The 288,358-nt window shown below is 43.3% G+C and overlaps 2 protein-coding genes across 3 annotated transcripts; one reads left to right on the forward strand and one right to left on the reverse strand.

Annotated features, from left to right (window-relative positions):
- Positions 1 to 8,953: 8,953 nt before the first annotated feature.
- Positions 8,954 to 232,979, forward strand: KIAA1549L (KIAA1549 like). The gene is made up of 20 exons (XM_045012725.1): positions 8,954 to 9,170; positions 140,342 to 144,202; positions 146,356 to 146,468; positions 149,199 to 149,418; positions 151,888 to 152,021; positions 155,021 to 155,183; positions 159,661 to 159,720; positions 161,215 to 161,366; positions 162,934 to 163,105; positions 166,044 to 166,207; positions 172,294 to 172,484; positions 180,606 to 180,733; positions 195,953 to 196,131; positions 197,642 to 197,859; positions 203,244 to 203,373; positions 210,478 to 210,825; positions 217,659 to 217,756; positions 218,942 to 219,090; positions 224,642 to 224,793; positions 230,229 to 232,979. Exons 1-20 carry the CDS (start codon positions 8,954 to 8,956, stop codon positions 230,508 to 230,510), a joined length of 7,131 nt encoding a protein of 2,376 aa, XP_044868660.1. The 3' UTR covers positions 230,511 to 232,979.
- A 13,643-nt stretch (positions 232,980 to 246,622) lies between these two features.
- C4H11orf91 (chromosome 4 C11orf91 homolog) lies at positions 246,623 to 251,200 on the reverse strand. 2 transcript variants are annotated; one of them, XM_045015303.1, is made up of 3 exons: positions 250,789 to 251,200; positions 248,835 to 248,934; positions 246,623 to 248,542 (listed from the first exon to the last, which is right to left on the reverse strand). In XM_045015303.1, exons 1-2 carry the CDS (start codon positions 251,186 to 251,188, stop codon positions 248,846 to 248,848), a joined length of 489 nt encoding a protein of 162 aa, XP_044871238.1. In that variant the 5' UTR covers positions 251,189 to 251,200; the 3' UTR covers positions 246,623 to 248,542; positions 248,835 to 248,845. The 2 variants fall into 2 exon arrangements, with proteins under 2 accessions (XP_044871238.1, XP_044871237.1); XM_045015302.1 differs by having other exon boundaries at positions 246,623 to 248,934.
- Between the last annotated feature and the right edge of the window lie 37,158 nt (positions 251,201 to 288,358).

Consider the following 288,358-nt stretch of genomic DNA (forward strand, 5'->3'; position numbering starts at 1 on the left):
CACAGGACAAGTGGGTTCAGGAAACAGTTTTGACCGTTACTTGCTGGAACTTGGTGCTCCTCCCAAGGTTGAGGGATCTTATCATGAAGTCGTCATGCTAGCAACTGTACATCTTTTATCCTTCCAGATAACAGAACTCAGTCCCTAAGAAGAAAGATTCTCAGGATCTGTATTTTATATTATTCATCATACAGAAAGGAACTGCAGGACTAAGAAGTACTAGAGTTCAAATGATTAAACAGCTGGATGAGGAGAACAAAATTCAGGATGAAAGCTATAGTATAAATTTGTAGCAGTGATATCTCCAGAGGTACTTGCTGATATTTTGGATCTACCAAATGCTTGTCATATTTCTATATGCCCACATCGCCACTGTCTGCTGAGGTCTGTATATGGGAACTCCCATTTCCAGTACAAGATCTCAGGGTTTTCATAAACATGTAGTAGTATAAGGTTCATATTCCTGGCAGCACAACTATATCCCTTTCCTGTTAAAACTCCCATAGGGACATCATCCTGAGAAACAACAAGATGAAAGTCTGGACATGCTGCAGTCCCACAGCTTTGTAATTAATGTGAAGTGTAGCTCTCTGCCTCCACCCATTCATTTTAGGTAGTCATTCTCACCTCCCTAAAGAGAAGTTGTGGCACAATCGGGATAGATGCAGCACACTGAAAATATACCTCAAATGAATGCAATCAATTAAATGTTTAACTTCCAAGTTTGTATCCTGTCACCTGAAGTGTTCAGGTCCTAGGATCTCCACATCATCCTTGGCTAGATGAAGTGCAGTGTGACTGAAGCATAAAAGGAATTTGAAGGCTTGTCTATGCTTAAAATGCTGCAGTGATGCTGCTGTAGTGCTTCAGTGAAGACACTACCTCTGACAATAGGTGGGTTTCTCCCATCAGTTTAGGTAATCCATCTCCCCAAGAGGCAGTAGCTAGGTTGATGGGAGAATTCTCCTGTCTATCTAGTGTTGTCTACACCAGAGGTTAGGTCGGTTTAACTGCATCATTCAAGGAGTGTGGATTTTTCACATACCTGAGCGACAGTTTTACCTACCTAATTTCCTAGTGTAAACTAGGCCTAACAAACCAACCCCAAAAGGAATCAATCTATGGCAAGGCATGGAAAATTCAGCAGCTACAACACAAGAAATCTGTAGAGCAGCCAAACACTACAAATTAGAATTCCTGTCCTCTGCAAATATATCCTTTGATAAGAAGGTGTTGCATATGGTAGTCTCCAAATAGCTATTTTGGGTTTTTTTAATTTTTGAGGCAGGAGGGTATCCATTTTTGTTTTTTAGTGATAATTTCCCCCTTCAATAATCTTGGTCTTTACTGCTCACTACTTCCTATAAATCACAGTTTGGGGGAGATACAGACCATAATGAAAAATCTGTTACCTGATCATTTATGTTATGGAAGTAACATTTTACCTCAATCTGACCCACTCTCGTTAGTCTAAATTAAGATGTTAGGACTTTGGCCTTGTTTCTTAGTCTGCAATGGAAGAGAGATGTACACATCTGAAATTGAAAGGTTCTTACCTGTTACTGGTTTACAGCGGAACCTCAGAGTTACAAACACCAGAGTTATGAACTGACTGGTCAACCACATACCTCATTTGGAACCAGAAGTACACAATCTGGCAGCAGTAGAGACCGGAAAAAAAAGCAAATACAGAACTGTGTTAAATGGAAACTACTAAAAAATAAAGGGAAAGTTTAAAAAAATAGATTTCACAAGGTAAGGAACCTGACTTTGTGCTTGTTTCATTTAATAGAATCATAGAATATCAGTCCAACCCCCTGCTCAAAGCAGGATCAATCCCCAGCTAAATCATCCAAGCCACAGCTCTGTCAAGCCTGACCTTAAAAACCTCTAAGGAAGGAGATTACACCACCTCCCTAGGTAACCCATTCCAGTGCTTCACCACCCTCCTAGTGAAAAAGTTTTTCCTAATATCCAACCTAAACCTCCCCCACTGTAACTTGAGACCATTACTCCTTGTTCTGTCATCTGGTGCCATTGAGAATAGTCTAGATCCATCCTCTTTGGAACCCCCTTTCAGGTAGTTGAAATCAGCTATCAAATCCCCCCTCATTCTTCTCTTCTGCAGACTAAACAATCCCAGTTCCCTCAGCCTCCCCTCATATGTCATGTGCTCCAGCCCCCTAATCATTTTTGTTGCCCTCCTCTGGACTGTTTCCATTTTTCCACATCCTTCTTGTAGTGTGGGGCCCAAAACTGGACACAGTACTCCAGATGAGGCCTCACCAATGCCGAATGGAGGGGAATGATCACGTCCCTCAATCTGCTGGCAATGCCCCTACTTATAGAGCCCAAAATGCCGTTAGCCTTCTTGGCAACAAGGGCACACTGTCGACTCATATCCAGCTTCTCGTTCACTGCAACCCCTAGGTCTTTTTCTGCAGAACTGCTGCCTAGCCACTCAGTCCCTAGTCTGTAGCAGTCCATATGATTCTTTCGTCCCAAGTGCAGGACTCTGCACTTGTCGAACCTCATCGGATTTCTTTTGGCCCAATCCTCTAATTTGTCTAGGTCCCTCTGTATGCTATCCCTACCCTCCAGCATATCTACCACTCCTTCCAGTTTAGTGTCATCTGCAAACTTGTTGAGGGTGCAATCCATGCCGTCCTCCAGATCATTAATGAAGATATTGAATAAAACCAGCCCCAGGACCGACTCTTGGGGCACTCCGCTTGATACCAGCTGCCAACCAGACATGGAGCCATTGATCACTACCCATTGAGCCCAATGATCTAGCCATCTTTCTATCCACCTTATAGTCCATTCATCCAGCTCATATTTCTTTAACTTGCTGGCAAGAATATTGTGGGAGACCATATCAAAAGCTTTGCTAAAGTCAAGGAATAACATGTCCACTGCTTTCCCCTCATCTGCAGAGCCAGTTATCTCATCATAGAAGGCAATTAGGTTAGTCAGGCATGACTTGCCCTTGGTGAATCCATGCTGACTGTTCCTGATCACTTTCCTCTCCTCTAAGTGCTTCAGAATTGATTCCTTGAGGACCTGCTCCGTGATTTTTCCAGGGACTGAGGTGAGTCTGACTGGCCTGTAGTTCCCTGGATCCTCCTCCTTCCCTTTTTTAAAGATGGGCACTACATTAGCCTTTTTCCAGTCATCCGGGACTTCCCCCAATCGCCATAAGTTTTCAAAGATAATGGCCAATGGCTCTGCAATCACATCTGCCAACTCGTTTAGCACCCTTGAATGCAGCGCATCTGGCCCCATGGACTTGTGCTCATCCAGCTTTTCTAAATAGTCCTGAACCACTTCTTTCTCCACAGAGGGCTGGTCACCTCCACCCCATGCTGTGCTGCCCAGTGCAGTAGTCTGGGAGCTGACCTTGTTCGTGAAGACAGAGGCAAAAAAAAGCATTGAGTACACTAGGTTGCCTCCTTCATTCAGTAAGGGTCCCACACTTTCCTTGACTTTCTTCTTGTTACTAACATACCTGAAGAAACCCTTCTTGTTACTCTTAACATCTCTTGCTAGCTGTAACTCCAAGTGTGATTTGGCCTTCCTGATTTCACTCCTGCATGCCTGAGTGATATTTCTATACTCTTCCCATTTGTCATTTGTCCAATCTTCCACTTCTTGTAAGCTTCTTTTTTGTGTTTAAGATCAGCAAGGATTTCACTGTTAAGCCAAGCTGGTCGCCTGCCATATTTACTATTCTTTCTACACATCAGGATGGTTTGTTTCTGCAACCTCAGTAAGAATTCTTTAAAATACAGCCAGCTCTCCTGGACTCCTTTCCCCCTCATGTTATTCTCCCAGGGGATCCTGCCTATCAGTTCCCTGAGTGAGTCAAAGTCTGCTTTTCTGAAGTCCAAGGTCCGTATTCTGCTGCTCTCCTTTCTTCCTTGTGTCAGGATCCTGAACTCGACCATCTCATGGTCACTGTCTCCCAGGTTCCCATCCACTTTTTCTTCCCCTACTAATTCTTCCCTGTTTGCAGGTCAAGAAGAGCTCTGCCCCTAGTTGGTTCCTCTAGCACTTGCACCAGGAAATTGTCCCCTACACTTCCCAAAAACTTCCTGGATTGTCTGTGCACTGCTGTATTGCTCTCCCAGCAGATATCAGAGTGATTGAAGTCTCCCATGAGAACCAGGGCCTGTGATCTAGTAACTTCTGTTAGTTGCTGGAAGTCAGCCTCATCCCCCTGGTCTGGCAGTCTATAGCAGACTCCCACCACGACATCCCGCTTGTTGCTCACACTTCTAAACTTAATCCAGAGACTCTCAGGTTTTTCTGCAGTTTCATACCGGAGCTCTGAGCAGTCATACTGCTCTCTTACATACAGTGCAACTCCTCCACCTTTTCTTCCCTGCCTGTCCTTCCTGAACAGTTTATATCCATCCATGACAGTACTCCAATCATGTGAGTTATCCCACCAAGTCTCTGTTATTCCAATCACATCATAATTCCTTGACTGTGCCAGGACTTCCTGTTCTCCCTGCTTGTTTCCCAGGCTTCTTGCATTTGTGTATAGGCACTTAAGATAACTCACTGATCATCCTGCTTTCTCAGTATGAGGCAGGAGTCTTCCCCTCTTGCGCTCTCCTGCTCGTGCTTCCTCACGGTATCCCACTTTCACACTTACCTCAGGGCTTTGGTCTCTTTCCCCTGGTGAACCTAGTTTAAAGCCCTCCTCACTACATTAGCCAGCCTGCTTGCGAAGATGCTCTTCACTCTCTTTGTTAGGTGGAGCCCATCTCTGCCTAGCAGTCTTCCTTCTTGGAACACCATCCCATGGTCAAAGAATCCAAAGCCTTCCCTCCGACACCACCTGCGTAGCCATTCGTTGACTTCCACGATTCGACTGTCTCTACCTGGGCCTTGTCCTTCCAAAGGAAGATGATTAAAAACAGCATTTTTCTTCTACATAGTAAAGTTTCAAAGCTGTATTAAGTCAATGTTTAGTTGTAAACTTTTGAAAGAACAACCATAACGTTTTGTTCAGAGTTGATGAACATTTCAGAGTTATGAACAACCTCCATTCCTGAGATGTTCATAACTGTGAGGTTCTACTGTATGGTACTAACTCTTCTTCTTGAGGTATCTCTGTGGGTTCACATGTGCCTCTTATACCTTTTATTGCAGATTTTCATTAGCAAAAGTTAGAAATAATCAAAACAACACAAGAAAGAGCAAACTAGATATCAAGTAGAAGGTACTATACACAGAGTACCACTAGAGGGCTCTGCACTAAATACATGGGCTAGAGCTAACCCCTGCGGTGATGAGTGAACTAGCCATTACAACATACATAACTGTAAGAACCATTCAACTTTCATCTTTTCTGTGTGGATAATTACTAATATTCACCAGGTGGAAGCTAATTCTGGATAAGATGAATTAGTGATTTGTGGAAAAACTGAGTAAAATGGCACAAAGGGGACAAATTAGCTATGGCATAATCATACAAGTAACACTTCAACTATACCAAATTAGTAAAACAAATATGTAATTTCACTTATCAGTATTGCAAGGATCTGGGGATTTGCAGCTGCAGTTTCCCATAGCTGGGGTCTGTTTTCCCTTCAGACTTGATTTGTAAACATTTAACAAAGAGAACTCCTCTTTCCTTCTGCTTTTAAAACATATTATTGTAACAAGGAGAAAATAGTACTTTCCTTTACTTCAAGTACTATTTTCCCCATTTAGGAAGCAATTCTATTTCCAGGACCTTGGAATAAGAATTATCACTATTTCCCCCAAAAGCATCTTTCATCTTGTTCCACACACACCACAGCTACCACTGTATTAGGGGAAGCCTCGACCCCTGTAGCCCAGTGGCTCTCAACCTTTCCAAACTATTGTACCCCTTTCAAGAAGCTGCTTTGTCTTATGTACCTCAAGTTTCACCTCACTTAAAAACTACTTGCTTACAACATCAGACAAAAAATATAAAAATTTCACAGCACATTATTACTGAAAAATTGCTTACTCATTTTTTATCATATAAAATCAATTTGAATATAAATATTGTACTTACATTTCAGTGTATAGTGTATAGAGCAGTATAAACAAGTCATTGTATGAAATTTTAGTTTGTACTGACTTCGCTAGTGCTTTTTATGTAGCCTGTTGTAAAACTAGGCAAATAAAGATGCGTATCCATACCCCATGGAAGACCTCTGCGTACCCCTGTTGAGAAGTACTGCTCTAGCCTCCTTACTATTCACTCACACTACCTGCTGACAGCACTGCTTCTTCCCCTGTGTCAGGGACAAATTTAATTATAAGGCTCAGTGGGCCAATAAGCTGAGGAGAGAACTGGTCTACACCAGCCAAAGAAGCAGGCTGGCACTCGGGAAACTGCATTCCCCTCCACACAGCCTGAAGGAGAGGACTGGCCATTTCTGCTGTGGCTGCTACTGGCTGAGCTACCCCTACTGCTGTTACTGTTGCTGGGGAAAGGGGGAGTGATGTGGAGCCCTCCCCCAATGGAATGAGGCCCATTGCACCTACTCCCCCATGGCTGCTGCCCCTGAGACCATCTGCCTGCTTGCCTCCACCTGGAACTCATGCAACAGAGATGCTATTGCAAGCATACATGGGTGAATGTACTCAACGTTGGGCTTTCCCTCCTGTTCCCTTCCTCCCAGTTTGCAGTAAGCTGGTGGGCCTCTGCCCACCCCTTGCTGTTTGCTATCTTCCCTCACTTTCATGTGTCTTCTCCCCAATTGGCTGCCTGTCTCTGCTGCCCTCTCTTTGTTGTTAGCTGCTTCCCTTGCCTCACCCAGGACTTCCCCCTTATTGTTACCTGCCTCTCTCGCCCTGGAGGGCGGCCCTCCCCTTGCCACATTGTTACCTGGGCCACCTTCTCCATATGCTGTTTGGTACTGGCCCTGCCTGAGCCCCCTCTCCCCTTAATATTTGGTTACCTGCTCTGTTTCTTGCTGTCTAGTACCTGCCCTTCCCAGATTCTCCCCTCTTTGTTTTGTATTCTGTTTCCCAGCCCCTTCCCCTCCAGCTTTTTGTTGTTTGTTCCCTGCTGTGCCCAGTCTTGTCCAGTTTCCTCCATACACCTGAGCTTCCTTACACTTTTCTCATTTTTATGCTTCTTCCTCTTGCTTCAGCTAAGTTGGTGTCTGTCATAGTGATTTGAGGTGCTCTCTCACCTTCAGGTTTTGAGTCCTGACTTTTCAGCACACCCTGTTCTTCCTGGCCTGGATGGAGGGCATAGCAGATTTTGCAATCTGAAGTACAAGGCTCCTTAGGTGAGTACAGTCCCTGGCTGACTTCTAGTCCCTCACAGGTATTTTGTACTTGTGTGTGAATTTTGTTCTGGTGAAAGATTGAGTGAAATCCTGGCCCTATTGACGTGAATGGCAAAACTCACATTGCTTTCAATAAGAGCCAGCATTTCTGAAGCCCTCTGTCTACAGAACAGCAGTAGAACACCATTATTCCATTTAATGACATCAGTGACTTGGAGAAAGAGACCCTTTAAGGGGTGAGTTTACAGATCAGTGTCTATCCCTTTTCATTACTTGTTCAAAGACTGATATTGGTGGTGGTTTTATTTGTGCTTTAGACACATGACCATTAGATTGAAGCCATCAATTAGTTCCACAGAGGCCAATGAACTCCCATCTAATTGTAGTAACTTTAGATTCCTACCAACTTTATATCACTGCCAAAGGAATGGCATTTGAATGAATATAGCTTAATTCATATGTTAAAAAATAAGAGAGAGCTGCAGCCTGGTGCCTGCACATAATAATAAAGATGATGAGAAAGACCAGGCATATGTACTGAAACTGCAATGAGTGGGATGTCAATAGGATAAAAAGAAGTTGGGGTAGCTGCATCATTCATTCCTCTGGCCCTGTGCTTATACCCACATCATTTTCAGGTTCTTGTATATTTTTTGTTGTATTAAAGGTTAGACTCTCACATTTGGGCTTTAACAGGCTGAGGGCTTTGCTGAGACAGTCAGTTGTAACCTCTTCCTTATGTCTCCCTTAAGTTATAGGGCAGGGTACAGTTGCAAATAGACTAGCAATCTCTGACCCATTTCTTTGTGCTGTTTTCATTGAAAATGGTCACTCCTTGAAGAGAAAGGTCGAAGTAGTACTGCTGGGTGTACTAAAAAACGAACGAGGAGGGAGAGCATAGTCCCAGCACAACAGTCCCAGCAGGGTGGAGGAGAGGCTGTGGGGGGCACTTGGCTGATTCACCACAGGGTGCTGTGCGCCCCCCCCCTTTCATTGGGCAAGGGCTCCGAGGCCACACAGAGAAAGGGGGACCTGCTCTGAGGAAACTGGTCCTGGGCGTTAGGAGAAAAACACGGGTGGGCCAGAGGGAGCTGGGCCCGCCTAATCTTTGCAGGAGCCCTGTGCTCCGCGCTGTACAGCAAGGCTCGGCAAGGGGCCGGGCGGGCACGAGACACCCCCCGGGGCAAGGTTCTCGTGGCTGAGGAGCCCAGAAGGGGCCCCCATCGCCCCGGCAGCGCCGCCTCCGCTGCTCAGCTCCGGCTCAGGAGCTGGGCTGGAGCGACGGAGGGAGGGAGGAGGCGGCGGCGGCTGGTTGCTACGTGATTCCTTTGTCGCTGCGGCGCCCTTGCCTGGCTCAGCTGCACGCGCGGCTCAGCCCCAGAGCGCGAGCCGGAGCCGGAGCGGAGCAGCCAGCGAGGGGCACCGGCGCCGCGTCCCCCTGAGCCCAGCGAGGGCAGCCAGCGCCGGCCGGGGAGAGGCGCGGGCGCCATGGGGTCCCCCAGCCGCAGCCGCTCCTCGCAGTCCCTGCACCGGCTGTAAGGCGGCGGCGCGGCCCGTCTCCTGCACCCTCCCCCGGGGCCGGGGGGCCATGGCCAGCGGAGCTCCGTGAGCCGTGGGACTCCCGGGCGCTTCTGGAAGCAGGGAGCGGCATTGATGTGTGAGCCCCACAAATGGCTCTCGGGGAGGAGGGGGCCGATCAGAGGTGTGAGCATCCCGGGCACCTGGGGGACCTGTTTGCCGCCTCTCTGCCTTGGGCAGCTGGCAGAGCCCTACGATGCCCTGATCGGCGGAGCTCCCAGCCACCTACCAGCCAAGGGGCCATCTGCAGGGCTGTCATGCTGATTGGGGTGATCCTAGCCCTTTTCCAGAGTGTCCAGGCTGAGCAGGGTAAGGAGCACGCCTTGATCTTTGAATCCTCTCCTGAGCGCTGCACTGAGCAGGGACCACTCTTTCCGGAGGGCTGGTTTCTTACACGGAGATGGCTGCAGGGTGCATATCCATATTTTTGTTACAAGCTACTGCAGTGTCAGAAACCTGCCTTCGGAAGACAGTACCATTCATTGCGAGGATGGGTTTGCAGGGCGGTTCGGGTTTGATTAAATAAAAGTTACAGCTACCTGCATATTAGCCGCACTTCACTGCAATGGAAAAGGGGTCTGTTATATTTGGTATATGTCTATAATACTTTGCTAAGGGTGAGATAAACGGATAACTGAAGTCTAAAATATGTAATTCAGACTTCCTCCTCCTTCCAGCGGAGGTTAAATATAATGGAAGAGAGGCATTCTAGCTGCTTTTCTTCTTTTGTTGTAGAAGTCCTACACATAAGGAGCTCTCTGGTCCATTTTAGCCAGCACAAGACTAATATCATTCTCTTTTCCTGTGGGACAATCTGCTTCTATTAGCTCTTGTACCTGGCAGGGAAAGAGAGACTGCAAGAAGCTTTTGTTAAACTACAGGCTCGTTTTTGGGGGGGGGGGGGCAGGTTCTTATGAGATCTGAGTGTAAAACAAATCTCAAATGCAATTTAGAATTCTAAGTATGTCTAGATTATATTTTTCTGATTTCCTTGACTGTTTTGGAAGTCCATTCTATGTCGTCTTTAGTTTTGATAGTAATAATTTTACTGGTTGGCCTCAATGCAAGAATAGTTACTGTTTGGAAAGAGCAGTGGGCATGTTTACTGAGTGGTAATTAGATGTATCATACTAACATTTTAGACGCCAAGAAGTGTAAATCTAAGGCTATGCTAATACAGTAGAAGTAGACTAGTACCAATTTAGGGCTAAATTAGTGCCCTGGCTTTAAAAAAGAACACAAATGTATACACTGCCCTATTTTTGACCAATCTCTTATTGCTTATTGTATTTCTATTGCTGTTTCATGTTTAAATGGTAAAATGAATACTGTAGTTGGCTAACTAAGAGGTCATTCAGTTTCTTTGATATAGAGCTCCCATATATCTACATGCTTTTAGAATGAATGTACAGTAATTGTGTGCAATTGATGTAGGGTATGGCTATAATGTAACACAGGTTCTAATTTACAAATTGTGAGTTTAAAAAGAACCAATGCTTCATACTTCATTACTTGCTCTGAATTTATAAATACTGTAGTTTGATGTATTCGTATAAGATAAATTATTCTTTGTGGCACAGGATCCGGGGGACTAGACATTTTTCTTTTCATCTATAAGCATCGTACTTGACAACTCAGTCTATGTTTCATATTAACTCTCACATTAAGTCTAAATTAAAAAATGAAATATATCCACTTTAATACAGTCCATCTTTCATGACTGAATTTTTAATTTGGGGAAGGCAATGGGATATGATGCATTTTTCTTCTTAAGGTCACTACATCATTTAGTCTGGTTAGTAGTCAACAAAAGTATTTACAATATGATTGCTCCTTGATCACCTTTGTGAAATGATAATGAGCTTACCTTTATGTATAATATTTAATTCAGAAGAATCCCAAAACATTTGCAAAACTATATATGAATCACATTGCCAATAGTGAAATAAAAAGCTGATAATTTGCTAAATAGCATACAGCAAAGCTACCTAACAGCAGCATAATACAGGAAGTGAAAAATACTGACCAAGACAGGGGAATTTTAGATAGGTCATAGAATATAATTACCTAAATTGGAAATAGGACAGGATTGGGGGTCATTAATAAAAAAGGAAACTACACTTTAGCTTGTAATAGCTAAATACATTTTTTATCCAATGTAAATAGGGATGATACATAATTTTGAAATGAAGCAGTTGGAACATAATTAAACCTATTGTAATTAGTAAGTTACAAATACAACATCCTTAAATTTATATGGACTTATGATTAATTTATTTTATTGTCATTTGAATAATTTGTTTAATTTGAATTTTCATCAGCATAAAAGCTTCTGCCTTCCATTTAGATATAGGGTGTGAAAACTTGGTCTCACTGAAATCAATGGAAAAACTCCCACTGCCTTCAATAGGGCCAGGATTTCACTCCAGAATACTCTTTTTTTTTTTTTCCTTATGAGGGTTCTTAAAACATTTTTCTTCTTGTTAGTTTATAAAATTCAACCAATCAGATGCTAATGCATATGTAGCTTTGCACTTGAATAACAGATGGAATCTAATGTAAATATGTGCAGTCAAATTATCTGTTTGTGTAAATTGACTCAGCTCCATTGACTTCAGTGGTTGTACCAGTTCTTATACTAGGCCCATCACTGTTATCTGAGTGACTTCCAATGGTGCAGTAAGCAATGTAACTATTATTTGTCATGTGTTATTCCTTCTCCAGGCTTCTCCGCAGGGTGGGAAATTTGCACATGGTTTTTTTGTTGTTGTTTTAGTGTATGGTTTGTGTATGGCCTTTTGTGTATGAAGGCAAAGAAGTGTGTTTTGTTCATGGAGGGGAAAGAAAATGTGGTCTATGGTTGCTCCGAGGTCCTGAGCAATTCATAAAGAAGAACTTTAGTTTTGTGAAAGTAGTTGTGATTTTTAAATAGTAGTTGTGTCCTGAAGGTTGGTGATATGGGATTATAGCTACCAGAAATATGTGTATCCGCTGACCTTGGTAGAAAATGTGACATGAATTAATTCTCCTGCAAGGAACTCCTTACAGCAGTGTTTCCCAAACTTGGGACGCCACTTGTGTAGGGAAAGCCCCTGGTGGGCCTGGCTGGTTTGTTTACTGGCTGCGTCTGCAGGTTCAGCTGATTGTGGCTCCCACTGGCCGCGGTTCGCCGCTCCAGGCCAATGGGAGCTGCTGGAAGAGGCGGCCAGTACGTCCCTCAGCCCGCGCCGCTTCCAGCTGCTCCCATTGGCCTAGAGCAGCAAACTGTGGCCAGTGGGAGCCATGATCGGCCAGACCTGCAGCCGGGGCAGGTAAACAAACCGTCCCGTCCCGCCAGGGGCTTTCCCTATACAAGTGGCATCCCAAGTTTGGGAAACACTGCTTTACAGGATCAGTCTTTCTACCTCTGTGCTTGTACTGAGCCAAACACAACAGGGCCCCAGTGTTGAACAAAACCTTAGAGAAAGCAACAGATCTAAAACTCTCTTGTGTGTAGGTAAGCTCTGTCCAGGTGGGAGAGCATCTGGAGCTGTTTGCAAGGACTGCAGAGGGACAGGAGAGACCACGGGCCTGCTTCCAACCCAGGGTACTCACTAGAGGGAAGGGGCTTTCCCACCTACTCTGCAGTGTGAGGTGGCAAGGAAGAGCAGCTGGAGCTATCTAGGCTGGAAGAAGGACCCACTGGTCTGCAGTGGTGGAGCACATTGGCTGAAGCATTTGGATAGAGGGGTTGCAGCTGATGAGCACGGGGGACATGGAAAAAATGGTAACTAAGAAGAGTTGCCTTTTCATTTTGCTGATAGTTAGTCTGTTCAGTTTAGATGGTGAGCTTGTCATGGGAAAGGCCATATCTTCCCATGTATTTACAGAGCATTAGCCCAATGGGTCCCTACCATAAGTAATAATAATTGCATAAATAATAATGGTGCAGTGCCCCTTAATACTACCTGGAGCTTTGGTTCACTGACTCAGAGAGCACAGTGTCACCTGGTGAATTGCCAGCACTATTGTCCATAGATCTGGGGTTTTCTATGCACGTCTCCTGTCTGAGTACTGAGTAGCTTCTGAGAACAAATGAGATCAATGCCCAAATTGGCATATCTGTAAGTATATCTCAGTCAAAGTTCTGGTAGATAGGTGTTCACATCACAAAAACTGCCATAAAAATGGCACCTTTGCTGCTAACCTCAGTGAGCATGCCAAGGATTTAACATGCATGGTGAATGAGCTACTTTCTAAATGCTAAGGTGGTTCCTCCAGTGCAGAGCTGACACACATTAATGAGGTACTGTGGAAAGCTTGCAGTGTCACTGGCCATACGATCCTTTTTCTCTTCATTCTGTAGACGTATCAATTCAGCGTTTTTCATGAGCATTAAACTACTAATTTCTTTTCCTGATAGATGATGTTTACTGGTTTTGATAATTCAAATAGAACAAAATGTATGTAAATGCTTGCCCTAGGAAAATAAACAGAACAAATGAATAGCAGAGTTGGAAATTAACCAATGAAATGTTATTTGCAAAGTCTCAAATCTTGGCTCATTTTAGCCAAAACACAGTAGAACCACTGTGGTTCTGCTGCATGGGATGGAGGAAGTAGGCTATGGAGAGCATGTGGAGAGGGGGTCTATACATCTCTGGGAATTGTGCTTCTTTATGTGGGTGCATTAGAGGGCACGATTGATGTATACATATTACATAAACCTGGTCCTTGTAGATTGAGAGTCCAAAAGGAACACATGAATTGGTGCAAAGCTAGGTTACTCTTGGTGTTTGTGTGGGGATGGAGGATTTGAAATATTTCAAATTAATATCTAAATAGGTTGTATGATACCATATCCTATGTAGGGAAGGACAAGTGAATTATATTGTAAACTAGGGTTACAATATGTAACTAGGGTTACAACATGTCCATGTTTACATTATTAATGCCCCTACTTCTAACTGACTTTGGGGTAGTGCTTTTTTGGGACCTCCAGTAATGTGCTTGACTTAGTATAATGAATTCTCTTAATTTTCCACAGTGCTGCGTTTTGAAAGCCCCCATCAACTTATGCTTGGGGTCAGACTGATGGTGGCAGAGAATGCTGCCTACTCATTCTATTCCCTCAGTAGCTGGATGTTTCTGCTGAAATGATGAGGACTGAAACAGTTAACAGTGCTGACATTTACCTCATTGTCTGGCCTTAAACTCTATAATTCTATGTTAGGCTTCAGAGTCAACATATCACTGAAATGAGTGGGGACGTTGCAATCTTCTGAGAGCTGTTCTTTTAGACTGACTCAGGGAGGAAACACTGCAATGGTTGGACGGATCCACATTTTGCTTGCAGTCATAAGCACCTATAGCGGCTCAGTTTGACCGCACACTCGTAACACTTCACATTGCTCTCATTGACACTTGCTCTCTGGCAAGAGGAAGGTGCATCTCTAACAGTTTGTGGATGGACATACATCTAGGTCTCCTCAGCTAATACAACTCAGAGGAAAAATTTCATATTCAGATATTTATTAAGGCAATAGATGTATGGGAGATAGTAAGAGCAATTTCTGTAGTCTAAAGCAGTGGTTAGTGTTCTTGGTTCCTGTGTGTTAAGAGGTTGTGTTCTTGGAACAATGGGTCTTACAGAATGTCTCTGGAATTATTAAGGGGTGCTTTCCAAGGACAAGACAGCTGGTTCTTCCATAAATAGTTTTTCAAAGAGTTGAGTAAATAATATTTTTATACTTGAGTAGAAGTTTTAGCAGGCCTTTTCTCAGAGGAGGAGGAAGTACAAAAGAACTCCAAACTAATTTCCACTTAACCAATCAGTCTGTGTTAAATAGAGGTGGCTAAGACAGAAGTAGTAGGATTGTTCCTAAGTAATATCACCCGCTTGAGTAATAAGACAAATTAGCAGATAGACCTTTCTCCTTCTTAAAGCTCAAAGACTGCTGTGTATGCATGCACCTGAGGGGAGCAGTTGGTGCTGCCACCATGAGTCAGGGCCATCACTTCTCATCTCCCCTTAGAAGAGGGTACTGCTGATTCTGAATGTTGGAACACTACTTCATCTACACCCATGTTCCAGCAGTCGGTATCTGAGCCAGCTGTACCTACTCAGAGCTCTCACCACCGTAGTATTTGAGCATTTTACAATCATTAATGGATTGTATCCTCACAACACCCTTACGAGGTGGGAGTATTATCCTTCTTTTACTGTTGAAGAACTGAATGCTCTTAAAACTGAATGCTCTTAAGATGTAAGTAACATGCTGGTAGGTATCTGAAGTATATCCATGAACACAGATTGTGCTTTTAAAAGATCCATTAACACTAGCCCAATGAGCGTCAGTTTCACTATCTTCTCCTAAACTGGGGAGCTATTTCAGAAACTAAAGATGAAAGTCTGCTTATAGTGTGTTCTTTGGGCTTTGTGCTAGAAATGAGATATAACAGAGTGTATAGAAAAATGGAACAAACACGTAATTTTTATATTCCTTATAGTCAAACCAGTGAAATTCCCTCTGGGATTGTGGGAGCCAGAGGGTGGTGGGGACAAATGAAAGAAGACTTGTAGCTAGTATAAAAAATCCCCTCAACTCTTAGCAGCTGCAAACTAAGCCAGTATAATATCTTGTCCATTATTTCTTCACCCATCTTCAAAATACCAGTGTTATTTTCTAAGGGAAAACTCCTATTGATTTCAATAGACTTTGGTGAAGGCCCTAAATGAATATGTACAGCAGAGGTAAGCAGAATGCAAAACAGCTTCACATAAGTCTAGTCTACCAAAGTGCAAGAAGGAGGAAGAGAAGTTTAGAATATTAATTATTTTTTCCATGTATGGTTTTATTTAGCTTAACTGTACCCGTAAGTATAATTATGGGAACATCTATTATTCTGTGTTAGTAAATATTCAGACATTTGTAGAGTTTAAAGCCAGAAGAGATAATTAAATCATCTAGTTTGACCTCCTGTCTATCACCAACCATTACATTTTACCCAATTACCCCTGTATTAAGCCCAATAACTTGAGTTTGGTTAAAGCATATCCTCCAGAAAGGCATCCAGTCTTGATCTGAAAGCATAAAGAGATACAGAATCCCCCACCTCCCCTGGTAGTTTATTTCAGCAGTTAATCACCCTCACTGGTAAAAAGTTGTGCCCAATTTATAATTTGAATTTATTTGGCTTCAGCTTCCAGCCATTGGTTTTTGTTATGCCTTTCACCACTAGATTAAAGAGCCCTTTAGTACCTGTTATTTTCTCCTCATGAAGGTATAGAATCATAGAATATCATGGTTGGAAGGGATCTCAGGAGGTCATCTAGTCCAACCCCCTGCTCAAAGCAGGACCAATTCCCAACTAACTCATCCCAGTCAGGGCATCGTCAAAAACCTCTAAGGAAGGAGATTCCACCATCTCCCTAGGTAACCCATTCCAGTGCTTCACCACTCTCCTAGAGAAAAAGTTTTTCCTAATATCCAACCTAAACCTCCCCCACTGCAACTTGAGACCATTACTCCTTGTTCTGTCATCTGCTACCACTGAGAACAGTCTAGATCCATCCTCTTTGGAACCTCCTTTCAGGTAGTTGAAAGCAGCTATCAAATCCCCCCTCATTCCTCTCTTCTGCAGACTAAACAATTCCAGGTCCCTCAGCCTCTCCTCATAAGTCATGTGCTCCAGCCCCCTAATCATTTTTGTTGCCCTCCGCTGGACTCTTTCCAATTTTTCCACATCCTTCTTGTAGTGTGGGGCCCAAAACTGAACACAGTACTCCAGATGAGGCCTCACCAATGTCAAATAGAGGGGAATGATCACGTCCCTCGATCTACTGGCAATGCCCCTACTTATACAGCCCAAATTGCTGTTAGCCTTCTTGGCAACAAGGGCACACTGTTGACTCATATTCAACTTCTCGTCCCTTAACTTTAGCAAAGCTTTTGATACGGTCTCCAACAATATTCTTGCCAGCAAGTTAAAGTAGTATTGGCTGGATGAATAACGTGGATAGAAAGCTGGCTAGATCATCGGGATCAACAGGTAGTGATCAATGGATCCAATTCTAGTTGGCAGCCGGTATCAAGCGGAGTGCCCCAAGGGTCGGTCCTGGGGCCGGTTTTGTTCAATATCTTCATTAATGATCTGGAGGATGGCATGGACCGCACCCTGAGCAAATTTGCAGATGACACTAAACTGGGAGGAGATACGCTGGAGGGTAGGGATAGGATACAGAGGGACCTAGACAAATTAGAGGATTGGGCCAAAAGAAATCTGATGAGGTTCATCAAGGACAAGTGCAGAGTTCTGCACTTGGGACGGAAGAATCCCATGCACTGCTACAGACTAGGGACCGAGTGGCTAGGCAGTAGTTCTGCAGAAAAGGACCCTAGGGGTTACAGTGGACGAGAAGCTGGATATGAGTCGACAGTGTGCCCTTGTCGCCAAGAAGGCTAACGGCATATTGGGCTGTATAAGTTGGAGCATTGCCAGCAGATTGAGGGACATGATCATTCAACATTGATGAGGCCTCATCTGTAGTACTGTGTCCAGTTTTGGGCCCCACACTACAAGATACTTATATACTGTAATCTAGTCACCTCTTAATCTTCTTTTTGATAAACTAAACAGATTGAGCTTTTTAAGTCTCACACTGTAAAATATTTTCTCCAGCCAACAAATCATTTGTATGGTTCTTTTTTGCCCCTTCTCCAGTTTTCAACATCCTTTGTAAAATATGGACACCAAAACTATATGCACTGTTCCAATATTGGTCTCATCAGTGCCATATACAAAGGTAAAAATCACCTCCTTACTCTTACTCACCACTCTCCTGTTTATGCAGTGTCGATGTAGCCATGTTGGTCCCAGGATATTAGAGTGACCAGGTGCATGAGGTAATATCTTTTAGTGGACCACTTTCTGTTGGTGAGAGAGATAAGCTTTTGATCTTACACAGAGCTGCTCTTCAGATCTGAGAAACCTGAAGTTTAGGTCACCTGAAGAAGAGCTCTGTGTAAGCTCAAAAGGTTCTCTCTCTTACCAACAGAATGTGGTCCAGTAAAAGATATTACCTCACCTACCTGGTCTCTCTAACTCACTTGTTTATACATTCTATGTAGTAGAATGAGCATTTGTATCTGCTAATGTTTCAGTGATAGAGTTGCCAACTTTCTAACAACACAAAACCGAACACCCTTGCACCGCCCCCTGGTCATTCCATCCCCCACCCCTGTCGCTCGCTCTCCCCCACCCTCACTCACTTTCACTGGGCTGGGGGTGCAGGAGGGGGTGAGGGCTCTGTATGGGGGTGTGGGCTCTGGGGTGGGGCCAGGGATGAGGGGTGTGGGGTGGAGGAGGGGGCTCATGGCTGGGACGGGGTTGGGATGCGAGAGGGGGTTCAGGGTGTGGGCTCCGGGAGAGCATTTGGGTGTGGGAGGGGGTTCCCACCTGGGTCAGGGGTTTGGGGTGTAGGAAGGAGTTTGGGATGCGGGCTCTGGCCGGGTGGTGCTTATCTCAGGCGGTTCCCAGTCGGCAGCACAGCGGGGCTAAGGCTGGCTCCCTGCCTGCCCTGGGTCTGCATGGCTCCCGGAAATGGAGGCATGTCCCCTCTCCGGCTCCTAGATGGAGGGTCCAGGGGGCTCTGCATGCTGTCCGCACCTGCAGATGCTGCCCCCGCAGCTCTCATTGGCCGACCAGACTTTTAGCAGCCAAGACAGCAATGCTGACCGGAGCTGCCAGGGTCCCTTTTCGACCGGGCATTCCAGTTGAAAATGATAGCTGGCAACCCTATTCAGTGAATGTTTTTACAGAGGTGCTGCATTTCTCCACTTCTTTTTAACCCAGGTATCCTATTTCTGTATCTGTGAATATGGTGGGAAAAGTGTATTCGTTGCCATGGTATAAATTTTCAGTGGCGATCCAGTGTCTGGCCTGTTCATGTGTGCTGATATTTGTAGTTTGGAGACTGGGTTATGATGCATTGATTAGACTTGCTGCTGAAAATCTTCACTGCCTTCTTCTCACACGTGCATTTTCTTTCAGGATGACTGATAGTCATCCATATTGAATGTAAGATTGCCTGCCACTTTATTTACAGGCAACACAACTGGAAACCATGTACCTGTATAATGAAATGTAAAATTTCTAAAACCAAAAAAATCCATCTGAAGGTCAGTTAGCAAAATCTAGCAGGATTATTCTGTGTTATTCCACCTTCTAGAGAACCTATACTTTCATTACAGTACTTGTTTGGATGCAAATAAATGAAGAATCTTTAGCTAGCTAGTTTAAATGGCTTCAAAGGATCTGTATTCATAAAATGAAACCCTTTGACGGTCACTTGCGAAGAGTAACACAGGGAAGTTGTTTTGTAATGAAGTCCAAATTGTGAATGGTATAGAACAAATGTTTAAAAGGCAGTGAGTCAGAGGCTCCTTACAAATTAGTTTATATTTTTAAATATATGAAATTAAAATGAAAAATGTTGATGTTTCTAGCAAAGTAATGGAAAAAATAAGATGTATTACTTTTCTCACAGTTTCTTTAAAGTACTTTTTTGAACAGGGTCTGCTAAAATAAATGGAGAGGCTGCTAAAGCAAAAATGGTAAGAAAACAGCTGGAAAAACTGAAGTTTACCCTTGAACAGTTAATTATCAAATAGTGGTTCTTTGTTTTGAAAAGAACAAAAGGAGCTAGATTGTTATTTTGTGTGTCACTGAAGTGCTGAGAAGCTGATTTAAAAGAAACCATTATAGACTTAACTGGTCCTTTCTTTTAATCTGATGAACTGCTGGGGCAGATGGGTGTATTGCTAGTAAAAGACTAAATTTTTATAAGAGTCATGGCTAGTTAGAAAATGGAATGATGCACAGCTTTATCACTTTCCATGATTGCAGGATGTTCTAAGAACTGTGGTCTTTAAACTGGAGATTCCAGAGGCGGTATGAGGGAACCCTCAAAACTCTCCTTGTCATTCATGGTCTGTTTACATTACATTTAATTTAGCATACTGCAGTCTGATTATGCTTCTGTGGTACTGTAGGTTTACATGTATTTCTTTGACCCAGTATCAAAAACATTTTGGATGAAAGGTTTTTCTGCTTGTGATAAATGTTTAAAGGCTGATTTCAGAGCTGTTGAGAGTCCACAGCAGATTTCAGCTGGAGTTGTAGATGCCCAGCACCTCTGAAAATCAAACCGTCTTTTTCCCAATGATATCTGAAGTGTATAATGACATTAACATAAGTAGTAGACTTTAAAAACACCAATGAGAGACAATCAATATACAGGCTTGCATAACTCAGTGTTTTCAAAGCTGGAGCCAGCTCCGCTAATAATACCATTACACACAGGGAATCTATTCAGGGTTCAAATGTCCAAAAAAATGTAAATGTAACTAAATCTGAATGACCCAGAAACTCTTATTCTGGCTGAAATGGCTGCATCATTGAATCGCCACACTGCATAAGTACCTTAGTACAAATATTGTTCATGAACCCATTAACTACTTACTAGAACTAAACTCATTGCTGTTTTAGAAACAAAAATTTACTCGGAGAAAATAGTTTAAAATTTTGAATCAGCCTTCCTCTTCAGCACAGACAGTGGGAACCAGGTAGACGTGGACTTTTATAAAGAGTATGGCATAGGGTTATCTCTGACACACCAGTTGGAAAAAGAAGAGATTTGACACTACTCAGTGGAGAGTATGCATAGTATGGGATGCTATATTGGAAAACAGAAGGCAAGTTCTTTGGGGGCAGGGATTGCATCCTTGTACATATTTGTACAGTGCTTACCTCCATATCTGTACAACGATTCTCATTGGGGCATTTGGGGGCTGCTGCAATATTAATGATAATAATTGCCCTAATTTATTTTTATTTGAAAAATAAAAAATGTGCCTATACAAAGCCCTAGGTGCTTGAATAAATAATTAATATTACATCAAAACAACCCCCCAGCAGCATTAAATAATTATTCTGATATTATTCTGCTAGCCTGCCACCTACTTTAAAAAAAGAAAAGCTCTGTTCCATTGGACTAGATGGCAATTCCTAATCAGGTAGATGTAAAAAGTATCCTGTTCCTTTCAGGGCCAAACACAAATACTGCAGAGCTTCTTTAACCCAAGGTAAAAGGATGGCTCCACATCAGCCAGACTCCAGAAAGGAAGAGAGAACCTCACCATGTTCTGCTTTCAGCCCCAGTCCTCTTTTTGGAGAGTATTTTTTTGACATGTTCTGCTAGATTTGATTCCTGTCTCCCCACAAGACATCACTCTTTATGGTGTGCTGTGGAAATTAACTAATTTCCCACAATGACCTAGCCCTTCTACACTGCAAATCCTTGCATTCAGAGCAGGTAGCCGTCGTCCTCCTTGTAGCAAGAGTGGGAAAGTTGATACCTTTTCTACGAACCTGTGGGTTCGTTCTGTAGATGCCATTAAGGCTTTCTCTGTACAACAAACTTTGGTTAATGCAAGTTATGTTGGCATAAAGCTGCCACAGTTAGCATATCGCTACAAGCAGGGATATTCTTTACCAACTGGCAGACTACAATTGGTGAAGTTGTGAAATGCCAGTAGTGATCCTAAGGCACCAAAGAAAGATTCACCCACCAGCTCAGGAGGTTCAGAATGACAGCTGAATGTGTTTTTGGCAGACCAAAGGCATGATGGCATTGTTTACTCATGAGATTGGATCTCAGTGAAAAAATATTCCAATTGTTATAGCTGCTTGTTGTGTATTGCATAATATCTGTGAGGCAAAGGGACACAACTTGCCACCAGGGCGGAGGTGGAGCGGCTGTCGGCTGAGTTTGAATAGCTAGACACCAGGACTATTAGAAAAGCTCATCACAGAGCTATGCAGTTCAGGGAAGCCTCGAAAGGTTCACTTTACCAGTCAGCCACCCAGTTGGGTGAACTATACTGAACCTGTCTTAAGTTGTGGGGGCTGTTAGGAATTCTATGATGCTTGCTGTACATGTATGAATATAACACTGTTTGTTAATACACCTATCAGTTATGTGGTGCTTGCTGTACCTTCATAATTATTACAGTTCGTCACTGATCCCATGAGTTCTGTTGCCCTGTACAATAACAAGTTGTGTGTGCTTTCAGAAGTGCTAGGCATTCTGTATCACATGTTGTGAAATAATAAAGATAAACTATGTTCCCCAAAAATAGATTTTTATTGCATACCAAAACCAGTGCATAGAAACTATGTGCAATTAAAAAACCAAATACAATAAGAACTTCTGAAATAGTTACTGGAACAGAACTAAACAAAGGGAAAGAACATTCCTGTCCATTTCAGTCCATTTTGGCTGCATGTACAGCAACTGTCTCTCTCACAGGTCAGTGTATGTGAAGCTGTGGTTGTCCATACTGCCCCCCTCTCCGAGGTGGATTGGTAGGGGAAGGGATGCAGCCCCTAATGCCACATGGGATGCTGTGGGAGTGTAGGGAGGTGCTAGAATGGAGTTCTCCATTGACTGAAAAGGGAGACAAGTCCATGCTTGTTGAACCTGTAAGTCCACGAGAGTCTGCAGCATTTGTGTTTACTGCCAGAGAAGCCCCATTATGTCCTGGTGCATCTCCCTCTCTTTTGCCCGCTGGAACTCCTGGGTCTTTCATCTGTCCGCCCTTTCCTTCTCCATTCTCTCTGAAATATTTACCCTCCAGGCCCTCTGTTCGTGGTCTATTGCGGTGCTGCCTTTTCAGGTCTCGCTGAACATGTCATCTTGAGTCCTCATCTTTTTCCTCCTTATCTGGTCAGGTGTTCTGCAAGTGTGGAGGTGGGGGGCGGGGGGGACTAGTCAAGGCCACAGCAGCAGCTACAGATAAAATACACAGAGGCATCATTGTAAGTATAGTCACACAATGGAAAGGGAAAGTTAAGATTCAAAACTCCCTTCCCTTGCTTCCCTAAAGTTTTAAACAAGACTCGCTTATTGACGCTGCAGCCTTGGAGCACTTGTGCACAGCACCACTCTCCAGCCCCCGCCGTGGTGAGTATTACCCAAAAGGGGCTTAGGTGGAAGGGAAATGAGGTGGGAATTGCATGGAACAATACAATTTTTGCCTCTGTTTCCACGGGTCTCAGTGCTGGATAGCGGCACTGAGACTCTTTTCCACAGGCGGTGGTGATTTTAGCTGGTATCTTGCTGCTGAAAGTAACACAGGCACAGGAAAGCACTGCTGCTGCTGGTGTCCCAAAGCCACCAGGGCCAGTATGCTGCTAGTCTGTGTACTGCAATGGTGCCTGCCGCTGAGTGGTATAGGAAAGTGCCCTACTGTGAAAGAAGAAGTAAGGCTGCCATCCCTAGAAACCTTCGGGAGAGGATTTCAGAGTGTTTCCATAACAATTTCATTGAGCTCTCTCAGGAGGATTCAGGGGACCTCCCTGTGTACATCAGCAAACTGCTCTGCATGCCCCTCCCCCCACACCTAACTCTACATGGGAATGAAAAGCAAACAGCCCTGCCTCTCCTTGTTGTGCTGCTATGTCTTCTACTATGAGTAAATTAATGAAAAGTTGATAGTTGTGTCCTGCTATGCTGGGGTTGGGCGCCATCACTAAATGTAAACATTGTAATGGGAAAGGTGTTCACACACTTACCTAAGGTTCTTTCCCCTGTATTGGGCTCCCCAGAGCTTAAGTGCTGGGACTGATAGGACTGTGGTGGAGTCTCAGGTAGGTCATGGCTTGTGGCATAGCTGAACCCCCGTTACATAGTCCCTAGCCTACTCCTTTTCCTCTTCCCCCTTGCTGTTCATGGCAGGGGTCTGTGTCTTGGGCCCCCCGGAGGTATCCACGGTGGGCAGCAGGGCATTGGTGGTGTCTCCACCAAGTGTGACATGCAGCTGGTAGTAAAAGTGGCAGGTCTGTTGCTCAGCACCAGATTGACTGTTGGTCTCCTTGACCCTGTGTCTGGAGCAATTCTTTCGCTTTCAAGTGGTACTGCTGCTGATTCCTGTTGTATCCCTTTTCCTGCATCCCCCAGTGCAATCTGCTCATACATGTCAATCATTCTACAGTTGGTCCATAGCTGTGCCCGCACAGTCACTTCTCCCCACATGCCCAGGAGATCCAATATCTCCTGTCTACTCCAGGCTGGAGTACCTCTGGAGCGTATTGTCAGCATGGTCGGTTGGGCAGTTGCACACAACAAGGGAGTGTTGCTGGGTGTACTCGCCACACTGGCCAATCAGGGAAAAGGCATTTAAAAAATTTGCAGGGTTTTTAAAGGGGGTGTGTGGCTTCCTGTCTCTGTGACTCAGGGCAGTGGAATTCACAATTGTGACCAGAGCAATCAGTGTCGGGCATTGTGGGACTGCTGCTGGTAGACTGTTAGGCTTGATATAGGTCACAAAGAGTCTATACTTGCATTGTGTCAATCTCTGTGCATCGACCATGGCTCAGTGCCACTTGGGAGGTGGGGTTACTGTGTTGCTGTAACAGGGTGCTGAAGCTGGTGGGAGATGATTTTAAGGGTAGACGCATGCACAACTAGATTGATGCAAGGTGGCTTACATTTACCTAACTTTGTAGTGTAGACCAGTCCTCAGCACTCTCCCACTTGTTCCTCCACCCTCACTTCACTTGCATTTTAAAAATTCTTTCCCAAGACCGCCCTGCAGGGATGCTCACACTTGTGCATCCATTCCTAACCACAGTGCCCCTGCTAGCAAGAGCAGCACTGGAGTGAATTTGATGCAGTCACTGCATGGGGATTAACTTTACCTAAATGCAAAGTATTATCATTTTGGATGAACATAGGGTTTAGAGTGCTGCATTAGGAACACATTCAGTTGAAAACATACTGGGTGAAATCCTGGCCCCCTTGAAGTCAGTGGTAGCTCTGCCATCCATGGGGCCAGTATTTATCCCACTGTGGGATAGGACTATTGCATCCATGGCTGGTTTTTGGAGTATAGATCTCAATGTTCTATGTGGAGTACTTAATTAGGAATATTACTGTTTAATTGTAGTTCCTCCATAAGGCCACAAGTGAATCACAGAAGTTAATGGAACTACTCGCATGCCTAAAATTAAGCACATGTTTAAGTGCTTTGTTGGATGGAGGCAAGAGTGCTTATCACCCTGCACATTCGATCCCTATATTAATCAAACCTATTGAGTGTTATATGCTTTCCTAAGAAGTCAACAGTACATCTCTGCTGTTATATGTTCTACTTAGCAAAATAAAATTAACAAAGGGTATGTCTACACTATGGACTTTACAGGGGCACAGCTGTACCACTGTAGCTGCACTCCTGTAAGGTCTCCCGCCAGCATAATTAAACCACCCCCCATGAGTGGTGGTAGCTGTGTTGGCAGGAGAGCGTCTCCCGCCGACGTAGCACTGTCTACACTGGCACTTTCATCAGTGAAACTTATGTCAGACAAGGGTGTGTGTTTTTCACACCCCTGACTGACAAAATTTTGCTGACAAAAGTGTTAGTGTAGTGTGGCAAACCCAGGACAAATGGCTACAAAGGGAGGGGTAGTAATTAGTCCCAGAGGGGTTAAAAGGCCTCTCCCTATCCACTGAGGAGAGAGAGCCATGGAGAAATAAGGTTCAGCTGGAACAGGGGTTACCAGGGAACTAATTAGGTTCAGCTGGCCCCAATTGCTGGAGACCTTTTTAAACCCTCCCTGGCATGGAAGCATGGGGGAGAGTGAGAGAAGCTGCCAGCAAGTAGGTGCAGCAGGACTCTGAACTCTTCCAGCAAGGAAGAGTGCACTCGGTCCCCAGAAGGAGAGAAAACCAGCACAAGGGACTGACTGAGGGAAGGATCAGCCAGACCCTGCGCGACCTGGAAGGACTTTGCTTTGCCCAAGCCTGTGTCCCCAAGGCAAAAAGTGACTGAGCTAGCTGAGGAGAAGCAGGTACTTTGCCACAGTAGACAAAGAAATTTGTAAAAAATACAGAAAAAATAAAGATAGTTGGAGAACAGTAAAGGAACTGAATTTTCCTTGAATAAAACTGAATATTCAGAATTGATCAAATGTGTTAATACATACAGTATTATGAACAAAATGCAAATCAATATTATCACTGAATTTTGAGAGACAAGGTGGGTGAAGTAATATATTTTATTGAAACTACTTCTGTTAGAGAGAGATCAGTCACCCACCTTTGTCTCTCTAATATCCTGGGACCAACACAGCTACAACATCACTATTATCACTGAATGATAATCTTATCTACATGTATTTGGGGAATGCAGTTTTGTTTGTATCAGTATGAACATTAGGTCACTTTATTTTATTATATTATAAATATATAGTAAACTTCTATGCCTGTCATTATAGCAGTCCAATCTGTCTTTTTTCCTATAAAATATCTATAGTTATTTAAAGTATTATACTAATTTGGTCCTGAATTTGTCTTTTGTCTTAGAGAATTATTGCTAAAGTCGATCTTCTGTTGTGCATGTGAATAACATTAAGATTTCTCAATATTTAACTATCAACTCTAAATACATTTGATTCATTTTTAAATATTTCTATATTGCGTAGGCTTAATCACAAATATGTAATTATCTTAACTTTTATATCAATAGTGGTCTTATCAAACTGGCAGAATCTGACTGACTTCAGTGGGAGTTGGGCTGGGCCCGAAGCGTATGTCACTGCCATCCTTAATTTCAACAATTTAAGATGTTTGTTTTAATTGGGAGTTTGCCTAAGTAAACTCTATATTAAAAACTGATTACAGAACTCAGGATTTGGTCCCACACATTTAAAATCAAAATCAATTTTCATGTGGTATTTAAGTAATTTCAAGCTTCGGGTAACTTCATACATTTATGAATGCTTTCATGGATGTATCTTTATGCACGGTATAGAAAGCAGTCCTGTTCCGGGGCAATATTGGCCCTTTAAGAGGGAAGAGGCCAGTGCACCTGTGACTGACCTCCAGTTAGGCTTAAAAAGGGCACCTGGGGTTTAGAGGGGGAGAGTGGCAGGAGACAGAGCCTGAGAGGAGTCCGACACAATAGGTGCCGGTGAGAGCTCCCTGAGACTTGGAGAGGGACAGGAAGCATCAAGGAAGAGTGGGCAGAAGTTGCTTGAGAGACACTTCTGGAGACCCAGTAGGGAGAGCTGAGTTCTCAGGAGAGCTGGAACAAGCTGTTGTTGAGAACTGACCAAAGCAGGGGACCCCTGATTAATGGAAGGCTCAGGCAGTGCCCCTATGAAAAGGGAGATGGTGCAGCTTGGACAAGGGAAGTTAAGTCCACAGCAAGAGGGTTGTTGTTGGACAGTGGATCCACTGAGCAGAGGTAGGACTCCCAGGCAGGGAGGCGAGGAGGAGTGGGACACTGCAAAAAGGGGAGTCTTTTGGGCAAAGACCTGAGTGAAAAGCTGTGGGAAGATTGGTCACGCTCAGGCAAGGAGGCCTGGAGAGTGGGGTGGTGGTCAGTGCAGGAGCAGCTCTGTGTTTTGCTGCCCCAAGCACGGCAGTCAGGCTGCTTTCGGCGGCATGCCTGAGGGAGGTTCCTGGTCCCGCACCTTCGGCGTACTCGCCACCGAATTGCTGCCGAAGTTGCGGGACCAGCGGACCTCCCACTGGCATGCCACTGAAGGCAGCCTGACTACCGCCCTCACAGCAACCAGCTGGCTTCCCCCTGTGGCTTGCCACCCCAGGCACGCGCTTGGTGTGCTGGTGCCTGGAGCCGCCCCGGGTCAGTGTCCAAAGGAACTGAGAACACAGTGCTGCTATTGACTGTCGGTTGGGTGACTTGCTGGTGGTGTCCCAGGAGAGGAGAATGGGCAAAACCTGCTGTATATTTGTTTATTTTGGAAAATGTTTTTATTACAAGGTTTTGGGGGAAGTTCTGCACTTGTGCATGTGAATAAATTATGCCCAAAGGGGGGTTTTGTACCAGACACTAAGAGACTATGTTCCTTTGTCTGAGCTAGAGAAAGGGGAAGCTGAGGCAGGTGCATTGTTCTGCCACAGCCTGCTGCCGGAGGGCTACCCGCTGGGCCACCTTATGACACAGCCCCTTCTCTCAAACAATAAGCATCACTGTTGGCTCTGCTTTTGTTCTGATAATAAACTGGAGTGAGGGCTGTATTCTCTCTGCTGGGTAAATGGGGCAAACTTCAGTAAGTCCGTGGAGATGCACCCATTTACACTAGTGGGGAATTTGGCCCATTACTATTTATTGTTTGTGCTGTAATAGTGACCAAGGAGAACAGGCACCATCATGCTAGGCATTGTTTAGATCTAATGGAAGACAGTCCCTATCCCGAAGGGCGGGTATGCATGCATGCATGCACATATATATATATATATATATATATATATATGTGTGTGTGGTGTATGTGTATATATATGTGTGTATATATATATTTGTATGTATTTCTAAGGTGCTTAACGGTGTTGTATGCAATCATCATTCACATAATGAGTCTTCAAGGTCTCAGTATTCTTAAGAGAACTGGGTAAGTAGCATACAGTAAGTATTAGTCATATGCTGAGTAATCGTAATACACGAGTCATTCAGACCTCTTTACAGCCAGGTATGCATTTTCTAAGAAATGGTAAATTATTTCAATAGACTAGATGGAATGTCATCCAGAAGGCAGTATACAAAAGTCAGCTTTAGTACTCAGTAAGTATATTACATAACTTATTGATGTGTTATTCAGATGTCCATGTCTCCGCTCTGGTTGGAGCTGTCATCTTGAGGAGTAGCTGGAACTTTTTCAGTCAAAGTGCTATGTAATTACAGTTTTAATGTCATGGACTTTTTTCTTACTAGAAGAAGGAAAAATACCATGAATAAGTGCCTGTGTTTGATGGGTCTTCAAGGAGTCACTTCTTTAGATTTATATCTCTTAGATCTTCCATCCAGATGCTCTTTGACTCAAAGTGAAGAGAATCAAATAAAATGATTCATGCTTCTTCTTTAATGAAAATTCTGACCGGTGGTCTGTCTGTAACCACTTTTCCTGTGGTCTTCACAGTAAAATAATTCATGTAAAAAGCATGCTTTTTATCTTATTTTCCTTCATCCAGTAGCAAACCTCAACTTTCGCTGATAGTTTTAGCCACATGAAGCCATTTTCTTTTCACTACATCTCTCCTTTTTCAAGTCTGTCTACTTTTTACTATTGGTCCTTTGGTGTGGCTTGTGGTTAGATTGCTTTAATTTCTCCTGGTGTCTGAACCTTACCCTGAACAGTAAAATTTGACCTACTGAAGAAGTTAAATTTAAGTTCTGCTCCTAGTGGTGTATATGCCTGAGCATTCCCATGTGTGTTAAGTATTAATGCCACTATATTTTCTTTTAAACACAAGGTTAATGCTTTACAAATAATGTTTTATCTGTTATTTGCCAACTTCCTCATTTGATGTCTACTTAGACAGGAAAACTTCCTTCTTTCACTCTGTGGGTTGGTTCTCTGGAATCCTATTATGTGAATTTAAAAAGATGAAGAAGAAAAAACAACCCAGAAATCATATAAAGAAAAATAAATGCACTTGCATTATCCTAGTCCCATATTAGGTAACATCTTAATAGGAATGTCATTGTTGCTGTGGTCATAATGTACTGATATTCTGATTTATAATAACGTGTGCATTTTAAGAGACCTCTTCTCATGCCCAATACCAGGTTTGTCATTTTTTTGCTGGTGTCATACTAGCACAATCTTCAGCTAAGGTGATTATTGGAAATGAAGAAAGGCAGTGATATGCTGTCAATATTTTAGCATGGGCTCCCACAAAAATGGTCCCACTTCACCTGTGATAAACTCTGTCTCCCAGAGAGCACATGCACCCAGAGGACTGAGTGAGTGACAGGAGAATGTATTAATTTGCTTCCCCATTTAAACAAAACTGGATTCTTATAACCAAGGTAGGAGAAATATCATGCAGAACATATATTAAGTGCACTTGCCTGGAATTGTTTATACTTCTTTCTGGAAATACATACTGAGAATATTGATCGTGTAGCACAGGGTTGAATGTGTGTCACTTGAAATGGTGTGTGTGTACTAGGGTCACCAGGTGTCCAGTTTTCAACTGGAATACCTGGTAGAAAAAGGATCCTGGCAGCTCTGGTCAGCACTGGGGGTCGTTGACTGTCCGGTTGGCAGTACCGCGCAGCTTGGCTGGCAGGCTCCCTGATGGTATCTCAATACATGGCTTCTGTTTATCAGATAAAAATAGACGTGCTTATCCATACATTAATTCTTTATCATTAAAGCTATTTTAATAAACATTTATCCCCACTGGGTTGAAAGCAATATTTGCACTCAATAAACTAGAGCTTTAAAAGCCACATTATTGCACACTTTGCCTCTAAAATTTCATAATGATTTATGGTACACAGAATTGATCCACCAATGATAATTTAGTAATACACCTTTACAATCTGTTTGGTCAAAGACCCACAACACTACAGTTCTCAATTGTTTTCACTAACACAAAGGTGGTTGTTGTTTTTTTGCAGTGAGATAAGTTACACAAGATAGTTATTTTGCTGTAAAATCTGAAGTGGAGACCAGGCATCTTGTACAGTTTGTCATGAGATAGATAAGTGAATATGGCACTGTACACCTCACTTTTGTGCTTTGTGCCCACTAGGATTTTACATTAGGTATTTGAATGTGAATATGCACCTTTTCTTGTTTTGAGAAATGCCCAATAGTTCTGAAATCCATTTAGTAAACAGTGATCTGGTCTGAAACAGTTATGTTCTATCAAGGCATTGTTTCACTGAGAAGTCTCTATAAGAATATTAATATTGTAATGAGCTGGGTTAAAACTTTATTATGCATTGAGTTAAAATCTTGTTGAAACTGATGTGTGAATGTACCCTTCATTTAAGATTGCTGTAAGGGACAGTTAAGGGGCCACACTTAAAACAAGGCACAATGGAGTGTGACTGGAAACTATGTCCAGATGGTGGAGGGTTCCACTGGGTATTGTTCTGACCAGATGGGTGGGTATCTCTCTCTGGGAGTGGAAGAATCTGATGGGGAGTGGGGACAGACAAAAAACTGGCAGAGAAAGAGAGAAGCAGAGAAAGAAAGCCAAGCAGAAAACTGTAAGCACAGTGTGACCCTGTGAGACGCCTAAGCCTGGTCTACACTAGGCATTTAAACCGGTTTTAGGAGCATAAAACCGATTTAACGCCACACCCGTCCACACTAGGAGGCACCTTATATCGATTTTAATGGCTCTTTAAATCGGTTTCTGTACTCCTCCCCGACGAGAGGAGTAGCGCTAATATCGGGATTAACATATCAGAATAGGGTTAGTGTGGCCGCAAATCGACGGTATTGGCCTCCGGGCGGTATCCCACAGTGCACCACTGTGACCTCTCTGGACAGCATTCTGAACTCTGATGCACTGGCCAGGTAGACAGGAAAAGCCCCGCGAACGTTTGAAATTCATTTCCTGCTTCCCCAGCGTGGAGAGCTCATCAGCACAGGTGACCACACACAGCTCATCTGCACAGGTAACAATGCAGTCTCCTGAGAATCGAAAAAGAGCCCCAGCATGGACTGCACGGGAGATACTGGATCTGATCGCTATATGGGGAGAGGATTCAGTGCTAATAGAACTGCGTTCCAAAAGACGAAATGAAAAAGTATTTGAAAGAATTTCTAAGGCTATGACGGATAAAGGCCACAGCAGGGACTCACTGCAGTGCAGAGTGAAAGTTAAGGAGCTCAGACAAGCCTACCAGAAAACCAAAGAAGCAAACGGTAGGTCCGGGGCAGGTCGAAAAACATGCTGCTCTATGCTGAGCTGCATGCAATTTTAGGGGGCTGCGCCACAAGTACCCCACCCCTGACCGTGGATTCCGAGGTGGGGGTTGTAATCTCTGCCATGTCTGAGGACTTTGAGGACGGGGAAGATGAAGATGAAGAAGAGGAGGACGACCTAGCAGAGAGCGCACAGCACTCCATGAGCCCCAGCAGCCAGGAGCTTTTTCTCACCCTGACGGAATTACCCTCTTCCCAGCCCTCCCAAGCAACTATCCCAGACAATGACGCCATGGAAGGGACCTCTGGTGGGTGTACCTTTGCAAATAGCAAACATTGTTTTTTAAGCAAGCGTTTTTTAATGATTGATTTGCCCTGAGGACTTGGGATGCATTCGCAGACAGTATAGTTACTTAGAAAAGTTTGTTAACATGTCCGGGGATTGAGCGGAAATCCTCCAGGGACATCTCGATGAAGCGCTCCTGGAGGTACTCCAGAAGCCTTTGCAGAAGGTTTCTGGGCAAGGCAGCCTTGTTCCGCCCTCCATGGTAGGACACTTTACCACGCCATGCATGTAGCAAGTAATCAGGTATCATTGCATGGCAAAGCATAGCTGCGTATGGTCCCGGTGATTGCTGGCATTCAAGAAGCATCTGTTCTTTATCTCGCTGTGTTATCCTCAGCAAAGTGATATCGTTCAGGGTAACCTGGTTAAAAATCAGGAATTTAAGTAAGGGGGATGGCCATTTTCCTACTGGGTTCGTGGACTGCAGCAGCTTAAAAAAAAAACCTTTCCTGCACGTAGCCAAGCGGGGGGAGGGGAGGAGTGAAATGCCGATGATCTTTTTCGTGTTTGGTCAGCGGGGATCTTCCCCAAGCTACCAGCCACGCAGTGGGTGGGGGGTGGGTGGGAAGGGTGTTGATTAGCAGGGAGCTAGCATGGTATTAGCCATGCGTTGGGGGGAGGGGTAAATCACTACAGAAGCCGAAAGACAGTGGCTTACCATGGCCGCATGCAAGCTGAATTCTGATGCCCGGACCTGTGTCTGTGAGATCTGTAACTCCAGAGCTGCAGGCACTCAGTATTAAGATGAAAAATGCGACCTTGTAGGGAAATCACATGTGCTATGTAAGGTGAATAGTGCTGTTCACTGTGAAAGAGTATAACCATTGTTCTGTAAAATGTATCTTTTAAAATATTTCTCTCCCTCATGCAGCTGCAAATTTTTCAAGCGTCCCTCCTCCATCCCAAAGGCTAGCACAGATAAGGCGGAGGAAAAAGAAGACGCGAGATGAAATGTTCTCGGATATTATGGAGGTTACACGCAAGGAAAGAGCTCATCTGAATGAGTGGAAGGACGTGGTATCAAATTACAGGAAAGATGCCAGTGAACGTGAGGACAGGAGGGACACCCGAGATGAGAGGTGGCGGCAGGAAGACCGGCAGGAAAATCAGCGGTGGTGGCAGGAAGATCAGCGGTGGCGGGATGCAACTCTGGGGCTGCTGCGTGATCAAACTGACATGCTCCGGCGTCTGGTGGAGCTTCAGGAACTGCAGCAGGATCACAGAGTGCCGCTGCAGCCCCTGTATAACCACCCTCAACCCTCACCATGTTCCACATCCTCCTCACCCAGACGTGTAAGAACGCGTGGGGGGAGGCTCCATGCACCCGCCCACTCCACCCCCATGGACAGCCCAACCAGAAGGCTGTCATTACTGTGAAATTTTTTAATGGCCTTCTCCATCCCTCCTATCCTCCTCCCAAACCACACCCTTACTTCTCTCCCTCTTTTTATAATGAATTAATAAAGAATTCATGATTTTTATACTATAGTGACTTTATTTGCATAAGTAAGCTGTACTCGAAGGGGGAGGGTGAGTTGCTTACAGGGAATGAGTCAATCAAGGGGGGGTGGGTGTTCATCAACAAACACAGCAGTCACAGTGTACCCTGGCCATTGATGAAGCTCATTTTCAAAGCTTCTCTGATGCGCACCGCTTCCTGGTGTGCTCTTCTAATCTCCCTGGTGTCTGGCTGCGCGTAATCAGCGGCCAGGTGATTTGCCTCAGCCTCCCACCCCGCCATAAAGGTCTCCCCCTTACTCTCACAGAGATTGTGGAGAATACAACAAGCAGCAATAACATAGGGGACATTGGTTTGGCTGAGGTCTGAGCGAGTCAGTAATGTGCGCCAGCGCGCCTTTAAACGGCCAAATGCACATTCCACCACCATTCTGCACTTGCTCAGCCTGTAATTGAACAGATCCTGACCACTGTCCAGGCTGCCTGTGTATGGCTTCATGAGCCATGGCATCAAGGGGTAGGCTGGGTCCCTCAGGATAACGACAGGCATTTCAACATCCCCAACTGTTACTTCCCAGACCAGAAAATAATTCCCTTGCTGCAGCCGTTTAAACAGAGTAGTGCTTCTGAATACGCGAGCGTCGTGAACCCTCCCTGGCCATCCCACGTGGATGTTGGTGAAACGTCCCTTGTGATCCACCAGTGCTTGCAGCACCATTGAAAAGTACCCCTTCCGGTTTACGTACTGGGTGCCCTGGTGCTCCGGTGCCAAGATAGGGATATGGGTTCCATCTATCGCCCCCCCCACAGTTAGGGAATCCCAGTGCAGCAAAGCCATCCACTATGGCCTGCACGTTTCCCAGAGTCACAACCTTTCATAGCAGCAGCTTAGTGATTGCTTTGGCTACTTGCATCACAGCAGCCCCCACAGTAGATTTTCCAACTCCAAATTGATTCCCGACTGACCGGTAGCTGTCTGGCGTTGCAAGCTTCCACAGGGCTATCGCCACTCGCTTCTCAACTGTGAGGGGCTGCTCTCATCTTGGTATTATGGCGTTTCAGGGCAGGGGCAAGCAAGTCACAAAGTTCCATGAAAGTGCCCTTATGCATGCGAAAGTTTCGCAGCCACTGGGAATCGTCCCACACCTGCAACACAATGCGGTCCCACCAGTCAGTGTTTGTTTCCCGGGCCCAAAATCGGCGTTCAATGGATAGAATCTGCCCCATTACCATCAGGATCTCCAAAGCGCAGGGGCCCGCGGTTTGAGAGAATTCTGTGTCTACGTCCTCATCACTGTCATCGCCGCGCTGCCGTATCCCCCTCCTCCTCGCCTCGGTTTGAAGGTCCTGGTTCACCATATACTGCACGAGAGTGCGCGAGGTGTTTAAAACATGCACGATTGCGGTATTGAGCTGAGCAGGGTCCATGCTTGCTGTGTTATGGCGTCTGCACAGTTCACAAAGCAAAAAAGGCGCAAAACGGTTGTCTGCTGCTTTCAGGGAGGGAGGGGTGAGGCTGTACCCAGAACCACCCGCGACAATGATTTTTGCCCCATCAGGCACTGGGATCTCAACCCGGAAATTCCAAGGGGCGGGGGAGGCTGTGGGAACTATGGGATAGCTACGGAATAGCTACCCACAGTGCAACACTCCAGAAGTCGACGCTAGCCTCGGACCGTGGACGCACACCACTGATTTAATGTGTTTAGTGTGGCCGCGCGCACTCGATTTTATACAATCTGTTTTGCTAAACCGGTTTATGTAAAATCGGAATAATCCCGTAGTGTAGACGTACCCCTAGAGAGAGCTTTTGGCTTTGGTGCTGGCTAAAATGCTTGAAGGTGTAAGCAGAGAATCTAGCCTCTGGTTTTGGTTCCTCCTGCATATTTGGAGAAGCAGAACTTTGTAAATAAACATTCCTTGTAAATAAACAAGATTTCATCAGTCTGGTATTTTCTTTATCATCAGTTTCTACTCCAAATTGGATCATTCTTGGGGCCCCAAACTTTGACTACCCACTTGGGTCAAAAAGGTGCAACAATATAGACTACTATGGCCCTAAGAAGCTGCTGTTTTTTATAGTGTCAAGAATTCACATTACAATGGCTTCCTGTTTATACATTTACCTAATTTGCTGTATATTACATGTTTGAAAGGCTTTATAAATTGACAGGTTTATCTAATAGTATTTAATAGTTCTCTTTTAGGCTGGTTGAATCACAGTTTTCAGAACATTAATTTGAGATTTACATTAGTTCTGTATCAGGGAATAATTAGAATAGCCATGGTAAATAATAAGTAGGATTCAAGTTATGAAACAAAATTGCCATGTGAATTCAGTGCCTGCGGCCTATCAGGGTTTAGTCATCTGTTACAAGTCATCTCCGTTCCTCAGCCATTTTGTGTGGAGTTGCGAGAGCTGCTTAGCTACCTGACTCCAGGAGAGGGTTCCTTCTGTGAACTGGAAGCTGAGATAGGCGCTGAACTCCATGAGAGGTGTGGAGCTTAGGACATGTCCCTCTCATCAGCTTCTCCCATTGGTTAGCTTAGTTGGTGCCTTTCCTAGTGTGCTGGCTTTTGTGGATCCCATTCTGAGGCACCCATGCATGCATAGGGAGGCTAGGTGCCTAACGCAGCCTTTGTGGATTCCAGTGATTTTTCTGGGCACCTAAAGTCAGATGTTGCAACGCTCACCCCAAGTGTTGTATCTGTTTAATATTTCATATGTGATCTATTCAGGCACTATCCTCTGTGATCCTGTTTGAATGATAACATAGTTTAGGTTATCCTATTAGTTTTTGCTCACATCAAATCATCAATATTTGTCTTCTATATCTAAACACCAAATTTACTAACACATTGTGATGCTAATACAAAAGAATGAAAAATAGCTGACATGACACCACTTTCATTTTGCATTTGTTTAACAATGCTGACCTAATATGTTTGACTCATTCAGCACTGCCCCTGAGCAAAAAGACCATTGCTTATTTCTGTATCTTGGACCTAAGCCTTGCATGAATTCCAGATGGCAGCCTAAATGATCTTTTATGGTTAAGAAGAATCCTTTCACGTGCTCATGCATGTTTTCTGCTTGCACATATAGAATTGAATGCTATTATAATTGCTTTAGGCCCCAGTGGATTAAGTAAATGTATATTTTTGAAGAGGTAATTTCTTCCCCATCTCTTTTATGTGGTTCTGCATGGTTGGCAGATGTTTATCTGAAGGTAGTAGCTTTCAGTCTGCTGTTTTTATGAATATTTTATCATATACAAGATTCCTTGTTCCATCATTTATGTGTTTATTGATTAACAATTACTGTAGGTTCAGAATACATGGGAGAAACTAATACCAAATCTCCCTCTTCCTTCCCTTCCTCCTTCCTGTCCCCCCAAACTATATTCACTCCTGATTTGAACGCAACTTCAAAGCCACCCATGCCGCTACAAGCAGGTTAGTTTTACCGCTGGTTGCCTTTGTAAATCAGGATAAATGTGTAGAACCCATGCAGTAGAACATAATTTTCCTTCTTTTTTTTTCCTGCATGTAAGCGTTTTATCTCTCACTGAGGGGCTTCCAGGGAAGATTATCCTCCCACCCCTCAGTTGGAAATGTATGGCCAAGGGGTCACATCACCTCAAGGAGGTGATTCAGGATATTAGATTGAATTGATGGAGCTGTAGGGTTTCCATCTACTTCAAGTGCATTTCCACCATATTGCCCCTTTATTTCTCCCATCTTTGTCTCACAGTCACATTGCCACTGATTTACTTCACATATACACCTCCATGAGGTACCTGTTCAGCATCTGCTCCTTAAAGATTTCCAGTGCATGTGGAACCTTTGAAGGAGATTGGGAGGCCTCAGAGGATTCCACCCCCTCATTCTGCCCCTGCAAAAAATGATTTAGTAAAATTTGAAACAGTTAGAAAAATATGCACCAGTGGCATCTACTTCATTTCATGAATCTCTTGGCTATATCTGACATATAACTGAGGAGGTAATGGTGCTGTACACTAAAGTCTTACAGTGTTACCGTCGTGTCTTGCCAGTTTGAAAATGTGGGTGTCTTGCTGCTGAACTCAAACCTGGCTACTGGAAGTGTCAGTGCATTTTGTGCAATGCGTGTGGCAGAGGGCCTGCGGAGCTTTTTAAACACTTCACTATCAAAGCGATTGTGTCCCTTTTGATAGGGTATAATGCAGCATTCATTTCTGTGTTTTGCTGTTTTTGTGGAATGGATGGATGAGCCAAAGGCCGACTTCTACTTACAAAATTCTTCAGGGCACGTTGGCGCTGTGGCTCATGGTTCCCTGCTTGATAAGTGCCTTCCACACTAGGGGGAATGTCCCAATAATTCATAGTCAAGGTTTCTTATATATGGCGTTGTGGGTTTTTTTTCCCAAACAGATTCTTTGGTTGGTTGTGTTGGTAATGGTTGAAGGAGTTTGTGTTTGTACTCAACAGCCTCCATTTATCCTCCTATTTGCTCTTACATTATCCAGGGCCACTGTACATTACAAACAAAGCCAAGCACAAGAAGCTTTGGATTTCTGCAGCCTCCCTGTTTCTCTCTACCTCTGTATACAGTAACCTAGCGTATGATGATGATTATATATTTCCTGGTAGTGCCTTGTAGCTCCAGTTGTGGACCCAGGACCCATTGTGCTATATGCTGTACAAACAGAGAACAAAAAGACAGTCCCTGCCCAAGAAGCTTACAGTTAATGTCTCTGTCCTTTCATTCTATCTGCCACTGTTAGTGCAAAAATCTTCTCCATTGCATTGCCTACCCTTTGGAATAGCCTCCCTGTGTCTCTCCACTTCAGTTTTCCAAATGACTGTACTGGAACAACGTGCTACAGGGTTAATATATTCACATATTTATATTTTGTTTTTTTTAAATTACATTGTATCCAGCCAGTGCACTTACCATAACACCAGTTTGTTTTCTAAGCAGTGTTGCCTCCTTCCTTTGTTATCAGAGCAATGTTCTTTAAGTAAGGAAATATATTTCTCAGTTCCTCGCCCCTTCCTTTCTGCAAGTGCAGACACTCCTGGTTTTAAGCAGGAACATTGTTAAACAGGACCATTGAACTTCTAGTTAAAATTTTTGCATCACATTATTGGGGCCATTGAATCCAAATTGGTGACTTTGGACCCTTCTCAAATTATCATGCAAACATAACAGGAACATCCTAAAGAGAGGTTCTTTAGAAACAGACCTTACACAGGGTAGGCAGATCCAATGTACCTTAAGGAGCTGTGTTCTACCAAGATAATAACTTTTATCAGGCCTATTAGAATTGTATTCAATGTATTTTTTCCCTGTGTACCTAGTTCTTGGGATCCTTCTGAATTCTGAGCAGAGATTGTAAACATAGTAAAGGGCAGATGATTGCAGATTTATCATGAAGAAGCATAGTCACTTCTGCTGGGTTGTTGCTTTCAGTGCTTTTAAACTGTGGAACACATACTTTTAAGGTCACAGTTTTAGACAACTACGTTTAAAAATAATTCAGTTTCTGTCAGAAGTAGGGGTTCCAAAACATATTTGAATAGAGTATCATCAATAATACGGTGATTCGGAAACTGCTTCAGCCCTGTATTTCTATTTACCTTCCAAGACTGTACAATTTAATTAAACCAACAGAGGGGAAAAAAGCTATACTCAACATTACGTCAAACTGCTATTGGAAGATTTGGACTTTAAGATTGGTGTGTGAATAGTTTAAGCCTGGTGTAATAAGCTGATAATGATTAACATTCCAAATCAAGATGGAAGATTATACACAGCACCACGCAAGTCAAGTCTGTTGTAAAGTGGTTGCATTCCCTTCGGGCTCAATGACGTAACTATCATATGTGTCAGTGTGACCCTTTTTCCTAATTTATTTGTGGTGCTGCTTTTTCTAATCTTCGCTGTGTTCAGCGTATTATTAATTGCAATACGTATTGGTTACACTCATGACTCAAAGAATATAGTAATAGTTTCTATTTCATTAATCTTTAAAACCCTTTGTTAATGTTTACAGGATGGAATACATGATGTGTTAGGGCACTGTATCTGTTTAATCATGGACCCAGGGACGACTCCCTGCCTTATCCTCAGTGACAACAACTTTTGCACTGGCCTGCAGCAGAGCTGTCCCTTAGTAATCCAGTCACAGCTTTCTCCCGGTAGAGGGTGAATGTAGGGCTTAAGTTTAATGAAGAGCCTTGCCTAGAACCTCCACACCAGGTAAAATACATGTATAATGTAGAGTTTGTGTGTGATAACCAAGATGGAATGATTTTATATTAAGGCTTAACATGTTTGGAATGAGGCCCAAAGTTGGGTGCTACCAACACCATTAGGCATGAATAAATAGAATACAGTTCTTGTGCTGGTCTCACTTTGATTATTAAACCTTCTATTAAAGCAGTTAATTACAATAAAGTAATCCAGTACATGTATTGTATTTATTATTTCATGTCTAGAATGCTGGTTGTGGCACTCCACCTTGGTCTTACATACCTAACATTACATCAATACAGCACTATTTACACCCTGTTGTGTTGTTTAAATAGAACTCTCCATTATAGAAGTGAAAATTATAAAATATTTTAAAATTATTTATGTTGGTAATTAAGTGATGAGGTTATTGAATTTTGAGCCATAAATATATGCAGTGCAATTTACTGCTGGTAGTAAATTGCACTGATTGCACTCATAGTTTGGAAATCTTATTAGTCAATCAGATCAATCATTTTCTCTCACCTGTTTCATAACTGTGTTATCAGAAACCATTTCAAGTGAATACCTTTGTAGCACAGAAATATTATTTTAATAGAACTGCTTTCTAGTGTTTCATTTCTTGTATGTTAGAAATTAGTATTTTATAAGAATTTAGGGCATGCAAGGAATAAGATTGGGGCTGAAATTCAATACAGTACAAAAGCTGGGAATAGAATTTAGCACTCTAATATGGCAAACATACCTCTCCACCACTTTCTTGCACTACCTCTTAGAAAGAATATGCCAAATTTAAGAACTTAGCTTATGAATCCTCTGTTAGGGGCTACTTTAGACTGCATATTATGTATTATGGCTGTCAACTAATAGCAGCTGTTGTAATTAATCCTTTAGCTCAATTGGTAGAGGTCTGAGCTACAGTGCTGAAAGTCTAGGACTCAAATCCTGCAGACAATGGGGAAAAGGATGGTATTATAGTTGCACATCATAGAAATGTTTTGTCTTTTTAAAGAAACCTAGGATATTACATTTAGAAATATAATGGTACATTAAAATATATTACTGAGCTTGCAAAGTCAAATGTTCAAAAGTTAGGAAATGCCATAATAAAGATTGTCTGTGCAGCCTTAATTGAGCTACCTTGTGTGCTTTCATTGTGAATACACAGTCTTTAATTACATGATCACGTACTGTTTTTTCCACGGGAACCCTGCCTCATTTAGTGTAGAGGATGGACCTACTCTGGGGATAAATCAGGGTTGCATAGGGAAGGAGTCTATTGTCTGTATGACCCCTACTTCATTTATTGCAGAAGTTGGAAGGTGTGTAGAGGTGGAATGAGGTGTGGGATGAGGCCAGGGATTGCAGACAAAGAAAAAATGGTCTCATGGTTAAGGCTGTTGAATGCTGCCCTGGAAAACTGGATTCTATCCCTGCCTCTGCCAAATATTTCCTACACAAGGTATAGGCAAATCATTTAAACCAAATTTTTCACAGATGGGCACTAAATGCATGATCCTTGTTTTTTGGATGCCTTACTGGAGACACCTGGGACCAGATTTACAGAAAGATCAGCATTTTCAGAGACAGAATCTTAGGAAAATAATGCTGCCAAACTCTAACCTGCTTTTACTGAACATGTGCGAATTGTCATATTTCAGAGGCTTATATATTCCCAGATGATCTAGGAATTCAACCCAGATCTTCTGAGTCCCAGTCTAGTAGCTTAACCGCAAGACTATCCTTCCTCTTTCCTTAATTTTAAAATTTAGATTATAGGCAAATAATACGGATTTACAAAAACAGCTTTACACTATGAGCTGCCCTTTTAGAGGGGAATAAAAATTGCTCAGCAGGAAAACCATGTCAAGGGAGATTGTGGCAAAAACCAGTTAAACCTGAAATGTTAATAAATATTTACAGCTGAGTCTCTCGTTAGAGATCTCTGGCTTTGTTAGTATAAATGACTTATAACTAAAGAATATGTGAGGAGGGGGTATTGACTGAGCCACTGGTATAATGAACATTGCAATAAAACCACTCTCCTTCCTTGTTAGGGAAATGCTTCTCCTGAGGTTTTGTGTCTTTACTGAGTTAGCACTGCAATTGCAGCTGTGATCTTGATTGTTCCTGACTGATCAAGCTTGTCAGTGAGTCAAAAGCAAAGCACAAGCTCTGATCAGCCATTAAGAAGATTTTTTTGTTGAATATTAATAGTCTAATAGATATTTAGTTTTAGGTTGAAAATGTCTAGTATGTAACTAGTAATACTGTTAACAAATCTTGACTGTATGTGTATGCTCAGATTGTTTAGGATAATAATTTAAACAAAACATAATGTTATGTTGATCTGAATGGCATCTACATTTTCTTTTAGCTTGTACTAATGCTAATGCAGACCAGAATGTGTGCCCAACAGCAGGGCAGTCAGTGTAGAAGACTGGAATTAGTTAACACTAAACATAGATAAAATAATGCACTTAATTTTGATGTTTAATGTCAGTAGTAGGAAACTGCTGATTTTGAGCTAAAATGTTGGGGAAAAATTCAGCCCTTATGGGAGCAGTCCTATAGAATTTTATAAGAATAGAATCACTGGGATTCTATAGAAATTCAAAGGTGTTATATAGAAATTTATCTTAAAACCTCATAGAATTTAATAGAGAATTACACCCTAACTATAGAATTCTACAGATTAGTTTAGGAATTCTATAGAAAAGAGATCAAAAGAGCATTGACTTGCAATCTAGTTTTTTGGACCAAGTTCATCCCTGTGTCACTCCTGCGTGCTGCATCTGAGGATGCTAAACGAATTGGCGGATGTGATTGCAGAGCCATTGGCCATTATCTTTGAAAACTCATGGCGATCGGGGTTGACTGGAAAAAGGCTAATGTAGTGCCCATCTTTAAAAAAGGGAAGGAGGAGGATCCAAGGAACTACAGGCCAGTCAGCCTCACCTCTCTGGAAAAATCGTGGAGCAGGTCCTCAAGGAATCAATTCTGAAGCACTTAGAGGAAAGTGATCAGGAACAGTCAGCATGGATTCACCAAGGGCAAGTCATGCCTGACTAATCTAATTGCCTTCTATGATGAGATAACTGGCTCTGTGGATGAGGGGAAAGCAGTGGACATGTTATTCCTTGACTTTAGCAAAGCTTTTGATATGGTCTCCCACAGTATTCTTGCCAGCAAGTTAAAGAAGTATGGGCTGGATGAATGGACTATAAAGTGGATAGAAAGCTGGCTAGATCGTCGGGCTCAACGGATAGTGATCAATGGCTCCATGTCTAGTTGGCAGCCGGTATCAAGTGGAGTGCCCCAAGGGTCGGTCCTGGGGCCAGTTTTATTCAATATCTTCATTAATGATCTGGAGGATGGCGTGGACCGCACCCTCAGCAAGTTTGCAGATGACACTAGACTGCAAGGAGTGGTAGATACACTGGAGGGATGTGATCATTCCCTTCTATTCGACATTGGTGAGGCCTCTTCTGGAGTACTGTGTCCAGTTTTGGGCCCCACACTACAAGAAGGATGTGGAAAAATTGGAAAGAGTCCAGCGGAGGGCAACAAAAATGATTAGAGGGCTGGAGCATATGACTTATGAGGAGAGGCTGAGGGAACTGGGATTGTTTAGTCTGCAGAAGAGAAGAATGAGGGGGGATTTGATAGCTGCTTTCAACTACCTGAAAGAAGGTTCCAAAGAGTATGGATCTAGACTGTTCTCAGTGGTACCAGATCACAGAACAGGGAGCAATGGTCTCAAGTTGCAGTGGGGGAGGTTTAGGTTGGATATTAAGAAACACTTTTTCACTATGAGAGTGGTGAAGCACTGGAATGGGAGGTGGTGGAATCTCCTTCCTTAGGGGTTTTTATGGTCAGGCTTGACAAAGCCCTGGCTGGGATGATTTAGTTGGGGATTGGTCCTGCTTTGAGTAAGGGGTTGGACTAGATGACCTGCTGAGGTCCCTTCCAATCCTGATATTCTATGATTCTACAGTCAATTGAGTGAGAATATGCATGGATTTGGCTCGTTATTATATAGTGCTCTTCCCAAATAGGCAAAACAATTCTTGAATTTAAACATAATTGTTGTAGTTTTGGTGAGTGAATAAACACACTTTCCACTAGCCTCTGAACATGGACTACTATCCAAGATGTCATTCTAGGATGATTTTTTCCCTGCTTGTTGTAACTCGTGTTTCTATTGTCACTAGTGACTACTCATAGGATATTATGCTTCATCTCTACAAACCATATGAGCTCTAAATAGAGTGTATCACACTCAAATAATTGTATAACTGATATTGTGCAAGTGATTTAAATGTACAGTTATAACATGTTTCAATATGAAATGTCTATCCAAGTCCATCGTATTGCAAGAATTGTCTCATCTTCTGCAGTCCCGTTGAAATTCTAAATTAAAATCCTTTCAAGTTAAGAATAGTCATTGCAATTCTGCTGCACCAAGGCACCATATAGATCCCTAGAGAGCGCCTTTCCTTAAAAACTAAACTAGACAAATATCCTCCATCATCAACTTTTTGCAAGTAGACTGTTGCTTAACTTTTTTAAGTGCCAAACCTTTTTATTAAAACCAAATGGACATAAGGTAATGTATTCATTACTTTAGTTGAAAGGACAGATTTATGTATAGTCTATGACTGACTTTTAAGAGATGAAGGGACAACAGAATGTTATGGTACATCATTGTATCCATTTTATTTCTCAGGAATGTGAGAATGAGAAGTTCCATTAGTCTCACCTGCAGGAACAAGTGCTTTGAGAACTGTAGGATTTTAGGTTAATGAATTTTGTATACTTTATAAGATTTTACAGTCAGTAGCAGGAATGTATGGTATTTTTTATTTATAGCTGTTATTGTTTTATGTTTATTATCTAATTTTAAAATGTACATGGTGTTTCCTTAGCTTCTTCAGTAAGAAACAGAACTGCAGCTGGTTGGCTGACTCAGTACACTAATGTTCTGGCTGCTAGTGCACTGACCTTCTATACTTCAGTGCTAGGAGTTCAAGTCCTGATTTGGATGCTGGTGAGGAGGACAGCTGGCCTCAGGGAGTGGTGAAAATGCATGCTGTTAATTTGGATGTAGGCAGATATTCCTGACAGTGCCTCTTAGCAGAAGTCACCAAAGGAAAGAAATGTGGGATAATTTGATTGTTACTGATAATTGTTTTACAGGTGAAGTAATGCAGTTGTACTTGTTGTTTTGTGGATATTCATAGGCTAAATTTTGCATCTTGCTCTCATGTGTCTTTTCCGTCATAGGTTAATGATGATTCTTGGCCTATGGACATATTACTGAAACCATCCAAGCATGGCTTATAATGCCTAAATAGCCATCTCACAAAGTCTGACTGCTCATTATTATGCCTCACAACATTCCTTGCCTTGTTCCAGTGAATTTACAGCTATAACATCCACAGACGGGGCTCAGCAATCACAAACACCTTTCTGAGTCGTGTGGAGAGGTGAAGCCTGTTCAGGTGTACATTGTTTGATATGGGATCAATTTCTTTAATGTAAACAATTTTTCTATTGCCTCTGGTTCATGAAAATTTACAGGGATATGTAGTGAGGGAATGGCAGTTCTGAGGAAATTGTGGAAGTGGGTCATAGAATCGTAGAAACATACAAGATTAGGATTGGAAGAGAATTCAGGAAATCATCTAGTCCAACCCCCCTGCTCAAAGCAGGACCAACAACAAATAAATTATCCCAGCCTGGTCTTTGTCAAGCCAGGCCCTAAAAACCTCTAAGAATGGAGATTCCACCACCTCCTTAGGTAACACATTCCAGTGCTTCACCATCCTCCTAGTGAAATAGTATTTCCTAATATCCAACCTAGACCTCCCCCACTGCAACTTGAGACCATTGCTCCTTGTTCTGTCATCTGCCACCATGGAGAACAGCCGAGCTCCATCCTCTTTCGAACCCCCCTTCAAGTAGTTGAAGGCTAGTATCTAATCCCCCCTCACTCTCTCTTCTTCAGAATAAACAACCCCAGTTCCCTCAGCCTCAACTCGTAAGTCATGTGCCCCAGCCCCCTGATAATTTTCGTTGCCCTCCTCTGGACTCTCCCCAGTTTGTCCACATCCTTTCTGTAGTGGGTAAACTGCAGCAGTCTCCCATGGGACTCTCCACATTGTGACCATTTATTTGTAGTCTCTCCCTCCTAGTGATTTTAAAACAACCAGATAAACATTTGACACTATAAAATCAGCTACAGACATTCTTTGCATTGATGCAAGGACGGAAGACTACTTTCTGGTAATAAGGTAATCCTTAAGCAGCCATTTTAGGATAATGTCAGTAGCTAAAGGAAACTACTTGCTCTCACTGTAGAAATGTTGTGGTGGCAGCCCTCATGTATTACGTGGGACTTTGTCGGTGACCAGCAAGTCTGCCATGCTTTTAAAGGGACGTAATTGTAAATCCAGGTCTGAAATGAGCCAACGCTCTTAATTAGCATGTCTCTAAAATTTAATGAAATAATTTAATACTTCACCTTTTTCCCATCCCAAGGGTGATGGCTGTCCCTGCTGTAAACAGACATTCAATCCTGAACCACATTTGATATTACTGTAAAAAAAAGAATCTGCACATTTTGGCTCTGTCACACTAAATCACTGGTGCCAAAGCTGGCTCTCCTACAGTTCCCTTCTGCCACTGGTGAACTCTTCCTTTTTATTATCCCCATTTCTCCCTGGATTTTCTTGAGCCTCCTCTGGAAAGGTTGGAGCCTGGCACTTAGAAGAAGAGTACTTTATAAATTTCAGGTCTTCAGCTAGAGATGGATTTGCTTCTGTTCAACAACATCTATGGCAGCTGGTGCCTGACTCCTGAAAGGTCCAGAGCTTACTTGTATAAGGCAAAGGCCAGATCCTGGAAGAAAAGGAGATAAATATTAAATCAGAAACATGGTCCATATAATCCTGAAATATTGCTAGCTACATTGTTCCTTGCTGGCAGATGCAGCCTTCTGTAGACAAAACTCTAGATAAAAACTAGTATTATTAATATGTCATAGTTGAAAGTTCCATTTTTTTTCTCCCCTTCCTTCCTTCCTTCCTTCCTTCCTTCCTCTTTTTCTCTATTTTTAAGCATTGTCTCTTTTTCCTTAAATCCAGGTGGAAGTGTAATGATTGATTTTGACTAGAAGTAGATAAAAAACAAACAGAAAAACACTTGTGTGAAAATTATTTGAAGGAGTTTTGTACATTTCTACTTCAGATTCTCTGCAGGGTGACAGCGCAGAATTACAGTGAAGTGGAAAATCTGAGGCAGTTGGAAGAAAACATATAACAGTGTAGCTCCACTTGAGTTTCTGTTCCATACTAAAACTGTGTTCAGAGAACATTACATTAGCATGGCTAAGGACTCTGGAGTCACACACTGCTACAATTTGGGTTGCATGCACAGCCTTAATGCTGCCCCCTTATGAGTAAGAATTACAGTACAATTATAGTACCTCTCTCATTTCTAAAGCATGTCACCCACTAATCATAAAATGTGTATTGGACTGGATTGCACCCCCAAGATCTACCTGCAGATGGAATCCTCCACATGTGGATCTTTCCCATCAGACCATGGCATCATTACCCCTTCCTAGGACCCCGCTCTGCAGGAGGGAGATCTGCATGGAGGTTCTCAAGGGAGCAGGCTGGGGTGGGGAATGGACAGCCCTATGATTTGTGGGGCCAAGCCTGAGGTTTCACACCAACCCACGCCAAGGACTGCATGAGGACTCATTGGAAAACACCATACAATGTAGGGCCTGGGTCTGTATTGCCTATTCTGTAGGTGGGGATCCCCTTTATGAGTGTGTAAGGGGGGATCCCTGGTGCACCTGTGGACAGTAGGAGTCCTTGGTAGTGGAGCTCCATTGAAGGCACGCTGCAAGGGAGGAAGTGGGAAGTGGGGGGCTACATAGGGCACAGAGCTGGCATGGATGGCTCGCTGAAGGTCCCACAGATTTCCCTGTGGATACACTAGGTTTTGGGAAAGCCCTGTGATTTGTTGTGTGTGGGTGTCCAGGCCTGCTGCCAATGGAATAACTGGTGAGAGATTGTATCAGAGGGGGGACCCTTGAAGAGATTCCACTTTAACCCCTCTCCCATATGGCTTACTGCGGGAGGGGTGAGCTTGTCCATTATTACTAGTGATGCCCCCGACAGTTTCCCATTTCCCCACCCTCTCCCAACCTAGCATGCCTGGCCGTGCTGAAACTTGCCAGACAATACATTCAACTGCTGAACTATGAGCACAAACTTCCCTGGATGGTATATTTTGTGCATGGAGGTGAAGAGGGGAATTGTAGAGAAGGAGAGAGAGGGGATGGCAACACTGGCTCACATATACTAATGTGCCACGATACTCTAGTGGACACAGCTGTTATTGATGATTAGCCCTGAGAAGGATAGCTTTTTCTAGACTGCCAGCCAAATTAATGAATAGGGGGAACACACAAATTCAGCGCTTAATTGCATGTGCACAGCTCCCATTAATTTAATTGGAACGTTCATAATCCCTCAGCAGGTGCACTAGGATAGAATTTGGCCCTGTATCTGCAGAGTCTTAGTCCCTTGTGCATTTAAGTATCATTGCACAGCATCAACCATTAAACTTTTATTATGCTGGAGGAAGGCAGCACTTCCTGATTTGGCTAAGGTTACTAAAGGGGAAGGCAATTTAACTCTAGAAGGTTATGTTTATAAGCTACTGTAGTGGAGCAGTAAAATAAGACATTGTTTATCACGTCAGTCATTAATGTAGCACAACTGAATTGTTCCCTAATTATTTTTGGCATGGGTCATTACATAAAATGAACCAGGAGCACATAAAAACCACTCTCAGCAAAATCAAGAGTGGGGAAAAAAACAAGTTATTGCTATCTTGCAAGCATGTTTCTCAGCAGTAGATCCATGCTGCCTGAGAGATGGCTGGAGCACTTTGTTACACTGGTCACAGAAGATTCTTTCCAGCTCTGTTTGAAGCCTTCATTCTACAGACTGTAACAGTTTAGATTTAAATATAGCGAGATGCTCACTGAGACAAGCGTTCAGATATGTTCTAAAAACTAAGGAGCTTCTGGGACCTTCTTGAAGGCTACAGGCCAAACTCTGAGCGGTTCTGAGCAGTTGCCAATAGACGTTGCAGGTACTTAGCAGAAATGGATTAAGGCAATCTGGAGCCCTAAGTATGGCATAACCCACAGCCCCTTATGGCTCTGCCCCTGTGGCCCCATGCTTAAATACAGCCCCCACCCCCGATCCAGAAGAGATGCTGGCAGCAGGGAGCAACAGGAACTCCTTTCCTCTTTATCCAATCACACTCTTCTCCTGTCACTCAGAGAGTTCTCTTCTTGGGATTCCAGACCAATGGGTCTTGGAGTCAATACCTCATAGAGATGAATAGGGCAGTTCACCCATCTCAGAGCTATTGTTTCAGACAATCTGCTGACACAGGCATATAATTGCTGCAGTTATTACTCTTGCTTCATGTTTTCAAGTTTTTCTTTGCCAGCATGAGGGCTAGAATTATTTTTATAATTAATTTTTTTTATTGAAACCTGAGAATGATGTAATTGCGGGAATCCAGGAACCAGAGCTCTAGGTGTGGATCTGGTATCTACACCTTATCTAGCCCTGCTGATCAGTACCAGTCAGGATTAAATCTTAGGTTTGGATAATAAATGAAGGACACAGTTTTAATCTTGTAATTACAATACAAAACCAAGACTAGGACCTAGAGGACTCAGTTTGTGGATAGGTCTACACTGCCACTTAAATCAATGTAACTTATGCCATTCAGGGCTCTGAAAAAGACCACCCCCTTGAGTGACGCAAGTTACATTGACTTAAGTGCTGTCCATGCCAGTGCTATGTCAGGAGGAGATGCTCTCCTGCCAACATAGCTTCTTCCCTCACGGAGGTGAAGTAATTATGTCAACAGGAGAACGCTCTTCTATTGGCATAGCACGTCTTCACCGGACGCACTACAGCGGTGCAGCTGCGCCAGTGTTGTGCCATCGTGTCGACTTGCCCTGTGTTTCAATAATCTTTGGTAGCTGGAGTTAGCAGAGTTGCTCTTTTAGTTTAGCTGTCTGTCTGGTCCCTCATCTGGAGCAGCCAGGTTTTGCTTCCACCCCTGACTTCACTCTTCAGATAGTTGCAGTTGGCTTGTGTGATGGTTTAAACTGTGCAAGGCTGTCTCTGCAGTGTGTGTGTGAGCACTATATGGGCCTTGGCTGATGTCGTCATAACCATCTGTGTATAAAGTCAAACTCTGGTTTATCTGAGGGGTGGTGTAAAGAATTATGACTAATACACTAACTAATGCTGCCAGCAGAGTTGCTTCTCTAACCTTTCTGTCAAAGCACCTACTGATTTCTCCCTGTAGTGCAATTTAATCATTAGTATGTGAGTTACTGTGATGTTAAAATATATTTGACACCACTGCAATCACTGGCATAAACTTTCTCCATAATATCCCTCATGTATTTGTTCCTTGATGATTTAATCATGCTTTCTTATTATAGTGTTAACATGGATAATCTTCTCTGTGGGCATGGCATATGATTTTATTGGCATGCTATAGTAACCTGAAGCCATTATTTCCATTGGCAGCAGGAAGCGACATTTTATGTTGTCGCTCAGTACCACTGAACATTAACCCTGTTATAACTATAGCATCTGCTTTGGTGCTAAATATTGTTCTTTACTGATACTGTACTTTCAGGATAATTTAAGATCTGCGCTTTCATTAGGATTACTTCTCCCGGCTTCTGCATTCTTCTCTCTTTCTCTTTTCTATTAGTGCAGAAACGCTAGTGTCCATAAAGACATCCACTTGTAGCAATGGATTTGTACCCTGCAGACTTCCTTGCCAGATATTGATCCAAACACATTGACATAGTCTCCCTCTAGTCTCGTGCTTCCAGTTTTTTCTTTCCTCAGGAGGTAGCAGCTCTTTACAAATGATGCCAACATAACACTTAATGCCAACTGAAGTGCTGGTTGAGTTTGTTTGCTGCATCAAAATTACATGTACTATGTGTCAGAACAACTCTAGGCATTAGTAGAGAAAATTTCAGCTGATGCTGACCATGCACATAAAATCCTGGAATCTAATCCAGATTCCTTCTTATTTGCACCCAGAGTCTCTCAAACTAGATTTATTTTGACACGAGGACAGAGTACTTTAGACTCTTGTGTCGCTTAAAATTAATCTTTCGCCTCTTTCAGTTCCAATATAGGCTTCTCCTTAAATAGGCCTCTGAAGAGTTTCTAATTTTACCATAGGCTTAAAAGAAAAGGAGCTCTTGAAAGTGAGAGTTGATGGAATTATCACTGGCCAGAACTGAGTATAATACAGCCATGCACAGTAAAGAAGTTTCCACATACTGTAGTCATTTCCACATAGTCCCCCACAAACAATACCGCTTGCTGCTCTAGGTCCAGTCCTGAATTAGACATAATTGAGCCAAACAGTGGCTCTTTCAGTGGGATAGACATTCCCTAGGAACTATGCTGGGACCATTACACTATAATTTCTTAAAATCTCCCTTCAATCTGTAACTGCTGCTTTGGTTCTGAGAAATAAAATCATGCCCTGCTTCCAAATTGCGAAACTGCTGGGTCAGATTGGGGAGATGATAATCCCAGAAATAAAGTAATATAGGAAATCAACTACACAACTTCAGCCCCAATCTGTGACTGATGGAAGTAGTGAGGGGTACAGCACAGAGCAGGGAGAGGGAAGAGAAGTAATTCAGATCAGAAGATAATTTTGGCCCTTCCCCGTGGAAGTAAGTTGACCTAGACTAGAGTTAATTTATTTGTGGAGCATTTTCCTGCCAGAAGATGCCGTCATGAAGGAGAGGTAATCAGTCCACTTATGGTGTCCGATAAATGTAGTGTTACAGAACTAGAGGGATTCCTTGACATCTTTTGTGTAATGTCTGAATCCCATTCTTCCCAGGATGCTGTTATGGATCAAGTGACAAAAGTTCTTGTTCATTCGAGATTTTGTCCTTTGAATTACTGGTTCTAGGGCCTACTCTTGCTACCTGTGAAATCAATGGCAAAATTCCAATAGACTCCTTATTTGGAAGTTCTGTTGTGTAATAGATATTATCAACAATTAAATAAGAGCTGTTTGTCAGCATTTACAAAATGCATCATTGTAAAAATGGAAACGTGCAATGACATCTATCTGCACAGCATCTGATACACTGGAGTCAGAGCTGCCCCTCTTCCATATCAGCAGAATAGGCATTTGCTTAGGTCAGCAAAATACTTGGGGATTGTTTATTATGAGAGTAGCTGTGAGGGGTGTACATTTTCTAGCTTTCCTAAAGCATTGGAAACCCTAGAGTTGGCACTGCCCTCACCTGTGGTGCAAAATCTTTCCTAATTGGAATTGTGAATATTCAGATGAGTTGAATGTGGATCAGTAAAGAGGGTCTCCTTTGCAGCAATTTGTGAGGAGATTTAGGAAACACAAATGCTGCAACCCACCATGTTCCAGTTCATCCTATATAAGCTCTGAAAGGATTTATCCACCCTTAGCTCAGAACTGGAGGTAATCCCACTCAGTAGGTTAATGTTTCTGTCCTCTGTTCCCTACATCCTATTTCTCAGAAAGACGTCCCATAAATAAAACGAACCCCAACCCTGGCCTGCTATAGTTTGCATGAATCTGGATGCTTATTTCACTGATATCATTTGTTTAACATATGGCTGTTTCTTCTTTTATCATTTGTATTTTTAATACAACTGAAGTGATTTTGTTTTGACCAGAGGGAATATAAAAACAATATTCTGCTCACATTCCCTTCTGAATTAATTGATTTCCTTCGTATAGAATTGGGAATCCTATAATTTTTCCTCCCCCATCTAACAAAAAAAGGAGAAACAGAAATAATTGATTCTCTCTTTGCTTTAATGAAATTTACTGTGCCCAGGAGTCTTTTTTCAATGTCTATTCTGTCAGGGCATGTTAGGGTAAGTTGCAGATAACACTGAAGATGCCTATCAGCAAAGTGAATCCTAAACATTAACAATACAGTACCATTTTAAAGCCTTTAGGGAAACCTTTCCAGTCATCTTAGGTACATTTGTGTTCCAATATGCAAAATTATTTCATTTTTGTTATGAATGTGAATAATAATTACCTAAGAAAGTCTGATGCATTCAAATGAGCAATGGAACAGCACAGCACAAAATTGCAATGCATTTCTAGAAGAGCTTGGGAAACCCAAAAGATTCTCCTTTGCACATATACTGCATAAAATCCAATGCTGGAAAGATCAGGGGTGGGGAAAAGGGGAAGTACAAAGCTGAAAATTCACAGATGAAGCTGAACCATACTCCTCTTGAACTCCTTCTGTTAATTCAGACTACACGGGTCTCAGCATGGGCTTTTTCTTTTATATAACATATGTTTGCACTATCTAGAGTGTGGAGTGCTGTTAGTGATTTTTTTTGCCTTTGTCGGTCTGTCAGGCTCTCAGTATTATTTTACACAGAGGTTTGTATTTATTTCCTCTATTGTCTTATTGACATTACGGATGCCAGAACCAGGATGGAAAAATTGAGACCTTCACTCAAATCCCTCCCTGAACTTTGTTATGTTTAGGGTACAAAAATATAATTACTTCACCACATCCATAGTCTCTGTTGGACTCAACTTTGCTAAAATCCATCATGGGATCTGAAGAAATATCTGCTGGGCTGGCTGCTGTCATAGCTTATGACTTGCATGGTTTTCCAGGTGTCAGAGGGGAGGCAATGCATTCTGTGGTGTCTGACTCAGAAGAACCTCCAGAAAGCACAATGTTTAAACAAAGCGGTCACCAGAGCTCAGTACACAACCTCAGACCTGAGAATACCCTACCATCATCACCTGTGATTGAGGATGTGGAATAGTGGGATGAGGGAAGTAGGAAAAGGAAGAATATGTTTGCTTGTGAAGGAAGTAGAGGAGAGAGAAGTGGAGTACAAAAGGAGAAGGGAGAAATTTAAATTGTGGATGCAAAATTTGATATCCACATTTTTGGCTGTTTCTTTGAACTGAATTTTTGAGGTTCTCCCCTCGCTAATTCATATAGAGAAAGACAGCACCATCTTAACTTTGTTACATTACATGTACAGGTATCTTGTATTTCTTCCCTGCAGTTGTCTCTTGAAGCAGGGTGATTTTAGAGATGTTAGGAAGAACTGAGTTCTAATCTTGGCTCTGCCATTAACTCACTCTGTAGCTTTGAGAAGTCATTTAACCTTTCTGCCACTCTTTCCTCCATCTGTAAAGTGGGGTAATAATGCTTACTCACCTCCCTCTCAGGGGTGTTGTGAGGATTATTTACTTATGGTCTGATTTTTCAATTGCCTTGCAGAACTAGACACCCAACTCCTATTGGTTTTCAATCGGAGTTGGGATCCTAACTCATTTAGCCATTTTTGAAAATCTCTTCTTTAACACCTAGAAAATGCTTTGAACTTATTAGGTAGTAAATATTAGGTACTGTTCTTATCTTCTTGTTAGTCAGTGTGGTGTTACTACCTAATACAGTGACATCATGTAACCACCAACTGACCTTTAACCATAAAGTTACTGCTGGGCACCAGTGTGACGTACTATGACCAGTCCCTGCTCTTGGCAAAAAAATACTTCATCTTTGTTTCTTATACCCTTCTGCTTGTAATAACATCATACTGAACTACTATATTTGGTTATTATCTTCATCCTCTGTCCCACCTGGGGGATGGAAAAGCATATTTATATAAGGCTTTTATTTCTGCAGGTTTTTTTCCTGCTAGGAAGATGAATAGAAATCTAATTGACCCTTTAACATATCACTGTTTCATTATGGTACTTAAGTCATCTCAATAATGGACGAACATTCTGTAATTTTCAAACCAGCATTAGATTAGCTAAAAAGGAAAGAGGAAACAAGGCTCAGTATTAAACAGCTGTTTTCATCAATTGCAGGCTGCAGGTTTTTTATAGGCTCCCTCCTGCCCCAGCTGTCCCTCATCCTCTGAGGGGGGCTGCCATCTCTGCTCCCCTCCCACACACATACGTTCCTCTGCACCGCACCTTACTTTAAAGTAGGCATTTGTCCCATTTGCTCTTGCCAACTATCAAGTCAGCAAGAGCAAACAGGACAAATGCCTCCTTTTGGGGAAAAAAAAATCAGGATGGCTGGGACAGGGTTTAAAAAAGGGACTCTCCTGGCCAAAATGGGACATATGGTCACCCTAGCGTGAGCACTATCTCTGAACTCCATGAGCTGGGCTAGTGAAATAGTGTATGTAAAATAGCCAGGTGTTACTGGAATGGTGATGCTTGGAAGCCATCTCCTCACTTGCTGCTCTGAGTAAGTGGGAGAATCCTTTGGTGTAGCTGTGGTCACAGCTGAGTGGAGGCCCAGACCCCAACTCAGTGTTTTTTTGTCACTTCTGGAACCTGTTTATGTCTGGAGAAGGGAGTAGCTTCAAAGCCTTTCTCAGCCACCGGAAGAGGTGGAGAGAAGCTGAATCTTCCAGACAGGCATATCAACTCCACCCCTGATCAATTCATATGCTGCAGGAATGGGGTTGGGGGAGGAGTGACTTCAGACTTGATGGGAGTAACTTTCCCCCATGCATGGCCTGCAGCAATATGAGGGGTGAGATGATGGTGAATGGCTTTAGGTACATGCAGGGCACAGGTTTTGGGGACCTACTTCCTTCCCACAGGAGAAGAAAACCTACTCTAGCTTGTCTGTGTGAGATGAAGATGAGGATTGGGGGGAGGATCACTGGAGAAAAGGGGGAAGAAACAGAGGGAGAGGGAGAAGAGCATCATGAGGGCATGTAAGGAAGAACAGGAAGGGATGGAGCCGAAGACACAGGAAGGGAATAGGGCCCTCAAAATCCCCAGCATGGGAAGTTATAATTTAGAGTGGGGATTCTATCTGGCTGTTTTGGCTGCTAATTCAGTTATTTAGATTGGTAGTGAAATGAGAGTAGGAAATAAGCTTCCCCCATCAGATCTTTCATTTAATAGAGTGTTACTATGTTACAGAGTGAACATCAATACCACACCTATGCTGTTTCTAGTGATTTTATTAAACTGAGTGAAATATCTATATACACCTGGTGATGTTATCTGATTAAAATATAACCGTATAGATCATTATTGCAACCACTGTTATATATTTGCAACAAATCTTGTACAAAGATTGTCAAGTGAGGTGTCTATGAAAAGGTTATGATTTGCTGGTTATGGTTATGCTATCTGTATGCATGTATCATTTTTGTATTTAAAATTATGAATATTGGCTTTATACCTGGATTTCAAATGTTTGCTCCTGGGGCAACGCCCACAAAGTAGTTAGCCAGTAGATCTTGGAGAGACTATTCAAATTGAGTGGCCAATCAAAAGGACACTTAACTCACAATGGACAATGAGAGACACCCATCTACACTGAGTTGACTGTCCTATAAATGTGCTGTCTGGAATATAGGTAATGGCTTCCTGCAATGACTGAACAAAATTGGGCATGAACATGTGACTTGCCCATGTGACTACAAACACTATCTGGTCAGCTGTGATTTTCCACTACCGGTGCTGAGTTTTTTGTCTGAAACAATGGGTTTCCCTCCAGATGGCAGAGGATATAAATGGCCCTGGAAACCCTCCATTTGGCCTCTGTCCTGCTCAAATCTCTGGACTATGAACTTTTATACTAATGGGAGCTTTCTAACCAAGGAATTGAGGACCTTCTAATGATTTGGAAGCAACCAGAGACTTATTAAGCCAGCAGTTTATTCCATCACTGCTACAACCCTGAACTAAGAACTTTGCAGTTACTGTATGTATTTGATTCCTTTAACCAATTTTAACTCTCACGCGTCTCTGTTTCTTTTTATGAATAAACCTTTAGATTTTAGATACTAAAGGATTGGCATCAGCCTGATTTTTGGGTAAGATCTAAGGCCTGGTCTACACTAGGACTTTAATTCGAATTTAGCAGCGTTAATTCGAACTAACCGCTCAACCGTCCACACCAGGAAGCCATTTAATTCGAACTAGAGGGCTCTTTAGTTCGAATTTGGTACTCCACCCCAACAGGTGGAGTAACGCTAAATTCGACATGGCTAGCTCGAATTAGGCTAGGTGTGGATGCAAATCGAACTTAGTAGCTCCGGGAGCTATCCCACAGTGCACCACTCTGTTGACGCTCTGGACAGCAGTCCGAGCGTCGATGCTCTGAGCAGCCACACAGGAAACGACCCGGGAAAATTTGAATTCCTTTTCCTTTCTGGACAGTTAGAATCTCATTTCGTGGTTGGACATCGGGGCGAGCTCAGCAGCACCGGCAGCAATGCAGAGCTCTCCAGCAGAGGAGTTCATGTAATCTCTGAATAGAAAGAGGGACCCGGCTTAGACTGACCGGGAACTCTTGGATCTGATCGGTGTGTGGGGCGAGGAGTCTGTGCTTTCGGAGCTGCGCTCCAACAAACGGAATGCAAAGACCTACGAGAAGGTCTCCAAAGCCATGATCCAGACAGAGGATACAGCCGTCATGCAACGCATCGCCGCGTGAAAACCAAGGACCCCAGACAAGGCTACCAAAAAATCAAAGCGGCAAACGGACGCGACGGAGCCTGCCACCAGTGCCCCACCAGTGACCATGGACTCTGATGATGGGACAGTGTCGACGGACAGTTCCTCGACGATGTTCACGGACGGGGAAGATGAGGAAGTGTTTGTGGAGGACGAGGCAGGCGAGAGCGCTTACAACGCTGGTTTCCCTGACAGCCAGGATCTCTTCATCACCGTCACGGAGATCCCCTACCAACCCTCCCCGGCCATGAACCCGGATCCTGAATCAGGGGAAGGAACAGTCGGTAAGTGCTTTAACCATGTTAACTTTTATTCTTAATATAACAGGAATCTGAAGTGTGTGAGAAGGAGGTCTCTCTATATATGGTGATAGATCAGAAATCCTCCTGGGAGATCTCCACGAAGCTCTACTTCCGTTAATCGATAAGCATCAGCAGGAGGTTCCTGGGGAGAGCTGCCTTATTGGGTGCTCCGTGATAGCACCCTTTTCCGCGCGAGGCTTTCATGCGGTATTCAGGGAGCATTGCCTCCCTGACCACGGCTGCATCGGTCCGTGGTTCGTGATAGATTTCACGCAGCATGCGCTCTCTATCTCCTTCAGTGCCCGTCCTCACGGTGATCTCGCTAGGAGACTCATGCATCTAATTAGGGGAATTACTGTAATGTTACGCCTGGTCCAAAGTATTTTTAAAAAATCTCCGGACAGACGGCATAGCAGAGACTCAGCACGCTGCTGCGACACGAGCGTAACGGAAAGCCAAAGAATCAAATGGCCGCTCATGGAGGGAGGGGGGACTGAGGACGCAAGGTATCCCACAGTTCCTGCTGTCTCCGAAAATGATTTGCATTCTTGGCTGAGCTCCAAATGCTTCTAGGGACAAAAACAGTGTCCGCGGTGGGTCAGGGCATAGCTCGGCAATTTACGCACCCCCCCACCCACCCCCAGAAGTGAAAGGGAAAACAATCCTCTCTTGACTCTTTTACATGTCACCGTATCTTTACTGAATGCTGCAGATAGACGCGATGGTGCAGCACTCAACACCAACATCCTTGCTTCCCCCACGCTATGGATGGCTGATGGTACAAAATGACTGGTACCCGTCCTCATCATCAGCCTATTGCCACATGGGGCAGTGCAAAAGGACTGGTAACCATGCCGACTACTATCTGTCAGGTTCCCCAGTGTCAGGTGAACCTAATTTTTCCTGGTAGATGGTACAATATGGCTGGTAACCATCGTCATCATAGCAACAGGGGGCTGAGCTTCATCAGCCCCCACCCTTCATGTGTAAAGAAAAGATTCAATTGCCACTGGACTAGCAGCAGGATGCTGGGCTCCTCTCCTCCACACTCCTTAATGTCCTATGTGGACTATCATAGCAACTGGAGGCTGCCTTCCACTCATTTCTCACTAACAAGTCACTGTGTCTTATTCCTGCATTCTTTATTACTTCATCACACAAGTTGGGGGACAATGCTATGGTAGCCCAGGAAGGCTGGGGAAGAATGGAATGAACAGGTGGGGTTGTTGCAGGAGCATCCCCTGTGAATAGCATACAGCTCATAATCTATGCAGGATCTGACACAGAGCAGCTGTGCTCTCTGGTTCTCTGATACAGTGGTTCTCTAGTACACTTGCCCATATTCTAGGCAGGACTGATTCTATTTTTAGATACCAAAAAGGAGGGATTGACTCAGGAAGTCATTCCCAATTTTTGCTTTTGCGCCCCTGGCTGCTCGGCCAGGGGCACTTATGACAGCACCAAATGGTGCAGTGCAAAAGGACAGGTAACCATGCCCATCTTATTACCATCTTATTACCAATTTATGGTATGGTAGATGGTACAATATGGCTGGTAACCATCTCTGCTGTCATGCAAAAGCAAAAGCATGCTGCTGTGTAGCGCTGCTGGCCCGCCTCTGTCAGCGGCATCTAGTACACATACGGTGACATACACAAAAGGCAAAACAGTGTCCATGGTTGCCACGCTATGGCGTATGCCAGGGCAATTCTGGGAAAACGGGCTTGAAATGATTGTCTGCCGTTGCTTTCCCGGAGGAAGGAATGACTGGCGACATTTACCCAGAATCCACCGCAAAAATTATTTGTGCCCCAGCAGGCACAGGGGTCTCAACCCAGAATTCACAGAGACAGCCTAGACTCAGTTAATTGTTCGCAAAAATGTATCTTTGCAAGGAATTCACTCCCTGTTTCCCATCTCACAGCTTCCACTGTCTCCAGACCTGCCACAGCATCCCCCTCGCAGAGGCTGGCAAAGATTAGGCGGAGAAAGAAAAAGACAAGGGACAAGATGTTCGATGAACGTATGGGCTGCTACTTAGCCGAGGCGGACCAGCAGAGCCAGTGGAGGGAGACCGTCTCTCTGTACCAGCGCTCACACAGCGAACGGGAGGAGAGGTGGCGTGAGGAAGACAAGCAGGCGACTCAAACAATGTTTGGACTAGTGAGGGAGCAAACGGACACGCTCAGGCGCCTTGTGGATGTTCTGCAGGACCACAGGAGCACAGAGCCCCCCTGCAGTGTATCTGCAACCGCCCTCCCCCGCCACAAAGTCCCATACCCCCCTCACCCAAAATAACCAGAAGGAGGGGCGCCAGAGGCCGTGTAAACTGTCACTGCACCCCAGCAGAGTGCTCAAGTACCAAAAAGCTCTCATACCCTACATTTGCAGAAGTCGTTCCCTTCCGGACTCACACAAGTCCCAATCCCAGTTCCATCCCCTGAGTGTCTACTTAAGTAATAAAAATACTTTGCTGTTAATTACTGTTTCCGTCATGTTTTTTCAAAGAAGACTGTGTTTGAATGGGGGGCGTGGGGAAGGGGGTTGTTAATTGCATAGGACAGTCACCTTTCCCAGGGTACAGACACGGGGGTAGGATCAGCAGCGGGTCACACACACAGTGCAGTCAGTAGGCACCATGGTCAGTATGGGAGGTGGTTTCCAGGTTCTGTGTGGGCGGGGGGGATGTGACTTTGTAGCGGGGGAGGGCGGTTACAGATCTTATACAGCAGTCCTTGTCCTGGACCGCTGAGTCACGCAGCAAAGGAATCTGTATCCGTACTCCTCCGCCACAAGGTCACATATCCGCCCGCACACAGAATTCGAAAAAGAGGGATGGCAGGCTCCGTTGAAAGAAGCATTCCGGCACTGCGGACCGCTCTAGGAGCAGGAGCCTGTCATTCGTTGAGTTTAGAGGCGGTCTTTACATCACCGCACACTCTACCCAGCACAGTCTGCCTCCCAGTTTCAACCCTTTAATGCAAAGTCATGAATAAAGAAACCTTTCTTCAGTAACAATGGGACATGTATTTTATGTTTACACGTGTGTTGGAAGTGGGGGAAACGGGGTGAACGGGGTATGTAACCGAAGAGGAGAGTCAACAGTCAGTGGGTAAAGAAACAGGGGCAGGTTCAGCTTCTCTGTAAAGAAACTGAACAGTCACAGGTCACGCTGCTCGCTGGTATTTGAAGAGTTCCTTGTCGCTGTCCCAGGCGCCTGTATAGGGCTTCATGAGCAAGTGCATTAGTGGGCAGGCTGGGTCCCCGAGGATGACTTTAGGAATCTGCTCATCCACAACAGTTATTTCGTGGTCCGGGAAGAAACTACCTTCCTGCAGGCGTCTGAGCAGCCCACAGTTCCTGAAAACACACGCATCATGAACCTTGCCCGGCCACCCGACGTTGATGTTTGCAAAACGTCCCCTATGGTCCCCCAGTGCTTGCAGCACCATTGAAAAGTAGCCCGATTTCTCATCAGCTGACTGTGGAAGAGGTGGACCCAGCCTGCATTAGTGGGCAGGCTGGGTCCCCGAGGATGACTTTAGGAATCTGCTCATCCACAACAGTTATTTCGTGGTCCGGGAAGAAACTACCTTCCTGCAGGCGTCTGAGCAGCCCACAGTTCCTGAAAACACACGCATCATGAACCTTGCCCGGCCACCCGACGTTGATGTTTGCAAAACGTCCCCTATGGTCCCCCAGTGCTTGCAGCACCATTGAAAAGTAGCCCGATTTCTCATCAGCTGACTGTGGAAGAGGTGGACGATAAAGTGCGAGGAGGAGAAAACGGCGATGATCGCACCATGCTTGCAGTGCTGTGGTGTCCGCGCTGTCACTGACCAGAAAAGTGCATGAACAGATTGCCCGATGGCGCTTTCAGGGAGGGAGGGAGGGAGGTTGTGATTGACGGTTCAATGACGACACTTACCCAAAACCACCCTCGACACATTTCTCCCCCCAGCAGGCATTGGGGGCTCTACCCAGCATTCCAATGGGCAGCGGGGACTGCGGGAACTGTGGGATAGCTTCCCACAGTGCACCGCTTCCAAAGTCGACGCTGGCCCCGTGAATGTGGACTCAGAAATTTGAATTAGTGTATTTAGTATGGATACACAAATTCGACTTCATAAGGTGGAATCCACAAATTCGAACTAAGTTGATTCGAAATAGTCTTGTAGTGTAGACAAGGCCTGAGTTATATATTGACCTGGGTGTGTGGCTGGTCGTTTGGGATCAGAAGAACCGTTTATTGATGAGACTGGTTCTAAAGAACCACTCACCTTTAAATCCAGTGTTTTCAGTGGCAATACAAGGACTAGGATGTCCAGGGAAACTGCTTTTATAACTTCTTGTTAGCCAGCATAGTGAAACAGAAGTTTACTTTTGTTGCTGGTTTGATATAGCCTCTGGGGGATTAGCCACCAGTGTTGGGGGGGTGTATCTGCCCTATTTCTCAGCAGTTCGTCCTGAATTTGGCATCCTCACTTGTGACCTACTGAGGCACAGTTACACACCTATTTAACAGACAAGGCATGGCTATCAGTATTATAAAAAAATTGGATAGATGTGCTTTTTTTTTTTTTTGCAGGTAAGTGTATTTTTTCTGAGTATTGAATAAAAAGGTAACCACATATCATAGAATCTCAGAGTTGGAAGGGACCTCAGGAGGTCATCTAGTCCAACCCCCTGCTCAAAGCAGGACCAATCCCCAGACAGATTTTTGCCCTAGTCCCTAAATGGTCCCCTCAAGGATTGAACTCATAACCCTGAATTTAGTAGGTCAATGCTCAAACCACTGAGCTATTCCTCCCCCTCTTTGCCCTCTGTCTATTAGGCTGAGTACATAATTGGTGTGTTAATTTTTCTACAACCCCACAATCTCCCATATTTTTTTAACCATTCCTCTAAGTTATTTTTCTTTTTCCAGTGGGAGGCTAGCAAATCAGAGATTAATTCTTCATTTCCTTTTGTGTGACCATTCCCACTACAAAGCCTCAGGAGGATTACCAAATGATCATTATATCCAATTTGTGATATCTGGGTATGGATTTATCCCACTACTTTAATGATTGGACATGTCCACCATATATGCATAAAATCTCTTTCACCACAGTTTCTCAAACATTATAAAATATAACCTGACTGGTGTGAGGTTCATTGAAATAGTATCTTAAATAAATTTTCTTCTGTCATGCTACAGACTGAGGTTGCTGGTTCTCTTTTTCTAAATCAAACCCCAATCCATTGGGGTAATTTGTCTATTCACATCCTTTTCCCAGTGTGTTATATATGGATGCTTTTTTATTAGGAAAGCTGTCTGCAAAGATTGATATAAATTATTTATAATGTTATTGTTTCCTAATTGACCAGGTGTCATTGTGTCTATTAAAATGGTAGCTTTCTTTATAAAACAATTTTTCTAGAAAGTTGAGAAACATAATGCCTGACTTGGAAGTCTTGATACTAGGGAAGAGCGGGCCTGTTAAGGTTAGTTTAGATCTCTAAATGAGTTAGAGATAAATGGCCAACCGTGTTTATTCCATGGCTTTCACAATCTTTGAAGATCTCTGGTTTGTGATTTGAGTTAATATCTGGATTATTTGCAATGGATGTCATTGGTAAGGGGGAAAAGAGTTGATCTTATCTCTAATTCAATTCCAAACCCACAGAATAGTCTTTGCTAAAGGATGTGTGTAAATTTCCGGAGGGCGTGATTTAAACAAAAATTAATCTATGGTAGCCTAGTGATGTTTATGCTGCCACAATGTTCTTGTTCAATAAAGACCCAATGGTTGTCTGGGTTAGTGCAGTGGTTCTCAACCAGGGATATGGGAACCACTGGTGGTATGCAGAGGTCTTCCAGGGGGTACATCAACTCATCTAGATATTTGCCTAGTTTTACAACAGGCTACATGAAAAGCACTAGGGAAGTCAGTACAAACTACAATTTCATGTAATGACTTGTTTATACTGCTCTGTATACTATATACTGAAATGTCAGTACAATATTTATATTTCAGTTTATTTATTTTATAATTATATGGTAACTATGAGAAAGTCAGCAATTTTTCAGTAATAATGTTCTGTGACACCTCTGTATTTTTATGACTGATTTTGTAAGCAAGTAGTTTTTCAGTGAGGTGAAACTTGGGGGCACACAAGACAAATCAACTCCTGAAAGGAGTACAGTAGTCTGGAAAGGTTGAGAGCCACGGGGTTAGAGCAGAGGTTCTCAAACTGGGGGTCAGACCTCTCAGGGGGTTGCGAGGTTATTACATGGGGGGGTCGCGAGCTGTCAACGTCCACCCCAAACTTTGCTTTGCTTCCAACATTTATAATGGTGTTAAATATAAAAAAAAGTGTTTTTAATTTAAAAGAGGGGGGTCACACTCAGAGACTTGCTATCTGAAAGGGGTCACCAGTGAAAAAGTTTGAGAGCCACTGGGTTAGAGGAACCCCAATCCACTACTGCTCTGAGCTGGCTGGCTTGATAGTACTAGAATATTTGAAACAGGTAGACCACCCTATTTAATAGGTCTGTACAAAATATCTGTTCTCACTCTCGGTCTAGTCCTATTTCATATAAATTCTAACAACATCCTCTGTCCTCCTGCTAGGGTTTTATCTGGGATAATCACAGAATGATTTTGAAACAAGAAAGATATCCTTGGCAGCATATTGATGTGGCTATTCTTCCCAAACAAGAAAGTGCATACCTCCCCCAGATAAAGACCATGTTATTAAAACTGTACTGCTTGTTAACATTTACTGACACATTTTAATAACATTGCTATCACTGGCCTTGGCAAACCTCGATAGCACAGCAGTACAAAATAGAAAGACATAACATAAACTATTAGAAACAGATGGGAGTTTCAATTCTGCACAATTCCAAGAGAAGTTTTTATGTAAAGAGTTGCTTTTTTAGTTCTGCTTCATATGTTACTATCATAGAAATTAAAGCTGCATTATTTCTATTTGACCATTCTGAGGACATTTGAAAAAAGACTGTTGAAAGAAGTATATTATTTCATTTTGAGCTCTGAATATAAACTAGGATTTTAGCTAAAACCACCATTGTTTCAACTAAAGATGTGACCTTCTCATATTTTAATATACAGCAATGTATTGGTTCCCAGTTCTTAAATTATTTACTTTTATTTTAGGGGAACACTTTTGGGATTTGTCTTTCAGTAAACATTTATATTTCATACCTGTTTGTTTTCCCGTTCCTTTTGGCATCATGTTAGTACTTGAGGGTTTTTTTTTTGTTTTTTTGTTTTTAAAGGAAAGGGGTTCCTTTAAGCTGTGTTTTGAACTAAGTTCTTTCTGCCGTTCTACTCTTATTCCGAGTCAGTATAATTATGTTATTGTGCCACTATTGATATTTGTTCTGTTTGAGCTTGTTTAAAAGAATATGACGTGGTTAAAGGGATTCAGGAAATTATTGTGAGAGTGATTCAGGTAAACAGGTTGCATAGCTGAGAAGGCAGCTGAGTGATTGAGCCCCCTCTCCATGCTGATGTCCAGCATTGCCCAGGAGTTTAACAATCTTTGGATGAGTCCTCACACAAAAATTCCCATATGTTGCTGCTTTTGCCACCCACCCAAAATGACGACCCTAACCCACACCCATTCTTTCTTTACTCCTACTTACTCCCAAGTAGAGCTGGTTGGGAATTTTTCCATTGGAATTATTTTGACAGAAAATACAGTTTCTGCAAAATTGAAATTTTTCAGGAGAATGTCAATTTTGCCTAAAATTTTCCGTTTTCCATTTGGAAAATCAAATTGAAATATTTTGTTTCACGTGGGTTTGACCTGAATTGGACTATCTCAGATTGTTGAACTGACCCAAAGTGTTTTGAGTCAGTTCAACATTAAATGGCATTTTCCTAATGTGATGCATTGGGCCATGGGAGCTGTGGTTCAGAGCCCCATTCCTCTGGGCCGAGACCCCTGGAGGACTACATTTATGATGTAACATGGACTCTCTCTGACCACTTTGTGTGGTGCATTGTGGGAAACATATGACTGGAGATGTAGTCGGGCTAGGGTGTCTGGGCCATAAGAGAGAATGGGGGCATCAGAGTCCTAAACTACAACTCCTATGCTACAATATGCCACGACAGAAAAATGAAGTTTAATGTTGAACTGATTCAAAACATTTCATTTTGACATTTCCAAATTGACATTTTTTGATTATTTCATTCCGCAAAAGAGTTCAGTATTTCAACTTTTTGTCCCTAATTGGGACAAATGCAAATGTTGAAATATCTGAGTTTCCCATGGGATGGAAATTCTGAATTTCACTCACTTCTGCTCTTGAGTCTCTGGTGTCCCTGCCCTTCTCCTCATGCCTCCCAAGTCATTGTTGTTGCATCCTGTTTCCCCATCAACCCCTGGTGTCGCTTGCCCTCCTCCTACTCCTCCTTTTCCAGTGCCTGTGTCTATTTATCAAGCATGCTGATGGCTGGCAAAAGATACCACTTCTGCCTGCTCTGCCTCCGGCAGGGCAGGTGGGTATCTCCCTCCCCACCCTCTTCCATGCTCCTAAACTCAGCAGCCCCTAGTGCAGCCACAGCTACTGAGGATAGGGAGCAGGCAGCAGCTTTCAGCTGACCCCTGGAAGCATAGGGAGCTTTCTGCAGTGATGGTGGAGATTTCCCAGCTCTCCCGGTACATAGAAACAGAACATTGCCTTTCAGTTACTTACTTTAATGGGAGTCATATTCCCTGCTGCTTAATCTGTGCCATGAGCCTGCTCTTTCTGATGAGAGGGGTCCGTCGCATAGCAGCTCTCACCAAGAAAATTCCGTTACAGGGGAAGGGAAACATTTCCATTTCAAAACTGCTTTGAAAATTCAATTTCAACCTATGCTTTTATTTAGTAATGATTTCAGTTCTTAAAATAAATTACTGCAGCTTGGTTTAGATATGTCCCAAATGCTGGAAGTGAATTATTCTGTGCCTTTCATGATAATATTTTTGCTTTTTTTTTTTAACCCAAAGCAATGAAAACTGATGTTTAAAAAGCTTCACTTGGTTGATGATTTCTAGAGCCTTTGGTTAAAGACCAGTGAGGTTAGTTGTAATAAGGCACTTCAAAGAGCTGATTTACATTTAGGCTTGTTTTTTGAGTATACAGATGGTCATGTGTAAAAATCCCAAAGGAAAGATCCTGCTTGTTAACCCCAGGTGGCCAGCAGCACCAGAGAGCTCCCATAGCCGTCCTGCACAGTCTAGATTTTTTTTTTGTCTCATAGGCTAGGGTGACCAGATGTCCTGATTTTATAGGGACAGTCCCGATTTTGGTGTCTTTTTCTTATATAGGCTCCTATTACCCCCCACCCCCATCCCGATTTTTTCACACTTGCTGTCTGGTCACCCTACTCATAGGCTGACAGGAGCTTTGATTGTTTGGATCAGACTTTTAGTAGCGGCTGTAAAACTGCATGTCATGCAACTGAAGGGATGTGTTTGTTTATTGGCTTACTCATTGCCTTAAACTGTTTACCAGGAAACTGTATGGAAGCATTCACTGATTAATTGGTCACCTGAGCCAGGGAGATGTACAAAAACCTTTCTAGGAAAATTAAATCATGATTTAACTGAATTTTATGCTGGTAAAATTTTAAGTCAGCTTTTTCTGTGATCAAATCCCAAACTGAATATCCTTCAGATGTAGGTTTTTCTTTTTTCTCTGTCACTATGTGTATTTTATTATTAACAAACCCATGGAAGGTCTTCAAATTCATAGGGCAGCCAACCTATTTGACAAACTGTCTTTAATAACCAACGGCCGCATTATTTTTTATATGTGAAAGATTTAATTCTTGTACCTATTCTAGCAGAGCTTTCTCAGGGACATATGCAGATCATCTGTACCTTTCATCCAAGGAACTCAATGAACCTTTACAAACATTAAATTAATTCTAACAAGACCCCTGCATGGTAAATGAGCATTATTATACCCATTTTACAAATGTGACAACAGAGACACGGAGATTAAAGCACCAGTATACAAAGGCCTTCTTTATTAATTTTAGCTCAGAGAGAACTCTCCCAGGATGTGAGAAATCACTGTTCAATCCCGTCCTATGCCTGATAAGAAGGGATTTGAACAGGGGTTCCCTACTGCTTATGTGAGTGCCCAGCCACTGGACTATGGACTATTCTGATGTGGAGTTACCTTAGTCTTTCTTGTTGAAGCTAGTCCACTGTGTATGAACAATTACATGTGTATTGGACCAGAGAAAGCATGGGAATGGCTATGTACTCCAGTTGTTAGAGAAGCCTCTCCACCCCTAAATTGTTTTGTGTGGCATTAGATATGCTCTGAGCACACCTACTGGATTGGGACCTGCAGGTGAGATAGGTGGGGGAACGCCTAATTTCACCCAATTTGAGGATCCTTGGAGGGTTTAGGCATGAGATAGGCGTTGGCCGTCAGGACTTGAGGCAGCAGTACAGAGGCCCTGAAGCAGAAACTTCATGGCCTAAAAGACTAGCAATAGAAATTTAGGCCCTGAGGGATTTTAGGTGCCTTCAAGGTTTGGCAACAGTTTAACAAGGGGTTTGAGGATCTCAGTGGCATTTAAAGTGTGAGTTAGGCACCCAAGTCCTTTTGTGGATCTGAGCCTAACTGACTTTATGAAAATCACACAGCCAAGAGCTGGAACCAGGAATTTCAGAGTTGCAAAAATCAATCAGTAAATACCCTTAGAAACTAACGAAATACAAAATGTTAGTAAGAGAGACAGACATTATTAAGGGCTCAGAGTTATAAAGGTACTTAGGCGCCTAAGTCCCAATTTCGGCTCCACTGCGGTCCACAGATCTCATGCTGAACACTAAATTCACTTGGCGCCTAAGTTTTCAAAGTAAAAGTTCACCGTGCACCTATATTTCAGCCTCTGGGCATGTGCACTGCCTCCCTTTAGATGTCCGGACACCTGTCTCCCACCTAAACCCCACAGCGATTCACAAACCAGGCATTTGGCTGCCTACATTGCGTGCGAGCCCTGATTTGGTAGGCGTACTCAGAGGTCATCTATGAGATCAGGTCCCATTCAAAATCCGGAAAGAGTAGGTGGTGGTGTTATGGGTGCCCATCTTATTACTTTTAGCCCAGTGACCCAACCACTGACTACAGAGTCCTTTTTTCTCTCTTGCTCTCTCTTACCAGCCCAATGACTGTTTAAGCATTTGTCCACAGTGGAACCATCACTGGCACGGAGAGAGAGAGTGTAGCTCTTTGGTTAGGGTATCCACCTGGGAATTGGCAGACCAGTTCCCCTTCTCCAATCATGGTTTCATTATTTATTCACAGTGGAACAGCTTCAGCTGGAGAGACTGAGAGAATCCCCTCACCCCCATCAGACAATCCCATAGCTCAGTGGTTAGAGTACTCTCATGAGAGAATTTGAACAGAGGTCTCCCATCTTTCTCCTCATCAAGCAGAGGCGGAATTGAACCTGGGTCTTCCACATCCCAGCTGGGTGCTTTAGCCACTGGCCTAAAAGTTATAAAGTGGGCACCACCCCAGCCTTTGTAGTTTGCTGTGTTGTTTGTTTGATTTTGTAGGTGTTTAAAAGTTAGAGGCCAGATGCTCACCATTGCAATGCCTTTGTGGATCCCACCCAATGTCATTGATCTCTGAGGGGTTTTTAATCTGAAGCTTTTTGATTTGTGTCAGGTAACTCATAATATGTGAGTCGCCCAATAACATACACACAGAACACCTGTTCCATTTTCAGTTCACATGCTGTGAATATGTGAAGGCAGTTTGCTGAGGGTGTTGCAGTCTCCAGGGGTATCCCATGGTCGTTTGCTGCTGAGCAGCGTGCATCCTGCGATTGTTTTTACTGTGAATTGTGGGAAACCTGGTGGGTTCAATTTTCTTTAAAAACCCCATGTTTCCTCACCCATTTTGGGGCGGCTCATGCCATTTTCCAAATGCTGTTGGCCAGCATGGACCCAACAATGCTCTGCATTGCTATGGTGACAAGTGCGAATATGCATGGGCTGCTTGGGATGTATTACGACACTCATAGCTGGATGAATTTGGCATTGGATTTTGCCCATCACACCACCAAGCAGATGACATGGAAACAGGAGAATAGTCTATGGCAGCAGCAGCTACTCCTCTGGTAGCAGGAGCATACTCTGCAGCAGTGGCAGCAGGATGAGGTGAAGGACGCCGAGCTGTTGTAACAAGACAAACAGTTCCTGGATCAGAGCAGCATTCAGCACTGTTTCTGGGCCCGGGAAACCAGTGTGGATTGATAGGAGAGGATCGCACTGCAAAGCTGGGACAACCAGCAATGGTGAGAGTGCTTCAGGATGGATAAGGCTACCTTTTTAAAAGATCTGTGCAGAACTGACCCTGGAGCTTCAGCAACAGTGTGCCAACAAATAGTAAACAATACCCAGTGAGAAATGAGTTGCCATTGCCATCTGGTAGCTGGCCACCTCAGAATGTTACTCGTCTGTAGCCAACCAATTTGGTGTGGGGAGATCAACTGTTGAGGCCATTTTCATGCAAGTCTGCTATGCCATTGATAAAGTGCTGTCTAACGGGGTCATGCTCAGGAGATTATTGATGGCTTTGCATGCATAGGGTTCCCAAACTGTACTGGGGCTGTTGGTGGAACCCATGTGCTTATGATTTCCCTTTTTTCTCCCCACACCTGGCCAGGGTGCAGAATTTATAAACAGGAAGGAAGATTTCTCCATGGCGCTCCAAGGACTGGCGAGTTGCTCCAGCAGGTTTGTGGACATACACGCTGGAAGGGTCCCTGGTGCTGGGATCTTTCCGAACTCAGTATTGTTTAAATTAATGGAGAAAGGACTGTTTGCACCAGGAGCACTGTAGACATTATTGGTGTGAAGGTTGGTCTGGTTACTCTGGGAGATCCGGCTTATCCCCTGATGCCCTAGCTAATGAAGGCATGGACAGAAAGAAGGAACATTTGGGCTATCGTCTGAGTAGTTGCAGAATGATAGTCAAATGTGCATTGGGCTGTTTGAAAGGCAGATGCTGCTGCTTATGGAATAGGTTGGAAGTAGCAGGAAAAAAATGTTCCAACTGTTATAACTGCATGTTGTATTTTGTGCTATATTTGTGAGAGCGAGGGGGCTAAAACCTTACCAGTTGGTGGGAGGCTGGAGTGTGGAGACTTGTTTGGTGGTTTGAACAGCCCGCAAGGCCCCCCATAGAGAAAGCAAATAGTAGGGGACTACTGTCAGGGATGCCTGTTGTTTGTATTTTGAGCCTCATGCCTGAACATGTTAGCCCATTGGGATGCAGACATTGGGAGCACAGAGGTATTGTATGGGGATGGATGAAGTTGGACTTTCCCTGTGTGCTTTTGTAAAATCCTATTAATTATTTCAGCATTATTTAAAAGATTTGCTGTGTTAAATGCAATGACTCATAATAGATGTATCATACATTTATTGTATTGTAAGTTTATTATGAAAGAACAGTAAAACAATAATATTTTAATGAGAGCAATAGAAAAATATTATTTTTGTATTTGGTTAGTTAAATAAATTTCCAATCTTCTTAAGTAACCAACTATTCACAAACCTTTAATTACTGTAACAGTGCAAAGAAAACTCAAAGTGCAACAATAAGAACATTTCAAATACAACAATTTGTGGCAGGGAAGTGGGGCATAAAGTTAAAGGTGAATATATGCCTTGTCTCTTCTTGTCCACATGAGTTTTGGGGTTGAGTGCCGCAGCTCAAAATTCTCACAGACATTGGAGGGCTCAAAAGAGCTTGATTCCAAGGTGCAAGTGTTCTCTGTGCCCAGAGGTTGGAGATAAGAGGTGAATGGGAGCCACTGAGAGTACTACTATGGGGAAGGAATTGCTGCCAGTCTCGGTAGCCAGCATTGTCAAGGAGCTGAAGGACATGGCTGGGTCCCAAATTACAGAACTGCAGGGCCTGCTGACCTATCAGGAACATATTTTGCAGGGGGGCATTCAGACTCACGATAGTCTCCATGAGTTGCCACTGCATCTCGCTCTTTTTCCATGTTCTCCTTTGCCATGGTAATGCTATCCTTGGCCACAGCCAAAATCTCCTGGGAGAGCTGCATTTCTTTTTCCCTCTGCGTCCTCATGTACAGCCTCCATTTTTCAGCCAGCCTGGTTTTCCTCTCTGACTACTTCATGAGTTCTGCAAACATCTTGTCCTGAGTCTTCGTTTTTCTACCCATATGGTTGACCAGCCTGTCTTCAGTAGATACAGGCCCTGTGCTTGATGGTTTGGCTGTTCCAAGTGCTGTGGCTATGGGAGTAAGGGAAAAAAGTAGTTGTTTATTGTTCATATCCCAGAGATAGTCCTGGGTGCATTTGGATTTCAGTCTACTGTGTCTGCTTTCATGCTGTTAGCTCCAACCACACCACCCCTATGTTCCAGGTTTGTTTTTGTAGTTTTGTTTGTGTGCTGGAGGCATTTCTATGGTATTGGAGGTTATGAGTGGCATGAGATGCCAGCTGGATAGTAATCCCCGCTACATCTCATTGATGCTGTCCTCACTCTCAATTATGTTATGTTGAGGCAGGTGACTAGGAGGAAGAGAATGGTGTTATTCAAAAAGGCAAAAGACAGATCAGCAAGATAGGCTGTGAAGTTATTCACCAGGATGTTCCTCCACAGGAAGTGCTGCAGGAGCACAATACCGGGCGTACAGCTATTCCTATAAGGTGCAAAACAAAATCGAGCTATTTCTTAGGCTTATTTTCTGCTGCAGGCATGGAGAAAGTACAGAGAAAAACAGATAGTGTCCTATAATGATTGTCAGCTACAATGCATGTTACAGGGCATTTGTACCTCAGCAGGGAGCAGTATTCTTTGTGCCTTGACTGGGCATTCAGTGAGCCCTTATATCTTGTAAACTATGAAAAATAGTATTTATTATCCTGTAAGCACTGTCTCAAACTGTTGAATTTAGCACAAATGAATGCTTTCATTATTTGAATCTGGAGCAGAAGTGGGCGGGGTTCAGACTGTGACTTTGCCATGCTCGTGGGCACCATTTTTGAAGCTGCATGAAGTGGTGTGGGGAAAGAGGCAGCATCTCCTAGCTCACATCTGCCAACAAACTCTTCAGTCCAAGATTGGGTTTCTGGTGGTTTGGAGAGTGTGGGGCAGCAGGCTCTGAATGGTGTTTGGGACGGGTCATACTATAGTTCTGGAAAATCCTTTCCAGTTCACTGACCATTTTAAAAACAAGATTTGACTGTTTTTCTAAAAGATGTGCTCTAGGAATTATTTTGGGGAAGTTCTGTCATCTACTGTGTTACACAAGAGGTCAGACTAGATGATCACAATGGTCCCTCTGGTCTTATGATCAGTATGCCCATGAATGTCCTCTTTCGGATTGTCTCTTTTTGTCCCTCATTTTAATGTACTTTCTCCTCAACTGTTTGTGCTTTATCTGGCCCTGCTTTCCAATGTCCACAGAAAGGTCCTTAGTCCTGTTGCTAGCCACAAGAGTTTCCTGAACTGATGCTTTTCATCAGATGGCAAGAGATCCAGGGTTTCAGTGCATTTCCAGGCAGCTGTGTCAGGCATGTTGTGGGGCTTCTGAAGTGTTATCACAGTTATATCACCAGAATAATGATACACTGGGAGCCAGGAGCACAGGGGCAAAAATCTGGCTCTGTGCCACCTTTTAAAGGGAGAAGGGTCATCCTGAAAAATTGATAACAGGGCAGGGAGGGCACACAAGTAAATGGACAGGTCAGTAAAGGCCAGCCTGCAAAGCACTGTGGGATAGCTTTTGGTAGCATGCAAAAATTAGTGTACAACAATCGTGTGCACCAAGTAGAAGACCAAGCTAACTGAATTAGAAGCAAACCTGAGACTCCAGAGCTCCCAACCATCATGTGTATGCAAGCATTTTCAAAACGGATTAAATCAATTTGATCCTGTTTTGTAGGTTCAGAGACTCAAATGCCAGAAGGGACCATTGTGATCATCTACTCTGATTGTTTCTATAACACAGGCCCTAGAACGTCCCCAAAATAATTCCTAGAGCAGATCTTTTAGAAAAACATCCAGTCTTGATTTAAAATGGTCAGTGATGGAGAATCCACCATAACCCTTGGTAAATTGTTCCAATGGTTAATTACTCTCACCATTAACTATTTATACCTTATTTCCAGTCTGAAGCTTCAACTTCTAGCCATTGGATCATATTATACATTTCCCTGCTAGATTGAAGATCCCATTTTAAATATTTATTCCCCATGTAAATAATTATAGACTGTAATCAGGTCACCCCTTAACCTTCTCTTTGTTAAGCTAAATAGATTGAACTCCTTGAGTATATCACTGTTTTCTAATGATTCTCGTAGCTCTTCTCAGAACCCTGTCAAATTCATCAACATCCTTCTTGAATTATGGGCACCAGAACTAGATACAGTATTCTACCAGCAGTCATACCAGTGCCAAATATAGAGGTAAAATAACCCCTGTAGTTCTATTTGAGATTCCCCTGTTTATGCATTCCAGGAGAACAGTAGCTCTTTTGGCCACAGTGTCACACTGAGGGGCTCATGGTCAGCAAATTACCCACCACGATTTCCAGATCTCTTTCAGAGATACTGCTTCCCAGGATTTAGGCCCCCATCCTGTAAGTATGGCCTACATTCCTTTTTCCCAGATGTATAAATTTACGTTTGCTTGTGCCCAGTTTACTAAGGGTACGTCTACACTACGAGACTATTCCGAATTTGCATAAACCGGTTTTGTAAAACAGATTTTATAAAATCGATTGCGCGTGGCCACACTAAGCACATTAATTCGGTGGTGTGCGTCCGCGGTCCGAGGCTAGCGTCGGCTTCTGGAGCGTTGCACTGTGGGTAGCTATTCCCTAGCTATCCCATAGTTCCCGCAGCCTCCCCCGCCCCTTGGAACTTCCGGGTTGAGATCCCAGTGCCTGATGGGGCAAAAATCATTGTCGCGGGTGGTTCTGGGTAAATGTCGTTAGTCACTCCTTCCTCTAGGAAAGCAACGGCAGACAAGCATTTCGCGCCTTTTTCCCCTGGATTGCCCTGGCAGATGCCATAGCATGGCAATCATGGAGCTTGTTTTGCCTTTTGTGACTCTCACCGTATGTGTACTAGATGCCGCGCACAGAGGCGATTCAGCAGCGCTAGACAGAAGCATGCTTTTGCTTTTGCATGACAGCAGAGATGGTTACTAGCCATATTGCACCATCCAACCCTTCCATAAATTGGAACTAAGATGATCATGGCTACCAGTCCTTTTGTACCATTTGCTGCTGTCATAAGTGCCCCTGGCTGCTCTTAGCCACGGGCGCAAAAGTCAAAATTGGGAATGACTCCCTGAGTCAATCCCTCCTTTTTGGTATCTAAAAATAGAATCAGTCCTGCCTAGAATATAGGCAAGTGTACTAGATAACCACTGTATCATAGAACCAGAGAGCACAGCTGCTCTGTGTCAGATCCTGCAGAAATTATGATCTGTATGCTATTCACAGGGGGTGCTCCTGTAACAACCCCACCTGTTGATTCCGTTCTTCCCCCAGCCTTTCTGGGCTACCGTAGCATTGTCCCCCCACTTGTGTGATGAAGTAATAAAGAATGCAGGAATAAGACATGGTGACTTGTTAGTGAGAAATGAGTGGAAGGCAGCCTCCAGCTGCTATGATAGTCCAGACAGGACATTAAGCAGTGTGTAGGAGAGAAGCCCAGCATCCCTCTGCTAGTCCAGGGGCAACTGAATCTTTTCTTTACACATGAAGGGTGGGGGCTGATGGAGCTCAGCCCCCTGTTGCTATGATGACGATGGTTACCAGCCATATTGCACCATCCACCAGAAAAAATTAGGGCCAGGCGCCCTTGATCGACCTGACGGATGCTAGTCAGCATGGTTACTGCCCCATGTGCCAATAGGCTGATGACGAGGACCGTTACCAGTCCTTTTGTACCATCAGCCACCCATGGCAGGGGGGGAGTGAGGATGTTGGTGTTGACGGCTGCAGCATCGTGTCTATCTGCAGCATTCAGTAAAGATAGGGTGACATGTAAAAGAGTCAGAGGATTGTTTTCCCTTTCGCTTCTGGGGGTGGGTGTGGGGGGGTGAGTAGATTGCCAAGCTATGCCCTGACCCACCGCGGACACTGTGTTTGACCCTAGAAGCATTTGGAGCTCAGCCAAGAATGCAAATACTTTTCGGAGGCTGCAGGAACTGTGGGATAGCTTCAGTCCTCCAGTCCATGAGCGTCCATTTGATTCTTTGGCTTTCCGTTACGCTTGTCACGCTGCAGTGCGCTGAGTCCCTGCTATGGCGTCTGTCTGGAGATTTTTAAAAAAGGATTCTGAATTTCATCTTCTGTAACGGAGCGCTGATAGAACGGATTTGCCTGCCCTTACAGCGATCACATCCGCATGGTCCGTGCTGGAGCTCTTTTTTTATTTTGATTTCGGACTGCATCGCCACCCGTGCTGATCGGAGCTCCACGCTGGGCAAACAGGAAATATTCAAAAGTTCGCGGGGCTTTTCCTGTCTACCTGACCACTGCATCCGAGTTCAGATTGCGGTCCAGAGCGGTCACTGGTGCACTGTGGGATAGCTCCCGGAGGCCAATACCGTCGATCAGCGTCCACACTAACCCTAATCCGATATGTTAATACTGATACTAGCGTTACTCCTCTCGTTAGGGAGGAGTACAGAAACCGGTTTAAAGAGCCATTAAAATCGATATAAGGTGCCTCCTAGTGTGGACGGTTGTGGCGTTAAATCGGTTTTACGCTCCTAAAACCGGTTTAAACGCCTAGTGTAGACCAGGCTTAAGTGATCTAAATTGTTCTATATCAATGATCTGTCCTCTTTATTATTCACTCCCCCCCCCATTTTTGTGTCATCTTCAAAGTGTATTAGTGATTATTTTATATTTTCTTCCAGATCATTAATATGTTAAATAGCATAAAAAAACAAACAAAAACCCCCACCATGTAGACAAGCCCTCAGACAACCATTACATGCTTAAATTGATATTATTTGGAATTAGGCAATGATGATTGTGACGCTGTCCTTGCCTTTGTAGTCAAGGAGTTGACAGCATTTTTATTATTGCATCGCAGGTTTATATGATCTCAGGTTTATACAGTTTTATCAGGCAAAAAATCAGGTAAATAGCTGCCCACTCTGCAAATACAAATGCAACCAATTTGTAGCCCTAAAAAACTGCACATGCAAAACTGGCACCTTGATTTTAGAGGCCAGGATAATGTCGCCTTCAAAATTTGATTTTGCTCATTACATTTACAATTTTATGGTAAATATTTTAATAGTTTTATAAGCAATATTTTCACATATGTTTAGAGGTTTTATGGAGTATCTCTGAGATACTCTTAAAAATATATTCCTGGTATCTCTGGTCTTTTTCAACCATCATGTGTCAACTTCTTTTCAAGTGACATTCATTTTGAGCCTTTCAGCTATTAGATCTGTCATCAGATGTCAGCTAACAATATGGCCCTTTTGTCAGCTCATTAATCTAAGTCCAGAACTTTCCCCATATTTTACTGTCATCTACCTAATAAGATTTGTTTTAGGGATCTATCTGTCATGTTGGTAATACTTCAACGTGTTACTTTAAAAAATGAGAAACAACTTACATGAAATGTGTGGATACATAGTTCTGACTCCTAGTAATCGCAATAAATCACTTTTAAAAAAATCCTGCTGGTACAAACCACCTACGTTCCATCCATCTCCTTCTGTTCTGCCTCCTCTCCCTCTGTTCCAACCCATAATTGCTTCCTTCTCCTGTGCAAATGAGCTGCCTCCTTTTTTGTGAAAATTATTCTTTTTCATTCTTCTTAGCGGTAAGTTACCATGACTGGACACCAAGCTGTATCACTTAACTGTTACCATTAGTACTTAATTTTAGTGGCTTACTGTCCTTGGTTTAAACATTTGATTCTATTCCAAGGAGAATTTGCAAATTAGCTATTAATACTGTTTAACAATCACTTCATAATGTAGTAGCTGTCCTCAGTGCATGAAGTACCATAACAGAACCAAAACTCTTAATGGATACTTGCTATTTAGCACTTTAATGATTTTGTTACTTGTGCCCAGTTTGTTAGGAAAGAGACATCATTTTACAGCTAATTTTCTAATTCTCCTTGGAATAGAATCAAATGTGTAAATCAAGATCCTTCACATGGTATAAATTGGCACTGACTTCATGGAGCCACATTGATTTACTCCATCTGAGAATCTGACTCATTTGAATACAATGAGAACCATGCTCGTGTATGTGAAAGCAGAATTTCTTCTCCCATAAACTCTGGTCTTGTTTTCACCAGGAGTAACTCCACTGAAATCGAAGGTGTTAGTTATAGCAGTGTAAAACCAGTGTGAGATCTAAATTAGATTTTAGTTGTACTAATTACATAATGGACTTGCAGCATAGGAGCCATCATAGTTTTTCAGGTCCCAGTGGTGCTTTATAAACAAGTTGTCTAATATTTACTTTGTACTCTAGTATTGCATTGGAAACTCTGCACTTGCATGCAAGGACAGAATATGGTCTTGGAAGTGAAGAATTACAACCACACCTCCTAATTTGCTATAATAAAGTCTGAAGTCTGCATATCAAACCAAGCTTCTTTAGAAAGCTCTGATTTTTCTGTAACTGGGACCAGATTAGAAACACATTATCTGAGGCACATTAAAGCTCATTTTTGTGAGTTAAAGCCTATCAATCTGATAAAGACCCCAAAATACTATTTGTCTGATTTTCCTGTGGACTAAAATCCTCTCTTACCTGTTTAGATCTTTGCTCTACATCAGATTTATGTCATTGAACAAGAACAAAGGAAAACAAATTCTGATTTTTTTTAAATGGATTTGCATCAGCTATTCAGGGCCAATCAATAACTGCTGTTACAGAAAATAAAGGATTGCCTCTACCCATTCTAACAGTAAGACAGGGGAAAAATAGTATTAGCAATTTTAATTGTAGGGGAGTGGCAGCAACCCCCATATTTAGGGTGCCTAACACCTTCCATGATAGTAATTCTTCAGACTTTTTTTGGAAGAACTCTATCACCTCCATGATTTTCAGTAGGAATTTAAAATTTGGCAAATTTTGGGTCACAGCTGCATGTAAGTCCAGTTAGATTTGACTAAATTGTGAGCTATTGAAAATTATTGTTTCTCATGTGGGTCTTGCTCATTAAAGTTATTGGATTGTTGCCAAAACCCTTGACATTCTGTTAGTGCCCCCCCGGTACCTGTGGATGGGAAAAGAACAAATATATCCCTTTTGGGAACCAGGAGGCCATGTACGTGAGACTCACTTCTTCTGCTGTGCTGACTGTTGGTAATAATTGTGCCTTTCCATCATCCTTTATGGCTGAGCAGGTCCTCTTGCGCCACTGAAAAGTTACAAAAGCTGGGAATAGAACCCAGCTCTCTAATATGGCAGATCCCACTTTCCACCACTTGTTACACTGCTTCTTGGGAAGAACAGGCCTAATCTAAATACTCAGCTATGCTCTCTTTAAAATGAAGCTCCTTTAGGCAGTATGTTAGAGATAATCTGCTAATGGCTGTCAAGAGCCTGTTCCTAGAATCGGCTGTTCTAATTAATTTTTTAGCTCAAGTGGTAGAGGTCTGAGCTACTCGGCTGAAAGTCCAGGACTCAAACCCTGCAGCCAAAGGGGCAGAAGGTGGTATTACAGTTGCACATCATAGAATTTTTTTTTAAGCTTAGGAACTTGCATCTAGAAATATACATTAAAATATATTACTCTAGCTTGAAAAATCAAGCACTGAAAAGTTAGGAAATGACATAATTGAGATTGCCTGTGCAGCCTTAAATTGATCCCTTGTGCATATGTATTGTGATAGTCTTTAATTACATGATTATACTATTTTTTTCCCCACACTACCCCTGCCTCATTTGTTGCAGAATTTGGAAGCTGTGTAGTGAATGAGGCAGGGACTGTAGGAAGAGAAACTATGGTCTTGTGGTTTCATGCAATAGAATGCTTCCCCGGAGAAGTGGATTTCATTCCTGGTTCCAGCATAGAATTCTTATGTGATGATGAGCAAGTCATTTAAACCAAAATGTTTATAGGTAGCCACTAACTGTGTTTTCCTAATTTTCTCAGTGCCTAACTTCAGACACTGGTTGTTGATATTCAGGAGTTCACAGCTGCAGCTAATTCACTGGGCTCTGTTGATGCTCAGTACCTCTGCAACTAAGCCCTGATCTACACTGGGGGAGGGGGTCGACCTAAGATACGCAACTTAGCTATGTGAATAGCGTAGCTGAAGTTGGCGTATCTTAGGTCGATTTACCTGGCCGTGAGGACGGTGGTGAGTCGACCGCTGCCGCTCCCCCATCGACTCCGTTTCCGCCTCTCGCGAGCTGGAGTTCTGGAGTCAACGCGGAGCGTGTTCGGGGATCGATTTATCCACATCTAGACGAGACGAGATAAATCGATCCCCGATAGATCGATCTCCACCCACTGATCCGGCAGGTAGTGAAGACCTGGTCAGGAGGAATGAGTACAGTGTTGGTCCTACATTTGAATCCTGTCGCTTTGGGCAAGACATTTTCCCTTTCTGTTTCAGTTTTTCCATCTATAAAATGGGGTCATAATACTTACCCATCTGTTTCACAGGGGTGTTGTAAAAATTGGTTAATCTCCATGTATACAGAGCTTAGAACATATAAAGTGCTATATAATGTTATGTACTCTGAAAAATCAGGCCAGCGGAGACTCACATTCAGTATCCAAAATTAGTGGAGACTTTTGCAAATTTTGGCCTTAATTTCGTTGTTCCTTAGCTGCCTGTTTGTGAAAACACTCCTTTCCTCACGCAGGTGTGTGAAGACAAATTCATTACTATATGTTAGTCTCAGATACTAGTGATGAGCACAAGACAAAAACTCATTAATAAATACTAATAGTGTGCAGTAAATAGGGGTCACACATTGAATGAGGATGATAAAAAAGAAATTGAAAGCTACCTCATTTCCTGATTACTGTCCATCCTGTGCACTGAAGGTGGCAAGGAATCTGGGGAAAAATAGTACATAATCATGTAATTAAAGATTGTATTATAACGCATATGCCAGCGGTCCATTTCCTAACTTTAGAGGATTTAATTTTGCAATAGCATTTTAATATAGTTTCTTAAAAACATGATATATTAAATAATATTGAGCAAAACATCTGTATATGTAAGTGTATGAACACATGAAAGGGAGAAAGTTGCTCAGGCACAGGGCTGTGAATCAGGAGTTCTGACTGCCGTTCTCAACTGTGCTACTGTCTTGCCGTGTGTCCTTGGGCAAGTCATTTATTTTCTGTGTCTCAGTTTCCTTCCTCACCTTTATAAAAGGGCTAATAATAGTATATTACCTTCTGGTTTTTTGTTAGGATAACTAATATTTGAAAAACTTCCAGATCATCAGATGACAGGTACAATAGAAATATAATATACCTTAGGTCTGTACATAGTAAAAGCATCTTTTCTGAAGGGAATTAATGACCAGGGGTGAGATAGGTGTAGAAAGGGAGAGTATTTAAAACAATTGGCAGGATATCAAGAGTGGATACATTTACTCCTGTATGCCACTACCTTTCACTTTGTCAGAATGTTTTAAGCTTAGTGAAACCTCGGCAATGCTGGCTCAAGTTCGCTCACATTGGCTTCTGTTTTGATTAAGCTTTGCACTGTCATTACAAACCCTTTAATGCCTGTGGCCAGTTCCTCGGGTTCATAATCTTTTTCGCATTGTGGAACACTTCTTAGGATTCAGATTCTTTCACGGGCTGTCTTCCTTCTCATAGATGGTTCTCAACTAGCCATACGTACACTTCTGGGGGTACATCAACTCATCTAGACATTTGCCTAGTTTTACAACAGGCTACATAAAAAGCACTAGCAAAGTCAGTACAAACTAAAATTTCATACAATGACTTGTTTATACTGCTCTGTATACTATACACTGAAATGTCAGTACAATATTTATATTCCAATTGGTTTATAATTATACGGTAAAAACGAGAAAGTCAGCAATTTTTCAATAATAGTGTGCTGTGACACTTTTTTGTATTTTTATGTCTGATTTGGTAAGTAAGTAGCTTTTAAGTGAGGTGAAACTTGAGGATATGCAAGACAAATCAGACTCCTACAAGGGGGTACAGTAGTCTGGAAAGGTTGAGAACCACTGTCATAGACTACAGTAGATTTTGGACTAAATACAATGGGCCAAATCCCTAAATCATTAACTGGGTCACACTCAAGTAAAATCTTTCTTAACATCTGTGGGACTATGGCCTGAATAAGGATTAAGTAGGGACTCCAGGACTTGGCCACTTGAGAAAATAGCTTGGCTGAAATCAGTGTCTAATTATCTATCATATGGTCCAGACTGTGTTCCCAAAATCCATATGGAATAAGATCTCAGTTGCCTCCATGGCATTGTCCCCACTCTCCTTCACCCATCCCACACAGTCAATGTGAAGATAGGGCAGGCTTGGACATTGGGAGTGATTGGCCTCATATTGGGTGGAGATGCTCATTGTCCCCTCATCGGTCCCACTGAGATGCTTTTCCTTCCCTTTTGTGCTTTTTCCATGGAACTCCATCTGTGATAGGGATCCCTCCCCCCTTTAAAGGGAGATGTAGCTGCAATGCCATCTCTCCAGAAAGGTAGCTGTATGATGCAGTCAGGGCCGGCTCCAGACCCCAGCACGCCAAGCGCGTGCTTGGGGTGGCATTTTGCTGGGAGGGCAGCAGGCGGCTCCGGCGGACCTTCTGCAGTCATGCCTGCGGATGCTCCACCGGAGCCGCAGGACAAGCGGCTCTGGTGGACCTCCCGCAGGCATGACTGCGGAGGGTGCGCTTGTCCCGCGGCTCCGGTGGACCTCCCGCAGGCATGCCTGCGGATGCTCCACCGGAGCCGTGGGACCAGCAGACTCTCCGCAGGCACGTCTGCAAGAGGTCCCCTGGAGCCGCGGGACCGGCAACTGCCAGAGCGCCCCCCGCGGCGTGCTGCCGTGCTTGGGGTGGCCAAATTCCTAGAGCCGCCCCTGGATGCAGTGATGAAGGGGAGCTTTGGTCATCTCATTAATGAAATGTGGACCATTTCAGGACTGTTTGGACTAGGGAAGCTTGCGAGTCACTGCACTCCCATCCCTGCCTAAGTAAAGAACATAAATGTCCACATTCCCCTTAGTTCTGATATCTAGCATTAAGAGTGCCATATCTAGACAGCATTGTAAAAAAATGCATCCCTACTCCTTAACTATCCTAATGGATTTTCTACTTGGTAGTTGCTACTGTTTTTTAGTTCAGTGTGGAATAGACAGTGACATCATGATAGGAACAGTTAAGTCTGTGCTATCTAGGTTAGTTTGTCCTTGAGTTTCTCAGAATTTTAAGGAGAGAAAACATTGTCAACGTATCTTTGTGGCTTCACAGAGAAATGTGTTGGGCTTTCACAGATGCACAATAATCAAGCACATCGCCCAAATGGTGTTTTTTTCCCCTTAGAAAAGCACAGGTTTCTATCGACAAAATATTTAATATTTCCTGGCATTCCTGAGACAAAATAAATTGTAGGTAGTTTTTAGTCCATTTTACTTTTCCAAGTCATCTTGCACAAACCAGAACAAGACCAGGCAGTTTCGTGTGGTATTGAGCAGGGTTTCTCAAACTTGGTTGCACCTTGACCCCCTTTTGACAACAAAAATTACTACACGATCCCAGGAAGGGGGACCAAAGCCTGAACCCACCACCCCAGGCTGGGGGGGGGCCAAAATCCGAGTCCCACCACCCTGGCGGGGAGGGCCAAAGCCAAAGCCTGAACTGCATCGCCTCGGATGAGGGGGTCCCAAAGCCCCAGGCTTCAGCCCTAGGAGGGGGGCCTGTAACCTGAGCCCCGCCACCCAGAGTTGAAGCTGTTGGGCTTTGATCCTGGGCAGTGGGACTCGGGCGTTGGTCCCGGACCCAGCATGTCTAACACCAGCCCTGGCAACCACATTAAAATGGAGTCATGACCCACTTTGGGGTCCTGACCCACAGTTTGAGAACCCCTGGTATAGAGAATAGCCCATCACCATTTAGTATGCTTGATTGGTTTAGGGGAAGGATCCATGGCTTTTGACTCCTTGTAGTTTTTCACTTGTAACAAGTTCTTTTTTCCCCTGTCTGTTGTATTTCCTAGCTCATCTGAGGGGTTTGCTAAGAGGTCTTTGTCCCAAGGTCTAACGATCTGTAAAATGTCTGTGAATGTACTTATACCAGCATATGCATGAAATATCATATATTTTTAAAAGTTGAATTATAAAAATAACTGACCATATTTTCTCTCAAATAAAAACAATGTGCATTTTATCATCTTGCACTGTGACCTTTTAATGTCTACATCACATCCACCTTTAGGGACATCTGTGAGAATGACTGGTAAATTGTGTGCAGAAAGTTTTGTGCTCGATTGGGGCTCAGTTGTGCTGGGAGCTGTACAGACTTAGACAGTCACTGCCCTGAAGAACGTACAATTTAAAAGACATAAAAACAGACAAAGGGTCTGGGTGGGACTATACACAAGCCAGTGACTGAGGTGCTGATTGCACAGATTTGTTAATTATATGTTTGTAACTATGGGCCATTTCTCACTGAAATCACTGGAGAGCCACCCATGGACTTAAACTGTACTCATGAGAGTGACCCCATATACTTTGATGGGACTATTCATGTGGGTAAAGAAACTCACCTGTGTAAATGCTTACAGGTCCGGTCCATAAACTTGTATTGACTTCAGTGAGAGCAGGATTGGGCCTCCATGATCTTTCCTAATTCCTTGAAATCATCAATTATGTTATTTTAGCATCTTAATTCTGTATGGCATCTCAGCCTTCTGTATAGTTAGTAGTAGTATTTATATTATCATGAATAAAAATGGATTGTTTAATGTGTATTTGACTGTAGTTCAACCACTTACACAGATCAAAAACCAAAATGATAAATATTCCCTGATTGGAAAAAGTACATTTTTGTACCACATGACTGAACATGGCTTATAAGGGAAATCTCTCTCACAAAATGTTTAATAACAACCCACTAAATCTACTAGTAAATTTCATCAAGGCAAGAAGGTCAATTGGCCCATGAGGACTGCTTTTTTTTCCCTATTAGCTTCCTTTTGGCAAACAAGCACTACTGAATACACAAGGGCATGGCTTCTAATCAAGAGCCGATGGAGAAGCAGTAGCTCCATTCTGCAAATGTCCATGTCAAGGTTACAGCTGTACTGCTAGTGTCCAGTCAATAACACCTGCTGTGTCTGCTGCTGGTGGCAGGCAGTCATTGGTGTAATGGTGATGGTCTCTGAAGACTGCTCAAAGTCAGAGCAGATACTACATTTCAACCACCCACATCATGCAGGGTTTGTTTTTATTGATAGCTACATTCTGTTCCATTGAGGACTGTAGGTTGTATATTTGAGACCTCTGAGGGTTTGGAGAGCAAGTGTTAATTTTATTAGTTTGACATGATTTTTCTCTCCCCGCCCTTTTAAAAAACCTGTTCCCCACTCCCCTCCCCCGCCCCAGTCTTGGTAACTTCACTATATCAGCAGCTATTATGATGCTCACTGCTTGTGAAGGGCTGGGTCTCTTCTACAGATGTCTCTACAGTGCATCTCTGTCAGAATCAATCAGTAACTTTTGATGCTTGATCATATAAGGTCAATCAAGCCCTTCACTTAGGACTGGGTGTACATGTTTCTGCTTCACTTTTACTGTCTGCCTGAGAGAAAAATCAATCTGAGGAGGAAATATGTTCATCTGTGATTTTACAGTTGACCTATGATACGGGCATGTGCCTGCTCATTTTCCTGGGTTCTGCTCATCCAAAATTTCAGACCTGATGTGGGAAAACTACCGGCAGCTACTGCGTAAAGAATGTCTAGAATAATTAATTGTAATTATTTTACACTACCCTTGTATTAAGAAGGGCTTCACAATTATCAATTTAATGAAAATATCAAGGACAATTTAAAGTCATGAATATTCTCCCCCCAAATCCCTAGATTCCTGTAGATTATTTAAGACTCAAACCTGCAAACATTCACATGTGAGAGTGGGCCCAATCATTGGGTCTACTGAATTGTGCTTGATGAAACCTGATGAGAGAGGAGAAAGATGACTGAAGCCTATATGTGAAGGCTGGTTTGCTCTTGGTGCAACTTAGAGCAGCGTCAGGACTGCTGTTATTTGAATGTAGCTTCAGCAGCTTCCAACAGGTTGTTCTGATTGCAGCAGTGCTCCTGTCATGCCCCTGTTGATTAGGGTCTGGTATTTTTTATTGTGTTACTTGTTGGTTCATTCTAGGCAGTATAAAAAGGAAAACATATAGGAAACTTTCAATTTAAAGGGATGTTGAAATAGAAAGAGACGTGATGGAGAAACATGCTTTGAACTCTCGCTGCTTTGCATTCTTGTTTCATTTAGATTAACAGATAAATAATTCCAGCAACTGGCAATGTAAAGCACATTATTTGACACTGTAAACAGGTTGGACTCACCCCCGCGGCGCCTCCTGCTGGTGACTCCAGGAATTAGCTCTGTTCCAGCACTGGAGCACCCTCTGCAGGCTGGTGATCCACCTGTCTTCAGGCCCCCGTGTCCCTCCCTGGACCCGGTGCCCTTTTACATGGGGTGCTGCCCCCTAGCAGTAACCCCTTTCTCTCTGGGTCTCCCCTCCTTAGGGAACCCTCACCCTCTATCCCCACCTTGCCTCAGTATTGGCTACTGACAGTCATTGTCTAGCCCCACACCCTGGGGCAGACTGCAGTATCAGCCTACTCATCACAGGCAAAGTTGGGTTTGGACCTGCTGCCTTGGCCTACCCCTGGGTTGCCCCCTGCAACCCCCAGTACCTGTTGGCCTATGGCTAGGCCGCAGCCTGGGGCTCTCTAGGCTGGAGCTTCCCAGCTCCTCAGCCTTCCCCAGCCCTGCTTCACTCAGGTACCTATCCTCAAGCTAAGCAGCCAGGCCCATCCCTCTCTGAAGGCAGAGAGAGACTGTCTGTCTCCTGGCTTCCCTGGCCTTCTTATAAAGCCTGTGGCTCAGTTTGGGGCGTGGCCTCAGCTGCAGCCACTTCCCCAATCAGCCCAGCCTAGAGCAGCAGCTCTCAAGCCCTGGCAGGCAGCTTTTCAAGCCCCTCTGGGCCGGAGCAGGGTCCGCCCTGCTACAGGGAGCGCTCTGTGTCCCTGGGCTGCCCTGCTGGCTGGAGGGCTCCCCCTTCTCTGGCTGCCTTGCTAGCTGGAGCTCCTTCACCCTTCCTGGGCTGCTGCTGCTGGCTGGAGTGCTTCTTCCCAGGACTGCTGCTCCTGCTACAACTGCTGCTGAGTGGGTGAGTGAGGGGTGGGGGGGGCCTTGCTGGCCAGCCCCCACTCCCCCACCTCTGGAGGGAGAAGCCAGGACCCCACCACCACCACTACAGCTACCACCTGGGGGGTCCTTCCTGCCTGGCCACCAGGGCTGCTGGAGGAGGGGAGGCTGCTGCTGCTGCTGGAGCTGTGTTCGTCCTGGGGAGCTGCTGGAGCCTGGAGGAGGATTGAGAAGACCACCGGCTGCTGGGAAGTGCACAGGAATCTGAAGACCACTGTGGAGGGGGCCTTAAAAACTGAGTAACTCTTTGACTGTGCTCTAGTGGTGGGGGTTTAGACTGTGTTTGTGGGGACACAGGGGGTGAGGCGTTGAGCCTGCCCCCTGGTCCATCTGTGTCCCCCCCAACCCCCACCACCACCGCTGCCCCCTCCACCACCCCTGCTGGCCCCTTACCATCTGCCTCAGTTCCTGCCTCTGGGACTCAGCTGCTTGCCTGGCCTGCCGCGCCCTATTGCCACCGTTTGGGCCTCCAGCAGCAGCCAGCCAGCCATTGACTTTGCACAAGCGCTTGTGGGTGCACGCACCCCCCCCTTCCCCGGACTCCCCCCTGCCCCTCTGCAACAGGCCCCCTAGCTTTGCCCCTTGTTGCCTGCCCCGTTTGCCCCTTGTGGCCCCCCCTCCCCCGCCCCGCCCAGCTTCAGTTTGTTTGCCTGCCCCGCCCGTCTCCCTTTGCAGCTTTGTTTGTCCTGCCCCAGCCCTGAAGCCAGCCCCTTAGTCCCTCTGCCCCACTCCCAGCCTGGTTGCTCCCCTCCCTCCGCGGCCCCTCGCCCTGATTAGCCCCTCCCCTCGTGCGCCCATAGCCCCATCAGTGCGCTTGTGCCTCTCCCTTGTTTAAGTTGCCCCTCTTGCACTGCACCCCCATTGCTCTTGTTTCCCCTCCCCTCCCCTAGTGCAGCTAGAGGAGCCGGTTTTCGATCTTCTGTCGGTGACTACCCCCCCCCCGAAGTCCTTGATAGTCCCCGTATCTGCCCCCCCCCTCTCTATTGTTGGCACCATCCTCCCTGCCCACAGCCTAGCAGGGAGGAGTATGTGACCTGTTCTTTCCCCCCCCCACCCACTTTCTCTGGTGTTTGCCCTCCCTCCCCATTCAGCATGGCGGGAGGCGCGGCGGGTGGGATACCCGGGACGTCTGTCCCCCCTCCCCCGCCTGCTCCCCCCCAACGCCTCCCGGTCTCGACCTCACCCGCCGCTGCCGGACCACCTGCCACCGCTCCGCTGTGAGGCGCCGGCAGCGGCGACCGACGGGGTGCCCTCTGCTGCTGCCACGTCCCTCGCCCCTTCCGCCTCTGGGGGAGCCCCCCCAGCCGGCGGAAAGGGCCAGGGCAAAAAGAAGGGAAAGGGCCCCGCTAGGAAGACAAAGCCCTCCATGGCGGAGCCTGCCCCCGCTGCCGCGGCCCCGCCACCGGCCGCGGCGTCCCTCCCCGCTGTTCCCTCCACCAGCTCTGCGGGTGTCCCTCCCTCGGCCCCCAGAGCGTACGCCCAGGTGGCGGCGGCCCCCCCGCCCGCCGCTACGTCATCTCCCCCGACCGCCGCCTCCGCTACCATCTACAGCGGCCGGGGCCCCTTCCCCACCTTGACCCGGAAGCACGGCGTCCGTTGCCTCCTGGTGCCCGCCTCGCCCCACGTGGAGACCTACGTGCGGGCGTTGGCGAGGGTGGTGGGGCCCACGGCCATCGTGGCGGCCTCCAAAATGTACGGCAAGGTGGTCTTCTTCCTTGCCTCGGAGGCCGCCGCACAGGAGGCGGTGGAGAAGGGCCTGGCGGTGGGGGGCGTGTTCGTCCCCCTGGAGCCGCTGGAGGACCTGGGGGTCCGTGTCGTCCTGACCTCCGTCCCTCCCTTCCTGCCCAATGCCGCCCTGTTACCCGCCCTCTCGACCCTGGGGAAGCCCATTTCCATTGTGAGCCCTCTCCCCTTGGGCTGCAAAGACCCCGCCCTCCGTCACGTTCTCTCGTTCCGCCGGCAGGTGCAGATTCAACTGCCGCCGGCGGCGCGTGGCGGAGAGGCGCTTGAGGGGTCTTTCCTGGTCCCCTACCAGGGGGCCCATTACCGGGTGCACTATTCGACGGGGGAGGCCCGGTGCTTCCTCTGCCGGGCGACGGGGCACGTCCGGAGGGACTGCCCCTTGGCCCGGCTCGGAGGAGTTCTCGGGACCCCCGAGCCCCGGCAGGGTGCCGGCCCCGCCATCGCCGGTGCCCCTGACCGCCCGGTACCCAGAGCCGCCCCTCCTCCCCCTCGGTCCGTCACTGCTCCCGCTCGGGCCTCAGGGGTGCATTCTCCGGAGCGCCCAGATGAGCGGGAGAGCCCCGCCTCCGCTGCCTGCACTCTGGCGGGGCCTGTGGAGGAGGGTGCGGCAGGGGTACTGCCGGGCATGGGAGGGGGTTCTCCCCAGGGGGACTCCTCCCTCCCTCCTGTTGTTCCACCAGTGCCTCTCCCAGTCCCCAAACTGTCTTCCCTACCCCCCGACCCGATCCCTGTTGACCAGCCCGCAGGCGATGCCATGGAGGGCTGGACCCGGGTGGAGGGTAAGCGGGGTAAGCGGAAGGCTCGGGCTCCGCCCGTGCCACCTGAGGCGGAAGCCCCCTGTAAGACCAGACGGGGGGCCGCAGGCACCGAGCCTTCCGCCATGCCCACGGGGACAACCCATCTGCCGATGACGGCTAGGGAAGACGTGGCAGCACCGGAGGGTACCACCATCCCTCCTCCGCAGTCCCCCCCTGCGGAGGCCTCCACTGCGGCCCCTCCTGGTCCCTTGCCACCAGCGCCCCCCGCAATACCCGAGGCGAGCGTCGCCTCGGGCGCGAGTGGGGAGGACCCCGGGGTGGTGGGAGGTGAGCTCCCCTCCATCTTCGCGGAGATCGAGGCCCTGGGTCTGACCCCGGTCACCCCGGGGGAAGACGACCCTCTGCCAACGGGCCTCGACTTAGCCGACCTCACCCCAGCTCCCCCTTCCCCTTGCTCCACCATCCCTCCTGCTACGTCCGCTCCCGCCTCCGCGGGTCCCCTGGACTCCTTGACCTGCCCGGCTGCGGATAGCACCCCGCTGCTGGCCGCCAAGCCTGTTGAGGCGACGGCCGGTGCCTCGTGGCAGGGTGATGGGCTACCGGGGATGTCCCTCGGTGGTGCGGAGCAATCGAGTTCCTTCCCGGGTGGGGGCCCCCCTGAGGGTTCCACATCTCCCCGTGCCGAGGCTGCTCTGCCTGCCGTTGAGCCTGAGCCCGGTGTCGTTGGGGACCCCCTCCCTTCCCCTCCAACTCCCCTACCTGGCCGCGAGGAGCCTCTTACTGATGGCTCAGCTCCTGAGGCCCCGGGTCCCGTCTCTCTCCCTCCCCCCACCCCTGCTCCTGACCCCAACCCTGCCCCTCCACCTCCCATGATATTATTGCCGCCCCTGGGGCTGTCTCCTTCCCTTTCCCAGAGGATGACTCCCAGGGAGCGGCCTTTGAATTTCACAGTCCCGACCCACTAGGGGCTGCAATCTTCCCTCCGCCGCCCCCCACTGAGCCGGGGTCCGCCCCTTGCTTGCCCGTCCCAGTCGGCCACGGGGCTGCGCCAGAGGCCCCACCCCCCCATGTGCTGAGAGAGGAGTTGCAGGAGTTCCTGGAGGACGTCCGGGGCTCCCGCAACAAGGTCGTGCTTGCTCTCCAGCGCTGGGGGGATTTCCACCAGCTCCTCCTGGCCACGCGGGCCCTCATAGGGGAGGGCAAGGGGACCGGGAAGCGGAATGTCGCGGCTTACCACCGGGCGCGCGGCTTCCGTGACTCCCTGCTCGCCTTCGGGGTGGGCCACAGTTTGCTGCGCGGCCCAACGGGAGCCGTGAGCGCCCCTGCTGACGTAGATCCCCCCCAGCCCTCCTCATGGCAGTCATCACCTTTGCCACACTAAACACCCGGAGCTGTAGGGTGGGTTTCCGCAGGAGCCAGGTGCTCTCCTTCCTTCGGGAGGGGGGGTACTCCGTGGTTTTCCTGCAGGAGACCCACACGGATCCGGCCGCCGAAGCTAACTGGCGGCTGGAGTGGGGGGACGGGGTCTACTTCAGCCATCTCACCACCCATCAGGCTGGAGTGGCTACCCTGTTCTCCCCCGACCTACGGCCAGAGGTGCTGGGGGTCGCCGAGGCTGTGCCGGGCCGCCTGCTGCACCTCCGGGTCCGCATGGCGGGGCTTGTGGTCAACCTCATCAACATCTATGCCCCGGCATTCGCCCCGGAGCGGCTGCAGTTCTATCGGCAGGCGTCCGCCTTCCTCGGCTCCCTGGATCCTCGCGAGTGCCTGGTCCTGGGCGGGGACTTTAACACCGTCCTCGAGGAGCGGGACCGGTCGGGAACCGAGCAGAGCCCGGCCGCCGCGGACGTCCTCAGGGAGATCGTCGCCCATCACTCCCTGGTGGACGTCTGGCGCGACCACCACCCGGACGACTCCTCCACGTACACCTATGTCCGGGTGGAAGCCCATCGGTCGTGCCACTCCCGGTTGGACCGCATCTATCTGTCCCGGTTCCATCTCTCACGGGCCCAGTCCTCCAGCATCCGGCCGGCCCCTTTTTCGGACCACCACCTCGTCACCGTGACGGCCTCTCTCTGCGCGGAGAGGCCGGGGCCGGCCTATTGGCACTTCAACAACAGCTTGCTGGAGGATGGGGGCTTCGTGGCGTCCTTCCGGGAGTTCTGGCTGGCCTGGCGAGGGCAGCGGCGCGCCTTTCCCTCGGCGCGGCGGTGGTGGGATGTGGGGAAGGTGCGCGCCCGGCTCTTCTGCCGTGACTACACCCGGGGCGCCAGCCGACGGAGGGATGCGGCGATAGGGCAGTTGGAGCGGGAGGTCTTAGAGCTGGAGAGGCGTCTGGCCGCCAGCCCCGAGGATCCATCCCTTTGCGGAGCGTGCCGGGAGAAGCGGGAGGAGCTCCGGGTCCTCGAAGACCATCGGGCCCGGGGCGCCTTTGTTCGATCCCGCATCCGCCTCCTTCGGGAGATGGATCGCGGCTCCCGCTTCTTCTACGCCCTGGAGAAACGGAGGGGGGCCAAGAAGCACGTCACCTGCCTCCTGGCGGAGGACGGCTCCCCCCTCACGGATCCGGCGGAGATGTGCGAGAGGGCCCGGACCTTCTACGCGCGCCTTTTCTCCCCGGATCCGACCGATCCTGCCGCTTGCAAAGTGCTCTGGGACGGACTCCCGACGGTCAGCGCGGGCGACCGGGACCGGCTAGAGCTGCCTCTCACTCTGGCCGAGTTCTCGGAAGCCCTCCGTCGCATGCCCACCAATAAATCCCCGGGCATGGACGGGCTGACCGTGGAGTTCTACCGCGTGTTCTGGGACGTCCTCGGCCCAGACCTAGTCACCGTCTGGGCCGAGTCCTTGCGGAGCGGGGTCCTCCCTCTCTCGTGCAGGCGAGCCGTGCTCGCTTTATTGCCGAAGAGGGGGGACCTCCGCGATTTACGGAATTGGCGTCCCATCTCGCTCCTCAGTACGGACTATAAAATTGTCGCGAAGGCCATTTCGATTCGGCTGGGGTCCGTGCTGGAGGACGTGATCCACCCAGACCAGACCTACACCGTCCCGGGCCGTACCATCTTCAATAACCTGTATCTGGTCCGGGATCTCTTGGAGCTTGGGTGCAGGGATGGTCTGTCGTTCGCCCTCCTGTCCCTGGATCAGGAGAAGGCGTTCGACAGGGTGGACCACGGGTATCTCCTGGGCACTCTGCAGGCGTTAGGCTTCGGATCCCAGTTTGTGGGTTTTCTCCGGGTGCTGTACGCTTCCGCAGAGTGTCTGGTCAGGCTCAACTGGACCCTGACCGAGCCGGTCAGCTTCGGGCGGGGAGTGCGGCAGGGGTGCCCCCTCTCGGGCCAGCTGTACGCCCTGGCGATCGAGCCCTTCCTCTGTCTCCTCCGCAGGAGGTTGACGGGGTTGGTGCTTCGGGAGCCGGAGCTGCGGCTGGTCCTGTCGGCGTACGCCGACGATGTGCTCCTCGTGGTCCAGGACCCGGGCGACTTGGCGCGGGTGGAGGCCTGCCAAGCCGTGTACTCGGCGGCCTCCTCCGCCCGGGTCAACTGGGTCAAGAGCTCTGGCCTGGTGGTCGGGGACGGGTGGCAGGCGAGCTCCCTCCCACCCGCGCTTCAGGCCATCCGGTGGAGCGCGGGTCCGCTGCTCTATCTCGGCGTTTACCTTTCTGCCACGCATCCCTCTCCGCCGGAGAACTGGCAAGGTTTGCAGGGCAGGGTGGCGGAGCGGCTCCGGAAATGGACGGGACTCCTCCGGTGCCTTTCCCTCCGAGGGAGGGCACTGGTGCTCAATCAACTGGTCCTGTCCATGCTCTGGTACCGGCTCAACACCCTGGTCCCGGCCCCGGTGTTCCTGACCGACCTCCGGCGGGTGGTGCTGGAGTTCTTTTGGCCAGGACTGCACTGGGTCCCTGCAGGGGTACTCCACCTGCCCCTGGAGGAGGGAGGGCAGGGCCTGAAGTGCCTCCGCACTCAGGTCCACGTCTTCCGCCTCCAGGCACTGCAGAGGCTCCTTTATGGTGCGGGTAGTCCGGCATGGAGAGCCCTGGCGCACGCCTTCCTGCGCCGCTTCCGAGGGCTCCGATACGACCGGCAGCTCCTTTATCTCAACCCGAGGGGCCTTCCGCGAGACCTCTCCGGGCTGCCGGTCTTCTACCAGGACCTCCTCCGGACCTGGAAGCTGTTCTCTGCGACCAGGTCTGTGGCGGCCACCGAGGGGGCAGACCTCCTCGCGGAGCCCCTGCTACACAACCCACAGCTTCGTGTGCAGGTGGCGGAGTCCCCCGCGGTGCGCCAGAGGTTGGTCCTGGCAGAAGCCACCAGGGTCGGAGACCTCCTGGACTACGACCGGGGAGACTGGCTGGATCCCCTGACGCTCGCTCGGCGGATGGGGCTCTCCAGACCTTGTACTCCCCGGCGCGTACTACAGGAGGTGAAGGCCGCTTTGCCGCCCGCTGCTCGGGTTTACCTCGACCGGGTCCTGCGCGAGGGCACGCCCCGCCCACCCCCCACCCCGAGCCCTCCGGACCTCTTCATCGGGCCCCTGCCCCGTGGACCCGACCGGCCCCCCCGCCCCTTCTCCGCCAGCCGGCTGCACGATCTGCAGCCGGTCCGTTTCCAAACCGCGCCAAGGAAACAACTCTACGCGCTCGTGCTCCATACCGTTCACTTCCTCACCCTCGTGTCCCGCCCCGACACCAAGTGGCGGGACCTCTTGCCACCTGTGGAGGGTGAGGAGCCCCGGTGGGCCAGCCTCTACTCCACCCTGGTCCCGAGGCCCGCCGGGGATATCAGCTGGCGGCTCCTTCACGGGGCCGTGAGCACGGGCGTGTACTTGGCGCGGTTCACCCCTGTCCCGGACACCTGCCCCTTCTGCGGCGTGAGGGAGACCCTGGCGCATGTTTACCTAGAGTGCGCCAGGTTGCAGCCCCTATACCGGCTCCTCACCGACATTCTGTTACGTTTCTGGCTGCACTTTTCCCCTCACCTCCTTATCCTTGCACTCCCTATCCGTGGCCCCACAAAGTCGCGGGACCTCCTGGTCAACCTCCTCCTCGCCCTGGCTAAAAAGGCCATCCACGCGACCAGGGAGAGGAGGTTGGCCGACGGAGACTCCTGCGACTGTGGGGCTTGTTTCCGGTCCCTCGTCCGCTCACGTCTCCGGGCGGAGTTCCTCTGGGCGGCGTCCGCTGGCTCCCTTGACGCCTTCGAGGAGCAGTGGGCGCTGTCCGGGGTTCTCTGCTCGGTGTCCCCATCAGGCTCCCTCCTTATGACCCTTTGACCTCACTCCTGTCCCTGTTCTTTTATTAGTTGTCCCCCGCATTTAGTGGGTTTCCGTGGCCCTGTGGATCCTCCCCTTAGGCTGGGGGGGGAGATCCGTTAGCATGGGGCGGGCTTCCGCCCGCCCCCTCTCCCGGATAACCCAATAGTACAGACACACTTTTGGGTAGTTCCAGGCTGCACTTGGAATGACTTCCTAAACCCAATGGGCCAGGCCCCTTCTGTTCATTTATTTAGCTCTTAAAGACTCATTTCTCCAAAGAGGCTCACACGCTTTAGTCAATCAATCAATTGCCCTGTTTTACTCTAAAGTTTAGAGTCTAAACTAACACCTTTCTCTGAGTCTTATGTTACTTTTATCTGTCTTCCATATTGTAACTCTTTAGGGACAGTCTCCATTTGTGTCTTGTGTAGTATTAATCACATGGTTAGGATTTGAAAAATAACAATCTTGGTAGAGATGTCTACAATCATAGAAAATAAAGTAACTTTTCACCCGTTGAAGTGGGCCTTCCATATAAAGGTGGAGGTGCATTGGTGGAGTAGTATCCCATGCCACTCTTGTTGCATAAATAAGAAACTTCATTCTCTACCGTGAGTCCATATAATATCTTTTATCAGCACTAAATTCACAAATATCCTCTGCAGTTGAATGTATGTTCTTTCAGTACTGCAACGTGGATATTATCAGAGTCAGTTTAATAAATTATTGAATGAGAAGGGAGTTAGACAATGAAAGATTATGGTGCACATTATTCAATACGGAAGGATATAAACAAAAGGAAGGAAAGATGAGAGAGAATGAATCTATTGCCTCTTTTACAGCTTTGCTAATGCTGACAAGCAACGCAATTGTAGCCCCTACTGCAAGAGCTCTTGTGAAAACATCAAAAGTTTCTGCCATCATGTGATGTGAAGGAAAAGGAGAAAAATCAAGATCTTCAGCACATGATACCCAATAGATTAGCGGTAAATGATTGCTCTTAATATTGCTGTGCCTTTCACATCCCTTATTAATATCTTCTACTGTGACTTTAGGAAAAGTAACTATAATTTACAGATAAGGTAACTTGCATAACATCACTTAAGAAGGATCTGGGACTAGGACCCAGGCCTTTAAAACAACAAACTGCAGTATTTGAACTTTGCCACGCCACCTTTCAGAAGTAGCCTAAATTATGTGTTTGTGTAATCCACACTAACGGAGTGTGGCTCTAAAAGCTGTCCTTTTTGAGAACAGTGCAAGGTACTCTATTGTAGATAGTGTTTGTGACTGAGAGCAGCATGTAGGAGATTTTTACTGTGGTCAGAGTGTGGAAGACCCTGCCTGTTTAAGCTATGAAAAGGTTAGAACTTTTTTTAATGATCATATCTTCCAGGAAGCAAGCCTCATTCTCAAAGGTGTACAAATTAACACTTACTGAAGACTGGATGCTTCAGGCTATTGCTAATATTTTTTCATCTATAAGTCACCAATATGAATTTAGCTAAACTCAGCAAGAATTAAAATTGTTCGCATGGGAAGTTTGGTGGCTCCTATATGAGATGACTTTGATGGGTTCCAAGTGCAGCTAATACCTGGCTTGCATCTAGTGCCTTTCATCAATACATCTCAGAGCACTTTATAAGGGAGGGCGGTATCATTATATCCATTTTACAAATAGGGACACAGAGGCATTCAGAAGTGAAGTGCTTTGCTCAGGATCACACGGATGACCAGTGGTCAAGCCACAAATAGATCCCAGGTCTTTGGAGTCAGTCTAGTACTCTAGCTGCTAGAAGCTGCCTGGTTCTCCTCGCACTTGCTTATCACAAATTCTGTCCATTCAGGTAGGGGTGAGGAGTTGAAAACTCAGAAAGACCAAAAGAAGTTTTAATCTTTTATGTTTTAAATCTTATGTGTTGGAATGTTCATGATTTGGGGTTGGATGGGTCTGATTAATGAGTTTTGTACTTTTTGAGGTTGTCAGTATTGTTCCAACTCAAACATTTTTATAAAAGACGAGAAGGGCAACTTAATAAAAGTGCAAGTGAAGCATATGGAAACTGAGCATTTTGGACTAAGTTTGATTATACCAGATCCAGCTTTGTGCAGCAGTCTGCTTCATCAAGCTTTTTGGTACATGCACATGTTATTTTCATCCACTGGTTGTAGAGAAATCACAAGAGCGAAAGACTTGCTTGACTTTCTGAAGTGACTGAATTGCTAAGTAAGGGCAGTAAGAGACTGAATGGTGGATGCTACCTACTGACTGGCAAGTAAAGCTCAGGATAGCAGTTTTAGCCATGCATTTACTGTTTTCACCTTCCCTTTGCAAACATTAGTATGTGGGTAGAACCGCTAAGCGGGCAGTGGAGTTAATGTACTGTAAATCCCAGCAAGGTGTGGCGCTCTTTCACAACGGTATCCCTTATCTTTATGCTCCTTGGAATGAAACACATGGCAGATAAAAACATAAACAAAACCCCAACACCACCTCACAGACATTTAACCTGATTTCCAAAAGGTTATATGAGGATGCATTTTTGATTTGCTTTGCAATGCAACATGAACATATTCAAGATAATCTGGATTTTTAGTCCTCTGTATTGCTTATAGTGATGTGCATGGCCCTATGGGACATGTAGAAATAAATCCTGTGCCTTATCTTTCACTTGTCAGTCTAAAGGCACTACAGGGGTGCAGTATAGTATGAAGTAATACAGAGCAGATAATGTGGGGTGCAGCCTTTAGAGGTGGACTATATCCTGGAACAACTATTTTGCGAAGTATTTGAAGGAGGGCACTTAGGGCCCAACCCAAAATCCATCAGAGTCAATGGAAATTAGATCAGCCCCTTAGCAGACAATAACTGGTAAGCTGCCCCAATGATGTGGGGATGGCATGAAAAAGGAATGAAGTTGTGCAGCCTAGAGAGCAGGAGGGAGCCTTGTGATAAGGAAAGAGTTTTAGGCCTGGTCTACACTAGGACTTTAATTCGAATTTATTAGCGTTAATTCGAACTAACCGCTCAACCGTCCACACCAGGAAGCCATTTAATTCGAACTAGAGGGCTCTTTAGTTCGAATTTGGTACTCCACCCCGGCAGGTGGAGTAACGCTAAATTCGCACTTGCTAGCTCGAATTAGGCTTGGTGTGGATGCTAATCGAACTTAGCAGCTCCGGGAGCTATCCCACAGTGCACCACTCTGTTGACGCTCTGGACAGCAGTCCGAGCTTGGATTCTCTGGCCAGCCACACAGGAAATGACCCGCGAAAATTTGAATTCATTTTCCTGTCTGGGCGGTTTGAATCTGACGTTCTGGTTGCACATCGGGGCGAGCTCCGCAGCACCTGCAACGATGCAGAGCTCTCCAGCAGAGGAGTCCGGGCAATCCCAGAATAGAAAGAGGTCCCCAGCATGGACTGACCGGGAAGTCCAGGATCTGATCGCTGTGTGGGGCGAGGAGTCTGTGCTCTCAGAGCTGCGCTCCAACAAGCGGAACGCGAAGACCTTCGAGAAGGTCTCTAAAGCCATGAAAGACAAAGGATACAGCCGGGATGCGATGCAGTGCCGCGTGAAAGTGAAGGACCTAAGACAAGGGTATCAAAAAGTCAGAGCGGCAAACGGACGCTCCGGAGCCCAGCCCCAGACATGCCGCTTCTACGAGGCACTGCATGCCATTCTAGGTGGGTCTGCCACCAGTGCCCCACCAGTGACGGTGGACTCCGAGGACGGAATAGTGTACCGGGACAGTTCCCCCTCCCTGTTCGCCGATGGGGAAGATGAGGAAGGGTCTTTAGAGGACGGCGCAGGCGACATCGAACCCACTCCCGCTTTCCCTGACAGCCAGGATCTCTTCATCACCCTCACAGAGATCCCCTACCAACCGTCCCCGCCCGTTAACCAGGACTCGGAATCAGGGGAAGGATCAGGCGGTAAGTGCTACAAACAGGGAAACATTTATTTTTTTAAGAAACAGGGATTTATATAAAAAATAGAAATACTATATAAACATTTTTAAATATGAAACTAAACAAACAGCAGGTCTACACAAACAGCAATGGAGCAATAGTCCTCTGGGGATATTTCAAAAAAGCTCTCAGAGAGCAGCTGGAAAAGCCTCAGCAAGAGGTTTCTTGGGAGAGGTGCTTTATTGGGTGCTCCGTTGAAGCACACTCTTCCGCGCCATGCCATCCTCAGGTAGAGGGGGACCATCGCCTCTACGAGCATGGCAGCGTAGGGTCCTGGTCTGTGCAGGGCTTCTATTAACATCCGCTCTCTCTGTGTGCGCCTGACACGCCTCAGGGTGATGTCGTTGTGGAAGTGCTGCATCTAATTAGTGGAATTAGTGTACTGTTACTATTGTGCATGGTAGACTTTTACTTTGCATAAGAATGACCCTCGCTTAACAGAGTTTTACTTTGCATAAGAATGACCCTCGCTTAACAGAGTTTTACTTTGCATAAGAATGACCCTCGCTTAACAGCCACGTGTTCCAGGACTCAGAGGAAAAGCATACAGGGGTCTTTCGCGGTCACTGGCGGGAGATGCCGCATAACGCTCATCTTTTCTGCTTTGCACATTGCCTCCAGCAGGAGAGCACAGCTAAGCACTATCTGATAAGCAGTCTGTACTGTAAGGCTTACCAGGACTTTGTGCAAGAGGGATGCAGCTGTCTCTCCTCGCTTGTGCGCTATCCAGTGCAATCGCGCCGCCAATGAGAGCGTAGTCCGAAATCTCGGACTAGTTCCGAGATCTCCTGAGACTTGGTTCCCTGTTTGGTCTTCTTAACTGAAAATGACTAGACTGTGTTTACTGTTGGCAAACATGTATTTGTTCAAGGAAATCACCTACTTTTTCGCATCACAGAGCTTCGGCTCCTTCACGGACTGCCCCGCCATCCCCCTCGCAGAGGCTGGCTCAGATTAGACGCCGAAAGAAAAAGACAAGGGACGACATGTTCCAGGAACTGATGGCCAGCTCCAGAGTGGAGGCGGCAGAGCAGAGACAGTTGAGGGAGAGCCTGTGTCAGCAGCATCGCACACACCTGGAACGGGAGGATAGGTGGCGGCAGGAAGACCAGCAGGCGACTCAAACGCTGCTTGGTCTAATGAGGGAGCAAACGGACACGCTCCGGCGCCTTGTAGATGTTCTGCAAGACCGCAGGCAGGAGGAGAGAGCCCCCCTGCAGTGCATCTGCAACCGCCCTCCAACGCCAAGAAGTCCTGTCCCCCCCTCACCCAAAGTGACAAGAAGGAGGGGCGGTAGGGGCCGTGAGAACTGTCACTGCACCGCAGCAGAGCGCTAATGTACAAGACACCTCTCGCGCTGTAAATCTGTAGAAGTTCTTCCCTTACAGGATCACCCAGTCCCAAATCCAAGTTTCAACCCCCCACTGTGTATAACATTATTAAAAGCGGTTTGCTGTTACTCTCTGTTTCCGTCACGTTTCTCGTGTCAGAAGACTTTGTGTGTGTGTGTGTGGGGGGATTTTTAATTGCAGTGCATAGCCCACATTACCAGGGTACAGACTTGGGGGCAGGGTCAACTGCAGGGCACACACAGACTGCAGTCACTAGGCACCAGGGACAGTCTGTGTGGTGTATGCTGCCCCGGGTCTTTCCTTGATGTGTAGGGTCCTGGTGCCTGACATCCCCGAATGTAAAGGCAGGCTTCCCTTCACATGCATTTGGACCATAGTCACGATCCTCCCCGGTGCCCCGAGCCCCAAAAAGAGACCTCATCCAGGGGCAGATACTCACCCTTCCCCCACACCCCTCACCCCTTCCAACGCCCAAACCCACAGCCGTCATGGTAACCCCTATCCAAGGACGGCACCCCTCGCCCCTTCCTGCAAACCCACCCATCAGTGCACACCTTAACCAGCACAGAATGCTTCCATGTTTCAACGAAGAAACAGAAATGCAAAGTCAACGAAAGATTTATTATTAATTACTAAAACATGTCCTTAGTTTTAAAACGTCCTTGGGAAGTGGGGAAAACTTGGTTTATGATCAGGCTCTCTTAAAATCAAGTGGACAGTCACAGGTTACCCTGCTCTGCGAGGAAACTCGCTTTCAAAGCCTCCCTGATGCATATCGCTTCCCGCTGGGATATTCTCTCAGCACGGGTGTCTGGCTGATCGTAAACAGCCAGGCGATTTGCCTCAACCTCCCAAGCGGCCAAAAAGGTCTCGCCCTTGCTCTCACAGAGATTGTGGAGCACACAGCAAGCAGCAATAACTACGGGGATATTCTTTTCGCTGATGTCAGAGCGAGTCAGTAAGCTCCGCCATCTCCCCTTGAGACGTCCGAAAGCACACTCCACCACCATTCTGCACTTGCTCAGCCGGTAGTTGAAGAGTTCCTTTTCAGTGTCCAAGGCGCCTGTATAGGGCTTCATGAGCCAGGGCATTAGCGGGTAGGCCGGGTCCCCGAGGATCACTGTAGGCATCTGCACATCCCCAACTGTTATTTTGTGGTCCGGGAAGAAAGTGCCTGCCTGGAGGCGTCTAAACAGACCAGAGTTCCTGAACACACGCGCGTCATGAACCTTGCCCGCCCACCCGACGTTGATGTTGGTAAAACGTCCCCTATGGTCCACCACAGCTTGCAGCACCATTGAAAAGTAGCCCTTTCGGTTAATGTACTCGCTGGCCTGGTGGGCTGGTGCCAGGATAGGGATGTGAGTCCCATCTATAGCCCCACCGCAGTTTGGGAATCCCATCGCGGCGAAGCCATCTATGATGACCTGGACATTTCCGACAGTCACTACCTTTGAGAGCAGTTGCTCAACGATTGCGTGGGCTACTTGAATGACAGCAATCCCCACGGTAGATTTGCCCACGCCAAAGTGGTTCGCTACTGACCGGTAGCTGTCTGGCGTGGCAAGTTTCCAGAGGGCTATGGCCACTCGCTTCTGCACAGTCAGGGCTGCTCGCATCCTTGTGTCCTGGCGCTTCAGGGCAGGGGACATCAAGTCACACAGTTCAAGGAAAGTGCCCTTACGCATCCTGAAGTTTCGCAGCCACTCTGTGTCATCCCAGACCTGCAGCACTATGCGGTCCCACCAGTCTGTGCTTGTTTCCCGGGCCCAGAATCGCCGTTCCACACCATGAACTTGACCCATTGCCACCATGATCTCCACTGCCCGGCGTACCCTGCTTTGTGAGAGGTCTGCGCCACTCTCCTCACCGTGCTGCCGGAGCCTCCTCGCCCGGTTTCTCAGCATCTGACTGTGGAAGAGGTGGACGATAACGTGCGAGGAGTTGACAACGGCCATAAGTGCAGCGATGATCGCAGCGGGCTCCATGCTCGCAGTGCTGTGGCGTCCGCGCTGTAACCGACCAGAGAAGGGCGCGAACAGATTTCCCGCCGGCGCTTTCAAGGAAGAGAGGGAGGGCGGGATTGACGGTTCAATGACGACACATTTTTCCCCCCAGCATGCATTGGGGGGAAATCCCACAATTCCAATGGGCAGCGGGGAGTGCGGGAACTGTGGGATAGCTTCCCACAGTGCACCGCTTCCAAAGTCGAAGCTGGCCCCGTGAATGTGGACTCAGAAGTTCGAATTTGTGTATTTAGTATGGATATACAAATTCGACTTATTAAGGTCGAATCCACAAATTCGAATTAAGTAGATTCGAAATAGTCCTGTAGTGTAGACAAGGCCTTAGACAGGGGTTATGGTGCGTAGAGTCTTGAAAATAAGTATAAGTAGCTTGAACTTGGTGCCAAGGAAACTTGAAGCCACTGCAGGCATTTGAGTAAGTTTGGGAGGTTAGCAGGTAGGGGTAGTTGATGTTGGCACCATAGAGCCAGATCTTTAGCTTGTGAAATTCGTTGTAGCCCCATCGACTTGAATAGAGCTGTGTTGTTTTACACCAATTGAGGATCTGGCCCCCAGACTTTTAAAGGGCTTTTGATAGCCTGCACTTGGAGTTACTGGCATGGCATTTCAGACTAGAGAAATCCCGGTTCAGAGTAGAAATTTGTTGTGCAGTGTGAGCTGTTCAGAGAGAGTGAGAAATGTGTGTGAAATTAAAGTGAGGGAGTAAGCTGCTTGCTGTGCGTGGAAACTGATTGATTAATGAGAGCAGGTGTAGATGAAAAGAATACTAAAATGTTTTGTCTCTAGAGCCATGCAAATTGCCTGACCTTGATTTCATTGATGACATACTATTGATTTTAACACCGACAGAAAATTTTCAGCAGAGACTAGATGAATAAAATCATGCCAAGAAAACCAGCACAACAAACGTTATCTTCGGATTAGTAGTAAGCATGGAAGTGGGCGAGAGGATTATTTATCAAGTGCCAACTCACATGTGAAAGGAAACCTTAATAAGACAAAGTTGGATGAAGGGAGAGAGGGAGAGAGAACTGCTGTAGTGGACCCCAATCAGCCAGCATATCCTCGGGCAGAAAGCTGCCCGAAAGTATCATATCACTCATTCACTATGAGGCATGTTTTCCCATCCTTTAATTATTCTCATGGCTCTTTGCTGAACCCTCTCCTCTTTATCAACAACCTTCTTGAACTGGACACAGTATTCCAACAGCACTCTCACCAGTGCCCAATACAGAGGTAAAACATCCTCTCTGCTCCTGCTCGAAATTGCCTGTGTATGCATCCAAGGATCACATTAACCCTTTCGGCCACAGAGTCACACTTGAAGCTCATGTTCAGCTGATTATCCACTGTGACCCTCAAGTCCTTTTCAGAGTCACTGCTTTCCAGGTTGCAGTCCCCCACCATGTAAGTATGGCCGACATTCTAATTTTGTAGCTATATAACTATATTTGGCCATATTGAAATTTATATTGTTTTCTTGCATCCAGGTTAACCAAATGATCCAGACCGCTCTGTATCAGTGACCTGGTCTTCATTATTTACAAAGAAGTCTTTATGTCATTTGCAAACTTCATCAGCATTCCAGTGCATTATTATTTAATCCAGCCCAGGACTCCATGTTGTTACAATGAGCAACACAAGCTGCAAGCTAGACAGCTAGAGAGATGCAGAATTTGTGTGTGTCCAGCATTTTGAATAAAGAATCTCTCTTATGTTTACTACTCCTTAGTTCTTCCTCTTGTCTATTATGTGGGATCCTGTCAGTGCTTCCTCATTTTTCAGGATTTAGGAATTTTAAAATGCGTATTTTATATCTTGTTTTCCATGCTGTGCAACATTTTAATATATAGCCACTAGGATTTAGGGCTATAACATAAATTTTGTGTGAGTGCTTGTAAAATCATGCCTCTGTGTCAGAGAAAGGCGATCTCTTAGTCTCTTTAGAAATGCAATGACTTGGTTTCATTAGTGACAGAACCAATATTTCTCTTCCCTCTACCCATCCCTTTATCCGAGAATAATTCTTTTTCTTTGATACTGTGCAAACATATATTTTGGTAGCTTGTGTTTTTATAACTGCTACCAGAGAACATTTCATTACATTGTATCTGAAATGACTATACAAATTGGAGATGTTTTACATTGAAGTATGATGATAAATTACCCTATTTAATTCTTTTCTGCTGAGGAAAATGGAAGAATTTGCTGAATAGAGCAACCACAGTATTGAAAAGAGAGGGGTCTACCACCTGTCTAGAAATTGCAATTACAAAAAATAGGACATTGGTGTATTGTTTGCTAGAAGTTGCCACTCTGACAGGGAACAAAGACATAGGTTTGTTTGTGGAGGTTGCATTTAACAGCTCTGATACTATGTGGTATGTGCTTTCTGTTGGGGGAACATTGGAAGCTGCCTAAAAACTGTTCATGTCGATGTTTTAGTTAGAAAATCACAGGCAGAAGTTTTACAGTTATTATGAATCATACATCCATGGACGTGATGTGATCTTCACATGTTTGGAGTTTTGAAGTGATTTGGTTTGGGAACATGAAGAAAGGAATTTAATGTTGTGCTGTCTCCCAGTGATGCAGCTGTGTACCAGTAAGAAGAAACACTGACGTTCTGCAGTAGTGGCTGTGGGAAGGTCAGGGCCGTGATTGGCACTGTATGAAGACACTCACAAATAATATACACGCAACCAGGGGAGTGAGGAGGAACTTTTTCAGTAATGGGCTTGGTGGGAATTGAGGAGCTTGTGTTTTTCTTAATGCTCTTCTCAACTCAGTGGTTGCCTTGTTTGATCTGAATCATGACTTGGCTAGTACAATAGTGCAGAGATATTGTGAGTTTGTTGTAAGACTCCATTGTAGGAAGAAGTGCTAGAAACAACTCTTAACACTATGCATGTTGAAAACCAGCTACATTTTTCAATGTGTGTGCTTTTATTAATGCTTCAGCTGGCAGTAAATCCATTTAGAGCATTACTGTAAAGACTGATGCGTTCTCTAGCTTCATGCAAAGAGGGTTATAGACGAAACCGTGCACTGCTCAAAATCTTGACATTCTAACAGGGATCTAGTTCACAAATTTTTTTTACTAGTTTTCCTGCCCCACTAGTTATATTTAGTCTATATTTATCATGAAATATTTGTTTTTAAATCCCTTTCCATGAGGCAGAATTTGGCCCTTCAGTTAGAATTTAATTAAGAATTTGGTTGACACTGCACCAGCAAAAATAGACTCCATCTCCCTCTTCCATACTGTGTTGAATCTGTAGGGCCAAACAGGAGTAAAAATAAAGGTAGTAAAACCTTTTTATTACTATGGAAGACAGATATGACTTTCAGTACACACGGAAAGCAGATCTCTTAAGATGGTACTATCTTTTTTCAGTAGGGTTGCGTGGGTTTTCACTTTTGTATTTCCTCCAAATATCAATTATACTTTTATGCTTAATTTTACTTTGCTCAAAGATAAATAGCAAAATGTTCAGGGTTATGTTTTATGGAAAACATACAGGTCATACTCCCCCGCAAGGAAAACCCGTACAGTGGATAGGTTTCTGCTTGGTGAATGTTACATAGGGCCAGGCGTCAGGGTTGCACATCCTTTCTAAGTGGAAAAATTCACATCACAGTGGTATTGTATCTTTGGGCTTCTCCCTTTTTTCCTGTAGCCTGCCTATGAAAGTGCTTATGCCACTGAAGCTCCAGAAGTCCAGTATTAGTTCCTAGAATTCTGCTGCCAATTCCATTCCCATGAGGGACCTCTAGACCCTCACATGGAGTGAGGGTATTAGAATTTGCCTCATGGTTGGGAAAAGGCTTTTCACTGTAAGTGGATAATGTTAATTGGCAGTTGCCGAGCATCCCAAACTGCCACCCCATATTAATTCCTCAGTGGAATTTTCACCACATCCTACTGCAATGTCTCATATGACTGACTAATCCAATCCGAGATTTGCCTGATCTTTGGTAGCTGTTGCAAATACTGAGTATGTATCTTGGTTGGGAGCTGCCTGTTTCCTACGGGCTCTTTTCTCTTCAAGCTTTAGGAACCAGTTCCTGTCATGGACTTTGATACCCTGATGGAGACAATGGCGCCACTTATTACGATCACTTGCCAAGATTTCCCATCGGTCAGGATCAATTCCAAATTCCTTCATATCTCGCTTGCGTGTGTCTTTATAGTGAAGCTTGGGATATCCTGTTGTTCTTGTTCCCTCTGATAGCTCCCCGTATAGCATGTCCTTGGGTATGCGTCCATCTTCCAACTTAGAAGATGCCCAGCCAGTGCAGTTGTCTTTGCTTGAGCAGGGCTGTCGCACTTGGTAAATTTGCCCTTTGAAGAACCTCTGTGTTGGTGACTTTATCTTGCCATTTGGTGTTGAGTATGTGGTGTAAACAGCATAGGTGGTAACCATTTAACCGTTTCTCCTGATGAGCATAAGTTCCCCAGCATACATGAGAGTGCTGAGGATGCAAGCGGTACACTAGCATTTTGGTCTTGATGGTAAGCTTTGAGTTGTTCCATGCTCTTTTAGTTAATCTGCTAAAGCTGGTGGCAGCCTTTCCAATGCGAACATTTAGTTCTTCATCCAGTGTGAGGTTGGTGGTCACTGTAGAACCAAAGAGTACAGTCACATTTATAATGAGTGACCATTGTTCCAGAGTGGTTGAAAACCACCTTTCTTGTGCCTCACAACTGATGTGAGGTGTTGAAGTAGCTGGTATGTCTCAGAGCTCTCCTTAGCCATTTTGCATAGGCTTGTGAAACAATTTTTCACTTCACCCCCACAACCAAACATAATTGATTCCTGTCTCTCATGCTCACAGTGCTATGCTATGCACCTTGCTAGGTTTGAGGGCAGTGAGGGAGAGGGGGAAGGGGAGGGGATCAAGATGATTCTGTGGTTATATCCCAACCTATATTGACTCATTTTACATGAAAAGTGTGTGCACGTTGGCAGAGCAGGCGTGGGTCTGTGACATTTTCAGTGGGCTAAGGAAGGGGCAGGGAAAAGTGTCCTTAGTGCATAGCCTCCCTACAGTCACAAATTCATTGTTGTCAGCTCTCAGAATATTATTACAAGTCTCAATATGTTGGGTATTTTTACTTAAAACTCCAGCTCCTGGAGTTGAGTGATCATGGGAAAAATCGCAATTTTAATTAATTAAAAAAAGTTTCTAGCTCTCATGATTGTGAAGGAAAGCTTGAAAACATGAACTCTAAAAGTTCTACAAAACAGGAGGCAAATAAAACACTTATTTTTTAATTCTCATTTTTAAGCCAATCTCCGGATTGTTGGGGACTGGAAGCATGCTTTTTGAATGGTTGAGGTAGGCCATACTACAAACTTATCTGAGATGCTTCCAAAAAACCAGATTTTTCATATATTACAAAGGGCAGACATGAGGGACTATTGGGGAAAGAGTGAATAACCTGAGATCATTTTGAAAAATGAGTGGCAATCTGTAGCAATGGGTTTATATTGGTTTATGCTTTCGAAGATACAATATATTCAGAGGGGAAGGAACTAAAAACTTACCTTTAAAGAAAAGCAAGCAAACTAAGATTCTTATTTACAGTTCCAGTTACCCGCTAATCAGGGGACATATGTTGTTGAGCTTCATAGCAACCATAAGGCTGGTTCTGGTTCTAGCTCATCATAACCAATGTCTCTATGTTTGTGCCTATGCTGTGCAGTACTGAACATAGTCTGCCTGAATATATGGTGTGCCTGTACAACTAATTAACATTTCTGAAGGAGTTCCTTGGCACTTTGTGTAATTGCACTGAGGTATCTCAGACATTCTGATGTTGAAGTCACAGTCATTCTACTGCATATATTAGTGTTAGTTCTGCCTTCTTACTGAGATTGGATTTATTGTGTGGTGGTAGGCATTGGTACAATGTTTCCCATCAGAAAACTGTCCTGAGTAATCTATTCATTACTTTGTCCATCTGCAGTACTTTCATCTGATGAATACAAAATCTCCATCATGGATTTTTCTAGTCTCGGCAATCTGTGAATATGTGCTTGTAATATTTTTCATTAATAGCTTTTGCATATCCCTTTCCACTTGACAGTCACAAATGGAGGGTGGAGGTGACCCTCTCACTAGCTAACAGGAGTAAGAAAAAGCTTGCAGTCAGGACCAGACCTTCCAAATTAGATTTTTTTTAAATTACTTTTACCCTCCCTCAATCCAGAAATCTAAGTTATGTCTTTGCTGGTACTCAAGAGACTTCCTTTCATAGCTCTTGCAAATGGTACCAGCTGGGTTTCTTTGAACCTCCATAGAATTCTCATTTAGATTTATTCTACTGTGGAAAGCTGATGGCCAAAATGTTCAAAAGTGGCTAGTGATTTTGGATGCCCAACTTGAGATACCTTAAAGGGGTCTGATTTCCAGAATGTAAGTGCTCAGGAGTTCCTGAAAATCATTCCCTTTTAAGGCACCTGGAGTTCTGCCCTCAAATATTGAGGCTCACAAAATCACTAGTCACTTGTGAAGATCTAGGTCAGCGACTGAGGAAATTCATGAGACTGTTAGTTTCTGTCATGATAAAGGGAGTATGTATGTTGCCCACTTGTCTACTTCAACGACGGGGTTGAAGGGGTTTGCCTGCTTTCATTAGATCGTTGGCAGGCAGAACAAGTGAGTTTTGTGTCTGCTGGTGGTAGCGTCTGAGTTTTTTTAAATATAATGTCAAATCCCTCTAATATTAGCTAGGTTGCAGTGAAATTACAGAGAAATGTGCAGCTACTGGGCTCCACTCTGATCACTCACGGTGAGCTTGATTCTCCACTCTTGCTCCTTATGTTGTCATTTACACCTGTGCAAAGTGAGTTTAAAAGGCTACCAGATCAGAATGGCAGAGCCCAATTCTCATTTACACAAGGGCCACTTTAAGTGGCTCTGGCATTATAAAAGGGCTCTGAAGTGGGAGTCATTCACTTTAAAGCCCCTTCACATGACTAGACTGGTATAAAATGGCCAGAATGTAAATGAGAACCAGGTAGGGTGACCAGACAGCAAGTGTGAAAAATCAGGACAGCGGGTGGGGGGTAATAGGAGCCTATATAAGAAAAAGACCCAAAAATCAGGACTGTCCCTATAAAATCGGGACATCTGGTCACCCTAGAACCAGATGTAGTATGTTACATTCACTTCCTATGATATCACGTGGTGCAAGGCAGCAAGTAATTATGTTTGCAGTGTTTACAACAGGTTGGCATGTGCTTATGTATTCATTAATTTATTTTAAAAAAAGATTGAGCAAGAAGAAAGCAGGTCATCTATCAAGTGAAATAGCTTTCGCTAAACTAATTGAATTGTCTGCTTAGGTCAACTAGTGTCTTTGCCCCATGATGTGCAAAACCATACATAGATGACAAGAAAATTATACTGCCAAGAAAGAACACAACTCCCCCTCTTCCCCCCCAATTGAAGAGAATTTCAATAAAGCTCAGATTGTTCTGGCAGTACTAATGCCTTTCTTTTTAATTCCAGTAATATTCTCTTTCTTACACATACGCATATGTGATATTAAAAGTAATTTGGCTTCTAGCTAAGTGTTATTACCTGTAAATTATCCTTTATAGCAACACAGTCTCATTATATCACTTTAGAATGCTTAGATCCCATGGCTGATGTTATTAAATGACTTTGTTAGTGCACTGTGTGCTGTCACCAAAATAGATTTTTGTCATTGTCAACATTTTTATGTTTATATATTGTTTGAAATATTTATTTTAGTAAAAGAAGCTCACTGTTGGGATTTGTGAAGCTGGGTGGTTCATAAGAAATGAAAAATGACCAAACAACAAATTTCAATTTAAAGTTTTAATTTTTGAGACTAAAAGATGTTTTATATCCTTGAATTCTTACTGAAAATTGTGGTCATTTAGATTTTTCATCATATTTCTGAATACATCCTGTGGACAGTATTAAGTATCACATCAGTGAATACAGCATTGGAATGAAGAAAGTAATTAATGTTTATTTAGATTATATAGTTTTAATTTTGATCAAATGTGAAAATGAAATGTTAAAGTCAGTGAGGCAAAATCTGTATATCTTATCCAGTATTAAATAGACATCTCCATTCTGCGTTCTTACAAGTAAAAAGCTTCAAATATTTATATTATTTGTCTTCATTTCAAGTCAAGTGAAAATGAAACCTGCTTTCAGCTGGTATAGCCTTCCTCCAGGGAATGAGAAATGTAATCCTCAGTATTACTGGATCAGTGGTGTCCAATACTTGCAGTGTCAGGGCCAGATGTAGTATTTCAAAAAGTCAAGGGGTCGCCGTCAGTACTTCAGGGTGGAGTATCTACTCTGTTGTGCGTTCTTTGCACTGCATGAGTGGGGCAGAGGGAGCATAAATCACCCACCCATAAATCACCTTGCAGAGAAATCCCTAGACCTAGGGAGTAGAGAACAGGAATCACCAGCCCCTACACCTCTCCCTTTCTCTATCCACAGCCTGCAGGGAAGGGATGTGGTTGGAGTGGACTGTGCTCTGGCTATCCCAGCTGCTTCATGGTCCCCTGGAGACCATAGCCTATTGGTGTACTTTAGAGCGCTCTAATCTGCTCTAGGGCTGGGGCAGAGAATCATGGAGCTGCAACTCCTGGCTGGTTCTCAGCTCTCCTCTTTTCCCCTCCTCTTCTGAGTTATGCTGGTTGGCTGTGTGAAAAAGGGGTGCCCACATAAGCCTCCCAAGGGCTCCCTCAGCCCAGCAGGGAAGCAGGCAATGGAGCGGTCAAAGCTACTCGCCAGCCTTCCCTGCAACACAGCAGCTGGATAGTGGGGGAAGCTGCTGAGCAACTGCAGCAGGGAAGGGACTTGGAGGGCTCCCAGCTCACACCATAACTGCTTCTGGGGCTGCAAGGAAATCAGTGGGTGTCATCTGGGGAGGCAGTGCCCTCCCCATAACTGTGGTGCTGATTCAAACACTTACAGGCCCCGGGACAAAGTTTCAATTCACAGACAAACAAACCATTTTCATTGTCACCCAGTCATGCTCCAGGGCTACAGTTTAGAGCCTTGCGGGTCATGGTTTAGATACTGCCGAGCTATGTGAATAATAAGAACAATAAATTATTTGACAATAGCAGTCTCTTCCTGCTTGTGGAAGATCTATGAGCAGATTGAGTTTTCCTCTTATGTATTTGTTCAGAATTGTTCAACGCAGTTTTTGCACCATTATTTTTTTTACTTTATGGCTTGACCAGGAATAGTTTTCTATGAGTATTGCTCACTATCCCAGCTATGGTGTTTACTAGTGATAGAGAAGTCACAATGGTCTTTTTCTGTTTGATGGAGGAACACAGGAGCACACCTAGAGCAAATATTCATGCATGCAAATGTGAACTTTGGTGTCTCTGATTATGTTTGTGCCTATGACTCTAAGATTCACTTTCTGTGAACATTCATGCTAGTAAAACTTAACAGCATGGATGTTGGTAAAAAAACCAACACACAACAAACAAACAAAAAATCCAGAAAAGGCAGGTATCTGACATAAGCAAATTCATTTAAAAACTCAACTGAATAGTCACAAACCTTTTTGTGCACTATATACCCATTCTAGCCCCCAGAGAAAATGCCTTCAGCTTATGATATTGCTTGCGTCAGGCGAAGAACCTCTGACCTCCTTAGGATTCTGTTTAACAATATGGTATAATCACAGGAGATCTTTCCTTTCAACTTCAAATCATTTGTGCTTTGAGGCAACTGTCATTTAATTGTATGAGTTGTTAATTTTCAGGTGATCTGGCAGTCCTAATACACTTCACTTTTATGTCTTTCCTACTTTTAAGACTCTAACTTTTTAAAAATATTGCCTTAATTTTCTCCCAAGTAATTCCTACCTTAGCTTTAAATTTCCTAAGAGGTCTTATCTCAGTAGAATTACCTAATGTGAGGTAAAGGTGCTCCTTGGATTCTGTTTAATCTGATAATTGGGACAGATATAAAACAATCAAGTCCTTGGTTATATCCATAAAAACACACACACATTCACAAAGTCTATAGACAAAGAAAAGGCCTATTTAGACAAGGCGTAAATTCTCTCTATCCCTGTTCTCATTCTTTCATATGTGAATATATAGCCCCTAGGTGTCTCTAGAGATGGAATCAGAAGGCAGTGACTGGAACAGGATTTGACTCATGTTTGGACTTCAGGCTTGATGCTCAGCCTGTTGTAGGCTTCAGGATTGTTCAGAGAGCACTAAAAGCTCGTGACATTTTAGCAAAAATGGCAGAAATCACGTGAAATTAGTTGACATGGCTGCATCTAAACTGGATCAAAAAGCCAGGCTGTTTCTGGCTTTTTAGATCTGACCTGCACTCCAGGCCAGATTCCAGCTTGGGATTTGGGGTGGGAGGAGTTTTGGATTAGTTTGTTATTAGATCCATTTCTATCTTTCTGTTATAGGTATATGAGAGAGCACGTTAGCAGTCAGAAATACATCCTCTAGATTGAATTACTGTACTGAAAAAAGGTAGTTCCTGTAAAGGAAAAATGTGTCCCCTTTGGCCTGTTGCATGTTTTTAAAGCCTTCTTAGGGTGTATTTGATTTGGTTTTCTGTCAAGGATCCTAGTAATTTCTGTAGGAATTGGAAGCTTTAATTTGGAAAGTCACTAAGTTGAGTAGCACTTTTCACAACACCATCTGGAAATAGCACCATCTTTTTGTTGTAATGCTGTCCCTTGCTCTTGGCAGTGAATCTTATTTTTGTGGGATTTTTGTGAAACCAGCTGCTCTCTTTAGTAACCATTAACAATTTACTGAGCTTACATTCAAGAATGACTTCAGCTTGCTTTCATAAGCAATTGTTCCGTGTAGCCAGACTGTTGTTGTTATTAACTATCTTCTGTGACTGAAGACTCCTCTTCATTTGCTCATGTCACATGTCTACTGTTGCCTCTCTCAAAACAGGGACTGTCTGTACCTTCACAATAGGGTGGGGAAATCAACTGATTCATTTATACTACGGTATGTCACTGGAACTGTCTCTTCCAACTCAAAGTTGATGTTTTGCAGATTTTTTGTTTTCAGTATTCAAGCTGGTGGTTGTGATAGCACGGCAATCTAAAATTACATCTCTACATTATATCTCTGAGTGTAGGTCTTTGTGAGTTTAGAGGTTGCTAAATTTGAAGTCTAATTTATATTCTTGCTTTGATTTCTAGGTACATTTTTACTGGATAGCAATGAAGTCTTCATAAGCCTTGTGTTAAGTTGTCTGGTAGTCCAACCTGTTTAATATTTCTCTCCTGCTGGTTCCTCTTCTGGAGCAATTTATATCCCTAGGTGTCAGAGTAAATTATGAAATCTAAAAAATCTAAAATCTAATACTCTGTGTTACAGATAGTTTTGAGTTTGCCCATAATATGAATATTGAATATGCTGTATCTCTGACTTTTGGGGACTGATTTTATGGATTGCTTTACCTGATACAAGCCAAATCTCAGAATGGACAGTTATTTTTATTACTGATAATAGTCCTGTTATTGAGACTAGATACGTTGTTTTATGGTTTCTCTTTCATGTAGTGATACAGCTGGGATGAGACCAGAGAACTACAAGAATAACATCTATGTTGATCTAAATCTTTATTTCTACCTGACTCTATTATTGTAACTCTTCAATTATTTACTTACACTTGTTTATTTTTGGTTCAGGTATATTATTCTGCATAATTAATACCCACTGTATGTTTAAAATAAAATTCTACTATCAATGCATATGAAATTCTCTATAATAAAATTGCTCTTTTAAGGTCGCATTATAAATATCAGATTTTACTGCCATCCATGTCCTAGCATATACCATTATTTCAGGTAGACACAAAGGACAGCCTCTGACCAGAAACAAGAGCATAACTTTCACCCAGCACATAGGAAATAGAATTTTTCTGGTGACAACAAGACAATTTCTGTAGTTTACTAATGTGTTATGAAGGAGTCTTTATGTGGGTGCCAACCCTGAACTTATTAATAGTCAAAAGGGGCACTCCTCTCCCAAATAGAATGCTCCTTTTCTCAGATACACCTACGAAATAGATAGTTGGAAACACTACTGGTCTACTCTTATTGTCTCTCCTTAATGTTAAAGTGTCACACCAAAATAGTTAAACTTGGTTACCTATAGTTAGGCACCCTGTTTAGACACCAAAATCAAAGTAGCCTGATTTTTCATGTGTTGAGGACCCACAGCCTTCACTGAAGTCAGTCAGAGTTGCAGATGCTCAGCACTAAGTCCGGAATCCGTGACTTCAAGAGACCTCCATGACATTTTCTGCCTTAGCACCAAGGGCTGTGGGACTGGAGCTGGTAGTCACCAGGGCCCCGTCAGGGTTTCAGCGAAGGTCAACAGCCTCCTCAGGGGGCCCTCCTCAGGGTTCCAGTGATAGGTGAAAGCCTCACACGGGGGCAGGGAAGTGGGGGCTCGGGCAAGTAGCTGGGGGTGTCCCATTTTCTCTTTTTGAAATATGGTCATCCTGCAGCTCCCAGCTGCTGTGGGTGGAGGGGGGATCCCCTCTGCAGCTTCCAGCTGCCATGGGCAGAGGGGGGACCTCTCTCACAGCCACCATGTTGGTGGGTGAAACCATGGAGCTACAGCAGCAAAAGTCAGACAGTCATGGCTTCCATTAATTTTTGTTTATTGCCCATGACCTGTCTGTGACTTTTACTAAAAATAACCATGACAAAATCTTAGCCTTACTCAGACATGTGAAAATAGTGCCACTTTTATTTAGGAGCCTACATATGGATTTAGGTACCAAACTTTAGGCCACCTAGTTCAAAAATGCTGCCTTAATTTCCTTGCTTGGACAGGGATCTTAGAAATACATGGGTGCAAACTTTCTCAGTTTAGGGCCTGATCCAAAGCCCCCTTAGTTAGTGTCTCTCAGATCATTCACCACAATAAGTAATTTGGAGGTGAAAGCGGAACCAAATCCGCAAAATAGAAAAAGAACAAAAAAGCAGAAACAATTATCTGAGCTCCATCTCCAGATCTCAGTAAGCTTTCCTCATTCCCCATCCCTCTCCTTTCATTGGGGTTTGGCCTATGCAGCAGTTTTCACAGGTGTTGACAAGTCCAGTTAGCAGCTCACATCCACTCGTTTATATTCTTTCTTTTGCAGTCACAAATGATTGTAAAGTTCTTTAGACTATAACAGTTATGGGAATAGCTTAAATTTGGTCTCTCACTTTATATCCTTTATGCACCTTGGTGTATACACAACACTTAAAGTCCATGACTGCAGGGGAATATGTTGTATGGATCTTCAGCTTCAAGCCCAATTTCTTTGTCAAGGTGATATTCCCAAAGCATGAGAAATGCAACCAAAGAAGGGAAATGCCTGGTTTATAAAGAAAGTGTTTATATTCAGAATTGTTCTGTTGCTTACATACATATGTTACAAACTGTGTTTTTGTACAATGAGATGCTAAACAATACCAATTGGTCTAATAGAAAATGCTTGTACACTTGTTTGAATTCTAGTGTCTTGTCCTTGTACTGTAGTAATATTTGGGGAAATAAGTCTTTCCTCTAAAATCTCTCCTTAACATAGCATTAACTTGCCTGCCATGTCTCTCTTCATCATAAAATGCCCAAAAGTGAAATGGAAGACTTCTAGTGATGTGAAGTTAGGTTAATCCCCATGTCCATTCAGTCTTGACCTATTTCCTGAGACTGCCAATAAGGGTGTCATGTAGTGATTTATGTAGGGATTTTTGCAATCTAGATACCAGCTTGCTGGGCATGGGCTGAGTCCACCTTCCACGTAGGCCTCTAAATACTCATCAGATAATTAATTTTAGTCACTCTTAACCCAGGCTGGATTCAGACTATTAATGATAAAGTCACAAGCTTCACAACTCATTACCAACTGAGCTACCTAGTCCACCAATGCTTACCGTTTCTTTCACATGTATAGAAACATATGTCATATATTTGCATATGTTCATCTTTTCCACGCAGGTTTTAATTGGAGGCTTAATTAATGTTAATTTCCATTTGATTGGGAAGTTATTTAACTTACATTGACCGGATTTCCCCTGTTTGCTTTTAGCCTCTCCTGCTCTGTCAATAGGGATGGCTGATTTTATTTCTGATGGTAATGGTGTCATGTCAAATAGCATTTACAGTGAGTTTTCAAGAAGTGAGAAGGTGAAAGAGCTGACATACTACTATAAAGGCGAGCCATTACCTCGTTTGCTCTGCTAAGAGAAGCCCTAAAAGTGGAGGTTAATAATCTATTTCACTGCCATGCAAAGCACAGTGAAAGTCAAAGGAAATGAAAAACATTTCCAAACATTTGCACACCACTTTCTAGCTTGATCCAAAGTTATTACTGCAATGATGCAGACAATGAGCTTTGCAATTAGCCTAGTTAATATGCATAGTTCATTAAGATGTCATTTTTAATTGTAGAATATATTCCACTTCATCTTAAATGGCTACTGCAGGTTATAGCAAAGCTGGAGCTTGATTTGTGCTCAGGAAGAATTTAGTAGCTTTGTCACACTGGCTTGACCTCAGTAATATCTTTTGTTGTCCTCTGAAATTGGAGTTGCCTCTCATAGCAGTGATTTCTTTTCTCTTGAGGATTCACTTATTTGCTTCAGTATGGGTAAGGGGCAGAGTTCAAAGGGTAGTATTAAATAAACAAAAAGATTTTTGGAAAAGATGTGATTTAAAATGGCAGCTTGTCACAAGTTGGTACATATGAATTAGAGAAGAAGCTAAAACAGCATATCAGCATTTCTTCCATTCAGTTTATGATTTCTGCCCTAAAATAATAATAAAATCAGGAAATGAAAAAGCAGCTCCTTGAACTGTACCATTTCTTGTCCCATCAAGCAAGCTCAGGAAAAGAATCGTTGTAACCTAAGAATCACACAGGTTTCAAGGATTCTTTTTTTAAAGAGAGCTCATGTATTTAGACCCATTCATTCATGTGGAAAGAGTTCCATCATAAAGAACCATGAGCCACATTTCTGTTTATTGTAAGTTTGTTACCTCTTTGATGCTCGCAGACCTATGAATCTGCTACCTTAATCTTAATGTATTTTGGAGTTAAGCAGCAGAGCTCTTTAGATTTCGTAAATTCTGACTCCTGAGTCCAAGATGGTTAAAGATAAGTACCATAACACAAAGCTGAACCCCAGAATAGGATTTTAGACTGAATTAGGTTCAATTCAGATTGTAACTTAGTTGTCTTTATTTGAAATTCACCCTTACAGAAGCAGTGAAACTTTTACCCCAAATAGGAAATAAAATAAATCATGTAGAGTGTGCTGACATTTTCTCCAGAAGAACAAGTTTTCTATTAATGAGATAATCTAAGATGCCTTTGATTTTTAGAAGTGTGGCTTTTATGCTTACAAAGCATTACCAGTAGGGCACTACAAGAACACATGGCAGGAAGCATTGTTCAGAATAAACAATGTTTTCCTTCAGTATTCACCTTTTTGTCCTTGATTGCAGATAGAATCTACATAATGTGGAAGTTCTCTGTAAAGAACACAGGATGGCATAAGGCACGGGGAAATCCATTTCCATGTATAGATACTGTACGTGACAGATGGACTTTATTACAGAGGTGAAATATGTGCGTTCAGAAGTGGAGCCAGGTTTTGCAACCAGTGGGGAGATGAGTTATTGGTGATGTGCTGGAGAGTGAGCCCACCTTGCACTCAGCTCCCCTCTCCAGGTGTTGTGACCTGGTGCACACCATTCAGGTTTGGCCTGGCTTCTCCCCTGTCATGAAGGAGTGGCCAGGCCAAATTTGAGTGAGTGGTGTTGCAACCATGATGCACGGAGTTGCAGCGCCACACAATGCCTGCAGCCCCATGGGACAGTAGCCACCGCTGCTGAGTGTGGGACAGGCTCATCCTCCAGCCCCGTGTGAAAATGTGTTTGTACACCTCATTTCGTTATTTGCATAATATGCTGGAAAAGATGCCACATGTACACCTAAAGGCCATAATGTACCCCTCCATACACGTACCACCACCATGTATATTACACGATAGCTCTGCAATCATGCCCTTTCCAAAGGGAGAATTAACCGCTCTCTTGGTTATCTCAAAACCTTATTTAAAACAGCCACTTTAATGTAGCTGTGTAAAAGAAACCAAACCATGCATTTGTGTTACATAGTCTTAAAAATATTCAACAGAACTTTGAAGGGCTAGTCAATTCTAAACCTTTTTGCTTCTTTTTTGGAATTTTAATTAAAACTCATTTAGTTTAAATAGTCAGAAGTGACTTTTTTTAGTCAAATTTTTATGTAGGAATTTGTTGGAAAACATGATTGAAATTAAAACTGATTTTACAGCTGGTTCATCCTTTTGAAAGTTGTTTTAACAAGCTCAAAAGAGATCACAATTTTATTTTGGTTCAATACAAGGATAATGTGTGTGATTTTAGGATTATTTTATTGACTTCTGCCTGGGCTTGTATTTGATTGCTGTGTGTTAACTGTGCCTGCTTTATGCAAACAGTATGATGCTACAGGAGCCTTTGTTGAAGAAAACCCATTTCTTCTCTGCATATAAATTAAAGGATGCACCATCTGGGACTTGAAACTACTTGTGAAAAATCAAGTAGATGCCACATTTTCAGTTCCTAAGGCATCGAAATACTTATTGTAGGTAGCAACAAAAAAATCCTTTAATGTACATTCACATTTTGGGGCCACTTTTAGTCTTACCAATCCCAAACATTCAAAAAAACAAGAGTCAGGCCTTTCAAAACATATGAGATTAATTAATATATATATTAATTAATATATATATGTTGTATATTTGGTTGTCATGGTTTTTGTTGCTATGGCAACTGAGTTAGATTATTATGGGTTAGCTCAGCCAGCTTCAGCCGGCTGAGTGAGCTCTCTGTCTCTGTAAATAAAATGGTGGTTTTGTTAGCTGTCAGCTCTCTGGCCTCAACTGATTTCTAACTAAACCGGCTCCCCCCAAGGATATAACAAGTGGCGACGAGGGTGGGATTCCGGTGCTGCTCCAGTAAAAGAAGGAAGTAGAAGTCAAGGTAAAGAACAAACAAACAAAAAAGCTGCTTGTTTGCACTGACTGTGAAAGTGAAACTAAAATCATGGCTACTCTGACCAGGCCACTGGAACCTTTTGATGAGAATATAGAGCAGTGGCATGTGTATACTGAGCGTTTTGAGCTTTTTTTTATTGCAAATGACATTACAGAAGCGAAGAAGGTGCCAATATTCTTAAGTGTTGTAGGGGCTAAAACCTACTCCCTGCTACGCAGCTTACTACACCATGTTAAGCCAGCAAGTAAATCTTACAATGACATAGTGGAAATCCTGGGGTCCCATTTTTCCCCTAAACCACTGGTAATTGCTGAAAGATATAGGTTCCACAAAAGAGACCAAAAGGAAGATGAAACAGTTGTACAATTTGTAGCCATTTTAAAAAAGCTAGCAGAACACTGTGAATTTAAAGAAATGTTAAATGATGCCCTGCGTGACAGGTTAGTGTGTGGCCTCTACAGTGAAGCTATACAGAAGCGCCTACTGACAGAGGCTCAGCTTACATTACAGAAGGCTGTTGATATTGCTGTCTCCATGGAACTGGCTACAAGGGAGGCGCAATACATTGGTGCATCCCCTAGGGTGCAAAAAGTGTCACAAGAACCGACCCACAAAACTGTGCAGAGTCAAGAATGTTACCGCTGTGGTAAGCCGGGTCACCAGGCATCAGAATGCTGGTGTAAGGACCTGGTGTGTCGACACTGTGGCAAAAAGGGACACATTGAGTGTGCCTGTAAACAAAAGAAAAAGAGGCCTGTGGTCTGGCCGACAAAAAGAGGAACCCTGCATACCCTAGAGCAGACCCAGGATGATCAAGGTGACACCTCATCGCAAGAGGAAGTGCTACTGCATGTTTTGTCTTTGGCAATGGGCTCACATGAATACTGGGTAACCCCGTTATTGGATGGCAAACCTATACGCATGGAACTGGACACCCGTGCAGCCGTCTCGCTGGTCTCAGAGACTGTGTATAAAGAAAAGCTACAGCATCTTCCGCTTAAGGCAACAAAAACTGTTCTGAAGACGTATACGGGAGAAGCTGTGCCCATGTTGGGCACTATTGATGTTAAAGTGGAGCTCAATGGACAGGCTGCTAAATTGCCACTGTTTGTGGTGAGAGGTAACTACCCAGCCCTAATGGGTAGGTCTTGGCTTGGGAAGATTCAACTGAACTGGGCAGAAGTGCACCGGATGACTAAAGAAGAAACCAGTCTAACCCCTATACTAAGGAAACATGCTGCTGTTTTTGGAGATGATTTGGGAAGTATGAAGGGAATCACTGTGACATTGAACATTAAACCTGACAGTCCACCAAAATATCTGAAAGCCCGAACTGTGCCATATGCCATCAGGCCAAAAGTTGAAGCAGACCTGGAGCGCCTGGTCACCAATGGAGTCCTAATACCAGTTACCCATAGCTCATGGGCCACTCCTATCGTTCCAATCGTGAAGAAAGATGGCTCTCTCCGGATTTGCGGTGATTTTAAAGTCACTGTCAACCCAGTGTTGTGTGCAGAGCAATACCTGCTTCCCCGCATCGATGACCTCTTCGCAGGCCTGGCTGGGGGACAAAAGTTCAGTAAGATTGATCTGAGTCAAGCATATTTACAGATGCACGTCGATGAAAAGTCCCAAGAGCTGTTGACTATTGCGACTCATAAGGGGCTTTATCGATACTGTCGCCTACCCTTCGGAATAACATCTGCTCCCGCCCTGTTCCAGAGGGCTATGGACCAGATCTTGTGTGGCTTGTCAGGAGTTTAGTGCTATCTGGATGATATCCTGGTCACTGGAAGAAATGAAGAGGATCACTTAAAGAATTTAGAGGCTACCCTACAAAGACTGGAAGAGTATGGCCTACGAGTTCGCAAAGTCAAGTGTGAATTCTTCAAGCCCTCTGTTGAATATTTGGGACACATCATTGATTCTGCAGGTCTTCATAAGGCCCCTGCAAAAGTTAAAGCTATTGTGGAGGCTCCCCCACCTCGAAATGTAAGCCCGCTGCGCTCGTTTCTAGGACTCCTGAACTATTATGGAAAGTTCATCTCACAGTTAGCCACACTGCTAAAACTACTTCATGAGCTCCTTGGGCAGAAAAAGGCCTGGAAGTGGACTGAAGCCTGTGATGTTGCATTTAACAAAGCTAAGGATGCATTGCTAAATTCTGAAGTTCTAACGCACTTTGATCCATCCTTACCACTGCAATTGGCCTGCGACGCTTCCCCTTATGGAGTGGGAGCAGTCGTGTCACATATTATGCCTTCAGGAGAAGAGAGACCTATTGCTTTTGCTTCACGCACTCTAAGCAAAGCAGAAACTAACTACGCCCAAATCGAACGTGAGGCATTAGGAATTGTTTTTGGTATTCGGAAATTTCATCAGTACCTGTTTGGGCGAAAGTTTACTCTTCTCACAGACCATCGACCTCTGACATCAATTTTTGGACCCTACACAGGCATTCCCCCATTAGCTGCTAGTCGTATGCAACGTTGGGCATTGTTACTTTCAGCACACACATATGAAATCAAATATCGGAAATCCACTCTGCACGGCAATGCAGATGGCCTCTCAAGGTTGCCTTTGCCGGTCAAACACCAAGATAGTGCCCAAAAGGAAATCTTCTACTTTGAACAGGTAGAGAATACACCCATCACTGCTACTCAGATAAAGAAGGCAACTCGCGTTGACCCAGTATTGTCCCAAGTTATGGACCTGGTGATGCATGGAAAATCTCGACAAACCTCTCCGGTCTCATCCGACCTTGTTCCCTACATGTCCAAGTGGACGGAGTTATCGGTCCAATCTGGTTGTTTGTTGTGGGGGAGACGTGTCATTATTCCACCACCACTGAGATCACAGATGTTAGAACAGCTACATTCTGGTCATTGTGGAATAGTGCGCATGAAGGAAATTGCACGAAGCTATTTTTGGTGGCCTGGATTGGACAGTGCTATTGAAGAGAAGGCAAAAGCTTGTATGTCATGTCAGGGTGTGAGGAATGCACCCCAGTGGGCACCCCTACACCCATGGGACTGGCCTGAAAACCCGTGGCAACGTATTCACGTTGACTTTGCTGGCCCCCTTGAAGGAAGCATGTTCTTGGTGGCAATAGATGCCCATTCTAAATGGCCAGAAGTCTCTATAATGCAGTCCACTTCTGCAGAGAGTACTATCCAAAAACTACGAGGACTCTTTAGTCGTTTTGGTCTGCCAGAACAACTTGTGAGCGACAACGGACCGCAGTTCATTTCTCAGGAGTTTCAAAATTTTATGAAGGCAAATGGGATACACCACATCACGTCAGCACCATATCATCCGTCCACCAACGGATTAGCTGAAAGATTTGTGCAGACAATGAAAAACGCTTTGAAATCAGCAAGGGGACAACACTCCATTCAAACGCGTCTGGATACCTTTTTACTTTCCTACAGAAACACACCTCATGCTACAACCCACGCATCTCCGGCCTTTCTAATGATGGGACGACAGCTGCGCACTTGCTTTGATCTGCTGAAACCTTCTGAACCCCGACAAATTGTGCAACATCAGCAGCAATATCAAGTCATCAGACGGGCACCCAGAGCAAAAGACCGAACCTTTAGCCCGGGACAGCCAGTTTTGGCTCGGAATTATACTTCCAGAGCTAAATGGGTCCCGGCCACAGTCATCACTCAAACAGGACCTGTTTCCTACACAGTCCGGACTGCAGAGAATCTTACCTGGCGGCGACATGTAGATCAGCTGTTGCCAGGTCATGCCAGTCCTCAGGACCCATCTGCAGTTGAGGGGTCTGACTTCACCTCTTCTGGTGAGGCACCGAATCACGAGTCACCTGTTCCTGACTGTTCTCCTCCATTCCTGCCGGCGGCTGAGATACCCCTTTGCCCAGCACGAGCTGATACCACCTCCTCACCCGTTCGTGCTGCGGACCCTGCAATAACACCGGAAATTTGCCGTAATCCACCTAGAGACAGAAGGCCTCCTCATCGGCTGGATCTTTAGCTAGGGCAAACGCACGGTTATGGGGCAAAATAATCCCCAGGGGTTAGCCGGGAATGGAGGCAGTCTACCCTCCTTCTCTAGTCTAGTGTGTGTCTTATTTAGGGGATGTTCTTATTAGGGGGGGAGGAATATGTTGTGTATTTGGTTGTCATGGTTTTTGTTGCTATGGCAACTGAGTTAGATTATTATGGGTTAGCTCAGCCAGCTTCAGCCGGCTGAGTGAGCTCTCTGTCTCTGTAAATAAAATGGTGGTTTTGTTAGCTGTCAGCTCTCTGGCCTCAACTGATTTCTAACTAAACCGGCTCCCCCCAAGGATATAACAATATATATTTGGAGTTCTTTTTTCCACAACCACAAAAGTTAGAAATTTACCTTAAAAATAATCTGAGATTCTCATAAAATCAGCTGAATTCAGAAATGGATCTTCATGAAAAACACCAAAGAAAAGATTTGGGATAAAATCATGAGAATTAGCAACACTCAAAATTGTACAAATGAAGCCTCTTAATGTATCCTTTTGATTCCTGAACTGATGTTTATTTAGCAAAGGTTAGTACAACATGTTTTTAAAAAGCCCACGTAAATGTTTGGTTACAAATGTTAACTGGTAAGCAAAATGCTAAGGCAAAATATCTGGGTCAGAGGAGCATTGCCCCTAAAAAATGCTGCACTTTAGAAAAGCCAAAAAAAAAAATCATCACACTTTTGAAATCAGCCATTCCCCTTAACGTCTCAGAATAATTTGACACCCAAGTAGAAATCGGGTGGTGGAAATAAACATGTATATTTAGAGGGAGCAAAGATAATAGCCATTATTGAAGATTCTGTATTCAATATGATTAGCTGCTATTACCCTAAAATATTATGTTGAATGAAGCTCTGCTTTCAACCCACATTTACTTCCTATATTTACTAATGATCCCACTGAACATCTGTTCTCTGAACATAACACTCATTTATGCAGATGATGCAGGTGTAATTACTAGTGGCAAAACTATTTCCTCAACTACAAGGGTATGGAGTTTCACTCTGGCTATGTGTATTGTCTTTTATCCTCTAGTTTATCCTCTGTTTTTCTCTCCACACCCAGTTGCTGGATACTATTGTAGTATCCTACTGGATCTCAGTGTGTCACAAAATAAACATATTTAGCCCCCAGGGAAGGATGGCATTTTATATAACCAACACGAGCCTGTCAGTTCCCGAAGTGTCATTGATGACAGCCCTGAAGGATTTGCATGTTGTGCTCTCCTGAATATTATCCACCTTGTGTCTGGGGTAGATAGGAGATGATGACAGGGTGAAGGAAAACCTGAAGAGAACTGTTTGCTGGTTTCAATTGACACTTCTGTCATCCACAACTAATAGGTGGCCAGTGCTACAGAAGAAAATTTAAATGAAATACTGCTGATAATGCGTATTTGGCTGCAAATGTAGTCTCATTGGCTGTTCCTGGTTGGAAAACTTGTGTGAGAGAAGAAATGTAAAAATATTAATAACACACTATAACACCGCACTGATTATTGCATGCAGAAAAATGTGACAATGCAACATAACTAATAAGATTGATTGAACATTTTCCATCAAAACATTTTTTCCATGGAAAATTGGGTTTTTGACTAAATGAAAATTTTTGTAGAAAGTGTCTGCTTTCCTCAGCAATTTGATTTTTTTAGTCAGAAAACAAATTTTTTTTAGCCAGAACCTTTTCCAGATTTTGGTAGGTTTTGGTCAAAAATATGTTGAATTTTTGTAATTTATGGCCATAATTTTTAGATTTTTGGTTAGTGAGAACAAAAGAATTCTTAGTTTTCAGATTTTCATCTTTTCAATGAAAGTCAGCATTTTTCATAGGGGGGGAAACCCTATTTTCCAGTAGCTTCTGTAACTAATGACAATTGTAATCAAAGAAAATCTCTAAGGTGTGTGCAGTTTCACTTGTTCATAAGGCCACATTTTAATAGACTGCACCTAAATTCCGCTTTCTGGAGACCAAAATCTTATTATTTTGTTTTTTAACTCACCCTAAAATACATAATTCAATACATTGAATTAATGTAAACTTTTTTGTGAGTTCCAACAAATAAATTATATTAAGAAAACTACAAACTGGGATACATTTTGATAGCTCCTTTAGATCTCTCTCTCACTTACTCATGCTGGGTTAGATTTTGAGCTAGTGTAAATTGGTTTGGCTCTAATGAAGTCAATTTTTCAAACCCTCCACTATCCGTTTATGCTCAAGTTAACACAGAATTGTGGATATATATCAGCTGAGGATGTGAGCATATGGTGTCCGTTGTGTGTGTGTGTGTGTGTTTGTGTGTTTGTTTGTTTGTTTGTTTGTTTGTTGGGATAAGCAGGCTTTGATCCTGCAAACCCGCCCCAAACAAAAAAAAACCCCAAAAAAACGATGCATGTGTTTAGCTGTATGCACAAGCTTATGCATAAGTCTCTGCCAGACAGGCCACAGAGAGATGTGTAATGGTCATCAACATGCATCTGGAATGGCAGCATTACTCACAAGTGGAGAAGCCAATAAGTAAGTTATGCAGCTCACCAAACCAAGTGCCACTAAAATCTTTGTATCACATTGTTATGTATTCTGGATAAGCCACATATTTTTGCAGGAAACTTATTTTTAAAATGCCTTAGAGAATATTTATGATTTCTGTTGGTAGCATTTTTCATATCCCTCCATCTATGAAGTCTGTGTTCCCTTAATACCATGAGTACAACTGTACTGGGATAAAAAATTATAACTAATAAATTTTTTGCAACCTCTAAGATGACCTCAAATAGCTTGTACATTTATTATAATGTCACGATGTTAAGGTTCAATATCTCAGGACATTTCAAGGCTAGATGCAAGTTCTGTGCATTCCTTTGGAAAGCAGGGAATCTCTTCCTTCCACTTGTATGAACTTTCTTTTTCTAATTCTGACTGCTGATGATATATTAGATGTTATATTATCACTAGTCCAGGAGTGAATATTGATCAGCCTGCACCTTATACTACTGGAAATCAGGGAGGAAATTTCATATGGGGGCTGGGGAGGGAGAGAAACAGCTTTATGGATGTTTTTATTTTTAACTAGTGGCTCTTTGGATCATTTCACAGGTTTGGAATGTTAGCAGTAGTCCTAGAGTAGTATGATTAGAAGGGCAGAATCAATATGAGGTGGTCAAAGATGCATGATAATGCTATTTATCATGTGGATGTCACCATTGTATGTTCTGCATGTCTGTGTGTAATTTAGTATGCTGTAAGTTAAAGTACATTTGGAAGTAAATTTGAGCCTTCACAGAAGTTAACATTAACGTAATTAATATTTTTCATTTTGGTGTTGGTGCTCCTTAGAAGTTATGTTAATGATTTAATCAACCACAATTGAAAATAGAAACTTGGTTGAAGAATGTGGGTTAAAATTCCTAAAGTCATATAGTACATCTCTGACAGCGGTATCTATTAGAAGACTCTTTCGATGGACAGATGCCCTGGCCATTGATATAGCAGCTCCTAAATATTTCTTTCTCGGCTTCACGCTTGTGCCACTTGGATATCCAGATAATCTGTGTCTAATGAAGTGAGTGGGAAAACAGCCAGAGTACTTGTGGCGCAAATCTGAATTGGATTGACTAGGTCTTAAACAATATCAGAATCTTATGTCATGGCTCTGCAGGAGGCCAAGAAGTGTTCCTGTGCATCCACCATAGCATCTGCAAAGTTCTGATCAGTGAAGCTGTATCCTGTGATAGACAACTCGATTAACTGTGACTGTCTGAACCTGATATGCTGTTGAGATTCTCACAGTGATGAGTTTTCTAACTGTTTTGTGGGTAAGATAACTTAGAACCAGACCGTACTTATTGCTTCAGTAGAAGTGGAGTTCATTTCTGGGAGCACAAATGCAGTCTTCTCTGAGTTTTAGCCCAAGGTATTTGCTGGGGATATATGAAGTAGCTGATAGCCAATGGGAAGTAATTTGGGTCATTGATGGAAGTGATTGTCAGTGCCTTCCTAAGCAAAGGCGAGGTTCCAGGTTCTCATAAAAAAGCAATTGTTGAAACCTTCCTCAACATATGCAATCTTTACCCTGTAATAAATTTGGTGAAGATTATGAAGATGGTTTCACTCCAGCCAGTTAGGTTTTAGACCTGAATATTCTACAGAAACTACATTGCTGGTGTTGATGATTTCAGCCTGATGATGGATCAAGATCAGGTATCTCTACTAATTCTTTTTAGACCTGTCAGCATCTTGATACCATTACTATAGACATATTTTTGACACAACCACAGAAACTAGTTATGAATAAAGGAGTCACTTTTGATTGTCTGTTCCTTTCCTCAGAAATCTGAAAAGGGTGGGAGTGAGCAGATACTTCTCAGTTCGGAAGGTATTCCTAACTAGGGGTTCCACAGGATTCCATCTTGCCTCTCCGCCTTCACTTTGTATTTGGTATTGCTAATAGGGGTTGGTGAGGAAGTAGGAGCTGCAGTGTCTGCAAAATGTCACCCAGCTGTATATTTCAGTCTCCTCTGATCTTTAAGGTGTTGCAGAATAATTTTCCAGTGTCTGATGGCGACTGGGACATGGTGAGGATTATCTGACAATTTGATGTGGACAGTGTGAAGGAGAAGTCTGCTCTAGTGTATATAGCTATTAGGGTAAAAATCAATCCCTCTCCTAATTTTCTTCAGAATTTAGTAGCTTTCAGAAAAAGATATAAGGGTTTATTATATCACAAAATGCAAGAGTATCTTAGATCCTTGTGGAAGGATTTTGAAGTAGCAGCTAAGGCTAAAAATTCTTCCATGTTTTGGAAGATGGTTGCCTTCTGCTCTGGTAGATATACTCCAGTTGAGGAACTCCATATTAATGAAGCCTGGATAGTACATTTTGGCCAGGTATTAGTGATTTCCCCAAAATAGTTTTTTAAAATCGAATTCTACCATAGTTGATGCAATCAGGAAGCCTCTCTTTGATTTACCACTCTGACCTTCAAGTAACAGACAGTGACATATACAGTCCTTTATTTTAGCCCAATGAAGGAAAAAACCTCCAGAGGAAGATTTTCTCCCTATTGAAGTTTTGCAGAAGTATCTTAATCTTGGCCTTAATTATTTACTGCAATTAATCATACTGGATGGATTCCATCTGGCTGGAAGTCCAGAATGATAGTTCCTATTTTTAAAAAGGTGGATAGAAAGAATCTTGCATCATATAGACCTATTAGTCTGTTAGATGTGACAGAGAAAATTTATTCCCAGATTCTAAACTTGAAATATGGGATTCAGAAGCTAATTTGTTACATAAAGAACAATCCAGCTTTAGGCTGGTAGAGTCACAACTGATACTTGTTTTATTTTATTCTATATGTTTTATATATTGTGGTTAAGGGTACTAGACTGTATGCTTCTTTCGTACATCTAAAAATAGCATTTGATTCTATTAACTGAGAGAAACTTTGGGTGAAATCAAGAAGGATGGTATTGATCTAAGACTTGTACATTTTGGAGGCTCTACACCAGGGTAATATGGCTAGGGTAAGAAGTAAAGACAATGGAGAATGTACTAAGGTTTTCCTGTTTCTAAGGGAGCATGCCAATAATAGATTTATTAATCTATTAATAGATTAATAAATTAATCTATTTATTAATAATGTGATGGATGTTTTAAAGGAAGATAATTTTTCTCTGCTGCAAATTCAGGGTGGATTTATTGCTGTGTTGTTATATACCAATGATCAGGTTGTTTTATCGCAAACTCCAAGAGGCCACCGTCAGTAATTTCATTTTTTCCTCTTACTGTAACGCTCAAGACCAGGTCATGACCTTTGGAAAAAACTCTCCACATATTGTGTGGAAGATAGAAGGCCACTCAGTAGAACAAGTGTGTGCTTTTACTTATCTAGGGATAAAGTTTCATCATTCGGGCTGCTGGTCCCTGTATTAAGATTTTAAACAGAAGGCCCTTAACTCTGCTCCAGGGGTGTCCTATTTTACCCACTCCTATGGCGGGAACAGAGTTGCCCCAGTGCTAAGAGTTATTAATGCTAAAATAATAGTGCAGACACTCTATGGAGCTGAGTTTGGTTTAGTGGCCAAATTTCAGCCTAAGAGATTGTTTAAAATAATATTTGAGGGGACTTTTAATTCTTCCAAATTCTCCCCCAGCCTCATTTTTACATGCAAAGGTGGGTTTTCCTTCTGTAAGTAGCAGAGCTTGTAGTGCTTTTCTTAAGTTTTGGTGTAAGATCTGTACTCTTCCAGATTATATATTGCCCCCTCTTTACCTCCAGGAGATGGAACAACCCATGTACTCCTTATTTCCATTGTATAAGACCCTTCTGTTTGTTATAGCTAGAATGGATTTTTCTATTACTCATTATTGTTAATATCATCTAATCAACATAACCAATTTCTCAAACAGAGATGTTAGGGGGCTTATTCCTTCACCCTCTCACTTCCCTGGTCCTTCTCGCATGAACAGAAAGCAACAATACCCGAAGTCCAAAGGCGCAAACAATTCGATGTTTATTGGAGTGAACTTCCAGCAAGCATGATTCCAGTTTCCTTCCTCAGTGTCCCCTTCCCAGCTCTGACACCACAGAGCCTTGCCTGTGTCCCTGTTTCTGTTCCCATCCCCTGTTCCCATTTCCCCCTTTAGCAAAACATGATCCCAATTCCCCCATCCCCAGTCCCTGTTCCCATTTCCCACCCCCCCACACACTTCCTGATTGACTGCAGACTATATAGTAAAACCTGAGTTTTGCTTAGCAATACCTTAACCAATCATTTTACTGAAATTTAACTAACCAATCCTAACATATTGTTACATGGTTATTTAACCAATTATATTTCACCACCTTCAGTAGTTTACACCCAACAGCAGACAGAAACAATTACAGAACCAGACTGAGACCATGCAAGTAAACATACAAAACAATACAGAAGTGAGGATTTCACAACTACATCTATACAGACATAAGGGTTTTCCAGCTGTGTCTATTGATAAGTGAGTTCTTGCCAGACAGGATGCTATATTCTAGGCTCTTCCCTTTCTCTGGAGATGATAAATATCAGGGCAGGATTGTATTCCTAATAGCCCAATAGCACCTTATTTCAATGTGACTAGTTTGGAATGTGAGGATGTGACCATACACTTCCCAGTTTATGGCTGCCTTTGCTGCTTAGCCGAAGAACCAGGCCTCAGACTGTCACAGTAAGAGAAGGCCATTACACAGACAGTGATCTTTGATTCTTTCTTTTATACCTCTATAACTAGCTAAGTGATAAGAATGCACCTAAATTCTTAAAGTATAGGCCTTTGCAGACAGGCCTGAATATCTATATCCTAACAAAGAGCGACTGATACTATCCAACAAGAACATCTAGCTATGATTCATGATTCTATGTTTGCCTTTTGGTTTTCTACTTTGAAGAGGGCTCATGTTTTTGAACCACATTTGAATGAGTTATCAAATCATTTTTTTTATGCCGGGCATATACTCAGTTAAGACTCCTATCCTTAAACTGCTATCCTTAAAAGGTAGATATGGAAAAATTCCTTCACATCTTCATTTTTGCCCATGTAAATCTGGAGCATTGGAAGTTCTACCTCATTATCATTTGGATTGTAGAATTTTCCAGCTTCTGAGAGCATGCTAGATTTTACCTCTTTTGTATACAAAATAATAAGGTTTTTAGTTTTTTCTCAATCCTTGGTAATAAGCAAATTGGTGGCAATTTTGCCCTTTTCTGCGTTGTGCTGAAGAAGAGAGATTTTATTATGTTCTGAGTGACATTCTGAGTATTATATGGATGTTGCTGCTGTTTTAGATTGCATATGTTTTTCTTTTTGTATTAGCAAAAGACATATGTCATATGCAAGTTAATAAAATTTAATTGAATTGGCTATCTGGCAGAGGCTGTACCTAAACATGACTGAGATAAACTTGTAGGATTGAAGCAAATGGAGAAAATAGCCGAAATTATATTGGCACTCATGATTAACAGGACGTGTCCATCCTCTGTTTTCATAATTCATTGCCTGGGCATCTTGCTGGACTCCCAGGTAAGCAGCAGTTGTTAAGAGCACTTCCTTTAGGTGCCATGTGTCAAAAGAGGTTTCATCTGTTCCCTTCAGATGCAGAGAGCCCCACACCATTATCTATGCCTTTGTCAACTCAAAATTAGATCATTGCAATGTGCTCTGCATGGGGATTGTATCTTCAAACCATTCAGATATTACAGCTTGTGCAGAATGCAGTGCTTACCTTGTAAAACAGGTTTAAAGAGGCCACATTACATCTGCTCCATGGTCTGCACTGGTTACCAACTGATTTCCACATAGTCTGTGGTGTTGATGTAGACCTTTAGAGCATTCTATAGTTTGGCTAGCTGAGAGGCTGATTGGTTTTGTGTCTTATCGTGACAGTTGAGATCATCTGAAGCATTCAAGCAAACAGGACAGAAGTGGCATTCTCTGAGAGGTGTCCTTGGTTTGGAGTTCACTTCCTTCCATAGTTAACCAGAGCTGGGGACCTTCAGGACATGCTGGAACACCTACTTGATCTCCTAGGTTTTCTTGGGAAAGGGAAGAGAGAGGCTGATTGGTGGATGGAAGAGGCTTGCATAGGGAAGTTGTCTTAGGTTGGGAAGATATTGTAAGAGAGCTGAGGTTTTTTTTCTTTTATGATCTGTGGGTGAAAGTCCTTATTTTAGTGCCTTATTTTGATATTTATTATTGATATTTTATTAAAAACTACTTTAAATATATTTTGTATTGCACTTAGAGCTTCAAGTAGATATAGTTAGTAAAGCTGAATAAATAAATCTTGATGACCTGAATATACATTGAAAAGTAACTCAGTCCAATAAAAGTGGAAATCTGGTTTAAGTCATTTAAGTTGATTCCAGGATTATCACATCACCTGAAGAAGTCCAGACTCCAAATGACTGAAACATTGAGCTGTTTCTTGTCTTATTAATAGATGCGTCTACCCAATGAAGAATTGGGGTTTTGGGGTTTTTTAAATTTGAGAAGTGGGGTGTCAGATATTGAACTTGCGTACTGTATTTGGTAGTTTTCTTACAGGGACTTGTAAAAGGCCATCCTGGGGCTGTGGTGTTGAGCCATAGAATAAAAGGAAAAAATGGCACAAAAGAAAAACTATGCCACTATTTCGTGCAGCAGACTCCCAGCATGGAGCCTCTCTGCTCCATTTGGTTTCCAGAGTGGTAAAACACAGGCTTTCCTCAGAACTGGATCACTGTGTAGAATCTACTGCCAAGGACCCAGGCAGGATCCTTTCAGTCACTGTAAATCAATAGAAAATGCAAACAGTCTTTTCTGAGGGGTGCAGTACTCTGACAGGAATAAAGTAGTCTATTCCCCATTTTCTCCTGACCTCTCAGTCTGGCTGGTTCTGAGAGTCTCCAGGCTCAGTTCTGTCCTAGACTGGAAGAAAGAGAAAATATTCTTTATGAGAAACCCCAAGCTATTTCCTCCTCTTGCTTAAAGGCCTGCCCTGATGAGTTTATGGGAGATGGAGTCTCTAATTGACAGACTGAATAGGTAGGTTCGCTAGCGTGGAGCAGGGACTGAAGCCATTCCTTGCCTGATCTAGTGTAGAATATGTACACCGCAACTAGGTTTTTTTCATATTCCCTGGCTTCTAACACCATACAGCAAATAGGGCCAAGTTTTCAAATCTCAGTTCTATAAGTGAGCAATTTGCATATGTGATGGCCTGATCTAACCATTGTACAGAAAGGCAAGGTTTTTATGGACTTGAAGACACATGCATTTTTGTTGATTGTAACCTTTTTTCAATATAGCCAACTTTACTGTAGGTTGGGCTGAAACCTTAGAATCCAGCCTGTATAAGGGGCAGTGCTTATATGCACTGCCTTAGGAGCGGGGCAGGAACCAGACTATGGTCCTGGGGCTTCCCCCTTTTTCCAGGGAAACATAATCTCAACATCCTTTTTGATGGCACAGGTTACTTTCCTGTCTGCATCAGCTGTGGTATAGGAGCAGGTGCACTGGGGGGGCAGAGCCAAAGCTTCACACACTTCACACCCCTGCCAGCCCAGAGGAGAGAGAGGCCACTCATTGTCTGGGTGGGGACCTAAGGTAAGGAGGCTCCTTATGCACTCTTACTTCTCTATGCAGGTCACAGGAGAGCTCACGATTGAGCCCTGCGTTTGTTTGTATAGGTGAAAATTCATAACTTTCTCTGGAATTGATTGGTTTCTCTTTCCTGCCTTGGCACATTTTGAAATATTTCCTGTTACTGAAAATGAAAAAGTTTATTAATCAATAATGGTTGTTTTAATGAGTTCACTGCTAAGTGGGTTTTAGCCCTAAGAAGAAGACAGTAAGTCAATAGCCTGGAGTATGATAGAACAAAAGGTCATCCTAAATAGGATAAATAACTAATGAAATGTACAAACTATGGCTCGGTGTGTAATTTAAGTGAGTACAGAGTTCTCAGGACAGAGTTTTTAATTTCATAGTCAGTTCAATTTGCTGTTTAGCTGCTTTTGCCAAGTGTTAGAGTTGCTGGTAGATTGTAAAGGTCACATTTTCTCCTGGGCAGACACTTTACCGCTGTAATTAACTATGCTAATCTGCATTTTCATAGGCTGTTAATCTGAAACAAGTTGTAAATGCGGAAGGAATTTTAATTTCAGTGGATTTACTAAAGCTGTCTCCAGTTGCTACCACTGCAACTCATGCACGCATGTCCCATCAGGCCATCTCTGTTCCTTCATGTGTCTTATTCTGGTCTCCTTGCTTCCTGAGACAGCCTGTGAAAGATTTCATGTTCCAGAAGGCAGCACACCACAACTTGTGTGTAAATGCTACAACTCAGTGTCTTTGCCTCATTAGGATCTTGCTCAAACCTCACCATGTACTTATATTTTTCTGGCTGTTATTTATCTGAATTTTAATATCAAATGCATGTTGATAGTCATTATGCCTGCTCTCACCCTGCAACTAAATACATTCTGCCCTTAATTAATATTCTTTATTTCTCTGCTTCTCTTTGATAGTGTTGAATATTCACTCCTATTCAAAATGTCTCCCTTGAGCTTCTGAGGTGCTATTTTTTCTTGGTTCTCCTGTTTGCTTTTTAGCCAATCTTTGAACATTTGTTCCAATAGCTCCATCTCTTTCCTCCTCTCTGTGTCTGCTGTTGTGCGGCAGGGATTTATTCCTTAGCCCTCTCCACTCTTCCTCTAGTCTCTCCTTCTAGGAGAGAGCAGGACCACCTAAGGGTTCAGCTGCATCACACTCTCTACTTTACCTCTCCTCTTCCTGAGCTTTCACCCTCTGTCTAGTCCCACTTTTCCACCCATCTCTTGTATCTCTGCCTGGATGTCTTCTCACCACATTGAATTCTACATGGCTACAACTCCACCTCCAAATCCTCTACTCTCCCACTTTCTCTGCTGTTGCTGACACTCTTCCACTCCATTTCTCTCACATCTAGGCCCTTGCCAAATCCTGCCACGTTGTTTCTGTATAGAGTCTCCACAATTCTTCCTTTCCTGTTTGTCCCCACTGCCAAAATCTTAGCCATGCTCCAGTAATTTCCTGTCTGCTCTCCTGGAACTGCATTTTTATTGGTCCCCTTGTCTCCTGTTTTTTCCATATCTTCTCCCTTAAAAAAGATTACAGCTAAGGTTATCTTTCTTTTCCAGAGCTCTGTCTTCAAATTTGTGCACTGATCTCCTGAGTATTAGGTTCAAGCTTTTCCTGCATGCTTTCTTAGCCTTCCATAACTCTGTCCCCTTACACATAAGTCTTCCAAACTTCTCACACAGCTTTGATATATGTGTCGTACTATATTTCAAGAAGTATAGTCATTTATGCTCCTTGTATATCTGCAGTGATAACAAGTATTTGAGGTTCCCCCAAAGCCAGTTATAGGTGTAGTTATGCCATAGACAAAGATAGGATTTGGTCCTCTCCTGTCCAATTGCTACTAAACATACGGCCGGGGCCTCCAAAGGAAGTGTTGCCGCAACCTATATGAAGGAACCTGGCATGCATTTTTATTTGTTGGTCTCTCCTCATTTTTGCTTCTTTGTTTCTCCTTCCTCGTCTCTGCAGCTGTTTCTTTCTGTCCCATTTTGGTGTGTTCTGCCCACCACTCACAGGCACGTTTTATGTCTTCTTTTTTTTTTTATTACTTGAGTCTCTGTTTGCATATTACTTGATCTCAGAACGGTAGGTGCTTATGTTAATCCATCTGTGCTCAACTAGGAAAGGGGTTGCCCTAATGTACATGCACTTGAGATTAAACTCCACACATTGGGAGGATTCTCTCACTTTCCGAGTACCCCAGCTGCTCTTCTAATGGAAGATGGTGTGTTATGTAAGAGTGGGAGATGTTTCTAGAAATGCACTGGTAGCCAGATGGAATCATAAGAAATTTCACAGCAGCAGTGTGACAGCCTTTTGAATCTGCCTAAAGAACACCTGGTAAGTAGTTCTGTAAACCCCCAGTCATTCAACAGAATGAGTGTGGATGCCTGGGCGATTTTGTTCAGGATGTAAAAGAAAAATTACCAGCTGGCATAGAAAAATACTTTACTTTAAAGTGAGGAGAAAAGGACTGGGGCTGGGTAGCTATAAGTTGTGTAAGAGAAACAGCAGATAACTCCATAGCAGATGACATTCTTATTTGTTTTTTGCTACTCTAAGTTATGCCATGCTTTCATCTATGTGTCAAACTGTGATAATGTAAGTTTGACACTTTCTCAAGTCTACAGTGTCTCTTGTATGGTGCTGATGAGAATGATAACCTTCAAGTGTGAAGGAACAGAGGAAGAGAGAGAGAATGTTACAGATCATACATGGATTGATGTTGATGTATTCTGATGTTCTAGAAAGCAAAGCCTTCAGAAAAAAATAAATCTATCTCTCAGTGTTTCCCTCTAGGAGTCATCTTCAGAAGGCAGTAGGTGAGTCTTGTATAATGTAAACCAGGGGTAGGCAACCTATGGCACGCGTGCCGAAGGCGGCACGCAAGCTGATTTTCAGTGGCACTCACACTGCCCGGGTCCTGGCCACTGGTCTGTGGGGCTCTGCGTTTTAATTTAATTTTAAATGAAGCTTCTTAAACATTTTAAAAACCTTATTTACTTTACATACAACAATAGTTTAGTTATATCTTATAGAATGAGACCTTCTAAAAACATTAAAATGTATTACTGGCACGCAAAACCTTAAATTAGAGTGAATAAATAAAGACTCAGCACACCACTTCTGAAAGGTTGCCAACCCCTGATGTAAACCATGCAGAAGGCTTTGGCTCCACGAGGGGCATAGCTACCAGCACTGGTGCACTGTCTAAACTGGCACTTTACAGCGCTGAAACTTGCAGCACTCAGAGGTGTTTTTTCACACCCCTGAGCGAGAAAGTTGCAGCACTGTAAAGTGCCAGTGTAGACAAGCCCTTAGCTTCTCTGAAATGGCCTTGTCTTCCTTGAGTGCTCCTTTAGCACCTCAGTCATCCAGGGGCCCCACTGATTGTTTGGCAGGCTTCCTTCTTCTGATGTACTTAAACATATTTTTTCTGTTCGTTTTTGAGTCTTTTGGTATTTGCTCTTCAAATTCTTTTTTGGCCTGCCTAATTGTACTCCTACACTTGACTTGCCAGAGTTCCTTTTTTTTTTTAAAGGATGTCTTTTTGCCTCTATCCACGTATTTGACTCTGTTTAGCCATGGAGCCAATTTTTTGGTCCTCTTATTATTCTCTTTAATTTGAGGTATACATTTAATTTGAGCCTCTATTATGGTGTTTTTAAAAAGTTTCTATGCAACTTGCAGGCATTTCAGTCTTGTGACTTGTGATTGTTGCTTCCCCGATAATTTGTGGAAGCCCTTTTGTGTGTGGATGCAAGGTATTTTTCAATCAGTTGAGGGAAGAACAATAGGCGTAACGTCTCTATTGTAGACATAGGGTTGTGTGAGTCACATTGCCTCTCAGGGCTCCCCCTGGGATTGTGTGGTTTATGTAATACTTCCGACACAGGACTGTACTGAAGAGCAAAATCTAGCTCTTTGTAAGTACAATAATTTAAACTAATTTTCCCCTATATAATATTTTGCTGCCTATATTTAGGAAATATCTGAGGATTTCATATGGTGCATAATATTCTCTTCTTTCTCTCATTCCAATTAAGTATGCTTCTTTCCTAAAATAATTTGTATCTGGATGCTTTATTCTCAGCATATGTTGCAACAAAGCCATTTCTCATCATGATACAATACAGTTCTTAAACAATATGGTATGAGGAAAGGTCTTTAATCCCTGTAATTTGAAAATGCTAGTTTGGACATGATATTAGCTTAACTACAGTGTGTTCAGGGGCGGCTCTAGAAAATCCGCTGCCCCAAGCAGGGCGGTGCGCCACGCCGCTCGCGTCGCTCTTCCCCGGTCCCGTGGCCGGGTCAGAAGTGTCTGCGGACCGTCCAGTGGTCCCGCGGCTCCGGTGGAGCATCCGCAGGCACGCCTGTGGGAGCTCCGTCTGAGCCGCGGGACCAGCGCACCCGCCGCAGTCATGCCTGCGGGAGCTCGAGCGGAGCCGCGGGAAGAGGGGACCCTCCGCAGTCATGCCTGCGGCAGGTCCGCTCGTCCCGGGGCTCCGGTGGACCTCCCGCAGGCATGACTGCAGGAGGTCCGCCGGAGCCAAATGCCGCCCTGCCGATAAAATGCTGCCCCATGCGCCTGCTTGGCGCGCTGGGGTCTGGAGCCGGCCCTGAGTGTGTTAATGCTAAATGGAAATACTTGTTTCAAAATAGTTTGGACTCTGCATTTAATTTTCACTTTAAGATGTTTGCTATACGGTAAACAATAATATTGAGTTAGTAATAAGCTAATCTGAATTACCTTTCACTCTGCAGTACTTTGGCGGCCACTTGTGTGTATCTGTAATTAAAGTGTTTTGAATGGAAGATCTGTATATATGGTGGGTTGGAGCCCAAATAGAATCATAGAATACCAGGGTTGAAAGGGACCTCAGGAGGTCATCTAGTCCAACCCCCTGCTCAAAGCAGGACCAATCCCCAGACAGATTTTTGTCCCAGATCCCTAAATGGCCTCTCAAGGATTGAACTCTCAACCCTGGGTTTAGCAGGCCAATGCTCAAACCACTGAGTTATCTCTCCCCCCTACAGGATTAGAGTAATAGAATCACAGATTTAAGACCAGTAGGAACTACTTTGATCATCCATTCTGACCTGTGTGTATGTATACAGAACAATGTGTAGCACACATGCTGCACAGAGAAGGAATTGAGCCTAAGGCCTTGTCTACACTACCGGGGTAAGTTGACCTAAGTTACACTACTCCAGTTATGTGAATAACGTAGTTGGAGTCACTGTAGCTTAGGTCAACTTACTGCAGCGTTCACATCACGCTGCATCGACGGGAGATGCTCTCCTGTTGACTTACCTTACTCTTCTTGTTCTGGTGGAGTATTGGAATTGACCAGAGAGCACTCTGAGGTCGAATTAGCGTGTCTTCGCTAGACCTTCTAATCAACCCCCGCTCCATCGATTGCAGCAGCATCAATCCCCAGTAAGTGGCCTAAGACAGGCATGATATCTTCCATGTTCCTTACTTATTCCAGTGGTGTCATGATCTGCACTAGCCCCTACTGGTAGTAGATTATCTCCTCCCGGGCTGGCTCAGCTGCACTGACTGGCTTATTGTGGGGCTGAGCCAATGCCCTGCCTACTTCTTATTCAGTTGACTGAGGGGTGCAATGTATTGAAAACTGTTAAAATTACAAGCTATCACTTCAAGTTTATAAGTGGTTTCAAGGGGGAGTAGGAGGTCTGTAGCATCTACTCCAACATTGGTTGAAGTCACATAGCAATGTGTATGTATGTGCGAGGAAAGGACCAGTTTTGTTACATCTGTAGTATCATTACCCACGCACATTACAGGGGATGGGTCTGCTCCCTTTTATGGCCTGGGTACATAGGCTGGGCCACAATCTGGCTGACAGTGAAATGGAAAAGGAAAATGATAAGCTTTAGTTGATTGATTATCTCATGAAAAACAACAAGAAAATGTTAATTTTGATCTTGATTGAGTCATAATTAAAATAAAAAGAATGTAAGATTTTCCAAATTGTGATTTTTAAGCTTACTGTCTAATCATTTTAAGAAAACAAAGCCTAGGGACAATATGGTGTAGAATGCTAAATAAATTAGTGCTAGAGATGTTTTATACATCTGCACATATCAAATAAGGAGTTTAATTTCCTCATTTGTTTTTAATCCCTCCTTAATCAATTTCATCCCTGTTATATTTTCTTGCCTCTCTGCCTATAATTACACATGTTATTAGAGCTGGCAAGATGTACAGATGCTTCATAGAGGAACCCAACCAATTTTGACTCTATTCCCATAATGTACAGTATGCTAAGTCAGTGGTGTTTGGTTGTCAGAATCCATTCCCTCTGTATAACTGCTTCTAAACCCTAACATCTTACATAATATTTTGAGAGGCAAGGTGGGTGAGGTAATATCTTTTATTGGACCAGCTTTTGTTGGTGGGAGAGACGAGCATTTGTGCTTCTCTCTCACTAGCAGAAGCCGGTCCAATAAAAGATATTATCTCACCCACCTTTTGTCTCTAATATCCTGGGACCAACATGGTTATAACTACACTGCATATAATATTTTGACACAGTATGAAGATGATAACATCAGAATTTGTCTCAGGTGCAACAAGTTAGCTTCCTAGTAGGTTAAGCCATCCTAGTTTTTGAGCAATATCCGTAATTATTTTGTATTATCACTGTAAGTAAAGCTTGGCGTTATCTTTTATTTTTCTGTATAATGAAACAATGAGACAGTTATGTTTACTCATATTGCACTTCTCATGTTCATATTTTTTAACTTTGTCTGATTGTTGATTCATTATGTCCTTCCAACACAAAGAAATGTCATTTACCTAGGATTAAACATGTCCTGTTCAGATTCACTGGTGTAGTGTATCAAGATAACACTTTTTTGCGAAATATTCATTTTAATTATTGTTTTACAGGTACCGAACAACACCAAACAAATGTTGCCCCCTCTACAGAGTCTCTTGCTAACTGGAGATCTATATTTTCACCAACATGGCCTTCAACAGAAATTAAGTCTTCCTCAATGGCTGACATGTCAATGAGACAAACATTGGAGAATGCAAACTTGCTTCAGATAATAAAAACAACACTGACTGGCGCCAGAACTATGGATCAAACTAATTTTTCACCCACTCTTTACCAAGGCAGTGGAAATAGTGCATCCCAGGAGCCTTCTGAAGTTTCAGCTGAATCACCAGTGAGGTCATCATCTCAAGATGTAGATGAAACAGCTATTGTATCAGGTTTGCCTCAAATCAGTATGTTTGCCACATTGTCCACAAAACCATCAATGACACATTCAAGTACTGCTGTGCCATCTCAGCTAACATCATTAGAAACACCTTCCATTTCAAAAGAAAGCACATCAGGATCAGACATTCTTGCAACTGTTCCATCACCATCATTTTCTTCATTGGTAATACAATCACCTCATACCATTATCTTTTCTAAGTTGACTGTACTACCCACCAAAGTGCCTTTATCCACAGATACTGAAAGTTCCTTCCACATAGATTCAACTGACTCTCATTTTAGTGCAAGCAGAGATAATCCACCAAGCACAGTCACTGCTGTAAATTCCAGTATAGTGAATCACACATTATCCAGAAGGGGCCCCAAAGAGGTCACAGGTACCACATCACTTAAGAGCTTTGGATCAACAATGAGACATTCCACAAAGACAATGGGAAGAGTGTCACCCTCAGAAAGTACGTCCCTACTATCTGCACACTCTCCTACTTCACTGTCAGTAATATCCTCTCAGTCTTTCCTACCAATAGGTTCTGAAACTGTGTCATGGCTTCCTACTGAAAGAACTTCATTGTCTCACTCAACAGATAATGTGTCTTCTTCTGGAGCAATACCCACCAATCTGCCATTCAAGGCAGTGGTGACTGACAGAGAGAGTGTCGTCAGCCCAGCTGCATCATCACCAGCTTTTAATAGTAAATTAGAGATTCCAATGGTTAGTACTTCATTCTTTCATACCGTGGGCACTATATCTGCATTACCAAAAGTGACAAATCATCAGTCTTCCACATCAACTAATGATATGTCGGGTTCTACCAAGGCAATATTTTTATCACCAGCTTCTAATAGCCCAATGGGAATCTCCCATTCAACAGAAAATAGGTCTCCCTTTACTGTGCCAAGAACATTTATTCCAGATGTAATAAGCACTAGCAATGCAATAGTTCCACCACCAGCACCTACAAGTATATCAGACTTTCTTTTCAGAAAAACCACACTTCCTTATTCAACAGATAAAGAATCTTCCTTAATAACTGTGACAAATCATACTTTTAATATTATAGCACATACTAGCAATGCAACAAACTCAATGCCGGCCTATGAGAACACTGCTACATTCCCTCTAATAAATATTTCGTCCCTTCACTCAACAGTGTCAATCAGTCAAGTTTTTGGAAAAGAGGTAACTGATACAGTTTATGAGGAAAATACAGTGGTATTATCAAGTGATTTTGAACATACTTTGCAACCTTTTGATGGCTCTTCAGTTAGAGAGACACCCCATCAGTCTTTTGAAACAGGTAGTACAGCCAAAGTGTACACTAACATACATGCTAACAATGTCCTTTCTTATGGATCTCAACATTCCAGAGTTTCTCCAGAAACTCGAGCCCGCAAACACACAACAGGAACAATGCTGCATGAAAGTATTTTGAAAACAGAAATCATCGGTTCTGTTACTACATCTGCAGTATTATTATCCACTCCCAATACAGGCCTTTCAAAATCTGTGTTCACTATTAAAGATACACCTGCTATTCATAATTCTACAACTTCACAGCTTTCAGCTATTAATGGAGAAAGTCCAGCTGTAGACTTAACAGAAAATGAAGAAACAAATACAGGAGCATTCACCATTGTCACTCCACATATAGAATATGCCCCTCTACCAGCTTTAAATAAACTTGATTTTTCCACTGATCAAGTTTCAATCACAGATGATACACAGCCACGGACCACTATTGTGCCTTCAGAATTATATGCATTGCCATCATTTGTTCCAGCAACAGAAGCCTCACACAGCCCAGCATCAGCTTTCTCTAGTATTTCAAATGCTGCCTCTGAAAGCAGTTTAGATACTACAAAGATACCTATAATTACTGCTTCAGCTTCTGAATGGACTACTACAGCCATGCTTACTTCAGCTGGTGTTAGTGTTCTGTCAGTAAAAGAAACAACCAACATTCCAATAATAGAAGTTTCTCCAAGCACTTCTTCATTAGAAACTGGGTATCACGCCCCATATTCAACAATTTCAGATCTGCAACCGCAAATAAATGATGTTACAAACAAACAAACTGTTTCCATCTCTGTAACTTTAGAAACATCTACACCTGCAACATCTAATCAAAATGTTTCAACTTCACCTTTGACTGAAATTAAGTCTCCCAATTTCACACAATTTAACATACGTTCATCTGCCCTGGAAATGTCTAGTGTTCAGTATTTGTCCCATGCTACCACTACAGTACTACCTGCAGCACAGTCAAAAAAAGATATTGACACAACTCAAAATGTTACTGAATTCTTCACTCTCAGGGACACTAACTTCACTGCAAACTTTGAAATATCCCCCCATCGGTATTTGCCTACAGTGAAGGATTTTTCAGCTGATGATACAAGTACTGCTTCTAGCACTCTGAAATCTCGGACAACCCATGGTGAAAATGTCTCTTCATCAACAAAAGCCTTATACACAACACAATCTGAGCTACCATTGGCTTCTCAATTCACTGACAATTTGATTGTCTCAGTTAATAATGAAATTAGTTCTATCAGTGGTACACAACCAACAATTTCTTCTTTTCCAGTAGCCAAACACTCTTCAAGTTCAACACCGATATCTATTCTAACTACAGAAAAATACATGACTTCTGGAAATTTGACAGACTTTACAAACAGCTCTGTTTCAGAACCACCTAGTCACTTGACTAGCGTTATTCAAAAACAAGCTACGTTTAGTACAGAGACATGGCATGCAAATGGTACAGGTGATAGTCTAATTACAGTTGCTGTACCTAATGAATCTACCAATGGCACCCCATCGCAAACACTTACCACCAATGCTTTGCAGTCAGTCATCATAACTTCTGTCCATGCATCACCAACACAAATAACCTCTGCTTTTTTGCCAGCAACCAACTTTACCCATTCTGTCATTACAGTGCTACCTTCAGTGTCGGCGGGTGCAATACCTACAGTAGCAACTTCAGAAGCAAAATCAGTAACAGGAAAATCTGCGCCAACTTCGTCCTTGTTTTCTCTAGGCACTGAAAATGCACCCTTGCTGTCTCTGACAGCATTAAGCACATTGATATCAACACTAGCAAAAAATAACAGTGCCTCAAAAATGACATCGACAGTACCAGCACATACAAACTTTCCGTTTGCACCAAGACACACACCTACATCACCCCCCCACACCACTGTTATGTTTCTAACCAATAAAGTTAGCACAGTCACAGCTTCCACACTGACATCCGCAACACACACACAAAGACAGATAGAAAACACAGTACCTGACACCAAGAAATTCACAAGCTCAGAAATCACCAAAACATCAACTTCATATCCACTGACAATTACAGCAGCTTTGACATCTATTACAGCATCAGCGAAAACAACTAGGCTCCCCCCTGCTCCAGTGGAAAACAATTCAGCTGCTCCTACAATTGCAACTTTCGCTAATGTGACAACAGTTTCCCCTCCGGAATGCCAGCTGTCCAGTAACCTTATGGTTAAATCAGGTATGGCTCTATACTCAGCTTGTTTGATTAGAAATACATTAGTTTTGTATGAAGTATAGTTCGTTATAAATAGAAAAGTTGTTTAAATACTGGTTAGTTTACTAAATAACTTAAGGGCTATGATGATAAATGTGGGGATTAGATAAAATGGGGATGACTACACTAACAAGCCAAATAAAAGATAGGTGATGGTGAGGTTAGTAAATATAGATAATAGATTCATGTATATACTTTTACATTCCACCGTATATATGCTTAAAGGAGGTAAGCTGCATGGTGGTCAAGTACATTATGATAGTTTGTTCCTTCCTCTGCAGTGACGGGCAGAGGTAACAGATTGAGACAGGTTAATATACTAGATAGACTTTTGTTCTGATATGGAATGGTATGTCATTCTGTAAACTCCTACATACAGAAAAATTTCATATCATACATTTTCAAAATATTTTATTGTCACATGTTGACATACCGTACTAAATTTCTGATAATTGCACCACTTGTCATGGCTCTATTCTTGGTTTCTTAAAGTTAAGGTAAGGCCACTCCTAAGAATAGTAAATTGAATGGGTTTTCAGAAATCATTTTTTGCCAGTACAGTAACTCGTCACTTAAATTTGTTCCGGTTAATGTTGTTTGGTTGTTACCTTGCTGATCAGTTAGGGAACATGCTCCTTTAAAGTTGTGCCATGCTCCTTCTAGTAGTTTGGCAGCCGCCTGCTTTGTCCCCCGCTTGCAGGAAGAGCAGCCCGTTGCAGCTAGCTGGTGGGGGCTTGGAACCAGGGTGGACCGGCAGCCCCCTATCAGCTCCCCCTAAGTTCCCTGTGCAGCAGCTGCCCAGCAGGCTAGCAATTGCAGCCGTCCCTCCCCACACTGCCATGTGCTGCTCCTGCCCTCTGCCTTGAGCTGCTCCCCGAGACTCCTCCTCTCTCTCTCCCACACACAAGGTGTGTGTCTGTCTCTGTCTGCTATGCTATCTCCCCTCCCCTCCACTCCTGCTGCCTTGTGGAGTGAGAGGCTACATCAACAAAGTGTTAACCCTTGAGGGCTAGGCCGAGTGCTAGTTCATCATTTAGCACAGGGGTTCTCAAACTGGGGGTCGGGACACCTCAGGGGGTCATAAGGTTATTACATGGGGGTCACGAGCTGTCAGCCTCCACCCCAAACCCTGCTTTGCCTCCAGCATTTATAATGGTGTTAAATATATAAAAAAGTATTTAAATTTATATGGAGAGGGGTCGCACTCAGAGGCTTGCTATGTGAAAGGGGTCACCAGTACAAAAGTTTGAGAACCACTGATTTAGCAGCAAGGCATTCCCTGGGAAATATCCCACCCTCTTCCACCCTCTAACTTCACCACCTCAACCAAGCTTCACAATCATCATAGCTGTGAACAGTATTAAATTGTTTGTTTAAAACATATAGTGTGTGTATATCTATAGCTAAAATAAATAGTTTTTGTCTGGTGAAAAAAATTTCCGTGGATCCTAACCCCCACATTTACATTAATTCTTGTGGGGAAATTGGATTCGCTTAACATCATTTCGCTTAAAGTCGCATTTTTCAGTAACATAGCTACAACGTTAAGTGAGGAGTTACTATATAAGGGACTTAAGTTGGTGGTGTAGTGCAATAGTTCTCAACCTTTCCAGACTGCTGTACCCCTTTCAGGACTCTGATTTGTCTTGCATACCCCAAGTTTCACCTCACTTAAAAACTACTTGCTTACCAACTCAGACATAAAAATACAAAAGTGTCTATTACTGAAAAATTGCTTATTCTCATTTTTTCCATATAATTATAAAATAAATCAATTGGAATATAAATATTCTACTTACATTTCAGTGTATAGTATATAGAGCAGTATAAAAAAGTCATTGTATAAAATTTTAGTTTGTACTGACTTGGCTAGTGCTTTTTATGTAACCTGTTGTAAAACTAGACAAATATCTAGATGAGTTGATGTACCCCCAGAAGACCTGTATTTGCAGTATTTAACTTCCGTGTACCAGATGCACAGCATGGCTTCTTACTGGATCCTCTTTGAGTTATGATTGAATGACTGTGATCAAAATTAGAAGAAAAAATAAACCAACCCTCAAGCAAACAGCATATTGATGTTTCAAACTAATGTGTAACTTGGTGTTGTTCGACAGTTCTGTTCCTGAACACAAGAAGGCTGCTGATCAGCAATTCCTTAAAAGAGAATGTGACAAAAGGACTCACCCAAGCATTGAGACAAGCTTTCAACCAAAATGTCAATGCTCAAGTAAGCAAGTTTAGTTAGCTTATATAGTAAAATAAGTTTTTTTTGGGGGGGGAAACAACCTTTGTACTGAATATTAGTAGTCTGTGAAAGATTTTGTTTTTGTTTTGTTTTTTGTGTTTTTAATAATATGAATTAAGGGCATCCTAGTTAGTTTCTAACTCCTGTATCTCATCTCATCTGCCTTAGACCCAATTCAAACAAAAAGGCATAAGGCCTCCAAGACCCACAAAACTCAGTAGTTTGCATTTGTGATATGCAGAACCAGGTACCCTTTGATGGAATTGTGTACTGAATGGAATTCAGTCCATGAACTGGTGCTAGATATTCTAAGGATGGTATTAACTACTGGGCGGCTGAGGGAGTCATCGTCTTCTCTTCCTCACTGTTCCTTATCCACTTGACTCTAGCAGAGGGAGCAGTGTAATGAGAAGCAGAGGCTGCCTGGCTGGTTGCTCAGCAGGTGCTGCAATGGCCCTTGATGGCCAGCAGACCCTTCCTGCAGCCCTGCTGGATGTGAGAGCTCTCAGGGCTGCCAAATGTGTGAGAGACAAGATGCATGGCATATGGCAGGCTTGTTTTTGGCTATGCAATAGTTAGCATATTTAACCCCATAGTTTACCCAAATTTTTTTCCTTCTCTTTCACCTCATCAAGGCCTGCCCCCGCCCAAAAACAAAAACAAAAAAGCAGAAAACTCGTGTTTGGAGCTTTAAAAAAAAAAAGGATTTAGAATTACACATTCTGGGGCTTTTAAATTTTATTGCCAGTGACAGATAAAGATGAAAACATTTTTTTCCCAAAAAATTTCATAACATCATTATTGTTTAATAACAACAGATTGTTTTGATTGTGCGTGCAATTAATCGCAAACTGATATGTTTTGGAGAGTTTACTTTGGTCTTTAAATAATACAGTTCTCTATGCATCTGAGAACTTCACTGATATGATTAAGTCCAAATGGCAATTCAGCATTTCAAGGGACAAAGATTTACTTTAGCTCGCATTTCTCTTTTTTATGGTTAGATTTTATTTAACTTGTTTTTCTATAAGTTCTGATGGAATGGATTGTTGTATAACTCTTTGTAGCTGAGTTTAGCAGGCTAACTGTAAATACGAGTGTATACAGTATTTCTTTGTCATTTGCAGTTCGGTTTTTGTTGTTCAGAAGATACAGCATTTCTATTAATCTTCTTTAAGCCAGAAATAAAACGGTCTTTTCTACAAAAGCCCCTGATTTTTTTATTTTTTAAAAACTGGCTGCAACTTTATTGGGCTGCTTTGTGGGCAAGTCAAGGGGGGGATTTTATTTGCAGAAATTGGGTGCATTGCAGAGGTGGCAATCTGTTTTGGAGAAAAGTGCATGGCTTTTGGTAACTTTCCCAGGGAAGAAAGGCAGGGGTGGCCCAAACACTATGTGGGCTCTAATAATTTTAGGGGTACTTTTATGGTGGCTGTCATTTTATTTTAAAAGGCAAAAAGGGGGAAGAGAGGCAGTTGTCTCTTTGGCACATTGTGGGAGATGGCTACTGACAGCAGCAGCTTCTTCCTCTTGAAGGCCAGGAATGAGTACAGCCATGTAGAGAGCCAAGTCCTTCCACAGCTTAATATGGATCAGCTGCAACAACATGGCCAGTAAACGGGTTGTCACTGCTGTCAATCCATCCTCCACTTTGGAAGCCTAGTACCTCATACATTTGCTTCTACAGTGACAAAAAAGCCCTGCAGTTGGGAGAAAACAATTTCTACTAAAATTAATGAGAGTGGCATGTTCATTTCTTTCCATGTAAATGACATGAAATTCTGGGTTATCGGGAATGTAAGTCCAGAATGAAATAGATTCTTAGAGCCATATTCTGTATAAAGTGAAGGATGGAGCTCCCATTACTATAAACAGGGGGTTCTTTGCACAGCTCTGCTTACAGCATATTGGCTGTAAGTAAAGACACAAAAAGGGAACATTGATAAAAATGATGGAGGAAGGACAAAAATCATCCTATTTGAATAAATTGTGGAAAGTCCATTTTTTTGTGGAGCTATAACTCTGCAGATTTCTCCTTTCCCTTTCACATGCTAAGTAGCCAGGGGAAGATGGCAGTAGTGAGCTTAGAGCTTGTACCCAGTGATGGCTATACAGGCTGCAGAGTAGCTGTACTGTCACTCCTCTCCTTCTGGGTTGTGTTCCTCTCCCCTTTAATGGAGGAGCCCAATTTGATGTAGTGCTAGGACAAGTTTTGAGCCTAACAACCCAAGAAATTGTATGTTCTTGGGGCAAACTTTTTCTGTCTGTTCCTGTTCTTTGCTGTGGCTCACTGTTGTGCTCATTTTGCTGTTGGTCTGTGCCCAGAACGTCTGCTGATTGCAATGATAGCTTTGCCTGTCGAGAGAGCGCTGAGTGCACAGAACAGAGCCCCAAGTGAAGTCAGGGGGTCAGGCAGTAAACAATTTTATCCTTACACTCTTTTGGTCCTGAGCCTGCAAACATTGACACACACATGACAACTTAGTGGAACTTCTTGTGTGTGAAGTTACTCGTGTGCCAGGGTTTTCAGGATGGGAACTTTAGATTTTGATTCAAAATTAAAATTACTGTATATTGCACCACCTGCTTCCCTCCTGCCCTAAAGGAGATTGCATGCAAAACCTCTAGGAAATCCCATTCAGAATGAAAAAAATCCAATAGCATAGTAGTTAAAATGGAAATTAAAAAAGACATTTTCCCTGTGTGTTTTAGGTTGAAATTCTGGAACAATCAAACAATGTGACAGTTGGTTACTACGTTACGAAGGGGAGGTTGGTTTTTATACCTGCTGTTGTTATTGAAATGCTCATTGCTTATGGTATTAGCAACACCACAGCGGACATAAAGCAGCATGTGCCAAATCTTCAGTCTGTTGCTGTACTGGCCTTGCCATGGAATCCATTACCTGCATACCACTTCCAGCTGAAAACAGGCAAGTAACAAAATCACATATCTGGTGTAACAGTTGCACGACTTGTGGTTAGATAGTTGGCTGCATGTGTGTGTTCTTCCTGTGTGCTGTCCCAGCTCTGCGCAGATAGTTGGCATAGCACCCCTCGAGCGAACCGCCCAGTGACCACAAGATCTGTTAAGGTACGAAGGCGCCCAGACAGATTTATTGTTAATGAAGCATGGTAATAGCACCAAGCACTCTATGAGGATACTAAGACATGTATGCCCGTAACAGTGGATGCAGCTCAGTCAGTGGCGGGACTTTCCACTGTCCCTAGGCTGGCCAAAGACACTCCCTCTGAGATACATCTTTATATACCAATACAAACAAGTTATGCACTGTCATCCTGGCCTTGTCTTTTAGGAGGGGTCAGTGTGTTTCTGTTATCCTTGGGGAATGTTTTTGTACCATCCTTGATATCGGGATGTGTTTGTGTGAGTACTCTGTACTTAGCACTTCTTAGGAATGTGTATTTCTGCAATATCAGCCCTGTTCTTGCCAGGTTCTGTGAGCAGGTTCTGCCTCATACCAGGCCTAGGGCTTATGTCTCAGGCTCTCTTCCTACTACACAACTTAGTGTCAGTTCAGCCATCAGTTCCTCTCAGAGAAAACAGTGAAATAAATTTGGTACCCAGTTCCATGTGTACAGTCCCATTTACTCCTGGGGGCATTCTGTGCACAATATTTTAAAATTCTGCAAATTTTATTTGTCAAAATAACACTACATAATCATGCCAGTTTCAATTATTTTGGTAATTTATTTCAAAATACCTGTCAGCAAGTATGTCTGTAACAATATAGACACACATAAAATTTCCCCCAGGAGTAGAGAGTAAAAGAAACCCCTGTGACAACCCAGTTCCTGTTTCTCTGCCCTCTTCCCACGCCCCCTCCCCAAGCCCAGCCAGGGGGCGAGACCCCCCACAATCCCTCTCCCTCAGAGACCACCTGTGCTGTCCCCCCCAGCCAATGCACCCGAACCCTCTCCTCCCCAGAGTCCAGCTGCAGGGCCCCTTGCCCAGACACCTATCCCCCTCCCTCCCAGAGCCCAGGGATACAGAGAGAGAAACAGCCTGATGCTCAGTCCCAGGCTTACACGGAGTTTCCTGCATGCCGCCCTCTCCTTCCCTCAGGGCATGCTGGGAACTGCAGTTGCCAGAAACCCTCTAGCTCCCTCTCCCTCCCCCCAGCAGTGTCTTCTATGTGTGAACTGGGCTCTGCCGGGACCAGTGGACCCTAGTGGCGGCTAGCAGCACTGCAGCCCATTTCCGTGGGGGGAAGGAAATTCTGCATGCACAACGTTAATTTCTGCAAAATTCTGCATTGTGCAGTGGCACAGAAATTCCTCCAGGAGTAACCATTGTTTGTGCCCTGTTTCTTTAAATGTGAGAATGGTGGAACATCTTTATCCTGGGTGCAACTCTGCTGAAAACAGTGGAGTTACACCTGGGATGAATTGGACCTAATACATTTAAATATTTGAAATCCTCAGATCTTGAACTAAATGCGTGAAATGTATTCTGAAGCATATTATGTATTTCCTATGATGCCGGGAGCCCCATATATGCATATAGGGTCTTGCTGGACCAACTGGGGTCTTGGATTCCAAACATCCTAAACCTGGGTTATCATTTTGTCCTCTCTGTGACACTACTGCAGTGCTCAGTGCAGAGTGATAGGAGAATATGGGGGAATTGGTCCATACATACCTTGTGTCTCCAGATTGATTCCCCATATAGTAGGTGAAGTGTTGCACTAGCAGGTCAGCCGGTAAAGACATATTTTGAATTTCAAAGAGATTGCATAAGCATATAAAATATCAGAGGGGTAGCCGTGTTAGTCTGGATCTGTAAAAGCAACAAAGAATCCTGTGGCACCTTATAGACTAACAGATGTTTTGCAGCATGAGCTTTCGTGGGTGAATACCCACTTCTTCGGATGCAAGACATCTTGCATCCGAAGAAGTGGGTATTCACCCACGAAAGCTCATGCTGCAAAACGTCTGTTAGTCTATAAGGTGCCACAGGATTCTTTGTTGCTTTTACATATAAAATATATTACAAATATCTTGTTGAGTATACTAGTATCCAGAGAAAAAAGAATGAGAAGCTGTATGATTTTTTCTTTTCTATGAGGTTAAAATCCTTAAAGATTTTAAAGATATTCATGTTTTAAAATGCTTTTCGTTTGTACCTTAGCCTTTGAACAAGAACATGCAATCATACATATCACTTTTATTTATGCTTTTAATCACAGATTTTAATTCTTGAATTTTATCTTAATGATAAACTGTTTATAATGCTGCTTAAAAACATAAGCAAACCTCACATGATATTATTATCTCTTGTTTAATTTCTTAAATTTATCATTTTGTGTGACTCATTATAGGAGTTATGCGGACTAGGAATATATTTTCACTAAAACACACACATACTATTCCTGTTGTAGAGCTGCAGTTTGTTGGACATGCAGACAACATACAGTCATGCAAGTTTGTTCAGACCATGGAGCAACGGTTACAAAAAGCATTTGAGGATGCTGAAAGAAAGGTCTTAAACACTAGCAACAACTTAACGGTTCAGGTAAAATTTAACCTCTTTAGCCAATCTTTAAGTCACACATGATTATTCCCTGCTATTAAGAATGCTTGTAGACGTTATGTTAATGTCAACATAATAAACTTGATAGTCACTCTGGAAATGTTTTTATATTTTCATATTAAATTAGGTATGCTGTTTCACATTTTACTAAGATCTTACGGATGCAACATTTGTGAAAAAAGATGATGATGTTGCATAAAAAGCTGTTTTATTATTTGAAAAATCATTATTCGTGTCACTTTTCTGAACTGAAAATTTACTGAGTTTCAGGTTTAAGTAGAGTCATCATTCTAATACTATTTGTATTTATTACAAGCAGGGGCGGCTCCAGGCACCAGCACATCAAGCGCGTGCCTGGAGCGGCGAGCCACGGGGAGGCGCTCTGCCAGTCGCCGCGAGAGCGGCAGGCAGGTTGCCTTCGGCGGCATGCCTGCGGAGGGTCCGCTGGTCCCACGGCTCCGGCAGACCTCCCGCAGGCGTGCCGCCGAATCCGCGGGACCGGGGACCTCCCACAGGCAAGCCGCCAAAGGCAGCCTTCCTGCCGTGCTTGGGGCGGCAAAATACCTAGAGACGCCCCTGATTATAAGTCAGCCTCAACAAAACTCCTTCTGACAATAAAGTGTAAGATACTTTTCTCTATGTTTTTACTGAACTTTGAGGTGTAGAACATGTCATTTCTGGCACTCTGACTAAGAAACTGTGGGTCTATTCGTGTGTGTAAAGTTAAAGATGTGCAAGTGTTTGCAGGATCAGAACCAAGGGAATGAATCGCCTTTCTTTGTGTCCTATATGTTGCGTGTTTGTAAATCTGTGCTGTGCAGCATGGGCTTGATCCTGCAAAGATCGTACAAAGATTTATGGGAGTGGAGAGTCCTCACATGTTAGTCTATAAGGTGCCACAGGACTCTTTGTTGCTTTTTACATGTCTAAAGTTACTCATGTAGTTACTGCTCTGGGATTAGTTCTGTTAAAAGAGTCACTTCATGTTCCTGACTGGGAGCCTGGTGCTGGCTCCCATCAGTTCCCATGCTGATTTCAGGGGACAGTAGGGCACCATCCCAGCTCACTAGGTCCTCATGAAACCTAGATGGCTCCATGCTGGGCACAGTGCCCAGGATCTAGTCAAAGTAATCATAAAATGGGCATGTTATTGGCAGGTTGCCTGAAGTTCAGTTCTTGTCCCTGGTCTTCTTGTATTCGTTCTTTGGCCTCTAAATATGCTCCCTACAATGATCACCTGTCTAGAAAACCTGCAGAGCTGCCAGCTTTTTAGTTGTCTGCTAGTACGGTTGGTCATTCCTGGTGCTTTTGCTGAAGTCCACAATTTTACTGGCCTTGCACCAGAGAGTCACCATAATCTGGCTGTCCTCCTATGACCAGGAAGCAGTTCGCTTTACAAAAGGCTTGATCAGTTCACTTTCCATTGCAAACCCAGGAGGCTCTCTGATAGTGTGCTTGCAGATTGGTAATCAGAGAAGAATGGGTTAACTCTGACTTGAGCTACTGCCATTTGCAAAGGGGCGGAGGCGGGGGGTGTTTTCTTCTGTTTTCAATAGAGTGGATTGCAGATTGTTGGGATAGAAAGGACTATGGAAATTGTCCCAAGGAACTGTGGGATACTTCTGACTGACCCGAGTCAAGCAGGGCTGCATCTATGCTGCCAAACAATAGGGCTTGGACCTTGGGTCCTGGCTTAACTCGAGCTCCGACCCTCCAGCCTTCAGGTCTGAGCAATTGCAATGTAGATGCAAGAGGGAGTTAGGCTTAAGCTGAGCTCAAGCCCAGGCTTATGTTGCAGTGTACTCATATCCTTATAAAGCCTGTGTTGGTGATAAATACATTAAACATTGGGTTTACTGATTGCAGTCCTGTGTGTTTTTGATATCCTGTGGAATCACCAGTGATAATTCGAACAGTGAATTCTATCGAGTGACTATACCGTGACACATTTTGTGTGTTGACTATAACCCTAAAAAGAGGTAGTTAAATCAAATGATGATTTATATGAATAAGCATAAAGCAGAACCTACATAAAAGCAGTAAAGTTAACATTTTTTCTTTTATACCTCTATAATCTTCTAGTTTGTGGCTGCTTTGTGTGGCGATATAGGAGGAGAAGGGAGGTACAACAGAGCTTCTCTCAGCACCCCTCTTCCCTTCCTGTACTCATTGCAGATGCCAGACACAGTATGGGTAGAGGCAGGCTCAGAGATGGGGGTGAGGAAGAGAGCTGACAGCTATTCAACAGAGCAACAAGATCAGAAAGAAAGGGGAGGACCTTTTTCTCATGAAGGTGAAAGAGAGAGGAGGAGATTTATGTCACCACAGTAGGATGATAGAGAAGGGACTGACGCCCCTTGAGGAGTGCATGGGGGGGAGAGGGAGGCTGCCACTTTCCCTGAGTAAAGGCTTTTAAATATTTTATCTATCAAATAATCAGTTTCACCCTCCTTGTATTTTTGTCATTTTTCCATTGAAAATCAGGAATAGAATTTCTGGTCCTCACTCAGGGCTACTCCTCAGGGCCAGCTCCAGGCACCAGCTAAGGAAGCAGGTGCTTGGGGTGGCCAATACAAAGGGGCGGCACTCCGTCCAGTATTGGGGCGGCACGTTCGGGTCTTTGGTGGGAATTCGGCAGTGAGTCCCTCAGTCCCTCTCTTCCTCTTTGAGCTGCAGCTGAAGAATGGAGCAGCATGACTGAGCTGCCGCCGAGGTGCTGCTGATCGGCTTTTTTTTATTATTATTATTTTTTGCTGCTTGGGGCGGCAGAAAACCTGGAGCCGGCCATGTTGCTCCTGTTCAACCTGCCTCTGTTCAGTAATGAAGCTACATGTGCTAAACAGAGCACATCCTTTTTACAGAAAATGATGATCACAGTCAACATTTCTCTGATTTGTTATTCGGACTGATTATGTAAAATGTGCGAATTAACAAGTTGAAATATAGCCTCCCACTGTTTCTTTACTTTTGTTTTGTTTCAGATTTTGAACACATCAAATGTCTCCCAAGCTGTCACTCTGTTTTATGTGGTGAGCAATCAAAGTACAGCCCTAAATGGCACCATCTCCAGCTACCTTCTTAATCAACTTTCAGCTGAGCTGGTGGGATTCTATCTTACCTATCCGCCACTGACCATTGCAGAATGTAAGCTCTTACATTATAGTGTTCTGTAAAGATTTGCTGACCCTGCTTGAGGTACTTTGAAATGTAATGCATGGAAATTTAAAATGCATTTTATTTTATTTATTTATTTCAATTTAACATATTAAATAGACACCTATCCCAGCCTCTAGGAACCCTGGTAAATGTATAAGAATGCATAAAACTTCTTCCTCCCCCCACCCCTCTCCCAGTGGCAAAACGGTGGCAGATCTCACACAACTATAAAGCCAGCACTGAATCAAGAAAACATAACAAAACATCCCTCGCTCTCTCTCTACCCCGCATCACCAAGCATCACCCTCACCAATGGCCTGATTCTGTACCATTATATTAGGAACAGAATTAGAGCCCAAATGCCTGTTGAATTAGATGAACTTTGTAGTGCTCTGAATGTCAACAGATCTAGGTGCTTTTGAAACCAATAGAGTGGGGAATGGGTGAAGGCCTTGAAGTGAAGAGCAGAAGAACTGTGTTTAAAAACCTATTTGAAACAACTCTTTGGTGCCTTTTCTGAGTGTCTTAAGCTAACTTCGCAAGACATTTCTTTAAATCACAAACAAGGTTTAAATATTTCAGGATGAAGTTTTCATTTCACGCTATGCAGCCTCTTATTTCGCTGTATTATGAGGCAAGGATGCTGTGAATCGGTGAAAATCATGCCTCAGGGCAGTATGCAGAGAATGTATTCTCTTTGACCCATGTAATATTCTGATTTCCATAAAATGAGTGAAGACACAAGAATATTGGTGACTATGAGGATTTTTGCTTGATCATTTAAATTCAGCCTGTGAAATTAGGCTCAGTATAATTACGAGTTTGCTATTCACAGGAAAAGATCAGTGTAAATGGAGACAAAGACACAATGGGGGAACATTAATATGTAATAGTGGTCTTGAGTTAAAAGAGGGCAGGTTCCAATTGATATTACTATGCCTAAGTCTTCATGATACACTTCTCAAATATTAAAGAATGTGTTGGAATAACAATAAAGGTCTGGCTTAAGCCTACAGTAGCCAAGAAATTCAATGATAAGGCTCAAACACTGTCTTCGACCCAGCCTATCAGACTTATCCATTTCATGGGATTCTCAGTGTGTTGTTTTCCATTCTGTATGTGTTGCAATAACTAGTCCTAACAGGGTAGGCCTAAGCACAGCTTTTTGCTCCTAATTCTGAATTATTGGAGTTTGTATCTTAAGATAAAATCCTTAGAAACAGTAATACATTTCCTGGCCTAATGAAACAGTGTTGTCACACTTGAGAAGTTGGGGAAATGTTAAATCACCCTTTTGGTCCTTTCTTCCTTATTGAGAAATAACCATATAGACCCATATTTTGACCCCCTTTCTCACACTGATGATGAGGTACTCTTCCAAATAGTCCCCTTGAAGTCATTTGCATGAGTAACTGCTCACTCACCAATGCGAGTAGGCCAGGAGTCGCAGCCTAAGCCTGCCTTTGTAGAATGGCCATCTGTCACTCAGGATACAGGGATTCACATAGTGGATTGCCATTGAGAAATAACCATACTGTGATTGTACAAATCAGCCCATCACAACCAATCGCAGTGCAGGGAACTGAATTGCTGTGGTTGAAACTGTACAGTTTTGCATCATTAACTGTACTGCATCTCGGACTGCCTGAGACAATTCCATCTTGGGACAGTTTCACAGCATCAGCCTGCTCACATGTTTATCAGTTCCAGATTGTGAACTTTATGCAGGTGAAAGGGGAGTCATGCACAAAGAGCCTGTTCTCTTTGTGTGGCTGACACAACTCCATGTGCTTGTTGTAGATTTAGGGCTACTTCTGGTGCACAGAGAGATCCCAGAGGGATTGGGACGAAGGCCCTGGCCCACTCTCCAAATCAACTTCCACAGCAGGACTGGTGTGCAAGGGAGAGGAGTATTCTGCCCTCCATAAAGGCAGTATAGCAGCAGGCATGTTGGCATGTTCCTCATGTGCAAGGGACCTCTGGAAGGCATTCTCTCACTGAGGCAGAATCCCTGCCAGACAGGGCCAGCTCCAGGCACCAGCGGAGGAAGCATGGCAGTTTGGGCGGCTTTTTTTTTTTTTGCTTCGGCAGTTCGGACGGCTTTTTTTTTGGATGGGGCGGCAAAAATGGTAGAGCCGTCCCTGCTGCCAGAGCTCCCCAGGAGGTAATGCAGTTCCTCACTGCCCCCAGCACAGGTCTGTGCCTAGTAGGCATGATCAAGTCCTTAACTAGTGCTGCTGTAGCACAGCATGTAATGGCTTCAAAGAGACGTTGCAGGTCTTGGTTAAATTCCGTCCACAACAGGTATGCAGCTGACTGATGACCCTGCTGTGCATGCAAAATATATAACCTCAGACTGATACTGACCGTTGTGTAAATATTTACTTAGGAAATTGTTTTGTGCTTATTAACCTGACACCATAATGGTATCAGTCTACCAGGTAACTATTCCTAGCATTGTGAGAACTCATTAGTTCCCGGAAGGCTGTAATGGTTCCTTCAGAGCCTTCAGGAGTTATCATATATATGCACAGTCCAAGTAACCGTGAACGGCATCTGCATAAATCATGGCAGATGTGGATACTTGCTGCACAAATGAAAAATTAAAAACTCTCCGATGTGCGAATGTGGTCACCCAGAACAGACCATGGAACATATAACAACTCAATGCCTGATTCACAAATACGAAGGAGGCATTACAGCGATACACTCCACTACTCCTGACACAATTATCTGGATCAGCCATCTGAATGTAAAATTATACGTTTACATCAGCCATACGAAGAGGAAGAAGACAGCTAAAATAAGCGGTGATACAATTACTTATAAAAAGTAATTACTGAGTATAGTCAGATGCTTTGCAAAGTTTAATATTTCAAATCACTTTATTTTATTTTCTAAAATTCTACAGTAACTAAAGCTGCTGTATGCCATAGATTAAATCCTTTCCACATTTTCCCTTTTAATGAAAAAACTGCAGATCTAGATTGTGAATTAATTGCTAACGAATTTCACATTATAAGGCACATTTGAGATGTAAAAGTGCAAGAGGGTCAAAATGTAAAACATGAGTTTCTCACAGCCATCTAGTAAATTTCAGCATAATACTATGAATGGTGGTATATTAACATCATACTCTGAATGTTTGATGCCATATAATTTGACAATGTGAATTAGAGTCATTTTGTTTGTTTCATCTATAATTCACACACAAACAGATATATTTGATACATATATTAAATATATTCTTTTTATATATTGTTTATTTATGACCAGATTCTGCTAGCCTTACGTTAAATAGTATCTTACTCCTTGAGCAATCCTACTGAAATCATTGGTTTCAATGGGACTATGTGATGAGTGGGGCTCTGTTCAATGTGTATTTGAGTAGGGCTAGGAGAATCAGACCCTTGTTTATTTTATTATTTATTTAGCACCAAATTATGTCCTGGCTTGTAAAGATGCACAGGGAAATAAGGAGGCACTAAATGTCCCCTTAATCCCTTACACAGGCTCCCCATGTGGGAAGAGCAGCCTATGTAGAGCGTCTGCATTCCCCCACCCTGCAGTTGTGAGCAGGAAGAGGTATGGAATGGCAGAGGTGCCAGCCCACCCTAGTTTTCCGTAATCGTGTGGACCTGTTGGACTATGTTAACATGCTATAGGTATCTAAAGCATGTCAGCAGGTCCACACGGGGTAGTTAGAGCGCAACATGCAGCCTGTGGCTTGGGCAGTGAATCCCATGCCCCAACCCATTCAAACTTGTCACAGCTTGCCTCTTATCAGTGCCCCAACCCAGGGACAAAATCAGCCAAAAACACCACCCCCACCCCCCACACAAAATGGTGTCAGAAGTGCTTGCAAAGGAATGAGTATATGGCCAATATCATAGTCACTCCTGGTCACAGAAGTTGATGTTACTAAATGTTATTCCAGCTTACTGCTGTTATTCCTCTACTATGCATCTAAAATGTACCACAAGCGTTCAAGCTGCTACCCCAGGCCACCTGTGTATGTTTGGCCTCATACCTTTGGCACTTGCTGCTGCTCCAAGCAGTCTCCATAATTCCTCCCTAATTTTTTCATAAATGTCCCTAAAAGTCTCAGAGCAAGGGTGGTGTCTCTAGAATGGAAGGTACCTTGGTTCCATCCCCTCCCAATATGCCAGCTGGCGCAGCTGCACCGGGGCATGTATGTTGTGCTAGGAATAGACTTGGCACAGTGTACTTTTGACCGCTGCCCCACTCCCACAAAGCAAGGGACAAATCGGGAAGTGGACTGTGACCCTTGGAGTCACGGCGTGTCTCCAGGTCTTCTCCTGGGCAGCACACTAATGTTTTGCCCCATACGTGGGGCTTGTGGCAGAGCCACACTTTAGCCTTATTTCCTAGGGCTTGGTTAATTTCTGTGTTTTGAGACGTATAATGTTGGAATATGAAGTAATTTTTAATTTGTTTTTTTAAGCTTTGGAGTATCCAAACCTCGATGTCTCGGAAACTACTAGAGACTACTGGGTGATTACAGGTACTTTTTTCTGTCTCAGGAGAATTGTTAGGACTCAGTCCTGCAAACACATCAGTGAGTAACTTCACACAAAAATGAATAGTAGTCACATGAATAGTAATCACCTTGCATATAGCAGGACTATCCACCTATTTTGGTTACTCCCGGGCACAGCTGTGATTTTTGCCAGCTTCAGTGGTGGCAGTCTCCTGTGTCTAGTACTTTATGTAGGTCTTGGATTTAAATCTGAAATTCAAAGAGGTTTGGATTCAAGCCCAGAAAAAATGAATATTTGTAGAATGTAACAAAGTTTGTGATGACTCATTTGCTGTCTCTGGAAAAAAGAGTTTCTGAATCTGAACTTCATATAACTTTGGTACATCAGCAGAGAATGCTGTATTTACAGTGTAATCATATTCACTATATCACACTCCTACTGAGCATCTTTTTTACACTTAGAAGTCACAGATGGGCCAGTAAAGTTTTTTTGGCATCTTTGATCCAATAGAAAACTAAATTTCACAATATCATTGTGTCAGTACTTGGAATCCTTACTATTAATTCAAAAGAGAAAATAAAAAGAACCTTACATGAAATGGATCAAATTCTATTGTATACCCCCTGTGATTTGGTATCCTTGTTCAACTTATTTATGCTATGTTGTGATGTTTTTGAGATGAAGCCTTACCCTTATGTAAAAGATTATCACAATTCACCACGGGCCTGATCCAAAGCCCATTGAAATCAATGGAAAGACTCCCACTGACCTTCGAGGGCTTTGGATCAGATTCAATGAGCCTGATGCTCCAGGTCTTGCAGACACAAAACTCCCATTGACTTCAGTGGGATACTATAGATATTCTAGTTTTTGAAAACATAACTCCAACTGCAAGGGTAAGCCCTTTAAAGCTTTGAAATGACTTCAGTGAATAGTATGAATTATGTAAAGTGAACTGCATGTGCTTTACAATTTACTGGACTTTATTAAATCAAACGTGTGTATTCACAAACCATTCAGTGCCCTAGAACACAATGTTTTGATAAACTGAATCCTGTAGAATTTCAATTTCAGATTTACAGACCCTTGGATGAAAAACTGTCCCTTTACCTGACAAATGCATATTATTGTCCTTTGATAACCTTCTTGAGGCTTGTCTGTTCTTATGCTTTTCATTTAGGGGTTTGCTTTTATTTTGCATTGAAGCTTGGTGTAGATGTAGGGATACTCAAAGACCTTTTGGTAAACCAAAAAGCTGAGAACACTGTTGGAGAATTTTATTCTCTGTGTGTAAAAATGTAGCTGATGGATTATCTGAGAAAAACAGTGTAGTGGCTGGAAACAGAAAGTCATGTTATACCCAAAATGGAAATTATTTAGTGTGTGTAAATTTGTTATCGGGTTGTTTTTCTTCTAAGCTAGCTTGTACATCTTTGTCACATACACTGTTGCAGGCATGTATTATTTAATCCATCTATGCACAATCTGCTGATATGAGATTTTCTCCATTTCCACAGTTATACAAGGGGTTGACATTACATTATTGGGACTTAACAACCAAAGCTTTGCAAGACTAATGGAGCAGCGGTTGGCCCCACTGTTCGTGATGTCCCATCAACAAGGAAGGCGATTTAAACGTGCTACTACCGTGGGCAGCTACACTGTGCAGGTGATCAATAGGATACAAGTTGTATCCAGATACTATTTCAAAAAGGCTTTGGGTGCATAGATACTGCATGGATTGTTGTGCAAAATAGTTAATTGGAATGAGTTTGGACATCCTTATTCATGACTACCAAACCAGCGTGAGAGTTGTGCAGGTCATCTCAAAGGAGTTTCTGTTTCCAAAGTCAGGCATGTTTTCATGTTTCTTTTCTCTTTGGAAATAAACAGTGGTTGCTCTGCAGTAGGAAATATTTTGCTCTCTGCTTACTATATATTTATGTAGCATGCAAACTTTAGTAGAAAGAGTCTAGTAGTTAAATTAACTTCAGTAAGAGCTTTACTATATTCTCAAAAGTGAAGAGATTTCTGTAGGTCTTCTTTCATATGGCTGACACAATAAGTAAAAGTTGTATCTGATTTATGCATTGTGATGAGATCCTATGCAAAGCAGTCAGGGATTTTTTAAAATTAAATTTTATTTGTTTTTTTTTAATATAGCCTTGTTCTATGCAGGAACACAGATCACATTCTGAAATGAGGGTCTGAAACCTGAACATTTTACTACTGAATAAGACAGAATATTGCATTGTGAAATGACCTTTGTCTTTTCTTTGATGAGATTTCAATTACCAGTCAGTATATTCCACCTGAGCTTATTTTGTTTAAACACCAAAGTTAGCCAGCTGCCCTACTTTCATGTAATTCAAAATTTTCAGCCTGCAAAATTTCACAAGCTAAGTTGTCAGTTTTCTGCACCTTTCTCCAAACTTCCCTTACTGTGAAATATTTTTAAAAATGACTATTTTCTAGTATTTGCATTGCAAACATCTTCCCCACAATTCTCTGTGTTTTCAATATGAAACAATTAAAAGGGAGGGGCATCTTTATTTGATAAAATTGTGAATCTTAGGAAAATGTTATATGAAAACATTGAGTCCATAACAAAAGCAAAAAAGAAAAATCCCTTTCTTTTTCATGTGATTATAAACATTTAGCAAAACTCCACTTAACACAGGAAAGATGAAGTGCACTTTCAAACCTCTGCCAATATGAAAGAACAAACCCAAAAGGGTCTTTTTGTTTGCTTGTGGTGGGTGCAAGGATTTATTACCCACAGAATACCAGCAAAGTGTAATTTTAAATAAAAGCACATTTAAATTTCTCTCGGTTTAATTGCTTTTTTCATGACACAGAAGCAAGTTGACAACAGGGCTACACTGTAGAGACCCCAAAAAGAGTTGACATTTTGTTTGCTATTTTACTTATTTTTTTTCACTGCCTCTGTTTTCTAGTCTAGGGATTTCAAATTAGAAATATTTTTAAAAGATTCTTATAAAAGTTGTCAGGAAGGACTGCTGTATGCTTGGTAAACAAAGCAATGCTATGAAACAATGTAAGGGCCTGAAATCCTATAAGAAGTTTTGCACTGAGTTGCATTTGTGTGGCATGTTAATGGGATTCTTGACACATGCAGAGGTCTGCCTGGAGGTGGCTCTGTGCAGAATCAGGATCTAAGTAATTTTACAATATAAACATGGCTTCTGTCTCTTTCTCTCTCCTTTTATTATAAGATGGTAAAAATGCAGCGTATTCCAGGACCCAAGGAGCCCGCTGAACTGACTTACTATACGTTATATAATGGGAAACCTCTGCTGGGAACTGCAGCTGCCAAAATGTTGAGTACTGTTGATTCTCAAAGGATGGCCTTGACGTTAGGTTATGTCATCCAAGTACAAGCTGATCGTAAGAATCCTTTTCTTAAGTTTTCAATCCCCAGTTTTAATCACATTTATTGTCATTTCTCAGAATGAATATTCAAAATGCAACATTAATTATGGGACGTGCTCATTAACCCACACTCTATAATTTCAAATGCAGTTGTTTTAGTAAAATCTTCAGTCAGGTGGCACTTTCTGCGTATGAAAGCATAGCCATTCCATCTGTTTGGAGGAAGCACTGACATTAGAGAAGCTACAAATTGATAGAAAAAGGAGAAATAATTTTAACAAATGATTAAAATATTGGCTATAAGCATGAGATGAAGTCAGAAAAATGGCTCAAGAGGTGCAATATGAATTCCAGTGAGTACGATACATCCTGTGTTTGGTCCTAGATTTGATCACGCTCTATTACTGATTTTCAGTCTTTGTTCAGCAGACAACAGAGATTTTTGACCCCTGCTTGCATAAATTACATTCCCTCAAATTCTAAATTACGTTGTTTCCCATAAAAATGCTTCAAAGTGCCTTTCCTGCTAAAATGGCTGTAAATTAGAAAAACATACTGTCCTCTTATCCTCTGTACATGCTTTTAAACTCTTGAAATGGATGTGTGAGTCACTATATTGCATTTGCAAGATTTGAGCTGACCTGACCTTGTACTTGCATGGTGTTATAAGGAGGCCTTGCTCATCTGTAGGTGTACGTATTCCATTTCCATACAAGGTGAAGTCAAGAGTTTACAGATTATCATTAAATGAAATTATGAGCTTGGATAGCTAAGAGTCTCAGATTGGATGATTTGAATGGAAGAGACAAAGCATCCCAGTACCTTGCTAGTAAAATAAAATATTCCCATTGCCTCATTTTGAACAGTACAAGTATTTCCTTGTAATTACATGACAGATATTTTACAAATTCTTCATTTTGATGCATTGTTGTTTGTTTTATATTAGTGCCTGGAGAAGCCCCATTGTGATAGGGCTGCACTGATACATTGCGAGAGATAGTCCCTGTCCTAAAGAGTTCACAATCTGAGTAGACAAGACAGACCAAGGGAGGGAAAAATATTATTGTCCTGGTTTTACAGATGAGGGACTGAGACAGAGAGATTAAGGGCCTGAGCCAAAGCCCATTGAAGTCAGTGGAAAGACTCCTGTTGATTGGGCATTGATTCAGGTCGCAAGTGACTTACCCAAATCTCTTGAGTCTCAGTCCTTTCTATGAACCACATGATCATCCCTTTCTCTCTACACTCTTCTGAAAGAACTGCACATTTTCCAGTGCTCAGAATATAAACCTCTTCTACAATTGCTTGCTGCTCACAGAGGTAGTTGGTTATTAAAGTGGATGTTGTTAGGTAAAATTTGGACTAAAGACTTTGTTTTAAACACCCCAAACCAAAAAATAGCCCATAGTAAGATATTAATTTAATGACCTAAGGTCATTAAGTAGTGAACATTGCTTATTAAGAGGGACACTGTTGGTTAAAATTCAGAGTCTACACTCCTTTTTTGAGATCTAATTAAACATATTATTCCAGTTTAGATTCTGTGCAAAAATATGCCTTTCAGCACCTGATTGCGTTATTCCAGGACATCAAAATTACAACTGACTTCCAAGGAGGTCTGCGTGTCCAAGGATGACAGGATCAAGCCGCGGACAGGCTTTTAGCTAGTTATACTGTGATAATTCCTGGTAGTCAGATGCTAGACATTTAGGACTTGGTGCTACCAGGTGCAAAGTGCCTTTGACAGCTAGTGGAGTCAGTGGCAGTTGAGGGCATGCATCACTTTGCAGAATCTGGTCCTTGGTATAGTCTGTAAAGTCAAATAGAAAGTGGAGTAAGTCTGTTAGAAATGTCACACTAGTATTTTCATAATTGCCTTTTCCATGCCAGGAGCCAGTGAGATAGGAAGATAAATACAGAATACAGGTTAAGCCTAATAATGTAATAGTCAAACAAAATTAAGAAACAAAATGCATTTGCAAAAAGAAATGAAATGAGAAAAAAGTGCATTTATTTCACAGCAGGATATTTAATATATACACTAATTAGATGTATATGCTAAGAGATTTAAGTGGCAATTTACTCAAATAAAATGGAATTTGGAATCTTAGAGTGCCCTCTAGGTAAACATGTTCTAACAAGTAATATAAGGTGAGATATGCTTTAGTGCTGTGATGTACAGCACCTAGCATAGTGGGGTTTGTCCTAGGCACTATGGTAATACATGGAAATAATTCATATTCTGGTGCAATTATCAATATTTCTGAAAATGATTTTTCCCAGCCCGTATATTCCACTCCCCTCAAGTGCCAAATTTTGTCCTCTTTGCGATGCCCGTCCTGTGACTGCCAAAAAAAGCTATAGCACAACAGCAGCACTACAAAGGGACCAGTTCTGCTGATGTCGATGGCAAAACTCTCAATGAACCAGATCCTTAGCTGGTGTGAGTTGTCTTAAATTCATTGGCTTCAAAGGAGCTATGGAAATTTATAGCAGCTGTGAGTCTGCACCAATGTCTTCTGTAGGAGCCGGACTGGGTGCAATGTACAAATTTTTAACACACAAACTATCTGAGTCCAAACTTTGCTGGCTTTTTATTTTAGGAAAACACCTATGGCTTGTTTCATTCAACATTATTTTATTTAAAATTTGAAAGAGCCATTTGAGTGAGACCTCATCCAACTTCTTGATCTCAGGAATCAGAGGAGTGCTCTGCAGCTGTCTATCACTAGGAACATGGAATTTGAGAGAAGAGAGCTCAGGGACTGATCATAGAAGTCTGTTGATCTATTTGTATTGTAGAAATCCCAACAAATTATTATAAATAATAAATTTTTTGTACTAATTGTTATGTGAAGACCATTTAAGGAAGTACCCAGCTAGTTCTTCTGTTGCTTTTACATAGCAACTGATGGTGGAACACTGACTCTCTTTGGCTTGCAATTTTTTGCAGCTGTGGTGAAAAACCCACCAAACAACCTGTGGATCATTGCAGCAGTGCTGGCTCCCATTGTTGTGGTTACGGTTATCATCATCATCATCACAGCAGTTCTGTGCAGGAAGAACAAGAATGATTTCAAACCAGACACCATGATGAATCTGCCTCAGAGAGCTAAAGTAAGTGTCTGTTCAAGCATGTGTAGTCTCAGCACATTCATTAATTTTCCCCAGTGTTCATTCTTCAGATCCTTTCCTAAACATGTTTAAAGGACATTTGAGAGTTTAAGTGGTCAGTACACTCAGGCTAGGACTTCCTCAGCTGTTATAGAACCTGTTTGCTTTTTCTTGGAGTGAGATGAAAGACCAATGCCTCAGTTTCCCTTGGCTTTGTGCTTCTTCCCCCCCCACTTGAGACCTTCTGCCAAAGCAATCACCCTTCCTCCCTAGAAGATCTAGACACAGGACTCTCCTTGGACCCCATAACAACTTCTGTCTAACCATACAGAAGATGGTATTCCCTCCCACAGGACTAAGCATGCTTCACCCATGGCATTTGTCTCTTCTATCAATTGGGGAGCAAAAGATAAAAATGGAAAATCAAACCTTGATCTGTTTCTAAGGTAGATTGTCACAGTGTAGCTGGTCCCTGTGAGAAGAACTGAGCCCAGCTCCCTATGGAAGAAGAGGTGAGCCCAATCTAGCCAATAAAGGGGGCTGGGCTACCCTTGGGCTGCCATAGGGCAGGAAATGTGAGATGGAAGATAGAGTGATTGGGACAGGCGGTCTCTGGGGAAGCCAAGCCAAGCCATGGTGGAGTGGAGAGGAGTGGAGCAGAGTGAACTCCTGTGCAGAGCCCTGGAACCCTCCCACATCATAGGGTCATAGAGCCTGGGCCCCAGCCTGAGCTGGGAAGTCTACATAGCAATGACACAGCCCAAGTCCCTCAAGCCCGAGTTGGCTGGCATGGGTCAGACATGGGTGTCTAGTTGCTGTGCAGAGAAAGGAGTGAGGTAAAAGACTGTTTTCTGTTTGTTTACCTGACTCTGTTAAGAGAATAAACCTTCTTACTGGGCTTAGTAGTGAGTGTTTAGAAGTGGGGAGAAGCCCTGCCCTGTGACAGAGATGTTCTCAATTCTATGCACAGAATTTCTGCTAAGCAGTTCCCATTAGCACTAATAAGAGTTGACTAGTGAAAGTTCTTTGCTTTGACAGAAGCTGAGAATCTAGTCCTAAATTAGAACTGTTCCAGCCAATTAGTAATGCAGAAATGGCAACCATTTCCCCCCACACACCACCACTCTTTTCTTTTACTTTTTTTGTACTTCTTGCAAATATAGTTTACAGGGAATTAAGGAAATTATACTTCCCCTTTACTTAATGAGCCGTGTAAATTATAGGGGCACTGACAGATAAGTCCCCTGTTTGAATTTCCTTCTATAAAGTACATATTCTGTTGTAAAGTACTGTATCTCCCCATAGTGGAAAAAGCTGCCAACCTACCTAGATGGGCTCCAACATTACTAAAATCTCAGCTTCTCGGCTGGGCAACCCACCAAAGCCAGGATTGTGTGAGGTGTTTTTAGGCTAATGAGCACATGTGCACATCACTGTCCCTTCACTCTCCTTGTTGGCTTCCCTCTTTTTGCAGATAGGGGACTGAAATGATAAAAACCTGCTTGCTTTCTGAGCGTTCTGATAAGGTCAAAATGGAATGTTTCAACCTTATCAAAGTGCTTCATTTTGATTTTTTTCAAAAGGACATTTTATCTAAATGACACGTTCTTGACAAAATTTTCTGATGGAAAACTCTTGTCAGAAATGTTTCTGTCAGCTCCAGTTGGAAGGTGTAGATTGGGCAGATGATAGAGGTAATAATTCTGCACTGGCAGGGAGACTGACCGGATGGTTAAATAGTCTTTCCCATCTCTGATGTTGATGTTTCTGCTTAAAATGGTGTTGAGAAATGTATTTTTAGCAGATAATGAAATAAGCATATCTCAAGAAGAATAATATATTTTCATCTTAACTGACTTGGAGTTTGAGCCTATTTGGCATAAGAATAATTACCAGTGCTATAATTACTACAGAATCTTAAATGTAAAACTTGCAATACAAATGATTGATGGTAACATGTATAGTATATTTTAAAGTAAACATGTACAATTTAATTCATTACAAAAGTACTTGAAATCACTTGATTATTGCAAACCTTCCAGGCCAAAATCCATTTAAAAATGGAGTTGCAATAGATATTTCCAGTTTAAGAAACTGTTTTGAAATCTCACTTCTGTATATTTTGTGTTTGAAATCTGTTTATCAGAGTCAGAGTTTCTGGTACTTTTTGGTTGTTCTGCGTTAAAATAAAGGAAATTAAAATTCTGTGAGGAGAGCCCTCCTTTGTATTCATTTTATTTAGTTTTTTAGCGGTGCAGTTTTATGTGATCTGATTTCAGAAGCCTTATGTCAAGGAAAACTAGCAGAGTGGAGCTGCCTATTCATTGGTGCAGTCCTGTTGCTACTGTTAATGGGGGCACTGCAGTTCTTCAGCTGCCTATTACATCATTTCACAGAATCCTTCCTGTGTGAATGGAATTAAATTAGTGAACAAATGGTGGAAGGATAATAAAAACTTTTACATTTAAATATCATTCTATAGGCTAGGTGTCACTGGGTGGTTGGCCCTTTAAGGGGAGATAGTATTCTGTCCACCTATGACAAGCTAAACCCACCTCTTCAGGAGGCGAGAATGTGTCATCTGACTCACTGGTCATATGATCTTTAGTCAGGCCTCTTATAAAGGAGAGGGCTGAGGGCGCTCAAGTGAGAGCTGATGACGCTCAAGTTAGGTTGCTGGGAGGCCCTGGCAGGACAGAAGTCTGGGAAGCCGTAGCTGGTTTGAGGAAGCAGCTGCCAGAAGCAAGACTGGTTCCTGTAGGGAGTGAGAGAGACTGAACTGAACCCAGCTGTGGGAAGGAGGCCTGAGGACTCTTGGTTCCCAGAGAGCGAGACCATTGGGATTATAACCCTACTCCAGGAAGGAGGGCTTGGGGATTCCTGGTGCAAGGGGAGAAAACTGTTTGTTTGAACTGTGGAACCAATGGCCAGCTGGACGAAGCTGGCATGGAGTATTCATGTGTGTATGGAGTGAATAAACTGGGTGCCCTTTGGAAGGGGAATGCTTTAAAATAATATGACTGTGTGAGCTATTGAGGAGCCCCATGAGAGGGAAAGTGCGGCAGTTTGCCTGCAGAGCGCCCCCGGCCATGAGGAGACATTTGTCTGCCTGTCAGCCTGTTACACTGGTATTCGCTGTAAAAGCAGGATTCTTGCTTCAGCATGGTAATATAGGAAGCACCTTTATTGTAACTTATTGAAGGATGAAAAAATAAATGAAGTTAGAAAAGATTAGCTGCTCATAAACAGTGTAGTTTATAGCATCCTTCTTTGGAGTTGTGTTAAATCCTATTGCCAGTCTGGATTGATTTAATAGCTGACAACCTGTGTGCTGAGTTTCAGGAAAAAGGCACCGTTACCATTTGTTTCAAAGAACGTACTAGTTCCAAAATAAAAAGTATAAACTGAGGAATGAGGGACTTTTGGAGCAGTGAGTAAATGAATGGATGGGGATTTGTTTTAATAGTCTTTAAATGCTACATTTGTTTATGGGTTTTTTTGGCAGATATTAATTTCTTTTTCTGCATCTCTTCAGTTCTAATTCATAGCATGCCTTTAAAAGCCATAATCTTATTGTATAGTCTGTCACCATTTTTTTCTCTTTATTTTTTAAAGGAACAATAAGCCAGTAGATAAATATAGATAAAATCCACAGTCTAAGTCTCTCAAGCAAATGCAAATACTCTAGGCCCTCAGAGAGAGCAACCATTCATTTGTAGAGAGCATACAAGAAAAAAAATAAAATCGGCTGAAGCAGAGTATACATGGTCATGCTGGTATTTATCAGCTTTTACATCCCCATTCCAATAGAGCTGGCCAGGAATCTTCCAACAATGATTTTCTGACCAAAAATGTCCTTTCCGCAAAAACAAAATTTTCTATGAGAACTTCAATCTTGCTATAAAAATTGTTTTTTTATTGGGAAAATTGAAATGATGACTTATGTATATGCATCTGGGGAGCTTCAGCTGGGCTAAGGGGAAGGCAGAGAGCCTAGACACAGTCTCCAGCAGGAGAAAGTGAAATTTACAAGAGCCTTCATGTAGGCAGATAGCAAGCTGAAAAATTCGGTTTCAATTCTCCCCAAATGGAATCTTTCTGAAAATCCTTTCCTGTGGGAAAATTTTCAAATTCTTAAGTATTTGTGTACTGATTCAGTATAAAAATATTCAAAAATGTGAAATTTTTTCACAGGAAGGGATTTCCATTTTCCAGCCAGCCCTAATTCCGAAGAAACAAATGTCAGCTGCAACCCATACCATTCGTTCTAGTCTCATCCAGCCAATATAAGAAATTACCTGAGCAGTTGTGTTCAAATATCATTTTAACAGCCTTACCCAAATTCCACTCATTAGATCTTTCTGAGAAATCTTGCCAGATAATATCTTTTTCCTTGCAGTGCAGAGTAAATCATTATAATGGATCTGAGTCTTGTCAATTTATTTTGGGGTGCTAAAGCCATCTGCTCATGGGAGCTTTTACAAAGCAGAGTTCCAAGATCAAATGTTGTTGTTTAGTACAGTATATCAGCTAATGAGAATGGTTTCTCCAAGTCTTCCTTTAACACAGTTTTGTCATTGGGGGAGAGGGATAAGTAAAAACTCAAAATAATTAGATATAGCATTGTTGGAATCAGATCATGGTTACGCCACTCTTGAGTTATGTCAAAATATTGGTTTGCTGATTCTTGCCTTTTTTTAAAGACTAAAGTATACCTTGTAACATATTGATCCATTTTTGAGGGGGGATGGTAATGTCTGTTAACCAGTCTGGTACCAGCTTTTCTGTTTTATTACCCCTTTTACAGAATAATAGGATGGTCTCTGCTAACAATTAACATATATAATGAATAGTTTAAACCATTAATTTTTCTCAGTTTATTAGAGTCTAGGATGGCTTATGGTATTTCTCCCTAGCTGTCCTTCATATGACTTTATTGCCCTTTTTTTCATTCCCTCCCCCCTTGAAGTTGATCTAATGGCATCTTTTTTGGTACTTTCCCTTCAGAGTGTTGGGAAGATATAAAGCTCCCAACGGGGGAGATAGCATTGTCCTTTGCGAGCAATGGTTGTTAATGGGGCCAGCATTTCTGATATGGTGTAAGCTTCGCTGCTATAATGTGCTGAGACTTTGTTGGTCCAGATCAATGCTAGTCCATTTAGTATCTCCTTAGTGCACTTCTGCTGGAGCTGCTTATCAGATGAATATCACCGTCAATGTGTCTTAAAAAAAATCATCATTATTGTTAAGTAGGAGACTGAAATGTGACAAACCACCTTCAACAGAATGAAAGTGATCTTTTCTTAGAGATGGCAAAAATTTCCAACTCAGATACCTACAAAATATGTCTCTAGTTTATTGCCATAAGGGACAGAAGTGGAACAAATGTTTATACAAAGCAGAAGATACTGTGGATAACACACTATTTTGGTCCAACTGTAAAGTTCAAATCTGGGTGGATATTTTTCCAGAATAACTCAAATGTTCAGTAACATCAGAAGAGCCTGAAGGAGCCTTTTCAAGCACCAGGCTTATAATTTTGACGTCTTATTTACTGGAATGTCACTGGGCATGTTTTAGGGGTACAGTGAGGGTAAAATTGAATTGTTCAGGGAACAAAAAAAGCACTATCATCTCATCATTCAATGTGCTTTCATATACGTTTATAGAATTCTGTCAACCACATGTATCCAAGAAAAAATGACATCTTTATTTTGCTAATGGATATGAAACCTCTGTTATATTTGTTCCTCTTTTCCTCTTTCTTTTTTACTTTCAGTTCTGACTTCTCAATTATCTTACTAAAAACAAGGACAATTTAATATCCATTAATGGTTTAAAACACATTGAATAAAAGTCTGATTAGCATGCTGCATCACTGCCAATTATCTAAATTACGGTTATGGTTGCAACTTTTAATTGTAGCACATATAATTAAGTGTACGTGCTACAATTAAAAGTTGCAGCCATAACCGTAATATAGATAATTGGCAGTGATGCAGCATGCTAATAGGTAATAGCAAAATATATTGTATTAACATATAATGCATGTTGGAATCCCACGGTTTTTGTTTTTTCCTTCTCTGCAGCCAGTACAAGGTTTTGACTATGCCAAGCAGCATTTAGGTCAGCAGGGAGCTGAAGATGAGGTTTTACCTGTGACTCAGGAGACTGTAGTGCTACCACTTCCAGTTAGAGATGCTCCTGCCTCCCAGGAGAGAGACATTGCTCAGGATGGGAGCACCATTAAAACTGCCAAGTCCAATGAAACAAGAAAAAGGTATGCACTGAACAAACTTCAGCTGAAGGCTGGAATGGGTTGGATGCTGCTGGCTGTTGATGAAACAACCGTGGGGTTGACACCCATGCAGTGCCCGCAGCATCTGGTTCCTCTGCAAAAGTGCCTGGCATATGATAATGTTTTGCACCATATATGTGAGATTGCTAAAGAAAGTAGGATAATATACAGTGAAGCTTTAGCAGACATTTTCAAATGTGTAACTAGTTAAAGAGATGAGTGGAAAATGGACAACATATTAGCTAGTGATGGGTCTGAACCAAAACCCTGAATCTGAAGTTTGGAAAGGCTCAATCTGAACCTGGATGTGAATTTTACAAATGGACAATAGGACAGATACTCAGTTGATGTAAATTGGTATAGCTACATTGACAATTTATACCACTCAGGATCTGCTCCCATATCTTTATTAAAGGCTGAACAGAACCCCAAACAATGCTTAAATAATATTATATGTCAGAGTCCAGAGCACATGCAACAACAACACAATGAGTATCCAGTATTCCAATCCAATGGAGTGCTTGAAAAATGAGGTGAAATTAGATATTTCTCATATTCCTTCACAGTGAATGAGTGGGGTCACTTAAATTTATGTTACAAGTGAAGAATATGAGAATTTTTGATGTTGAAGTTTTCTACTGAAGGGAATAGAGTAAACATAGATCTGTTATTTTAGCAGTGACAATAAAGGCTAGAGTTAATATCAATTTCATTGGAGTTATAAAATCCTTGCTTTTTAGTCTTTGCTTAAAGGGAGGTTATTTGGTTTGTGCAGAGCAGCTTTGTAGGAAAGTAAATCTCAGTTTATTCATCTTATTTTATACTTACCAATGCACTCTACCAGATTTGCTTAGTCAGAAACACCTAGAAAATTTAGCATGACTTAGAAAACTTAGAAGTTTCTGTCTTTAACATACAGAGAAAAAGGTATGTTAACATGTTCGCTTTGGTAATTGTCTCCTATATAATAGATTATCTGGGAGTAGGCTACTCAGAGATAGTATACATAGGAAACAGAAAAAACTAGTTAAAAAAGCCCTTCTTGGTTCCTAGGATTAGTTTGCTCTTCTAATCTAAAATCCTATCGGATTTTAGAGTCAATGATGTATGAGGTAGGCTATGTACAGATCATTGTGTTTGTTGCAGAGCACAGGAGTCAGGTTGTCCAATTCATATGAACTCAGTGGTACTTGTCCTTTTTAAAGTCTTCAATTCTCTGACACAATGCCACACAGGAGATTATCATTGTAACAGCTGTAGGTGCTGCTGCTATGCTCCTAAAAGATAAGTCTCATCAGGAGCTGTTCTTTAAAGATGTTTTTCAAGCCTCTTTGATTCCTGACTCTCGCCCTTGTGTAAACACACACACAGAGTTTAATTCTCCCTATTAATACAAAAAAAATCCATTAATTGCTTTGGGTATATGCAAAATCCACTTGAAGCAGAGCTCTGTGTAAGCTCAAAGCTTGTCTCTATCAGCAGCAGATGTTGGCCCAATAGAAGGTATTCCCTCGCTCACCCTGTCTCTCCAAAATCCTTTTGTAATAAATCTCTGCATTCCTAAAGCAATTCAGTAAGCTTTTACTGATTCAGGAATTCACTGGAAAACCCACTGTCAGGTGGGTTGAATACACAGTACAGTACTGCTGTAATGCCTTTCTGGGCAAATGTAGCTCATCTTACACGGGTAGGCCTATTGACTCCAGTGGGGTAACTGGTATAAGTACAGTGAGCAGGATTTGGCTCTTTGTGATCTTTGATAGGTGACAGGGGAACTTTGTTTAGTGGCTTTTGAAAATGAAAAATATTACATGACCATCTGAGATACTTGCAATTTCATTCCAGGCCAATTCACAAACTGGAAAGGTCATGTATCAGATTTTCACAAAGTGGCTGTTATCTGATCAGAACAGACACTTTTTGTTGTTATAATTGAACTTTGAAAGAAACTTTGAAATTTCAGCTTAATAAGCATGAGTTTCTTTTTTAAAAGGGGGAGTCTTAGAAGCTCTGTGGGGGCAGAAGTGATCCTGCAAGGACAGCTGCCCTTTATTTATTTGTCTGGATCCTACCCCCTTCCCACTGGCAGCATGGTTCCTTCAAACCTTGGCTGGCCTGTACCCTTCCCTTCTCCTGTCCTAACTTCCTGTATGTTTCCTTCCTGTCTTCCCCCATGAGTCCTCTTTAAAACCTCCTGCTTAGGCTATGTCTTACACTAGCAGTTTTGTCGGTAAAACTTTTGTTGCTTAGGGGTGTGAAAAAACCACCACTCTGACCGACAAAAGTTTCACTGGCAAAAGTGCCGGTGTGGACAGCACTATGTCAGTGGGAGACACTCTCCTGCCAACATAGCTACCGCCGCTCTTGGAGGTGTTTAATTATGCCGGTGGGAGAGCTCTCTCCTGCTCGCATAGAGTGGCTACACAGGAGACCTTACAGCAGCACAGCTGTGTCACTGTGAGGTCTGTAGTGTAGACATGCTATGTGCTTCTTGGGGAATTTCCACTCTAAATCCACCAGCTCCCTGTTGAGGGAAGTTGAAAAGAACAGTTTTTCCTTAGGATGCAGTTGCTCTTTTGTTCTCTGCAAGTAAGGCCTCTATGAGTGCCGATAGTCTTGAACAATTAGCTGTTGCCAGTACTGTATCACTACACTTATGTGGTCCAGCCTGGAGGCAGAGACCATAGAGAAGGCAACAAGCCCCCACCTTCAAAGTGAAGTTTTCAGTTTGGTAAAGATACAGAGAGTTTATAATTGCACAGTTTATTAATTCTGTGTGAGGGCAGATACCCAAATTGTCAGAGTGCCTCAGAGTAATTCTGCCGCCTTGTGCCCTCTGTAGGGAGAATGCTTTCTGAGCATGCTCCTTTTCAACACTTCTGACCCCAGCCATGCATAGGTGCCGGAACTAGGGGTGCTGAGAGTACGGCAGGACCCCCTGGCTTGAAGTGGTCTCCATCATATACAGGGTTAACAGTTTGGTTCAGTGGCTCTCAGCACCTCCCTATGCAAATTGTTCCAGCACCCTTGCACTCATGTCCATGGTTGTGGCATTAGCAGCTTCAGTGCATTAAGCAATGCAAACAGTGACAAAGAAGGTGGCTATGTAAGTGATGTTTCACTGGGAGTGTCAGCAGAAAGTGGCACTGGCTTAATAGTGTGGTGTTCAGAGGGTGAAAAGGAGTCTGTGAATTATGGCTGTCAAAAGCAAGGCTGAAATGGGTTTCTTATTCCTGATTCCTTATTCAAAGGCCAATATTATTTAAAAATGCATTAATGTAAAATTAAACTTTATCAGATTAAAATTACTGAATGTGTTAACAAATTACTAATTACTTAGTTCTTTAATTAAATAGTCAAATAAGGAGCTGGGTTTTGACTGGCTGTACATGACAAAATGAGTTACCCCCAGTGACACATCCCTGTGACCGTCCTACTGTTCTGACGGAGCTGAAATAGCGCAAAGATTTGTTCTTGCCCAGTATTCTGCCACGTCACCCCACCACCCCACTTCCATATTGTACATGGAGTCCAAATAAAGAGTTGGGGTCTGATTGGCTGTGTGTGACAAAAAAGATATTGGGTCATCCCAAGTGACACATGCCTGTGACTGATAATTTATGAAGAGATAAGAGGTGAACTTTTATTTCTAGTCTGACAAATATATTAGCCAACTCTTATTTTGTGTTTTTTTTAAAGTAAACATACCATGTAAAAATCAACAAAAAAACAGTATTCACCCCCATTTGATTATTTTATAGATAAATTAGTAATTTAAATTTTTATCACATTCAGTCATTGATGTGATGACATCTCTAAAACTAACCTTGCATTGATGTATTTTTAAATGTCATGTGGTACTCGGTCTAAGTATATTATATCTATTCTGTAACGGTTCTTTTATCATGCTCATCACCACAGTATCTGAGCGTTTTCCAGTAGTGCATTAAACAGCGTGACTACACATCTGTCATATGTCGTTTGTTCTCTCATCCTCTCCCCAGGGATAGAAGCATATGCAGTGGAGTGTCTTGTTTTTGCAGGGTTTAAAATTTATATTTAAATAATAAAAACCACACGTTGATATGTGTTAGAAGGCAAGGTCAAAGAAAAGCACCTTGGAGCAGAAGGTGGTGAGGTTTGTGATGGGGCAATTCATTCTACATTCAGGGACTGGCCCCAAGAAAGTTCTTTCTGCTGCACAGACAAGCTTTATCCTTTTTGTAGAGAATTCCATTGTGCCTGAGGAGCAGAGTTCTCAACTACACACAGTCTTTGTTCTGGAGCTTAGGAAATCTTTTAGATATCCTGGGCCCAGGCCACTGAGCGCCTTCCAGATAGGGACTGAAACCTTGAACTCAATGCAAAATTCTATGGGAAGCCAGGGTAGGGAGTGGAAGAGAGAAGTGACGTGTCAATGGAAGCCTGCATGGCTGAGGAGATGTCCTGCGGTATTCTATATTAGTTGGAGTTTTCTAATTGCTGAAGGCTTCATGCCTAGGTATATCACATTATTATAGTCCAGACAAGAGGTGACTAATAACTAAGACCATGTCATTTTCCACTTGGATGGGACAGAATCTTTTAGCCAACCAAAGATGGCAGAAAGCATTATTTGCACCTGTTGCTATGTGAGAGCTTAGTGTCAGCGAGGAATCTGTAGAGCACTCTTAGGCTACGACTCTTAATTGGCCAATTGCAGATCTGTACCTTCAACACAGGAGACTGCACAGTGGATGCGAGTGCTTTATCTCTATCAACCAAACTTGCAGTGTCAAAGAGAGAAATCAAGTTTGCTTGATAAGACCTGTTTTCCATCAAACCATTTTGACAGGAATTTATCATATTCCTGTCTTTAACTCATTAGTAACTGAATCCATCAGCTTTTCCATTATTTTGCCTGGGATTGATGTCAGGCTAACTGGACTTTAGATAGCTAGGTCATACCACTTCCACATTTTGAATATTGGCACAAGAGCAGTTCTCTTCCAGTCTTCTGGAATTTCCTGGGATTCAAAAATTTATTAAAAATTAACCATGGTGGGCCACAGCTCTCCTTTGTCAGTGACTGGGGTGTGGGCAGTTGTGCCTAGTGTTTGGAGTAGGCATCATTCGCCCAGAGTCCAGGATCAGAAGCAGAGTCAGAAGCCAGACTTCAAAGCCAAGGATCAGAGGAGAAGTCAGGAATTGGAGCTGAGGGTCAAAACCAGGTTTCCAGGAGTGAGGCAAGACAGGAGCAAGGCTGGGTCCAATTCAGGCACAAGGCTGGGAACAAGCAGGTGCAGAAGCTATGGCAGCCATGGGCAAATGCTTTAAGCAGCCGCTGAACTGCTGCTGCTGGCTGTAAGAGTTGGTCTATGCCAACCAATCAGGTGGTACAGCCAATTAGGTTGACTACTACAGGCCAGCTGTGCTTGTTAGGTTGCCTGGAGACTACTTCTGCTGCAGGCCCTGATGCCTGACGTCCTTAGCCAACTCTGAGTACATGTGGGTGCTTGTTATTAGGGCTAGCTGATGGGCTGGAAAGTAGTTTGGCAGCCTCATGTGATACAAATAGAGAGCATAAATATTTATTGAACAATTTCTGCATCAACATTAGCCATTTTACCATCTCCATCTAGTAACATGCCTGTATCCTTGTGCCATTGCTAGGATTTCTTTAGTTCTTACTATTCTTTAAAAATTCCTTATTGTCCTTAGCCCTGCCAGCCATGCTTTGTCTTTAGCTATGCAAAGCAATTTTCTACACTTTGTAACTTGTAATTTATATTGATTGCTGACTATTCCCCTTGTTTCCCATATATTAGCTTTTTATTTTTAATTGCTGTTTCCATTTCCCCACTGAACTAGGGTGGACTCCTACTCAACATTGATGTTTTTCTTGATTGTGGAATTGTGGCTTTTTGTTCATCTCATAAATTCTCTTCTTTAAGAACTCCTTATTTTCATTCACTTTTTTCTGTCTAAATCTTTTTCACCCAGTCAATATCATTCATAATTTTCCTCACTTTCAAGAAATCATCTGTCTTGAAGCACCAGGTATGTAGTTACTGGTTGGACCTGTCCTCTGTTTGCCCAGAGTTTGTAATCAGGTCATGATTGCTTGTTCCTAGGCAACCACCAACATCCAATCCGGTGATTAATTCATCTTTGTCATAATGAGAACCAAAATGGTTATGTTGGGAGCAGTGCCTTCAGTGTTAGAATATTATCATCTATAACTTGTAATAAGTGGAATGATGCTTTTATTACTGGCTACAATAGACCTCCAGCATATGTCTCCCAAATTGAACTCCCTTATAACAGCAATGTTCTGTCAACACATTGTAGTTCTTAAGGAATAACTCAACCTGTTAAAATAAATAGGTATATCTCCATTTATTTATTTATCTCCTAGAACTGGAAGAGACCTCAAAAGGTCATCAAGTCCAGCCCCCTGCCTTCACTAGCAGGACCAAGTACTGATTTTGCCCCAGATCCCTAAGTGGCCCCCTCAAGGATTGAACTCACAACCCTGGGTTTGAAGGATTGAACTCACAACCCTGTTCTCTGGTTTGATTCAGTGGACTGTATACTCAACCCCACCAGACCCTGTCCTGTGCTTTGTTAGTTAGCACATTGATCCAGATGCATTCAAAGTCTTGTGGTTCTGAGTTATCAATAACTGGAAAACAGGTGTCTATACTGTATAGTGCCTCCTTGCCTCCCCCCCACATTTTTACCCCCTCTATTCTTCCTAAACTGGTTATTACTAATTATGTGACTCGTGCAACCAGGTTTCAGTAGGAGAAACAAACAGACCTTTCTCAGCTGGTGAGTTCAGGAGTCCAAAGCTCAGCCACACAACACTCATGCAGAACAACCAACCAACCGATGGTACAAATACAACACCTGCCACCAAGTCCTTCTGTCTGCAAACATAGACCCATAGCTTCACACTCCAAAACACCTGTTTGCCACTACTGTTGCTCTGCTAAAGGTTGTCTGGGGTGGGTGGGTGGGGTTTATGGAGAGAGGGAGGGAGAAGGGCTGGTGACATGGGCCACGATTTTTCACAAAGAATAAGTTTCAAGTCAGGAAGTTCCGCGCCTCAGGTACATCACAGCTTAATGGTTGTTGGGACAGGTCACTTGGGATGATCTGAGACTTACTTTATCACATGTAGCCTACCAAACCCCAGCTCCTTATTCAAACTCCATATTCAAAATGGAAGAGGGGAGAGAGGGGTGCCATTTGGCAGCACAACATGCAGGAACAAAAGCTTTCATTAGAGGAGAGACTTATTTCAGATCATTCAGAACAAGCTGACAGTCGCAGGGCTGTATCACTTGGGGTGACCCAAGATGCACTTTGGTACAAACAGCCAATCAAAACCCAACTTCTTAATCAAGCCCTGTATACTATATGGAAGTGGAGATGTGACAGCAACCAGTCCAACCCCAGTTCCTTATTTGATCATTTCTTTAACAAAGAATTAAGTAAGTAGTAATATGATTGAATAAGATAAAAAAATTAATATGATGAATTTTCTAAACATTTAATCTTACACTGATATATTTTTAAATAATTTTGTCCTTTGAATAAGGAATGGGGAGCCATGATTAAAGAGCTGGTACCATGATTAAGGAACTGGGAATAAGGAACCAATTTTGGCATCGTCTGACAAAACCTGTGAACCCAGATGCAGACTAAATTGGGGAAAAGTGCTTCCAATGAATCTGTTTAGCCATGTTGATGAAATAATTGTCATTAAAAAGGATCTGCTTTATTTGAACTGCTTAATGGATGGCAAACAAATGATGTCTTCTTTTACCTTTTGCATTATTTTCCTGTGTCTTTTTGGGCTCGTGCAGGAGAAATAATCAGTTCTGATTTTACTGAAATCCTCTTCAGGACTGAGCCTACATAAAAGTAATTTTTTAATATTGTAAGTGCATCTCTGCTTTCATTGTGTTTCTGTTGTGTGGCTTATTTCCTATCTCTTTTGTGTACAAAATCAGACTTGAAAAGCCAATGATGCAAACTGTGCAAATGAAATAACCTTGAAATGAGGTTTATATAGATGAAACTTACAGTCTTCCTTGTTGCTATGGTTACTTACAGCAGGTCGCCTAGTCAGAATGGTTCTGTCATCAGCAACGAATCAGAAAAGCCCAGTTCAGGGAGAAGCTCTTCACAGAAAGTAATGGTACAGCAGAAAATGACAAAAGATGAGGGAAGAAAGAGAAATGGTGAGAAGTATTTCCTGATGAAAGACCTACTGTATGTCTGCAGTTACTTCCACAGAGATACCAACACAGAGACATGCCATGTTGAAATTCTCCTCCACCTTTGTCGTACACTTACTAGTCCTTCATGCATCTATTCTTGTTCATAGCTTCTCTTTTTCTTCTGTGCTGTAATACGCTGTGCCTTCCCTAAATCTGACACAGAACTGTTTGATATTTGCACAGTTCTATGGGCATTCATAAGCCTTTACTGATTTTAGCAGCAAACCAATGAAATGAAATGTAGTGCTTTTTGGTAGGATAAACTGGGTTTGGTGTTTCTCTGTGTATGCTCTAGGACACTCATTTCAATTGCTGCTGCCTCTCAGCTGGCCCAGATCTGATAAAGTACATTCATCAGGTAACAGTTTTTTGTGAAAGGGTATGAGGCTTCGATGCTCTCTATTATCCTCCTCCTTTTTGCTGTCTCTTTGCTAATGGGCTCAGTGACAGTTCTTCCTGATACTAAGAGTCTGATGCTGCACTAGACTTTGTTTACCAGTCCTTTGTGATGATGCTGATCTTGTGATTTAAAGTGTATAAGGTGTTGGATTTTAATAAGTGTTGGATTTTAATTCCCTACTCTTTTTGCTTTTTTGCTTCTTCCTCTTCAGTTTTAGCCCTGTGTTCATAGCCTTGTGAAGCCAGACTCTGGGTGAGACATAACGATTGCTTCTAGAGGGGGAGAATTAAAATACACGTGACCTGCTAAGGTTCTGTCACAGGCACAAGAAGATAATTCCTGCTTTGTTCATGATATTGCAGGGAGGGAATGGGAAGCTGAAGCAAACAGAAAATCTTAATACAAATCTCTAACCCCTTCCTACTTCAGTAAATCAGTTGTGTAATCTCTTTGGTGCTTATGATACAAATGGCATACAATTATAACATCTCGCTGTGGTGATCCTTACATGTGATACAAAATGCGGTCTGGCTTAAACATCACCTGTTTAACAAAAACATAATACCATATACACAGATACATAGAACAGTAGACAAACTCTGTGTTCTGTATTGCAGAACTGCACTGCATTTTTTATTCCTTCTGCAGTTTCTGTATATTTAGTAGCAGTACATTCTACAGGGACTATAGTATTGATACAATTGAAATGTTCCCTTTTAAAATGACTTTATTATGCATGTCATAAATCAATATATAGAACACATTCCTTTTCTTTGTGTTGCATGCTCATACTATTTGTATTATTTTCTGCTGACAAAGCTGTGATTTTACTAAGATCCCCAATCCAGCAATGACACCCTGTCAACTGCTCTTGGGGAAGTCTCTCTAGGGGTCCCAGCTGTCTCCTAACTGGTCCCCCTTCAATTCATCAAGATTAGACCACTCTATAACCTCTTAACTTAAACTGAGTCTATCAGCCCTTAAACTCCTTTTGTCTCCCTGTCAGTTTCTCAGAGGCAGCCTGGAATGGGGCTGTTGCCCCTCTGCTATCTAAGGCTTTTCTGCCTCCCCTTCCCTCTCTGTTATCCCTCTTTTATAGCTGGGCTTGTTTTCTTTATTGGTCACAGCTGTGGGTGCATGTCTTCATGACTGGCAGTTCTGGCAGGTGTGTGAGGGTGTGGTCAGCTTGCAAACAGAGAACACTCTCCTCTCCCTTCTGCCCATGCTCAGTATGGGATTTGTAAACCCAGTTACACACCCATTTTGAAGGACTCCTGCACCTGTATGTTGCTCCATTAAAGGCAATGAGGTCCTCCACTTGCATACTCCTGGGGCAATTCTGAGCCCAAAAATTAAAAATCCTGTGCACAATATTTTAAAATTCTGCATATTATATTTGTCAAAATAACACAATATAATCATGCCAGTTTCAATAATTTTGGTAATTTATTTCAAAATATCTCCCAGCAAGTATGTCTGTAACAATATAGATAAAACAAAAAGATTCAGGAAATGATTTTTTTTTGAACAAATAGATTCCCTCCTAGGCATATTAATACAGAACGTTGAGTAATTCATTTGTGCTACAACACAGAAAAGTATTTCCTGCACCCCTCAGAAGCAGTGCAAATGATTGGGGGAGTCAGGGGTAATGGAGGAGCTGAGGGAGAGGGAAGGAGCCTGGAAGTGAGCTTGGATGGTTGTTGTGTGGGAGAAGTGTGGAACAGGTTTTTTTGATGGCAGGGGAAGGATTGTTTGAGAGTTGGGGGGCATCCCCCATGCAGACCGTGGCTGACCCTTAGCCTCTCCCATTCAGCGAGGCATGTCTGCCCTTGTCCCCACGTGTCCCTGCAGCCCCCTACCCCTTGTTCCCGTGTGTCCCTGCACTCCCCTTCCCATGTGGCCCTGCAGCCCCCCTTCCACTGAGACCCTGGCTCAATGCTGTTACCTCACTATCTCCTGTGCCCATGCTGCAGTCTGTGCCCCCACTAGCTTTTCTGAACCCCAGTCTGTGACCCCGCCCCCAACAGCCTCGTGTGCTCCACTCTGTGCGTGCTATGGCTCCTCACTTACCTCCGCTGTGAGGAATGCAGTCTCTTTCCCCACCCCCCTGCCAGCTGGCTGCCCTCTCTTCTGATGCCAAGGCAGCCTCTGGTGGGCAAAAGGTGTAATTGCAGAGCCTCTCCAGCAGAATCTATATTCTGTGAAGAAAAAAAAATCTACAGGGGACATGAATTCTGCATGTGCAGTGTTGCATAGATTTTCCCCAGGAGTAACTTGCAGGATTGGTGCCAAAATATTTTACAGCCCATATAAAACAAGCTGTGTTAGACAACAATCTATACATTTTTCTTAATGTCCTAATCGCTTTCCTAATGTTTCAAATATTGCTTGTTTTATAGTACAAAAATGGTGGTGGTTTCCAGAGTTAAATATTGTATTTCCAGGCTATGATTTTTTTCTATATAAGAGACCATTCAGTCAAACACAGCTTTATTTATTGTTCATTTATCTAGTAAAAAATATTGTAGTGGGGGTATTATATTTTGGTTTTCTTTAGAATGTTAGGTTTTAAATCATCAAAGAAAATCAGTGAGAACTTTCAGTTCTTTCTTAAACATTTCACTAATACTTAACATAATCTCTACTGATCAGAATTCTAGTGCATCGGCAGAATAGGCAGAATAGCTGTCTAAAGGAAACCTGCAATACTGTATAAGACAATACATGCCTTTTATTTAAAATCTCCATTTAAGTGAATTTTAACTTAACCATTATTAGCAAACAATGACTTTGTGCTTTTCAAACTGTACTGGAAAACTAATAGCTGCTGTATTCTCTTATGTATTTGACACTGCTTTCTCCTGTCCTTCCAACACCAAGCTCAGCTAGCTAAGATGATGCAAGGGAACTGTCTAGGGCTGAATCTTTTTCCATTAGGGGGCAGAGTAGCAGTGGAGCTAATTTATAGCCACTATTACTGCAATGCTGAAGTTGCAATAGCCATTGCTGCTTGTATGCCCCTGAACCCTCTACTGAGAGGCCATTGGCTAGTGCAGGCCTGCACAACATGCGGCCTGTGGGCCGCATGTGGCCCACGGAGGCTCACTGTGCGGCCCGCGGGGGGATTCTAAATCCCACGCACACGGCGCTCTGCGGGCAGCCCAGAGCCCTTTGAATCCTGGCCGCGGCTGGGATTTAAAGGGCTCTGGGCTTCCCGCAGCTGGGATTTAAAGGGCTCTGGGCTCCCTGCCGCTGCAGGCAGCCCAGAGCCCTATGAATCCCGGCCGCAGCTGAGATTTAAAGGGCTCATGGCTCCCCACCGCTTCAGGAAACACAACGCGGCTGGGATTTAAAGGGCTCTGGGCTCCCCGCAGCTGGGATTTAAAGGGCTCTGGGCTCCCCGCCACTGCAGGCAGCCCAGAGCCCTTTGAATCCCGGCCCTGGCTGGGATTTAAAGGGCACAGAGCTCCCTGTGGCTGCAGGCAGCCCAGAGCCCTTTGAATCTCACTCTGGCTCTGGCGGCCGGGCTGGGGCTGGGATTTAAAGGGCTCGGGCTCCCCTCAGCGGCAGGAGCTCTGGGCCCTTTAAATCCCTGCCCCAGCCCCGCAAAGCTCCAGTTCCCCCGGCCACCGGAGCACCGGGCCTTTTAATTTGCCCCTGAGGGCTCCCAGCCACCTCTTCAGCTGGGAGCCCCTGGTTGATTTAAAATAAAGTATCACCTCCCCACCCCCAACCTTCCTTTTTGGCCCACAGCTGTTTTGGTGGGGCGGCGTTGGGGAAGGAGGGTTTGTTTCTGCAGGGCTGGGTGGCGCTGGGGAGGGGTGTTTCCGCGGGGCCCGGAGGTGCTGGGGGGAGGGGGTGTTTCCGTGGGGCCGGGGGGTTTCAGCCCTCAGCTGTTTTCTTTGGAGTAATGTGGCCCTCGCCACTTTTTGAGTTGTGCAGGCCTGGGCTAGTGGATCTATGTGGCAAAGGATCTACTGCCTGTAACTTCCCTAACAACTCTCTTGGCACAGGGAAACCATATGGCGTGCAGGCCCTTGCATGCTGGTATTGAACTACTTCCACTGTGCCTTAGGCAGTCTGTATTTGGGGAACAGGGGCATGATTTTCCCCTAAGTAAAATAATTCTGTTGATCAGAAATTATAAATGATTAATGAAGAGCCAGATCATGTCCCCCACTCTCTCAGTGCTCACATCACACCCTTCTGGAATGGAAAAGGGCTTCAGCAATCTTCAGAGGATGATCTCCCCCACTTCCCTGGACCCCACAGAAAGTACTCCAGGGGTCTCCAGGATGCACACATTGGGGGAGAAGGGGTGGAGAGTGGGCAGTCAGAGGTATACACATCATTCCCCCACCAGCTCTGTGGTGGACGTACCCGTTTAATAGGGTTCCCTGATGCCACCCTAACAGCACAGTTCCACAGAGGGAAGATGTTGGGGGGCATAGGTCAGGCATGGGAGGTACTGGGCCTCCCACTCATCACCTGCAATCCTGCAGAGTTTGGGGGCCAGCCCTACAGTGTTTTTTTTTGGGGGGGGGGAGGGGAGAATCTTATCCTTCTGATAGAACAATTGGAGACAGATATCCATGAAGATTCCGTCCTATTTAGCCCCTCAGAAGGGGAAAATCATGCTCTAAAATGCCAGGTTTGCGTTATTGATATTACAGGCATATTATTTTTTCAATTTAAAAAAGCAACGCAATAAGCTATCATATTCTTCATGTAATGTTTGTCATATTTCCCTGTGCTATGATTTCAGACATTGCTGTCATCTGTAGTAGTGTTTTTATTGCAGGACTTTATCTTTATCCAAGATAATTAGTATAGGGATAATGTGTCAGCTATTTATCCTTCCAGTTTAACAAAGGGGCTGTTTTTCTTTTAGACTGCTCCAGCTATTCAGCATGATTGTAGCCTGACACCCCTAATGTCCATGTTAGGAAAAGGAGCACATATTTTCTCCCCTGAAAATCAGCATCTTAAAATTGGAATGAATCCCTTGCTAGTCACATGGTTGATTTGGGAACTCCAAGTTAGATTGGCTCATTAGTTGCCATAGTTACAAACCAATTTTAGATTCTGTTCCTCACTGAAACTCAATTATACAGGAAAATGACAGGACTGGGTGTTTATTTAATAGATAAACTCTATTTGTCTTCTTTCAAAACCTACCCATAATTCACGCCTACAGTGTTTCAGCGCTGCAAGTGAACAAACAGCAAATATGAAATCAGGATATATAAAAAGTCTTGACTGAAGGAACTGATATTATGGAGTCTTCAGCAGGGACTCTATAGCTGAGGTGGTGTTGCAGTTTCTACAGAAAATTGGGCTAAAATCCCTCTTATTTTGGACTTTAATGATCAAACTCAACTTTTTGTAGGAAAACTGAACTTTTTTCAGTCAGTCTTTGATGAAGAATTATTTTTAAAATGACCCTTTTTGAAATTTTGAACTTTATTCTATTTACTTTGAGTTCTTCTCACGTAAAAAAAAAAAAGTTGCACAGGCTTCAGACTTCACCCAGCAAATCATCTTTACAATCTCTTGGACGTAGTCTAGCTATTGGGACTGGAAATAACATTTTAATAGCCTTTGCTCTAATTTGTCCCACAAGTGGCAATATGCGGAGGCCATCTTGATGTAGAAAGAGAGGTTATTTTTCAGTTGCTTGTTCTCTGGAAATGTTGCCTCAGAATATTCATACTACCAGCCTGTTGTCATCTTTGCTTCTGAGTTCCTTTCTTGGGCTCACCAGAAGGAACTGGGTGTGGCTGGGAACCACACAGACCTCCAAACTCTTGGTATCATAAACTGGGTGTACTTATAGTCCCAATGGGCACTGTATTTCTGGAAGATTCCTGAAGCTCAGCAGTACCAGGGCCACATCCCACAAGTGTGAATATGCAGGGGGAATGTTCTTAAAGAGCCATGTTTACTACTGTATGTAAGCTTTCTTTCTCCCTCATGGGCATTTGATGCTCTGTGATCCATTATGAGCTCCTCATCTTCAAAGCACAGAGGCTCCTCTCTCTTTTAAAAGAACTAGTCTCTCTCTAGTTTCACAGTGTACTACCAGCAGGCTGAGCAGCTGAGAGAACAGATTCCATCCCCAACTCCCTAGTGTCTCACCTCCACTTGAAGAATCAGGAGGTTCCTCTGGATCTCTCCTCTATCTCGGGGGAGGAGATTTTTCCATAATATTTCCTCCTCTTCTTTGGTGCCCCCAGGGCCAGCGCTTCCATTAGGCGACCCTAGGCGCCAGGATTTGGGGGGCGGCATTTTGTGCGCTCCCCATGGGGCGCACGGGAGCTTCCGGTTCCGCTCCCGTTGTGCGCCGAAGAAGGACCTTCTGCCGACATGCCGCGGAAAACAGCGGCAGGCAATTGAGCAGCTCAATGACTGCCGCTGTCACCTGCGGCATTTTGGCAGAGGGTCCTTCTTCGGCGGCGCGATGGGAGTGGAACCGGAAGCTCCCGCGTGCCCCGTGGGGAGCGCACAAAATGCCACCCCCCCACCGAATTCTGCCTAGGGTGCCAGAAAGTCTGGCGCCACTCCTGGGTGCCCCCCTGGTAGGGAGAGGATCAATGGAGAACAGGAGTGTGCAAGATCTAGTGCTGGAGGAAAAAACCTGGAAATGTAGAAGGCCTAGCTGCACAAAACTCACTGCTTCCCAATGTGGCTGCCAAGTTTTAAGCTGTCTGAGGCAAAAAAATCAGTAACCTGAGCTGACTTTGCAGAATCTCCAAGCCAGGTCTCTGGCTGAGTGCTCCAGACAGAGGTGAAACATGGCAGCAAGGTTTCACTCCAACAGCACAAATGTGTTAGGCAAGCCTTAAGCTGCTTGGGGTAGAAATTTAGTTGTAGGAGATGACATTTTTGGAAGCAACAGGCCAGATCTCCTTCGCTGTTTTTGCTCTTTGGTTCTCTGACTCCTGCAAGTTTTGAAACAAAAAACACATTTAAAAAAAAAAATCCAGGTAGCTCAAATTCCCCATATTTGGTACCAGTTACTATTACATCTGGGCAGGCAGAAGATTCTGTTCATTGATCCTGTTTTCCTCTTAGTTCCTGTAGATGTGGCTTTGTGAAACGTGGCATCGTCTGCCATTTCCCCATTCTTTTACTACTCCTTCCACTGTCTTTTCCTCAAGGAGTCAGCAGAACAGTCTAGCTGTACAACCAGCCTGCTCTTCCCCTTGCTTCTCTCTCAAGGGTGAGACAACCCAGTCTTCCATTTTACCGCTGCTTTCTCTCTCGCTCTCTTTTTTTTTTCCAGGATGCCGCAGAGCAATCTAGCTCTTTCAACTAGCTTGTCAGTGTCAATGGATCTTCTGTTTTGACTCTGTTGGGTTAGTGTGGGCTTGACCCAGGCTGCATTTTTTACTACTCCTGCTGATTGCTTTTCTTCCCAATGCAGCAAAGGACCCTATCCGTTACAGCCAGCCTACCTATTCTATCAACACAGCCGAAATCTGCAGACTGAGGTGTGATTAAGCTTTTCTCCTTCCAGTTTCTGTTTATTCCCAGATTGCCCTAATCTGCCATTTTATTGAGCATGACTGAAGCTTTCAGCTAAGTGACAAAGCTGAGAGTATCTGGTTGCTCATGGTTTAGGTCTGCCAAAGGGTAATCCAAATGGCTGTGATCCTGCAGTAAAATGTCATCAGTAAGGGAGGAGAATGCACCATTTTGTTGCCCAGCTGCAAAATCACTTCAGTAAGTGTTTAAAGCTCACAAGCTTCAAGGATGACTGCTCATGGCTGGCTCTCCTCTCCTCCCCTCATCTTTTCAGCTCCTGCTTCTATATATAATGGCACAACAGAATGAGAACTAAATCACTGAGACCTCAAACAATTAATAGAAACAAAGTGGTCCAGATACCCACAATCTCTGATTACTGCAGATGTCAGTGCAGCATTCCTGAACCCCTTCAGACTCCCTGACTAACACCCCCTGAGGCTCTTGGCTTGGACCCTGAGGGTATGTCTTCACAGTGAGTGACTGCCCAGGGCAGTGAGTCTCAGAGCTCTGGTTGACAGACGCGAGCTTGCAATACTGTGCTAAAAATAGTTGTGGAGATGTTGTAGCTTGGGCTGAAGCTCAGGCTCTGAAGTCTAGGGAAGGGGTCAGCTTCAGAGCCTGAGCCATAACGTCTACACAGCTATTTTTAGTGCTGTAGCCCACGCACAAGTCTCTCAACCCAGACCCTGAGACTTGCTGCTGTGGGATGTGTAGATGCACCCTAAGAGGCTTTGCTTTCTAGAGCATGAATATTCAGGAGGACTCATGGACTTCCTGCTCAGCTCTATAAACTGTCTGATAATCTGGGCATTTCAGGGGATATGGAGATCCTGGAATTCTTGGTGCTTTTGAAAAAGACAAGGATCCCATTTTTTGCCTCTCAATCAGGGAGGATATTGGAGATATTGAATACAGTATACTGGAGTTCTTTCTAGATGGGCTTTTGATTGTGTCCTAGCTTCCTGAAGGTCCAAGTCTGTTAGAAACTTCATAGCGCATGTCTTCCACTTCCAGCTCTTTTTGGCAATTTCCCAATTTCTTAAAGCTGTGTCTCTTTTCAGAGACATTGTTGTCAGGAAACTGGGAGAATGATTTGATGCTTCAGGTGACCTCTGAACCTTCTCTTTTGAATATATAGAGGAGTCTTCTCTGTACTTTCTGTTAATTCTTTTCCTGTTAGCAATTATATTGTCTGGAGAATTAGTAAATTTGGGGGGCTGTCAATCTAGAATCCTTATGTGCAGTTGCCAGATGAGGTAATTATCAGGCTTGCCACAGAATTTTCTATCCACCAAAATCATGTTTTTCACTTGATATAATCTATTTACTTGCTTTCTATAACTAGGAGAATTGTTGCACACTGCAGAAGTGGTTGAAGCATTCACATTCTGTTTACATAAACTAACCCTTGAAGAAAATTTTAGGATTAGTCTGGTGATCTATGAAAGGGTTCAAAGCATCCATATCCATTATTTCCAGATGGATAAATTCAGGAGCTTGTTAGAACTACAGATTGGTCACAGAAGAGCCCCCTACTTTTCTGATAACTCATTCAGTCAGGCATGTGGCCACTTTGTGGGCAGATCAGCACAGGGCTTCATTCAAACAATTTGCCACATGGCTACCTGGTCTTCAGTGCATTCTTTTATCCATTGCTCTAAAACAGATGTTATCTTTGACTGACATGACTTTTGGAAGAAAGTTTCTCCTCTCTTTCCCTGGGTTTTTCTTCATTAGAACTCTTCACCTGGTGTGGGAAGAAGAAAAACAAATCACCCCAACCAAACAAAACATTTAACAGTCCTCAGATAAGAGCTGTTTACCTCTCAGTTTTCTTGTGTTCTAAGTTTCTGTTCTGTTTGTATGGGAAATATTTCAACCCTTCCTTCCCACCCCCCATTTATGCAGCATTCTTGCAGGGGAAAAGAGAGATCTTGGGATTCCCTCACATTGGGATCTTGTGCTGGCCTAAGTGTTCATTTCCCCCTTTTGTTTTAAGAAGAGAGAAAACAAAGTATCCTGCTTGGATACTAATCTTTCATCATGCTCATTAGTCAGAAATCTACAATTTGTCTTCTCAGCATGGGTAGCTGCTTGGGGGACTAGTGAGTAGAACTAGGCAACTAACTGATTTTTTTGGGTTCGGTGGCTGAACCAGAAAAATACTAAAAAAAACCCTGTAGCTTTGGGTTGAGTTGAAGACAACAGTGATTTTATTTTTCTTGATGAAATGAAAATCTCATTTTGTTTCATTTTGCGGTGGCTTTTACCCTTTTATGTGTTGGGTTTTAAAAATATAACAATTTCATTTTGAAATGAAAAGTCAAAATGTTTCATTTTGAAAATGTCAAAATCAAGTGTTTTGACTCTTTGGAATTTGTCTTCCTTCAATTTTATTCACCTGAAACTATTTGCCAAATTTGACCCAAATTTGCACACAATTCAGTTTGACCAAAAATGCGGGAGGAATCAACTATTCATCAACTATTCATGGGGTGGGGCCAGACTCACACAGCTCTACAGAGATGATGGGTTAGCTCCACCTGCTGGTGCTGCATTTTGAAACTAGAGTGAAAGGGTTTTTAAAAAAGAGAGCTTCCATGCTTGGAAGATGAGAAGGAAGAACCCAGTTGTAATGGATCATGGAGCACCAGGTGCCAACTTCAGAGAAGGAAAATTTACAGGTAGGTAAGTATATGTAACCTTTCTTTCTGCCCCTACAAACTTACCCTGGTCAGTATTTGTTTTAATCTGGAAAGAGGGACGGAATAATCAATATCATTTTTTTAAATTCATGTTCAACTGGTTAAAACCAACAAACTAAAAGTATTGCTTTGGATGTGGGTTGTTGCAAGTTTCCCCCCTTTCAGGCACTAATTATAATTAAAGTCCCCCTTTTGAGTGACTATTAAGATTAAAATATAATCCAAGTGTTCTGTAATCCTCACATCCTCTCCCCTCAACCACATGTTCAGAGACAAAATGAATGTGCTGAACCGTGTTGTATACATGCAGATGAAGTAGCCCTCAAAGACTTGTAGTTTTCCATGTGATCTTCCATTGGTTGGTTTACTGATAGTGACATGGTGAGTTGTGGTTAATCAGATTCTGAGCACTCTTCTTGAATTCACTGGGAAAGACAAAAGAGAGGAAATGTGAAAGTGCCCACAGTGCTTGCTTGCAGTTCACTGCCTATCTAAATTACACCAGCTTGCTAAAATCTATAGCTCTCATCCCTATTTTATCACTCACCTGGCAATGAAAAGAAATGCAACAGAAAAAGCCACATTCGTGATTCAAATGACACTTAATAGACAAATGTTAAGTTAGGGTGGAAAAAACATTCAGTTTCTGGTCTGATTTGATTAGAGTTAATTGGGGCTGTCAATTAATCGCATTTAACTCACGTGATTAACTGAAAAAAATTAATCACGATAAAAAAAACTAATTACAATTAATCGTAGTTTTAATCACATTGTTAAACCATAGAATAGCAATTGAAATTTATTAAATATTTTTGGATTTTTTCGACATTTTTAAATATATTGATTTCAATTACAACACAGAATACAAAGTGTACACTGCTCATTGTGTATTATTATTTTTATTACAAATATTTGCACTGTAAAATGATGAAAAGAAACAGTATTTTTCAATTCACGTTTACAAGTATTGTAGTGCAATCTCTTTATTGTAAAAGTGCAATTTACAAGTGTAGGTTTTTTTTGTTACATAGCTGCACTCAAAAACAAAACAATGGGAGAATTTTATGTCACCTACTCTGTGCATTCTGCCATATATTTCATGTTATAGCAATCTCGGATGATGACCTTGCACATGTTGTTCATTTTAAGAACACTTTCACTGCAGATTTGACAAACCGCAAAGAAGGTACCAATGTGAGATTTCTAAAGGTAGCTACAGCACTTGATCCAAGGTTTAAGAATCAGAAGTGCCTTCCAAAATCTGAGAAGGACGAGGTGTGGAGCATGCTTTCAGAAGTCTTAAAAGAGCAACACTCTGCTGCAGAAACTATAGAATCCGAACCACCAAAAAAGAAAATCAACCTTCTGCTGGTGGCATCTGACTCAGATAATGAAAATGAACATGCGTCATTCCTCAGTGCTTTGGATTGTTATCGATCAGAACCCGTCATTAGCATGGAAGCATGTCCTCTGGAATGGTGGTTGAGGCATGAAAGGACATATGAATCTTTAGCGCATCTGGCATGTAGATATCTTGCGACGCTGGCTACAACAGTGCCATTAGAATACCTGTTCTCACTTTCAGTTGACATTGTGAACAAGAAGTGGGCAGCATTATCTCCTGCAAATGTAAACAAACTTGTTTGTCTGAGCGATTGGCTGAAAAAGAAGTAGGACTGATTGGACTTTGTAGGCTCTAAAGTTTTACATTGTTTTATTTTTGAATGCAGTTATTTTTTGTGCATAATTCTACATTTGTACATTCAACTTTCAAAATAAAGAGATTGCACTATGGTACTTGTATTAGGTTAATTGAAAAATACTATTTCTTTTGTTTTTTATAGTGCAAATATTTGTAATAAAAATAAATATAGAGTGAGCACTGTACACTTTGTGTTCTGGGATGTAATTGAAATAAATATATTTGAAAATGTAGAAAACATCAAAAAATATTTAAATAAATGGTATTCTATTATTGTTTAACAGTGCAATTAATCGCACAATTAATTTTTTTAATTGCACAATTAATCACGATTAATTTTTGTATCACTTGACAGTCCTAGAGTTAATTTATCTATGCTAATAGCACTATGCTAGATGCTGAAGAGGGACTTTACTACTCTTAGAGATGATGATGGTATTTTTGCTTTGTGCTAATACAAAATAACAAAAGTAGCTGTCCTTTGATTCTCTGTACTCATCCTTTCTTTTTTCATTGAATAAATGTGTCCAATACCCAAACAAATAGTGGATAAATAAGTCTAAGTCCAGATCCTGCAATGAGTCCTATGCAGCCAGATGCTGAGCCATTTTGAAGCCAGTTGTAGTCTGTGTGGGTGCTCGATTTTGTCCACATAGACTTCATTGCAGGATTGAGAGCTTAATTAACAAGTACAACACTTCCAGCTAAGACATTTTCCTATGTTATTGGCCTGAACAGTGTAGACTGGACCAAACTGTTAAAAAGCAGCCATTACAAAATCATATTTGAGCCTGGTTGGAACTAACTTTTGAAAATGGTTTCAAAACAGTTTGGTCCAGTCAATGCTGGCCAGTCAACCCATGTCTAAAACTTGTTTAGCTGGAATAGTGTTTAAATAAAGTTCAAACTTGGTTTTCAATCTCTGTTCATGGCCCAGTGCAGACAAGGCCTATACGATGCAGGTGAGGGAGTTAGAATCATATTTTGTGTCTTTTTACATCTAGGTTACTGGTTAGATACTATCCAAGTTTAGGTCAGTCATGACCATCTTGACAACCTTTCAACTGTGTATGTAAAATAAAACTCTGGTCTTGGTACAATATTTGGTACAGCTATCCATTTAACAAAAAACACCATAAAAAAGCTAATGAACTCATTTTTCTCCCTTAGAGGCAGTCCCTCCACAGCTGAAACACCTTGTTATGGCAGCATGTAGGAAGCTTGCACTTGAATAGTATTGTAACTGTTCTTTGACTAAACAGCAGTTTATATAGCTATTTAGCTAAAAAACCCATATTCCAAAACTGTTTAATCTCATGCCTTTCATAAGCATTAAGCAATTAAAAATACCTGGGGGAAAAAAGTGTCTGGACTTAATAATCATTTTAAAATGTTCTCCTATTAGGTAGTACTGTATGGTATGTAAGCTTTATATTGTTCATCTAATACTCCTACCATAAAATTCTGTTCCTGTTGTAACCAGTGGGAATTTTGCCATTGGCATCATTGAGCCAGGTTTTCACCCCATTTACTAATAAGAGTCTTTGGAATTCATAGCACTGTGCTTTACTACCCTCTGTAAAAGTCTGAGAGGAGTTCCCAGTAGACTAAAATAAAGACCATTTTATCTGAGCAATTTCACAAATCCTGAGGGACATTATTTAGTGACAGCATGATATAACCTGTATTTTTCAACAGTTCAAATCATGTCAACTCAGCCTACTGTGAATACACAGAGAAAGATGAATAAGCTTATACAGTGGGTTCATATTTTATGTAACTTCTATCAAACATTTTTACCAAACTATCTATCTTAGTTGTTTAAACAGGGCTAATCTATCTCTTGCTGAGCTGCCTTCAGTGCATTATAATTCTTGCAGTGATTAAAGATTAAACAGAATATATTTTCAGAGGAAGTAATATAGAGCATACCACTCTGCTCTTTAATGGAAGCTGATTTCTACTCCTGTCACAAGCGGATGGAATACGTTTTTTTTCTTTCATAGCACAATTATTTAAGGAAGGATCTCTGCAGAATTTGCCCTCATGCCTTACAGTAAACTTTTTCAAAACAAAGATAAAGTAGGCTTCAAAAACTGATAATGGGATGCCCTCTTTCCAACATAAATTAGGGGGGAATGGCTAATTTGTACTTTTTCAGGGCTCCCCTTTTAAGCAGAGATTTACAAATAGAGGATTGACTGTGCCTTTTACTTGTAAACGTTCCGAGTTCTTTTACATTAGTAGTCTTTTCCTTTCTGGTCACAAATTCTGACAAACTTTATGAAATGACTGGAGGTGCTATTTTTGTAAAGCAAAAGATTACATCAGATGGGGAACTAGCAGTTACTTGTGCACACTTCCACACTCAACACTGTGCTTCATTTTAACAGCTTTAGTAGTAATAGTTTTTACAGTCCTTGCGTAAATCGGTGGTTTTATTTTCAGATTGACCCAAAGTGCTAATGTGGGATTCTGCTGGATACTTCTATACATGTCGTGGCATTTGAAAACTCACATGCAATCTTCTTTTGTATAAAGTATATGGAAGGATGTGCTTTTTGTCTTCCATTATCATTTTCCTACAATTTGTTCTACATCAGTCTTTTTTCTAACTTTCCTTCCATGTTATAGGTGAAAATCAATCTTCCCCTTTTGGGAGAGTATGTTCAGAAACAATCCTTTAGAAGAAAGTTTCCAGTATGGAAGGCTTCAGGGTCTACTGCTGTAGTGTATTGAGCATCTCAGTATTAATCTATTGCATGTGTTCTCTTAGTTGTCACATAAACCTGTAGTAAACCTATTGAGAGCATATGCTCAATAAACGTAATATGCTTTAGTGCCCCTAAGTGATGAAGAGGAGGGAGGCATTCTCTTTGAGAACATCGCCAAGTCTGCCATTGATCCCTTTGACACATCTTCTGGATCTGTACAGCTGATTGCCATCAAACCTGTAGCATTGCCTCCTGCTCACCCTGCATCAGACAGGAGCCAGGAATCTGCTATCATTAATGGAGAGGTAAGAGTAATCAGGCTGTGTTTCACCTGCTGGTTTCTTGATTATATGTGGAGACACACATTGTGATAGGACCTTAGGTTGGTGCATTGAAGAGAGAGAGGAGAAATGTTAGAAGCCTTTCACCCTTTGTGTGGCCTATGCAAAATCCTGTCACAAATGCCGTCTCTGTGCTCAGGACCCACTCTTTCCTTACATACCTGTACTTGCATGGTGCCCTGAAGGAGGCAACCTATCTAGGTACTTTTATAGCCCTCATCCCTGTTGTATTTGAACACCTGACAATCATTAAGGGATTTTATCTTCCCAGCACCCCATTTTAAAAAATAGGGAACTGAGGCAAAGGGTAGATTAAGACATACTTTTTCAGGTTCACAGAGGAAGTCCGTGTCTGAGCTGGGAGTTGAACCTAGATCTCAGAAGTCCCATCTTAGTGCCCTGTTGCTAACTAGACTATCCTTCCTGCTCACAATGGGATGGGGAGAAAGCAGGTCCATGCCTTTGCTCTGTTTGTGTGCTGGCTTGCACGATTGCTCCCAAGGTCCCCATATAATGTTGTGGGTCTGCACTGGGATCTAATGGTGCCATTGACCAAATGCCACATCTTGGCTCTGAGACTTACCCAGTATATTATTTTACCAATATTTTTATGTAGATTTTGTTCTAGAACAAACTGCTTTATATGGGGAATGGGGGAAGTTATATACCAAAGGTGGAGGGAAGGCTTCTTATTTGCTCCTCCATGCTGCACACTTATGTAAAGGCTAACCAGGATATTGCTCTTTATTGGACAAAATCAACACTTTAAACTGCTAGCCGGTTAGAAACATGGTAAAAGACAGTGCAGTTAAGCTACCCATGTGAGACCAGATTAGGGCATTATATCATGTTCTGGTTTTGTGCTTGTATTTTAAGCCCTAACGCGTCACAATTGTCACTTTCTATCCAGAGTCATGGCATGCACAATATTCAATGCCTATTTTTCTTCCAAGAACTGTGGGCTGTGTATCATCAGAGTAAGACCTAGGAACATACACATGCTATTTCCTTACATACTCTCAGATATGTTGGAGTTCTTAAGGAGATCATAGAATTTGACTTTTTAGCCACAAACTGTATATAAAGTAGACATTTTTTTACACAGTCAACTTTTGGGCAGAAGTGAAATTTGTTCAAATATGCAGAATACTGCCCCCAGGCCTCCCTAAAAATAAGCATTGTTTGGGTCAAGAAGATGGTTGGCTAACATCAGCTCTCTTCTTCTGTGGCTGTGAATTCAGTCACTATTATGATGTACTTAGTTCCAGAGGACTAAAATTTATGTAACCATCTGCAAGTCATACAAAATACAATGGCTCTGTCACTTGCACTTCCCTTGTGCTGACAGATGGCATGGTGTGGTGCAAGAGGTGCTCTGCAAAGCAAAGCGCTGCACATCAAATACACTTTTAAAATGTAATTGAGAAATCATCAGCATGGCACAGTCATCTGAAATTCATGCACCTTCCATTAGGTAAACAAAGCCTTGAAGCAGAAGTCCGATATAGAGCACTATCGCAACAAGCTGCGCTTAAAAGCCAAGAGAAAAGGATACTATGATTTCCCCCAGATTGACAACAACAAAGGGCTGACAGAAAGAAAAAAGATATATGAGAAGGCACAAAAGGAAATAGACCATGTTTTGGAACCAGAGGCAGATGTATCTTCTCCATTTGCAGAGCCTAAGAACAGGTGAGATGTTTTTGTTTTTTATATATATCTAGAAGGTAGGTACTCCCCCAGGGCTGTAGGGCAGAAGACTCATCTGAAGTGCAAACATCCATCACTGATGATGAAAATGTGTATTACATACTAATGTTTAATCTGTTCAGTGCTTCCTATTTCATGAAGAAAATTGATGTTGTCCAAGATTATATCTGAATGTTTCACGTTTAGTAAAACCATAACATGGTTACAGAAGAATAAGTGGAAAGAGAACAAAATTACTTGAAGGCTGCATGGTTCCAGGTCTTTCGTGAGCCATTTTTAAAGTGATCCAAGCTGAAAATGTGCTAAGGTTATTATTCAAAAGACTGATTATTCTAGAAATGGACTTGAGCCAGGAATTTGCATTTGACTCCGATCTTCTGCAAAGTGCAGGAGTGATCCAATCTATCATTTTGTTCTATCTGTAATTATTTCCAGAGCTGGATCTAAGAATATAGGTAACTTAGACCCAGAAAATTAGAACATGTCATCGTTATGTCTGTTGATTTCAGTATCTCCTTCAGCAGTTAATGGTGACCACTTTCTACGGTGCTTTCTTCACTTAGTTGCTCTGTGATCTTGGGTAGGTCATTTAATCTTTGACATAATTTACTCATCTCTAAAATGAGTAAGGGTATTGTGAGACATCATCAATACTTGTGTGGCACTTTATGGCCCTTGGAGGCAATATATAAATGGAGAGCGTTCATTCTTGGACACAGAGATGTACTAGTGGAGGAGATCGCAAAGAGCCCCATCTATACGCATTGCACAGTGGCTTGCAGGCTCTGGTCTGCACTAAGTTCCCCCATTAGTGTCCCTGGAGCACAAGTTGCCCTACAAAGGGAGGAGGTCATGCCAAGCCCACCCCTCACCAACTAGTAGAGCCAGCCTTGTTGGGAGTGGCAGCGCAGTCGGCATGCTCCTGCATTGCACTGGTGAGGGAGATTGTAGCAAGGATTCTAAAAGAGCTTGTCTTGGAATATAAGCCATAGCTGTAGACAAATGAGCTTGTTTATGTGAGGGCTCTGAGAAAGTGGGAAGTGAAGTTTGAGAAGCCTTGTCCCAGGGTTTTACTGGTAGGTTAATGAAGAAAAAAGATTCTGATTAAATTGTATCTAGTGTCCTTGCTGAAGGGTCTGGGGCATCAGTTCCTTGAACAGGAATTCAGTGAGGGAGGAATACATTGTTACATATGCATAGAAAAGGTAAGATATTGAATGTGAATATTAGCATTTTACAGTAATCCTATTTTTATTAGCACAATCTGTCCTGAGAATATAAATGAGGCCTGTAGAAACATGAATATTAATGTGAACAATACAAACAATGCAGTACTGAAGCCATATTTTGGCTATTTATTATGTACCCTAAGTGGTGTGGGGGAATGTTTAGAACATTCTATATGAAGCTTTAATATTAACCATCTGCTCTTTGTTAGATATATCAATATTTGTTTGTTTATGCACCAGTATGTTGACAGATCCTGGAATATTTTTGTTTTACTAAGTGTGCTTTCTAATGAATTGTGTAAACCAATGGGTAAGCTATTTTAGACAAAGTTCATTGTTACGAAAAACTGCATCAAGGCAAGTACTCTGAACTGTCAAGGAGTGATCTGTCTGCCTTCAGGGGCTGATCCATTAAATGTTAATTGTACAAACACTAGAGATACTTGCTGAGTATAGCTGGGCTCTGGGAACTGAAAACAAAGGGATCATTCCCTAATGCACTTTCTCTGAAGATGTCAGGCATTTTCAAAATATGGGAATTGTTGTTGCCTGTCAGAAAAACTTACTGTTTCTTGCAAACAACCAGTATTATGGTCCCCACACCAACATCTAGAATGACAGATTTGCTGCAGATACCTAACTTGATGTGCTGCAGGACATTTCCCAGCTTCAGGCATTTTTTTAACAGAATATGATAGCCAAAGTGACACATTATTGGATGAGTAAAGTAACATGATATTGCAATGTAGTGCAACTCTGAGAGATGAACTGATATAATAGAATTTCTATAATAAAAACAATCACTCTTACAGCAGTCTAGTTTAGCGTAAGACTAATACAGTTTTTTTTATCATTGTCCAGATATTGACATGCAATTAAAAACCTATATCTTAAAATAGTTCACATTTTTAAAGATAGAAGTACCTACCTATCTTTAAAGAATAAAGATTTCAGAGTTCCTGGAAAAAATGGCATGTTTCCCTCTTGTTCCACCGGTATAGCTACCATTAATATTAATTGTATGTATGTCACTTCCAAAATGTAATGGGAGGAAAAAATAAATTAAATGCATTATTCAGGCTGACCTTTATATATTCAGATTTGTGGAAAACAGCGTTTTAAAAATTGTTTACAAAACACCATCACTAAATAATTTGGTTTGTACAAGAACCAACACCCTGTGCTTTCAGTTGCTTTGAGCATTCTGTGCATCTAATTCATGCTTCAAAATGCTGCAGTTGTGTTCCCAGAAGACACACACCATGTGATTGACAGTTGTTAATGTTGATACCTCCCTTCTCATTAGTGAATCTTCCTTAAATCAGCTAATTGGCAATCTCAGGGCAATTTTTTAAAACCTTGCTGATGGCATGCATGGTTCTCAGTTTTTCCCTGCGTGGTGTGTAATCAGGTCAAGGGTGTGCATTTATTAAAGCACTAAATGTGTGACTCTTTTAGAAAATGTGTCCCTAACTATATAAGCAAGAGGAAATATTTGTTGTCCTTCTGAAAGAAACACGTGTAATTCTAAATGCCTTTAATTTAGGAACATAAGAATTGCCATATTAGATCAGATCCATGGTCCATCTGGTCCCATATCCTGTCTCTGGCTGCGGCCAGCACCAGAGCCTTCAGAAGAAGGTGGATAAACCCCCATAATAAACAACTGTCTAATAATATCTCTATTTGGAAAAGTTTCTTCCTAATCCACTATTGAGCCCTGATTCAGCAAGGCACTTGGAATTTTCAGAAGTGCCTGAGCAATTTAAGAGCACAACTGACTTTCAGTGGGACTTGTGCTCCTAAATCCCTTAGGCACTTCTGAAAATTCCAAGAAATTTGCGGAATCAGGACTCAACAGTGGGTTAGGAAGAAACTTCTCCTAAATCATAGGTGCATTTGAAAATCCCACCCTTACACTGAAGCGTGTGTTTCAGCGCTTTGTTGAATCAGGGTCTTAGGCTTGATGGTTAATATACTTTAAATATTTTATCCTAGCTAGTGTAACTTGGTGATAGTCTTACTACTCAGGCAAATGTCCAGTGCTTTTTGAATTCTCCTAATCTATTTGATTCAAGTATACCTTGTGGCGGTAAGTTCCATGGACTAATTCCTCATCGTGTAAATGAGTGTTTCCTTTTATCAAGTATGTCCTTTAAATGTGTTGCCTCTTAGTTTCATTGACTGTCCCCTTGTTCTTGTAGCATATAAAAGGGTAAATAGCAGTACTTGATTGGACTCTGTGCCACTCTCTGTTTCACATCTCTCTCCTGTGTGGCTCTATCCGAAGTAGTTCTGATCTTTTCAATCTCACTAATATTGAAGTATTTCCATGTCTCTAATTTTTGTTGATTTTTTCATATATGGCTATTTTTAAGTCAAGACAGTTACTTTTAAGACAAAACGTTTAAGGTCATTCATGGTTTATCTTACCGTATTAAAATCTGTTGTCTTCCATAAAGCCCTCAGCTCCATCTATGATGCCAGCCTTTTTTGCCCTTTTGTCAAATCTCACCACAAAAACCTTCACACTTTCTACCATGCCGTCCCTTATTTATTGGGAGGAGATTCCCAGAAAGCCCTCTTCATTCCAGTAACCTCCTTCAGATCTGTCAAAACTCACGTCTCCTCTGATGCCCTCGAAACACTTGACAATGGCTTGGCAGCTGGAGTGCTTTAACTGCTGCTTATTGCATTTATAATTGTGTCTGTCTCTCTCTCTCACTGGGTGGGGTGGGCCAGGGTTCTGAGGTGGGACTGAGCATTCTCTCTCTTTCTCAGGTGCATGGCTGGCTAGTTCTTGCTCATGTGCTCAGAGTCTAACTGATTGCCATACTGGTCAGGAAAAATGTTTTCCCCAGGTCTGATTGGCAGTGACCTTGGGGGTTTTTCACCTTTCTCTACCGTGTGGGAGTGGGTCATTTGCTGAGATTATCTGAATATATCTCAATCAGTTCCCTACCATTGCAGGAGCCTCAGGCATTGTTGCACCTTGGTCCCTCCTGTTCTCTCCCTGTGGCACATAATAATTTGGGCTCCTGTGGGCTGTAATACTTTGGTCTAGTGTCAGTTGTTGGGTTAAGCGTGTAGGTGCTGGGTGGTGATGGTGGCTTGTGATATACAGGAGGTCAGACTAGATGGTCTGGGGGTTACTTCTGCCCTTAAACTCTGTGATTACACAATAGTTTGTGTATTTGGTTATCCATTGTCTGAGGGAGGGGAGCTTTGCACTATACTGATCCTGGGGTTGGCTTGGTCCCCAGTGCAACTTGGAGCAGCCTCATATCATAATAGCACCTAAGGGACTGAGCCAGTCAGGGATCAGCTTGAGTGCGGAGCCCCCTGCTCTCTCCAGCCTGAGGGGTTGAGAATGGTGTAAAGTGGACGTAGCTACCCAGTTAGACCACAGAAGTGGCAGAAAAAGCTGCTTAAACTTCATCTCTTCCCATCTATGCCAGGTGGGCTGGGAGCAGGTGACAGAGAAGTGGTGCATGGGCTTTCCTCCACATATAGATTTGTCTACTCAGGGAAATCCTCAAGATGTCCTGCTAGTGCAGCAAGCATCTGGAAAGGGAGGAAGGGCTGACGATCAGGCCCAATGATAATTCACTTCTCCTGAGTTCTAGTCCTGGTTTTGGTGGTGTTCTGTGTTCCTAAATTACTTGCCCACGGTCACAGTTTTCCAATGTAGGTGTTTAAAGCTAAGCACCTAAACCCATACTTGGGCATCTAAATAAAATGATTTTCAAAGTTTCTCAGCACCTGCAGCACCCATTGAACTGACAAACTAATGTTAGTTACAACTAATTATTTTAAATCCTATCAGCTATAAACCACAAAGGATCCTGGTATTCACTTGGAGCTTAGCTCCTCTGGGCAGCTCCAGTTTATGGTTCCTGTGCCCTTTAGCCCTTTACTCTGGTGTTTTAATAAGAGAAAACAAACTATATAATGATCTCTTCTGTAATTTTGCCTTCTTCTAGCACTTGTGTGTATAGAAAGGGTATCCGATTAAAGTGGCTCTTTTGTAATAACTAAGATAATGTTAGAATAAAGGTTATAATTGCAGAATACTGTCTGTCATTTATTTTTGTGCTTTGCCTTCATTTTAATATTTTCTCATTGGATTTTCTCCAGGCAGCAGACAAAGAACTCTGTGTACAGAAGCAGACAGTCTCTGAACAGCCCTAGCCCAGGAGAAACCGAGATGGATCTTCTAGTTACCCGGGAGAGACCAAGGCGTGGGATCCGCAACAGTGGATATGATGTAAGTTTATCAGCTGCATTCAGTGAAGTTTGCTCAGTAAATCCTTAATTCAGTCTTTTAAAAAAAGCCTAGGATAAGCTAACGAGAGTGCATTTATGAGTTTAACCTTAAGGTACATTATATCTCCTCAATGCCCCAAATTACTGAAAGCAAATGCAGAACATTTAATGTACTTTCTACTTGCAGCTTGTTTTGCAGTGTAAGAATAGTGAACAAAACTTCCTCCTTGAAAATCAGTACTAAATTAAAGCATTGATTTCTAAATCTTATTTTATTTTAATAATTGCACTGAGTATACAACCATTTATAACCTACTGGCAATTTTATTTTTTCCCCATTGTTTCTTTGCCTGAAATTAGGATCCAGATCCTCAACCCTCCTCCACACCCTGGGTTGTGCAAAAGAGATGGAAAACTGGGTTACAGAGCCATTGAGGGATTCCACTTGGGTAGAGGAATCCCCTGCTGGTACAAAGCCAGTGTAGTCAGATCTTGACTACATTCTTGTTTCAGGGGCAAGAGGCTGCGTATTCAGAGCAAGTTGTGCTCCATCAATCCTGGACTGGTGAATGGCCCCAGAAGGCTATTTTAGCCCTCATTAGTTGCATTAAGTATAGCCTCTATGCTGTTCTCACATATGCTGAGTCCAAATAAACCCACCTGAATCAAGGAAGCAAAAGAGTAAAACAGTGTCATCATGCAATATTTGCAACCTCCTCTGGTATGCCTGAGCTGCAGGATTTCAGATGATCTGGTCCTAGAGATGAAGTAAAAGATGGAGAGAAAGTTTTGGCAAAATAAGGGAATGTTTCTGGGTACGGGGTATCCTTTAAACCTCTGGAGAGACTGACATTTTGCATTGGACTTAATAATTAACTCCAACTGTCTGGTTTTTAGATAAGTGAAAGAATTTGTCAGTGTAAAGGAATATGTTCAGGAAAATCTAAACCAGGGTGAACTGATTTAAATCAGTAATTTAAATCACCAATTTTACTAATAATTTAAATCAGCAAGCCATAAATCTTGATTTAAATAATCATTTAAATCTCATTTTGTATTTGTACTTTTAACTTATTTTCCTAAACAAAAGTTAATGCTCATTGGTTGGTAGCCATTAAAACATGCGGATTTGCAACCCAAAGTAACCTTTACACTCACTTTGGTACTTGTTTTTCTTCCTAGGAGGATACACTATATATGTATATATTTATTTAAGCATTTATACAGTTTAGCATATGTTTATTCAATTCTTAATTTTACTTTTTTTATTATGTTAGAAAATGTTGAGTGACACTTTGCCAAACTGGGAACATGTCTGTATTTTTTATGGATATTGTGTGACTCCAATTGCTGTTCATTTTGGTACTATTAGCTGAATGCCTATAGTTAAATCAAAGGAGGCTGTAAAAGGCTTGTTATGGAACCTAGTGGGAAAGGCAAAAAAATGACAGAGGTCAGCCTCAGGTACACAGCTTCAAAGGCATTTAGATAACAGTGGCTGGGCCAAAAATTGGTGAGAGAATTGACTTAGCTGGCTCCATACAGGCCTAAAATGTTTTTACTCTTCCCAAGTCTAAATTTGGGATTAAAAGGAGACCTAACCCCTCAATGACCTTATAAAAGAAAGAGGATGTTTGGCTCGGGGTGAGCTGAGAGGCTGGCCAGGATGTGGCAGTGAAAAGGCTGACAGACTGAATCGCAGAGACAGGGAGGAGGCTTCAAGCAATCTAGGGTGTTCAGATCAGATGCTGAATGAGCCAGACCTGTTTGAGCTGCAGATAGAAAGATTAAGTTTAGGTAATTGAATACACATATAGGCCTTTTTGTCTATTTTAAATCTATTTCTCCAAACACTGTGTATCTTTGGGGCAAAATAAGTCATTCTTTGTTCTGAGAAAGTGCTTCTGTGTATCACTGTAAACATGCTGTCAGAGGATCCCAATGAGGGTCCAGAGTTGGACCTATTGAATTAGTGATGCGTGATACCCAAGCAGCTGTAATCTAGGTCCTGGTGTGGGAATGGATGAAGTGTGGAATTCCAGCCCAGAAGATGTAAAGGTCCAAGTCCTGACACCTGTGTGGAGTGCACTCAGAGAGACCTGAGAAGGCAGAGTGGTGCAGCTACCCCAATAACTGTGACAGATGTATTTTTTACTTACTATACAATTGTTTTACTCATTATTTGTGTCACGCTGGATGGATATTGGAATTAATTAAGAAGGCACAAAAACAGCATTTTAAAATTGTTTTCAATTAGTTTAATAAACCTAATTTAAATGTCAAAGTAAGTATATCAAAACATGTTTTGCATTTCATACTAACAGATTTATTAAACAAAGAAAGCGTTATCTGTAGTTAGGGAACTGAACAAATTGTTTCTAGTCACCATGTCCTTTATGATTTTAGAACTAGTAGATTTTATCTTCTCATGCTTAGTTTTTGTTAGTTTGGAAGAGGAAAATAAACTTTTCTGCCTTTAACTCTAATCTGTTTCTTAATTTTGAATGAACTACTCATTAAATTGAGGCAGATAAATAAACTTAAATGAAAAAAATATACTTTCTGCAACTGAGACTAATACAGCTAAAAGCTGGTTTAGCACATCAATAAACTCAGGCTCCAGGTGCTTAGCCAGTGACTTCCATCAGTTTGGTGGCCTAACTTTCTTTAAAACTTTGGTAACAAACATATTGCTTTAATATTTTTTATTTAAATTAAATTTATTTTAACAGATGATACTCAGTTTAGGCCTCCACATAGGTTGTCATTATTTCAAATTTAATTCTAAATATTTTTATAGATAAAATGTATTTACTTTAAATTTCCAAAATCAAAACTATTTGATTTAAAAGTCAATTTTTATCCACCCTGATCTAAACATGTTATATTAATCAGATTTCTTAAATGTTTCTTGCATGTTGACATTTCCTGTTGGATTGTGTAAATCATCAATATGTTAAGTAATGAGGATGACAGATACAGCACAGTCTAATTAACTGGAATACTTTTTGACATTACACACACTTAAATAGGTTATTCTGTCAAAATCTGTAGTTAAACTATAAAGGTTTTGTGAAAAGAAAAAAGTATTTTCAGTATCTTTTACTTATGCAAGCTTCTCTCAAAAGAAACATTTAGGTAGCAAACATTTTCAGGTCCAGCCTCCCCAGGTAATCAAAAGATTGAATGACCCAAGAAAAGCAGATCTGTATTACGTGCTATTTCTTAATGGATTTGGGTAGGGTTGTAGGTAACATGGTTCTGGAATATCAATAGTTGAAAACTTTCTGTAGGCATACATGGATTCCTGTCATTAACTCACAAATACAAGAACAAGGATTTTATAGTGCTGAATTTAAGCTATTTTTTGGGGGGGGGGAGGAGGAGAGGAAGAGGAGGGGCAGTGCGAGTTTTTAAAAAAGCTGTAAATAGTGTAACTAATTCATTCATATTCCAAAAGGCCCTAATCTCAAACTCCATGTTTTATGTACATCAAGCATGCCTTTGCTGTTACTCTTCCCTTCATGTTATAGTTGGCTTTGGCTATGTAGTGGTAATTTACATAAAATTAGTTCTGCCTGAAGACCTCAAGTGGATCCTCTCTGATGTAACTGCCAATGTTTTCAGAGCAATAAATGTCTAATCCTTCTTTTTTGGAATCCACTTCTTGTGGCAATGAATTCCACAGATTAATTATTAGGTATGTGTATGCAGTATTGCCAACTGCAATCATTCAAAATAATGAATCAGCAGATTTAATAAAACAATAAAATAATTAAAAATATTGCAAGACATGATAAAATCATGAGTTGGCAATACATTGTCTTGCCTTGTTCTTGTATTGTGAGAAAAGGCAAATAGGATCATCCAATCTACCTTCTCTGTATCAGTAACATTTTTTATTCCTCTATTCCATCCCCTCTTATCTTTTTGCTCTCTTAACTAAACAATCCAAAATTTTTGACTTTGGCCTGTATGGAAGTCTTTCTTTTCTTATAACCATTTTCTGTGGATTTCTCTGGACTGCTATGTTTGCTATCTCTTTCTTCTTAAAACTAGGTGACTGGTTTTTCAGGTGAGGGCATATCATTGATTTATATAATGGCATTGTAATATCTTCAGTAGTTGTCCGTGATATTGTACCTATGTTATGGATTACTTGATGGTTACCTGTTCTGTTCATTCCATCTGGGGCACCTGGCATTGGCCACTGTCGGAATACTGGGATAGATGGGATACTGGGCTAGATGGACCTTTGGTCTGACCCAGTATGGCTGTTCTTATGTTGTTATTCCCAGGATATTAAAAAGACAAGGTGGATTAGGTAATATCTTTTATTAGACCAACTTCTGTTGGTGAAGTATACGTTTTTGAGCCTAAACAGAGCTCTTCTTCAGGTCCTTCATAATTTAACATTCACACTTATTCCTGAATATTTATAATTCTGATGTTTTTTTAATACAAGCCAAGCATATATGATGAATTAATACAACTGGATTTTAAAACTTGAATAAATGTTCATCCTTCACAACAGCCTCCTCCAATATCTGCCTGGTCATCCTAATATTAGTATTGAGTCAGGTTGTAGCATGAAGTTCTAGTAAGGAATCATTATTCTTATGGTATATTTTAGCACTATTTTCTTCATTTTCAAGAAAGGATCAAAGACTCTAGAAGTGTAATGGCTTAATTACAGGGCTGTAGTTGGGCACCTGATTTATTTCAGCATTAGGTATTAATAGAGCTCTTGTGGGTTTCTAGTCACTGACACTTTTACAGGCTTGAGGAAATAGGCCAGGATTATACCTATTAATCTTGAAAAAGGGAGCACTGTGACTGCCGAAGCTTTATTAGCTGTATGCATACCCAAAAGCCCTCCATATTTTATAGTTACTGTACTGGAATTTCCTCGTTTGTTCATCCTCTACATAAATAGAACAATCATGGAGGAAATATATTTGTACAAATGATTTCTGGTGCAGTGTCACATTAACTGTAGGCAGTTAATATAGAAATCAGACTTTTGATTTTTAGTGTTTGTGAGATTGATTCTATGTAGTGATTTGTTTAATTCCAAAGTGCATTGACTTTTTTTCTGAAAAATAAGCTATGGCAAAGCAAGGCTGAAATTTGGAACTTCTTAGAAACAACTGTAGGTCCAGTCTTTTCACCATTGCATTCTGTGCCTGTCTCCTGCACCCAACCCTGTTCCTGATTCCTCTCCATTCCTGGTTCCTGCATCACCCCTCCCTTCGCCCCTATTCTGTGCTTGATCCGTGCCTCTCCTCCAGTTCCTTCCCATACACCTCGCTTCCAATCATTAGTTACCAGTCCTGGCTCCAACCCCGGCCTCAGACTTCTGACCCTGAGTCTGGCTTGACCCTTGGCTCTGGCATTTGGTATATGACCTTGGCTCTGACCCTCAGCTTCAACTCCTGGTTCTGACTCTGGCTTGACCCCTGGCTCTGGTAATTGGCAGTTGACTCTGGTGCTGACCTTTGGCATTGTTCTCTAAACTGGACACCTGCTCCACCCACTGGACATGACTCCTGCTCTAATAGGTCCGACCAATTACATCCTGGTCCATAACACCATGGATGGATTAAAAAAAACCCACCTCTATAAATGTATACACATCCTTTTGCAAAGGCTACTCTATGGATTTAGAATAGAACTAGAGAAGATCATTTTTTTCCGTTCACCACTGACACCCATTACAAATAATCCAGATCTTATCCCAAATCACAAACCAGAGAGTTTTAAAGACTGGGAGAACCAGGGAATGCACACGATTGGCCAGCTATTCACACACACAGACATATTTTTAAATATTTCTGGCATGTCCTAAGTTTTTATGGTTGCAAAGTCAAGCACTCAACACTAATTCTTAGAAAACCACTTCTCAAGAATGAACAAGAGGAAGAGGACTTAGTACATGGAGCTGAGGGGCCCGTTGCAAGTGATCATGTAAGGTTTTTGTAACATTTGTGGGTCTAGTCTCTCTTTTGATACACATTGGACTCATTAATACTAAGAATTAAAGGGACATTGTCAACTTGAACTCTAATTTTTAAAAATTAGTTAAATAATTTCACCTGCCTCTGAGTCTCCCTGGCAGTTTTCTTGGCTTTACAATTATATTTACCTATTTTTAAAAAAGATTTTCTCCTTCATGTGTGGTGCGTGGAAGACCCACACAAACAAAGGAAACTGACTAACCATAAAGGGAGAAAATGATGTCCCATGAATGCACAAAGTAAATGAAATGAGAAAGATGAAAATAGCAGTATTTCTCTCTAATCTCTTAGGTGTTCCTTCTTACATTAGAAGGAAAAAAACATTCCAATAGGTGTGCGTTTTTTAAAGTTAATGATGTCCCTTTAAATGTGAAAGAGAGGAAGAATTAAAGCTCTCACAATAATTACACACACAGACACACACAGACATTTTAAAATAAAGCTTTTATGGTTTCAAAGTCAAGCACTCAAAAGTTAGGACATGCCAGAAATAGGGCCTCTTGTCATGTGCATTATGATAGTCTTTAGTTATATGGTCATACTATTTTTTCCACAAGACCCCCCTCTGCCTTATTTAGTGCACAGAATGGACATGCTCTGGGGATGAATCAGAATTGTGTAGTGAAAGAGACTGTCTCTTGGACCCCTGCCTCATTTGTTGCAGAAGCTGGAAGGCTGTAGAGAATGAGGCAGAGAATTGCAGGAAGGGAAAGGATGGTCTCATGGTTAAGGCAGTTGAAAGCTGTCCTAGAGAACTGAATTCGATCCCTGCTTTTGCCAGAGTTCCTGTATCCTGCTGGGCATATCACTTAAACCAAACTTTTTACAGGTGGTCACTAATTATGTGTTCCTCATTCTTTTGGTTGCCTGACTTGAGACCCTGGGTCTGATATGCAGAGATTCTGGGCACTCACAGCTGCTATCGACGTAAAAATTGTAATATATGGTCTTATGAATTATATCATTTTGTGCCTGGGCATGAGAAACTTCTGGTATATCTGTGATGGAGAAAATATGTAAAAAAGCAACACAGACCACTGTTCTTATAAGCGTGTGTGAATATAAAATGGTTTTATTTTATCCAACAGACAGAACCTGAAATGATAGAAGAAACAAATGTTGACCGTGTCAACGAATCTCGAAGTTATACCAGATCCCGTCAGGCTAAAGGCCATTCTGAGACATCAACTTTAAGTTCTCAGCCTTCCATTGATGAAGTTAGACAACAGATGCATATGCTATTGGAAGAGGCATTTAGTCTGGCATCTGCCGGCCATGGAGGGCAGAACAGACAAGATGCTCACAGTTCAGCACAACACTTACCATACTCTGAAGTGGTGACCAGTGCTCCTGGTACCATGACCCGACCCAGAGGGGGAGTACAGTGGGTGCCAACATATAGACCAGAAATGTATCAGTATAGCTTACCAAGACCAGTAAGTTCAAATATTACTTACTATACTGTACTGTCATGGGGATACTTGTGTTCTGGGCTATGTTTTTAAAACCGAGAGCCCCATGTACATGTGCATGAAACACATATGTACTTGTACTTCTGGTAACTATATGCACATTTGTAGGTATGTGTGCGCACACACTTAAAAGAAGACTCCTAATTTCCAGTTTTAATAATAGGCCCCTCATCTGGGCTGTTTACATAATAATGTGAAGCAGTACTTCCTTACATTTGTTTTAAACCTGCTGCCTAATAATTTCATTGGGTGACTCCTGGTTCTTGTGTTATGTGAAGAGGTAAAATAACACTTTCTCCCCACCATTTGTGATTTTATAGACCTTTATTGTACCCTCCGAGTCTCTTTTATAAACTGAACAGTCTAGTCTTTTTAATCTCTCCTTGTACGGAAGACATACCCCTAATCATTTTTGTTGCTCTTCTCTGTACCTTTTCCAATTCTAATAATTTTTTTTTGAGATAGGGGGTGACCAGAACTGCATGCAGTATTCAAGGTGTGGGTGTACCAGGAATATATTCATTGGCATTATGACATTTTTTGTCTTATCTCTCCCTTTCCTAATGATTTCTAATGTTCTGTTAGCTTTCTTTTGACTGCTGCTGCACACAGAGTGCATGTTTTCTGAGAACTCTCCATGATGACTCCACAATCTCTTTGTTTGGTAACAGCTAATTTAGACCCCATCATTTTGTATATATTGTTAGGATTATGTTTTCCAATGAGCATTACTTTGCATTTATCAACACTGAATTTCATCCCACACATTCAACACAAGTACAGTAAGTGGCTTCTTATTTTTTAAAACAGTGGTTCTCAACGTTATGGGGGCATCTGTAGCAGTTTATCAGACCAAGGCCTCATTTACCTGTTTTTTCTTATTCATTGTTCACACAGTAGCACACCAGTTAATGTCTAGGAAGGTCAGATTTGGAGAAGCTCATGTTCATAGATGGTTGGAGAATACACGGCTGAACAGGGAGCTGACAGTAGCTATACTTAGGATACACTGAGGGTTATCTTGGCAGGAGGGCCAAGTGTACCAGTTGCAAGGACTGCAAAGTGTGGTCTAGAAAGGATCTAGAAAGGATCTATCTAGAAAGGATAGTCTTGTGCTTAAGCCACTGGTTTGGGACTCAAGAGCTGGATTTAGTTCCGGTCTCTTCCACAGATTTCCTGTGTGACCTTGGGCAAGTCAATCTGTGCCTCATTTTTCTCATCTGTAACATGTAGCTATTTCCTGCCTCTAAAGTATTGAGAGGATAAATTGATGAATGGCTGGAGTGCTCAGACACTGCAATGATGGAGTTTGAAAAGCATGTAGATAGCAGTATCAGAACTGCTGTCCATGCTCATGGTTGGAAATCACTGTTTTAAACTCCCCGATACAGTAGAACCTCCGAGTTATGAACACCTTGGGAATGGAGGTTGTTCGTAACTCTGCAATGTTTGTAACTTCAAACAAAACATTATGGATGTTCTTTCAAAAGTTTACAATTGAATATTGACTTAGTACAGCTTTGAAACTTTACTATGCAGAAGAAAAATGCTGCTCTCTCATTTTTTAGTAGTTTAACACAGTACTGTACTATATCTGCTTTTTTGTTTATCTCTGCTGCTGCCTGATTGTGTACTTCCAGTTCCAAATGAGGTGTGTGGTTGTTCGGTCAGTTTGTAATCTGGTGTTTGTAACTCTGAGGTTCTACTGTATGGTATCTGAACATCACAAAGCAAACATTTTCTTTCACAAGTATCATAGGCAAAGCTAAACCTGGGATTAGTTTTATCTGGTGAAGTGAATAGAACAGCAGTCCCACTACTGGCAATGAAACTGAAAAATTAGGCTCTGTAAGAAGGTGAAATTACTGAAAACACCTGGGAATTTGCTTCACAAAGAGAAAAATCAAAAGATAAAGTTGTTGTTGTTGTGGCAGTTTTTTGGCCAGGAGTACATATTTTTCTGAAAGAAGGCATTTCGAGAGTTATAGCGGAAATGAAGATTCTTGACTCTGTCTATATTCGAGTAATCTATTATTGTTAGAGAGAAATTGTTACAACTCAGAATCATCATTGCTATGTTTACCTTCCATGGTAAGAAGAGTGTACAATAAGGGATGCTTTTTCTGAACTATCTTTCATGGATAACTTGAAGCCAGTGGTATTAAATGCTCACATTCAGGGGAATGCTATTTAAATCACAATAAAAGTACTCCTGGCACTTTGAAATTCCTCTACTGCAGTTCATACTGCATTTGATCATTTTTTATGGTTGGAATCTGATTAGCAGTTGTGCTGGTCATTAGGTGTCCAGTCAAATTACTTTTATAGTCAAGCAGATCTTTCTAAATTGAAATAAAAGAAGTTATATGGCTACATATTTTTGGAGAGAGATTAGTCATACTGTTCTCTGCATCTTAACGTTAATGCTTTATAAAGGGGATCTACAGGATTTTCACTAAGATTTAATGATGAAATTTCTCCAATGTATCTCTAAATAAGAAACATTAAAATGCCATTTTTGTTTTTCTTAGTAGACTGTAGTGTTTAGCTGCGTGACTCCAATAAGAACCATGGTAGGGGCTTTATAAGGTTTTTCAGGCAGTTCATGCAGCTGCAAGGGTCAGCTGGAGCCTACCTTTAAGTGTTTGGCTATGGGGCCAACATCTGTAGTTTGAGTTGGTGGTTTATTTTTATTTTTTAAGACCCCTTCAAGCATTCATTTAAGGATACTAACATTGTCATTGCTACTTTAGAAATCCTGAGACCTGACTGAACCACGCCGAGAACTGTAGTCTGAAAAATGGCAATTATTTTCCTGGAGACCAGAACTGAAAACCACAGAATAACAGAGCCTTGTTAGTTAGGACTCTGGGCAAGCTACCATCTCTCTTCTCTTTAGTGCTCTGCAAAGAGGGAAGATCATGATAAAGAGGGCCTGATTCTGATGTGAGAATTAAGACGAATCAGGGGTAAATGGTCCGGCTTTGACTAGCTGATATTCAGCCAGCATCTCAAAGATTCTAGACCCACGCTGCTTATTGAAGCAAATTTGACACAATATCAGTTTTGTAAACTTTTACAACTATTAAAATTAAAATCAAGGAAACATATCCCCATAACTAAGCTACCATTAATAATAATATTAAACTGAATATTAAACCAAAATCAAATCAAGGTCAAATCAACAAGTTAGTATCAATATTAGATTGGAATCAATTTAGTTAAATAGTTAGATTAATACAATAGTAAACGCTAAGAAGGAATATAAAGAGGTGGCTGTTCATATATATCGATATATAAGATTCTAGGATTGTCACTTTGAAGCCTAAGATTTCTAAGCCAGGGCAAAGTGATGAAAGCAGCTACAAGCATGGTTGAGACCTTCTCTTTGTTCAGAATATCACCAGGTTGAATCATCACTGGGTTTTGTGGTCTGTTACCATCCAATTTAAGTTTCAGCTATTTTGACTTTGTGAATTACACCCATGCTATAATAAGGCATCTATGTATGCCATGCCAAGAACCCTAGATCATGATGATATCAGAGGTAAGTCAGCCAATCATTGCCCTTACTCTGCAGCTTATCTGCATGCAACAGTTTCATTGGTTGTATGAGGGAGACTGCATTACTTGACCCAACTTCCAAACCCATATGCCTAACTGCCACTCTCACAAATCAACACAAATGTCCCAGCACAAACGCCCTTAAACATAAATCAACACAATCACCAGCACACGCAATAACCCCAAACTCATAAGCCCTCTCTGCAGCACATACCTCATTTGCCACCTTCACAAATCCACCCAGCTTTCCCAGCACAGCACACCTCACCCCACATGCAGAATAACTCCAAACATCACTCTGAACCCTAAAATGTCGGTGTCAGTGTGAAGTGAAAGAAACAGCTACAAGCATGATCGAGAGCACTTTGTTTGGAATATCACAGGTTCGATCATTACTGAGATTCGCAGTTTGTTAACTGGCCAATTTTTTCAGTTCTCAACCATTTTTTTGGCCTTTTTCTTTAAAGCACGTGGGCTTATGAACTGTAGCCATGCAATAACACAGGTTTTCAGCTACTAATTGGGTTGTAACCCTCAATGCAAAAATGACACCCAGCTCAATTAAATCGGTAACCTGGAGCTGATTAAATATTAATACTGAAATCAAATTATCTAATGTCTGAACCACGTCAGAGACAATTACAAGCCTTCCTCTTTAGTGCCAGCTGTACTCAGCCTCCTCACTCATTCTTGCATGGTCCCCAGAGTCCCACCACAGCTGGGGACTCTCTGAATGACTGGTTTCCCCTCTTTGGGGCTTTGTGAGAATCAAAGCAGTAACAGACTTCTCAAAGAAATTTCTGAACCAGATTTATTCCTAGACACAGCACAAGAGATATACATATCTATAGAAAAATATCAAAACCTGCATATAAATCCATGCCTCAGTTTCTTCACCCTGCCTGAGGGTCCTTTGGATTTTAATGTCCTTGTAGGGCAGTCAGGATTCCTCTTTTCCATCTGCCCGTGTCTGTGTTCTTATTGTGGTCTCCCCACATTTGGTCGAGAGAGGAGAGTCCTTGTATAAGGTTTCAGTACCCTCTGTCAGGTGACTCCTCTGAGTGGCTTCAAGTGCCTCATCAAGTGATTCATTGCTCGGTTAAGAACTGACCTGGGAGAACTGGTTCCTATGGCCTGCAGTCAGTTCATTGTTCTAGGGTGTTTCCATTTAACCTGAATGGTCTTCCAGTCAACAACACTTGATTGCCCTCTAACACAGTGGTTCTCAAACTAGGGCCGCTGCTTGTACAGGGAAAGCCCCTGGGGGGCCGGTCCGGTTTGTTTACCTACCGCGTCCGCAGGTTTGGCTGATCGCGGCTCCCACTGGCCGCGGTTCACTGCTCCAGGCCAATGGGGGCTGCAGGAAGCAGCATAGGCCAAGGGACATGCTGGCTGCCCTTCCTGCAGCCCCCATTGGCTTGGAGCGTCAAACCGCGGTCAGTGGAAGCCGCAATTGGCCGAACCTGCGGATGCAGCAGGTAAACAAACCGGCCTGGCCCGTCAGGGGCTTTCCCTGAACAAGCAGTGGCCCTAGTTTGAGAGCCACTGCTCTAACACATACAGGAATCCCAGTTCAATATGGACGTTAATGCAACAGTGAAGGCACCTTACTGTTTTTGATCAAAAATTTGCTAGTGAACACCGTTGGCTTTATAGTTCAATACAGATATAGACAAATCTGTCACAAATGCAAGAGTCTTTCATCTTTGCAACTCATTTTTGGAATTGGCATGATAAAGGAAAATAGATGCAATCAGTTAAGACACAAAAGTAAGATTAAGAAACAAAAACGTATAATCAGGACTTCCCTGAATAAATTCCTGCTTGAACTAGCGTATCTCTTAGACAAACATCCAATCTTAATCTAAGAATTTCCAGTGATGGAGAATCCACCACAACCCTTCCAATTGTTCCAGTGGTTAACTATTCTCATTGTTAAGAAGTTCCACCATTTTTCCAGTCTGAATTAGCTTAGATTAAATACCAAAGTGAGTGCCATGGACATTTCTACTCAGAGACCTGAACAGTAGATTAGAGGGAGAATGCAAGACATATTAGTTTTTAATGCTATTTTCTGCATCAGAAGTCAGTTTTTCACAAGGTATCTGTGATACCACATTTTTGCAGATATTTAAATCCGAAAATAACTGTGGGACCAAAAAGATTAAGTTTTTATTGATAATCACTGTAGGGTACTGCTGGCTTAAGACATTTGGACTTCAGCCTCTGGTTTTACCACAATTCATAGGTTTGAGGACATTAGACAGTCTCCTAATACCTTGTTGTGTTGTATCATTTTAGTTGTGGTTCAGTTGCATTAACTGTAATGCCACACATTGCTCTAAGATGTCTTCAATACCTAGACTTGTCTAGGAAAGTAAATCAGGGAGTGTCTGAGAAGAGGTTCAATCTACTACTAAGTGGAATTATATACAATCACTTGTATTTCCAAGCAGATTAGATGAAGTTCTGACTAATATTTGTAGCAACAGTATGGATAAAGGTGATATGTCATTCTTTGGACCATGAGCTGATGGCCGAACAGTAAGCATTGCACAGTCTCTAGATGTACTAGAGATGAAATCCAGCCTTTCTGGAGGCAGGATGCTAGATTTCATGACCCAACAGTCTGATCCTGGGTTTCTCTGAAGTACCTTGCTTTGTGGATTTATTTGGGACTTTCATTGCTTTAGAGTGTTGTGGTTTAAGAACCTTAGTTTTCTTGCCTAGGAGAAAATGAAAAAAAACCCAAAAAACCCGAAAGATAAGAAAAAAGAAGTTGAAATATCAAGTCATTGCTTGCAGGCAGTTTCATTTCAGTATAGGTTGCTTCGAGGATGCTTCCAGATATACTGACTTAAAAGCACTTAACTTTCAGAGGGGCAAAAAGTACTGTGAAGGATCTACTTCTCAGGTTGGGTTATGGTATCTGAGGCATTTTCTTATTTCTTTTTTTTAATTACTCAGCTGTAGCTCTGTGATATCATTTGTGTGTATGCTTTCTGCATTATTCTGAAATCACTCAGCCTGTTGTAAATTCTGAACTAAAATACCTACTACTATAGGCAACACCAAAAGTTAACTTCCTAGCAGCCAGCGATTATAGAACTGTACATACAATTTTAAGGGCTGTTGGAATGAACTTAAATATCTTCACTTTTTAGGTTCTCATGTTATATTTTAAAATACAGTTAATTGATGTTCTAGAAAATATTCATTTTTCTCTTTCACAGGCGTACAGGTTTTCTCAGCTTCCTGAAATGGTAATGGGCTCTCCTCCGCCCCCCGTTCCTCCCAGAACAGGTCCTGTGGCTGTGGCATCTCTCAGGAGGTAATTCATTGTTATTTTGTTATAGCCAAGAACTGTAAATCTCCATTGCTCTAATGAGAATGACTCCATAACTATAATTTCTAGTGGCATTTAATAGCCATCTTCCTTGTAATGAAGAGACATTAATGAAATTAAGAACTATCTGTTTTCATTTCCGGTGCTTAAATTTCAACATGGTGGAAGAAAATAAACAACAAAGGATCCCATATTCCACTATTAGCTAGTCAGTTGCCTAATAAATGTAGCAAATCTATGCTCTGATATCTCTTAAGCCATGGCTGACTCTACTTTAAAAAGACGTAATGGCATATATTGCATAAAGTAGTGGAAACTTCACACTCACTTCCTCTCCACTTTTTTTTTCCTAAGTCATCCAGACCTATAGAATAGAAAATGATACGGATATATAATAAAATGGCTTTTGGAACTCTGGACTCAGTCAGGGATTGCTGACTGACTGTCGGATATTTCTTTCTCATGTTTCTCTGGCTTAATAAATGCATGTCTGTTTTCTTTACTTTTAATATATACATTTTGTTTCACCATAGCAATAAGGCATTTCTGAGCAATTATTGCCCTTTTCAGATGGATGAAGTATAACACCACCTGGGGCAAACTATGATCCTAAAGGACTGTATGCCTGCTGGCTGTTACTATGAAATTCCGTTAGAATGCCAAACACTAATGGAGCTCTTCTGATTGGCTGCCAATGATATCATAACCTCAGGAAATGCATAGTTCTCATTGCTTGGCTTATTTTTGTCAGTTAAATTTCATGATGGGAGACAATTGACGCATGGCATTTCTTAGGGACAAGAGTGATCTACACATAGCTCAAATCACTCAGCCTTCTGCTTTATAACACCAAGTGGTAATTATCCAGCATTGTCTGTTGTATCTTATTATTGAAATACTGTATAACTGTATTTTTTGTGTCGCATGTCACTGGGATCCATTTTGGGGTGTTGAGTGAATGGGCTGTAGAATTGTAAAACATACTATAAAAGATAGTGGTGAAGGACAAAGGAAGTTGCTTTCTGTTGATGTTCATGCAACCAGGGATGCCACAGAAAAAGCAAATAGTTCCCTACTGTTTTCTGCTTGCAACTCCTGCCACCCTTGTTGAGGATATTGCCTATCAGTCAGAATTACCAAAGGTTCTTGCTGTTTTTTTTTAATGTGCAGGTCGACATCAGATATTGGCAGCAAGACAAGAATATCTGAATCCAGTGGGACAGAGCAGGCCCAACAGCATGATCCTGCATCCTTTGCCCCAGGTGCAAGAGCTCCAGTATCTGTGGGTCCATTGGATCAGTCAGCATTGAACTACTCAGGTGAAAATGAGTGTGGTACAAACAGAAATCACCTCCACAATCTGTGTTGTATACAGATGAGTGTATGGGATATTGCAAGCATAGATTGTTATTTATGGTTATGGAGAAGGATTTATTAAATGCTTTTTTTGGTGGCTTGAGGGTCAACATAGGGTACTCTGTCTTGCCCCACTTGTCACATGCATCATTACAGGTGTAATATGATGGAAGTTATGCTTTTTAAAAAAAAACATACCAGGTACTAGCCACTTCTATAGGCAGGATGCTGCAGTAAGTAAACCAAATGAACTATGTTCCAATATGGCAGATTGCTGGCTCCTGTACTGTAGTCAGCAGTCCATCCTGCAGCTACTTAGGTTAGAGCTAGGGAGACCCCATGTGGTGACATCAGAAGAACAGACTGTGTTTAATTGGACTGGAAATTAGAGAGTGAGAGGATTTTGTCAGTGACAGAAACTTTAGCAAAGAATCCCCGTTATATCCACTGCAATATCTGTATTACAAGAATAACTGCAGGTTCCATTTCTCTTAAAAACTGGATTTGGACACCTCTAAACTTTGTCTGGATGTTATCTTGTGACTCATCTTCCAAGTCAGGTTGTAACTGTGATCTGATATCTTCTGACTGCTCTTGGAATTCACTAAACAAGGCTCTGAATTATTGAAGCCCAAGTCAAATGACTGTATTTACCAGGAAACCAGTGGAATTTATGGAGTGGAGATTGTGTGGCTTGGTCAAGGGCCTGGGAGTTCATCAAGAGCAAGTATGGCTGCACTACTTGTTGAGTGCTGGTCTGTAGGAGGCAGTTGCGATGCAAAGCTTCTGAAACCTGTGGGAACTACAATCTGCCTGCCACTCTCCCAGCATTGCATGATTGAATGCTGTCTCTGAACAAACAATAGCAGCAACCCAGGGTTAAAATAAGGGGAGAGCAGGGGGAAATGCAGCTCCTAGCCCTCTCCTAAACACAGAGCTCCCCTGCCTCCTTGTCCAGTGTTGCTAAAAGTATAGCAAGAGCTCCCCTTCCTCCCTGGCTTTTGTGGTGAGAGCTCACTGTCCTGTTTCAAATCCCCAGCAGCAGCAAATATTAACTGCCCCTTCCCCCTATTCACTGGAATGAATTATCACTTTCTGAAGTCAGATGAATTAACTTCTGACAGCAGAGGCTAGAGCAGCTGGAGTCCTGTTCAAGGGAGGTAGTGTGGTCCAGTAGAGAGGGCACAGGACTAGGAGACCAGAATTCTGTTCCTAGATCCACTACTAACCTGCTGGGTGACCTTGAAAGAGTCACTTCCCCTCTCTGCCTCTGTTTCCCCTACTACACTTTATCTGGCTTTTTTATTTAGATTGCGAACTCCTTGGGGAAGTGACTGTTTCTTATGATGTGTTTGTACAGTGCCCACTGCAATCTCAGCTGGGACCTATAGGTTCTATTGTGATAACATTTCCCCACATCCTCACAGAACTCTCATGTCAGAGTCTGCACCAGCTATTCCTGATTAACTTCACATGCAGCAGGACAAGAAGAAAAAAGTGGCTTAAAATGTCTTTTTGTTTGTTTGTTTTTGTTTCCAAAGCTTTGCCATTGTGGAAATACCAAAACTGTTAGTGTCCTCTGCTACAGTGCAAGTCAGAGCCTGGATTAATTATTGTTTCACTGTGTGATGCACTAAGGCCTTGGCTACACTGGTGCTTCACAGCGCTGCAACTTTCTCGCTCAGGGGTGTGAAAAAACACCCCCTTGAGCGCAGCAAGTTACAGCGCTGTAAAGCGCCAGTGTAAACACTGCCCCAGCGCTGGGAGTGCGGCTCCCAGCGCTGTAAGCTAATCCCCTCGGGGAGGTGGAGTACCTGCAGCGCTGGGAGAGCTCTCTCCCAGTGCTGGTGCCACGACCACACACACACTTCAAAGCGCTGCCGCGGGAGTGCTCCCGCGGCAGCGCTTTGGAGTTTCGAGTGTAACCAAGCCCTAAGAGAGAAGATTCTTGAATGACTCAGTAATCAGTTAACCTTGCTGCATAATTTAGCCCTGTTCCAACATAAACTGGGGGGACCTTGCCACCTAATGTAGGTATAGAGTGCAGCAGAGTACAAGCATCCTTGTCTGTAGTGGTCAAAACAAACAAGAGTCAATGGGAGCTTGAGTTTTTTGCACTTTGACCCCAGAAAGGCGCTGCTTGCAAAACAAAACACTAAGTTTCTATTGTTCCACTTGGAAAAAAGAGGAAAAGAAAACAATGAATAAAAGGGTGAAATATGTTTGAGGAAATCAGGACCAAAAGAGAGACTTTCTTTCTTTCTCTTCTCCAGCACTCATTGCATTTATTTTACTCCCACGTTCTCACTAGTTTAATGCAATTCCTGTGGTCACCTCACTAGCTCTGCTCACTCCCTTCACATTGAGAGTTGCAGCTCTTTGCTGCCTCAGGCACCTTCAAGCAAAGTCTGAGAATTTCCCCGCCACATAATATTGTAACACCAGCAGGGGCGGCTCTAGGTATTTTGCTGCCCCAAGCACGGCAGGCAGGCTTGGACACAATGAATCTGGACACAATGACAGTCCTTGCACACACTGGAGCACATGGTTGACATTTTCAAGGTTGACTGAGATTTAATCACACAAATCTAATTGAGAGAGCTAAATCCCGTAGTTGGCTTCAGAAATCTGAACCCATGAGCCAAGAGCCTCCCAGAAGGGATAGGAAGAAGTGGTCCCATCCCCACTCCCTAACACACCAGGTTGCATGCAGTCAGTGGGTAATGCAAATACTTTGCTCCCTCTGTGTGTTTTGGTGCCTGACTGAGGCACAATAGTACAGAGACCAAGGGGCCATTTTGTTTTGACACTATTTAGCTGGCTAACATCTGCCTGGGAAAATGGCTTCCCATTGACAAAATATAACTATTAATGAAAAGCTACAAAATTTGGCTTTCTAAATTCTAAAGACTGAGACTTTGGGTTTTGAAATTGACAAGCTTATTAGACATTGCTCCTTTAATGTTTCTGAACAGTTTGTCTCGCAGCATCCTCAGAAGTATTAGTTATCTGCATCATATTCACCATGTACTACTGAGTATAAAAATTTGGATACCCTAAACTGCAATGTGTTGCCTGTAACTTCTGTGGAACATATGGATCTAAAAGGAAGCACTGAGGCTCAATAATTTTAAAACATTTTGAAGTATACAACATCCCACACTTTAGAGTGCCCTTTCTATATATTCTGCCTTCAGTAGGATATGTGTCCTGCAGTTTCAACTGAGTAACATTCTTCACTTCCTTTCCTGTACTCTGGAGATTTATTGCTGTGCCGTATTAAAAGGAAAATGACATGTTTTTTCTCAGAGATGCTGCATTTCAGTAGAGGATAAAATGATCTGTGTATATTTGGTTTAAGTTTGTATGAAATGGGCTCCTTGGATGAAATATTAAGGTGTTATAAGTACTTGGAACTGTTGAGTCTGCTTGAGTTGTCCTAGCCTTGTCTTTCAGTGTGAGAGTAGTCGACTCCAGAATGATTTAGGGACAAAGACATTCTACTGCTTTGATTAGATAAGTACCAGCTTTAAATATATCTATATATTGTCCCAGATCCTGATTCTGCCTGGAGCAGCACAAAGTTGCCGAAATTTAGATGAAAATCCTGCCCATTAATTTGAAACTTCAGATTATATTGCAGTAAGAATTACAATAAGGTATCACACAGGATTATCATTATACACTTAGTATGTATGTTTGTTTGCCTTGCCTTAATTAGATGGTAAGCTTTTGGGGCAAAATACATGTTTTAGTGCAGGATGGCCCCTGCCCCTTGTCTGTGCATGGTTGAGCAAGCAGTTTCTCCCCCAGCCATGCACCTCGTCTTACAATACCAGTCCCCATGTGCTCTGGGATGCACAGAGGCACTCACTCCTCCTCCTCTCTCCACCCTGGCAACTCCTGGAGCAGGAGTGGGGTAGAGGTGGGATAATGGTCCAACACTTCACTATTTGCTCCTGGAAATGGAACGGCAAACTGCAGGTAGCATTCTGTGCCAGTTGCACTGACTGGTATAAATTGCACACCACCTTGTTCAGGGAGCAGCACCAAGGTGACTGTACTTGCCTAAGACAGTATCCCCAATGCTATTCCTGCGGTGGTGAAGTTCCACACCACCCTCTGCTCACGGCTTGTGCCTAACTGCCACAATCTAGCCTTGTGACTATACAGAGCAGGGTAAAGGTACAGCTCCTTATAAATCTTTCCTAACAATAATGGTCCTGGTGAGGGAAGTTAGCTGTAAAACATATCTTTCCCCTCTTTATGAGCCCTGAATTGCATTCACAATCCTTCCGGCCTAGGGCTGCATGAAGCTCCACTCCAAGCTTAATTCCTCTCCTTAATTGGGTTGAAGAGTTGTGTCGAGTGCCCCCTAGGGCATTTCCCTAGAGGCTGTAGTGCACTGGCTGAGTCTTCCCATTTCTGAGCGTACCACTGCCGCAATACTCCAAGCATCTACCAGTCCTGGCAGCATCACATTCTTTACAAGTCTGTTTAAAAACAGAGGCTGAGGTGGGCCGTCAGAAGAGATTGTATGTCATCGTTGTGAACGACACTCCGGAAGACTGTTTTTTTATGTCAACAAAATAGGTGGGACTAGTTATTCTCTTAAAAAACAATACACTAGGTGAAGTGTATTTTCCTCTGGGAGATGTGCTAAGCACCATCTTGGCCTTGGCCAGTTTCTCTCCCACAGAAAGAACTCTACATCTGCTACCTTTGCTTGCTCCTCTCCAGCTTAGCAGGGCTCTTCTTAAACCCCTCGCGGGAAGCCTGCTTCTAGCTCCAGGTGTCTTATTTTTAGCTACTGGTAATTTCCTGTCTTGTGTCGAGGCTTGTGTGCCCTGTTACACTAGTCTTTTGTAATGACTTTTAGCTTTAATAGAAATCAGTTATTTGAGAATGGGTCTGATCCTAAGGTGTCTTCTTTGGGCCTACAAAGACAAAATATGTGTGTCAGCTGGGAGAAGGGGCAAAAGTAGTGAAAATCCAGCACAAAGAGACCTCTGCTTCCTCATGAATACTTAGTCCTGCCATGAGTGCAGGGGATTGGACCAGATGACCTTTTGAGGTCCCTTCCTGTTCTACAATTCTATGATTCTATGAATGTTGTAGACAGATATTGGAGGCAGGTCATGAGATAATGAATGTACTAAGGGCATGACCACCAACCCATGTAGGAAGGGAGAAGCTAGCCATATCCACTATGTATCCCTGAGCTCCCCTCCTTCTGACACAGCAATGATACATACTTTCTAAGATGACTTTACAAATACACCTCACTCCTGATCTGCAACGTACAGTCCTTAGCTTCTCTAATATGCTGTGCCTTTTTAGAAAAGGGCTCTGTGCAACTGATAGGAGCGATCGTATTCTAGTTTGATGTTATCAACATTCTCACACAGACTCATTGTCTCTCCTCAGGCTGCTTCAGGTACGCTTTGTAATGATCCTCTAGGTTTATAGCTAAGATTATCAACTATTAATCATCTCTACCCTATTGCTTAATAGGAAATACAGTACCAGCAGTGTTTGCCATACCAGCAACAAACCGACCTGGATTCACAGGCTATTTCATCCCAACACCACCCACAGCATACAGGAACCAAGCCTGGATGCCCTATGCGGGAGATAATGAATTACCAGGGCAATGGGCAGACTCGGTAAGTGTTCTTGTTTTTCTCTATAATAATGTTATATGATTTACATATAGAGGGCATAAGTGGCACAAAGTGAACGTAAAGAGGGTGGAAATTTGGACAGGAGAATTCTCCCTGTGTAAGGAGAATCTTCAGCAATGTAAAGCTAGTAGAGATGTCATAGAAATGGGAAAGAGGGAACAGGCTGGGGAAATGCCAGAGACAGGGTGGGAGGGAGAACCCAGCTCCACTGCACCTGATCCCTCACTGGGGGCTCTAACTTCTGCTTGAATAGGGCAGCTGAGGGATTGGGAAGCCACAACTGGCTCCCTATAGCCACCATTCTCCACTGTGTCTGATTGTCGCTCAGAGGCAGTGGAGAACGGTGACTGTTAACTTTACATATAACATGCAAATAGCTAACTGTCTTATATCAAACTGTATTGGGATCAAGTCAGCAAAAAGCCACCAGTCCATTTATGTGGAGCAACCTGCACTAAAGGGCTTTTGACACGAGGTGTGTATTGGAAAGGTTCAAGGGAACCTTGGCCATGCCTATGCCCTTTGTTCCAGTCACAGGCACAGGATGTGGCACAGGAGCTGCTATGGTGGATCCTTACTCACTTAGTATCCCCCCAGGCAAGGAGAATGGCACAAAACAGCCAGGGCATTGCCTGGGATTGAAGGCATTTATACTATCATGAGACAGATGTGGTATAAGAATCTCACATTTTTTAAAAAGCTTTGTGGAAGAATTGTATTTTGGGGAGAAATTTGAAGAGGAGCAAGAGGTCAGCTCATGAAAGGATGGGAATGTTTCACTAGCATGGGTGAGAGTGTGAAGATGAGACTGGGAGGAGGATACCAAAATGGAGCATGAGAGAAGTTTTAATTTCCCCTACTGGTAAAAAGTAGAATGTTTTTATAATAAAGACTGAAAAAAGACTAGGCTTTCTGTTGCTCAGTTAAGCCCAGTTGAGCCTGAGAGTAAGTAGCTGAAGGATACTTAAAATCAGAACAGATAGTGTTCAGTAAAAGTAAAATAAATTGTTTTATTATTAGCTGTTTGTACTGTAGCCTGTGGTCGTTACAGGGTTAACTCATGCTCTAGATATGTGAGCACAAATTTATTATAATATTTAGTGTGACAGTCCACAGTCTAAGTAGCTTTGTAGTACAGTACAAGAGACAGCTATATTCCAAAGAAATACAAAGTTCTTAAGGTGAACTTGAGTAGTTTTTCATATTTAAAACCATTTCTCACAATTAGATTTTGTTTTCCCTCTTTCCTGTAAAGTGACTTTTTAAAAATGGTAACTTCTTCCTCAACAAATCTGCTCCCTTTGTGGATTCAGTTTACTCCTGTTACTGCAGAACCAGCTCAGCTATAACAGAGAAGGAGATGGATTCAATTTCCTCTTGTATATCAATAGAATTGTTTAGTTAATTGCCATTGCAGGGCCAATAAGTTACCCCATGCAACTTTACTGGAAACAAAGTGGTATTGCTTAGGACTCCATTTGGCCTATCAGACCTTTATTAATGCTGCATGAGAAGGAAAGAACCCAGCTGGACTCTGATTCCAGGTTGAATTTGTAGCACAGGCCATTAGAAAAAGTATCTTCTCAAAAGTAGTCCTTGGGATATGATGCCCTTTGGTGTCATTTTTAGAGTCCCTCTTCAGAGGAGAATTTTAGTTGTTAATTTGTGGTAAACCTGGTTTGTAACCCTACTGGCTCTTTCAAATTCAGAAGGCCCCTTGGAACTATACCAATAAGTTTAGACTTCTACTTTGAAGCGCATAGGTGAAGTATTTAATTTTTACCTCTTTGCTCCATATGGCCCTACTTTCTGTCTATAGCCCAAGGAAGTGATGGCCAGATCTTATTTGCCAAGAAATGGGGACTGACAACTCTGAAGAAGGTGAATGGAGCTGGAGGGAAACTCCAGCCTGCCATTCCTTCCTTTGGAAGGGGATACACTCTGGTAAGGCCAGAGAGCCCAGTGGGGAGTGGAGGGGAAGGGTCATAGGACCGGTATTGGAGCAGCTGCTACATGCAGTAGTTCCCATCTTTGTATATGAGGAAGCAGAGAGGAAGAATTTTTTTGGGGGGAGGAGGGGCTCCCAAAAGAACATTGTGGCAGGAGGAGGTATGAATCCCTCTCCTAGAGGAGAAGGCAGCAGATTTCCTTCAGCTACATTTACCCGCCAGAGCTTTTAGCCCCTACCGCCTGGTAAACAGGGGACCGGCATCTCCTTATGAGCCCACAGCCAGGAAGTACGGTTACTTAGTAGGCAAGGGAAAGAAAAGAAAAAATGGGGGAAAATATCCTTTTTTTTTTTTAAACCACGATCCTGCCCCCAAATGCTTTATATCATGCCCAGGGACCTCCTGAATCTGAAAATTGTCACTATGGAATAGAATCACAATATTGCCAATTCAATATGTTAAAAAATCATGAATTGGTCCTCAAAATCATGAAATTAAAAAGAAAACATTTGGAGTTTTTTCTCAGTCTTCTGGTTTGTGAGCCTTTAGAATGCGTTTGGGACTTGTTTCCATGCTTTCTTTCTGAAACCATGAGGGTTAGAACCTTACTTTTTTAAAAATGAAAACTGAGATTCTCCACTAATCACATGCCTCCTGGAGCCGGGGCTTTAAAAAATACCAAATACTGGTGAAATTGTGAGAATTTACTTTAAGCTTCATTTACTTTAATGCACTACTTTCTCAAAGAAAAGCAAAGATTTGAAGCTTTATATTTGGTGGAGGAAGGGAAATGTATCTGGTGGGGTTATGATCGTCCAAGCAAATCTTCAGTTGCTGCTGAGTAAAAGCAGTAAAATAGTGACCTCTAGTGGTTTTTATATATTGTTCAATATGAATGTTTTCTATGTGATCAGTCCAATTCTGTACTTAAAAGGGGTGCAGCCTCTTGGCGGTATTTAAATACCACTTCCATCTAGTACTCAGCCAAATACTATTCCTGGTGGATTTTAAATTTTGTGCATCAAGTAGATGGAAATACCCTGAATCTTGTGGAGCATATGTAATATGAAGGACCGGATTTTCAAAGATAGTTAGGTGCCTAAAGATGCAAAGAGGCATCTGATGGGATTTTCAAAAGGCCCTAAGCAGTTAGGCACCTAACTCCTATTGATTTCAATAGGAGTTTGTCCCCCCTCTCCACCTGTTTAGGTGCTTTTCAAAATCCCACGGGCGCCTATTTGCAACTTTAGACCTAATATCTTTGAAAATTCATCCCTTAGTGACCAGATTTTCAGAAGTTCAGTGCCCGGGAGCTCCCATTTATCACCTGAATAAAATGGCCAAATTTCCAAAGGTGCTCAGCTATCAATGGTTTACCCAACAGCTCTGACTGTTCTCCGTGGAAGCTGCTGAGTGCTGAACACTGGAAAATATGGCGACTTCATTTAGATGCTTAAATGGGAACTAAATTCATTTGAAAATCTGGCCCCATGTCCTTTTCTAATGAAAAGAAAAAGAATTATCAGGCTATCTTTTCTATGCTTATGCATTTTAATGGCTTTTCTACTGATTTATGATGACCATAGGATATTGTGCAAATCACTCCAAATCTGAAAATCAGTGAGATTTCTTTTCATTTTTTCTAATTGGATTTAAAATGGTTACTCTGTATCAGTAAACTCTTTCTCGGGTAAAATTACTTTGTCTAATTAAGAAAATGAACCACAACTTTAAATACAGTGGCTTAAAACATCCCTTAAAATTAAATGCCGTTGTTTCTTTACCAATTTGCAAAACAAAAAAAATTAGTTAGAAGCTGAGTTCTAAAACTTCCTCAAATTCAGTTTAGAGCTTGCCATTGTGGATCAGAATATTGCACCAGCAACATTTAGTATCCCGTAGGGATGAAGGGCCTGATTCCTCACTGGTACTCTAGTTTAAGCCACTGAAACACCACTGAAATCAATGGAGTTAGGGCAAAGTAAAACTGAAGTGTAACTGTGGCATATCTGGTCCAATGTGGGAATAAAATCTTTCAATTACCTTTATTTCTGATTGACACAATGGACCATATTCATCTCTTGTATAATTGCATTTGAGTTAAGAGTTCCACCACGGTTGAATTTGGCCATAAAACCTGATGTTTCAGAGAAGTCAAAGCTCCTTGTCCAATAAAGCACATAGCCAGCACATAGCCAGCAACCTGTGGCTCCAGAGCCGCATGCGGCTCTTCAGAAGTTAATATGTGGCTCCTTGTATAGGCACCGAGTCTCGGGCTGGAGCTACAGGTGCCAACTTTCCAATGTGTTGGGGGGTGCTCATTGCTTAACCCTGGCTCTGCCACAGGCCCTGCCCCCTCCCCTGAGTATTCTGTGCCGTTGCTCCTCCCCCTTCCCCCGAGTCTCTTGCATGCCACAAAACAGCTGATTGGGAGGTGCAGGGAGGGAGGGGGAGGTGCTGATCGGCAGGGCTGCCAGTGGGTGGGAGGCACTGGGAGCGGGGTGGGGGAGCTGCTGGCATATTACTGTGGCTCTTTGGCAGTGCACATTGGTAAATTCTGGCTCTTTGTCAGGCTCAGGTTGGCCACCCCTGGTATAGGGGATATAGAGGGAAAGGACTTTCTTCCCAATTTTAGCAGACAGGTTGAACACTTCATTTTTCCCCTTAGTAAATGGTGAGGCAGCTCCTTAGTGCTGAACTCATAAACTCATAGTCTTTAAGGTCAGAAGGGATCATCATGATCATCTAGTCTGACCTCCTGCACATTGCAGGCCACAGACTCTACCCACCCAGTCCTGTAATAGACCTGTAACCTCTGGCTGAGTTACTGAAGTCCTCAAATTACGATTTAAAGACTTCAAGTTACAGAGAATCCACCATTTACACTCGTTTAAACCTGCAAGTGACCCAGATAGCCTGTCTCTAATGCTATGTCCACTGTCAGTTTTTATTGGGAGCTTTAAGACTCAGAACCTGGCTGTTTGCTTCATGTGGATTAGATAGTGGTGCTTCAAGCCAGCAAACTCTTTTCTTCTTCCCTTGGCTTTTTAAGTATAATTTATGCCTTAGATATTTTTCAGAATACTGTGATAAATCTGCGTATTGAAATCAGCTATAGGAAAGCAAAGAATCATACAAAATAATAAAGGGACACTCTTTCAACAAGGCATCTATCTGCCCTTGTAGTGGTGATTAGTTTAGCATGTAGAGTTTTTTTCCTCTGCAAAGAGAATTTGTTCACACAATTTGGATAGCTGGGAACTTAACTCTGGTTGTTGCTTACAAACAGCACATACAAAAATGTACACAGTGAAGTGGCACTATGAGTATGAAGTCTGCTTTCTGTTAATGTGGCCCCAAGAGGCATATGTTCATTTGGATCCGGCTGCAGGGAGTTCTCTGGAGTGTTAGATTATGTAATAGGTGACCTGAAGGCCAGCTATTTTGTGTGATTGCTCTCTTCCATAGGTTCCACTCCCTGGTTACATAGAGGCTTATCCACGATCACGCTACCAACATAACTCTCCTTCAAGACTTCCCCGCCAGTACAGTCAGCCAGCAAACATGCATCCTAGTCTGGAACAGGCTCCGTTGCCTTCTACTGCAGCTTCTCAGCATAGCCTCTCAGAAGCCGACCCTTCTGACACACCTCTTACCAACATTTCTACAGCTGCTCTAGTGAAGGCAATAAGAGAGGAAGTTGCTAAACTGGCCAAGAAACAAACAGACATGTTTGAGTTTCAGGTCTAATACCTTTGTGCACAGTGTTTGTATCACATACCTTGTTGTAGCCAAGGAAGTAAGTCTTAATTTTCAGTTTAAAAACTTGCTGCAACTTGTGCCAGAGTGATGGCATTTTTCTCCTGAAAGATTAACACTAGGTTATTGTGAAATGGAATGAAATAGAACAAGAGGACTTGAAGATATGGACTCTGTTTGTTTGCTGAATAAGGAGATGCTGCCAGGCAACTCTTTAATACTGATAAGTTCTATTTATGATATGCAATTGTTTGTCACTTAGCTCTTGTCCTATGAGCCCTTTGTCACTAGGATGCTATTAAACATGTCTGTGTAATACTACAGTCTATTAAGAATCAGGGGCACATAAGTAGAACTGTCTAAAATAACTTCTGCATGTCAATTTTATTTCTGTGATTAAAGAAGAAAATACAGTAGTACTGAGTAAACTAAAGGCCATAAATCTTCTATGGTAGAGATCATATTAATAGTTCATTACAAAATAATCAGGGCTGAATGCAGCAAAGCAACATCAGTCCTTTCCTTTGAGAGACCACATTCAAACCACAAGAATTTGATGTGAATAAGTAATATAAACAATGTACCCTGTAAATAGTCCCAGCAAAGGCCGGAAAGAAGAGAAGACTGTGAAGAGAGTTAATTGTATTGGGGTAATTGGTGGCTTCAGTGTTCACTAATGCCACTGTTGAGTTACAGAGAATGTGTTTACAATATTAAGAGAGCCTATGCTGCACGATGGGAAGGAAGATTAACAAAGGAAGTGGGTGCTAAAAGCTTTCAGAAACCCACAAATGAAAAATGGTTATTTGAGTTTTGCCCTACATTCAAGAGGTATTCATTCTGAATGCATTGTGAAGCTGGTAAATTTGAGAACCTTGAGCAAATCTATCCAGCCTGGAATAATGAATACACCTGCTTTGACAAGAAGACCTCTATTTAACATAGTGCTTTGTACTCTTTCTTGAACAATGACATCTAGTAAAGTAATGCCAGAGAATGCTACCTGAAGCTGTGATTGACTTTGATTACACTGGAGCAATGAATACACGAACTCTAGAATTCTCAGTCTCTGTAGGAAATTCTGATTGTAGAGGACCTGTTGATTACATTAAAGTGTAAATAAGTAAACAAGTATGTGGATTTAACAAAATATTATTGTTCTGTGAAAAAGGGGGGTATTTGCTGAACCTACGATGACTGTAGACTGCTCAAGATAAGGTTATACTGCACTGTTATATGAATCCAACCTCCACAAAACCCTAACCAGCTGAATTTGACAGTATTCATCTTTTGCAGTCTCACACAAAATAGTTAGGAGATTATGCAAAATACTTCCAGTTCCTTCAGTAATAATTTAGCTTTGGGAACTGAAGTTGCTTATGGGATGCTGTGTTCTGGGCATGTTTGGCTAGTGAAATTAAAGGTAATGTTGTTCATCCTGTTAATTTATTCAGCTTCAGATGCATATGCTATTTTATCTGGTCATTCCATTTTCGTAATGAGTTTCTTTGGTCTTTACTGAGGTGAGAACGGGAGCTTGGTTTAGCTTTATGGCTATTTGAAAAAAACTGACTGGACAGGAAAAGAAAAGATAGGAATGAGGTGTTGAAATTGTTGAAGCACAAACTTTTAAAACAGAGCTATTTTTTCAAAAAATTAAAATTAAAAAAACTCATTCCAGATAGTGATGCATAGCCACCCTGGAAGAAACAGATGTCTCTTGCTCTAAAGACCTTAACTATTAAAAGATTTTGGAATGCTAGTTGATCTTTAAACAAATGTGAAATTTCATTTTTGTTACTTAATTAGATATAAATGAAATGTATTTTTGTAATCTCTATGTAAATATATGCTGTATATTTATACACGTGACCAATCTATTATAGACAGAAAATTACCATTAACCAATTGCAAAAAAGGGAAAAATCTTGAGCAACTTATTGGTGAAGATTGATACCTGATGCTTAGCGTACACAAATAGGCAGTTGGATAACTTGAATGAACAAAACACCAAAGAAACTCAGCCTTTCATATAAATATGAGTCTAATGACGACAGACTGGTGTCTCAGTTCCCTATTAACCAACTAATACTAATCTCATGAGTGTAACACAATGCATCCAAATGTCTTCTTGTGTTAATTTCTGTCTCCCTGAAAATATTGCATTTGAAAGTGAAGGCTTATAAATACTGGGCCAAATTCAGTTTGCCGTAAACAGGACTAATTCCCATTGGCTTCAGTAGGAACTGCACTCTCTCACACCAGGGATGAATTTGTCTGTTAGGCCTTATCTACATGCAAGTTTCACCAGTATAATTTTCATTTAAATTTTAGCTTAGCATCCTCCTAGACAGTGCTGGCTCCAGACACCAGCTTATCAAGCAGGTGCTTGGGCGGCAACTCCGGAGCGGGGCGGCACTTTCAGGTATTCGGCGGCAATTTGGCTGAGGGTCCCTCACTCCTGCTTGGAGCGAAGGACCTCCTGCTGAATTGCCACAGATCACGATCGTGGCTTTTTTTTTCTTTCTTTTTTTGGCTGCTTGGGGCGGCAAAACCCCTGGAGCCGGCCCTGCTCCTAGAGAGACAAAACTATAATGGCAAAGTTAAATTGACTCCCCCACGCCCCCGCACCTGGGGAAGAACTGTTAGATATCCAAAGTTAATTGTTTGGAATTGTATTGAAGATGTGCTATCTGTTGCAAAATTCTCTGATTTACTTAGAAAAACACTGTGGTGCACTTTATTCACAGATGAAATTTAATTTCTTCATTCATAATGGCTTTTTATCTTGTTTATAACATCATTTTGCAGTTTTTAAAAGAACTACAGAAAAAGGTTATATGAAGACAGTAAGGACATTCCTGGAAAGAAAAATCATGTTATAATTATGCTATCTGAGCACAATGCAATGACACAGTTAAATACAGTGTACAAATAATTTGTAATATAATAAACATTTTGTATGCCAGCAGTTGCAATATAGTTTTTCAACAGTGATTTAAAAGAAGGAAGTAGACCGTGACCTACCAGTTAGAGTTGCAGTCTCATCAGAAGTATGTTGATGCCATTTTTACTGGAAAAGACCTAGCCTGAAAGTGACTTCGCAGATCTGCACGAATTTTTAACATTCTGTTAAATAGCATTTCCATGTTAGCATTTTAGGATTTTGTTTCCAAGAAATGATGATATCCTTATCAATGTCTTGTCTTCAGATGTGTAAATCATTAGTAAAAAAAGAAAAATCTCTTCAAATTGAAAAATAATGCTGAACTGCATTACAGTATGTGGGCTATAACACTCAATCTGTCTCTAATATGTGTTCTTTGTAATTAATTGTAGAACAATAACTTGAGGTGGGTAAGGGGGAGTGATTTGTTAAATAGTCATTTTTTTTTTCTGAGGGAACCAATTTATCCGGGTTTTGTGAGAAGTCTGAACACAGTAGAAATGTGAACAGTATTTGTGTCTTGTCATGTCTCTGTAGCGTTGCATGGAAATCCTATTGACTCTGCAAAAATGGGGAATGGATCCTAAAGAACCAGAGCGTTCTTGTGCATGTAAAATAGCTTCAGAGTAGCCGTGGCCACAAAATGGTTAGGGAGAGACCATGTTCAATATAATATCAAAAATAAGAGTATCTATGCAGTCTGGGATCTGTAGGTCCCTTCGGGCGTGGTGATTCCTGAAGATCAGAAAATTCTGGGGTTACAGCAGCTTCACTGCTTTTCATTGCTGAGGATCACTGAATATCCAATTAACAGAGGGCAATGATATCCATTATACCCCATACTATCCCAAAATAGCCTATGAATTAAAGCCTCCAATTACTGCTATTTTCTATGGCCACAATAAGCCATATTTATTCTTGGTACAACTCCATGTGAGGCAATGGAATTACATCAGGCTTCTGTTTGGCAGAATGGCTTCTAGTTACCAAGAGTGTGCTTGACATGACATGTATAATGTGTACCAGCATATTACATGTCACTCTAATATATTTTGAATGTATCTGAATGTAAAATTAAAAAAGCAGTATCATACAGTGCACTTGTTATAATACGGTAGCGATCAAATGGATTTTAACCCACTTGTGCACTGATATACTGTAGCCTTATTATAGGGATGGTGGCATTTCACCCTCATTGTAGTCACACTGCACTGGTCTAAATGCCTGCAAAAGCACAAGGCAGTGGTGGGGTAGGTTCATTGAGTTCAGTGTTGATGGCTCGTCTAAGTGTTCGCAGGGTAACAACCTTAATGTACACCATGGAACCCTAAAGAATCCCTAGGGCTGCATGGATAAAACTGTAGGAGGAATCAGGAACATTGACTGCACCAGGATTTTTGCCTTGATAGGGACTGCATTTCTGGGCCTGAAGAACTGTTGCAGTAGAGTGCAATGGGTCCAAAATACAAAGGGGAAAATATCTCTCGCACAGAAATACCACGTATTCTAAGCATTCAAATATATTTGTACACACAGTATACTGACCTGTCTCCAGTCTGTTGGATCAAATACTATTCCCACAACCCCGCATGCCTTTTCTTTTTTTAACATGTTTGTGCCAAAATACAGCCTTTGGAGTAAATAATACACATTGTTCAAAATATGTGTGGAACCATATCCTTTGTAACCAATCCTCGGCAATGGCTCCAAAAGAAAATTATTGGTGTGTTGAGCAATTCTATCAAATGGGTGAGAGTTCAAAGTGAAATGTATATCAGCATTTGTGTTAGGAGCATAATGTTATTTACAGATAGTATTTTGTGTGTAAATGTCGTAGCACTGCCAAACAGTGCCAATATAGCTAATGGTCAATCACAATTTATCTGCCAAACTCTCTCTTTCAGGGGTTTAATCCTTGGTCAAAATAAACCTTTGCTCTGGGCAGCAGCTTGATTCTTGAACTGTGGGCCCAAGAGGGAGATTTTGTTTTGCCAATTTATGTATGGACGAGGTTATGTTTTTCCATGTTTTTTAAATTGTAGGAGTGCAGAAACAGAACAACAGATTTCCTTGATTTGAATGCTTTTTGGAACCCAACATATCTAATCTGACCAAACAATACAAAAGCCTTGCTTGTGAAATGAGATTTATAAATCTTTAGCTCACCATATGTACTGGGTGCTCATTTGCTATTTTAAAAAATGAATTTTAACAAAGATGACCAAGTAATTGGTTTTTGAAAATCATCCCTAGCTACCACTGCAAGGGCTCTGCTGGGAAATGACACAAAACTAATTCTGGGCTTAACTCTGTTCTCACTTGCACCAGGGAAAATCTGAAGTAACTCCACAGAAATTAATAGGTCAGATCCTTCTCTCCTGCCCCAGTATAGTGGCTTTGTACTGCTGAGGCAGTGCCAAGCAGTTAGAAAACTACCCTAAAGACCAGGGCCGGCTTTAGGCCGATTCCCTGGAATTGGGCCCCACGCCTAAGAGGGCCCTGCGCCTTAGGCGCCTTTTTAATTTTTAATTTTTTTTTACATACCCGGCAGCACTCCGGGCCTTTGGCGGCACTTAGGCAGCGGGGGGTCCTTCACTCGCTCCGGGTCTTCGGTGGCATTTCAGTGGTGGGGGGTCTGGAGTGAGTGAAGGACACCTCACCGCCGAAGACCCAGACTGCCACCGGGTATTTGAATCGGGCCCTACAGTTCCTAAAGACGCAGCTGGTGAGGTCCCTTGTACAGGGAATCCTCATACAGCATAAAGCCAGTGTAGCATAGATGCCTTGTTGGTGGTGGGACAGGTGCTGACGGGGTCACGACTAGGCGAACTGGAGTGTGCTCTGTTACAGCTGCTTATCATTAGCCATTACAAGCAGATGTGAATTAAAGCAACCCTTAGGCTACCAGCCAGCCAGCCTGCCTCATAATCATGGGGCAGAAATGTAGTTTAGCACCAGATTTTTAGAAGTATTTAGGCACCTAAATTTAGTATTTAGAAGAAAATAGGTGCCCAGTGGGATTTTCAAAAGTCAATAGGTGCCTAATCCCCATTGAAGCACCTAGGTGTTTTTAAAATCCCACCAGGTGTCTATCTGCAGCTTTAGGCATCTAAATACCTTTAAAAGTCTGACCCTCAGAGCCATCTTTGCTACATCGAGCTCCCCGCAGGCATGGCAGAGGCTTTAGACCCAAGCAGTTGGGTAAAGCTGGTGAAAGAATCAGGCCCACAGCTGCTAGTTTATCAAGTATATAATATCTGGTTTGACTATGGTTTAAATACAATACAGAGATATTGTATGAAACCTTACATTGGGTCAAAATAATGCTTGTTTTTAAAAGTGCCTGAATATAGTTTTCAACACTCGACTGTCAGTTCCCAAGGAGCAGTTTCAACCTATTATAGTCTATAAATAATTAATAACTGTATAGATATACATTTACATAGTAGACAATAAAGGCTGCAAAGGAGTGTAAATGGTACAGAAAATTGTCTCCACTGAGTGACATATTTACAAAGCAGATCAAATATTCAAGGATATGCCTTAGTTTGCTGTGGCTGAATGCATTTCTGTTCCCTGTAAACTATTCTCAAAACACCGTGGCATACAATGTCATCATTTAAAGTCACACACCTGTGGCATGGAGCACTGGATTTAGCAGACTCCAATGGGACCACATGAAAAGTGCCTGTGTACATGACTTTTTTTAAACAGCTCCTTCTGACATATGCTCCTAGGCTCAATTAAATGACTTAAATTTTCAGAAATGGATATTTTAGTGTAGATCACATGGACCAGCAAAATAATGCAGCTTATGCCAGCTGATTGACCAGGATGTAAGAAGCCTGTCACCACTGTAAAATAGCAAGTGGCAGGATCTCTTGATTCCTGTAGTGCATGGGCTCACAGGAAATGTGGGTTAACCATACATTAGAAAGTGGCAGCACTATTGGTTTGAATAGAGCTGTTTAAAAGCAGTTTTATGTACTTTTTTTAGTGGAGAATTTGTTCCTTTCTTGTTTTCTTTTTAAAAAAACCCTCAGAAACAGGAAAAATCTGAGTGTAGGTAAATTCTGGGTGTACACGCTGTCTTTGGCCTTGTCTATATTCTGAACTGTGCAAAGTGCAAGAAACCACCCAAAATTAGTTTCCATAGAACTTTGCATGCCACAAAGACTGCAAATACTTAGTTTTTTTTCCTCTGACTTGTGCATTCAGCCCTTAGCTAGTATAGTACCAGAAACACAGTAGCATCATTGAGAATAACAGTAGTGTCCAAAACTCAAAACCAAGATGGAGCTAGCCTTTGGATGTGAATGATAGGTCAGAATTAAACAATGCAGCACCGTTAGCCCAACTTCAAGTAACATTTTCGCAATGGTTGTATTGGTCTCCTAAAAAAACAAAATGGATACAGCATCACAGGTTCTTCAACGTTTTGCTTGATTTAACACTTGACCTGCTGTATACATATATTTTATGATTCTGCTTTCACACCAGTGTAAATCAAAAGTAACTTCATTTAGAACACTGGTATAAAACTGGTGTGACAGGAGAATCAGGCCACAAAGATAATGTATATATTAATTAACTGCTGTGATATTCCATAGATCAGTGTCTTGTTTGCTGAAGCTTGCTGATGATGTGATAGAAAATGCATTAAAAGACACAAATATATTTCCCTTCTTCCATTGAAGCCATTGTCAAAATTCCCCTAGATTTTTCAAGGGAGCAGGAGTGAGCCCTTATTTCCATCCATTTATTAAGTTGCACAAGTATCATATTGTTGTTTAAAGAGAGGATGGATGGTCCTGTAGTTAAAACACAGGTTTGGGATTTGGGAGACCCAAGGTCTGTTCCTGTCTTTTCTACAGACTTCTTGTGTGACATTGAATAAATAATTTACCCTTGCTAAGCATCAGCTTCTCTATCTGTGAAATGGGGGGTAATAATATTGCCTTGTGTCTCAGGTGTGTTGTGAGGTGTAATTCACTAATATTGGTTAGGTATTTTGAGATCCCTGGGTGGAAGCTGTTATAATAGTACAGAATGTTTATTGTTGTGGATTTTTTCAACTGTACAGGAGTCTCCAAATTACCAGATGTTTTAAAAACATTGGAAAATGCAGTTATTTAAAGGGAAAAACTCCACCTGAGGCTATTCTCATATTTGCTAAGAAGCCTTTCCAGTATTAGCTTCTAAATTTTAGAAGATTTTCCTAAAATAGAATATTAACTACATAAATTGCTTCCTGTTCCATGCAAATCAGCTCACTTTTCAATTAAAATGTATTTTTGCATCTTTGAATTATCAAAAGGACTAACCCTGCATATGATGAAAATAGTCATTTTATCTTTGTTCACAGCATGATTCCTCTTCACTGTAACAATTTTCATTTGTTCATGACTTCTCAAGCATATTTGCCCATTTTCAAAAGGGCAAATTAGAGATTTCTGAAATCAAGAAAAGTTGCATAATTAAGAGTTTCAGCAGCAATTTGTAAGACAAAGTCTGGAGACTAAATTGAAGGAGAATAATGAATATTAATACCATACTATGCAATTACAATGAAATATCCAGGAATTGTATCCTTTTTTATTAAAAACGTGATGTACTAATGCTACAATTATACATATCATTGACAAATAACCAGTTAACATGTTTGGGCCATTACAAATGGATTTGTTTTCATTCTGAATTGTAGCGTGATTACAGAATAGAAGCATATGCTTTCATAGAATTTGTTTTTAATATTAGTTGATTTTGCTTAGTTGAAGTTGTATATGTTCTTTCTTGGCAATTTTGGCAAATTAAATAAAACATCTTAAAACATGCTTTGCTAACTGGTGATTGTTCCTGATGTGTCCTTTCCAATAGATGAGCTGCTCTGGCTGCTTGCTGGAGATTGTATATTACTCATCATTATAGTGGAGCATGCCTTACTTTCTCCTTTTGATTACTGTTTTCCTTTCTGTCTCACCCCCAGAGTAAAGCATGTAATTGAAACAGTTATTTGCAGCATTTGATACGATCTTTTGAAATATGCTGCCCTATAGTTTAATGGTGATCATACAGCTCTCTTGGAATCACTAGAGCTTCCAAGGGTGTGGAGTGATCTCCTGAGGCCCTGATGCTCCCCTCACATGTAAAAACTTGAGTGAGGGAGCTTTGCTCTTCCCTCCAAGGAGAAGGTGTGTGAAGCCTTGAAGTGTGGGGCAGGAGCACAAACAGCAAGCATCACAGAATTTAGGGATGGCTTGTAGATCCCAAGTCTCCTATCTGGAGTTTCCCTGTCAACTTGGGATCTTTGTTGCAACTGGCCACTTCCCTTATATCTGTGCACATTACGCCTTTCAGACAGGGGCAGAAGCGGCAGAGGAAAGTCATTTACTCTTGCCTGGATTTCTTTTCTTGAAGTGAGCATGCAGTAAAGAGGGGTTGCTGCCTGATAATATTCCCTTCCCACTCCTTTTCTGGGACTCTTGACATTGTTGTTCTATGCAGGTGTTGTAGCCATATTGTCCCAGAATATTAGAGAGACAAGGGGGGGGGCTGATATAATTGTTTTTATTGGACCAACTTCTATTAGAGAGAGAGAGAGGCTTTTGAGCTTACACAGAGCTCTTCTTTGGGTTTGGGAAACTAACTCAAAGTGTCACTGCTTAGTACAATATCAGAGGGGTAGCCATTAGTCTGGATCTGTAAAAGCAGCAAAGAGTTCTGTGGCACCTTATAGACTAACAAACAGTTAGTACTGTTAGTTAGTACTAATCACATCAGCCACGCCATCAGGGGCTCGTTCACTTGCACATCTACCACTGTGATATATGCCATCATGTGCCAGCAATGCCCCTCTGCCATGTACATTGGCCAAACCGGACAGTCTCTACGCAAAAGAATAAATGGACACAAATCTGACATCAGGAATCATAACATTCAAGAACCAGTGGGAGAACACTTCAGCCTCTCTAACCACTCAGTGACAGACTTGAAGGTGGCAATTTTGCAACAAAAAAACTTCAAAAACAGACTCCAAAGAGAGACTGCTGAACTCGAATTAATATGCAAATTAGATACAATTAACTCAGGCTTAAACAGAGACTGGGAATGGTTGGGTCATTACACTAATTGAATCTATTTCCCTATGTTAAGTTCTCCTCACACCTTCTATGGGTCATCTTAATTATCACTTCAAAAGGTTTTTTTCCTCCTGCTGATGATAGCTCATCTCAATTGATTAGACTCTTCCTGTTGGTATGCATACTTCCACCTTTTCATGTTCTCTGTATGTATAAATATCTCCTGTCTGTGTGTTCCATTCTATGCATCCGAAGAAGTGAGCTGTAGCTCACGAAAGCTCATGCTGAAATAAATTTGTTAGTCTCTAAGGTGCCACAAGTACTCCTGTTCTTTTTTTAGTTAGTACATACAAGCAGTTAACAAATATTTCAAGGGACCATTCACCTTGGCGGCATATAGAGGCTGGAACTGTGCCAGGAAGGAATTTCCTCTCAGGACAGACACAGAATAAGGCCATTAAGGGAGTCCTGGTAGTGGACACCACTACAGTGGGTCTGGATTGTAGGTCAGACTTTGGGAGGCTGCTGTAAAACATTAAATGACCCCTGAGGTTGCTCTGTTTTTATGCTGGGTTTTTTTCAGCCCACGTAGTGGTATAGCATATATCTCCTTATGTAAATCTGTGGTACTAAACAACTGCCTAGTCTTGTTAATTACTTGCTTCAAGATCTCAACCTGTCCTATGTATCATCTCCTAGAAATCCTGCTTGATCTATTGATTAGTGATTCCTATTTGCTATCAAGCCCAGTCTCCAGTTATCAACCACCTACGAAGTGGCCAGTTTTCCTAGAGTTAAGGGATAGCTCTTAATTTCCTTGCTTTTCATTATGGATGCTAGGCCCTTAGCCCTAAATTTTCAAAAGTCAGGTGACTAAAATTCTGCACACCTCTTTGAAAATACAAGAGGTACTAGTATTGTAACATTGTTTTTGGATTTTGTATATCAGCTGTTCCAGGGTAAATTAAAATAGTTCTAGTTTAAGACTATTTTACTCTCTAATGATCCCTTATGGTCAGGCCTATGTTTGGAACATTTTATCATAGTGAGCTCAGAAGAGGAAGAGATTTGAAAGCTGGTGGACCTAGTTGCCTGTTGCAAAGTACTTTAAAATACAGCTCAAATGTTTTCTTGTCTATGAAGTCTTAGTATCTAACTGTTCCCACCACAAAGCAGCCAAAGCCGCTTCAGATTTCTGAAGTGAAATAATTAACTGCATTCCATGGAAGAAACAATGGGTATCACTGTGGACACTCACTGCTTTCAGAGCGATGGGTATCATTGCTCACCCCTGAGGTTGGCTGTGGAGATGTCACAAGCTGCTCTTTGAGAAGCCTTCCTTGTTAAAAAGCTGGAAATGAAAGGGGACACCTTGCTGACATTTTGAAAACTTTGCCCATGAATCAAAATCTTGGTCCAAATTGTTACTTTCCTGAGTGCAGTGCAGATGGATTGGTTGATTCACCAGAGTGCTTTACAAAATTGGTCTGAGAGGCACAAACCTTTAACTGTATAGTTACCTTTTCCTAACTAGCATCTACGTTGTTTTTGCCTCATGCAAACAATGTGAATAGTATGTTGATATTCTCTTTCTAGTTTGTATATTTTAATAATATCTACAAAGGAAATCAATAAACATATAAGGTTTGCAGATGCACTAACTAGTATAAAAAAGCACTATATGCTGCCATAGTTGAGAACAAATTATTTGTAACAAAATCCAAGGAAAACAGGAAAGAAAAATAGTAACAAATTTTGCATGTACAAGTAACCATTTTGATGTCATTAATGTTGGTTGTTTCGTTTCCATAGGTCATTAATGCAATTGTATTCAAACTGTAGGAATAGCATGTGCAGTTCATGTGCACACACACACTGCAGGCAAGTGCATGCCCATAGTTCTGCAAATGTGCATATATTTCCAAATGAGATTATTAACCATGCTTCATTTCAGGGGGAGATTGTGTCAGAGGCCCATTTGTGGTTCACTGCTCCATATCCAGCAACTCTTGTCAGGCCCAGCATGCTCTTTACACCTCACACATTAGTGTCATTGTATTTATTTAAAGGGTGACATAATATATAATTTAAAAATTTACCACCACACTGGTCATTAATGTCACTAAGAAATGTTTGTAACAGCTTGGTAGGTGAAATTATGGATACTTTGACATTATGTCCTGAAGATTGTAAACAGACAAAGGTAACAAACCAGGTTTCTTCCATGTGAAGGGGAAAGAAAATATGGTGGCAGCTGCCCCTGCAGGAAAGAGGGCTCTGATTGGCTGACTTCATGTCAGCCAGTGGCTAACCTTCCTGCAGCTGTGTATGGGAGAGAGGTGTGATCCTAAGAACATCCAAATGCCAGAGGCTCACTGTTATCAGGTAATGAGTTTCAGCTGGTCTGACAGGTTCAGTGTGCCTCAATTTACTATGGTTATAATCTGTGTAATTGGAAAACTAATAACTTGCTAACTATTAATATTATTGCATGATGTATGCACAGGGGTGTACAAAAACTTATGTGCTAGAATTATATTTTTTAAATTATTATCTGTCTTAGACAAGGTGATGTGTATTTGAGTCTCTGACCACCCAGTCTTCAGGCAACAACAATGAAATTCCATTTTTACATATTAGGTAAACAATTCAACCCAACAAGTGGGGGGGGGGGAAGAGACAAAAGCATGAGAGAGAAACTTGGTCTGACTTACTTTTCAAAGAATACATTGCCAAGGTTTACTGATCTATAAAGATGGGGGGCAGCTGAAGGACCTGAACTTCAAGTGATAAGCAGTTGAATCAATTGATTTTATGCAATATTACTGTATTATAGAAGTGTGTATAATGAGGGGTTTTTTTGAAAGCCATTGACACACTGGTGATTAACACCATAAGGAAACATGGACACAGTGCAGGTATGCTTTAAGGTCTGTGATCAAACAGGGAGAAACACCTTCCCTTCCTGTCACAGGGTCCACTCCCCATGAGCAGCACCTCCTGCTGGCTGTTCTGGGGATTAGCTCTGCCAGCTTGCATTCTCTCCAGGGAGGTCTCTCCCATTTTGTCTTCCCCTGTTCACTCCTGAGTCTGCAGCTTCCTCTCTGTGGCTTGGCACTACAGCCAGGTCACCAAAGTCCTCCCCTTTCAGGGAAATCCAGTCTTTCCAGACCTGCTGGCTGGTACCTACAACACCCTTGCCACTCCCCAGTGGCTGATAGGGGAGCCCAGGCCCACCCTCTACTGTGGGTTCCAGTCCAGGGACCCTCAACTCAGCAGTTGTGGGCTTTCCTCACTGCTTCCTAACATGCTTGGTTCTTCTTTTTTTTCCCCCTTTTCCTTTCTCACCCTCACCACAACCCACCTCCTTTTTCCCAGGAAGTGACTGCTGCCTGTTTTCCTGAAGCTTTCCCCAGCTGCCCATACTACAGCCAGCTACTTGGCTTTGCACAGGTGATCCTGTTTCTAATTAGTTGCCTCCAGCCTAAAGCTCTCCTGCTTCAGCCTAATTAGTAGATTGGGCCCACCTGGCCTAATCCAGGTCTTGGTGGGTTAGTGTTGGGAGCTCACCTCTTCACACTCCCAGACAGGAGAGAAGGCAGCTCTTTACCTGTCTTCTATGTAAATTAAGAATGGTGGAAATAGAGCAATGGAAGCCTTATTTACATACAGGGTGATAGGACACTCACATCCTGCCTCTTGAAACAAAGTCATTGACTTTTAGAATATACAAGCAAAGAGAAAAGCCATCTTTGACAGCCCTCACTACACAGACACAAGAGAACAGAGCTCTTCTTAGCTGAAAAAGATTGGTCCTTCAACTAAGGTGGGGGTGTTTGAAGTTCTTGAAAACTGAATATAGGTAAGAAACCATGTTGAACAAAGTCTGTATTTTGCTAGATTGTTTTCACTTTTATTTGCATGTAACTCTTTCTAACTTAATTCCTTTTACTTGGTATCATTTACCTATCATTATGTCCTCTAAATAAACTTGTTTTATTTGGACTATAAACCAACTCTCAATGCTGGAGTTTAAATGGAAGGGTGTATTTACCCCAGCTGAAGTAATAAGCTGTGATATGCTTTTGTGTCTTCAGAGGAACAAATGAACCTTATTATTTCTCTGAGCTGTCCTGGAGAGGGCTGGACACTGTAGAACACACCATTTTGGGGAAATTTGGAATGGGACATATGTTGGGGTCACCTTGCTGGTTGGAAGCCAGAGTGGGGCAATGAAGCTGTAGAGAGGCTGCTGGGGTAGCTGAACCAGAGGGGCTGTATCTAGCGCACAGATATTTCAGCATGTGATTTGCAGGCTGGTTGTGAGCATCCCAGGCTGGGAGCTATGGTAGCAAAGCATTGTAAGGCATCCAGCATTGCAGGACAAGTGGTGACACAACCCCTCTCTGGGCTGGATTGCATCCTGAACCCAGTGACATATTTTATTAAGTATCTCCCATTTCCCTTATGTAGTTGCTTGATATTTGTAATTGATAATTTATATATATTGGGCCATGTTTGCCTTTTAGTGAACAACATAGACTCCATAGAAGTCGTTGCACTACAGCAATGTGTCCTGCTATATTTATTATTTCATAGTCTCATAGGAGCACTCAGGCATTTGAGGGAAGGAAGGTTGACAGAGTAACCTAATCCTTTGAAAAGTTGGCACCTGTGCTCATAATGTTTCTTTAAATGTATGTCTTTATCCTCAGCACACTTCTGAAAAGTACTCATGTCTATTCTTTAAATGGGGAACTAAGACCCAGAGAAACTAAGGTCCAGATTTGTAAAAGTGTTTAGGTATTGCTCTGCTCATCATTGTAAGGCATTTAGTAGCCTAATGGGGGGCATGGATCAGCATTTACATTACACTCCCCATCAGTATTCAGCCCAAACCAGGGAAGTTAATGATCCCACAGGCAAACCAAATTTGGTGATGAATCCTGGTCACATGCCACCTGAGGCCTGTTGCACATACACTAAGGAGAAGTAGCCTAATCCTCGCTGAGTCAGTGGGACACCTGAGGGCTTAAATCACATTTGAAAATAGGAGTTAGCCATCCAAATCACTTTGGCTTTGCAACACTGAGCAAAACAATGCCTAAATATCTTTAGCAATGTGGGCCTACCTGTATTGTCCAAGGTCACACAGGAAGACTGGTGAAGCAGGGAGTTTTCTTTCAAGTTGCAGGTTAGTGTCCCAACTACTGGACCATATGCCCAGGGATATGGAAACCTGGAGGATTTGGTTGTTAGGACCTAGGTACCTTGAATTCTGTGGTAATGGGTGTGACAGGAAGGACTGTGTAAAGCATAAACCTGAATTATGTTTAATCTTGATTCCATTGGTTTCACCTGTAATCATTTCTTGGGGGGGATAAAAATCCTAACCTTTTGCTCATACTGATTAATGCAAGGTCCTAGTTACTAAAGTTCAACTCCATATTTTATGAAGGATGAGACTCTTGCCATTGCATGTATCACTGAAACATGACTAGACAATACTGCAGAATTTGTTTTGGCACAGTTGGTGCTGACCAGATAAATGATGCAGCTTAAATCTAAAGGATGACAGGCAACAAGGTGGTGGTAATATGCTGTTACGTCCATCCCAGAGTTCTCCTATCCCAAAACTGGGTTGAATAGTTTGTTCACTTTGTTAGTCCCAGGGTGGAATGATGATGGGATTGGTTTTGATGTATTAATTGCTTTACAGTCCCTCATGAGCTGCTGTAAATATTGGTTCATACCGCCATCCAGTGGACATGCACTAGGGTTAAAAAAACAAAAACAAAACCTACAAGTCATACAGTTTTTAGATAATCATGTTTCCTTCTTGCTTCCTTCCTGATGCTCTTCTTGGATTCAGTCAGCAGTTCTATGCATTTATTGTAACTATTCTCTTGGCCTTCAATCTCCCTACCATTCTTGCTTCTGTTTTGGCTCGTGAAATGACATGCCTTTTGAACACTGTTCTCAATTAACAGTTTATTCTCTCAGGTGCACCAGGACATTATCCCTCTGAAAATGCTACATGCCTCTAAAGGACAATAAAATCTATTATGGCCCTGACAATACAAAAAGCCCCAATCAAACACACAAAGTCATAAAACATGAACTTCATCAAATAATTTATTAAGAAAAAAATCCCTGTAATACTTTGTAGTTATATAGACTCTTTTATGTGAGACGCTCTATGTTCTACTGACATTTAATTAACTGAGCCTTGCAGTTACCTGAGGTAGATATTGTCCCCATTTTACAGATGACACAAGCAGAGATCATGGCCAAAATCTTCAGTTAATGGCCTCTAATTTTGAGTGCCCAGCTTTAGACAACTATGGCCTGCCTTTCAGATGCTTAGCAGCCATAACTCCCATTGACTACTAATGCAACTGCAGGTGTGCAGATATTAAGAGACTGAAGTTGGGCACCCAAAAAAGAAGGCACTCAACATTAGAGATCCACTTTTGAAAATGTTGCTGTGACTTGACCAAGATCAAACAGTAAGTCTGTGGCAGAGTTAGGAATAACATTCACGTCTTCTGACTCGGTCCTATGCTTTAATTACAATCCATCCTTCTGCTGCTGCAATATAATTATCAAAGTGGCCTTATCTACGATGAGCTTTTTCTTAAGTCTCCCACCATTGTAGTCAGTCATGTATGTTGCATGATGAAAGGGTCAGAGAGAAGTGTATTCTTAAACGAAGGACTTGTACTGCTTGGATAAAGGGCAGCTCCTGAGATTGTTTTTACCAAAACAAAAATATACTTCAAGTCATAATGCCTGCGGTCTGTGGTGCAGCTGCATGGTCAACAATGCCTATAGGAAATCCCGTTATTCCTTTTGATAAAACTCATTTATTTTTCTGAGGCCATAGCAGCTTGAGTAGCCAGGCACCCATGAATCGTCATCTAAACTGCAGTCAGGGTAATATTTTTAGTTCACCAATATCCTCTTTTCCATTGTCCCATTCACTAATCTTGTTGTTTTAAAATGATTTTTGGACATGTAATCTATAAACAATAGATATATCTGTTCTGTGCTCTACTACTACAAATCTAATGATTCAAAGCAGCTAGAACAGTAGCTCTTAAACTTTTGTACTGGTGACCCCTTTCACATAGCAAGTTTCTGAATGCGACCCCTCTCCCCTTAAAAATTAAAAACTTTTTTATATATTTAATGCTATTATAAATGCTGGAGGCAAAGCAAGGTTTGGGCTGAAGGCTGACCACTTGAGACCCCCCCTCCATGTAATAACCTCGTGACCCCCTGAGGGATCACAACCCCCCGTTTGAGAACCCCTGAGCTAGAACAAAGTAGTCATAGATTTATTTTCTTCTTTCTCCCCTTATGGATAACATTATGCTCCACACTATATGAAAGATATATTTTGAGTGCAGATGGAATGCAAGACTGAAATCAATATAAAAAAACCTGTCAGATATTCGATCCAAGAGGACTGGCTTTTCAGGACAAGAAAAACCTGCTATTGTAAGCCATCTAGGAATTGACCACATTCCTAGGCTTTAGGGTGATCACTCTGGAAAACGGGTGCTGTCTTCCTTCTAATGGGAATCCCCATCTACCTGCACCCTAAAATCCTTACATTGCTGTCTGTTGTTCCTAGGCCCATAAACCAGTTAGTGGAAATGGGTCATGCTGGGGAGCAAGACAGGCTAGGATGGAAGGAGGTGATAAGCTCAGGTATTGCATAATATTGTACATCAGAGAGCGACTAGGGAAAAGTATTCTTGTTCTTAGTATGTATTTTAGTGTATTTTGGGGAACTGCATGGTATCTTAGAGTTATTGTGCTTTCTCTGTCATAAGAACATAGGATTTTAGTCACTGAACTAGTATCCTGCCTCTAGTAGTGTTAAATTCCTGATATTTCTGAGGAAGGCAATATCCATGCCCTTTGTCTTCAGTAATATACCTCGTCAATTTTGTAAAGCTGTAACCAGGTGATCAACATCAGCTCTCATCCTGAAACATAAGCAAGATAAGATGTCACTTTCTCTTTTTCTCACTGCTATTATGGTAAACCAAACACATTAATATTCAAGTTATTGTATAAAGATTGATACCCAAAAACGATTATTTTGTGTATTTGAAATATTCAGAGTTGGACAAATAAAGTACAAAAAGCCAAGTAGAGAATATATACTGTACATTTCTAACTTGGCAGTATAACTGAATAGCATATAATCAGTAAAATAATATATCACACAGAGTCCATTACAATGCTGTACGGTAACATAATGATAGAACAGCTAACTGAAATAATCCTTATAATGATGTAGGTGTCTGTTTTTTCAGATTCTGTCTTGTCTTTATGCCTTGAACTTTTTCATCTTTTAGTGCCTTCAAAAGCTTATCTAGAAAGGAATGGAACATAACATTAATTTGTCTCTAGTACTTAATGTAAATATAAAATATTTTAATAAAAAAACTCACACTTTCATGTGAAAGTCAGTAAACCACTACGACTCACTGAAGATAATCAGATATTAACGTGGAAACAAGTATTCACTATTTTGAAACACCTAAGAATAAATTAATGGATTTTCTGTAAAGTAATTGAATTAAAGCTACATGTTACAATTTCTTTTAGATATTTTAGAGTTTTTGTATCTTATAGATTTAAATTTTCTTTTTAAGTTTTTGTGACTTTAGCTCTCCTGAAAGGTTTCAGATTTTCCTGCCAATGTGATTCTGCTTGGGGGAAGAGATGAGAATCTTCATGTCCCGTCAATGATTGGCTTCTCTTCTGAGACTGCCAAAGATGGTTATCAGCCATGCTTCTTGTTTATTCCTTTCCTGTGACATTTTGCTCACTTGTAACTGAAATGAAAACACCAAAGGCATTTCACCAATAGCTTTGAACATCAGGTCACTACTGACCTATGCTGGTTTCAGTAGTGATCTGCTGCTGAGTGCTCCTATCTCTCAATACTAATGCTAGGGCCTGTTCAGTTCTTCATGCCCAAACAAATTTGTTAGTCTCGAGGGTGCCCCAAGGGCTCCTCATTGTTTGTGCTGATACAGACTAACATGGCTACCACTCTGGGCTTGTCTACATTACCCGCTGGATGGACAGGCAGCGATCGATCCAGTGGGGGTCGATTTATCGCATCTAGTCTAGACATGATAAATTGACCGCTGAGCTCTCCCGTTGACTCTGGTACTCCATGGAACTGAAAGGCATAGGCGGAATCAACGGGGATTTGTCAGCCATTGATTGACTTACTGCAGTGAAGACACCACGGTAAGTAGATATAAGTACGTTGTCTTCAGCTATGTTATTCATGTAGCTAAAGTTGCGTAACTTAGATCGATTTCCCACCCCCCCGCCCCCAGTGTAGACCAGGCCAGAGCTGAAACCTCTGAGAGCAAGCTAAGGCTGTGGCTACACTTACACTTCTAAGCGCTGCCGCGGCAGCGCTTTGAAGCGCTAAGTGTAGTCAAAGCGCCAGCGCTGGGAGAAAGCTCTCCCAGCGCTGTCCGTACTCCACCTCCCTGTGGGGAATAACTTACAGCGTTGAGAGCCGCGCTGCCAGCGCTGGGGCTTTGACCACACTGGCGCTTTGCAGCGCCGCAATTTGCAGCGCTGGAGGGTGTGTTTTCACACCCTGCTGCAGCGCTGCAAATTTGTAAGTGTAGCCAAGCCCTAAGTTTCCTTCCATCTGTCCTACATTCAATAAAGGGACATGCTGTTTTCACAGGAGGGGGAAAAAAAACCACTGTTCCCTTGTTTTTCTGACCAGCATGAGCATTTTCAGAGGTGGGAGCAGCCCTGAGCACCTCTCAAAACATCTAATGCTGTGAGGATGGGAAGTTGCAGGCAGTCTGTCCAATAAGTGCTGTCCTGGTTCAGGGCATGGGGTAGCCCCCAGGGATCCAGCTCCTTTAAGGGCATGGATGCAGAGATGTGCAGGGCCAGGGAGTGGGGGGTGAGGGGAAAGGACGGAAGGTCCATACCCCTGCACTGGGGGTCCTCATGTGGAGACTAAGGGAGTGAGGGGTGCTTATGGCTAGGGACAGGCGTGTAGAGGCCAGACTGCTGGGGGCAGTGCCCAGGCCTCAGTCAGTGGCTGGGGAGAGCTACAGCCCAGGAAAGCTGTGAGCCAGAGGGCCCCGGGGGCGGCTGGTGTGGGCCGGGCTCTGGGCTGGAGTGGCCCCCAGGGCCGGCAGGGGACTCGGGTGAGTGCCGCCCATGCCCGCACACGCACACTGCTGCGGGTCGGAGCCGTCCCCGGTCAGCGCCAGCAGCTCCAGCTCCTTGAGGCGGATGCCCAGCTCGCAGATCTCCCCGTCCGGCTGCTGCTGCCCGGGGCCCCGCGGGGCGGTGCCGCTGGCGGCCGCGGGGCAGAAGAAGCGCAGCGGCTCGTAGGGGATGGGCGCCAGCCCGGCCGGCCAGGGGCGCGGGCAGCTGCGGGCGGCGGTGGCAGGAGCGGGGCCCAGGCCGGGAGGGGGCCGCTGGGGCCCGGCCGTGCCCCCCCGCAGGGGCACGAAGAGCTTCCGCCAGAGGCCGCAGTCCGCCAGCGGGGCGGCGCTGGGCGCGGCGCGGTCGTAGAGCGACGGGAAGTACAGGGGCTGCGGCGCCCACTGCTGCTGCTGCTGCTGGCTCATGGCGCCGCCGGCCCCGGCCAACCGCCGCTGCCCTGGAGACGGCGGAACGGCGGCGGGGGGGAGGAAGGGGCAAGGGTAGCGGTGTGCGAGGCGGGGTGATGGGGGCCGGGGAGGGGGAGAGTAGCTGAGGGCGATGTGGGGGCGGGTGGGAGTAGGGTTCCTAACCCTCCAGGATTGGCCTGGAGTCTCCAGGAATTCATGTGATGAAATCTCCAGGAACAGGACTCGTCCAACCAAACTTGGCAACGCTTGGTGGGAGGCATGGGGGAGGGGCACTAGGTGGTGGGGGCAACTGCTGGGAGAAGGGCACTGGACACAGAGCTGCCAGTGGCACCTGCGTGGGAGTGGAGCCCCTTTCTGACTGTGCTGGGGGGGGGTCATTCCACATGGGACATTGACACTGTTTTTGGGCCCTGTCCTGGGCAAAACCCCAAAGGTCAGCCTGGCACAGGCCTCTTTTGTTTACCCAAGTCTAACTGTGTGTCAAGGAGCAGGTGCCAAGGGCGCCCCTTTCTCAGTGACCTCCTGCTAGGGTTGCCAGGTGTCCAGGTTTTTACTGTAATGCCTGGTTGAAAAGGGACCCTGGCGGCTTGCTGGCCAGGCCGCTCAAAGTCCAGTTGGTGGTGTAGCGGGGCTGGAAAGCTCCCTGCTCCGTGCAGCTCCCGGAAGTAGCTGACATCCCTCCAGCTCGGGGGCAGCCATGGGGGCTCCGCACGCTGCCTCCGCCCCAAAGGCTGGGTCCACAACTCCCATTGGCTAGGAACCACAGCCAGTGGGAGCTGCAGAGCCGGTGCTCAGGGCGGGGGCAGCATGTGAAGCCCTGTGACCACCCTTTTGCCTAGAAGCTGGAAGGACATGCCGGCCACTTCCAGGAACATCCTGAGGTAAGCACCACCAGGAGCCTGCTCCCCAACACTCAGCCCCATAGAATATCAGGGTTGGAAGGGACCTCAGGAGGTCATCTAGTCCAACCCCCTGCTCAAAGCAGGACCAATTCCCAACTAAATCATTCCAGCCAGGGCTTTGTCAAGCCAGGCCTTAAAAACCTCGAAGGAAGGAAGGAGATTCCACCATCTTCCTAGGTAACCCATTCCAGTGCTTCACCACGCTCCTAGTGAAAAAGTTTTTCCTAATATCCAACCTAAACCTCCCCCACTGCAACTTGATACCATTACTCCTTGTTCTGTCACTTGCTACCACTGAGAACAGTCTAGATCCATCCTCTTTGGAACCCCTTTTCAGGTAGTTGAAAGCACCCAGTCCGGAGCTCTCTCCTGCACCCTGAACCCCTCATTTTGGGCCCACCGTGGAGCCTGTGCCCCCAGCCAGTGCCCTCACCCCCTCCTGTACCCCAACCCCCCTGTTCCAGCCTGGTGAAAATGAGTGAGTGAGCAAGGGTGGGGAAGAGCGAGTAACTGGAGGGTGATGGTGGAGTGAGCAAGGGTGGGGCCTCTGAGAAGGGGTGTGGCGAGGGTGTTCAGTTTTCTGCTGTTAGAAAGTTGGCAGCCCTACCTGCTGCTGCCCCTATACCCATGCCATTTAGTTACAACTAGTGATAAATGTCTTTGTAGAGCAAATTAATATAAATGATATTGACAGAGATTTGATGGTATGAGATTCTGTGTTTCATCCAATATCACTTCTTCACAGAGACATGTGTGTCCCTCCAAGGCCACAGCCTGGTCCTGAGGAGAGTAACTTGGAAGGGATAATGCTCACAGAAACAATTCTGGTATCTATTTATTAAAGAAATTCTGGAAGGGAATGGCCATAGATAGTCACTACTGTTACAGACCACTTTGTGTTAGAAATAAGTTAAAGAAATTAGTCAGTAGAAGACATCTATTTCTGTTTTTAAGCAGCCAGTGAAGGGCCCCAAGAAAATGTGGATGCCTAGAAAAAGTGCACTTTAAAGGAACACTGTTAACTTGAAAATTACCTTTGTCAAAACATTTTGTATCCTTTTATCATTGCCAGTAGCACCTAAATTTACTAAAAATCGCTCAAATGCCTATGGAGCAAATCCTGCTACAACTTCCATGCCTCCTGAGAACTGTGCATATAGTGAGACAAGGGATCTTCTGCACAACCTTTTATTGAAAATGTGATGTTGTTTGTCAAGGATGTGTGATTAGACTTTGAAAGCAGCATTTTTGCAAGTACTGATTGAACAGTATAGTACCTTTAAAAGAAGAGTATTTTAGCTGTCTATCCCTAGGCCTACCCATGAATAGGGGGAAGTGGATTTTTGGGGGTGGGGAAGGAGCAGGAGGGAGTTAGACACATAGTCGCTTTAACTTTTAGATTGCTTGTTCAAATTGAGCTCAGGTTGAAAGCATCTGTGGGCCCAAGATTGCATTTCTTCTGCACATAAATCTCCCATTGATTTCAATGGGAATTTTGGGAGTTCAGGGACTCCAAGATCTGACCCTATGTCATTAAAATCAGATGGCTAGTTGGTGGTCTGTGTGAAATCAGTCTGGTGATCTCAGTCCTGAACTCAGTGAACAGGTGTTCCCATAACAAAACTCCCCATCTCACGTGGCACTAATTGGCAGAACTGGTGATAATCTAGACTGAGAGGCCAACTTTTTCCATGGGATAGGGAGCCTGAAAATTCTCAGCCTTACTGGTACTGTAGTTTCTTCAGGGCAGGTTTGAGGCACATTGACAGGGCCTTTTAGGGATGGTTGCAATGCAATGCAATCTGTTCTGTGGGTGAAAGGTCTTTAGGGCTTGTGGCCATATCTCACAATTAGTACATTCACACAGGGTGAAGTTAACCACAGTGCATTGAACTTGCACAAGCCCCATTGAACTGCTGATGTAGGCTTAAGAGTTGCATGGGGACCCCATGCATTGAGATGAATTCAACCCATCATATTTTTAAAGTCTGCTCTTGAATAAAATGAATAGAGCCCTGCACGGCTACACAAATGTGTATCCGCATCCGATCTGCGGATGCGGATATCTGCAGATATTCACAGATTTGCAGGGCTCTACAATGGGGGCTGGGCTGAGGCGTCAGGGAGAGCCGGAGGGGAGTCCGCACAAAGTCGTGGACCCTCCACCTGCCCTCAGCTGGCCAGGAAGCCTGGGGGTCGGGGACACGGCCGGGGCTGCTCTCAGCTCCTCCTCTTGCCACGCACGGCTGGCAGGTTGAGGGTCCGTCCCAGCTCCCTGGCTGGGCTCCATGCTGGCCTGGCCAGTGGGAGAGGGGAGACCTGGGTGGCTGCCCCGGGGGTTGCTCGAGCTCCCTGCCCAGGGCAGGTGGAGGGTCCACTGCGGCTCCCCACAGTTGCCCGCCTGGCTCTTATCATTGCTGGACTGTGGCTCCGAGCTGCCCCCCCACCCTGGCCAGAGCAGGGTCAGGGAGAGCCATGCTGGCAGTTGTGGGGAGCCAGGGTGGACCCTCCACCTGCCCTGGGCGGTGGCCCGAGCAGCCCCCGAGCAGTGTCCCAGACCCCCCTGCCCAGGACAGGTGGAGAGACCCAGGCTCTCCCCAGCTGCCAGAACAGCTCTCCCGGACACTGCCCTGGCTGGGAAGGGGAGTGACTCGGAGCCATAGCCCAGCAATAACAACCAGGTGGGCAACTGGGTGGAGCTGCAGCAGTCCCTCTATCTGCCCTGGACAGGGGGCCTGAGCAGCCCCCGCCCAGTGTCCCAGCCTCCCTGCTCACTGTCCCTGGCCCCCAGCCTTAGGATGACCAGATGTCCCAATTTTATAGGGACAGTCCCAATATTTGGGGCTTTTTCTTTTATAGGCTTCTATTACCCCCCACTCCCTGTCCTGATTTTTCACACTTGCTGTTTGGTCACCCTGCCCAGCCTCCCTGCTCAGTGTCCCTACCCCACCCCCACAGCCCTTCCTCCCAGAGCAGGTAGAGGGACCCAGGCTTCCCACAGCTGCCAGTGCAGCTTTCCCTGACCCAGATCTGCTGTGTGTGGGGGTGGGGGGCTCGGAGCCACAGCCCAGCCATGGTAAGAGCCGGGTGGGCAGCTGTGGGGAGCCATGGTGGACTCTCTACCTACCCTGGGCGTGGGGCCCTAGCTGCCCCCCACCCAGTGTCTCTGCCTCCCTAGACCTCCCGCCCAGGGCAGGTGGAGGATCTGTGCCATGGTTCCTCACAGCTGCTTGCTGGGCTCTTACCATCAGAGCCCTGCACGGATACATCCGTGCGGCTATCCGCAGATATAAAGTGCATATCCACGGATTTGCAGGGCAGTAAAAATAAATATTTTGGTATTATCTGTTGCTAGAAACAGGCAGCTTTCTTATTCTAGTTGTAATGTTCTGTGCTGCTGGCTAATATATGAGTGGGTGCTGCTTTTGAAATTTTGCAGATGCAGACAGTAAATATAAAAGCAACTGACAGTGCCTTTGAATATGATAGAAGCTGAAAGATAAAAGGCTGGGTTCATCCAATACTTTATTTCCCTATGCATTATTTATGTAATATATTTAATTTAAATGGATAATCAGAACAGATTTATTATTGTGGTATGTGAAAGATGCTTCAGCTAGTAAAACTCTTAATATTTTATAGTCACAGTTGGGGAAGAATAAACACCACTCATGTTCTTGAGGAACTGAACACATGTTCACAACTTGATTTTAGAAGGGTACTGGATGGTTCAGAAGTCTCAGTAATGATAGTCTTTACAGATTTCAGTGCAGTTCATGTTAGTAGTGACCAAAAATCATTTCTGTACGTTGGTTCTTGAGTGGCTTATGTGAAATGAGTCATCAGTTTTAGCCCATTTCCTACTGGGCAGGTATCAGCATCTCGGGAACCACCACATCAGTTGTCACTGCTTGGCAATGTCCGTAGAGATGCTAAGTATTGAATGGACATAGAGTGAAAACTGCCCTTTTCTCTAGGGAGGGTCATTCCCAGTTAGATTGGAGGAACATTTGATTGATGGCATGCAGAAGCTTAAATGGTTGTTACCAAACTCTCATTCTTCGACAAATAGATCTCACTGGCTCCTCCATGAAGTCCACGTCTCACTTATGGATGTAAAAACATCTTTGCTCTGAGACAAAGTTCAGGATCTATCAAATCTGTATACTACCTCTTTTGCTAAATGGGTCAGAAACATGAAATCTCTTACAGGCAGACTTGGAGTGGCTAGAGGCATTTCATATACATAGTGTCAAATCCTGAGCATAAAATGGTTTGATTTTAAACAAAATGTCAATCTATCAGACATCTGGCCTTCTTTCATTCACTCATTATATTCAAAAGCGGCATTGTATGCATTTCATCCACATTGCTAGGTTGGACAAAAACAACCCAGCACACCATGCTCTCAATCTCTGTCAGTGCATGAACGAGTGTATGTTAAGTCTACCTGATGCCATCCACGAGGCAGCCCCTGAGATATGGGGATTTGCAGGATTGTGCCAGTTTTGGGAACTTCACAATGCCTGGGGTGAAGCCATCAACCGTGGTCACTCTGGCTGGTGCAGTGGTCCTCAATAGACTTACTGGGTTTCATCATTATGATGAAATTAAATAAAAGAAGGTCTCTTATTTGATCATTATTCGTGTGTTTGGCACTGTACATCATAAAAGTATTCTAAGGAATTTACTGTAAATCTGACACAGAGGATACATGTATATATGATAGAGATTTTAAAAAAAAAATCCCTGTCTCTGAAGTATTATCATCAAAAGCCCTCATGGAAGAAATATATTTTAATATCATTTAAGGATATTTATATGGATATTAAGAACATCCAGAGCTATCATAATTACTGATCATTTTTGGGCTTAAACCAGTCTCCAAGTATTAGGGATCAGGGTGAGAGATAATGTGGGGGCAGATATCTCACATCTGCATACTGTGTGGTTCTTATACCTTTCTCTAAAGCATCTGGTACTGGCCACTATCAGAGGGAAGGACACTGGATGAGATGGATGTTGGCACTGATGCAGTGTTGCAAATCCTGTGCTCCTAGGAGAGAGAGAGAGAGAGAGAGAGAAGGGAAGAGGGAACTCCTGTAACATGAGGGAATTTCAACTGTAAGGGGCAACATGGAAGATGAGGTGAAGGCAAGAGTAGGAGGAAGGTATGAGGAACCATTGAAGAGGGAAGTTTGAGAGAAGAGAACATAGGTAGTTATAGCACAGTTTTTCCTTTGCTAGTCTCCTTTTCCCATGATTAGATACTACAAAGATAGGCAATATAAAAGTGATTAGTTGCATTTTCCCAAAATAAATGGGTTCTACATAATTAAGAAAATTCTTATGGTATGAGATTCTATATGCTGGGTGCTGAAACCATGACCTTAAAAACAATACTGAAGTACTTTTTATCTTCATGACAAAATAAATGGGGGAGCATATGCTACTAGTGCTAATAAAATAGATTTTGCTGTCTTTAGTGCCATCTAGTGGGTTTTTTTGGCATTGTATTAAAGGGTGCTTAATTTCCATGTGACAGTCAATATGCTGATAACACGTCTTTAGTACAAAAAAGTTTTGAAACCTATAAAAAGAATTAGGGATCAGATACAGGGCAGAAGAGTGACACTGAGCACAGGACAGCTGTAACATTGAAAGGCTGTCAGATATAATTCACTATGGCATGCCATGGGTTTTAAAGCTCTTCTGATACTCCTAACTTGTGTGATTCTCTCCTTGATTTCATGTGTAATCACTGACAGCAAGCTTGCCTGGATGGCAGTAAAAGCTCCTAGTCCTGATATTCTGAAATGAGGATAATAGCATTCAAACTGCTATCTAGTCATTTCTTGGGACCGTGGCTATTAGTCAAGATGCTTTTGGTGTAATTTGGTATTTCTGTAGTTAGATACAGACATCCTGGGTTAATGAGTGACTATTAATGTATGTTAATAGTCATGTCTAGGGGTCAATTTAAATGGCAAAAATGCTGAGATCACTTTTATAGGAGATTATTAAGTTGGATACATTATTATGTTGATGTCTTCTGGAGCAGAGCATTCAGAAAACCAAATAGCCATTGAGGGACCTAGCCTCCATGTATATTAGCCAGGATGGGCAGGGATGGTGTCCCTAGCCTCTGTTTGCCAGAAGCTGGGAATGGGCGACAGGGGATGGATCACTTGATGATTACCTGTTCTGTTCATTCTGTCTGGGGCACCTGGCATTGGCCACTGTCAGAATACAAGATACTGTGTTAGATAGACCTTTGGTCTGACCCAGTGTGGCCGTTCTTATACAAAATACGATAAAGGACATTGGTATCAGAGAAAAAGCATTGCTGTTTGGTATAACTAACAGGAACAAAAGTAAGCTTTTTAGAAGTTCATTAAGGTCTGTGTGGTGGTCTTGTCCTACGCAGCTGCACAGGGGAGTAAGCCCTTCACATGTGGCAACGTATGTGGATTGTGGCTTGGTGTGTGGGTTGAGCAGGGATATGCTTTGGACCCTCCCTTTTGTGAGCAAGTGCAGTAGGTGGGGAATAGGCACTTTTCCTGTGTGCCTGCCAGATGAGCTGGCTGAACATGATGGGGAGGATATGCAGTGTCTTGTAATGGGGTAATGTAACACACTCGATCCCTGCAGAAAAGTGTGACAGATATTGCAATCTCATAAAGTATCTATGGAGGGGTTTACCCCACACCACCCCTGAAGGGGCTAAGATGGCTCAGAGGGGGCTAATTAACCTAGTAAGATGCACCGTGACCTGGGGGGAGACTTAGGCTTGACTGACAAGCACTAATTGATGATGGAACCCATCTGAACAGGAGTGGAGGACTGTAGTGTGGAGGTTTGCCATCACTCTCTGGGCCTAATAAGGAAAGGAGCAAGCCAAGGGGGAGAGCAGAAGCCTTGGGATTTTTTCCCTGAGGGAAAGGGGGGCACATGGAGAAAAAAATGTGCAGAGTAGTAAGAAGCCTAGGGAAATGGCACTAAGGATTGAGATGGTGCAGACTTTGGCTGCTGATTTTCAGGTCCCAGGCCTTGGGTTCCGCTATCAGCCACTGCGGAAATGGCAGAGGCTTGAATCAGAAGACTGCCTGGAATGACATGCAGATAGCTGGTCTGGTGAGACTTTGCTGCCCTGGAATGGGGAAAAAACTATAGTGACCTGGGCAAAGAGCTAAGCCATAAAGAAGAAACACTGTGACGCTGAGAGACGAGAAGCTGCGGTGTGAGTGATGGAAGAGAGAATCAGAACCATTCCCCAGATACAGCCTCAAGAAGGTGCCCCAGGGGTGAGTGAAACCCTGTGACAATTTGGTGGAGAATGTGGGCATGACAGTCACCCCTGACACAAGGGGAGTGTGAAGGCCCATAGTAGGGAAAGGGGACTATAGATCTGCTGTGTATAGATTCCTTCTTTGCAGAAGGCAGATTATAGCCTCCTGAGCTGGGCCCAGAGTTGCCCCTCCTACTGAAGGGGGCTGACAGAAAACAAAAGGAGATCCATGCCCTACTTATGCAGATCCTGGGAGACCAGCAGAGACAATGGGGTATACCTACATGGTTATTTGGCAAAGTTAGCTGAATAGTAATATTTACTTAGACTCCTCTGGGAAGCAAGCGAGGGGCCAGAGAGTTGGGAAATGAAAAAATGATTCTGGCACCAGGAGGCCAGAAGACGATAGTGCAGGCCTGCACAACTCATAAAGCGGCGAGGGCTACATTCCTCCAAAGAAAACAGCCGAGGGCCGAAACCTCCCGGCCCCGCAGAAACACCCCGCCCCAGGGCCGTCCAGCCCTGCAGAAACAAACCCTCCTTCCCCAGCGCCGCCCCACCAAAACAGCTGTGGGCCAAAAAGGAAGGTTGGGGGTGGGGAGGTGATACTTTATTTTAAATCAACCGGGGGTCCCAGCTGAAGAGGTGGCTGGGAGCCCTCAGGGTCAAACTAAAGGGCCCGGGGCTCCGGCGGCTGGGGGAACCCGGCAGGGTCGGCTCTAGGTTTTTTGCTGCCCTAAGCAAAAAAAAAACTTGGCTGCCCCCCATCCCGGCCCTAGGCTCCCCCCTGTACTCCCCCTGCTGCCCCAATCCTGGGCTCTCCCCCACACTGACCCACACACCCTGCCGCCCCAGCGCTGGGCTTCCCCCTTTCCTCCCCACCAGTGCCCTCCCCCCACCCTGCTGCTGCCCCAGCCCTGGGCTCCCCCCCACCAGTGCCTCACCCCCACACACACCTCCTGCCTCCCCAGCCCTGGGTCACTGGTAACGCTCCCAGGGCAGGTCATTCAGCAGGAATTTTGGATGGGCACAAAACACAGACAGGATTGGTTCCCATATGGTTACAGAGCTGCAGTAAAGTGGAACAATTTTCAGCTTGTGTGATTGGAGGATATCTGGATGCATATTATAAGACTGTCCTCCATAAATGAGGAAAAGTTGAGGTGCCTTTATTATTCTTTTGTTCCACTCTTTCTTTCTATGGGGAATTTGCCAATGCAATATCACTGTCTTCCTTAAACAAACAAAAAGGCAGTGGCTGTTGAAAATAGCAATTCCAGTGCTAATAAGCATTTCTTGCTCAATTTTATCCTGCTTTTTCTACAGCAAGTTACAGTGGATCGGTATATTTGATTTGGGAGAAATGAAGTAACAGTTGCCCAAACTGAGCTTGAGCACTCTTGAATTTTGAGGTGTTCAAATCTGGAAGACAGGTGCTGGGGCGGGGGGGGGGGGGGTGGGCTGTGGGCTCCACAGGGGAGCATGGCAGCAATGTGTCTGGAGCTGCATGGAGCCAGACACGCTGGTCTGAGTGGCACGGTAAGCGGGCTGGGGGTTGGAGAAGGGGTAGGGAGTTCCAGGGGGCAGTCAAGGGACAGGGAGCAGGGGTGGTTGGATGGGGCAGAGGTTCAGGGGGGCAGTCAGGGGACAGGCAGCAATTGGATAGGCATGGGAGTCCCAGAGGTTTATCAGGGGACAGGTAGGGGGTGGGGTCCTGGGGGAAAGTTGGGGGAGCTCTCAGGAGGGGGCAGTTGGGGACAAGGAGAAGGGAGGCTTAGATAGGGGCTGAGGTCCCAAGGGGCAGTTGGAGCAGGGGTCTTGGGAGGGAGCAATCAGGGGACAAGGAGCAGCGGCATTTAGATAGGGGGTGGGGGTCCTGAGGGGTAGTTGGGGCAGAGGTCTGGGGAGGGGGCAAACAGCAGCCGCATGCCGGGATTCAAACAGCTCTGGGCTGCCCGCAGCCGCGGGGAGCCCTGAGCCCTTTAAATCCCAACCGCGGCTGGGAATCTCGGCGAGCAGCCCAGAGCCCTCTGACTCCCGGCCTGGCTGAGATTTAAAGGACTCTGCGCTCCCCACCGCTGCGGGCAGCCCAGAGCCCTCTGACTCCCAGTCATGGCTGAGATTCAAAGGGCTCTGGGCTCCCCGCGGTTGCTGGCAGCCCAGAGCTCTTTGCTTCCTGGCCACGGCAGGGATTCAAAGGGCTCTGGGCTGCCCGCAGAGCGCTGTGTGCGGGGGATTTAGAATCCCCTCGTGGGCCGCACAGTCAGGCTCCACGGGCCGCATGTTGTGCAGGCCTGCGATAGTGCCATGCATGTGAGCAGAAGGGACTCGCAAAAAGAGTGCCACTATTGGGATAGAGACAGGAAGCCTGAAGGTGGGAAGGTGACGTTTTACATCGAGAGAGCAGGAAGGGGAGGCACCTGTTTTTCCTGTGTGGAATCAGGGCATACGAGGAGGCATTGCCCTCACAAGGAACAGAACTGTTGCCTGGGGAAGAGTGAGGTCCTGATTAAGGGCTGGAAGAAAGGGTTAGTGGATCACAGAAGGGGCCTGGCTGTAGCAGAGCAGGCTGATGGGTGATGGTGACAAAGGGCAAGAAAAAACTGACAATGAGACAAGTGCCTCCAAAGACCAACCTGAGGAGGCAGGGGTAAGCATGGAGAGCAGTCAATATATGGAGGGGACCCAAACCTAGAGAAAAAGTATGCTGGTGGAAAATATTAATGTTTTATTATTAAACTCTCTGGGAGACCTGGTCAAGAAATCATGACTCTTATCTCTGTTAGCCAGAGGTGCTAGCTAAAGAGGGTTTTATATTGGATAAATGAATATCTTTGTCCTAATAGGTGTGTGTTATGGTATACTCCTGGGAGAATTCTGCACCACTGCACATGTACAGAATTAATGTCCCCTGCAGATTTCTTTGCTTCCCCACAGAAAAATGACTTTTTGACAGGAAAGCAAAGGGAAGCTACAGGAGCAGTCATGAGAGCCTCCCCAGCAGTATGTTTGTTTCCCAGGGCAGCCGGCAGAGAGGTAAATCACTGGGGCGGGACTGGGAAAGACCCAGCTGGTGGCTCTTACCCTGTGCTGGGCTCATCTGCTAGTCTTGGGTGGTCTGGGAAGGACGAGATTTCCTCTTCCCCTGCATGGCATCCAGGGTCAGGTCACACCCTCCCCCAGCTTTCTCTCCTGGCTGCAGGAAGCTCTGCGAACTGCCCCTCCCTCCCCACTATGCTTCCTGCACCCATTGCTCCTCAGCTGCAGAGAGAGGGATCACTGTACAGGAAGCTGCTCCCCCATACAGATCCACCTCATACCCAGACCCTCCCGCCAAGCCTTGCCCCCCACACTCAGAGCCCCTGTTTCTGAGCCCCTCTCCCCCTGCACCTGGACCATCCCGGGCCCCACTCCCCCGCACCTGGACCACCCTGACGAGCCACCCAGATCCTGCCCTCACCGAGCTCCACTCCCCCAGCATCTGGACCCCCCCACACCCAGACCCCCCCCTGCCAAGCTCTAGCCCCTCACCCCCAGACTCCCCTGGTGAGCCCCCATCACCTTCATCTGGACCTCCTTGTAGAGTCCCATTACCGTTACACCCAGAACCCCTCAACAAGCCCCTGTGCATCCAGACCCCCCCCCTCCCCCCGCCTGCATCTGAATCCTCTCAACCCACACTTGGATCCTGCCTTGCTGAGCCTGCCTGCCTGCCCACACCTGGTGCACCTGGCATGGAGGGGCAGGGCCCTGGGGTGTTTCTGGGGCAGGCCCGATCCTCGTGCTGTGTCAGGGTTGTGTGCAGCCTCACCACTGAATCAGTGTCCCGGGGGAGTGGTGGATCTCCCATCTCTGTGCAGCCAGTGGCCGGTGCTCCTCAGTGCCATGCTGGAGCCTCCACATTTATTTGACAAATAAAATTTGTAGAATTTTGCAGAATTTTAAAATATTGTGTGCAGAATTTTTAATTATTTGGCACTGAATGCCCTCAGGAGTAGTTACGGATCTACAGAGAGAGGGTGCTATGGCCCCAGCTTAGGATCAGTCTCTGGGAGGACTCCCTTCATGCCAGACCACCTAGGGGTAGTCTCATTATTCTTCAGGGCAAGCCACACAGCATCACCGCCTCTTTAGGGTGGACTGACACAGGGCCTCTTTTCTGATCCAGGAAATGGACAGTACATTTGGCCCAATGGGAGGGCCAGCCCTGGCAGACAGTTTGGAGAGACTGTAGCCTACTTGGGCCCCATAAGACCGATGGGTGACACTGGCATGTTTAATATGTATTTAAATCCATTTGTTATATTTTCTCTATAATGTTTATCTTAATAAATGTGCTGGATTAGAAAGAGCTGTGTGGTAACTTGTAATTGCTGGCAGCACACTGTTCCTAGCCCTTGGAGAGAAAACAAAACACAGGTGCTGGCCTTCAGGGAGCTTGGCTTGCTTGGGTATCACTGTAAGACAGTGAGCTGTGCAGCCTTAAAATCCCTGGTCTGGAAGGAGAGAGATGCGATAGTTGGGAGCCAGAAACTTTAAGTGGGTGCCCCCTTAAGGGGGATAACAGGTGGGATTACTCTGAAACTGTGACAGTAAGTTCTAATGGCATTCTGCCTCCAGGGGTATGTCTGAAGCTGCATGGTCAATGTAGCTCTAAACTATTATGTAAACACCTGAGTGGGAATAAAACTGGAGATCCATTAATGGCTATACAGTGGAGTGCACTGAAAGACAAGTCATGCGCCATGTGGGCAGAGCTTAACCAATCGTAGAACTGGGAACACTGTTTTGGTGGTGGCTGTGATGAGCCTGAACCCATAAAGCAATCATTCCAGCATTCAAGCCTGGTCTACACTAGGCGTTTAAACCGGTTTTAGGAGCGTAAAACCGATTTAACGCCACAACCATCCACACTAGGAGGCACCTTATATCGATTTTAATGGCTCTTTAAACCGGTTTCTGTACTCCTCCCTAACGAGAGGAGTAACGCTAGTATCGGTATTAACATATCGGATTAGGGTTAGTGTGGACGCTGATCAACGGTATTGGCCTCCGGGCGGTATCCCACAGTGCACCAGTGACCGCTCTGGACAGCATTCTGAACTCGGATGCACTGGCCAGGTAGACAGGAAAAGCCCCGCGAACTTTTGAAATTCATTTCCTGCTTCCCCAGCGTGGAGATCTCATCAGCACAGGTGACCACGCACAGCTCATCAGCACAGTTAACAATGCAGTCTCCTGAGAATCGTAAAAGAGCCCCAGCATGGACTGCACGGGAGGTACTGGATCTGATCGCTATCTGGGGAGAGGATTCAGTGCTAACAGAACTGCGTTCCAAAAGACGAAATGAAAAAGTATTTGAAAGAATTTCTAAGGCTATGACGGATAAAGGCCACAGCAGGGACTCAGTGCAGTGCAGAGTGAAAGTTAAGGAGCTCAGACAAGCCTACCAGAAAACCAAAGAAGCAAACGGAAGGTCCGGTGCAGGTCGAAAAACATGCCGCTTCTATGCTGAGCTGCATGCAATTTTAGGGGGCTGCGCCACAAGTACCCCACCCCTGATCGTGGATTCCGAGGTGGGGGTTGTAATCTCTGCCATGGCTGAGGATTATGCAGACGGGGAAGATGAAGATGAAGAAGAGGAGGAAGACCTAGCAGAGAGCACACAGCACTCCGTGAGCCCCAGCAGCCAGGAGCTTTTTATCACCCTGACGGAATTACCGTTCTCCCAGCCCTCACAAGCCACTATCCCAGACAATGACGCCATGGAAGGGAGCTCTGGTGAGTGTACCGTTGCAAATAGCAAACATTGTTTTTTAAGCAAGCCTTTTTTAATGATTGATTTGCCCTGAGGACTTGGGATGCATTCGCAGACAGTATAGTTACTTAGAAAAGTTTGTTAACATGTCCGGAGATTGAGAGGAAATCCTCCAGGGACATCTCGATGAAGCGCTCCTGTAGGTACTCCAGAAGCCTTTGCAGAAGGTTTCTGGGCAAGGCAGCCTTGTTCCGCCCACCATGGTAGGACACTTTACCACGCCATGCATGTAGCAAGTAATCAGGTATCATTGCGTGGCAAAGCATAGCAGCGTATGGTCCCGGTGACTGCTGGCATTCAAGAAGCATCCGCTCTTTATCTTGTTCTGTTATCCTCAGCAAAGTGATATCGTTCAGGATAACCTGGTTAAAAATCAGGAATTTAAGTAAGGGGGGTGGCCATTTTTCTACTGGGTTCGTGGACTGCATCAGCTTAAAAAAAAAACTTTCCTGCACGTAGCGAAGCGGGGGGAGGGGAGGAGTGAAATGCCGATGATCTTTTCTGTGTTTGGTCACCGGCGATCTTCCCCAAGCTACCAGACACGCAGTGGGTGTGGGGGGTGGGAAGGTTGTTGATTAGCAGGGAGCTAGCGTGGTATTAGCCATGCGTTGGGGGGGAGGGGTAAATCACTACAGAAGCCGAAAGACAGTGGCTTACCATGGCCGCATGCAAGCTGAATTCTGATGCCTGGACCTGTGTCTGTGAGATCTGTAACTCTAGAGCTGCAAGCACTCACTATTAAGATGAAAAATGCGACCTTGTAGGGAAATCACATGTGCTAGGTGAATAGTGCTGTTCACTGTGAAAGAGTATAAACATTGTTCTGTAAAATGTATCTTTCTAAATATTTATCTCCCTCATGCAGCTGCAAATTTTTCAACCATCCCTCCTCCATCCCAAAGGCTAGCACAGATAAGGCGGAGGAAAAAGAAGACGCGAGATGAGATGTTCTCGGATATTATGGAAGTTACATGCAATGAAAGAGCTCATCTGAATGAGTGGAAGGACGTGGTTTCAAATTACAGGAAAGAGGCCAGTGAACGTGAGGACAGGAGGGATGAACGGGAGGACAGGAGGGACAACCGAGATGAGAGGTGGCGGCAGGAAGACCGGCAGGAAAATCAGCGGTGGCGGCAGGAAGATCAGCGGTGGCGGGATGCAACTCTGGGGCTGCTGCGTGATCAAACTGACGTGCTCCGGCGTCTTGTGGAGCTTCAGGAACGGCAGCAGGATCACAGAGTGCCGCTGCAGCCCCTGTATAACCACCCTCAACCCTCACCATGTTCCACATCCTCCTCACCCAGACGTGTAAGAACGCGTGGGGGGAGGCTCCGTGCACCCGCCCACTCCACCCCCGTGGACAGCCCAACCAGAAGGATGTCGTTACTGTGAATTTTTTTTTAATGGCCTTCTCCATCCCTCCTATCCTCCTCCCAAACCACACCCTTACTTCTCTCCCTCTTTTTATAATGAATCAATAAAGAATTCATGCTTTTTAAATGAGAGTGACTTTATTTGCATAAGTAAGCTGTACTCGAAGGGGGAGGGGGAGTTGCTTACAGGGACTGAGTCAATCAAGGGGGTTGGGTGTTCATCAACAAACACAGCAGTCACACTGTACCCTGGCCATTGATGAAGCTCGTTTTCAAAGCTTCTCTGATGCGCACCGCTTCCTGGTGTGCTCTTCTAATCTCCCTGGTGTCTGGCTGCGCGTAATCAGCGGCCAGGTGATTTGCCTCAGCCTCCCACCCCGCCATAAAGGTCTCCCCCTTACTCTCACAGAGATTGTGGAGAATACAGCAAGCAGTAATAACATAGGGGACATTGGTTTGGCTGAGGTCTGAGAGAGTCAGTACTGTCCGCCAGCGCGCCTTTAAACGGCCAAATGCACATTCCACCACCATTCTGCACTTGCTCAGCCTGTAATTGAACAGATCCTGACCACTGTCCAGGCTGCCTGTGTATGGCTTCATGAGCCATGGCATCAAGGGGTAGGCTGGGTCCCCCAGGATAACGACAGGCATTTCAACATCCCCAACTGTTGTTTTCTGGTCTGGGAAGTAATTCCCTTGCTGCAGCCGTTTAAACAGAGTAGTGCTTCTGAAGACGTGAGCGTCATGAACCCTCCCTGGCCATCCCACGTGGATGTTTGTGAAACGTCCCTTGTGATCTACCAGTGCTTGCAGCACCATTGAAAAGTACCCCTTGCGGTTTACGTACTGGGTGCCCTGGTGCTCAGGAGCCAAGATAGGGATATGGGTTCCATCTATCGCCCCCCCACAGTTAGGGAATCCCAGTGCAGCAAAGCCATCCACTATGGCCTGCACGTTTCCCAGAGTCACAACCTTTCGTAGCAGCAGCTTAGTGATTGCTTTGGCTACTTGCATCACAGCAGCCCCCACAGTAGATTTTCCAACTCCAAATTGATTCCCGACTGACCGGTAGCTGTCTGGCGTTGCAAGCTTCCACAGGGCTATCGCCACTCGCTTCTCTACTGTGAGGGCTGCTCTCATCTTGGTATTATGGCGTTTCAGGGCAGGGGCAAGCAAGTCACAAAGTTCCATGAAAGTGCCCTTACGCATGCGAAAGTTTCGCAGCCACTGGGAATCGTCCCACACCTGCAACACAATGCGGTCCCACCAGTCAGTGCTTGTTTCCCGGGCCCAAAATCGGCGTTCAATGGATAGAATCTGCCCCATTACCATCAGGATCTCCAAAGCGCAGGGGCCCGTGGTTTGAGAGAATTCTGTGTCTACGTCCTCATCACTGTCATCGCCGCACTGCCGTATCCGCCTCCTCCTCGCCTCGGATTGAAGGTCCTGGTTCACCATAGACTGCACGAGAGTGCGGGAGGTGTTTAAAACATTCACGATTGCGGTATGGAGCTGAGCAGGGTCCATGCTTTCTGTGCTATGGCGTCTGCACAGTTCACAAAGCAAAAAAAGGCGCGAAACGGTTGTCTGCTGCTCAGGGAGGGAGGGGTGAGGCTGTACCCAGAACCACCCGCGACAATGATTTTTGCCCCATCAGGCACTGGGATCTCAACCCGGAAATGCCAAGGGGCGGGGGAGGCTGCGGGAACTATGGGATAGCTACGGGATAGCTACCCACAGTGCAACGCTCCAGAAATCGACGCTAGCCTCAGACCATGGATGCACACCACCGATTTAATGTGTTTAGTGTGGCCGCGCGCACTCGATTTTATAAAATCTGTTTTACAAAACCGGTTTATGCAAATTCGGAATAGTCCCGTAGTGTAGACGTACCCTCAGTTTTGGAAGGTAGCTGGTCTACCAGTAAGCACAGGCCTGTGAGTGAGGAGACTACTTGAAGCTGTATTTCTGCCTGTCACTGACTCCCTGTGACTCGAGGCAAAACAGTTAAACTCTGTTTTCCTCATTTGTAAAATGGGGATAGTAATACTTCCCTACCTTTGTGAAGCACTTGGAGATCTTTGGGTTAAAAGGGCTACTTAAGTGATAAGTACTATTTCTTATTACATAGGTCTGGAGTTCTATTTTTAGCAGTTTTAGGCTTTTTCCATAATAGCGGTTTGGGACAAAAATTTCCTACTCTTTCTAAAAGTGATGTAGCTCCACTGGTGGTAGCAACAGTAAGAGGTCTAACACATACAGAGGTCCTGATGTTCTTAGCATTATCATCTAACCATGCACAGGCCTAAACGACACCATATTAAACAATGGAAGCCGCAAGAGCCTTGTCTACACTAGGGTCCCCTTGTTGCTACCTTTGACAGGGCTATTACTGGTGTTAGCAATGGAGGGGAATTGTTGCTAGAAATCCTTTGTTTAGAAACAGCCTTAAATAGATTTAAGCAGGTAAGCAACTGTCTACAAGCAGTGAGCATAGTATTTTCTAGCATGTGTCCATTCAACTTCACATAGTCTAGAGACTGTTGATAATATTTTAATTTTGAATATATTTTTGTCTTGCACTTTATAGCTCATTAAGTGTGACATACCAGCTACTTTAGAGTTCTTATGGTCCACTCAGTAAATATTGCAACATGAGAAGAAAACTGGAACAGAAGAGAGAAGAAGACAATTACACTTTTTACATACACTAACAGTAGCCTCTCAAAGTCATTTGCAAACAGTAAATTGATAAGTAATTATACTGCACTGGGGGTAGGTAAGTGTACCCATTTGACAGCTGAGTAGACTGAGGTACAGAAGTTAGGGGGCTGATTTTGCTAATCCTTAATCAGCCTGCCTTAAATAACGGGCCATGTCAAGGGTGAAAAATGACTGAGATGACATTAAAAAGATTCTGAGTCATGAAGAAAAAATGGCAAACATTCAAGGAGATAATAGATGGATTGGCCCTATTGACAAGACAACCCTTACTGTTAATCAGGTTGGACCGTAGATATGGGCAAGCAAATACCACCTTTGGAGTTAAACAATTGTTTTAAAACTGGCATAGCTTATGTTTGGATTTGGTAATAAATCTCTGTTCAAAAAACAGAGACATCCAAAATTTGTAGCAAAACTGCCTATATATAAAATGGGGGATCATAACTCTTGCTACAAAAACAAGTTTATATACTAGTGTAGGCTAGCAATGGTAATGCAGAATAGCCATACTGACTGTAGGAGGTCTGCTTTCATCCAGCAGAGGGAGCAATACACTTGATAGTATGTTACACAGAATGTAAGCTTATCAAAATGTGTCTGTATCCATATTCTTTTTTTTAAATATAGTGCTTGTGGAAAATGCTGGATTGTTGGTTTTGGGGAGAGAAGCCTCCTGTTTATGTACCAAACAGTACAGACAGCAGCAGTGCAAAAATCTTGAACACTCCATTATTGTGCCTCAATTCTGGCCTAAACTCCTGGCCTACATTACAAATGCTACTTCTGAGGGCATTCTGCTCCAAAAAATTAAAAATTCTGTGCACAATATTTTAAAGTTCTGCACATTTTATTTGTCAATAAATCAATGCAGGGGCGCCAGCATGGCAGTGGGGAGCACAGGCCACTGGCTGCACAAAGGTGAGAGATCACCCCGAAGCCTCCCCACCCTGGGGACACAGACTCATCCTGGGGGCTGACCCTGATGCTGACACAGCACAAGGCCTGGGCCTGCCCCAGAAACACTCTGGGGCTCTGCCCTCTGCGCCAGGTGTTCCAGGTGTGGGGCAGGCAGGCTCAACCAGGCAGGATCCAAGTGTGGAGGGGCTCAGTGTGTGTGTGTGGGGGGATCCAGGTAGGGTGACCAGATGTCCCAATTTTATAGGGACAGTCCCGATATTTGGGGATTTTTCATATATAGGCACCTATTACCCCCCATCCTCATCCCGATTTTTCACATTTGCTGTCTGGTCACCCTAGATCCAGGTGTGGGGTGAGAGGATTCTGTGTGGGACAATCTGGGTGCAGGCAACTCAGTGGGGCTAGGTGTGAGGGGATCTGGATGCACAGAGGTTTGTTGGGGGGGAGATTTCCAAGTGCAGGGGCAAGGGGACTCTGCAGGGGCTTCCAGGTAAAAGTGGCAGGGGCTCAGTGGAAGGGTCTGGGCATGGGGGGGTCTCAATAAGGGGGTCAGGGTGCTGGGGAAGTGGGTATTGGTGGAGTGGGAGGTCTGGGTGCTGCTAATTGGGGATCAGTGGCATGAAGGGTCTGGATGTGAGGGCTCAGGGTGGTGCAGGGGGTGGGGCTTGTGTGCAGGGAGTTCAGTGGGGAGTGGTCTGGGTGCAGAGGTGGGAGTATGGAGGTAGAGATCTGGGGGCATGGAGCTCAAGATGCAGGGGTTGAGGTTCAATGAGGTGGTGGTTGGGTATGAAGGGTAAGGGGGGTTCTGAGTTTATGGGGTGAGGCTTGTTGGGGGTGTCTGGGTATGAGAGGTTCAGATGCACGGGAGTGGGGTGTACACTGACTCCTCTCTCCCCCCCCCATAGCTGAGGAGTGATGGGGGCAGGAAGCAGGGGAGGATGCTGAGCTTTCTGTTTCTGGGGGTGGGTCTGACATAGCCCCAGCCACTCCTTGCAGGGGAAGAGGAAGTCCCATCTTCTTCTGCCTCCAGCCCAGCCGAGACTAGCTGCTGATTCTGGCTCAAGGTAGGAGCCACTGGCTGGGGTGTCCCCAGCCCTGTGGTGATTTACCTCTCTGCTAGCTGCTCTAGGTTCCTGAAACAATGTACCTGCACAGCTAGGGAGTGGTGCATGACTGCTCTTGCAACTTCCCTTGTTTCCCTGTCAAAGTCATTTTTCTGTGGGGAAGCAAAGAAATATGCGGGGGACATTAATTCTGTGCATACGCAGTGGCGCATAATTCCCCCAGGTATAGGGGGTGGAGGGGTAGGTATGGGAGGTTTGGCTGGGAGGGTCCGGATACATGGGGGCTGGGCAGATGACGGAGCAGCTCCCTGTATGGTGTTTCCACCCTCTGAGGAGTGATGGGAGCAAGAAGTAGTGTGGGGGTGCGGCACTTCCTGCAGCCGGGAGAGGTATCTGGGGGTGGGTCTGACCCATCCCCATCTGCTCCTTGCAGGGGAAGAGGAAGTTCTGTCCTCCCCAGGCCAGCTGAGACAAGCAGCTGAGCCCAGTGCAGGGTAGGAGCCACCGGCTAGGCCATCCCCAGCCCCGTCCTCCCCCATAGTGACTTACATCTCTGCTGGCTGCTCTGGGCACCTGAAGCAATGCACCCATGCTGCTGGGGAGGGGCATGTGACCGCTCTTGCGGCTTCCCTTTGCTTCCTGTCACTTTCTGCAGGGAAGCAAAGAAATCTGCAGGGGGACATGAATTCTGCATGTGGCTCAGAACCCCCCCCAGAAGTAGCGGGTTGGGTGTCTAGTTGCAGTGTAGACATACTCTCAGAGTGCACCCTCCTCTAGTCTTGGGCCTCTTACCTGGCTCGGGCTGAATTCTTGCAATTCTTCCACTCTTAGAGCAGGAGCCAGGTATGCTAACCTGTCAGCAGTCTTCTTAAAATAGTCTTTTTATTTAGCAATTGGAACAAACCACTAAAGAAAAAGGAGTTTAAAACAATCAACAGCCTACATGCATATTTGGTCTGATTCAATCTTATGCTTCACTACAAGCTAAGTTAGACAAACTTTCCTCTTAAATTTTGGGAACAGAAGAGAACTGTATATTTTCCTAGCAAGCTCAGCTCCTTCTATGTCTGTGATTCTTAATCTGGTTCTCTCAGGGTGTCTTCATTGACAAAATGTGTTTTAACTGTGGGATAACTAAAGTGTGTGGTGGATATCTCTTTAGCCAGCTGAAGACAAAATGGAGGGGTCTCCCAGGGTTTTAAATAGACTTTCTCTTGTGGGTGGAGACCCCCTCCACACTCCTATGCAAAGTCCAGCTGCAAGATGGAGTTTTGGAGTCACATGGGCAAGCCACATGTCCATGCATGACTCAGTTTTTACCAATCAAGCCACATTCCTGGGAAGGCTCAGATGTGGATTGGCGTCTTCAAGTTTACTGTTGGCTTAAATGGTTTTTGATTGGGCACTTAATTTGCACTTTTGTCAAGAAGCTGACCAAATGCTCTACTAGGCTAGTTAAAATTAAGCCAGTACACAGCCAATATGCATAACTTCGAATACAAAAATGATACATGCATACAAATAGGATGAATACATTCAGTAGATCATAACCTTTACATAGATATGTTACATGGCATATGTAGCCTAAAACATATCACACATACATTCATAAGTATATTCCATAAAGCCTTACGGGGGGCACTGTCAGTGTATTCCTGTAAAAAACATAATGGAGACAAGGCACTTCAGCTTTGCTACAAAGTTAACTAGAGACACAAGGTGGATGAGGTGATATCTTTTACTGGACCAACTTCTGAGCTCTTCGGGTCTATATAGCTAGAAAGTTTGTCTTTCACCAATAGAAATTGGTCCAATAAAAAATATTACCTCACCCACCTTGTGTGTCTCATATATACCCTGGGACCAACACAGAGACAACAGTGCAAACTACAAGGTGAACTACTAGTGAGTGGTATAGTGCTGACCTCTGCTATCTACCTCTTGGTAAACAGTACAAGTGGCTTGGGATTTCACAGTGAGATAATTATTGCTTTTTGTTTCTTTGCTTTAAAAAACCAAACAAACAAAACCCCAATCTTTGAACACAGTCTCAGGCTATATCTACACTATGCACCTTCTGGCGACACTGCTGTGCCATTACAGCTGCGTCTCTAAAAGGCACACAGTGTAGCTGCTGTTTCTCAGCAGGAAAGAGCAGAGTGTGTGTGTGTGTGTGTGTGCGTGCACACACTCTGAAGGACAAAAGTTTTGTCTTTCGCTTGCCAGTGTAGACAGAGCCTCAGTCTGACCTTATGCCATTTAAAGTAGTTTTGGTGCTCCCCACAAGAGGAGGCTACAGCAGTTAAGGCTATTTGCTCCGGCATTGTGTCTTAACGACCCTTAAGTGTTAAGCTACTGTTTGGCTGTTTACAATTCCTACACTGGCAATGGAACGACAAAACTTTTGTCTTTCAGAGGTGTTAACCTCCCCCTCCCCCCAAAAGACAAAAGTTCTGCCGCAACAAGCACCAGTGTGAACAGTGCATTGTTGGCAGGAGCGCTCTCCTTCCAGCTCCTCTTTTCCTAAGTGAAATATCCAGTCCTTTCTATGGTACTGAAAACACCATAGCCGGTGGCCAGCCAAGATACACTTAACTATTAAGGAGAACCCTCATATTTTGTCAGACATGTCATATCCCAATATATGTCCCCAGGGTCATCTATTTCTTCATATTTTGTATATATTTGTAGCCAGTTCCTCAGCAGGTATAAACCAGCATCAAGAGAGCTGTATTGATTATACCAGCTGAGGATCTATCCTTATGCATATCTTGTTCAGTGAACAAATATTATTATGACACTTGGACATTCATATGTTTGCAATTTTTCTCCTTATAGATTGTGATTTATACATCTTTTTTACTTTGGTCTCTTTAAAATGTTTTCCTTGCTCCTTGATGAAGTTAATTGTTTTTATTGGAGCATACTGTTGCCCACTTTTTTGTGGACCTTTAAAATATCCTGTTTCTTAATTTGGAGTTCCCCTCTTACATTTTTTTCCTTCTACATTGCTCCTTTTAAAAGGGCACTTGTCAAAGTGTTGGATACCAGCACTTTTTTCTCCCTATAAATCATTTGACTGCTTGCATTATTCTAGGACTATATCCAATATCAATGTCTATAAAATATCTTGTGATTTCTGCAAAGTTTTTCTGTTAATTAGAAATTAATGATGAAATAGCTCCATTAAATGGACTTTACTTAGGAACTCATAAATTTTACTTGGTATAAAGTGGTTAGGCATACTTTTTAATGCTGTCAAGATAAATGTAATAATCATATATCAAGACTTTATGATGGCTTTTCTGGTCATCTGCCTTTGTTTTTAACAGACATTTAGCATGTTACTTTAATCACACTCCTTGGAGTGGCAGTTTCTGCCAACCTGAAGTGGAAAGGCCAAATCAATGCAGTTAGAAGGAAGGTGGTTTGATATATTGCCATTATGAAACAAAATAGTGCCTTCTTACACAATGTGCATGCTGTGTGATCATATGGAATACGTTTCCCCTATTTGGTATGTAGCTTCTCTAATTGTCCAAATAAATGGCAACACGGGTTCAAGATTATTGTTGATGACCAAGAAATTCTACAATTTGACTATTGTCAGTTTCCTCATTAAATTGGATTTTCTATTGGTGAGGGTGATGCTGTGACATAGTATAATCGCCTTTCGCTTTGGAGACTTAGTTTCAAACATCCAAGACATTGGAAACCTGCCACAGTCTGGATTCAGACTTATGTCTAAAGGTGACAGATATTTTTAAATAATATGAGGGAAATAATGCAACAAAGGAAGTATCTTAACATTATAAATTGTGGACATTTCTGGGGAAAGACTCTGGCTTGGTTTACTGATCAATTAAATTGTTTGACTCCAACCAGTGGCTTCTTGGGAGCTAAAATGCTGGACTGGACAAATATTAGAAAATATACTTCAAAGACAATCTTTCACAGGCAGGGTGATGGGCAGCATGACCTAACAGACCTTTTTCTTCTATTTCTACTTTGACTCTCTGATTCTGTAGTTATCCCATTACCTAGTATCATTCTCAACACTTTGCTATGTTATTTTAAACCCATACAGAACTCTGCATTTCCACCTGAATTTCAGTTTTTTTGTTGGTGTATCTCCTTAATCAGCGGGTGCTTCATATAGAGCTATGAGAATAACTGACTAGTTTTGCTTCACTGGCAATTCCAAAAAACTGAAACACAAATTATATTGGATTGAAGCAAAACCACTTTTTTGTTGTTTGAAATGTTTAGCGAATCAAAAAGTTTAAAAAGTGTCTCAGGTTGAAGAACTTTTTTTGTTCATCTCAAAGTAAAATGTTTCACTTGGATTCTCTGTATTAATATTTAACTTTTTTTTTTAATTTTCTAAAATGAGAAATTTTCAAACAAGTCACTTCAAACTGAAAATCAAAATGTTCTGAATTTCAGATTTTTTACATGAATAATTTGTTGAAATTTACATGAATTTGTGAAATGTTTGTGTTGCCAAGTTTACATTTTTTTTTTCCACTGAAAAGTTTCAGCCAAAATTTTTTACCTAGTTCTACTATATTGATACAATAAATTGATTGAACCCAATTCTGCTCCATGGCAAAACTCTCATCAATTTCAAAGGGAACAGGTCCATTATTTGCAAGTTGTGGAGCTGATTTGTGTAGATAAGACAGTCTCACATTTCAGCCCTGGACGGTGGGGTTTTGGCTTCAGCCCCGGGCCCCAGCAAGTCTAACACCAGCACTGGGAACCCCATTAAAATGGGATACTGACCCACAGTTTGAGAATTGCTGCTATAGGATATATCCACACAGAACAACAACAACAAAAATTACATTGTGACCAAGCATCACAATCACTGGCAGAAAAAGTGCTCTAGAACTCCAATATGAGAGCAGCTTTCTGACTACCCTAATACAGCACAGAAGGACCAACTGTACCAACAGCAGATGAGGGTATAGGTGAACTATAAGGCATCGCTGCACACGCATGCATGCATACATCACCGCACAAGTGAGAAGCAGGCAGGGTGCACTTTAGATGTAGCTGAGAATCTGGCCCACAGCCTCTGTAGGACTGCTGATATTTCAAATAAGCAATTGCTTGTGGGACTGGTAAATCTGATTTTATAGGTTGAAAATGACAGTCCCCAACAGTATACCCGATTAAAATAATCAGTAATCAAAAAGGCAAGGTGTGTGTGCGCGTGTGTGTGTGTGATAGTTGCACTAAAATCTAGCATGGAGGTGTAAAGGATTATAACAAGAGAAGTGTGGGATTTCTAAGTATATGTTAGCCTGAAGACCCATGTGCCAAAAAAATTCAGGCAATGATTCTATGGAACATATAATTTGAAGCATATACTGATGACTCAAAAAAATCTCTCTCTGCTCAAGACCTGTTTCTTTCTGTTCAACCCTACATCTCTGTCTGGTCTTTCATCAATCTCCTCATAGACATTCTGTCATCTGCAGTTGTCACCTTAAATTCATCATGGCCAAAGCTGGGCTTTTGATCTTTCTCTCAGAGGCCCTCCCTTTTCCTTCCTTTCTTCATCACCATGGACAAACCACCATTCTCAAAATCACTCAAGCCCATAACCTGACTGGTACAATTGGCTAGGTCCTCTTTCTACACTTGCACATCTAGCCGGGGTCTTGTTTTGCTGCTTCTTCCTACGTAATGTCCAGCCTCTTCTCCGTCCACACCACAAAAAATCTCACCCATGCCTTAATTTTACCTCTTGACTACTGCACCCTCACCCTTCCTCCAATTAATTCAAAATGCTCCTGCTAAGATCATCTTTCTGTCTCGCTGTGCTGACCACATCAACCCACTACCAGCTCCCCCTTCACTTCTGCATCCAATACAAACTTTGTCTTTTTCCATTCAGGCCATTCACAACTTAACCTTGCCTTACCTGTCTGATTTAGTAATTTATCACTAACCCTTCCAGCTGATCTAGTAACTTACACTCATGTCAACCTCTGCCTTTGCTGTGCCAAACTTCCTAGTGCTCACTGCCCATCAGTCAGCATTTTCTTCAAGTGTTCCTGTGCTGCCTCCTACGCACCTCCTTATGCATAGGAAAAGCTCCTTTAAAAAAGAAATCTATACTGCCACTGCCTTACTCTCTCTGATCCCACTGTTAGACTTACCTCTGCGCTGGTGCTGCAAAACTTTGCTTGCTGACCAAGGGTAGGCAGGTAAAGAGCTGTGATTTTTCCCTCCCTTCCTTTTCCTACTCCTCAATTTTACTAACTCCCATGTTCCTGCCATTCCCATCCTGTCTCTACCTCCAATTAAAAATAAAACCCAGCCATACATGTAACTAAACTGTGCCCATCAGCACCTTTGTGTTTATATCCTCATCTCCAACCCTCCATTTGTTTGTGTCTTTAAGATTGTAAGCCCCCCGCAGGCAGGGATTCTCAGGTTCTGTGTATGTACAGCACCTAGCCCTATAGGACTCAGTCCTCACTGGGGCCTTTGGGCAGTACCATAATATGAATGCTTAGTAGGAATAATAATGTGCTGTTTCTGCCTCCTGCACAGTATACCAATATACATATGACTATGGCATAAGGCCTACTTTGCATCTCCTTTGAGTAAATACTGACTTTGGTTTATGGATATATGGATTTGTATGTGAAATTGATTTTTAGAACCGGCCTAGTCCTTCCCCCACCAACGGTGTGTGTATGCACACGTGCTAACAATGCAAACCAGTGTTCATGCAGCTGTTTGGATTCTCAAACCACAGTGCCAGTGAACTTAAAATCAACAGCAAAGAACTAATTAAAAATTATACTGGTTAAAAGCAAAGCTAATTAAAAGCAGTTTAAAAAGATGAGCCTTTAATTGAAGTGTAAAAGTAGCTAGAGAGTATAAGATACAAATGCAAATTGGAGTAAATGAGTAAAATAAAGCTCTAGATATAAGATCTGAGGGGTTTTTTTTTTCACTTTAAATAAGTCTCTATTTGAGGATCAGGAAGAGATGTACAGCATTATTTAATTGTGCACCAGCTCATGGGGAAATCTTTGTATACACCAAGTCAGTATCTCAATATCAGTGTGGAAAGAGATAAGTAGAGTAACTGGATACACATAGGATGTAACTTGCCACTTCCAGACTGTTGCAGCAGGAGCCAGAAAGATGGAGTTGGGGGGTGATCTGTTCTACCTTGCAGTGGAAGCAGCTGGGTTCCTGGTGGGAGGTTATCAGCACCCTACTGGGGAGGGATAGGGTCTTGCCCCAAGAGAAGACTGCTAGTGGTTTGCTTCTTTTTCCAGAGGTAATGGGCATTCAGAGGAAGTGCCTGTAATGCATCTGGATTCAAAAGAGTTCTTCTGCATCCCAGCTGTAACTTGATCTTTCTGATTGAGTTGCCGACTTCGTGTCTTACTTTCATTGTGAGGTAGAAATGAAATAAAGGAATATTGAAATAGGTAATGCAGCCAGATTTTTAAATAAGGTTACTTTAATAGGCTGATCCTGTAGTAGGGGGCAGTCGCATGAGGTTGTGTACATGCTCATTTTACATGCCTAAGTGCTGGTTGGTGCGTTCAAACCTAAGATTTGGAGATCCTGTCAGGCCACATTTGAAAACTGGATTCTCTGTGCCTCTGATTACTCCGTGCTGCAGAGTTGGACACTCCTGCTCTGGTGGCAGGGATTGTGAAGGAGGCAGGAAACAATAGATTGAAATCTGGATCTCAGCTTTCAAAGTTGAGCCTACCTTTAACAAACCTAAAATCTTCTAGGCAATTTCAAACTCCACAGCTGAAGTTGTTTGGCTCTGGGGTTTGGTTCTAAAGCTTCTGTTGTTTCCTTGTGCTGTCATGTCATATTGTTCTGTAGAATACTAAGAACAATGACCTGATGTCTTCAGAAGGATTTAGATATTCAGTATTGGATGATATCAAAGGTCGTGCCAGGCACATAAATAAAGAGGATAGCAGCAGCACGAAAGCTGTTCTATTTTTTGTGCTTCCTGTAAGGCTCCTTTGAAACTGCCTGTGTTTTATCTGTCATAGCCTGCCTATAAGTTTTATGTCTAGGGTGGAAGAAGAGGAAAGAGATTACTTTGCTGTATCAGAATAATATCTACACAATAGTTCAACGCTTCAGTATATTGTTTACCTTGATTTGCCTTTGAATTATAGATGGCTGCTTGTGCTTCAAGTGAGGACATCTGTAAAACAGGACTTTCTGGCACTACATATATTTTTAGGATGACTGCTTCTGTCTTGAAACTTTTCGGATTGATGGTCACCCTCTTTTCTGGAAATCTCATTAACTTTATAGTGTAGACCAGGCTTATGCCAACGTAAGCTGCCTTGTGTCAACCTAGTTGTGCATGTGTCTATGCTTAAATTTTGTCTCCTGCCAATGCAAGTGGTCAGTTATGCTGACATAGTAACACCACCTCCCCAAGTGGTATTGAGCCAAAGTCAATGTGCAGAGGACAGCGCAGCATGTGTGTAGGCACGGTTACTCATGTTGACAGTAACAGTCCTCCAGCAGCTGTCCCACAATGCCCCCACTAACCACTATGGTCATCACTGTGAACACCGCTGCCCAAGGTCAAGTAGACTGGAAGCCCCCACTCCCCTTTAAAGCCCTGTGAATTTTTGAAATGCCTTTTCCTGATTGCCCAGTTTGGTGAAAACACCAACAGTTCTCCATTGTTGTGTGCAGCTTCCCAGATTACCATGCTGGCTCCACGCTCCAGATACATTATGGCCTGGAGAAGATGGGAGATATTGGATCTCTTGGGCCTATGGGGAGAAGAGGCTATGCAGGCACAGTTCCGAACTAGCCATAGAAATGTGGACATCTATGAGCAGGGTGCTCGGAGAATGCAGAAGAAGGGGTACATTAGAAACCATCAGCAGTGCTGTGTGAAAGCCAGGGAGCTGCAGCAGGCATACCAGGAAGCCAACAATTATCTGGTGCCCAGCCGTGGACCTGCTGTTTTTACAATGAGCTGCATGCCATACTTGGTAGAGACCCATCATCACTACACATAACACTGTTGATACCTCCAAAGAACCAGAGTCATAGGCCCCTGCCATGGGCGAGGAAGAGGAGGAGGATGGTGGACAGGCGACTGCAGGATCCAGTCATGCAATGACACAGCTTTTGATTTTTCATTACTTTACTCATGCTAGAAAAGGTAGTTACTATCTGCTTTCCAGTTTCCTCTAGAGTTAGGTGGGGGCAGGGGAGCATGTGGCGCTGTTTATTTGGTGTACACAGGGATGTCCATTGAATCCTCCTGAGAGATCTTGATTGCAGAGCACCTATAGGAAAATGTAATCATCTGCCAAAGGTTTCTAGGGATGGCAGCTTTATTAATTCCTCCACAGTAGGACACTTTCCCACACCACTCAGTGATGATTTTGCAGGCCCCATTGCAGTATACAGATTAGCAGCATAGAGCTCTAGTGGGCTTTGGGATGCCAGCAGCTGTGCTCTGTCTTTGATCTCTCACTCCTGAGGGTAACAGATAAAATCACCACTGCCGGTGGCAAATGGTGCCAGTATTCAAGGCCAATGCCCTGTGCTATTGGTTTCATGCAACTGAGCAATTCCCTTCTTGTTTTCCTAACCCCCACAGGGCCACATTCACCATGGCTGGTGCTGTGACTGGGGCCATGCACAAGGAATCCCAAGCAGAAGCAAGAATGAGCCTGTGCTTAACATTTTAGGGGAGCAAAGGGAGCGATTTCTGCATCTTAAGTCTTCCTTTCTGTAGTGAGTATACCAAGAATGGTACCTCTGTGTTTCATCTGCAACTGCTGCTGTTGTGGCCTCAATGGTCTCCTTTCCATACCTGTGGAACATCTGACCCAGACAAGGAGGACTCTGGATGACATGTTCAGTGAGATCCTGCAAGCCAGTGCTGCATGGGACTGTATGCACAGGGGGTGGAGGATGAACACTGGGGACAGCATGGAGAAGGAAAGAGTGAAAAGGAAAAGAGTTCGGGAAAAGGAGTGGGAGATGTATCAGGACCTAATGGGACTTCTCAGGCAGCAAACACAGATTCTGCATAGTCTGGTGGATCTGCAGGTTCAACAATACTGAGCTTGCCTCCCTTTGCAGCCTGCTGAGAACTCAATATCCATACCTCCCTATACCACCCACCAATCTTCCACGTGTCATCCGGGGACACTGCATTACCCTTACCACTCCACTGGACATTAAAGACTATCAGAGCTTCACATACACTGACCTATGAAAGCCAGAGTTGGTGTAGGTGTAGCTGAAATGGCCATGAATGTTCTTTCCCCTTCATAAGTTTTGTTCTCTTAAATTATTAAGTTCTAGTAAGTTTTTTTTAATATTTGTTTTACAATTTCTTGCTTTTTTCACCTAATTTTGTTACAAAATGTCATATTTAAAACATAACTCCTCTAAATTAGTTTGCAACATATGCTGAGTGCTTAGTGAGTCTGAAAACAGCCAATTACTTTTTACTGATAGCATGATACATCTCCTAAGATAAGCCACAAACAAAATTAATTGATGTATTGACAATTTTATATTCCTACCTGTACAGCAATCACCAGACAATTCCTAGCAGGTCATAAAAGAGTAGAGCCAAGCAGAACACAGTACAACAAAGTCTGTTACAGTGGCTCTCTGTTAAAATGGTCTTTCAAAGCCTCCCTGAGCTGTTGAGCTCTTCTAACAGTCCTTGTGAATGGCTGCTCAAACTCAGCTGCTCCACCTCCACTCTGGCAGAAAGGTTCCTCCTTTTGCTTTACATATATTATGCAGTACACAGCAGGCAGCTCTAACCACTGGGATATTTTTTTCACCAAGGTCCAATCTTGTGAGTAAACAATGCCAGTGTCCCTTCAGTCAACCAAAAGCACATTTAACTGTCATTCTGAACCTGTCAATTATGTGCACGCACACGCAAGTGATGTACTAACTGCTGTGGCTTTATGCCGCCATAACTTGCATCAACATAAGTTCATAGAGTAGACATAGCTTTGGATGCTCGCTTATCCTGCAGAGAGTGTGTGTGTGTGGGGGGGGGAGGGGGGGGTCATGAGGCTCATTCCTAGTTCAAAGCTCTCAATCAGTTGTGCCAGCCTCCATCCTAGAAGTCTGTTTCCCTCCCTACTCAGGTGAAGTCCATCCTGAGAGAACAGTCCTCTGTCCATGAATGCTTCCCAGTGGCCATACATCTCAAAGCCCTCCTTATAGCACCACTGCCTGAGCCATCTGTTGATCATTATAATATTGTCTCACCTTTGTTGCCCTTTTCCAGGAACAGGCAGAAACCCACTGAAGATCACTTGAGCCTCAATTTCCATAAGCATCTTCCCCAGCCTGGCATAGTCTCCCTTGATATGTTCCAGCAAGAATCTAGCCATATTATTTGTTCCCACATGAAGGACAATCAACGGATTTTTTCCTGCTCCCATTAGGATCCTCTTCAACCTCAGGTCCACATCCTGTATCTATAGCACCCGGCAGACAGCACACCCCTCTGTTCTCCGGATCAGCTCTAGTTACAGGCCTGTCTATTCTTCTGGTGATGGTGTGATTCTGCCTTTTCCTGGTGATGGTGTGATTCTGCCTTTTCCTGGTGATGGTGTGATTCTTTGGTCTATCCCCTGTTCCCTCTGGCTGCAAGTCCTCTCGATTCCTATTCTCCCTTGCAATCCTCTGTAATCCATCCTGTATCCTCCTGTGGCTCATATTTGGTGGTATCTTCATTGACTCTTCCCCTCTTCCTATAGGACTAGCTGCTCTTCTCTTCTTCCTTGCCCTCCCACCTTCAGTGACCACCTGCTGTGCCCCTTCTTCATTTTCCAACTCCACAAACCTGTTCCTGAGCTCTATTTCTTCTTCACTAGCCCGTCTTTTCCTCTGCCTGGTTCCACTGTCCACTTTTCTTACCCAGAAGTCTCCCCTCAGAGTTCTTTGGTCCTGCTTCCATCTGCAAGTCTGAGCTTTTCCTTTCAGCCTCCTCATGTCTTTGCTCCATCATCTGCTTGACCTCCTTTCTAAACTCAACTAGAGTTTCCACCTGCATCTCCAATCCTCTGATCTTTTCTTCCATCAGCTCTATCAGGCGGCACTTTATATAGATGAAACTCTTTTCAGGTACCCCCTCCAGGATCATGTACATACCACAGCTTCCACATCCAGTCATCTTCATTGTGTCTTCCACTGCTTGGGTCACTACCCACTTCCTCTGTATCTGTCATAGCCTTCCCACCTAAGTCTTATTAGTCTGGGAAACACAAACCAAACCAAAACAACCCCCCATCGAGCACCACAACACTGCCAGACACCACACACACCCTTCAATAGCCTGTCTGTTCCTCTGCCTGGTTTTCCTAGTCTTCCCCCAAACTCCCCTTGCAAACTCCCACTCAAACTCCCCTGTTTACAGCTCTGTTTGCTGGCTCCTGTGCCGCTGCAGCTGTCTGTTCATCCTGTTTGCAAGACTCCATATTGTTGCCTTCAAACATGGCCGAAGTCAGTATGCTCTCTGAACTGCCATTCCATGAAACTCATGGAAATAGTTACCATCAAGCTAGTGTCTTCCCTGATATGATGGACAAATCCCAGTCAGGTATGCGTGGGCACTGCCTTTCTTCCTTCCTCTCCGGACAGGACCATTGTTACTGACACATTCCACATGAACAGCCACACAGCACAAGGTACCTACATGTCTTGAGAGTCCAGGGTACATATCAATATCCTGGAGGAGTTAGCTGTTCAGAAGGTATGCAAGGTCTTTCTTCAGTTCATACATGCTCACCATGTCCTTATAATGTCAAAACATCACAACCGTCTTGTACATCAACAAGCAGGGAAGAGTGATATCCACCTCTCTGTGTGCAGAAGCCGTCAACCTGTGGAAGTGGCATGTCAGCAATCGAATCCCCCTATCATTAGCCTACCTTTCAAGGAAGTAAAAAGTGCTTGCAGATTCCCTCTGCAGATATTTTGCAGTTGACCATGAGTGGGAGCTCCACGACTTGGTGTTGCACAATATTTTCATTCTGTGAGGAACCCCAGTCAGGGATCTGTTTGCCTCTCAAGCAAACAGGAAATGCACCACATATACTCCAGAGGAAGCCCTAGGTTGCCACTCCCAGGATGATGCTCTGCCTCTTCCCTTGGTTGGACCAGTTTAACTGTGCCTTCCCTCTGCTACTGCTTCTGCCACGAGTTCCGTGCAAAATACAGCAGGACAGAGCAAGATTATCCCGATTGCTTCCTTCTGACCCAGACAGTTTTGGTTTCCCAAAATCCTGACTACCAATTATCCTCCGACTGTTTCTCGAGCTCCTGACCCAGTGGAATGGCAAGATCAAATGCCCCTTTCCATGTCCATTTAACCTCAGAGCTTGGAATTTGGATAGGCATCGTCCTTAGATCATTCAAATTCTACAGCTGTGTGAGACATTCTTTCTAATAGTAGGAAGACTCTATTAGAAGATATTACCTAGCTTTCTTCTTGAGCACATCAAAGGAGCGTTCTCTCAAACTGCAGATATTTCTCTTGTCTTGGACTATGTCCCCCCTCTGAAAAATCAGACCCACCTATCAGGTCCTTGTGAGTCCACATAGTGGCAATCCGGGCATACCATCCACCTTCTCAGGGCTACACAGTCTCCATGCATCCACTGACCACTAGGTTCTGGAAAGGTCTAATCAGAATCTTCCTGCCTATTCAGAAGCCTATTCCCAAGTGGGGCCTGAACCTTGTTCTCTCAGTACTCACAAGGTCTCCCTTTGAACCTATAGTTTCTTGCTCCATGTCTCTGCTTTCCATGAAGGTATCTTTCCTCAGAGCCGTCCCTTCAACTACCAGTGTTTGGTGAGCTTGGAGCCATGATGGCAGATCCCTCTTAAGGTGAGAGCTCATGTGGCAAATTGCTGGCACTATTATGATGAGTCTCGCGCTTTCTCTTCTTTGGGAGGGGTTCAGGGCACCATTTCTTGCCCCTGAATTGGAATACTAATTGCCCCACTAGTGTCCTTGAGGAGGGGAGTGGAGAGGGAGGGATCTGGGCCCGCCCTCTACTCCAGGTCCCAGCCCAGGGGCCCTGAGGATAGTGGTGAACCACTTGAACTGGCGGTTCCTTCCCCTGGGCTACTTCCCTCTCCTGCCCTTCAGCTTGTGTGTGTGTGTGTGGGGGGGGGGGGCTTCCTGCACTCCCTCTGCACAAGCCAGGTGCCCCTTACTTAGGGTCTTGGACTTCTTAGCCCACCGCAGCACTCCTCCAAACTTTCCTCTGCTTCTCTTCAAACTGTTCTCTGCTCCAACACCAATCTTCTCTGCTCCAACTCCTTCAAACTGTTCTCTGTTCCAATACCAATCCTTTCTGCTCCAGCTCCCACACTGTCTGATTGAAGCAGGGGTTTTTATCATGTGACTGACTGCAGGTGCTCTAATTGGCTTCAGGTGCTCTAGTTAATCTATAGCAAACTTTCTTCCCCTTACAGGGAATAAGGCTCCCTTCTAACACTCTCCTGCTGCCCTCTGGTCATGCTGTATCACTCTCATTACACAAGAGCACAAGCACAGACTATGGCATTGCTTTAGGAGGGGACCCTCCTTGATATCTGTAAAGCAACCACGTGGGGCTCCAATCTCATTTGTGAGACATTTTTGCTGTTGTGCAGGACTCCTCTGCTGATGCCTCTTTGGGCCGGCGGTCCTCAGCTCAGATCTACTGTCTATATCCTTACACCCTCATCCTACTTAAGTACTGCTTGTCAGTCACCCACAGTAAATACAATAGGGGCCATCACTTGAAGAGGAAGATACTGACCAGTAACTGGAGGTTCATTGAGATGTGTGGTCCCGATCTGTATTCTACTACCTGTCTCTGATTCCCACTAAAGAAGGAACTGTAGAGATGGTCTGTCTGCACTGCTCTTCATCCCCTCAGACAGAGATATGATGTGAGAGCCAAGGCTCATGTGCAGACCAGTGGACAACACTTCCAAATTCTCTGGGTGCACATGCATAGCCCACAGGAGAATACAATTATCCCTGTCAAACAAGTGGGCTTCCAGCCAAAACGTAGTTGTTGTGAAAAGTTCTGGCACTTACAACTCACATTGAAGCTGGCTATCAAAAAGACCCAAAAGACTGGTGCAGTATTTGTCGACCTGTCATCTGCATATGATACTGTATGGATTAAGGGCCTGATGCTGAAACTTGCTAAAATTATATCTTGCTGCCAAACACTTTTCCTGCTGTGGTCCATGCTGAGTAACAGATGCCTACGGGTATACCTGGGTAATAAGACCAGCTCGCCCCTTACCGTAAACAACAGGCTACCGCAGTGCTCTGTTAGAGCACTGAACCATAGCAGCATAGCATTGACACCCAAAGTTACAAGGCAGGTAGTGACAAACCCCTTATTGGTCTGGGTTATCCCCATAATGTTACACTGGAAGGCCGCTAAGCTTTTGACTGTACATGTCTAGTAGCCACAATCCTCCACATATGGAGTGCATAGGGGTCACTATCCTTAGTCCAGTTCTGGGGTGGTGGTGGTGGTAGTACTTGGGGTGCCCCACTTGTAAACTCCTGCATAGCTGACAGCACAAAGCCATCTTATGGTTACTTTGTGTGGTGTAGAAGGTGAGGAGAATAATGAATATCATCCAATAGCAAATGTCATAACATTATCAAAATGTAAAACCAGACATAATATACAACTGAATGCATATAGGTAAGAAATATGTTAGACGCAGACTTCAGTCAAAAGAAAATGAATTACGGTTATCAGTACCAGAATAAGTAAAAGATACAGAAAAAACAGTTAAACCTTTTATAGTCAAATCTTTTCACAGATAACTCAGTAAGAGGTGTACTCTCCTCTTCCATCTCCTTCCAAATTTTATTTTTAAAGGAAGAGACAGTTAAATTTAGGATTGTAGCAGACAAGAGAGTGCTTCCTTCCAGAGGCATGAAAATCAAATCAAAAGAAGTTGCTTAAGAAAGAAAGCGTTCTGGTTAAAGAGGAATTCTGTTTGTGAGATCCCTGTAGTCGTGCATTATAATTAGGGCTAATCACAACACATTATATGAAATGTATAATTTGCAAATACACACTTTATGGAAACCAAAAGCTGACCTGCCTCTGGTTTACTGAAGATTGTATTTGTTTAACTCCTCACATGAACATTGTACTTAAAGTGAATGAACCCTGCTGTTACTCATTTCCATGTGGCGTTTAGGTTCATTAGGAGCTGAATCTGCAGTTCTGTCTCAGGGAAAACTCCAGTATGTTAATAGCTGGTGTAAAGATCTGCACAAAGAAAGCCATTTGGAGCACACAATGGTGAAATGTTTTGGTCCTGCAAAACCTATAAATAGTGATAACTGGCCTCCATACAATTTCAGAAACCTGATGTGGCCCTCAGACCAAAAAGTTTGCCAGCCCCGGTGTAGACCCTCAAGGCTTGATTTATCACATTTACAGGAAACTATTGTGTAAATCACCTTGAACGACTGGGAACAGCAACTCAGGGTTACTTCAATTTTAAAAAAAAATAGTAGAGCAAGATAATGTGTACTTTATCTTCTGTTACAGAGTTCTGTTCCTAACCATCATGGATGTGGTTGGAAATAGGTCTGTGTCATTTCCAACCAGTCATATGTGGCAAACAGTCATATGTGATGCCGGCAAACCAGGTGCCAGCTCGTGCTGAAGCCCTGGGCCAATTCACTGGTGTATTAGTATAGATCAAAGTGATAGTGTGTTTGGCATTTAAACTTCATGAAAACTAGTGGGATGTTACTTGCATTGTTTTGACTTATCTGTACCTCATTGCAATGCAGCAGCAAACACTTACCTTGTGTACTCCTCTGTAACTAAAGAACCCACCAAATGAGCCATGAAATGAGAAAAGCCTTGTGGAATGCAAATGCTTTGAAATTAGCACTTTTGCTAAAGTTCTTCAAGTGGTCATTGTGTGTTAAATCAGAGGTGAAGATTCAAAATGCATTCCTCACTCACTGTCATCAAAGGAGAAGCCTATGTGGGTAGTGACCTTGTCAGCTTGT

Source organism: Mauremys mutica, chromosome 4 (genome assembly GCF_020497125.1).
Source record: "Mauremys mutica isolate MM-2020 ecotype Southern chromosome 4, ASM2049712v1, whole genome shotgun sequence".
Classification (NCBI taxonomy): domain Eukaryota; kingdom Metazoa; phylum Chordata; order Testudines; family Geoemydidae; genus Mauremys; species Mauremys mutica.

Bases quoted from the DNA above. Each gene is read 5' to 3' on its own strand.
- KIAA1549L (XM_045012725.1), top strand. From the start codon at position 8,954: ATGGCTCTCGGGGAGGAGGGGGCCGATCAGAGGTGTGAGCATCCCGGG. The intron at 149,419-151,887 runs GCAAGTAACAAA...TTCCTGTTGTAG, and splicing joins CCACTTCCAGCTGAAAACAG to AGCTGCAGTTTGTTGGACAT. The intron at 155,184-159,660 runs GTAAGCTCTTAC...TGTTTTTTTAAG, and splicing joins GCCACTGACCATTGCAGAAT to CTTTGGAGTATCCAAACCTC.
- C4H11orf91 (XM_045015303.1), bottom strand. From the start codon at position 251,188: ATGAGCCAGCAGCAGCAGCAGCAGTGGGCGCCGCAGCCCCTGTACTTC. The intron at 248,935-250,788 runs GTGCGTGTGCGG...ATTCCTTTCTAG, and splicing joins CGGCTCCGACCCGCAGCAGT to ATAAGCTTTTGAAGGCACTA.